The sequence below is a fragment of the Gouania willdenowi genome, chromosome 19, assembly GCF_900634775.1.
Source record: "Gouania willdenowi chromosome 19, fGouWil2.1, whole genome shotgun sequence".
NCBI lineage: Eukaryota > Metazoa > Chordata > Actinopteri > Blenniiformes > Gobiesocidae > Gouania > Gouania willdenowi.
Window position 1 is genome coordinate 15,728,304 of NC_041062.1, and position 288,358 is coordinate 16,016,661.

At 37.5% G+C, this 288,358-nt stretch overlaps 4 protein-coding genes across 6 annotated transcripts; 1 reads left to right on the plus strand and 3 right to left on the minus strand.

Moving 5' to 3' along the window:
• Positions 1 to 14,811: 14,811 nt before the first annotated feature.
• lrrc18b (leucine rich repeat containing 18b) lies at positions 14,812 to 18,160 on the minus strand. 2 transcript variants are annotated; one of them, XM_028476777.1, is made up of 3 exons: positions 17,976 to 18,160; positions 16,746 to 17,113; positions 14,812 to 15,314 (listed from the first exon to the last, which is right to left on the minus strand). In XM_028476777.1, exons 2-3 carry the CDS (start codon positions 17,001 to 17,003, stop codon positions 14,856 to 14,858), a joined length of 717 nt encoding a protein of 238 aa, XP_028332578.1. In that variant the 5' UTR covers positions 17,004 to 17,113; positions 17,976 to 18,160; the 3' UTR covers positions 14,812 to 14,855. The 2 variants fall into 2 exon arrangements, with proteins under 2 accessions (XP_028332578.1, XP_028332577.1); XM_028476776.1 differs by having other exon boundaries at positions 14,815 to 15,314; positions 16,746 to 17,007; positions 17,976 to 18,157.
• Positions 18,161 to 29,987: 11,827 nt separating this feature from the next.
• Positions 29,988 to 43,288, minus strand: vstm4b (V-set and transmembrane domain containing 4b). Its single transcript, XM_028476594.1, has 8 exons — positions 43,145 to 43,288; positions 41,405 to 41,812; positions 33,908 to 33,961; positions 33,661 to 33,768; positions 33,522 to 33,555; positions 31,924 to 32,048; positions 31,075 to 31,139; positions 29,988 to 30,161 (listed from the first exon to the last, which is right to left on the minus strand). The coding sequence occupies exons 1-8, from the start codon at positions 43,194 to 43,196 to the stop codon at positions 30,036 to 30,038; spliced, it is 972 nt and encodes a 323-aa protein (XP_028332395.1). The 5' UTR covers positions 43,197 to 43,288; the 3' UTR covers positions 29,988 to 30,035.
• Positions 43,289 to 53,133: 9,845 nt separating this feature from the next.
• Positions 53,134 to 60,426, plus strand: LOC114481599 (cardiac-enriched FHL2-interacting protein). Of its 2 annotated transcripts, none has more exons than XM_028476553.1 (2): positions 53,134 to 53,457; positions 55,084 to 60,426. In XM_028476553.1, the coding sequence occupies exon 2, from the start codon at positions 57,665 to 57,667 to the stop codon at positions 59,033 to 59,035; it is 1,371 nt and encodes a 456-aa protein (XP_028332354.1). In that variant the 5' UTR covers positions 53,134 to 53,457; positions 55,084 to 57,664; the 3' UTR covers positions 59,036 to 60,426. The 2 variants fall into 2 exon arrangements, with proteins under 2 accessions (XP_028332354.1, XP_028332355.1); XM_028476554.1 differs by having other exon boundaries at positions 55,084 to 59,788.
• Positions 60,427 to 64,560: 4,134 nt separating this feature from the next.
• On the minus strand, positions 64,561 to 162,948 carry LOC114481841 (bone morphogenetic protein 2). Its single transcript, XM_028476895.1, has 7 exons — positions 162,910 to 162,948; positions 162,233 to 162,380; positions 70,761 to 71,063; positions 69,139 to 69,278; positions 66,617 to 66,733; positions 66,321 to 66,502; positions 64,561 to 64,981 (listed from the first exon to the last, which is right to left on the minus strand). The coding sequence occupies exons 1-7, from the start codon at positions 162,946 to 162,948 to the stop codon at positions 64,561 to 64,563; spliced, it is 1,350 nt and encodes a 449-aa protein (XP_028332696.1).
• Positions 162,949 to 288,358: the final 125,410 nt, after the last annotated feature.

The window sequence follows — 288,358 nt, forward strand, 5'->3', positions numbered from 1 at the left end:
CTATAACCACGAAGCCTCAGTGCAGCCCCAGCTTGTTCACCAGGTTATAATTACAGCCTGGAGGCATGCCCATGGCACAGCTTCAAATACTAAACTAACAAGGCAGTGTACAGTAGCTGTAAAACGGACCCACTCCTTTCAACACAATGAGAAATCACTGACAACATTAAAATCATCATTTTTCAACTGTTCAAACTTCAGTTGGCATTTTTTTAACTTCAGGGTTTAAAGAGGTTTAAACTGATGCACATTTATTTAGTCTGGAAAATTAAAAAAAAAGGACTTCATTATAAGCAGGGCTCCTGGAGAAGTTAAGACTATAGTCTATGCTATTAAATCTCCAAAAAACAACCTATGCTATGTTAACTAGCAGAGGTTGTTATCACAAGACCCTAAAAACCAGTGCAAATAGGATGATTACACCGAAACTGGGGTGAAAATGTAGCAAAGCATGAAAAATGAGAAAAAAATGACGAACACACCAAATCCGAGGTAAGGCTATAGTAAGGCATGAAAATTTTAAAATTTCAGAATTTTTTTTTCCTGAGATAAGGCTATCACATTACCCTAAATACTAGTCTAAATATGATATGTATACTTATACTGGAATGAAAACACAGTAAAACATGAAAAATGAGAAAAAATGACAAACACCCCAAATCCCAGGGAAGCCTAGAGTAAGGCATAAAAATTTGAAAAAAAAAAAAAGATATTTATTTTTCTGAGATAAGGCTATCACATCACCCTAAAAACAAGTCTAAATACAATGTTCATATTTATATAGGGATAAAAATGCAATTAGGCATGAAAAATTACAAAAAAATTAAAAATACCCTAATTCCAAGGTAAGGCATAAAAATGAAAAAAAAAAAAAACAGATTTTTTTTTTTTTTCTGATAAAAGGCTATCATAAGACCTTAAAAACTAGTTTAAATATGATGTGCATACTTATACAGTGTTGAAAATGACGTAAGGCATGAAAAATGAGAAGAAAAAAAATGAAAAACACCCAAAACACCCCAATTTTTTTTTTTTTTTTAATTTTTTTTTAAGATAAGGCTTTTTAAGATAAGGCTTTCACAAGACCCTAAAAAGGATGAAAACACAGTCAAGCATGAAAAAAATAAATAAATGAAAAACACCCTAATTCAAAGCCTTACCGAAATAAGAGGTAAGGCTTTAGTAAGGCATAAAAACTGAAAACATTCAGAATTTTTTTTTTCTGAGATAAGGCTGTCACATTATTTAAAATACTAGTCTAAATATGATGTGCATACTTATACTGAGATAGAAATGCAGTAAGGCATGAAAAATGACAAAAAATGACAAACACCCCATATCCGAAGTAAGGCTATAGCAAGGCATAAAAATTGAAAAAATTTAGAATTTTTTTTTCTGAGATAAGACTATCACAAGACCCTAAATACTAGTCTAAATATGATGTGCATACTTATACTGGTAAAAAAAAATGCTGAAAAGGCATGAAAATTGACAAATAAAAAGGAAAAATACCCCAAATACGAGGTAAGGCTATAGTAAGGAATACAATTTGAAATATTTAGATTTTTTTTTTCTTGAGATAAGGCTATCACATCACTCTAAAAAGTAGTCTAAATATGTTGTGCACACTTATACTGGGATACAATGCAGAAAGGCATGAAAAAAAAAAAAAAAAAAGATAAACACCCAAAATAAGAGGTAAGGCTAAGGTAAGGCATAAAAATTGAAAAATTTCAAATTTTTTTTTCCTGAGATAAGGCTATCACATCACCGTAAATACTAGTTTTAATATGATGTGCATACTTATACAAGGATGAAAACACAGTCAAGCATGAAAAAAATAAAATAAATGAAAAACACCCTAAATCCAAGGTAAGGCTATAGTAAGGGATAAAAATGTAAAAAATTCAGAATTTTTTTTTTTCTGAAATAAGGCTATCACATCACCCTTAATACTAGTCTAAATATAATATGCACACTTATACTGGGATAAAATGCAGTAAGGCATGAGAAATGAGAAAAAAATGATAAACACCTGAAATAAGAAGTAAGGCTATAGTAAGGCATAAAATTTGAAAAATTTCAAAAAATTTATTTTGAGATAAGGCTATCACATCACCCTAAATACTAATCTAAATATGGTATGCATACTTATATTGGGTTAAAAATGCAGTAAGGCATGAAAAATGAGAAAAAAATGAAAAATGATCTGAAATTGAAAAAATTAAATTCTTTTTTTTTTTAGATAAAGCTTTCACAAGACCCTAAATACTAGTCTAATTATGATGTGCATACTTATACAAGTATGAAAACACAGTCAAGAATAAAAAAAAAAAAAAGAAATTGATGAAAAACACCCTAATTCCGATGTAAGGCTATAGTAAGGCATAAAATTTGAAAAATTTAAAAAAAAAATTTCTGAGATAAGGCTATTACATCACTCTAAAAAGTAGTCTCATTATGGTGTGCACACTTATACTGGGATAAAATGCAGTAAGTCATGAAAAATTTGAAAAAAAAATGATAAACACCCGAAATAAGAAGTAAGGCTAAGGTAAGGCATAAAAATTGAAAAATTTAAAAAAAAAATTTCCTGAGATAAGGCTATCACATCATCCTAAATACTAGTTTTAATATGATGTGCATACTTATACAAGGATGAAAACACAGTCAAGCATGAAAAAAATAAATTAAATGAAAAACACCCTAATTCCGAGGTAAGGCTATTGTAAGGCATAAAAACTGAAACTTTTATGTGATAAGGCTGTCACATTATTTTAAATACTAGTCTAAATATGATGTACATACTTATACTGGGATAAAAATGCGGTCATGCATGAAAAATGACAAATAAAAAGGAAAAATACCCCAAATACTAGTTAAGGCTATAGTAAGGCATACAATTTGAAAAGTTTAGATTTTTTTTTCTAAGATAAGGCTATCACATCACTCTAAATACTAGTCTAAATATAATATGCATACTTTAACGGCGATAAAAATGCAGTAAGGCATGAAAAATGCGAAAAAAATGATAAACACCCGAAATAAGAGGTAAGGCTATAGTAAGGAATGAAATTTAAAAAATTTAGATTTTTTTTTTCTGAGATAAGGCTATGACAATATGACAAATACAAGGTTAGGCTATAGTAAGGCATAAAATTTGAAAAATTTGAATTTTTTTTTTCTAAGATAAGACTATCACATCTCCCTAAATAATAGTTTAAATTTGATATGCATGTTTATACAGGGATAAAAATGCAGTAAGGCATTCAATTTGAAAAATTAAAAAAATAAAAATTCTGAGATAAGGCTATCATAAACTAGTCTATATATGATGTGCATACTTATACGAGGATGAAGACAGTCAAGCATGAAAAATTAGGAAATGACAAACATAAATCCCACGTAATAATAAAGCATCAATTTTATAGAGCACTTTTTCGACACTTAACAGAACTCAGGGATTATTTTTTTTAATCCAAATTTAGTGGTGGAAAGCTAGATAGATAGATAGATAGATACTTTATTCATCTCCAAGAGAAATTCACAAAAATTCACAAAAATTCACAAAAAAAAAAAAATGATAAACACGAAATAAGAAGTAAGGCTAAAGTAAGGCAAAAAAATTAAAAAATTTAAAAAAAAATAATTCTGAGATAAGGCTATCACATCACCCTAAATACTAGTCTAAATATAATATACATACGTAAACAGGGACAAAAATGCAGTAGGACATAAAAAATTAGAAAAAAAAAATGATAAACACCCCGAATACGAGGTAAGGCATAAAATTTGAAAAAATTTGATTTTTTTTTCTAAGATAAGGCTATCACATCACCCTAAATACTAGTATAAATATGATGTGCACACTTATACTGGGATGAAATGCAGTATGGTATGAAAATTGAGAAAAAAAATGAAAAATACCCCAAATCTGAGGTAAGGCAATAGTAAGGCATCAAATTTGAAAAAATTCAGAATTTTTTTCTGAGATAAGAGTATAACATCACCCTAAATACTAGTCTTATTATATTGTGCATACTTATACAACGATGAAAACACAGTCAAGCATGAAAAAAAAAAATAATAATATTTAAAACACCCTAATTCCGAGGTAAGGCTATAGTAAGGCATAAAAACTGAAAAAATTCAGAATTTTTTTTTTCTGAAATAAGGCTGTAACATTATTTAAAATACTAGTCTAAATATGATATGCATAATTATACAACGATGAAAACACAGTCAAGCATGAAAAAAAAAAAAAAAAATTAAAAACACCCTAATTCCAAGTTGAGGCTATAGTAAGGCACAAAATTTGAAAAATTTCAAAAAAATTATTTTGAGATAAGGCTATCACATCACCCTAAATACTAATTTAAATATGGTATGCATACTTATATTGGGTTAAAAATGCAGTAAGGCATGAAAAGTGAGAGAAAAAAAAATGATAAACACCCCGAATACGAGGGAAGGCTATAGTAAAGCATAAAATTTGAAAAATTTAGATTTTTTTTTCCTAAGATAAGGCTATCACATCACTTTAAAAAGTAGCCTAAATATGATTTGCACACTGATACTGGGATGAAATGCAGTATGGCATGAAAAATGAGAAAAAAATGATAAACACCCGAAATAAGAGCTAAGGCTATAGTAAGGCATAAAATTTGAAAAATTTCAAAAAATGTATTTTGGGATCAGGCTATCATATCACCCTAAATATTAATCTAAATATGGTATGCATACTTATATTGGGTTAAAAATGCAGTAAGGCATGAAAAATGAGAAAAAAATGAAAATAATCTGAATTTGAAAAAATTTAATTTTTTTTTTTTTTGGAAAGGCTTTCATAAGACCCTAAATACTAATATAATTATGATGTGCATTCTTATACAAGTATTAAAACACAGTCAAGAATGAAAAAAAAAATAAAAAAATGGATGAAAAACACCCTAATTCCGAGGTAAGGCTATAGTAAGTCATAAAATTTGAAAAATTCAGATTTTTTTTTTTCGGAGATAAGGCTATCACATTACTCTAAATACTAGTCTAAATATGATGTGCATACTTATCCTGGGATAAAAATGCAGTAAGGCATGAAAAATGAGAAAAATAAATGACAAACACCCCATATCCGAGGTAAGGCTATAGTAAGGCATAAATTTTGAAATATTTAGATTTTTTTTTTCTTGAGATAAAAAGCATGAAAAAAATAAAATAAATGAAAAACACCCTAATTCCGAGGTATTTTATTGTATAGCATAAAATTTTAAAAAATCAGATTTTTTTTTTTCTGAGATAAGGCTATCACATCACTCTAAAAGCTAGTCTAAATATGATATGCATACTTATACTGGGTTAAAAATGCGGTAACGCATGAAAAATTCGAAAAAAAAAATGATAAACACCCCGAATACTAGGTAAGGCTATAGTAAGGCATAAATTTTGAAAAATTTGGATTTTTTTTTCTAAGATAAGGCTATCACATCTCCCTAAATAATAGTTTAAATATGATATGCATGCTTATACAGGGATAAAAATGCAGTAAGGCATTCAATTTGAAAAATTAAAAAAATAAAAATTCTGAGATAAGGCTATCTATCACAAGACCATAAAAACTAGTCTATATATGATGTGCATACTTATACGAGGATGAACACAGCCAAGCATGAAAAATTAGGAAATGACAAACACCATAAATCCCACGTAATAATAAAGCATCAATTTTATAGAGCACTTTTTTGACACTTAACAGAACTCAGGGATTATTTTTTTTAATCCAAATTTAGTGGTGGAAAGCTACTGTTGTAGCCACAGATGCCCTGAGGCAGACTGACGGAAGCGAAGCTGCCAAAGCCAAAGGACACAACAAAACAATGACAGATACCACTGGAGTGACTGACACCCCACTGTGGCACCTGGATTTATCAGTGGTCTCCCATCCACCTTCTAACCAGGCTCAGACCTGCTTAGCTTCAGAGATCTAAGGCAATGAGAGGCTGGTATGACAGTTCAGACTGTAGTAAGACCCTAAAAACAAGTCTAAATATGATGTGCATACTTATACAACGATGAAAACACAGTCAATCATAAAAAATTTTTAAAAAAATGAAAAATACTCTAATTCCGAGGTAAGGCGTAAAATTTGAAAAATGTAATAGAATTTTTTTCTTAGATAAGGCTATCACAAGACCCTAATAACTAGTCTAATAATGATGTGCATACTTATACTGGGATAAAAATGCAGTAAGGAATGAAAAGTGAGAAAGAAATGACAAACACCCCAAAAAACGAGGAAAGGCTATAGCAAGGCAAAAAATTTTAAAAATTTTGATTTTTTTTTTTTTGATATATAGCTATCACAAGACCCTGAAAACTAGTCTAAATATGTTGTGAATACTTAAATGAGAACAAAAACACAGTCAAGCATGAAAAAAAAAAAAAAAAAAAATGAAAAACACCCTAATTCCGAGGTAAGGCTATAGTAAGGCATAAAATTTAAAAAATTTTAGAATTTTTTTTTATGTGATAAGGCTGTCACATTATTTTAAATACTAGTCTAAATATGATGTGCATACTTATAATGGGATAAAAATGCGGTAAGGCATGAAAAATGACAAAAAATGACAAACACCCCAAATACGAGGTAAGGCTATAGTAAGGCATAAAATTTGAAAAATTTAGATTTTTTTTTTTTTTGAGATAAGGCAATCACATCACAAGACCATAAAAACTAGTCTATATATTATAGGTGCATACTTATACGAGGATGAAAACAGTCAAGAATAAAAAATAAAAAAATAGATGAAAAACACCTTAATTCCGAGGTAAGGCTATAGTAAGGCATACATTTGAAAAAAATTAGAATTTTTTTTTTCTGAGACAAGGCTATCACAATTTTCTAAATACTAGTCTAAATATGATGTGCATACTTATACTGAGATAAAAATGCGGTAAGGCATGAAAAATGAAAAAATAAAATAAATAAACACCTCGAATACGAGGTCAGGCTATAGTGAGGCATAAAATTTAAAATAAATTTTAACATTTTTTTTCAAATAAGGCTATTACATCACCCTAAATACTAGTCTAAATATGATGTGCACACTTATACTGGGATGAAATGCAGTAAGGAATAAAAAATGAGAAAAAAAATGACAAATACCCCAAATCCGAAGTAATGCTATAGTAAGGCACAAAATTTGAAAAAATTCAGAAATTTTTTTCTGAGATAAGAGTATAACATCACCCTAAATACTAGTCTTATTATAATGTGCATACTTATACAACGATGAAAACACAGTCAAACATGAAAAAAAAAAAAAAAAATGAAAAACACCTTAATTCCGAAGTAAGGCTTTAGTATTGCATAAAAACTGAAAAAATTCAGATTTTTTTTTTCTGAGATAAGGCTGTCACATTATTTAAAATACTAGTCTATATATGATGTGCATACTAATACAAGGATGAAAACACAGTCAAGCATGAAAAAAAAAAAAAAAATGAAAAACAGCCTAATTCCGAAGTAAGGCTATAGTAAGGCATAAAAACTGAAAAAATTCAGAATTTTTTTTTCTGAGATAAGGCTATCACATCACCCTAAATAGTAGTCTAAATTTAATATGCATACTTAAACAGGAATAAAAATGCAGTAAGGCATGAAAAATTCGAAAAAAATGACAAACACCCCAAATACAAGGTAAGGCTATAGTGAGGCATAAATTTGAAAAATTTTAGAATTTTTTTTTTCTGCGATAAGGCTATCACATTATTCTAAATACTAGTCTAAATATGATGTGCATACTTATACTGAGATAAAAATGCGGTAAGGCATGAAAAAAAAAAAAAAAAAAAAAAAAAAGATAAACACCCCGAATACGAGGTCAGGCTATAGTAAGGCATAAAATTTGAAAAATTTAAAAAAAAAATTCTCAGATTAGGCTATCACATCACTCTAAATACTTGTCTAAATAAGATGTGCATACTTATACTGGGTTAAAAATGCAGTATGGCATGAAAAATGAGGAAAAAAATGAAAAAAATCACAATTTGAAAAAATTAGATTTTTTTTTAGATAAGGCTTTTACAAGACCCTAAATACTAGTCTATTTATGATGTGCATTCTTATCCAAGGATGAAAACAGTCAATAATGATAAAAAATAGATGAAAAACACCCTAATTCCGAGGTAAGGCTATAGTGAGGCATAAATTTGAAAAATTTTAGAATTTTTTTTTTCTGCGATAAGGCTATCACATTATTCTAAATACTAGTCTAAATATGATGTACATACTTATACTGGGATATATTGCAGTAAGGCATGAAAAATGAGAAAAAAATGACAAACACCCCGAATACGAGGGAAGGCTAGTAAGGCATAAAATTTGAAAAATTTAGATTTTTTTTTCCTGAGATTAGGCTATCACATCACCCTAAAAACTAGTCTCAATAAGAAATGCATACTTATACAGGGATAAAAATGCAGTAGGGCAATCAATTTGAAAAATTAAAAAAAAAAAAAATTCTGAGATAAGGCTATTTATCACAAGACCATAAAAACTAGTCTATATATGATGTGCATACTTATACGAGAATGAAAACAGTCAAGAATGAAAAATAAATAAATAAATGAAAAACACCCTTATTCCGAGGTAAGGCTATAGTAAGGCATAAAAATGTAAAAAATTCAGAATTTTTTTTTTCTGAGATAAGGCTATCACATCACCCTTAATACTAGTCTAAATATAATATGCATACTTAAACAGGGATAAAAATGCAGTAAGGCATGACAAATGAGAAAAAAAAAAAATTGATAAACACCCAGAATATGAGTAAGGCATAAAATTTGAAAAAAATAGATTTTTTTTCACCCTAAATACTAGTATAAATATAATGTGCACACTTATACTGGGATGAAATGCAGTATGGCATGAAAGTTGAGAAAAAAAATGAAAAATACCCCAAATCTGAGGTAAGGCAATAGTAAGGCATAAAATTTTAAAAATTTAGATTTATTTTTCCTGAGATTAGGCTATCACATCACTCTAAAAAGTAGTCTCAATATGATGTGCACACTTATACTGGGATATAATGCAGTAAGGCATGAAAAATGAGAAAAAAATGACAAACACCCCGAATACGAGGGAAGGCTATTGTAAGGCATAAAAACTGAAAAAATTCAGAATTTTTTTATTGAGATAAGGCTATCACATTATTTAAAATACTAGTCTAAATATGATGTGCATACTTATACAAGGATGAAAACACAGTCAAGCATGAAAAAAAAAAAAAAAAAAAAATGACAAACACCCCGAATACGAGGGAAGGCTATTGTAAGGCATAAAATGTAAAAAATTTTAGAATTTTTTTTTTATGTGATAAGGCTGTCATATTATTTTAAATACTAGTCTAAATATGATGTGCATACTTATACTGGGATAAAAATGCGGTAAGGCAAAAAAAAAAATGACAAAAAAAAAAAAAAAAATGAAAAATACCCCAAATACGAGGTAAGGCTGTAGTAAGGCATGAAATTTGAAAAATTTAGATTTTTTTTTTCCTCAGATTAGGCTATCACATCACTCTAAAAAGTAGTCTCAATATGATGTGCACACTTATACTGGGATATAATGCAGTAAGGCATGAAAAAACAAAAAAAAAAAAGAAAAATACCCTAATTCTGAGGTAAGGTTATAATAAGGCATAAAAATAAAAAATAAAATAAAATTTAATTTTTTTTTCTGAGATAAGACTATATATATGTGTGTGTGTGTGTGTGTGTGTGTGTGTGTGTGTGTGTGTGTGTATATAGCTTTGTAGTATCATAATGTTGCTGTAATCAGAGTCAGATATGTACTGTACTATGTTTCATTGTAGGTTGTCACAGGAAAGCAACCCCAACCTGTAGTGTCGTGTGGGTACTGGGTAGCAGCTGTGAGCCCCTCCTCCTGCACAGACACAGGATAATAGCAGTGGGTCTTACACTGCAATTGAATCAGAGCTTGGTTTGTGTCAACCACAGCTGCTCTTGTTACAGAGCAAAGAGGGAGGCAGACACAGAGGGGTGCAAGGGGCGGGTGGGGGGGGGGCGTAAAAAGACGACATAAAAGTACATTTACACATAGACCTATCACAGATAGATCTGACATAAGCACAGAACATGAGAAACAGAAGGATTTCACAGAGATATAGGGAGAAATGACACACACACACAGCAGACATATTCTGTGTGGTCTCCTGGTTACACCATGGGTGTGGCTCAGATGGTCGCTCCCTCTAATTCTGTCACTCACATCATCCTAATCTTTTGTTATCACAGGGGAGACTGGATTTAATGAGACATGATGGAGAAAAAGACATGGTATCGCCCACAAACAAGCCATGACCAAGCAGTTTTCTCCAACCTTCTTCTTTTTGCAGCAGTATTTATAAAAGCAGGGAGTAGTCTCGAGTCGTGAACATTTATCATTTACTTTCTTGTGGTTTTTACCCAAATTCTGACAGAGTTAAAAATAAACTATGGGTTGACTCACTTTTCATCTGGCAAACCAGACACAAGATTCCACAGTAAGATTTTTGGGCCGTTTTTTGTTAAATATAGTTGAATGTTCTTTTGGCTCCTGAGATGTTTATACAATAGTGGGCAGTTAATTTGAACATCTTGGGATCAATACTGTTTGTCATTTAAAGGTTTTCGTGTGAAACCAGCACAATAAACATTTGTGGTGACAGAAACCACAACTAAAGGTTAAAGGTTTCTCCATGTTTCTCTTGGGAGGTATTTGTTTTAGGCAATGACACCAATGTGACAAACACACTGTAAATAAACATCAAATAAAATATAAATAACTAAATGGGATGAAGAGTACATTTTCTGTCATTTTGTGTACTTTTTTTTGGCATTTTGTGCGTCTTTGGTGTCGTTTTGTATATGTGTTGTTGCTGGAGTCATTTTGTGTATTTTCTGAATATTTTTCGTGTGTTTTTGTTGTTACATTTCATATATTTTAATGTCATTTTGTGTATGTGTTTTGTTCTTTTGCCTATAATGTTGGGCTCCATACTCCTTCCAACTTCTTGAATTACAATTTTTTGTGGGTTTTATTTTTGGGACAACACAAAATTGAACGGAGGGCAGCATGTGGCCTGCATACCACCAGTTAGCGCTTCACAATTAATCAAATTTTAATCTTGATCACGATTTTGGTTGCCACAATTGAATTAATCTGATCGCCGGCAATATTTACATTTAAAATATGGGCTCTGCACTCTGTAATAGTGTATTTATTCTGTTAGTCTTTGGAAGATTTTAAATTCTTAAGTAATTTTTTTTTTTTTTTTTTTTTAGCGTAATTCTTATTTAATGCTTTGGTTTGCACTGTAAACTGTACAAATATTGTTGGTTTAAAAGTAGTGTAATAAAAACAGTTATTTTTCCCTAATATGATAAATAATTGTCATTACATTATAGATAAAAAATAATCATGCATGTTGCCCACTGCTGTTTGAAAGTATCAATTATTTTTACTGTTAACGTAATTCTGTGTGGAGCTCTCCACTATTTAACCAGGCAGTGACGGACGTTCTAATAGAATTAAAAAGGATCCTGTTAAGAAGAGTGTGGCTGCTGCTGCCATCAAAGGCAGGTGATTTCCCATGAGTCTCTCTGTCTCGCTCTGTCTTTTGGAGGCCATACCTCTCGTTCACTCAGTCACTGACAATTAGCCCAGGGGCCAGGGGCCAGGCGCCATGACTTTATCCACTAATGCTGATGAGAGGAGCACACAACCACAGGCCAGCAGATGGCAGCAGGTTTGCTTGGCTTCACTCAACCTTATAACCGTAACTTGGAGCAGGAAGACATTGATCCATTCTAAAACATGGACGACTGAACCCAGAGTTAGAAATCAATTTGTTGTGTTTGTTGACCAAAGATCATCGTCATAGTTTCCATCAACTACATTTAGTAAAGACAGTGTCCATTTGTACAGTTGCCATACGAACAATCCCCGGTGCTATTGGTACGTTTAACGAAGTACACGTACAAGCGTCTTTAGGTTAGAGTTAGGGTTAGGTTTAGGTTATAACCCAATATCACAACAATTTTTATGTTTAGGGTTAGGTTCACGATTACGTTTAGTTTTAGTCACGTGACCTAAACTGGCCAATGACTGTCCTATCATGTGACCTAAACTGGCCAATGAGGAGCACTGCGTACGAATAGAATGTCGTTATATTGATGCGGCATCCTTAGAAAAAGACTATGGCTAATTTAAAACAAAACTTTAATGTAAACCAAATGAAAATATATTTACATCAACTCGTAAAAACTAAACTATAATTTGGTCACATGGGACGAAATCCAATTAGAACTCATGTGATCATGTGGTCGTACACATTGATCACATGAAATCTGTCTGTATTTAAAAACATTAAAACCATATTTTGAGTAGTAGCTTTTGTTACTTACTGTTGAGCAACATAGATGTTTAAAATGAAACATTTCTGAAAATGTTTAATACCTAAATGCTACCTAAAAGAAGCTAATTGATGGCTAAAACTAAAGAACTTCATTTTAGCAAGAATTTTTTGTTGTCTTTTATTTGTACAACAAATGTTAAGTTGTTTTTACAAGTGCTATCACTGCTATAATTGCAATATGCAATTATAGCAGTGATAGAAAATCTCAGGAACTATTTATGCTAGTTTTAAGCTAACGAAATAATTGTTCCATTTCAAAAGCTAACAAAAATATCACTTTTCTGTATATTTGTCACCAAAATCTTCCCCGCAGCGAGTGGTGGCTTTATTACTTATTGTTTAGCAACATAAACGTTTAAAATGAAACATTTCTGTGAGTTTTATTACTTAAATGCTACCCCAAAAAAAGAATTAGCATGCTAAAGCTAAAGAACTTCATTAGCAAGATTTTTTGTATTTTAAATGTATTTATTTAGCAAAAATGTATTGTCGTCTTGTTTTCACCCTTGTATGATCTTGTAAATAACATGGAAATTGTAGAATAATAAATAATTTTGAAGGTGCATTTTTTATTGTATTGATTGTTGAATGAAATAAACAAAGATAGATAATCAATTTTAAGATACAAATTCAATATTTTGCAATTACATTACAAAAACATCAGAAATAACATAAATAAATGCAATTATGACTCACCAAACTCAACAGTCAGGTTTGTACATTTTTTATTCTCTACTTTGAATCAACGGAAGTGTATAAGTGAGTCATTTGAAGCTTCTGCTCACTACACCTCCCCACCCACCCCAACATCTTACTGTAGGATTGCCAAGTATCACAATATGGTTGAGTCAATATCAGGCGGCTTGCATCCTAATGAGTTCCGTCTCTTTTGAGATCTATATCCAGTCTACTCAGCATTTTGCGGCTCAGCGATGTAGGAGAAAGTGAATGGAACAGGCCTGTGAGGTCGTCCACTGTTCTCAAATGGTATTGACTTTTTCTATAGCAATAATAAAGGGACGAGAACAAAGAGAAAGACTGTAACCAAAGAGGTCGGCGGTGAAGAACTCATTTTCCTGAAATCTGCTGTTGTCAGTACGATCAGCCCAAAAAAAAAAAAAAAAATGTAAGTAATACAGTAACAAAGCCTTTAATTCTCAAGTGTCACTAAATAATGCATCAATATAGTGAGAGTGGGAGGAAGCATCAACACCATAACACACAATACCGTTTTCATCTGCCATTATAAAGTGTCTACAATAGAAAACCAACAATTTATTACATTTTGATTTAGTTTTCTAGTCATAGTCTTTTGACCAAAATGCAACTTAGCTTTTGTCAACATTTAGTCTGGACTATTTGAGTTATAGTCGTTTCAGTCAACTATGGTAAAAGACATTAAGATTTTAGTCAACTAAAACATAAAGCATAGGTTTTTATGCATTTTTTTTTAAATATATATATATATATATATATATATATATATATATATATTATATAAGCTCACTGCAGATCTAGCAACGCTGGATCACCGTATCATAATGACTACTGACCACCATCGCTGGAGGAACAGGACCCCATCAAATGCTCCCCCGCGACCGCCCACTACTCCCCCCCCCCAAGTTTTTCTTTCGGGGCCCCACAAAATTAGACCGAGACAACAAAGATACGCCAAAGGGTACAAAACGACACCCAAAATATGCAAATGAAGACAAAAAAATGAATAAAAAACTATCTTAATTAACTTCTTCTGTTTATTACAACATAAATGCATTGAAACAAACAGTGGACCAGTGAGAAAAAATAGCACTAAATATGTAAACCATCTTGAGATACGCGCCAACCACCATATGTGTAATATATACAATAATGCAAAAATGATTAGTAACATAATTGATAATGTTGATGAAAAAAATTTGCATTGACGCATCGTTTAATGTTGTAAACTTATGATAAAATCAGGCCGGCTGCCGCTTTTCTGCTTCATTTTTGCTGCAGTACCATACGTGAACTGCTGGGTGCAGTGTCGCTTCACCATTTACATTGTGAAGAAGAATTGTGCCACAAAAGAAGAACCAACCTAAAGTCTCAAAGGTTGTGGACCATTTCACTGAAAATTTATACTACACACCTGAGGTAGAACTAACAACTGTGACATTAAACTAACAGTAATATGTTAGAATCAAAGCAGCAGAAAACCATTTTATATATAAATGTATATTCAAATTTGGGAAAACTGTAAACTGTAAAACTTTTGACCACTCGGGGGTCCACTCCCACGCAAACTCCGCGTTCACAAGAAACAACCCAACTTAGATCATATTTTTTCTCAACTAAAACTTTAATGTGTCATCATTACTGAGGTTCTGAGTGTAACTTCTACTTCTCACTACCCTCTGATGTCCCATCAATAATCTCTCCCTCTCTTTTTCCACCTTTCACCAACTCCCTTTGCCTCCTGCAGGCATCCATGCAGGCCGCACACAGCGAGTCGTCCTCCACCAGGTGAAATCTCTCTGCAATCACAACAGCTTTGTGGATGAGCTCGTCCTCGGTAGGGATGGGGTTCCTATCCAGGTTTACGCTCTCCAGTTTCTTCAGCTCGGCGATGCAGCTGGGGACTTGTGTGAAGTTGTTGTCGGAAAGGCCGAGTATGCGCAGCTCCTTCAGTGAGCGGAAGGATGGAGGGAGGCGTTCCAGCTGGTTGACTCCCAGTTGGAGGGTGTGTAGTTTGCCCAGCTGGCTCAGCTCACTGGGCAGACTGGTCAGACGGTTGTCGCACAGGTTCAACACCTTCAGCATATTCAGGCTGCCGATGCATGCTGGGAGCTGATCCAGCTGGGACACAAGGAGAGACATGGACACGTATCTGTTACGGTACTCTGTCACATTATGAAACTTTTACACATGTTTTGTAACTCGAAAACCAACAGGGTATAATTAAGGCAGTACAGTTGCCGTATCAATATATCGACATTTTATCTGTACGCAGCGCCCCTCATTGGCCAGTTTAGGTCATGTGTTATGGGTTAAATGCAGAGGACAAATTCCATTAATGTAATAACATTACATGGCCAATTAAAGGCAGAAGCCCCGATTTGATTTGATTTGATGTCAGGCATTGGTCAAACTTAACCGTAAACCTAACACTAAAAATTGTTGCGATATAGGGTCATAACCCAACCCTAACTCTAAACCTAAACCTAAACCTAACCCTAAGACGCTACGTACGTGTACTTCGGTAAACGTACCAATAGCACAGAGGGTTGTCTGTACGGCAACTGTACAAATAGACACTTTCTATAATTAATGATCCAAAACAGAAATGGGTAACTTTTATCAAAGTGGGAGCCACAAAAATGTGATTGGCTGATCTGAGGGCCACATTATCAACATTCATGTCAACATTTAGAATAATGACCAATCAGAGCATTAACATGTTATAGAAATGGCAGTGTTTACATGTATCAAAGAAGAAACCTGAAAACCAGGTTTTCAAGTGAAAATACACACAGATAGGAAACATGTATATATTATTATTATTATATAGGTCTACAAGGTATACAGGTCTGATAGACATAGACATTAATAGTTAAACATAATTTAGATAAACAACAACAATAAGTTAAACATGGTTTAATAATTATTTAGAATTAGAAATTTATACTAAATGGGGTGTGGGGTAGCTCACATGGCGAGAGAGACAGGGCGACAGGGGAGGGCGTTTAAGGGAAAGACACTGACGCGGGCAAGTGGTTATGAGGTTAATAATAATAATAATAATAATAATAATAATAATAATAATAATAATAATAATAATAACTTATTATTATTATTATTATATAAAAATCTCATAATTGTTATATATTTTAAAGCTTGGTTAATGGAAAAAACAGTATTGGACATTGTGACTGCTTTTAAAATTGCATGTTTCCTTTTACACTTTTCTATTTTTTAAATTTTGTTGTCGAATCTGTTTGCAATACTTCCTTAAATAAGCGATTTTAAATCTGTTTTTTTCACCAGGTTAAATAAAGGGTACAACAATAAATATCTGTCAAAATCTCACCTTAACCCTCATAACTCCCACTAACTTACGTATTGTCATCGTTTGATGGTTTGGAAAATACTCGTATAGAGTATGTGTATGTATGTTTATGCGTCAGTATTCCCCACTCTATGTCTATCAGACCTGTGGATCTTTCTGCTTATAATCTCCTACAATGTGAAAAACAAAAGAGGAACGTATATTCTTCTGAACACACTCACATAGTTGCTGTGCAGATCCAAAACCGAGAGGCTTGTGAAGAACTCAATGAAATTTGGGATCTTTTTGATCAAGTTCCTGCTCAGATCCAATTCATCTATGGTACCCAGTTTCTCGATGCACTTTGGCACCGTGGATGTTCCTTTAAGACTCAGGTCCAGACGCTGTTTGCCACCTTCGGTCGACTTCAGACAGTTCTGAGCAGTTTTGAAATTGATGGCCTTGCCTTTAGGCTCTTTGTCTTTCTTTCCTTTAGCCATGGTGCTGGAGGGAGACAGTAACACACAATGACAACAAGGTTGACATTAGAACCACAACTGTGTGTTTGTGTAAACCCCAACACCCCAAAGTAGTGACAGCAAACAGAAAACTGAAGAAAACAACAGCAGAAATACATGAAACTACTCCCAAAGCACAAAATGACACACAAAACAACAACAAAATAACCAGAATGACAGACAACCATATAAAAAGACAACAAAAATAATAATAATAATTGGAGAAAAACATACAAATGATGACAAAAACACACAAAATGACTCATGACACACAAAACAACGACAAAAAGCACACAGGAAGAGAGAAAAACACAGATGTACAAACAACAAACACACATAAAATGAAAAAAAATATATATATATATATATATATATGGAAATGACAAGAAAACACAAAAATAGGATGGCAGGAAATGAACAAAATGAGAAAAAATAAAACTTTTTTCTTTGTTGTAATATTGCTCAGATTGGTCATTATTATTAGTAGGTGATTTGTTTTTTTAAATTTTAAATCTTGTGAGGAAACATGTTTCCCTGTACAATGAAATTCTTATTTTGCTGTCTACACTGGATGCCACAAAGAAAAAACAAACACATTTAAAACAAAAAACAAACCAAGACAAAAATATATATAAGAAGAATAATTATAATAATTTAAAAAGTAATAAAAATATACATGTACAAAGTAGAAAATATAGACAAATCGAATACAAAGTGTATTGTGCAGTGGGATGATTATCACTGAATATGTAAACAAATGTACAATATTATAAAAAAATAAAAAAATAAATTAAAAAAAAGCAGTATTTGTTTAACTTGATTCGGGAATTTAGCTGAAATAGTCATTATTAAAGTTTACAATATTACAAGAAACTCCCTTTGGTCACAAACATTACTCACTGAGGACATCTGCTGGTCAATATTTACGGGGCGTTTTAATCATTTTAGACTTACTTTATTTGTTCCTGGATGTCCTTTGTGCAGTCACTGGTGTAGAGTCTGCGCAGTTACCATAGTTACCTGTTGCCATTGTGGCACAAAGCGGAAGTAGTACAACTAGTGACGTGACGTTCCGTATCGAGGCTTTGAAGCGTGTGACGAGTAATCCAGGCGGTGCGTGACGTATGCCGTATCGTGCAAAAGACTCGCCGGTTGGCCACGCCCTACAACTGGTTCATGAAATGAGTCGGTGCGCGTTTCAAAATAAATGTGACAGTTGCAATGCAATTTATCTTTTGCTCTTTTTAATAATATTAAACAATTAATAGAATTATTATTTTGTTCATATGTATATAGGTAGCTTATATTATAATTTGCATATGGATAGTATATAATGAATGAATGTATGTATATAATGTATGCTTTCATACATATGTATGTATATGTGAGTAGCTTATTAATAAATTGATTAAACTGGGGTAGGATTAAATAAGTCAGACTTCATCCTACTCCTTTTTTTCAATGTGTAAATGTTTTTTTTTTTTTAATTTTAGTTTGTGTTTTTGACTTGTTTTGGAAACGAACTTGTTTTTGTGACATTCCTTTTATTTTATATTTGTTGTTATTGTTTTTACATGTTCAAAAATAAATGAATTAAATCAAATCAAGTGTATGTTGTGTGCCAGGGGAGTTGGGGTACTTACAACAACAGACTTTTATTTATTTATTTATTTATTTATTTTTGTGCTCAAGGCGCGTCCATGTGTGTTTAATAGTAAATCAAAACTAAACTCTTTGCACAAGTTCACTCATTAAATGACGTATTATTGACCTTTATTTACGGCTACTTATAAAATGCACCACCAGCTTTAATATGAAGTCCTGTTAGTGTTAGTAGTTAGTTGAAGAGTCGTCTTACCTCTCTACACCAGCAGTTATGGCTGTTGTTTACATCTGTTTCCTAGGCAACCCGTGGCTGCTTTACGGCACACCGTGGGAAAGCTGGACTTTTAAAACGTTTTCAGGATTTATTTTTTAAACTTCAGAACTTACTTTACAACCCGCATACAGACCAGGATTTAGACACTTAAAACAAGGGTAATTTTAAACTGCACTGGTTTTAAAGCTTTTGCATGTAAACAAGAGTATGTAAAAATGTTTAACTTTTTATATATGACATTTCTTTAAAGAAATATTTACATGACAACAGTATTGAGCATATTGTCACTATTGATAGAGATTAATAATAAAAAAAAAAAAAAAAAAAAACATTGGAAATTAAATAAAATAAAACAAACAAATAAAACAAATGTTTAAAAAAAAAAAAAGGGGGGGGGGGGCGGGGTGGTACCTTCAGATGAATTATAGTTCTAAGTGCTATGATAGTCAGAGTGTTGGTCCACACACACCACACGTTCTTATTGATTTTAAACAATTGAATGTTTTATCATGTAAATCACATTGAGGTCCCTTGTGTATAAATTTGCCTTGCCTTGTCTTTTGGAGTAATTGTGTGCGTTTACTTTGTGGGCCACACAAAATTAAGCAGTTGCCCATGTCTGTTTTAAGAATGTTAATGTATAAACAACTTTTTTTTTAATTTTTTTATATGAATAAGAAACTAAATATAAAGATTTACATTTTTTTTTTTTGGGGGGGGTGGGGGGGGGGGCGTTTATGGCCACTGAAACAAAATGAATATGTCACCTCTGTGTAAAACTCTTCTAATAAATACACATTTATTAATAGTTCATCCAGTAAACCTGACAGATTAATTGTGACACCATACAACCAAATGATCACATTGAATTCTGATCATTGTTTGTAATGATTTGCTGAACTTGTTTCCTGATCCCTGACATGAGATCACACACTGACACACTCATCTCATGACAATGCCATCACACAGCTGTGAGTGACATGACCAAAATATCACCAACCAACTAGTGTGAAGGGAAAAAACGCCACACATTATCAGTAGCAGCATCTGACCAGGAGGGGGAGCTATAGTTGTTCAAATCTGTTCTCATGTCAGCTTTAAACCCAGTTTCGAATGAGCTCCAGACTCAATGTAAAGATCTTCATATTATACCATATATTTAAAAGCTGAAAGCATTATGTGGATCAGTTACCATAGTGATTTAAACACAGTTAATTGATATGCTGCAGCATGAATGCTAAACAATGAGAGTTTGTGAGACATTTAAATATGTGCTTTATTGAAAAAAATATTCATCCTAACAATAAAACCCTTATTTAATCTTCCCAATTCACCATAGGAGGCTAATAGTTGTATCTAGAAGTAGGTCTAGTCACAGAAACACTAACTTCATTTATTGAAACCATCCCCTTAACCCACCAAACACCCAACGTCATTTAGACGTTCTTTTCTGGGCTAAATCTGGTTGGTCCGCCTTAGCCTGAATGTAGCCCAAAAATAATCAATGAAATTGTTAATTTTTTTTTTTTTTGACTGTCAAAATTAGTCCAAAGTTGTACCAATAAAGTTGTGGAAATAAGGGTATTATTGGACCGTCTAACGTAGTCCATTTAGACCCCTTTTTTAGTCATTGAAATTGTTGGGTTTTTTTGACAATCAAAATTGGTTAAAATTTAGCCCCAATATAGTCGTTAAAATTTAGTTGTCATTGGATCGTCCAAGTTGGTCCGTATTTAGCACATTTGGTCCAGGTGTAGCCCAAAAAGAGTAATTGGAAATAGGACTTTTCATTTGAGGTAAATAGCTGAACAGTTTTAACCTTTTTATTTGGGCTAATTTGGACCAAATTAGAAGATAATGTTCTGTAACAACATCAAACATAACAGCCACAAAATACAAATCTGAATTCATATTGAGTACATAGCACTACAACCAGAACGACAGTTTTTCACCTTTCACTTTTCAAACATGTTTAGACTATTATGAGATGTCTTTATTTAGACAAATTTTCATCGACCAGAAAACGTATGGCAAAGATGTCTTTTCAATGTTTCGATGTCTTTTCTAACATATTTTGCCAGGTGGGAAGAGTTTTATCAATGGGAAGTGGGAACAGTATAAATTTCTCTCAATGCGTACACAATAAAAAAAAGAGCAAGTGATAGCAAACTACATTCGCTAGAGAACAAAACAAAAAGCAAAGTAAGGTCGCAAAGGAAATTGAAAAACCTATGTAAAAGGTTGAAGAACAAAGGCAAGCTAGCTTACTTAGCACTGTGCTAGCATGTTGGCTAAAGGCTATTCACTGCTAATCTTAGTGATGCTAACATTTTACATAAAAACTTAAAATCTTTTTTGCCAGTAAAAAGAAGAAAATGTACTGTTCTTACAGTAAAATGAATTTTGAACTATAGATGCTAGTTATGTAAAGCATTGTGGAAATTAGCTATCTGTTTTAAGGTGCAGTGTCCTACAACAAGTGTCCAAATATACACTTTTCATGGCGTCATGTTTTCCACTTCCCCTTAAATATGTGTGCGTAGGTCAGTTTCATTGAGAAAAGGGAAACAATTTTATAAAAACTTGAGAATGCATGAGAAGTTCCTGAAAAGTTCCTTCCCTGTCCCCGTCAGACACATTAGTTCAGCCATGAACATGAGATCCCTTTTCTGTCTTATAGTATGAAACTACAGAAAATTAGCCCTTTATTGTCGAGATGAGTGGAAGCCTAGCTAACAAGATTTGCTTAGCTAAAGCTGGCACCAGAAATACATAGGTTATCATATTTTTATCTTTGCTTTGATGAATGGGAGGATATACAAAGGTCTAACCAGGAATGAGAGTTCAAAGGGCTCCTTTCCTTTTAGTAAATGTTTTGTCCTTTTCTTTTTTTTCACAGAAAAGCTCAACATGGTCATGGAAAAATGACCAACACCAGATTTGGTGAGAAATAGCTTAATAAATGATAAGGCCAAGATGAAATAGTTTGAACATAAATTAGGCCTAGGCATAGTGCACAAGATCTTTATGGGGACTTTCAGGTACATATTGAGGCCAATGTGGGCAAAGGTCCATCCGAAGTTGTTATGAAATGTGCAATCCGGATCCTTTTGAGTCCTCGGTAATTGCGGACCCAACCCGACACATAACTGAGTCAAATTTAATAAAGATTGGTTAATTATGAACGGACATATTCATTTTGGAAATTTGATCCAGAATCAGAATGTTGATCCCTTTCAAAATGTAATGGAATCTTCCATGGAGCAAGGTCTATCTTTGGTAAAATTTTTTGCCAAAATCTGTTAAATACTTTTGACGTAATCCTGCTAATACGCAAATTGGTAAAAAGAAACGCCGGTAAAAGAGGTATATACTCGTGCTAATGCTAACGATGCTAACAACAGAGCAGTGTAGACATTATTGGTCTAACCTTTTGTGGTAGTTTCGTCTGATTATTCCTCCAATTCTGTTGCAGGTCTATTCCACAGAACTTTCATACATATATTAATCTTTATTGACAGCTGCTTTAGTAAGACCACAGTCTCTGTAGTAAACGCATTAGCAACTTTTGGCAATCTTTGGCTTCATAAAATTCCCCATGTTGAACTTTGCTGTGTTCCCCCCACACTAAAAAGCTGCTGTAGTATGACCTAGGGCAGGCTATTTATTTTAAGGGACAGTTTCTCATTAGTCGTGCTTTGCACACTTTGCAGCGTGAGTCTTGGCAGTGACAGTCACCCGCACTGTAGACTGCCTGTGTACAACATTCAAACTGCTAAACTAAGATTAGACCCAAAATATTTAAAGGTGTATGCTAATACACCTAATTTTGCTCACATTTTCAAGTAAAGTAAAGTGTGCTATGAGAACTATCCCAGCAGACCTGGCTCAAAGCACAACTTAGCTAGGGTGACCAATCTTTTCATTTCCAAAAAAGAGGACACTTGGGCCGACTTCGTCATACTCAAAGTACTCGTCGTTTTCCTCAATCTACCTAGTAACGGCACAATACAATATAGTAGATAATGAATGATAATGAAGTTGTTATTGTTCATAAGGTTTAAAAAATAATTTGTCTCTTTATAACAAAGACTTAAAACAAGATGACTGAAGTCAATCACCTTCAATATGCATTATAACAATATGTTCTTGAAAAATCTCATGGCGCTATACCGTAAAATCTCTCAATCATTAAAACAATGAGAAACATCATGCCACTCTATGCATACGCAGCGCCCCCCATTGGTCAGTTTGGATCATGTGATTGGTGCCCCACGTGACTTAAAATTCCATCAGTTGTATTTTAGCTCATATTTATTTCTTAGCTACCCCGCTTTTATTTTTGCCTTATCCCTAACCTTAATCCTATCCCTATCCCTAACCCTATCCCTATCCCTAACCTTAATCCTATCCCTATCCCTAACCTTAATCCTATCCCTATCCCAAACCCTAAAATGTTTATTTTTGTCGGATATGTATTTTTGAAGGGGGAATTTGCCGTGTTAAATATGCTAAAATGAAAATGCAAAAAGTGGGATTCAAACCCACGTTCCCAGAAGGAAGAATCCTTGACTGCGGCACCTCAGACCACTCAGCCATCCTGACATGGTGAAAACATAGGCACATTACACTTATGTAGAAAAGGTTCGGAAACGCACGCGTAGATCCGGGGGCTATGGGTAGGTTTTACGTATCTCTAGACACTTGAAAAAAAAATGTCCATGGAGGTTTTATCATCCAGGAGGCTCTTCCTGTAACATTTTTCAATTAAATCCATTAGTTTAACCACACAGGATGTGTAGCTTGCACACTGTGTTTACTGCGCTGTGTCTTTCTATGAGCACATATGATGGCATGCGTTGTAGAAACCTAAAACAGGATCATGGTTTAACAACATGTTTGAATTACTGGTGACATCAGTTGTTTAACCTTTCAGGGAAATTTATAGGCAGAAACCCTCACATCAGTCTGATTTCTTAACCTACATCAACAGTTTTTCTTTAAACATCTTCACTAATTGCTTCCTTATTCCTATGTTCATTTCCCTTTCAACAAACCTATACCCCCTGAACCAATTCAGGCACTGTTTTCCTAACTCGTATTATTTCACTGCTGTTGTTCTTGCATGTGAGCCATATTTCCGAAGTATCTGTTTTGTTTTGTTTTTTTTAAAGTAATTTGAAGGCGTCAGGTAATCCAACAGTAGCATTTAACTCTTGCCTTATTATAGCTTCTTTCACCACCACAGTTCTATCTGTGGTGGTTAAAGTAGCTTCAAGCTAGCTAGCTAAGCAGGCTAGCCTTGGTTTAAAAAAACAAAAACAAAACATACATAGCAGAATCTTGGAGTTGCCCGTCTGATACTTATACCCTCTTTAGATGTTGGCAATGTTAAAAAAAAATACCACACTGTAACATTGTCACAATGGATAGTCGATATGTGTTTGCTAAAATGCTAAACCTTTAGCAATGATATTACATTGAATTGCTTATCTGCTTCTACAGTCCAAAACATGTTTATTTGAATCTCTGTGTCATATTTATTTTCGCTCAAGGGCAAAACATGGAGCAGTTTGATATCAAGCGGACAACAGATTATTAGGGTTAAAACCGACATTTCCAACATTACGGTGCCCTAGTTTGTATTTCCATGTATAAATTATGTACGGCACAGACAAGCAACAAGTAAATGATACATACTATGTATGGCACCGACAAGTGACAGATTCATTTTGAAATTTCTTGAGTTTAGCCTCATTTGTTACATAATTTTGTATGAGTTGTTTGTGAGAAATTTGTCAAAAAATTCAGAATTCTTTCGACAATTTGTCACTACATTTCTGCGATATAGGCGCTTAATGATAGAAAGCTCCTGCTCTCTGGCGTTTTATTTTCACATGAGGGCCGACTTGAATGCTCTAAAGGGCCAGATTTAGCCCCTGGACCTTGGGTTTGACACTGGGCTATTATAATGTGTATGGTTGTCCGTGTAAGTACGTATGTTCGAAGCTATCAAAAACAACTATAACAAAAGAAAAAACTGTACCATTAGCAACAATGACTGGCTACGCACGTAAGTAGCTACACAAATATTTTCATCATTATTATCTTTTTTCATGAATTTGAAATGTACAGACTGAAGACGAGTGAAAAACAGTGGAATGTTGATACACGTGGAGGTCAGTGGTGAGCAGAAAAAAGTGGGAAACAGAGAGAGGAGCAGAAATGAGAGACACAAACACACATGGTTTGAGTTAGAGTCGAGTCACATTCAGGACATCGTGGTTTGGAAGAAACCTTACATTTCACAGTCTACGGGCTAAACTCAAACCCACCCCCGAAGGGTCATTTACAGTCGAAAACAATGGAAACTTGGAAGACAAAAAAAAATACTCCAGTGGTTTACAATATAGTGCAGTATTCAGTCTGAAGAACACAACAAGGAGAAACATGTAGCCACCAGCTATCTTAGTGTGTTTCTGTTGACCTGCAGAAATCAGTAACAATCTACAGCAGAGGTGGAAAACTCATTTTAGTTGAGGGACCAAATACAGACCAGTTTGATAACCAGTGGGTCACAGGTTTTATGTGGGAAAACAAACGATTTCAACATTCATTTGCCCTTTCCCAGTTATAAATTAGATATACAGAATGGAAGGCATCAACAATATCAAAGCAATAAGTGACGGATACTTAAACATTTTCTTTTGACCAAATTTTATTTAATTTGGGGAGATTTTATGGAATAATTTGAAAAAAATTGCCGGATTTTGGAAAAATGTTGAGTTCTTTCAACAACAATTTACAACTGAATTATTTGGTAATTTACACAATGATTTATGTTTTCTCTGTCATTTTCACTTTCTCCTGTGGGCTGAATTGGATGCTTTAAAGGGCCGGATTTGGCCCCCGGGCCTTGACACATAAATATTCTTTAGATCATTTCCTATACTGCAGAAATATTGGTCAGTAAACATTATAGGAGCATAGGGCAGCCAATAGCATCAGGATCCAGCCTCGGAGCGGAAGCCCCTGATGGGGGCACAAGCCTCTGGCTGGACAGATGTGTCCCTGACGTGACAGCGGAAGCTTCTTTTAATTGCGACAAACCTCGAATTTAGCTGAATTTATCTGTGTCTTCCGTAGGGCTGTGGGAACGTAGGGCCTAATTTTCTGTTGGACCAATGGGTTGTGGGAACCTAGGGCTGTGGGACCAATGGGTTGTGGGAAATTAGGGCTGTTGGACCAATGGGTTGTGGGACCAATGGGTTGTGGGAACCTAGGGCTGCGGGACCAATGGGTTGTGGGACCATAGGGCTGTGGGACCAATGGGTTGTGGGAAATTAGGGCTGTTGGACCAATGGGTTGTGGGACCAATGGGTTGTGGGAACCTAGGGCTGCGGGACCAATGGGTTGTGGGACCATAGGGCTGTGGGAACCTAGGCCTGGGGGACCAATGGGTTGTGGGACCAATGGGTTGTGGGACCATAGGGCTGTGGGACCAATGGGTTGTGGGACCATAGGGCTGTTGGACCAATGGGTTGTGGGAACATAGGGTTGTGGGAACATAGGGCTGACCCCGGTATGTCCATATGACTGAACTTCAAAGACAAAAAAGTGTTTCAGGAAAAGATCTGGTGCCTTATTTTTTTATTTTCCTGGTGTGTCCAATGGCTTAGTGGACTGTATCCCTCATTTTTCAAACATAAGCATAAAACTGTGACATAAACTGTCACAGGCACTTATCTGAAGCAGCCCAAACTCAGGTCTTTGTCTGTTCCCTCGAGAACCAGACGTCACAGTTGTTAGCAGCCATTTGGATTAGCACAATATGCCTTTCTGCATGACTCGGTTGGTGTTTAGCATTCAGGGAACTCCACCCTTGTATGTATATGTATATGCAACAGTGTGTGTTTCAAACAGCCCATTAAGTTGATGTTGGCACCAGATGAAAGGGATTTCCTGGTTCGGGGGCTAAATGCTGCTCCAAGTCAACGTAATGAGTTGTCTGACAATAAATACTGAACTTAATGCAGATGTAAGGCAAATATTGCAGAGATACAGGAAATTAAATACTTAATTATTGACTCTGGGAATATATGGAATAAAAAAAAAGTTTGAATATATAGGTCTGAATGAATAAACATATATAGAAACTTTTTTTTTTTTTTTTTTTTTTAATTTTTTTTAATTTTTATTTTATTCAGTTTATTTCCGACATGGTTACATTCACTTTTTTTTTTTTTTTTTTTTTTTCTTTTTTTGTACATGCCGAAAAAGGAGACGAGAGAAGCAGTTTGCTTATCCGGGTCCCGTCCCCTGTTTTACCATCGCAAATTTACATGGGTTTACATGTCTCTCTGGTCAAACATTCTTGATTTCTTCTGAACGTCCATCTGTAGTCAGTGTTGTCCTCTCTATCTTTGTTTGTGTTGACCTTGTTCCCTGCCAGACGTTGTTAGCATTCCTCCAGTTCAAGAATAGTTCCTCTTTCGAAGGTGTTTGGAAGGTTTTTCCCTTTTCATCCACAATGTCACCTTGTTTTGTCTCTACATCAAGGGTAATCCAGCTGTTGTTAGTTCCATTGGCAGTGTTGTATCCTCCACTGTCTGATGATGGGATCAGATCCAACTTGTATAAACACATCACTACATCCCAGTTCACAAGCAAGGCAGTATTTTAATGTAATATATCTTAGTTCATAAGCGTGTTTCTAACTGCTGTTGTTAGTTTTATTGGCAGTGTTGTATTTTCCACTGTTAGATTTAACTTGTATAAACACATTATTATATCCCAGCTCATAAGCAAGGCAGTAATTTCATTGTATAAAAAAAAAAAAACGTGTTTCTAACTGCACATATGACAATAAACACTTTGAATTTAAAATTTAATGTAATCCTTAATCACCCCACCACCTAGTAATTGAAATGAATAAATGACAGACCTTTTTTACTCTTGGTTTCACATTTAAATCGGTCTCCGTAAAATAATCACAGTCTGAGTTTTGTTTCCAGTGTTTATATAGATCTGGGTCCATATCCATGATTACCATCAGTAGTGTTGTTGTTTAGGTGGATCCTTCGTATTTTCCCAAGTTGTCCATCGTTTTGATAAGAACTGGTTTTCCGTCCTCTTCTTCCAGGATGTAAATCCTGCAGTTTTTTGACCAAGTCTTGACAATCTTTCCTTCTTTTTTTATTTGACGTGCCTTCCATGCAATGCTTGCATTTTGTTTCGTCAGGTTTTCATTGATGTACACCTTCGTTCCCTTGAGTTTATTTCTTTGCTTGAGTATTTCTCCTTTGAATTTTATATTCGTGAAGGTTATTTTTACAGCTCTGGTATCATTTTTCTTTGGCAGGAGATGGCAGGAGTTGATGTTGTCAGGGTTCAGGACAATGTCCTTCGACTTCAGGAAGTCAATGACCTGTTGTTCAATCGATTTTGTTTCTTCGTCACTCCTGGGTTCTATCTTTAGGCCTGTGATGATGACATCTTTCTCTCTTTCCTTTTGTTCCAGCTGTTCAACCCTCGCGTTCAACAATTTTATCTCTTCAGCATTTCTTTCATTCTTTTCTTTCAGTACCTTTGTTTCGCTTTGTAGTCTTTCCAGTGAGTTTTCCAGCGTCTTTTCCAACGACTTTATCTCGGCAGATAGGTTTTGTAGACCCTCGCGTATCATCTCCTTGACCTCTTCCAAACCCGAATTGGGTTCTGAAGGGCCTCCCTGCGGTTTTTTCACCATTTTCCTTCAGTCTTGGGCCCAGTTTTTCAGGCTGTTCAGCTGTAGCCAGCTGTAGCCAAGGTCGTGTTATCGGAGCAAACGAAAACACGTCTGCTGTCTCCAAAGACCAGAGAATTATATGTATATGTAACTTATATGTATATTCAGATTTTCATATATATATATATATCTATATACACATATGAAATGTAATAAAAGACACTACATTAGCACCATAGTCACGCATCTAAATCATCTTTTGCTTTTTTTTAAAAAAAAAAAACAGTGCGTTTTTAAACGTTATATTATGCTATACAATAAACATATTTATTATGCAATACAATAAATGTGTTTATTTAATTGCAATAATAAAACAAGCCTAGCTTTATGTACTGTTGACCTTCGACAGCATGTGAGTGTCTTTACGTTGAAAACGCGCTACATTGAAGCAAGCATCTACGTGCAGCTTCTCAGGAAAATCATATGAAGTCATGGCTTATTTTAAACTATAGGGAAATGCCAACATTTTTAGCCACCACTAAGCTAAGCTATAATAAGCTAGCGTGACTAGGACTAGTACTTCGACACATTATCACTCCTAATTTCTTTAGCGAGGGCAAACCCATTTTTGTAGTAATAATAATAAAAAAAAGCCTTTTTTAATTTACAGACTTGAAAATTAAGAACAGTGAAGTTTAAACAGATAGAGTTTTGGATCCGCAGCCATATTTATGTTATGGTAACTTGTTAGCAGAAATGATAACAGCCTTTTAAGTCCTCACAAAAGAGCCACCGTAAATATCAACAAATTGTAATAACTGTTTACAAAGTTTGTAACATGACACAATGCATTACGCCTATGTATAGTAGAGCAACTGGGCCAATAATCTGTATTCTAATGTTTTAAAATATGATTTAAATATCAGAATATGGTGAGCTCTCTAGATGGATTTGCTACAGGTTAAGGAAATTGACAATTACACGGAATACCTTGATTTTTCCACACTAATGATAGATTTACAGAACTATATCAACTAGTTTGAGATTTTTTTTTTTACATCTCTAATCACTGGTTTCACATTTCTTTAGTTGTTTTTTTTTTTTTAGATCTAAGTGAAATTTACCATTTCCATTCTGGTACATGTGGGTAAATAGCATAAAAATGGTCTGCTATTGTGCTCTTCCTTTACTTGAAAAAAACAACAAAGAAAAAAAACAAAACACCAATACATCTTTGTTTATCTCTGTATTATACAACAAGGTTAAACCACAGTTCGTTCATTCATTTGCCATACAAAAAAAAAACAAAAAACAAATTGGAGTAGAAAAATCTATACAAATATATAAATACACAAAAGTCTTTTGATTTTTTTTTTATACATGAGGCACAGTTGTTAGTGGTAAATAATCCTCATAGTTGTTGCTCTCCAAACAGTATCTGAGCGTAGACGGTGCCACTGCGTGACGCTTTGGCTTCAGGAATTGGCTTTACTAGATCCAGCTCTGCGTAGGTCAAACTCTCCTCCACAATTTTAGGCTAAAGTTGTTAAAATGAAGAAGAAGAAAAAAAGGAGGGAAGGTAGAGAAAAGTGAGGAGGCGATTATAAAAAAGAAAAAGAAGTAAAGTACACGTAAAAGTCCTTTGAGCTAATTACAGAGTTGGAGGTGCTGAAAATGAACAGTTGGGGTGAATTAGTTGGGTTTGTAAATGGAAGCTGGGCGTGCACTAAGGCCACCTCACAACAGTATTGATAGTAAAGTTTTCTGAGATTTTAAAGACAATTTTAATGCTAAAGCTCAATTTTTCATTGGATAAATCATAGTGTTTGCCTCATAGATCAATGAATCGAACGTCATTTACTCCAAAAAAGAAAGGAAAAAGGTCCAAATTCTCTACCCTGAACACTCCGTTTGTGCACATTTTCATGCATTGCATTGTGGGATGTGAAGTCCTATAGATGAGGTTCTCTCTTCATTTTTACCGTGATATCGTGTTTCTTTGGACAAGGAAGACAATGATTTGCTTGACACAATGTTTTTTTTTTTTTCTAGCTTGTTCCCAGTAGTCCCCGTTAAGTAAAAGCACTTCAATGCATTCGTCTCCACAACTCCACATCCCACAATGCAATGCAGTAACATCAACAAAAGGAGTGTTTAAGCTAGAGATAACAAAATTTCGACCTTTGTCCGTTATTTTTGGAGTATATGATGTTTCATTCATTGATCTATGACACCTGTATTATGATTATATCTATTAAAAAAATCATTGTGTACCAGCTTTAACCGATGTTGCTGTGACATGGTTTCTTCTCTTTCATTTCTGCCGCATTAGGCTAAAGATTCAACAAATGCCTTCTGGGTAACATTCAAGTGTACCTCAATCATTGACTGAATGTGTGTGTGTGTGTGTGTGAGTAAACGATGTGGTAAAGGACATGCATGCTACTCACCAGGACCACTTTTCTTGGTTGAGGTTTTAAAAGTTTAGGCCTGCGTGTTTTGTCTCCAATGGGCACTGCAGGAATGGAAAGATGGAGTGGTTTCATGCACAATATACCAGTATTTATGCACAAGAGTTGAGATGTTTAAATGTCAATAATGTGTAGTAAACAACATTTCTAAAAACTATATTATCAGTGACACCACGTTGAAGCTGTTATTAAGTCACTGATGCTTAACCTGTGGCTTTTAATGTCTTAATGTCAATTATTATGCCCCCAGAAAACCTTAAAAGAGGGAAGTTTTTTTAACCCCTTTCTACGTATTTTCATTGGCCATTTTGCAACTTCCTTTGTCCCATTTTCAAATACTTTTTTTCAGATTTTAGCCATACCTTTTGACAATGAACATCCTTTTTTCCTTATTTTTTTGTCCATTTTTGCAACTTCTTTTTGATACTTTTATCCAATTTTTGTCCTTTAATTTTTTTTTGGCCACTTTTCATCCAAATAAGTTACAGTACAAATACCAATAAATACCACTTGTTTCCTACATTTTTCCCCTTTTTGCCCTTTTTCACTAATGTTTGCCACATTTTGCTCATTAAAGCAACCCTTTGACTTTATATACCACCTGGTTTCTCTTTATTTGCCCTTTTTTGCCCACTCTCGACTGCTTTTGGCCCATTTTAGCCACTCTACACTTTTTTCTTGCCATGTTTTTGCCACTTTTGGATCATTTTTGGCCACCTGTTACCAACTCTGCCTCCACTCACTCTTCAAAAAAACCCACTTCCGGTCGACGGCCTACTCGGACGATGCCCAGATGCCACTGATTGATTACTACAGAGTTGCGTGTACCTTTTGCTGGTATCGCTGGTGGTGTTTCCTGCTGGTACCCCCTGCTTCTCTTTTTCTTGTACCTTCGTTCCTTTTTTGGGAGGGCTGGAGAACCACTGACCAGGCTTGTGACCGTTTCTCCTGAGCTGCAGTGGAAACACGTCAGGAGAACTTTTATCTTGGTGAATCCTCTGCGTTTGAAACAGATCTGTTTTAATCTGATAGCATTATACGTTGGTGGGGTATAAATATTTTAAAGGCTACAATTTTACGTTTCAAAATTTCACAAATTCTGGTTTAGAGTTTAGCCACTCCCGTGTCAGTTTACCCTTTTCTTTTTTTTTGTTTCCGTTTCATCAGCTTTCCCCAGTCAAATGTCATTTAAACTTTACAAAATTGTGCCAAACATGCTTACTGCAGTTAATTTAGATAACCATTATTATAAACGTCTATTATTTATCTGTATTTGTGTCGAATGCGCACGATTTGACGTCTGTCCATTTACTAAACATTAGGAAACCTGTTTTACGGTGGGAAATTGCAATTAAATGCGTGATATTGTCCCAAAACATGTCAGTGAGGTTTTAGTCCATGTCATGTGTACAGGTAAGCATTTCCTTTTCAGGAGGTAAACTCCATCATATTGCATCATTTTTTGTGCAAGAACTGACATTTCCGTCTCTTTGCCCACATGTTTATGGTGAAAAATGGTGTGTAAATGCATGATGTTGTCCCAAATCGTGCATCTGAAAATATGTATTGTACTAATTGCAATGTATGCTGAGTTTGTAAAAAAAAAAGTAATCCATAAATAATTACAATACGACCATTACCGGTTTCTAAAGTAATTGCTTTTTTTTTCTGTTCGTTGTCTATGATAAGGAAAATCTAAGTTCTAAAATCGTAACAACCTATGTTTAGTGCTCATGTACAGTCTAAGGTAGCAACTTTTTCAAAGCAATAACGTTTAACATTAATAATCTTACCTGCTGTTTTACATTTTTTCAAAAAGAACTAAACTCATCTCTCAACAAACATATTTAAAGCATTTCGAGACTTCTAAGATTTTATTTAATTTACTTTCTTCTTCTTTCTTCTACTGAAATCATGCCAGTGCAGAAGTTACAGTGCGATGGCATTGCCAGCAGTTAGATAGCCAATGTCTCTAATTTTATTTTATTTTAAAAATCATATCTAATGACTTCAACAAAAATCCTAATTGGTTAAATAATTAACAAAACTGATAATGTTGAGTTTTTCTATGTATTACCTGTTGCCATGGTAACATGTTGCTGCGAAACACAGCAGAAGAGTGGTAAAGAAACATTTGGGGGCGAGAAATAAACATGATTTTCTTTTTCTTTTTTGGTTCTGAAAACATTTAAATTTAATACATTAGGTTGTTTGTTTTTTCAAAGCATTGTCCCGTTGGTTTTTTACCACATTACATAATTGTACGGTAATTCCTTTATTCAAAAGAAATGCCAATCTCTACCAGTCTTTGCTACACTTACACAAAAGTAAAGCAAGATATTGGCAGAAATATAAAAAAAAAAATATTTTGTTAAGTGACTGCAGGACATGATGTGTGTATGTGCGTTTTGAAAATAAACACCTACCTGTTTTGTGGGCTTTTAACCAAGTGGTAATTATCTGCAGATATAAAGCACATTCTCTTAAAAACAGGACACAGTGCTGATTAATGGACATTCTTCATTAAAAAACAGATATAAATGCAGGTCGTTCTCAGGTTCTGACCTTTTAGCCTCTGCTTCCTTTGTATGAACTGGCAGGTTAAGGTCACTGTGAACATGCACATGCACAGCAGACCGACTGAGCAGATCATCACTGCACACAGGTACACATCTGAAACACACGGACACGGACACGTCACCCCACTGTCCTAAAGACGGAACACAAGGAAGGAACTTGCTATTCTCGCGTTCCAAAAGAGTCCCAGAGTTTAACACTAACACACTGAGACAGCATAAGTAGGACAGTTTACCTTCAAAGAGGCTCCAGAGGCTATCTTTAGCCTCAGTGGCCGGTTGGACGTGCACTGTCGAAACAAACAAAGGAAGGAAGAGACACGTGAGGTTCACAGTCATCATTGCGGCTTCCAGCTGCTTCCGGAGCAGAAGACGAGGATAGTTGAACGCAATGTTTTCACAAGCAAATTTAGCCCACTCAAAACCAAAAAACTCTTCTTTTCCACTTTTCTGTGAGGTTTGACTTCAGTGACGTACAGTAGATTGCATGTTTACAGGCCTCGCTAAGCCTTTTCAGAGAAAGTCAGTAATTTTGAAAGCAGGCCTTGCTTTCATCATTCCATAATACTGTAAAATACTTGATTGTATTCTGGTAGGCAAAATATAATAAAATGACAAATAGAATCCAGCTAAATACAAAAGGAGGCCTGGCTGTGTTATTTAAATGTGGAATTATTAAAAGACTGCTACTCTACAAACGGAGAGGTCTTGCAGGGGATCGAATATCAAAGAACAAGCCCCCGAAGAGCTTTAAAAACATGAAAAGCAGGCAGGAGGTCAGTGCATAGAACATAGAGTTTGTCAAAGTAAAATCAAATAAATGTGCTCACCACCCATGCTTTAATTTAACTCTTCTTAAACTGCTAAAAGCAACATTATTAATATAATTTATTAGTAAAGGTGGGACCATATATTGAGTATGATGGATATCTCAGGAAGGGAGAGGTAAAAAAAAATCCACAGGAGCTACTAATTACCAGATTGTTGTGGTTTGTTTTTATTTCTTTTATTCTGATTGAGTTAGAAAGGTCATCCCCAGAGTAAATATATAAATATGTCCAGAGTTCAAGTCAAATAAACATATGGTTGTTTTTCTGTTATCGTTATTGCAAGCCTATTATTGTCTATCATATTGTATCTTGATGTCAGTGTATCGTTCCAGCCCTATGTATTACTGTAACTGGGGTAATTTGTTGTTAAATAGCAGCTAAGAAACAGCATTAACCAAAGTGAAACTAGTAATACCAGTAACACTAGTAATCCTTTATGTTGTTTATCTGGTCATTTATATTGTGACATTTATGAGAAGCTTTGGCCTTGGGTTTAAGTGCTCCTCTTATCGCCAAGGCAGCCGGAGTAATCCAAACTGGATAACTCTGCTGGCTTGTGAGCTATAAATCTGTCTTTTATTGGAAAACTACAATGGAAACATTCACCAGCGTCCTGCTTGTCCATCCCAGTCTCCGGGATGTATTCAGTAACTGTGTTTATTTTCAGCTCAGCATTGTGCGCATCAACACACAGGATTGAATGGACCTCAGTGATGATCTGCTTTGACTGCTTTGTCACAGTTCTAAAATACTGTGGAGGGACTCAACAAAGTTCAGAAGTCTGGTCAATGGTGGAACCTCGGATTGGGGAGGAGGGATTGGTTTTTGTTCTGGTTGTGTAACTGTGGATGATAGCAGTCTAAGAAGAGGTCTTGCCCCAAGTGAAGGAGTTCAAGTATCTCAGGATCTCAGTAGTTCCAGCGAGATTCATTTCGTCTTCTTTTTGAACAGTATGTTAAGTGGAGGTTTCGTTCTCACTCGAAATATCACATGGAAGTCAAGTGAAACTTTCACGTGACCATCAAAGGTGATCAGCAGAAGGCCTCTGACAAAGACTGGCAGTTGACAGTCAAAACAAGTCGGGGGATAAAAAAAAATCCTGAAAAACCTTGTCTGAATAAACAAAACCTCAACTCAACATCTCGGGATTTTGTTCAAGAGTGAGAGTAGGATTGAACGCCACATCTATCATTGGATATAAGCAATGTCTGCAGATGCTTAACCGTTCGTTGGGGTGAAGAGAGAGCTAAGCCAAAACGTGAAGCTGCTCCTCCACATTGAGGGGCAGATTCACTAAAGGCTTAGGGGTATTAAAACGTGTGCAAACGTCACTCCACGTGCTAATAAGCCATACAAAACCCAGAAAATCAGGAGTGTGCGGCTGCTGCACGTCGCAGTGCGTTTCCCTCTAATGAATATGCATAGTAGGCGGAGCTCACAAGGGGAGCAAAAAAATGGGAGGAGGACATGCAAATAAATTAATGCGGTGGGCGCAATGCAATTAATCAAATCTGGAACTGTTTGCGGTGATTGTCTTAGCACAGGAAAATAGTAAGACTAACAAGCATCTTCAGCAAACTGGACAATTGTAATGGTCTTCTGACAGGAATCCCCCAAAAGAATATCAAACAGCTACTGCTGGTTCAGAACACTGCAGCTTGGGTTTTAACCAGAACAAAGAGTTCAGAACACATTACTCAAGTTTTAAAGGAGACACAGCGGCCGACTAAAGACACGGTGGAGAGATTACTGTATACTGTTTGCCCCGGTGGAGCTAGTGGAAGCAGCTGGGGAGAGGACAGTCTGGGCTTTACGGCTGAGGATCACGACCCACACAAGAAGTAGACAATGGAATGGATTCAAAGAGCTTTTTGTTGTTGCCCTGCAACTTCCTTCCTCCTTCTGTTGATAGCTTTTTGCATTTTTGCACATTTTGACTTCCCTACGCCACAATTAAAAAGTTATGCAGCTGGATACTATTTTTCACACAGTTTAGTTTGTCCACATTGTGCCATGACTGTCTTTAATGACCTCTCTCAATGTTTATTACAGCATTACAAACCAAGAAGACAGTCAACATCCCAAGCCAGATTGGTTGTCATTATAACTCTCAACCTTTTCCTAAATGTCCTAAATCTAAGAACTTAGATGTATACATAAGAAAATATTATCACATCAGAATATAAAATTACTAACTATCTTAAATGGTTTGTAAGAAAAGCTGTCCCCTTTGAAGATACCTCAAACAGAGTTAAAAAAAAACGGCACAAAGGCAATACCATAAAAATATATGTTAGCTTCTCATTTTCGAACTCCATCAAGGTGTTGATACCCTGAAGCCACACACCAAATTTGGTTATTCTATCTTAAACAGTTTCGGAGACGGACGGACGGCGCTCAAACCTACTGTATATCACTCTTCCACACTTTGTGGCGGGGGATAATAAAGCGATGGGAGACTTGAGTGAAAGGTCAACTGATGTCATCCCATCACGACACAATTAGTTTGTTGGTAGAAAAACCCACATATGCACATTTTCACTGATTCACCTCAACTCGTGCCTTTTTAACCCTTGAAATGTGTAGCCAATGTTTATTATCTCTGTGAGTGAGCAGCTGTGCTGCTTCACTCAGCACACACTGCTTACATTTCCTGTGATTTTCTGCCCAGCCATTACTGTTATCCAATAGGAATGCTGGACTGGTGGTTGTTGAGTGGCTGCAGGCATGAACTTGAAAGTCCACAAATTAAATAATCTGGAGTGAACACTGCTGAAACACCTCTAAATTCATCCATTCATTCGTTCATCTACTGTCCCAACTTTATTAGAAGAACATGTTTTGACTGTAGGAGAAGCACGGGGAGAACATGCAAACACAAAACAACATTTTGGCCTTTTTGACAAGATCATTTTTAACTTCTACAGCACAATGCTGCACTGCTCTTCCCTACTCATTTGGTTATTGCTTTGCTAGTTTATGCTAAACGAGGTTTTGTTTAAGAGCCTTGGTTTTCTATAAAATGCTATCTTAAAACACTACAATACTCAGCTTTAAAAAAAACGAAACAACAAAAAAACGCCATGATTGCAACTATAACGTTCTGGCCTTCCTCATCTGAAAATAGCTTCTGACAGGAAAACAAAAGATAATATACCTGTATATAAATATATATTCTGCTTGGTTTGACCTCACTTCAATAAAACCTCACTCATTTGTCATAATCATGAATGATATTGTCCAAAACCAAAATTCTGCCACAAGGACAGAAAGAAAACGTCCAGCCAGGATAACCAGTCCTAACTGATTTCAACAGAGCTTTAATCCTTGTTTAGTTAGTTACTTTGGTGTTCAATCTGCTCCTTGTATGTACCAGAATATAACTGAAATCACTATGGGATTTTTTATCCAATGTCCTGCCTGTCTGTACAGGAATGATTGTTGTAACAGCCGGACACGTACCTACTACCTGCTGGCCACAAAGACCCCAAACGTCACCTTACTCTGTACAGCCATCCTTTGTTTTATTTCTGCTGAGTCTTTCAGTCGAAGTCTGTGCTACTTTTGAGAGGGAAACTCCACATCAGGGCCAATGTCAACAGCTCTCCGTAGGGACTACGTGTCTGCTAGAAGCCGAGACTTGGCTAAAGACGTGGTGAAAGTCTCTGGCTGCCGGAATGCTTTCATGGAAAATGTGGGTGGGAAGAGTGAGCTGAGATTAAGGATGAAGCAAATCCAGATGAACCTCTGGACGGTTCTGATCAACTACCCTCAATGTAGAAGTTTATTCAGATTTTTTAAGTTACTTTCTGCATTATTAGCCAAGACACTCAATAAAACTAACGCACAGGAGTTTGGATGCGTGTTTTTGGGGTTTGGGATAGATGTTTCTACTTAGCCTGCATTTGTCAAGGTAATGGTTTCAAGGAACAGCAGGAAATAAAGAAATGGGCCATTGCCTGGTAGTTATAGACCTCTGGGTTAGTTTGTCATATGCCAAAAATACAAAGCATCTTTTATTAAGTAACAGCAACAAAACAAATTGTTATCATTGGAATCATCTGAATCAGGATGAGGCTTCAGCTCAGTCCTAAGCCTTTTCAATCAAATGTAACTGGCCTGTGAGGCTGATTTATCATTCAGCTGTGGTCAGAAACTTTGGCTGCTGGAAACTAAAAATTGCTCCTCTTGGGTCTCGTGAAGTCTGTGAGCTGTGATCTTTGCGCTTTGATCTGGTATCGGTTTAATCTTACATAAACATACATGAGACACGGCACAAAATGTGTGTTTTCCCTCCAATTCTCGTCTTGGAGCAAAGAAAATCTAACAGGGAGCTGATGTTTTATTCAATATCTAATTTAGCTGCTCACGTTTTCCTGCCAACCTTTACCCTTCCCTGTAGACATCATATTATCTAAACGTCATTTGTCATTACGTCTGTTGTGCCAGGTCTCCACCCTGCACCATCAGAAGCACTGATGTCATTCTGACACAAACTGTACTTTGGAACAAACTACCGGCACTGCATTCTACATACATGCATGTTTAATTAATCATAGAATTCATATTACTTGCTCGACTCATAAATATACATTTTGGATTTCATTATTGGTTTTGCAGCATACACATGAAAGCACTTTAGATGACAGGTCTAAAGCTGAATAATACAAAAAACGTGTGTACAAAAAATGTGTTCATCAGTAAATTAAACACTATTATGTATATTTACAGATACTTGTTACAAAATGTTTTACATCTTAGTTTATTTTTTTCTATAAAACATTTTTTCAAAAAGTAACTAAACCCCCCAAACCTTATTTTTCGGCTGAAAACAAATGTATTTGTATATGAAATAGTGTTGTTGATTGAATCCTGGTCCAAACCTTGACATTTTAGTTATTATAGTATTTCATTAAATACTATTAATAGTATTTCAATTTAGCGTATTTTGTTGCAGAAACGTAAGAGTGACTGCCCTCTATGGGTTGAAATCCAGCTATTACTGTCACATTTTGCTATTGGCTGAGAATTTTGTCACTGTTGGCTCCGCCCCTCATTTAAAAAGTAGCGCCTGTCAATTGTCGGTAATCTATGCTGAGTAGGTTGGATTAAGAGAATTATGAATAGAAACGTATAAACCCTTTGTTTGTAAACATTGTGACATATTTTGTTGGGCGGGGCTTAGCCTGGAGGCCAACCACCATAGATATATATATATATATAAACACACATTAAACTTTGGGGAGCGACCTAGCAACGTGGTGGTCATCTTACCTCAGACAGCTGAGCCTCGCTCATGTCAATGGTAAATGTACTATTTTTATAACCCTAACTTGCTCAATTTTCAACCAATTTTCTAACGGCAAGCAGCAATTTCAACATGTACAAGCATCCTATGTCATACCTACGTATAATAAGGTTTGTAATAAGGCAAACCGTTTGTAAATCTGTCAATATTTCATCAAGTTAAGGGTATTTTTGTTTAAGCTGATCACTCACCTTCCAACAGCTACCGTAGAGCGCGTCAGAATGTCAGAACGTCAGCTGTCTGACGTAAGATGGCCGCCGTTGAGCTACGCTGGAGAATCCCGCTTGCGTCATCAAGTGTTTATATATATCTATGCTTTAGCCAGCGGTGTTTCCTGTTTTTGCCTCCAACCGTTAAGGGGTCTATAGGGCTAGGTATACATATATGTATGTATTTTTTTTACATTATTTATATATTTATGAAGAGCATAACTGGGACTTGGGTATGTAATTTTATTCCGTAGATGTTTTTTGAGAGCAGGAATGACATTAAAATTCTTAAATCCTTGTATAGTGAGTATTGGGAAGTATTAGTTAGCATAGCATATATTATGATGACGCTTTCCAATCCAGCCAACCCCTGGACTACAACAACCAAAGTAGCACTTTGCCAATTCTATGCATAGGGAAAATAACAACTACTATACAGGAGCTGTACACTTTATCTTGTTGCATTTCAAATGTATTTATTTATTGTTATTGTTGAGTTTTTCCAGTGGTTCTTTAACTTTTTGGCTCAAGTGCCCTCTTTCTCTTACTTTTGAATGCAAGTACCCCCTTATGTCCGACATTTTGCTCAGAATTCTGTGAACAAAACTATTGAGCATAATGATGGAATGAACCAGCGATAACACATTTTAAAGGATCTCATTTTGTAAATAAGTGGAATGAAACAGTAAATAATAGATTTATTTCTATTGTTTTTATCATTTACGGTCATCTCCCTCCTGATGTGGGACCAAGACTGACTCTTGTATTTTCAGATTATGTTCTAATCAAGATCATTTCTACCATCGTTTTGTGTTTTTGGTGTCATTTTGTGTGTTCTGTTATTGTTTGTCTGTGCTTTTTATTATTCAGTACATTTTTCCCTTATTTTGTGTGCTTTTGTTGTCGTTTGTGTGTGTTGTTGGCATGTTGTGTGTGTGTGTTTGGTTGTTTCTTATGTCGTTTTGTATGTTTTTCGTTCACTTTTGTGTATTTTGTAGTGTATTTTCTATCATTTTAGTGTGTCTTTGTTGTTTTGTGTGTTGTTGGTACTGGTAAGTATTTTTCACTCTTCAATTTTTTGAGTTGCTGGTAATATTCGGTGTAATTATAAATTTTAACTAAAATAAACATGATAAAAAAATATTTTTAATGCCTTCATTTGTTACCCCCCGTTATGTCATCGCGTACCCCCATTTGGGAAACACTGGTTTAGTCAAACCAACAGACAAAAAGGAGTGATGGGTCGGATCCAGAGCTTCTATCGTGACTGTTTTTAAAAGAAATGTTATTTCCAACATTTTTCGAACCAATGACTCTGTAAAAGAGGTCTTGACCAACATATCATTTGTTCAAATGGAAGGTAAAGATGCTAAGATAATATCTCACCTCTTAGCTCAGTAGCAGCTGTACAGTTGGATGCAGCCTTCCAGCGGTCCTGGTGCTTTTTAAATTCCTGCACCCGACACATGTACAGCCCTTTGTCCTCTTCCGACACGCTCATGATCAGCAGGTCAAAGATCTTGCCCTGCTTTACCACGGTCAACTTCAGCTTGGGCCAAGAGAAACTCTTGGTGTAGTTGCCATAGAAGCGAGCCTTCCTCATATTGACTCGAGCAATCAACAGTTCGTCCTCAGGTTGATCGGTGCCCGCTGGCAGGAACGTCCACTTAACCACAGGCAACGCTGTGTTGCGACGGCGCTGGGTCACAGTACATGTAAGGGTGATGTTTTGACCCTCCTGGGCCACCGTGAAGGGAGACGGGGTGATGGTGACATTGATGGCCAAACACAAATCTGAAATAGAGAAGATAAATTTAGGAGTGTCCCGATACAACTTTTGGCCACTTTTTTATTTTTATTTGTACTTGCGATAGAATTAGCTGATACTGCTATCGATCTAATACAAGAGCAAACCATACTTGTATTACATTTTTTAAAGTGTAGAATGTAGGAAAAGGTTTGATCAAGTGATATATCTCTATAAAAGCAAGTAATATCTGTGTGTCTGTCTGTGTGTGTGTGTCTGTGTTCCTCAAATATCTCTGCGGATCAGGATCAGACTGACCTGAGAGTTTCAACATGGCTGCTGCTTGGTTCAAGGGTGTGCAACGTCAGATTTGTTTGGACGCCCTACCCCCACGCCCCACCTCCTGAGTCGATGGACTCAGTGATGATGTCATCAGTACTACCTCTACAGTGAGGTCAGTTAGAACATTGGAACATTGGTCCTACCTCTACAGTGATGTCATCAGTCCTACCTCTACAGCGGTGACGTCCCACCTTCAAACACAAACTAATTTGGCCATCCATGAAAAAACGACTTACCCTCCCACTTTTCTATAGCAATACACACTTCCTACGGGCACTGCACTAGTTAAACAGAAATTCTACTGATCACCCACAATACCTCACGTTCTACGTCATCACCGATAATTCCTTTGTTTGATCCACTTCGAGAGTGGTTGTGTTCATGGTGCTCATAATCGCTCTAGGCTCCGATTGGAAATGCTCCAAGACCAGCAAAAACATCCGCTCCAGAACTTGCCCGTTTGATCCGCTCTCAAATTTGTTTGGCATTCACACCGCCCAAACTAGGTGGACTGTCAGAGCAAACGAACCCTAGAGCGGTTAAAAGGATCCGTCGGTGTGAATGCACACTAAAACAACAATAACACAATGGATCATGTTTTAAAATCTATATCTAAAGAGAAAAAGGCAACATCAACAGAAAAACCAAAACAGTTAGAAATCCTTGGCAGATGTAGTAACACAAAGTAATTAGATGTTGATTTGTTTTGCGATACAGCGTCTTCTTTCTTTGATGATAAAAATGTGAAAATAAAACTGAATTGACCACCAGAAAGTTTGGTTGTTGCTCATCTGTTGATTTCTCGTTCACACTGAGATTGTTTTTGCCCTTTGTGACTAACTGTGGGATTCCAGCTAAGGTTTCCAACTTTGTGAAACACACTGACACCTCATTTAGTTGCACGAGCACAACAGAAAATAAAACAAAAGCCTCATCTCAGTGTCTTCACCCATCACCTCTTTCATCTTCCCTGACCCTCAGATAAGTTCCTCATTGAAAAAAAAGGAGAAAAACTCCATTTTAACTACTTTTCCTACCTTCACACAGAACTCGGATGAGGAGAGTTGCGACCACAGAGAAGATCTTCATTTTCCACAGCTGCAGCCTCCATAAACTCCCGGTTAAAGCCTCTGAACAGGAGAAGCTCTGGTTTCCACCTCTTCCTCTTCTTCTCTTTTTTCCTCACCAGCTGAGGAGTGAAATATGAAACATTGGTCCCTCTGTTTCTACTCAGACCCACCCTCTGTCCCTCCCCCACCTCCTGTCATACACACACACAGCACATTTGGCCACGTGCACACACACACACAAAACACACACACAAAACACAACCATGAAGAGGAAAGGGTCAGGTGTGCATGTGTGAGAATGCACGCACACACACACACACGTGCTCTCACAACACCTCTGGTTTGGTTGTAGGAGTGGGAAATGTAATTTCCTTGGCAGGATGGAAAGTGGGGAGGGGTGTGTGTTTTTGAGAGTGATGTTGAGCAAGTCACACTTCCAGCTGTGTGTGTGTGTGTGTGTGTGTATCTGTGTGTGTTAAACTGAGGTTTGACTTCCACAATGAGACTATTTCTAACATCGGATTTTATAACTGTGCCATGTTCAAATTGTTGTCTTGTGGCTACTGCTGAGTCGTCTTCTATCTCAAATGTTTGGTCTCGAGTAACTGGATCCCACTGAGAATCCTTGTGTGCCTGGTTCTGAGAGCTCAGGGATTTTGGGATACTTTGCCAGCTTTTCATCAATCCCATTGAGTAGCATTTAGGAGTCCAGGGACTGTAGATTTACAGATAAAGCCTTCTTGAGTGGCCTATGGCGACAGGCTGAGATTTAAAGACTTCCCATAAATCGAAAAAAGTCTTTTCCTCCACGAGTCCAAAATAACTCTGACTAAGATAACAACAAAGGGTTTTCATACCAAACAAACAGTTGACAACGGTTTTATCCTTTAGACTTGTTGACACTTTAATGTCGATGGGTCCATTTCCACCATCCTTTAATGCCGACATGGCCAACTGGTGGCCCAGTGGCTAAAATCCAGCCCTTTGGTCTAATTTTGTGCAGTACCCGAAGTAAAGTTACACAAAACAAACACATTTAAATGACTCAACATATAAAACATACAAAAAAGGATAACAAATACACAAGATCACTCCAAAAACCAAGACGACGACTACAAAACTACACAGAAAGAAACAAATAAAACAAAATAAATGAAATAATATCTGTTTAAGTTTTTTACTTTCAGCTTGATAATATTTTTTTTTTATCTCCAAGCTGGACATTTCATTTTGGAAAGCCAGATTTCATCACGCAACTCTAGTCACCGTATTTGGGAAAAAAATATGGAATTTGGTTATTTTCAGTACAGAAAAGAGCCAACTTGTGTTACGGCACATTCTAGGACAGGGGTCCCCAATCCTGGTCCTCAAGGGCCACTATCCAGCATGTTTTAGACGTTTCCCTCTTCCAACACACCTGATTGAAATGACCAGGATCGTTATCAGGCTTCTGCAGAGCTTGATGATGAGTTCATCATTTGAATCAGGTGTGTTGGAAGAGGGAAATATCGAAAACATGCTGGATAGTGGCCCTTGAGGACCAGTATTGGGGACCCCTGCTCTAGGATGTGAAACCAAACGCTTGAGGGACTGAAACATACATGACGCCAAACAGAAATCAAGGTTTTCAAAGTATTTAATAACACAAAGCTCTTGAAAGTAGCGACAGAACAAAACAAAAGGGACTGGAGAGACCATGGCCTAACTGAACAAAAGGAGGGAGGACACTAGGCCAACCCCTATACAGGACCCTCACACCCAGCGTCAACCCTCTATAAACCAGTGTTTCCCAACCTATTCTGTCTCATGTACCCCCCCAATCCTTCTTGTCAGCTTAGAAGAACCCCTTCATCACTGTGATTTAGTAACCTTTCTTGTATTATTTACATGTTAACATGTTGGCCTCTGAAATCTCCTACAGCTTGAAAATGTCAACCTGTACATTTAACGCACACCAAATATAAATTTTGTGCATTACAATTATTGTATATCAGAGAATATATTTACCTCAATTTTTAGTCATGTGCATAACATGTTAGTAACTATTTAGTAGGATGTTAAGGCAATAATATTGTTTATTCCATTAATGCCGTTTATTGTCGACAGGTGGAATAGTAGTTGGATGAGCATGTATAGTGTCTGAAATAGGCATAAAAATGACTCAGCATGTTTGAAATAGATTCATCAGTGTTTCCAAGTACCCCCTGCCACGTGTTCAAGTACCCTTACGGGTACACGTACCCCTGGTTGGGAACCACTGAACCTACAGAAACATGAAAACAGAACTACCAGAAACCTCCAGCCTAAACTAAAACAACAAAAACTGTCGAGTGGAGAGCTGAAACCCCCCCCACATCTGCTGTCATGCCTCCTTCTTCAGGTCCTCTCAGCCCTTTTATAGAGCTCCTCCTCCCTCTCCACCTGATTACTGATTTTTTTTTTTTTTTTTTTCTGATTACTGATTAGAATCAGGTGTGTGGCAGGCTGAGAGGCCGGGAGGCACCAGCCATAACACATTGTGAAACACAAAGCATTGTGAATTCTCTGTTTTACATTTCTACGCTTGCATTCAGTAAATACAGCTCCATAAACTGACTATTAAAAGTTTTACAACGTATTTATTTTACTTAAATTATGAACGCAATAGAAGAGAATTAAAGTGCAGGATTATTCAGTACTTGTAGGGTTAACAAAGCTTTAGCAATGACTCCATCTGCTTTGTATTATTCAACGTTAACATCTAGAGTTACAGAGCTATTATTTAATGTTTTTACTGGTTCTTCATCATCCACATCTATAATCTGGATAAGGCAGTCTTAGAAACTTGGAAGACGACCCATTTTGGATGATAATTTTTTTTATAATGTTTTCTTTGTTGACATGTCTGTTGATGTTACGTCTGCTATGGACCACGTACAGCATGTGTCCGACATAAAGTTTGATGAATATGGTGCTCTTTCATAGCATGTGCAGGGGCATGATGACACCTACTGGTTGTACTGCACATGCTACACACTATTTGTATTGAGAGCATTCTCAGTATCTTGGCAGCCTTGTCTCCGACTTTTTTACTCAGTCTCGTCTCAGACCGGCCAGAATCTGGATTTTCTGTCAAGACCAACCGAGACCAGCACTAATCTGCTGTTCGTCATCCTCGTTAATGTCATTAATAAGTAAAAAGTAATTTATGTTGCATTGTGACTTAAAACATCTACAGTTTGCTCACTGATTTTTCTGCCTCTTTAGAAATCTTTTTGAGTGCCTTGTACGTCACACCTCGAAAAACTGGTACATCAGTCCATCTGATTTCTAGTCAGAAATACTGAACACCGATGAATAAACTTCTTAATTTCAGATATTACAAATTATTCCTGACTTATCAGTGGCTAAATAGATACAAGGATTTATTTTTGGCAATTTAGTGAAAACAAATTTGTCAAGATTTGAGATTTTGGCTTGTTGCGCTTTGAAAAAGTTGCAGACTCTTTGTTGTCTTATGTTGAATAAATTGAAAATGAAAACTAGAATTGATCAACCTTGTCATGGTTTTTAAAATTGATTTTTTTTATAGTCTTGGTCTTGACTCGGTCTCGACTTCCACAAGTCTTGGTCTTGATGCATTCTGGTCTCGGCTTGGTTTCAAATAGTATGGTCTTGACTGCAATACTTGTTCTCAGTATTACTCACACCCTTTCTTAACTATACTATGTGCCATATATCGTACTTTAGCTACTAAAACCAACCCGTCGCATCAAGAACAGAGACCAGGTGAACTCATTTAGGCTCAATGAATGTGTCTTTCAGATACTAAACCTTTACACCATTATAAAGTTCATTACACAAAATGTTGTTATTCATAGAGGAAGAAATCCATTACTACTGATTAAAATGTATTCAATAATGACTCAATTTTCTGATTACAATAATGTGTGAGTAGAGATGCTGTAGGTTGTAGTGAAAAGTTTCTATTATGGCAGTCAATTGGTTTTAGCTGATCAGTTGAATTAAGTAACAATGAATTGCTTTTCTCTTGCCTAGAAGTTAAAAGTCATCGCTGCCACCAAGTGAACAATGACTTGAATTTGCTCACAAATACCTCAACACAATTCTTAGTGTTTTCAGTCGAATGTCTCTGGATAAAGACCAGAATTTATCTCTGATGATGACAGTATACACAGATTTTCCAACAAAACTCACTACAACTTACTACTTCTGAGGTTTTTGAGAACAAATGCATGGATCTTTGAGAACTTGAAAGAGGAAATGTCACCATGTGAGGCCTGGGGAACCTTTAACACAGATGGTACTGCATGGTCACATCATCCATTGACTGCTTTCATCTGACCTTTTGCCCTGTGTGATACAAGACACACTGTAGGAAGACCTTCTGATTGGCTGGGAAAGCTCACACAGAAGAGTAAATTATGGTGAAAATAGTTTCCTTCTTTAATATAAGTTCAAGTGCACCAATCTGTTTCTTTACAACCTCCAATAACCAGAAGAAGACACAGCCAGCCGGCAAGATAAGAATAAGTATTTAAGACGCAAACTGAGGATGACCCTTAGCATTTACCTTTTCTTTTGTAGCCACAAGTTCATTAACCTGTCTGTCAACTTGGGTCTGTCAACTTAGGTCTGTCAACCCTGGGTCTATCAACCCTGGGTCTTCCCGAGGGTTACTGGGGATTCATTCTTCCTTTGGTGGCTTATTCTATTGTAGAAATATGAAATAACAATGGGGTGGAACGATAGATGGATTTCACAGTACGATACGATAAATGACAATGGGCTTGCAATAATGATAGGATATTTTCAACGGGGAAAAAAATCAAGTTGAATCATTTGACCACAAAACCACTGTTTATGATGGTCAACGACAATCCTTTGAGATGCAATTTTTTTTTTAATGATCTATGCAAAATACAATATGACTTTACCTAGGAGTTTGTGTGTGAAGTGTCTTTGAGTTGTGAAAAAGGTTCTCTAAAATAGAATTTACAATTGTTGCTATAATATTTTTTATTATTAACTTAATTTGATTTATTATAATCATAATAATTATTATTATTACTATTTCAGCAGTGGTAATAATGTATTTGGAGGATGGGATAAGAAAGGCTGGATGTGGCCTGCCAGTGGTTGTTTGTGTTAGGTTTGATGTGAATAACTGAAAATGAAGCAAGATATGTTTGTCTAACTATTTCTAATAATAGCCATGTGTCCATCTTAAAGCTGGAAGCCTACCATCAGTGTGGGTGGGGTGAAGCTGTGGGAGGAAAGGTATGACTGCAGGAGGGTGTTGCTGAAACAGTGCATACACACACAGCAAGTAGCTGATTTTCCTGTCAGCATTGATGTCAAAATCCTCATTCACCGTTCAGATATTAGTGCAGTAAGAAATGAACAAATACCAGTAGAACAAATAGAAGTTAGCAACTCCAAAGGGGATTCCAGGGTGGAAAAGAAGAAGTTAAGATCACTGCAGCTTAGGAGTATTTAAACAAGGATCCATGTGTTGTGTATCAGACGTTTGTCAGTGCAGCTCGACACTTCCAGAGTGCTGGAAGAGTGAGAAAGATAAAGTTTCCCGTGACCAGCCCCTTACATAACAGGTCAGACGGTCAGAGGGTTCACCGAGGACGGGATACAGAGTTCATTACAAAGGTTTGTGTTAAATGTTTTCCTTCTGTTCACATCAGTCCATAATAAATGTATCACCATTGAAGAATAAAAGTCCTGCTTTTTCTTGTTAAGGAGAAAAAAAAAAAAAAATAATACATCTGCCTATTTGCCAGTGTTACCATCAGTGAACAAAGTCTGGATTTAAATTCACATTTTAGTCAGTTAGCTTTGTTTTGTTTTGTGTAAAATTTAGTCCATGAAAATCACTTTTCACTAGTTTTAGTCTCATTTTAGTATTTTTATGTCATTTGACAGTTTGTTATACAGCTGTAATAGGTTTTGCAAAATGATGTTACTCATGGAAGTAAAAACTTCTCTGTAAACTTAACCTGTGTGTTTAGTTATTTGAACTAATAATGTATCTGTATACTCTTGTTTATTCATTTAAAAAAAAAAAAATGACCTGTTAGAATCAGTGGAACATATTATTACGTATTTTCTATATTTTTGAAAAAAATTATTTACAACCTACAAAAATGAAGCTCCAATCCTGATAGTTTTGATTTGAGTTGCAGTAATTAATTGTGTAAAAAAGAAAACCATGAAGACATCAAGGATGGTTGTAATCACGATTGGCTGGCAGGTCTGTCGTCTTTTTTGTCACATTTTGAATCGTCAGTTGATAACGAACAGAAATTTTGTTTTAATGTTTGTTGTTGGTACTTCTTTAAATTATGTTCTCGTCATAAATTAGTCATGGAATAAAGAGTCATGACAAAATTAACACTGGTTACCATTGCAAACACAATAAAGTGTTGAAGTAATCGGGTTGATCTGTAAATGTACTTGTGTTTAAAGACTAACTAAAACCACACGCAGAGTTTGCGGGGGGGCAGGAGGGCATTGCCCCCCCAGTGGTCAAAGGTTTCCATTACAGTTTTCCCAATTCTTAATATAATGTACGTAACATACAAATATTTTAAGTGCCAAAAAACACAGTGACTTGGAAATTAAAAAACGGCGATATAAATGTCAAAAGTTCACGTAATAAAACAAAGTAAAAATGTTTTAAAGGACCGCAGTAGCGCAATGACATTTGACTCTCCTGCTTCCCAAAGCAATTTTTTGTAGTCAACATTATCAATTACGTTACTAATCGTTTTTGCATTATTGTGGAACACACATTGTTGGTGGCGCGAATCTCGAGACGTTCTATATGTTTAATTCTTATTTTTTTTTCCCCAGGCAAGAATCTCAAACTCTGCCTATGACTAAAACCCAAAAACCTTTTTTTTCTGCTGAAAACAAATATATTTGGTTATGCTGTTTGATCCGAGTCCAACTCTTGACAGTTTCGTCAAAGTACTCATTCGTTATAAAATTGTAGGAGTGAGTGCCCTCTATAGGTTGAAACCTGGCTATTACAATTGAATTTTAGCTGAGAATGGAGGTTTTTGAAGTTTTGGTGCCTTCTTATGTCACTTTTAGCCCCGCCCCTCCTATAAAAACTAGCACCTGTGGAGAGATCTGTGGTGAGTAGGTTGGATTAAAATAATTGTGAATAGAAAGCTATAGTGGGTATTGAGTAGTGAGTTAGCATAGCATAGATTAGTCTTTGTAGACTGCTGGAATCAAGGCATTTTACTTTATTCATCAGCCTAGTTGCGCGTCAGCCAAAACCTAGGGTTTAGTTACACTTTAAACTGAATGAAAGAAACAAATACAGTAAAGTATAAGAATGTTCTTTTAAATGGGTTGAGCTCAGATACTTGTTGAAAGGTGTAGTAGGTTTACACCACAGGAGTTCTTATTATATTTCACATGTTCAAAATTTGCCAATTGGAAATATTACCTGTGAGTAATTCACATATCAAGGTCTAGACACATGCCAGACACACCTTTGGAGACATCCTGGAGTGAACAATTAAGTCAGCAGTGTTTGGCATCTGCATTTCATTCTTCCTTCACATTTTGATTTGTTCTGTCATCCCTTCACTCACACTAGCAAAGTATGGTCATAGTCTAGACTTACTGTGTCTCAATTTAAAGTTTTAGTTTTTAATGGAGATTTTAACCCTGTCTCAATGCAGTCTTAATTCAACAACTTCAGTTAGCAAACACTGTTTCATTACAAATAATACACATTCCCACCAGTGCAACCTTCAGTGCTCCTCATATCCCAGTAATCATGGATGTGTCTTTTAGGGTGCGTTCACATCGACGAATCCTAGAGTGTTTAAAACAGATTTGTTTGCTCGAATAGTCCGCCTCGTTTGGACGGTGTGGACGCACCAATAAAGTTTAGAAAGGGATTGTTTTTGCCGGTCTCAAAGCATTTTCAATCAAAGCCTACAGCGATTATGAGCACCGTGAACTCAACCACTCTCTGAGCGGTTCAAACACGGGAAGTATCGGCGATGACGTGGTGAGCAAGTCATTGTGGGTGGTCAGGAGAGACGGCAACGAGGCAAAACAGAGCATTATAATAATAATTATCATTATAATTATAATCACCAAAAGCACAGCAACTTGTTGCTTCTCCATTGTTGAATGCTGTGAAAGAACAAACGGAGAAGGCACTCGCTTTAGGGCTTGGATAAACGATTAATCTAGCGATTATTTTTTCAATGCATCGATTAATCTAATGATTCATTTTTCCAGTTCGATTCAATTCGACTCGATTCGATTATCTCCCCATTAATTGACTAAAAGTAATATATGTTTATTGCCGTTCAACTCAAAATTTCTAAATAAAATTCAAGTAAGAATATAAAAGTACAAAATAATGCCTTCGGAGTCAGAGGTAGCACTCAATAAAATGATGTCACAACGGGTGTTTACTCCTTGTTCCATCGACGCGCTGCCATCCAGTCACAGGGTGACGAGGGTGTTTTGGTCGGACAACGCATCGGCGCGCATATTTTGCGTCAACGTATTTTTTGCGTCAACGTCATTGATTAGGACGACGCATTGTCCTGGCCCTAACTTTGCTTTGATCCATAAATGAGACTCTTCTTTGGGATTCTCTTTTTCTGCCTAGAGAAGTCTCTACTCCAATGGCACCCTCAAGCTGTTAGCTCATGTAACTGCACTAAAAGCTGTTTGGAGCAGATCACAAGTTGTGCTTTGAACAGAAACTGAGCCAAAACAAAGTGATAAAATGATCAGCTGTCCTCCATCCTTTTGGACCGAGTCTGGGACTAAACTGGCGTGCATCTCCCCGTCAGTTTCTGACTTTCCTCAGCAGGTAGCAGCAGACAATGTGAATGACCTCAGACTGGTCTGTTGTGAACATCCCATCAGAAAATGGAGCATGATAAGCTGTTTTCTACGCAAGCTAGTTGGCCCTAGTAAGCCATCTTGAAATATGATTAAGCTGTTGATTTTAGTCTATAAAGCCATAAGTGCAGATAATTCACTACTTTTCAGGATTTACTGTACTAATATTTAATCAAATTATTTTAATCATAACTGTTTAGTTCTGAATGCGTTGAGGCCAGCAAAGGTAAGTGAAACATGTCAGCCAATACATTTTGACTGATTAGTTGACGTGAGGTCAACCTAAAGGCATCCTGCTAACTTGAGAAAAAAAAAAGAAGTCAAAAATAGGCCTGACCTAAAAATGGCACCACGATAGAGAACAGCATGGTAGAAGCTAAATAAACTGGCAAAACATAAACATTCTTCAACATGTGTCGATCAGATCTTGTGAATTATCATAATAAAGGCAATATTTTTCTTTCTAAAACATCAGGATATTGAATTGGTTCAAACATCCAACGTGATCTCATTTATTCATTTTAAACCATTGACAAAAGAATAACAAGGGCAACATACTCTCATCTCTATTTCAGAGCAATCTCATCACAATAACAGCTGCTAAAGCCAGACAGTCACACAAGTCCAGGCCTTGTAAACAGAGCTTGAGCAACAAGAATGCATAATGGTTGCGTTATCCGACTTCTATCTCCAGCTGCTGAGATTCTCACCAGGGGTGTCCTCATAATCTCAGGGTTGTGTGACGCAATGAGACGTTTTAGAAAATGTGTCTCTCGGAGAAAAATTCTCAGCTATTCAATTTCTATGAATTAAAATTCTCAGCTATTAAAATTGCCACAAAGACAAATGCAAAACACTTCTTTTCCTGACTGCCTGAGCATTAACTGGTCAACGTGTTGTCTTCTGTAACACTAAGGCCTTGTTTTGATTTACAATTATCAATGAGAAAAAAAAAAGTCAAAGTTTGAGCCTATCAGCACTCACTGCCAGTACACAAAAATACCAATGACAGAGTCTATTTCATCTCTCCTGCCTGTCCTGCCGTGCTACTCGACACCCGCCGTTATTCCAACACGAGCTAGCTCCCTAAGTCCTCTGTTGCAGCTCAGTTTGGCCACACAGAGCTGAGTGTCTATTTTAGTATCTCCTGAGCAGGCTTTCAGGACCCGGCCACACCAAGTGTGTTTAAAACATGGATGTGAGGACTTAACTCACTTTGGTGGGCTTTCTGGGTTTTCTATCTACCAAAGCAGAAGTTTGAGAACAGGAACTGTCAAGTTAGGATAACTTCACGTTGGTGGCCCCATACTGGATTGTTGGACTTTGATACCAGAGTCACGACTGGGACTTTCACTCAGCATGAAAGATCCATCACCGAGGTGAGAAACTGTGGGGTTCAAATGTTTATAGTAAGAAAAAAAAAAAAAGACCCCAAAAGCCAATACTAAAAAATTGTCAGTTTAGACTAATAGCTAAATATCTTATTAAGCCACGGTATGATGTAAAAGCTGAGATATTAGTTACACAAAGAAAAGCTAATAATGATGTGCTAAATGCGCTAAAATTGAATATTAAGCTAAGTTTCCTGCTGTGCAAAGTCTTCATTGGTTATAAATACACAAGCAGATGCTGGGGAAAGCACCGTTGTTGCTAACTGATCTCTGGTAATGAGACGTGGGAGTTTGTTGGCGACCCAGGAAGATCAAATATTTGTGTCGGTAAGGCTCAAATTAGCAGTTCACACAGTTTTCAAAAACATAGCAAATTCATTTAATTTATGCTGTTTATTCACATTTTATGCTCTAATCTATGTTAACTTCAAGGTAGCAAGCAAGCTTTTTCAAAAGTCTCACAGCAAAGCACGCCAGTGACTAGCTAAACTCTGTTATTTGCACTTTGTCATCGTGGAATTATAAAAGACAGCAATGGTTTGGTATCACCTATTGTTAAACATGTGAGTTATGTGTTGGTGGCTATGCTCCCAGGGCAGCTCATATATATGTGGGTTAATGAGCTATCTCAGGACCTCACCCAGGATAAGCTAAAGTAAGCTACAGTAGAGCAAGCTGTACACCCGTGTGGTTGACTTCCTGTGCTTTAAGCAGTAAACATGCTGGTGGGAAACACGATTAACACGTTTGACGTATATTGTTCATTTTGTCCAGTAAAAGTTTTCGTCATTGTTTTCATCGACTACAGTGCCTATGACTTAGTAAAAAAAAAAAAAAAACATGTTCATGAAAACTACATCAAAATATATAAATAATAATAAAACAAAACTTTGATTTCTCACATGGGAAGAAATCCAATCATGTGATCTTACACATTGATCACATCTAATCTGTCTGTGTATTAAAAATACTAATACCATCTCATATCAGGTTGATCAATGCTAATTGCATCTTTGAAAAATAAACTAATCTTGTATTTTGTAGTCGACTATTTCTCGAACAGAGTTAGTCGATTGAAATCTTAATGTAATTTAGTCAACTAAAACCAGACTATAACTGAAATAGTCTTGATGACAAAACTAATTTGCATTTGAATGATTTGTAATCTGTTAAATGTTGCACTTTTTAATCATGTAAAGCACATTGTATTGCTTTGTGTACGAAATGCGCTATACAAATAAATGTGCCTTGCCGAGTCAAAATACTATGACTGAAACTAAATCAAAATGAAAACTGCTCACAGTTTCTGTTTTATATTTCCCTTTTGTAGAATATTCCTAACAGCCAACAGCATGGTTAGTGCTCACTTTGCTTTAAATAGATGAGTGCATGGTATGAAGTGTTTGTCTACTGCCTGCATAGTGACAGCATGGCTGAAGCCGGCACATGTGGTGTATGTAAAGGTCATCAGTGCGACCCCAGAGTTCAATACCATTTATAGCCATGTCAATAAAACACCTTTCCTCAACATTTTAATAGAACAGCCATTAAAGTCTTAATATGATGTTATATTAGAACAACCCTAAACACTGTTTTCACTGGTTGTTTTTTTAGAGATCCTCCACTCCCTCCTAAAGAAGCTCCTGGCTGCAGTCGGTACAGACAAAGGACAAGCCAAGCGGTGATGAGGCAGAACCTGTTTTCATCATGAGCTGTTTGGAAAAGCGAAAATACAAGCCACCGTGTGGGGAAGCATGCTGCACCATCGCTTCCCCAATGGCTTCACTGAACCTGTCCATGGATGAGACCGATCGGGAAGTTAGCACGCTAACCGACCGAGCCTTCCGCAGTTTATGCGTCGGAGATGACGCGGTTTATAACGATGACTTTTTTGTACGGATACTCGCCATTCAGCTGCCACAAGCCTTTGGTAGGAGAACCAGCTAAAAAAAATCTTCAGAAGGAATCGAAAAAGCATGCCCAACATAAAAACCACAAACATGACGCCCAACTTTGGAAACAACAGCAAAAGAAGAGTGTATCTCAAATGTCCTCCTTCCTCCAGGCTTTAAATGCCACGGAGGAAAGCTGTGATGGGTTGTTGGTTCCAAATGGAGGTTATGGAGACTCAAATGGAGAATCATGGGACAAATCAGCCCTTCGCAGCATCCAAAGAGAGCTGTCAGAGTTCTCTTCGGATTATAACAATAGTCTGGCAGACAGACATTTCAAAAAACAATGTTAAACATGAATCAGGTGGTGGTTTATCAAACAAAACATTCACCAATGCAGGTCTGCCTACAGGGAAATCTGCAAAGGTTAAAAATGGGAAATTAAAAAAACTCAACATCAAAAGCTTTTTTCTTCACAGTGAGTTTAGTCCTTTTCAAACATGGACAGATTTGAATCGCTTTCCCTTCTGCCAGGACACAGTAAACTCTATTCTGCCCATAGATGATAATGCTAAATGGTACGACATGCCATTTTACAAGGAGCTAATTGAAGCACATAAAAAAGAAACTGTGGATGAAGAGGAGGCACCGTCCTGCCAGAAAGAAACAGTTGAGCCCCCACCTCTCCCTGCATCCAAACCCAATCCTCCCCCTCCGCCTCCAAAAGTCCTGCCAAAGCCTTCAGCCGATACAGCTGAGAAACGGTGCACATCAGAGGGAGGAGAAGGCAGTGCTGCTCCCTGGAGGCGCAACAGATCCAGAGCCAATAGTGCCATTCCGGTCAATCACCCTGGAATGCCACTGCAAGACGTCAGTAGAAAAACAGAGGTTGAAAATGTTGTGTTAATCAAAAAGGAAGTTAAATCTGTGGAGGTCAAAGCTGTTGAGGAGGTCAACTCTGTATCCTCAACTCCATTCAGCATCTGCCAGCTGATGACTCCCCTCATTCCGTCAAGACAGCCAACAGAAACATCTGAAATCCTCCAAGGAGTCCTTTCGCCACTGGCTCCGGACCTGTTACTCAGACCTCACTCCGAGGCTAAAATGACCCCGGAACCTCCAATCAAGCGAGACAGCTACAAAGCCCTCGCTTCAAGTATCCTCTTTAATCTCAAAGACAACAGGAAAAGAGTTAAGAGTCGATACAGCCCACCTAAATTCAAACTTTAGAGCTACCTGAAAGTGCCGCCCAATCTCCCCAATCTGATGTTGTCAAACCTCTCCATGTAGGTTCTGATGGCGCTGTATCTGCATGAGCACACCAGTCATTTGGAAGATGGACTACTTGTTTGCAGTCCTCTTGTTGAGCCCAGGGGGATCCAAAGCGCTGATGTAACAAATGTGATCATGACAGACCAATATCTGATGATATTTGTTAACAACCTACTTACTAAAAAAGACGCTCTGGGTAATAGTATCCTGGCTGAAGATAACTTTAATTCCCCTCGTTTACACTCAAAAATGATAAAAGCCCCATGGCTAAAAAACAAAATTACCCTTCACTGAATCTGTACAAGAAATCTAGCCCATTTGAACAATGACAATAAATACCTACAGGTCCCTTCTACTGCAATTACCACAGAGAAAAAAGAAGTTTCATCCCCATCCTTCAACAAAGAACACTGCCCAAAAGCCCTTCCTCCTACAAACAGTGGGCTTTTGCCAAATGCTCAAAGTGTCATGAAGGATCGTTCACCCCTTGTTTCATCACCCCAGGCAAAATGGCATGGAAAAGATGCGACACTAATGGCCTCTGAGGTGCAGCCAAATTCTAAAGAAAAGAATACAGGTAGTGAAACGATGAGTACAAAGAATGTGATCAGAGCAGCAAGGGAAGCTATTATGCAGCTAAAAATAAAGCATTATTAGCAACTACTTCGGATAGCATCAGTAGGCGAGCGTCAAGATGCTGAAAGACTTGGGCAAAAAATGGTTGATGAGAACATTTCAAAAGAAATGTCAAGCAGGAAGAGAGAAAGTGATACACATTTATATCAAAGCCAAAGTGATGCAACAATCAAGAAAGAACCCCCACCTGTACCAAAAAGAACTTTGGCTAAATCTGACATCCAATTAGCTCTTGAAAAACAGCAAATATACAAGGAAGAGTTTCTAATGGTGGTTGTGAGGAAACAGAAACTGACTCATCAACAAATGAAGTCAAAACTGTTAAGAAACTGATCAAACAAAAACATGTATTCTCAGCAAAACAAAACAATTACATCAAAAATCAGAGATATGCAATGACAGATGATATAGAGAAGTGTGAAGAAGGTCAGTTGAATGTGAACTTGAAAGAAGAAAAAAGGGACACGGCATTGCCGGTAAAAGAAACTAGTGATGGTGAGCACATATTTAATGATTTGCAAGCTTTAAAAGAGCTGCAGAGAGCAAAACTTGGTGAAAGGATGCTTGAAAACGCAAAGTCAAAACTAACTATCTCCACCATTGAGGAGGAGGCAAAAGCTAAAAATGATTTGATCTCAAGAGAGCTTCGGAACATAAAAAGAGGAATGTTGTCAATGAGAGGAAACACATCGGCCAAGAGGGACATATTTGTGAAAAAAGAAAAGGAGCAAAGCAACCCTGAGGTTTACTTAAAAGCAGACAGTAACATCATAGTCAATAAAGCACTTTTAAATACCAACTATGACAAAGCTAAAATGGCATTGGAGGAGATTATATCTGAAAGGGAGGAAAAGAAAGCAACAACCCCAGAGCAGGATGCAAATCTTAGGATCTTTGGGGAGAATATGAGTGAAGAGAGTTCCTCAACAGGAGGGCAGCAAATCCAAACCCCGAAATATTCTTATATTGAACCTGAGGAAGAACAAACCAACAACACCTGTGCATTTAAAAAGACTGATCTAAGAGAAAGGTTAGCTGATCTCAGAGATCATAATCACCTCCAACAAATACTGTCACAAACTGAGCCTGAGACTCATAGATTACGTGGAAGAGCTGCACTGTCAGACATGGACAGAACTGAGTCAGACCAGAACCCAAAACCTGAACTTTGTGGGTTGAATCCTACTTGTGACATAGAGAATTCCAAAGTTAATGCAAAATTAGAGATGGGTGAGACGAATGAGAAGAACAGAAAGAAGGAACCAAATGAAAGTGAGTTTAGAAAGTTTGATGTGCCTCCTATCCCTCCCAGGAGCAAGAGGGGAAGCTCAAGGAGTGATGAAAGCATTCTTATAGAAGATGAGAAGACAGCAGTCAATGTGTCCTTTAGAAATGGGGGACTTGACAATTTTAAAGCTAGCCCAAAAGAGATGGAGACAAGCTCTGAAATTCTAAAGGACAGTGGTAAAGAAGTTGCGCTAAGGGGAAGTTTTTCAGAACAAGTGACTGCAAAAGATCAAGAAAAATTGCTAAGTTTAGTTCCAAATGTCACAACAAATGAAAAAACAATTAGTCCAGCATGTGAAAACTCGTTTGAAAACAGAAACATTGAGGAACAAGAAAGCTCTGTTAGAACACAAAAAGCTTCTTTAATACCACATCATTTGACCAGACCAGATGATCATAAATCTCCGAGTTTAAAAGCAGAAGAGGAATCAAAGGGGAAAAGTGAAAGTAGAATGAATGAAGATGTTTCCTCTGGTTGAAAACCCACAAGAACATATTATCACCCTTACTACTTGTAAATGGACTACCTATCAGTCAGAGCCCACCTGATCAGGCCAGTCTATCCTCAAAATCCTCTTACTTCTCTGTGGAAAGTGCTCTTTACAGAAATCCTGAGGCTGAGTCGAATGTTTATCACTCACTGGATAATTTAATTGGAGAAGTTGATGAGCAACCATCAGTTTCTCAATCCACAAAACAGGATTCATGTGGAGCAGAAGAGGATGATTATTCTTTAAGTAATCATGAAAGTGGGGCTGAGGTTTTAAAGCCACTGATAGAATCACCTCAAAAAGAGACAGTTGTAGCCCAAAAAGATATCAAGGAGATGGAAACCAATTGTGATGATACCATTTTGACCCCAACATCGCTCTCCAACACCTTTTCTCCAACACTTGGAATCCCATCCTTGTTTAAAGTCAAAGACAATACTTTACCTAACAAGCTGAAGAAGACCATGCAACCCTGGTCACCAAGAGCAAGTATGAGTGGTGTAGAAAGCGTAGAAGAGGAACCGCCTCGAATAAAACCAAATCCTGCCCTGTCAAACAATGATGAAACTCAAGGCAACACCCACAATTTAGTTTCAGAGAACACTGAAGAATCTTTCTTGGATCGATCCAAACCATCACTGCCGTCACCTTTAACTGTACAAGACAATACTTTACCTAACAAGCTGAAGAAGACCATGCAACCCTGGTCACCAAGAGCAAGTATGAGTGGTGTAGAAAGCGTAGAAGAGGAACCGCCTCGAATAAAACCAAATCCTGCCCTGTCAAACAATGATGAAACTCAAGGCAACACCCACAATTTAGTTTCAGAGAACACTGAAGAATCTTTCTTGGATCGATCCAAACAATCACTGCCGTCACCTTTAACTGTACAAAACAAAACCCCGAAAAATCCCCAACCTGGCCAACTCCTTACCATTCATCAGGAAGAGGACAGATTTTCTGTGGTAAGTCCATCATCTGAAGGCATGGAAAGCCTAGCAACAAGCGCAGCTGACACAGCTGATGAGTTTGGCAATGTCCACGGAGGTCTGGCAGATGTTGCAAAGGTTGTTAGTGAAGGCTCAGGCTCAACCTGCAACACTAATGACATTCAAACAGCGCTTCCCAAGCCACCAGCAGTCTTACCCAAATCAGAAAAGGCAGTTCTGAAAGCCATTAAAATAGCAAACAGGAGGATGAAGAAGGAGGAGGCTCAAAATTATTCTCAGAGCAGCAGCAAAAGCAAGTCGCAAAGACCTAAGAGTGAGAAATCAGAGGTCAAAGGCAGTAGCAAAACAGCTCGAAGTGGTGAGAAAAAAAAACAAAGAAAAAACAGAGAGTGATGATCAACATAATAAAAATAACTATGATAATAATAGCAACCAGATCGAGCAACAAGTGAGCACTGACAAAACCCAACAAATAGTCCACAAGACTGAGAGACAGAGCCACAATTCAGTAGAAAGCCACAGATATCAATCAGAGAGACGGGGTCGAAGTAGCAACAGACACAATCGAGACAAACCTGAGCCGAGACACGGTAACAACAACAGAGTCATTAGCAACCTACCAGTGTATAAATCTCATGTTAATGGGAGCCCAATGGCGGAAAGATCTTTCCACAGAACACAGAGCATTGATAGATATGTTGGTGGTAATGTAGAACGAAGACTCAGCGCCGACATGTCTGTCAACGAGAGGCTTGAGTCCAAGAACCAGCGCATCGAGAAATCCATGATGGACGATTTTCAGCAGAGAGGCAGAGCTAGAGAGAGGCCAAGTAGAGACAACCATCAGAGAAGAAGCCAGAGTATTGATGCATTCAGCACCGAAGTACCTCATGTATTGTCGCTGTCCCGTCAGTCAAGTCACTCCAGCCAATTCTCCCGCCAGTCAAGTCACACCAGTCAGCTTTCACGCCAATCTAGCATTGAGCACGCAATCATCGCTCAGCCTATTCCTTTGACCCAACGGAAACTCCTCCAGGACCCAGACTCAGGACAGTACTTCTTTGTGGACATGCCTGTACAAGTCAGGACAAAAACCTTTTTTGATCCTGAAACAGGAAGCTATGTGCAACTGCCAGTCCAGCCTCCAGAAGGAGCTGTTCCTCAGGTATCCCCTATGGAGGTCTTGCCCTCACCAGTGGTTGTTTATCATAGCTTTGTCCCGGTGCCTCTTTCTCCAATGGCCCAAACCGCCGCTATCCCAGTGCCTCGTGTGGAACCTGATGAGTTTGATCAAAGGAACTTTGAGCGGTCCAGGCTAATGCACTTCAAGGAAGGACATCGATATTTAGAGCCTGTCTGTGGTCAGTATGACATTATGCTGGGTGAGTTTAAGGGAACTGAGGAACTCGATTGCCCAAGCTGATCAACTTGTGGATGTTTAACCTCAACGCGCCCATTTGGATGTACTTACATTTTGCCCTGACTAATGACTACCCATCTCCTCTTAAGTAATTGTGTATCCATTCTTTCCCTCGTGTGTTAAAGCTTAATTCCTTTCCAAAAATGAGCCTCAGGTCTTTCTGTCGATGTAGCTGGTGTAGGAGGGATCCTTAATCCTAACACAAAACTCCCTCACAACAGAATGTTTTCTTTGAAGCTTGAATGTTTTTCTTGGTTGTGGTTTTGCTTCATAAGCCTCAAACGTTCATGAGACCCATCAATGGTTTTTATCTTTGTGAAGGTCTGGAGGCCTCTTACGGGTTTGGGGGTGAATGAGTTTTGAATGCGAGTGATTTCTGTAAAATATTCAGTAGTTTTTGAGAAAGAGAAAACTACATGGATGACCCATGTAAATAATGTATGTAAATGTAAACAGAGATGGTTAGTATAAACTTTAAATGTACATTGTTGTAATGCAAATAGAGACAAGGACTGCAACTTGTGAATGTTTCTGCGTCCACTATTTTTCAGATTCTGACATTTGTATTAATGTCCATAGTTTAAACTCATATTATTACTTGAATTGGAAATATCTCTAAAAAATCATTCTCAGTTTTGACTCAATGTCCAACAAATACATTTTTAGAAGTGTTTTGTGCTAGAGTTGGAAATTGCACTGGATGAATGTGTTTGTATTGTAAAAAGCTGCATTTATATGATGCAAGGCTTAGACTGATAACCTCGCTGTGACTGTATTTGTATACTAAGGACATAAAATGACACTACGTTGACAAGTTTGTTGGATTTTTAGAAAGAAGCAGGGCTGTATTGTGTCTGTGGTCCATTCCAATAAAAACAGCTGTTGTAAAAAATGGTTTTATCACTTCAATGTTACTTCATTTCATCATTGTGGTATTACTTATTTTAAAAGTCCATATAATGATAAAACTTTATGTTTTGGTGACTTTTTACTTTTACTCCTTACTTTTTGAAACAAATATCTGTACTTCCTACTCCTTACATTTAAAAAATTAGCTAGTTACTTTTTACTTAGAAATAAAGCTCAAACTACCAAATGTTGTCTTTTGTTAGGCAGGTCCCTTAGTTTTATGGTTAACAATTTCAAGTTTTTTAAATGTTAAACTCAAAGCTGCGCTGGCTTTAAGTGAGCATTTGCATTCTTTTTATTTACAAAGTGTATCTATAATTGAATGCTAAATTATCCAGGTGTTCATAAAGGGTAACATATTTAATTTATTTCCATGTACCAGTTTTTTGCAAGTTCTTAAAAGCTTAAACTCTGCTCTGGGTTTCATTGAGCATTTGCACCTTTTTTTTCTTGACGTATTTTATTTACTAATTGTATTTATTATGAGTGCCAAATACATATATTTAGTAATTTTACATTTAAGATTTGATGTGCAAAAGGAACATTCCAGCATTTAAATGCATCAGAGTACACATAGTTTATTTCAAATGAAATACACATATTGCCTAAAAAAGTACGAGTGTTTTAAAGCTCACCTCTAAAGAATTTAGTAAACAGTTGATTTCTCTCATTTCACCTTCTCTCCCTTTCCTTTTTTTCCTTGCGTTTTTGGCCTATAGTTTTCCTTTCTTGAGAAAAGACATGGTTTGCTGCTGCTGTCAATCACCCCCTCCTTGTCACATGTGGATTGCACCATTTGTACTGTTTTAAAGGGGGTAGTAACTACTAGCTAGGGCCCTGATGCAGCATGAATCATTTATTGTAGTGCAAAACTATGCTTAACTACCAGCTTATTTTCACACAGGGCCCTTTTCATTCCAATGTATATAATCTACAAATGTTTAAAAATGCATTTTCGTTCATATATATATATATATATATATATATAAAAAACAGACTTCCTTTACCCCCCCCGGTCCAATGCCCCTGATTACACATATTTACTAATTATAGTAAAAAAGGATTAAAATAATCTGAATCACTGTAAAGCAGGTTTTATAGTGTTTTAAAAACATTTGGCAACATAAAAATATAATATCCTAAGTTTTATGACCTTTTTTGTAAATAAATTGTGCTAAGTACCTGTTATGGTTCATGTCCGTAAGCAGTGACACCAAACTAACTTTGATTTTTAGGTGAACCGGGCATATGATCAAATATGGTGCCAACATTTTTCCTGCAGTAATTTCACTCATTTCACTAAGTTGTTCACAAACAAAACCTATTTCCTCACTTAGTACTACTAGTCAACTAAAAAAGATGAGTTTCATCAACTCACCATGGTTAGTGCAGATGTTTCAATCATAAATACAAAGTAAGTTGAGCCACATGACCACCTTTTTCTGATTTCAGAGCAAACAGGAAGTTGGAGGCCTCCCAGGTCTTTGCTGATTGGTCAAATGCCACAACCATGTGATCTGTGATGTAGAGGAATCTCTCCTGATTGGCCTGGTGAAAAAAAAAAAAAAAAAGACATATATATATATATATATATATATATCTTCTTAAATTACATTAAAAACAATATTCCTGATATTTGAAACTAATTTTGCCTCATGGGAAACATTCCACCCAGTTTGAAATCAAATGGGTCAACCAGATTAGTCTAAGCATTTTTATAAAGGAAAAAAAAAAAACAACAATTTTACCACATTCATCTCGTTGTAATAGTCGTTAGTCTCTTTAGATGCTGCGTAACCCTATTTGTTTGAAAGCACTCAAATCCAACCTGGCAACCTTCTTCCTTTTTTTTCTCCATTGTTTTTATTTGCTGCTACGGACAACAAAAAGTGTGTTTGGGGAACTTTTGAGATATTTGTAGTATTTATTGCAACTTCTGATGTGTGTGAGGGATCAGGCCATACAATTAATTTGAAATTATTTATTCAACATATCACACACAGTGTCACTGTACAAGGAGGGTTGTATAAATAATAATATGTCCAACAATGCAGTGATAATATGTAACAAAATACAATTTTATCATGTATGTATGACAAAACCAACATAATGGGAAATAAATAAAAGATAAAACGTTTTATTAATGTGCCAGAAAAAAAACCTTTAGATTTGATGATCAGCCAAAGTTCATTACAGGTCAATACAGTGTTTCAGTCAAACGAAGCAGCAGCCAATCAGTGACAGCCACAGCTCATCGCCACCATCTCGTCATACTGTTTCAGCACCACGTTCTCCTCATCATCAAAGTACAACAAGCTGATGGACTCCAGTCTGTCGGGCACGCAGCAGGGTGCCCCCACCACGCTGCTGGACAGCCTCAGTGTGTGCACGATGGACAAGACCGTGGCGTGGTTGGTAGCCGAGAGACCGCCGCCCAGAGGGAACGGGCAGGAGCCTTTGCAGTGGTTGGCGTGGTAACCACGAGGAGAAATGATCCAGCCTGACCAGCCGATTTCATCAAAGTCGACGTAAAGGGGGACTCGCTGGCAGGGGGTGGGGGGGTGACGTGGAGATGAGAAGATGAAGGTGAACGTCGCCTCCTGTGGTGTTGGAGCTGAGCTCCGTGTGAGGCTGATACAGCAGTCTGGGTCTGATCTGTGGGAAGGATCAAAGAGAACAACACTGTTAAATAGAGTTTCAGAAAGCACAAAGCCCAACCCAGTCTCACAGAAAAACATGTAATAGCTAATGGGGATCTTAATAAAATTAAATAAAATATGCAATTGCTTGATCTGCATATAGCCAGAAACGACTTTGGTTGTGCGACTGTGATGGTGTGTATTTAGGGCCAGGACAACGCGTTGACGTAACCGATGACGTCGAAGCAAAATGTGCGCGCTGATGCGTAGTCCGACTAAAACACAAAGATGGTGGCGCCAGAGAATAACTAACACGAGTGGCTCCTCCGAGTTTCAAAAGTGCAAGGCAGTGAAGCCACGCACTCGTTCCTCGAAGGTAGCTGTTCCCCGTAACCCTCGTCCTTTTTCCCAGGTGTGACCGGACGGCAGCGCGTCGACGCGACAAGGAGGAAACACCCGCCATGACATCAGCAGCAGCTGCAGCAACAGCAGCCGCAGCCGCACGCGCGCACACCACTGTGATACCCTAGTAGTCCGTCCTGATTTGTAAATGAAACACAATGTATGTTTGCTGTACACATAGGGATCTATTGTGTTTTTCCTTTGCAGTCTGACCTTTTATTTTTCCTTTAAGCTTCCTAAAGGACAACACACACACACACACACACACAAGTATGAGCATGTTAAAAGAGAGAGTCCTACAGCGGAGCGATGCACTCCCGTTTACTATTCGCTTTTGTAGCAGACACTTCTGTCCGTTTCAGGACACAGAAGCGAGCATGTGTGTGTGCACCCCACTTCCACTGTCCACCTGTTAATATGGAAATATGGACTATAATGTTTATTCTGCCAATCATTCAAAACGGCATACACACACACACACACACACACACACACACACACACACACACACACACACACACACACACACACACACACACACACACACACACACACACACACACACACACACACACACACACTTAAGGTAAAAGGAAAGTTTATTTTAATGCTACTTCTGAATGCATTATTTTGTACTTTTATATTCGAACTTGAGTTGAAGAGCAATAAACATATTTTGCAGTGTTAAGGAATTCATGTTTTTTTGTTCATTTTGAATATGTAAATCAACATGTATAAATTACTTTTAGTCAATTAATGGGGAGATAATCGAATCGAGTCAAATCGAATCGAACTGGAAAAATGAATCGTTAGATTAATCGATGCATCGAAAAAATATAATCTCTAGATTAATCGTTTCAAAAATAATCGTTTATCCCAGCCCTATGTGTGTTAGGTTGATAGTTGGAAGCAGCTCTCTGAGACTGCGAGCAGCCTAACATGCAGAAACACACCTATGAGTCTTACCTGGGAGGGACAGTCCCGATGCTCCACTCCTCCCATCATCTGACACTAGGACCAGGTAGGCTTTACCATCCTTCACTCCTCCATCAAAGGACTTCCTCCAAAACCCAGTAGGATGTACGACCACCATCATGATCCCATTGTTCTGACTGCCTTGGATCCATTTGGAAACCTCCCATTCAAACACAAGAGGAGGAGTTAGATTTTATTACCTTATTTTAATATCTCTCAAACACACCAATGACAAATAATACATTTCAGATCACGGAATTAGGATATTACTCACTATCTGTGTGACGTTAAACACTTCCCATCCATGTGAGTAGAGAGACATTAGCCTGGAGGTGATGAGGTTTCCTCTCTGTGGTTTATCACCACTGTCCAACACCTCGTACACATTTACCTGGAAAGCCAAAAGAGTCAGACTGCAAACCAATTAAGAACATTCAAACTTTGTGTTGTGTAGTGTTGGCCTCATTGGTCAATAAATCATAACTAATTTTTTCTGAAAAAAGGTTGAAATTGACGCTCAAAAGTTTGTTTACGTACCCATGGTAAACACTCTTATTGACATTAGCTGGGTTTCCATTAAGGCTGAACGATTAATTGCATTTGCGATATTATCGCGATATCATAAAACGCAATAATCGAATCGCAAATGCTGCAATTTTATTTTAGTTTTTTTTGTCCTGTCTTGTACTGTCCTGTTAAGTTCAGAGTGTTTAAGAACTGCAATCCACATGTTTACATGTTTCATGAAATGTGAAGTTCGTTAGATATGTTGAAGAGGTAAAGCCACAGATTTGTTTGCTTTATTGTTTAATCTGTGCTTTAAAATTCATATTTTCTATTTATTTAAAGTTTAAATAAATCTGAAACTGTTTATTATGAAACAGATTGATTTATTGCTTGTGTTCATTGAAAAATACATGACAATCGCAAATTAAATTGCAAATGCAATTTTGAGGAAAAAAAAATCGCAATTAGATTATTTTCCAAAATCGTTCAGCCCTAGTTTCCATTACCCTTGGAAATGCACAAAATCTAAATAGCGCAATAAAAACCGGTTAGGGGAACACCTGCATTTCGAAAAAACACTCAAATATCGCTAAAAAGTTTTTACGCTTTCCTCAGGAGTATGAAATGAAGAACCCCACAACACAACACAAAACGCTCTGAGAGCTCACAACACAACACGAAAGCAGTAGGGAAAAAATCCACGAAGAAGAATGACGTCAACTTTGGTACATTAAATCATCCACGAAGAAGAATGACGTCAACTTTGGTACATTAAATCATCCACGAAGAAGAGTGACGTCAACGTTGGTACATTAAAACATCCACGAAGAAGAGTGACGTCAACGTTGGTACATTAAAACATCCACGAAGAAGAGTGACGTCAACGTTGGTACATTAAAACATCCACGAAGAAGAGTGACGTCAACGTTGGTACATTAAAACATCCACGAAGAAGAGTGACGTCAACGTTGGTACATTAAAACATCCACGAAGAAGAGTGACGTCAACGTTGGTACATTAAAACATCCACGAAGAAGAATGACGTCAGCGTTGGTACATTAAAACATCCACGAAGAAGAGTGACGTCTACGTTGGTACATTAAAACATCCACGAAGAAGAATGACGTCAACGTTGGTACATTAAAACATCCACGAAGAAGAATGACGTCAGCGTTGGTACATTAAAACATCCACGAAGAAGAGTGACGTCAACGTTGGTACATTAAAACATCCACGAAGAAGAATGACGTCAACGTTGGTACATTAAAACATCCACGAAGAAGAGTGACGTCAACGTTGGTACATTAAAACATCCACGAAGAAGAGTGACGTCAACGTTGGTACATTAAAACATCCACGAAGAAGAATGACGTCAACGTTGGTACATTAAAACATCCACGAAGAAGAATGACGTCAACGTTGGTACATTAAAACATCCATGAAGAAGAGTGACGTTAAAGTTGGTGTCAGTGCCCAATCCTTTCATGGGCCTGATCCTTTCCGTCACTCTTCTTCATAGCTTTTTACCGCACTGTTTCTGTGTTGTGTTGTGGGGTTTGTATTTGTGTGCGCTTTTGTTTTGTGTTGTGCTGTGAGCTTTTACGGCCACCGAACAGGAGGGGTTTCAGACGTTTCGATATTGAAATATATATCACAAAAGCTCAATGGGAACACTTTTTCTGCAAATACACGTCACAGAGTGTGACGTACCTGGTCACATGACCACTTCTCTTTGAGAAAACAGTGCGGTACGTGTGAACAGAACAGGAAACAAATTCAAAGCTCAATTATACTTTGTCGACATTTAGAAATGTCACTTTTAGTTTAAATCTGTAATGAAACCCAGGTATTCATCCATCATTCAATTTCAACCGGATTCTCATCTTTCCGCATCAGCCACAAAATGAACATCCAATATTGTTTTGCCGTGAAAACTCCAGAAATGTGTTGGGAAGTCACGGGACTCCACATCCCACGATGCACTGCGTGAAGCTTTTGCAACAATGTCAATAAGAGAATGTTTACATTGGAGAACAAAACTATCTTTCAAGTGGAAATTTCCAACATATTTTTGTCTCTCAAGCAAATGATCTTTGATTCAATGATTTATGAAGTCTACACAAAATGAATGTGATCAGCAGCTTTAAATGAAAGAAAATGTGGATATTTGTTTTATTATCAAATACTGTGAACACAAATAGAGATAAGTTCAGTGTGTTGTCAAACTTTAAGAGCAATTGCTGATTTAATTAAGAATGAACTAATCAGAATACAGTGAAGCAGCTCTACCTTGTAGAAATGAGAGAGCCGTGACATCCCTTGGATAATCCTGGCTTTCTTTCTGAACCAACGGAACTCCACTTTAATCATTTTCTCATCTTTACCAATAGATGACATGTTGAAGAGGTGGAAACCTTCTCTAGAGGGACCTGGAGACACAAAACGTTCATACAATAGAATTAATAAACGTGCCTTAACCCTCCTATTATCCTCAAATAGTAATAACACTCCAGTCTCCAGAAAATGATTTTTACCAGGCCAAACTTTAGAATTAGAATTAATTTATTTTGAATAGTTTTCCTCCAAATCTTCTCAAATTTACTGACAACATTAATGACCACAAGAGTATATGATATGACCTTTCCTGCAGCGCCACCATCAGATCAAACGTTCAGTTCTAGAGTTAGTGTGTATTTGAAATCTTATATTGGGGTGGCACATTCATGACACTCACAGAATGAACCACATTGATTGATGTTTGCGACCCCCTTTCCTCTCATAAACATATATTTATTTACTTATTTTTTTAACTCCTTTTTGTAACATATTTGGGGTTATTCACTATAAAGTTTACGACACGTTCTCTTCAATGCCACTCTCTCTCTCATATGTATGGAGAGCCATTCCCGCTGGTCAAATAAATAAATAAAAGAATATAAAAAAAAAAAAAAAAAACAAAAGAAAAAAAAAGAAAAACTAGGAAAAATAAAATAACGATAATAATAATAATAATAATAATAATAATAATAATAATAATAATAATAATGAAATCTTAAGTCAGACAGGTTAGTACTGTGTACAGGCCCATGTATATATACAGTAGTCCTATTTATCTGCTGCTGAAACTTTGCAAAATTTCCCCTTTTTGGGACTAATAAAGGTCATCTTTAACTTTTTATTTTCTTATCCATCTATTACTAAGATTAATAAATAAATAAATAAATAAATAAATAAATAAATAAATAAATAAATAAATAAATAAATAAATAAACAAAGATCCCGCCAGTAAAAAAAAACAAAAAAAACTAGGAAAAGTAAAATAACAATAATAATAATAATAATAATAATAATAATAATAATAATAATAATAATAATAAATCTTAAGTCAGACAGGTTAGTACTGTGTACAGGCCCATGTATATAGTATTCCTATTTATCTGCTGCTGAAACTTTTTCCCCTTTGTGGGACTAATAAAGGTCATCTTTATCTTTGTATCTTCTTATCCATCTATCACTAAGATTAATAAATAAATAAATAAATAAATAAATAAATAAATAAATAAATAAATAAATACAATTTTACTAATGGGAATGGGCTTCCATACATTAAACACATTGAAAAATATCATATTTTATGCTTAATGAATTGTACCTATCAAATTAAGAAAAGTCATGAAATATGAAGCAAAAAAAAAAGGAAAAAAAAAAAAAGAAAGAAACTAGTATTTTTTTTTTTTTTGAACGATAAACATTGAATGGGGTCAAATTGACCCCAAGGATAATAGGCGGGTTAAAGTCCGTGCGTAGAGACGCGTTTGTTTGAGTTTAAAATGCATTGAAAACCAAACATTTTAACAAATGCTATGCATTTGTTAAAAGTAATAAATAAAGATGTGAGTGTGTGGGCTCACCTTTATCTTCCAAGCTACGCACCGTGTTTCCAAACAGGACCTCCGTCTGTGTTTTAGGTGTTTTATCTCGCACCGACACCGCGTTAAAGAGATCCAACATGAACTGAGGAGCGCTCCTCCGAGGGGCCACCGGAGGCTCCCCGGGTGAGCTTTTCACACCGAGCACGGCCTGTAGACGTGCCGCATAGCTGGCTTGTTCCCCTGTGACCTCACTGTGCCCGGGGACCCCCGCAGCGGTGACGCATCTGAGCTGCAGGAGGAGCAGGACGCAGAGGCGCAGAGCGGCTCCTGCTGCTGCTGCTGCTGCTGCCATGACAAGACAAACCTGTTCAGTGACAAACACCTTTTCCTCTGGGGAAGTTAAGGAGGGACCCCCACCCCACCCCACCCCACCCCACCCCCACCTATAGGTACAACCAGTCCCAACACACGCATTCTGATCTAAGGATCCATGGGGATGGGCTGCTGTATGTGTATGGTGCGTAAAACCAATAGTGTTCATAATAACAAATATCAAACATATTCATTTAATTCAAAGAAGTATGATCGCAGTTGTCATTTTTTTTTCTTCCACTACTGGCTCTGTGTTTTTCTTCCTGTAGTGGCTTTAATCCTCTTCGTATAAATTTGAATTGTTAACTTTACCAGAAGAAAAAAAAAAAAATGCGATGGAAAGTAACATTCATGCAATTAATTAATAAACAAACAAATGAAGAAATGAATTAATACATATTAAAAACACACCTCATGTGTCTCAGCAATAATAATCTTTGTTTTTTGGCAGCTTGTGCACTCACCGTGTATTTATTTCTTAATCATTTTTATTTTATTTCTTTGCACTCTTATCTTTTTTTCTTAATGACTATATTTAAAATTCTTGTTGTTTGCACTGAGTGAAGGGCTTCTGCAATGTTGTACTTGTTGCAATGGCAAATAAAATTCTATTCTATTCTATTACAGAGGGTTTTCACCTACACCACGTTATGGGCAGTAACCCAGATGTGCGGCCATATTGGAGGCACTCTGAGGTCAAAACTGGTTAAGTCGCTGGATAAATGTCCAAAATCACAGAAAAGCTCCTCAAAATGCGTTAAAGATGCAAAAGCAGACAGGGAAGGACTTGGTCTGCAGGAAGGGGAACGATATTTGGAAAAGTTACAGTTTATTGGCGGTGATAAATATTATTATTATTGTAAGGTAGTGACCAAACTTCGTCACAAGGTGTCACTGTGTGTCCCTTTTAAGAGTTCGGCTGTTCAAGTAGATTGTCCCTAACGGTGTGCCATAGTTTGGGTTGAGCTGGGCGGGGCGGCCATTTTGTTTTATTGTTTGCCGTCATTTCCAAAGGTGAGCATGGGATATTGTTCTCTGTGTTAAGCATAAATGTTTTAAGTTAAAACAGCCACACGGGCAGTATTTTTAAGTTATGTGTTAATGTAAGATACTTATTTACTTATTTGTGTGTGTTTTGGATAGTTGTACTTGTTTTAGGTGGTAAGAATAAACCACCTTTTCAAGTAATTTTTAGCATGTGTTCAGAATAGCTTTTAATTTTACCCGAGTTTTTTTAATTTAAATTAATTCAGTGTATTACTAATTGTCACCATAAGTTTGTTGTTTTTTTTAAAGAAACTGTGCAGAACTTTATTTTTATTAATAGATTTTATATTTTATTTATTTTTGTATTTAATTTATGTTAAGCACAATAATTTTCTTTCACTCATTTTTGTTTCATGGATTTGTTTGCCGTCATTTCCAAAGGTTAAAGAAAGTGGATGTGGAGCCGTTCTGTGGGCAGTTTAAAGCAAAATAAAAGCTCCTGGTCCTAGCCGCAAACTCCTGTCTCCGGTGATTCGTCCTCCTGCATCGCACCCACCCCCAAATAACACCAAAAACACAACGCAGAGACTCAGGGTACTTAGGGAGGGCTGCCTTCACCGGTGGGGTTACATTATTATCACACTAGAAAATTAGTTAAGAGCCACTGCTATCAACAACTCATTTACCTGAAAAGAAATGGGCCAAAAAAAGCTGAGTACCTCCAATATGGTGACTTCCGGGTTGATGGGTGAAAACCCTCTATAATTAAATCCAAGTGTTACATTTATGGTCCCGGAAATAAAAAATAAAAAAAAAATAAAAAAAAAACATTTGCAATGGAAATTCATGCATTTCATTAACAAACAAACAAATGAAGAAATGAATGAATAAAAAAATAAATTAACCGTCAGAGTTAATGGCCAACAAAGGCACTAAATAAACACACCTTGTGCCAACAGCAATAACAATCTACCTCACTGTTGTAAATATACAAAATAACAAGAAAAACACACAAAATGTCAAAAAAATAACAACAAATTCACTCAAAACATCAAAATTACTCTAAAAACACAGAAAAATGACTCTTAAGATTTACAAAAAAAAAAATGAAAATAAATACATAAAAAAATGTATATAGGACAAAACAAACTGACTCCAAAAACACACAAAACAACAACAAGAAAAGACAACGAAACATACAAAAACAAAGAATACTAAAAAAACACACAAAATGACAAAAATCCACAAATTCACTCCAAAAACCAACTCAAGCCTTTGTTCTTTGCTTCGTGTATTAACAATTGTAAATGCTGGCATTAATGTTGATAATCTGACCATCGGATCAGACAATCACATTTTTTTGGCCCAGTTGACACAGTTGTAATAAATATGTTTTTTTGGCAGCTTTTGCACTCAACCTGATTTGATTTGATGTTTTTGATTTGATTTTTTTTGTGCTCTCTTATCTTTGTTTTTTTATGAAAGTGCAGGAATCATTTCTTCCTTCGTGTTTGACACTGACAGTTTCAATGACGTCTGTCCGTTATCTCCTCAGTCAGTCGGTGTGTGGAGAGCAAACGAAGCACGAGCTCTCGTCGTGTCCTCCGTCACTGACCCTTTTGATCAAACACGTAACCCCCCCCCCCCACTGCTCTGTTTACGTTGATCCAGGATGATCCCCTAATCAATCATGCACACATCAGAGCTGATCAGAAAGGATCAGCCTGCGTTTGATTAGCAGCAGTGATCAATAGGTCTGATAATCCCCTCATTTAGGAGCCATTACTCTCATTTAGAGCCACTCAGTGAAAGCTCCCCCCCCCCCCCCCCCCCCCCTGGATTATTATCAGAAACAGAGCAAACACTGCAGATCTAAAGGGTGATGATGAGATTATCTCACACTTTATTGTGTTGGCATTTCCTCCTAAATTTCACAACTTCTTTTCAATCTTTTAACACAGGTAGGGACAACTTTTGTCACAAAACTGTGATCTATGTCTGATCCTGAGGGCCACGTTATCAACATTAGCGTGAGCATTACCAGAAAACATTCATTGAGAGGGAAGGGGCTTGTAAATTTAGAAGTAAAACTGATTTTAGATCAGCGAGTGTGCGGACAACAAAGAAGAGCTTTTGTGTTTCAGTGTGTGGAATAAGATGCTGTAAAAGTTTGCCAATGGAAATTAAAGAGTGTACAAATATCAAGCAATTTAAAAGAAAATATCTTTATGCGGTATGACCATTTTGAAAGTGTGAATTGTTTTTTTTTTGTGTGTGTTATTAACAAAATCATAAAAAATATGAGACAAAACTAGATTATTTGTTTACTGTAACGTAGGAAATGGGGTGGGACTAATACATTAATACTTCCACCCACAAAGTATGTGTATGCATAATATACTGTATGTAATTATTGTTTTCTGGATGGAATTAAGCCATCTACATCAAATATTTTGTGTATTGTAATATTGTTTCATGTACTATTGTATTTGCAATCTGTTTGGAGTGATTTTAGGTATTTTGGTTGTGTGACTTTTGTATGTATTTTTTGACGTTATGTATATTTTGGTGCATTTTCTGTTGTTGTTTTGTATTTTTCAATGTGTTTTTAGAGTAATTTTGCATATTTTTATATTTTTGGGGGCTTATTTCATGTGTTTTTGTCGTCCTTTTGTGTATTTGTTTGTAATTTTGTGTATTTTTGTGTCGTTTTGTGTATTGCTGGTTTTTTTTCGTGTATTATGGAGTCATTTTATGCGTTTACTTTGGCTCAAAATGAGCTCCAAGAGTTGCCAAAAGAAGTAAAACTACTCCTATGCATCCGTCTATGGGACTCCACATCCCACAGTGCAATGCGTGAAACTTTTCCGACATTGTCACCTAATGCTGCATTCGATTGCACTTGGAACCCGGTGTCACGGACTGAGTTTACCTCGTACTGAGATCGCTACCGGAAAGTGAATTTTTGCTAGTTCTGCTGTGTGAGTGACAATCTCAGTCAACAACTTGAGTAAAGTAATAGTGTCTTCTGCAGCAATCACAATATGAATAGGAATAGTTTATTCTCCAAAAAATACATGAATCTATTATACATTGCAATAAATAACAGTAAACCTAATGTAACTTTACAATCATAAGCTGTTGTATTCATATAAATCTGATCATGACAATATTATTTTTTCATCATTGGTCAAATAATGTGATGTTTTAAGCATTTAAAAAAAAAAAAAAAATCAGTACAGCAATCTCTGTGCATGGCTAATCCAGCACGGGTACATCTCAGTACGTAGCGGTCAGGTATTAAACTCAGACCATGACACCGGATAAATCCGACAAAATAAATCAGAAAAATGCAATAAAATGAACTTGAGCTTGGGACCCCGACTCGAGAATTCGGGCAGGATCCAAGCAGTCGATCGGGATGAGGTTTTAGCAAAATGGCGGTACACACCATTAGATGTAAACAGTAACTATCTCCTTAACTTTAACTTTTATGTGCCGACAAATTTGGCATTTGTGTTACTAAAAGTATAGAATAACTTTGTCGTGGCATTTCCATTCCCTCTCTGATCATTTGCACAAGTAATGTAGTGATGCCGTATAGTGTGGCGTACTGCATCGAACTGATATTGTATATGCGCATGTGCACTACGGGATAAAACATTTTTGCTACTTCCGCTGTGCTGAAATTGTTCATTCAATTTCAAAGTTAATGTTCAAAACTATTTTTGGCATAAAATGCACTTCACTGACAAATAACTTATTACACTTCCTAATACACATTAATAACGTGAATTACAACTGGCAATTCCAGCACGGGTACAATCGCGGTGCATGACTGCTGCGTCCTCAGATTGTCTTACAATCTCAGTACGGTTGTAAACTCAGTACGTGACACCGGGTTCCAAGTACAATCGAATGCAGCATAACACTGTGTCCAGCCTAAGTTACCATGGTGATTTAGCCCAGTAAGACGCTACAGCCAGCGTCGTAGTACACCACACACTGAGTAAATCCCAGAAGTTAGCGCGATAAGAGGAAATCCAGAATGGTAGTACAGGCCCATAAAGCAACAGTTCCATGGAACAATCATACACATCAAAACAACATTTTATACACAAAATGATTCTCTCTCTTAGAAACTTTGACTAGACTTCATAATGAAGTCAAAGACTGAATTGAGTTCTTTTCTCTGTATTAAGGGTGGCATCAAACTGCTTCATTTGGCCCCTAAAGTGAGTTTGACAGCCGTGCATTATATGGTTTGTATTTGCTTTGATTCTGAAGGCCTCAAGTCAGATTTCTTTGACTCTGACGATCCTCTTTGGACACTTGTAGATCTTGCACATGTTCCCAGTGAGTATCTTAGCAAGCTGCTTGTGTGCCGCTTGTGCGTCACATTTGGGAAGTCAACATATATGAGGCAGCTGGTGCGTGTGGGATGTCTTCTAATGTTTACACTGACCATGTGCTGCTTCCTGATAGGCATGAAGGGGAGTCCTGTGACGTGGATGTTCTCACAGCTGTTCAGGGCAGACCTCAGCACAACACGTCTTAACGGATGGATTTCCATTGGCAGCAGACATGGGCGACTGCAGTTGTCTATTTTGTGTGGCCCTCAACGTAAATGCACAACACGATATCATAAACTGACAGAAAAATACCCAAAACACATAAAACAATGACAAACCAACACACTGAGAAAAATATGAAAAATGACAAGAAAAAAAAAACACAAAATAAGAAAAATACACAAAATAACAAGAAAAATACACACACACACACACACACACAAAAGAATGGATGAAAGGGTGAAGTGCTTTGGGACTACCTCAGTGGTTACAAAGCGCTGTATAAATATATTATTATATTACCATATACACATAAAAATATAACACAAAATTACTCGAAAAACACACAAAAATGAAAGGACATAAAAATACTCAAAAGATTATTCCAAAAAACACACGAAAATTGCAAAAAAACAACCACAAAAGAAAGAAAAAATAAGACAACAAAAAAATACGAAATTACATGAAAAACTCACAAAATGACTCCAAAAACAGACAAAAATGACATGAAAAAAACAATAAAATTAAAATGATGAATTTTCCACTGAAATGGGAGGATATTGTCTTGTGTGTTTTTTTTTTTTTTTTTTAGAAAATATTCTAAAGAAAGCTATTTCTTTTTAATAAACCTCTGTGTAAGTAGAGCAAACAAAAACAACCTTCATTCACTTTCATATTGATATAATAAATGACCTAAATCTCATTAAGAAATCCAAAATTAAAAAGGCTCAGAAAACAAATTTACATCTGTACAGTTTCTAAAATGTTTGATTGTATGTGAACTCCCTGCCACTCTTTTTTTGTGTATTTTGTATGTACAAGTACAAGTATCCATAAAAGCAACTCAATTACTGTAATTTGAGTAATTGTAAAACATGTTACTTTCACATCTGGTGCTATGTTTAATTATATATCTACAGCAGCGCCTTCAGAATAAAAGTTTTTATACTAATATTAAAGGATGGTATTAAACAGTCCCAAAAAGCAGTGTTACGTCTTAAACAGTAGGTGGTGGTATTGATCTAAACATGATACAATCATGGTTTACTGATCTTTACTGAATCAGTATTCTGTTAAAATAGAGCAAAAGAGGAGTTTTAAATTCACTGAGCGTCTCTTGCATATTTAATATAGTTTTTATTTTATCTGCAAAGTTTCTTGGTAATGAACATTTTGTTCACACTTTACAATAAGCGTCATCAACATTAGTTAATGCATTATTAAGAAGGATTTAACGGTTTAATAATATATTATTCATCATTATATTACCTAACATTAATTAACATGTCAGTTATTGCATTAATAAGCAGTTAATTAATGTTTACTACTACACAGAGTTAATTAAAACATTATTAAGCATTAACAAAAGTTACATAATGTAATTATCCTCATGTATGCATTACTTACTATTAATTATTATATTACCGTAGTTAGAGGTAAAAATGTCTAAAGTATTCACTTACTCTCGTAAGTTGTTACATAACATTAGCAATTTGACAAAAACCTTAATAAATGTATAGAATATATAAGCTCTACTTATATTATATTATATAATTAACTATGTGCAGTAGACATGAATTAGCTGATTATTAATGCATTAACTGATGTGTTAATTAATGTTCAGTAAAACATTATAATGATAAATAACATATTAAATAACTGAAAATTAATGATTAATAATGCATTATCTAACATTAATTAGGGGATCTTGAATGGTTTAGTGTCACCGAACATTCAATGCAACCCGCTCATGCTAATCACGTTCAGACATTTAGCATGTTGCGCTGCTACGGTCTGGTGTTGTTGGTTGGGTGTGTACGTGTGCGACCTTTAGAAAACCACTGTCCGTGCTTTCAACCTTCAACCACCACCGTGTCCATGTGTTAATGATGCTCACCTCGTGCTAAATAACGCCATCAAAGCCAATTGGACACACATGGAAGGCATTTGCCTGGAGTGCGGCCTTCTGGTGCAGCTCTGTTTGAGTGACTAATGAAGAGAAATACAGCCTCTGCTAAAGTGGAAACATGTGATAAGAACTCCATAGTGTAACCCGCTCAGCATCACTTCAGCTTATCATGATGCAGTGTCTGCTGTTTATCACACAGTGAATCTCACATTAGCATACAGCAGTGGTTCTTGTTTGGCTCCAGTACCAAGAGGTGTACAAATACTTCGTTACCAGGGCTTTAAATTCACTTTTTACATCACCAGCCAGCATGACTAGTCAATTCTTAAAGAAAGTGTCTATTCATACGGTTGCCGTACGGACAACCCCCAGTGCTATTTTGTACGTTTACCAAAATACACGTACGTAGCATCGTACCGGTTAGGGTTAGGTTTCAAACCCAATATCGCAACAATTTTTAGGGTTAGGGTTAGGTTTACGGATAGGTTTAGTCTTAGTCAAGTGACCTTAACTGGCCAATGACTGACCTATCACGTGACCTAAACTGGCCAATGAGGGGCGCTGCGTACGGATAGAATGTCGGTATATTCATATGGCAACCGTGCGGATAGCAACTGCCAAGTTACCAGCCAACCAGATTTTCCACCAGACATATTTTTTTTCCAGCGAAAATAAACTACATCATTATGAGCCACAGAATAGGTTTAAGCGTTCATGTTTCTTTAAATAATTTTATTTGAGTTGATTACCGAAATACCAAAATAAAATGGTAAAAATATAAATATTTAATTTAAAAACAATACCTAAAAGGTGAAATATGGAACTTTGGGTGTGTCGGAGAGGTGGACCTTTTATAAAGAATATTCTCATGACTTAATCAACAAGCTTAACTCAGATGAAAATGGGATCCCTGCAACCCCATTTGAATTCCAGGCCACCCTACATGGGAGTCACGACCCCAAGGTTGACAAACACCGGTCTATTGGAACAGGTAGGGCCGGCTCTACGCAGGGGCAAGAGGGGGAAGCGCCCCCTCAAAAAAAAAAAAATGTCTTTCCCCCTCAAATCAAAGATTATGATTCCTCACTCCATGCTCAGATTTCACGAGAGACGCATCTATATCACTCTGTTCCTGCACGTTTTTACATGTTTATTAGCAAGCAAGCCTGTCTGAAGAAGGTCCTCTTAAGGACCGAAACTTGCTTTTTTTGTCATAGTAGTAAATGGTAAATGGTAAATGGACTTGATTTTATATAGCGCTTTATCCCCACACTGAAGCAGTCTCAAAGCGCTTTACATATCAGCTCATTCACCCAATCACTCTCACATTCACACACCAGTGGGACAGGACTACCATGCAAGGCGCTAGTCGACCACTGGGAGCAACTTAGGGTTCAGTGTCTTGCCCAAGGACACTTAGACACGTAGTCAGGTACTGGGATCGAACCCCCAACCTCTCGATCAGAAGACGACCCACTACCACCTGAGCCACGGTCGCCCAGGTACTAGTGTAGCAAATCACTGTGAAATGGGCAGAATTAGGAATTACAATAAAGTGTTAGGAACACAAAAAAAACAGGTTATTTTCTTCTAATTCATCACATTTATCTTGTTTGTGACATTTTATTTATTTATATCACCGATATCAATCTGACAGAACCATTAAAGTGAGATTAATTCATTTTCTAATTTGACTTTTATTTGTTCACATCGACGTGTTTGACCTTTACTAAACAGTTAAGTTCTTTATTTTTTCCTTGCTTTTTTGCCAAACGGCATTTTCCGAATGTGTAGCTGTAGTCACGTGTTATTGTTGTTGTTTTTTAGTAAAGGTAATTTGATTCTCACCAGGGGTGTTGGTGAAACCAAATGAGTGTGCTACTGTTCACTAAGTAGGCCTATGGTAAGAAAAAAACAAAAACAAACAAACAAAAAACCCAGCTGTTTTCGATAAGATTTATGAGATCTCTCAATAAAAATAACCAACGAGATTGTTTATAACAGCCTATCATCCACTACCAGTGTGTGCAACCACTCTGGTGCCAAGGGTGGAGGAAAAGAGACCAAATGCAAGGATATTTTGGGAAGAAGCTTGTAAGGAAGTTGAGGTTGAGGATAGAAGCAACATCGTTTTGACTGTCAAATTGCAATTGCTCATCCTATCATAGAGTCGTTATATTTTTTAAGCATTAAAAACATTAAGTAAATTTAAAGCAGACTTTTAATCATCATTTTTACCCAGTTACTCTATGATTACAAATTTTGCAACAGATTGCTACATATTGACAAAGAACAGAACCATTAGTACATTGCTGTCCTTTTAATACACCATTCACTGGACCAGATGCATAATTGCAACACAGAAAGTCATTGTTAAAGGGATCCTCAACCCAAAATACAAAGACAACTTAACTGAAAGACTACAATATGTAACTTATACTACCTGGAATGAGAGGTGAGTGAGAAGCTGTATATGCAATAAAAAACACTTATCTCATGTAGCGATACCATTTTGCCTTTGTTACCAATAGGGCAACATCGTGAGACTCTGTCCACATGGAAACTTTCCCCCAAAACGGATAATTACGTGTGCATCCACACGAAAAGGCGGAAAATGCTGTAATAAACATACCAGGCCTATATGTGACGCTGTAACGCTGCCAGAGAAATGCACCAAAACTGGGAAGAAGACACCCAGCATGCGCATAAAACTTGTGCAACGAAAAAATTGGGCATACAAAAGAAAAAATGACGGCGATGGAGACAAAGACAAGACTGGAGATTTGCTTGTGGATCAACGCAGAGGTCGTGCATGTGGGTTAAGAGAGAGGTAAGGCTATGGCGTCATCGTTTGTAGAGTATGCGTATATGCCATCCACACGACGACCCAGCGGCTGGCGTTTACAGACGTTCCCACTCTGGGACCCTTTTTCAGAAGTTATCGTATTCGGCTCCCAAATTGTCGTTGCCGTGTGGACACAAGGCATAATCAATAAAAGAACTTGACCGTTTAGATTCAAACCTATCTCAGTCTGGACGGAGACTGAAGTTCTGCTTCCAGGAGCTGCAGCGAAGCACACACGTGGAGCAGCAAAGCCGTTTGTTTGTTAATGCCATGTGGGTTTTACCATGTGCTGCCTTGTGATTGCATATTTTGCTTGTGTGTTTGTGTTTCCAGATGAAGCCAGGGTTTATGTTATTTAAATTGGCTCATACATCATGCTACCAGCCCATTATTACTGAGGTCTGCTATCTCAACCGCACATCTCCTGCTCCTGCTTTTTTGCGTCTCTTTGTTTATGTAAACTGGTCACAGGTTTGAAAAGTCTCCATCACAAATGGTGCGAGAAATAACTGGAGCTTTGCCTATCTGCTTCAATTTCTTCTCTTCATTTTTTCTCCTGCATGTACCACACTGTGTCTGATTTTAGACAGAGAAAAACACACAAATACGGTTCTATTTGGGTTTTTCTGTGTTCCCAGCGCTCCACCCAGCCCCAACCAAACACACACCAGGACCAAACCCATACTTGAGGATATATTGGTGATTTTGGATGTAAATTAAAGATCAAGATCACAGAACAAAGCCATTTTACAAATTGAGAACCCATGTGGCCTGAACCCCAAAGGAAGTAAGGCCACTTGGTTTGCACAACACATTTCTGCTTCTGGGATTTTTTAATATAGAAGAGTCATTTTTACATCCCAAAAATGATTCTTTGTGAAATTTCTAGATTGTAGGAAAATATTATACATACATACAAATATGATCCTTTCAGCAAGTATGTCAGAAAATGATGGAGTAATGAACATTTAATTATTGTGCATAATAAAATCATAAATAAAAAAACCGTATCTCCATATTATGTTTTTATTGGTGCTACTTTTTGAAATTGTCTCACTTTTAAGTGGCATAAAAGTATCTTCTGCTGCAGTTTTGGAACTAATTCTTTGACAACCAAACATACTGTAGTAGTGTATCCATGTGCACGGTTTCTACAAGGCCAACTAAAACTTGTATGAGATGTTATTTTCTGTGGACTGCTTTATGGCACATTCAGGTCTTAAAATTGGCCAACAGACCTATTATGGTAGGGTATTGTCCATGCACACTTTCTCAACTTAAAAGGTATTTGTAGTCTGTTTTAATTGTCAGCTCAATCAAAAGATAATGTCTAATAGAAGAGGTTTAGTCAGAGAAGGATCATAGCTCAGCCAGTTGTGGGTTCTCCCATCAATTAATGTCTTTGCCAAGGATGGTTTGTTGAACTTATCAAAGAACATGCATGTAACGCTGCCTTCCAGTGTAAAACTTGTACCCCTTAGATGTTTACTCTGTAAACTCCGTACTTGGTTCCACAAAGCGGGGTTAGTGGGAATACAGCATTCTGGCCATTTGCGGTATCAGAGTCTGTGTTAGCAGGTCTAAATACTGATGGTTTGCACCTCAATCACTATAAAGAGAAAAGTACTAACACAACCCAGTCAATGGAAAACTCACAAGTAGTGTTCGACCAGACCCAGAGTATGTCAGACATCCTTCTGGGTGTCAGAAAATTTTACCATTGATCCTGTTGTAAAAAACTACAGTCAAGTCAACACGAGCGAGTCTGGAAAATAAAATGCAAAAGTAAGATGTAAAGGAGTGACTGTCAACTATCACCAACACTAGGACATTGTCATTTATGAAACAACACATTTTTATCAAGTTAGGGCTTGAGAAATACTGTGTATGCTCCAGTACTAATCCAAAAAAAACATGGAAACCTGATGAAAGAGGATAAAGAAACTTGACTGTGGTATTTGTGGTCATTTCTAGCCTTCTTGGTGATAGTTGAGAATCAGGATCTGTTGAAGGAGAGCGACATATGGAATTCATCCAGCAAATACATTCACCTATCCTAATCAGCCTTCTCTTCTTTCTTCCTGCCCTGTATCGCTGAGTTCCTAATGGGACGCTGGTTGAATGGTAGGCCACTTATGTGCCAAAGGCTCTGCACTATCTCATCTCTATTACCGGCAAGACTCAGGCATGGCTCGTGTCATCCAAATAATTCTTAAACTGCAAAGTTTGGTTTCATTTACCAGATATCCAGGATATTTAACATTTCATAATGCCTTTGAGTCTTGGCTGGAGAAAAAGGAAGACATGCAATAGTTCCTCTCATCGTCGAGAAAAAAAAAAAAATATCCCGATGTAACAACAAAAGAAAGGCCTGTCTGATGGCGTTATCCTGACTCCAGCCTGGAAACAAAAAGCCACCGCCAAGGCCCCTCATGCATTGTGATTTTAATTCAAAGCCTTCCTGAACAATCTGAGACAGGCCTCATTAATATATTTTTTTTTAAAAACAGCCTTGATTTGCGTGTAGAGAGCAAGATAGCCTTTGTGTTTGTGTGTAGGTTTGTGTGTTTTACGTCCACTTGAGTTTGAAAGCATTTATGAGTGTTTATATAAAGTGCAATTTGAGCCGATGATGCCAAGAGCAGAAAGCGGAGCTCTAGTTTTAAATCCAAATGCTTGTTTAAGGAGAGAATAAAACAACATGGTTTTTGAGTGTAATTATGTTTAATTAATGACCAATGAACAATTGCCACTGCCAGCGTATGCATAGACGGGCTGTATATATGTCAGTATGAGCTGTGAGGACTGGCGTGTGACCAGATGCTGCTTTTCGGCTGATGGGATGTTGCTGAGTTGCTAAAATTTTCCTTTTGACTCTTTGTGAAAATGGTAATTCCGAGGTTTTTTGGAACTTCTGTAATTGTTAGAGCTGGCGATGAGAAGTGGGTGGGTTTTACCGCAAACATTGGCTGATAAATGACCGTTGGGTGCAGGAAAGGAGGCTTAAGCCAATCTCCCTCTCTTTAGTCATAGAGGCTTCTTGTATCAGCTCAGTTCATTCAAACAGGCATTCGTTAGCACCACCTTTAATTTTTTTTGGGTCAAAGAAAGCAAATTGGCAGTGTTAATGTCTCACTTCAATAGGTTAAGACTTATTCTGCCACAACAGGGCAACTGCAGCAAATTTCATTGTGAGCTCTTACAAAATATAATATATAATACGAAATGTTTTGTAAGGTCAATTTCTTTAAAAGTCATTTTACAGCAGCCAGGAGTTAATTAAACCTGACATTTCGTTAGATTGCTATAGGTATAAAAACAACATCCTGTGCTGCAGATAACTTTCTTTTTTTAAATTAACAATCCAGCCTTTCGGGAGGTTTGTCCTGCCTCTCTGACCTTCTTAATATAACAGTGCAGTCCACAGATGGAGAAACAAACCGAGCTCCACCGGGAGGATTTGGGGCAGAGGCCAGCTCAGGTGAGGCAGGTTGCTCAGAAAATCCAACAGGGGGCAGCGACAGTCCATCAGTGCACATAGGTGCCACACAGTCAATACCTGTAGAGCTGCTCACATTGTCCTTGTATGAGACACTCTGAGACCCCTTCCTTTTTGCATCAGAGCGGACACCACGTGATCCTGGTGCCTGTGCACCTGCCTGCCATCCAACAAGTCCACAACAAAAGAAACTGGCTCCAACTGGCTGCGGATTACACCTGGCAACTAGGGTGAGCCACTGGAAAAGTCCTGAACATATACACAGTCTTGCATGTTGGTCCCGCCTCAGTTTTTGATCCTCCTGCGATCGGGCAACTCTTGCTTCCGCATCTGGGTGAAGAGTGTCCGGATGAGATTTGGGCTTTCTCCTCAACAACATCTCTGCTGGACACAGACCAGTGGCTGTGTGGTGAGTAATCCGATACTGGAACAAGATGCATGCCAGCTTAATTTCCAGCGAGTGCCCTGTCATTTTTCGCAGTCCACCTTTCAGCATCTCCACAGGATGTTCTGCCAAGCCGTTGGAAGTAGGATGGTAAGGTGCAGTGCGGATGTATTAGATCCCTTTTTTCTCCCCAAACTCTATGAAAACTTCACTGGTAAAAGTGGGCCCATTGTCACTGACAACCGGATCTGGCAAAGATGCTTCTGAGCATGTCATTGGTAACCGGGGCTGTGATTTTTGACATGATGTGTGCTTCCAACCACTTTAAATGAGCATCTATCAACACCAGAAACATGTGACCCATAAAAGGAACAGCAAAATCCAGCTGGAGCCTGGACCATGGACTGGTCGGTCACCCCCATGGGTGGAGTGGCGCAGGTGCGGGCATCTTCTGGTTAGTTTGACACTGTGAACATGTCTTTACCTTTTCATCCACCGCACCGTCCATCCCTGGCCATCACACAAATGACCTGGTCAGGTTTTCATCCTCGACACCCCGGGGTGGGCTTCATGCAGCACCTCCATTACAGGAGCCCGTCCCGGAGGTTGGATGATCACCCTGGAGCCCCAGGGGATACAGCCATCCCTCACACTCAGCTGCAGCTGACGCTTGATATAGGGCTTAAGCTCCTCCAACAGCCATCTCTTTATTTCTGACAACAATGGGTCTCTGTCAGTCCACTGTTTGATTTGTTCTGCTGTCACAAGGGAGTTAAACAGTCTGTCTAACAAAAACACTGTTTCTGGAAGTAGGCCAGTTTGGCTTGGAGACTCTGGGAGGAGAAGATGGCTAAACGCGCTGCTTTGTATTCTATGCGATACTGATATGCTGACAATGTTAATACCCAGCGCTGCACTCTTGCTGAAGCCATAGGTGAGATACCTTTTGTCTCACTAAATAGACCCATTAAGGGCTTATGGTCTGTAAAAATGGTAAAAGGGCATCCATACAGGTACTGGTGGAATCGTTTTACAGCAAAAACAACAGCTAACCCCACTTTTCTAACTGCGAGTAACCTTTTCCTGCTGATGTGAGAGTGCGAGCCCCGTACGCGGTTTTTCAGCTTCATCCTCCAAGCGATGTGAAAGGACCGCCCCCACCCTGTAGGGCGATGCATAAAACATCTTTCTTGTCTTATCCTAACAATCTGCGCTGCATGGCGTCATCATTAGTCCCACAGACTAACCTGTCCCGCAGCATGTCGTCAAGCACTGGTCCAAACTCACAGTATTCCAACAGTTGTCTCAGCTCTGCTACGAATGCAGCAACTGAAACTCCTGCTTTGCGTGAATGTGTGTGAAACTTGAAGCGGTGAACGATCACCGATGGCTTCGGGTTGTGATGTTCTTGCACCAGTGTCACTAGCTCTTTAAAAATTAGGTCACATGGCTTCCATGTCATAGCTAAATTGCGGTGATCCCTCTCTCGGTGGGACAGTGCCATTCCCCCCGAGGCGAGCATGTCTCACTGCAAGGAGGCTAACGCAGAGCCAAAAATCCCCTCCTGGACTATCGGCATGTCCAAGATGTTTCCCCATCAGAGAGGTTAGTGAGGTCACGCCACCGCGCTTGTTCCTGGGGCACCATGTTACCCATCACTCTCCCTGTGGCCTGGACCGCGCAGCGCTGGGTACAGAGACACACGTCATTAACAACCAACATCTACCTCCACTTGGCTTGGTTCTGAGTCTACCAGTCTTTGCACAGCTCAGGCTGGTAGGCTGTGAGCATGGAAAGGACATTCAGTGCTATGACCGGGAGCGCAGCCGCTGTGTAAGACCTGCCAGACAGGTCCGACTGGAGACATTTTGCTTTGGTCGGCAAACTCGGTCTCTAAGGGGGCACCGCAGACATCTGCGGGAGCAGGTGTGCCGCGATGAGTGGTTCCACCGGAGGCATCCGGAGCAGTACCAGGCTCTCATCGCCTTGCAGTCGAGGGATGAAGCACAGGTCATCGGGGTCCTGCTGCTGAAGGGGCGGTCCTTCCAAGAGCATGCCACCTCGACCAGCAGCTCAGGGAAGACAGGGAGATGTTGTCTCGTCATACCCCTGGATGTGGGGAGTCTCTTCCCCTTATACCGAGATCTGGTGGTCTTTGTTACAACGACGGGCCCTGAGATGGCCAGCCTAGCCACATCACGTTTGCACACATCGACTAAATCCAGACTTGGGAGTGGGGAGGCTGGTGTGCTTCTCCCATCCTCCTCCCAAAAGGCCATGGAGGTGGCAGGCAGTGCAGCCCGGGCTGGAGTGATGAAGGCATCATCCTTCTCTTCCTTTCCGAGACGAGGAGGTCAGAGGAGGCGCCATCATCATCCCCGCAGTCCAACACAAGGACGTCCTCCTCGTGTGGGGAGATAGCGGCTTTAAAATCCTGTTGCTCCTCTCTGAATGTCAGCTCTTTGAAATGACAGAAACCAGCTGCCCATTTAATGTCAGTTACTGTATATTCTTTCAAATTAATACTGAGGTTTGGCACTTAAATCTAATTTCTATTATTTAGAAGTAAAAAACAACAAATACATAAGTGTCCAATTACTTCCAGCTCTGAGTTTGGTTGCTACAAATCCCAGATGTTGGTTTTCCTCCAACCCTTAACCAATAACATAAGTAGAGAAAGGAACAGAATTGGAACCATCAGCCAAAAGGGAAGCTATCTGCCAGATCTAAGTGACATGGTGTTGATATCCTCATGGACATGCTTCAAAAAGACTAAAAGACCTTTTTTTGTGTGTTTACCTTGTACATATAAAACAATACTGAAGAATACAATAAGGCATGTCAGTGTACTTCCACACACAGATGCATCATTTTCTCTTTCTAGCTGCTTCCCAAAAGAGGAGCACATTAAGCTCTGTAGGGGAGTTTTTAATCCAAAGATTCACAATGGAAAGCTGTCCATTTTGGTTTCACATTTATGAAAGGATGACGTCAGATCTGACCCGTCTGTGAAAAGAACAAAAATAGAGGATCAGAAAACAAACGAACAAATACACAATAGTTGGATGGTTTGGATTTTGGAAAACGAGAGTTCTTTGTGAGCGTTTCTAACAGAGAGCTGAAAGATTTGTAGGATTACACAGGATCATGACAAAACAGTTTAACTTCTAAAAAAGATACAACAAAAAGAAGAAGAAAAAAACTCCTCCACTAAGATTATAGTGCGATCAGCCTAAATTTGAAGTTTAAAGGTTACAGTACAAGTCATGTATACATCAATCATTCTTTATGCTTTAATAATAAACAAACAATGTGCACATCCGATAATAATAATGATAATAATAAAACACTTCTGAACAACTTCATTCCTTGAGGCAGAACTAACGGAGAGTATTTTTTGCCAGCTGGATGTAATGTAGACTCGTAGATTCTGTGTTACAGTATCTGGTGCAAGTTCAGTAGTTTGATAGGGTTTCACAAATGATAAAGTAACTTTCATGAAATTGGAGCCAGAGAGGGATAATTCCTCTCATGGCAGAGAGCTATTACATTCTATTAATTCCGAGGCGGAAAAAAAGCCACCAGAAATGTTCGTAAGGGCGGATTTAAAGTGGCTACTATCACATACACTGTAAAGAATAAAATGTTGAATAAAAAAATAGCCAACTTAATTTCCTTAATTTGTCTTTACTTAAATCAATTAAATTTCATTAACTTTTAAGTTATGTTGCCTTTAATCAATTATATTTTATTAACTGTAAGTTATGTTGCCTTTCATCAAGTAGATTCAATCAAATCTCATTGATGTTTATATAAGTGAGAAGTAAAGTGAGGAAAACTCACCAAATGCCGAATAAACCAAAGGAAAACATTTTAGGAATCAAATGATCCAATACGGAGGTGTGTGGTGACACCACCATACAAACCACATTTAGTGGTGTCGGTCAGTGCCACACAGCACGTTTCAATATTAGTAGCTCAAACTTCAATGGCTTCTAAATGTAGGTGATTTTGTAATCTTATTTCTATCATTTCGTGTGTTTTGGGAGTCATTATGTGTATTTTCTTTGTGTGTTTTGTATATTTTTCAGGTTGTTTTTTGAAGCGTAGTCGTCTTGTCTGTTTATTGGGTCATTCTGTTTATATTTGTTGTTATTTTGTGTATTTTTGGCTTCCTTTTTATATTTTTACTTTTTTGTGTGTTTACTTTGGAGCACCTGTGCCACCTACGTCTGATAAAGGATGTCTTAATGATGAAAGGTAAAGCCTCCTTCTTTTTTTTTCTACCCGGACTGTTTTTACATTCTATGAACACACACATTTCCTGCATGGTTGGCAGTCACTGAAGTAATGAAGAAAAGAAAGATCTTTAAAGAAAAGAAAATGGCAAAAATGGGAGAAAAAACCCCTCCCTGCCAAGTGCAATGAGTTTTTATCTTTTGGCATGCAATATGGAAACAAAGTGGAACAATGTGTGTATGTATAACAGTTAAAGGACTCATTATCTTAAAACAAAACATTTGCCATTGCTCTAAAGCTTCAAACATCTTTGATTTACTTAAATAATATCCTCTCATTGTGCTCTGATAAGTAACTTCTAATCATAGCTGGAACTAGAGTACTTGTTTGTTCATGGTTTTTATTAATACATAAAAAAAAAACTAAGTTGGGTTAAACTGTCTAATTAGCTTTTTTTTGCTTATGCTTGCACGTTTCTGAAAATAACTTGAACTTAACTTCTTTAACCATATTCCTGTCTTGTTTGAGGAGCGTGTGGGACACATTTAATGAAATAGTAAGATGTTCCGTGACATCAAAACTCATTTCTTTCTACACATAGATCAGCGTTGTAGTACTCAAAACCGGTGTTGAGACCATTTTAACGGTCTTGGAAAATAATGTACGTCTCACATTGATCATTAAAGGGGCAGTATTATGAAAAAATCACTTTATAATGGTTTTTGCTACAGTTATATACATTCCTTTAGTTTCATTCAGAGGGCCAAAGTTGAAAAAGTTCTGTTTCCTCCTCCCTTATTACGTTATTCCACATTTTGTAAAAAGTCATCTCCAAACGGGCGAGTTGGATTTTTCTTGCCTTATGACTCATTAGGTGGAAACTCCTCCTCCTCCTGACAACCCTGGCTCCTCCTACCCTACATAAGATTGTGAGCTTCTCCCTCTCAAACTACCTCACAGGTAAAAAAAACATAGCGAAGGCCGGTTGATATTACAGTTACTATCAAAGTTAATATCTTTACGTTCAGTATATAGATAAACCGAAGAGCGCTCGCAATCAGTTTCAGTTTTAGTAGCAGTTATACTGCCTTGTATCGCCTTTATTGAATGATCTGACATGTTTGTGACCCAATGTGACGCAGTGGTTGGAAAAAACCATGGACTATCATCTTAAATTGACTATTCCTGAGGAGGACAAGAAAGCGATGTAGCAGCTCATGTAAGTGTTTGAAATAGCTGACACAGCTGATAGTTGAGTTTACTTCCCTGCGGCGCAGAGTGAGCGGTCATAATCAGTTCCACTTTTAGTAGCTATTATACCGCCTCGTATCACTTTTATAGGATGATCTGACGTGTTTGTGACCCAATGTGACGCAGTGGTTGGAAAAAACCATGGACTATCATCTTAAATTGACTATTCCTGTGGTCAGAAGAGGTGAGGAGGACAAGAAAGCGATGTAGCAGCTCATGTAAGTGTTTGAAATAGCTGACACAGCTGATAGTTGAGTTTACTTCCCTGCGGCGCAGAGTGAGCGGTCATAATCAGTTCCACTTTTAGTAGCTATCATACCGCCTCGTATCACTTTTATAGGATGATCTGACGTGTTTGTGACCCAATGCAACGCAGTAGTCAGATAAAACAATGGACTATCACCTTATATTTTGAATTTGAAATACTTTATTAATCCCTGGGAGAAATTTGGGTTTTTACGCTTTTTTAGGGACATGATTCTCACACACATAGGCCTGAATCACACACATACGCAAACAGGACCTGTGAACATGCATTAACGGAGAGATGTCAGAGTGGGGCTGCTAAAACCGAACCCCAACACTGCTCCAGAGCAGTGTTGGGGTTCGGTTCCTTGCTCAAGGGCACCTCGGCAGTGCTTGAGAAGTGCCCTGGCACCTCACCAGCTACCAGAACAACTTCCGTATTTTTGATCTACAACGGTACTTGAACTGCTGAAGCAGCGTGTGTCACGCCTACTCAAACGGCCTGTTTTTAGGTGCGCTTCTGAAAGTGATCACAACTTAGATATAGTAAAGCAGATAGGACACATTCGGTGTTGGGCTGAAACGGCGGCCATCTTACTGCAGACTAACGACTGATTGCAAACCAGCTGCTGTACATGTAAAATGAAAATTACAACTATTAAATTTATCACATCAAACAATAACTAAACAACTTGCATCTTGTTAAACGTCATTAAACAACAAGGAATTTAATGCTGGTAAATAACGTCTATAGTTTTGTTTTCATGATTATAATAAATTATGTATTTCAGGTAACAAAAGATGAGTGAAAATGAACATAATTAGTAAATAATAATTTAGTTTATGCTAGTCTTTCAAACAAATTTAAGTTATTTTAGATTGTTTTAATATTAAACAAAGTTGATGTAATCTGTTGTTTACAAGACAATAAATTAATATGCAAGATGCTAAGCTAATGCTAAGTGCAAGGCTTTCCCAGTAAAAAAAAAAAACAAAAAAAAAAAAACATTTCATTTTAAACAATCTGTTCCTTATTTCATCTCTCTCTTGTCTAGTTCTAGTGTGAAATTCTCCGATGCTTTTGGCAGAATTTGTGAAATTTCTCCCATCAGACATCTGCTCCAGTTTTCCTCAGCACATTTGTCTGGCAGGAGGATTTAGCATTGTGTTGCTGCTTTGTTCCAGCTGCACACAGAGGAAAAAAAAAATGAGATTGCTCTCATCCACAGCAATTTAACGTGAGCATCATGCCAGAAAAGAACAGTAAATGCTGAAAGACAAAAAGGGTCAAATTCCAATTAGACACTGTTCTTTCTGAGATAAGTTCACATGCTACCATACGGCAACGGTGTGCATTAATTACCCTGTAACACTGATCACGGTAAAGTGGCATAAAATGGAAATTTGACTTTCACACACATTATGCAATATCTAATCGCAAAGAGCACATACGAGTTGAATAAGCATAAAACACATTGGAGGGCAGTAGGGATGTAACGATTCACTCAACTCCCGATACGATTCGATTCACGATACTGGGTTCACGATACGATTCTCTCACAATTTTTTCATTTACAAAATGGAACTGTAGACAAATTTTTTTTGGGGGAAAAAAACTAGAAAATACTGTATTATTTTCCTTTTATTTTTCATTGTCAAAAGAATTCCTTGATAAACTATTCAAAACAATGCAATTTATCTAAAAATAAATCTTGAATTAAATAAATAAAGGAATAATACCAATGAAAATGAAGCCTATTAATTTAAATTCTGGTTCTATAATAAACAATGCAAAACTGCATAATAGTTTTTTTTCTTTTAAAAGTAAAATGTATTTTGTGCCTTAACAATTGGACTAAAAAAAAAAAAAAACCGTCATTGCACTGATTTACGTCATATTTGTTTGGACCAGCAGAGGGCACTGGTAACACAGTGGTCGGTTGGCATGCAGATATTCTAGCAGTGAAGAAGAGATGCTATGCTAGCAGACAGAGCTAATTGAAAAACGTGACTTTTACATATATTCAAGTAATATTACAGATAGTCTTTCAGTGATAAAGGGGTAATGAATCATTTATTAACATATTTAAGAGTAGAAGGCAGCCAGAAAGAAAGTATTCGCAGACTCCGCCCGCCGCCAACACTTCCGGATAGCGCCCTCTGCTGGTTAAAAAAAGTACTGCGATTCAATTGTCAGAAAATCGATTTCAACCGTGATACCTATGAATCGATTTTTAACTGCCTTACGATTAATCGTTACATCCCTAGAGAGCAGGAGCCTGGGTTGTATGTGGTGCATGCTTTGAACTAATTCATTTCTAGCATTTTTGGTTTTCTACTGCACACCAGTTTGAACCCCTCTGCAAACTTGTTATTTGACATTGATGTACAATTGCGCACGCAATGATCGTCAGTCACACGGATAGTTATTCGAGTTCTACTGCATCCATAACTCGGCTGCAGGGGTGGATTGGCCATCTGGCATACCGGGCATGGTCACGGTGGGTCGTCGACCCAAAGTGGGCAGTCCAGTCCATTATGTGAAAAGCGAGTGGAGGCAGACACGGTAACAGGTGGCCAAAAATGGTCAAAAAGTGGCAAAAGCGTGGCAAGAAATAAAGTGTAAAGTGACTAAAAGGGGCAAAAAGCAGTCAAAAGTGGTCAAAAAATGGATGGTATGTCATGCCAAATGAATCAACAACAATATCAAGTCAATAGGAAAACAGGCACTCATCTAATACACAGCTGTGAGCGTCAGGGTCGACCAAACATATGGTTTTCCACAGTGTTTTTATTCCATATTGTTATCTCGTCTCTCCTCCCTTTTGCCTGGCACATGGCTGGGACAAGTGTTTTCTTTTGTTACGATATATAAGACATTTCAGGGTCAAAGACATGGGCACATCAAGAGATAAAGACATACAAATTATTTGGATCAAAGTAGAGACTCAAATGTTTATATTTAACAGTATTCTTTCAATGAGAAGACGTTTTACATTCAGGAATCAAATGATTAATTTAGTGTAGTTAATTAAAGATGACATTTACTGGTAATTTAAAGCAATATAAATGATGTACAAGATTACAATTGATTTATTATTATTTATCATTTGGGGATATTTTGTGTTTGCTTTATTTAATGTATTAGGTATATGTATATGGGTTGTTTATTGTCTATTAAGTTTAATATTTAAAATAAAATTATTCTTATTCGTTAATGATTTAGATTTTGTGCCATTTTGGCTTCCCTTCATTGACTTCCTGTAAAATCTAGAATACAATTTAAAATCCTCCTGTTAGCATACAAAGCTCTATGTGATCAAGCTTTGGTTTTTGATTGGTCCAAGACTTCCTCTCAATCGTTTTTTAAACTGGGGTAGGTAGGAGACACTGTGGTGAAGGTCTCTCATGAATATCAGGCTTGTACTATGATGTAGTGACCGACTGGTGCCATGTAGGTGGCAGCAGCGTACCTTTGGATAAGAGATGAGCCGTGATGGGCAGAGGTCAGAGGATAAAGATAGAAGTTTATGAGAGAAAATGGCGCTATGAGAGTTGATGGTGAAGCTCCCAGCAGAGCACATTCGACTAGAGTATACAAAAACTCAAATCCAAAAAGGCACACGAGGAGAGTAAAACTAACTGCGTTTCCATTACGCTTGGAAATTCACAAAATCTAAATAGCGCAATAAAAATTGGTTAAAGTAAGAGTTAAAGGGGACATATTATGGTTTTAAATCCTTCCTTTTTACATATAAATCATACAATTGTGATCAATATAAAGCGGAACTGCACTGCTTGGGTCTGAATTCCTCATTATTATAGCTCCACAGGCCCCTTTTCTACCCCTTTTCTGATGTGCTTCTAAGAGCAACTCGTTTTGGTGCGGTCTCTTTAAATGCAAATGAGACACTTCATACCCCGCCCCCTCTCCAGGTTCAACTCCACCCTGCTCGGCCATTTTTGTAGTTTGATAGAAGAGATACGGCTATGTAGCGGCGCAGAAAAAGTTTATTCACATGTTATTTACACAATGTCAACAACAGAATACTTGTCCATCCAGCTTTACATGTTTGAGCCGGCGGAGCGAGATGAAAATGAAGATGATGAACCTGCAGAACCCTAACAAGTGAGCTAACACAAGCACCGAGCTAACGCTAGCGCCAAGCTAACGTCACGAAATGCATTTTAATACAGTCTTTTCGGAGACAAAAACGGCAAAATGAAATGACTAATGAAAACTTTAGACTTAAATTAAACCACGTAGGCCATATCATCAAGGATCTAAAACAGCACACAGCGCTAACATATGAAGACGGTGCAACTGCTAATGCTAACAAAACAATGACAGGGACGTCTTATCATCACACTTTTTAGCGTTATTTACAGCTTACCAAAGTGCTCTGTTCATCGTCTCCAAAGACAGAAGGAATTGAACCCTCAATCAGACAAAGTCTTTCGGCAAATCCTTCTTCATACTGGTGGAGGTTGCAGAAGCAGTCATCCTTGAAGTGCTTCGCACACACAAAAATGACCTTACCCACAGATGTGGGTACATTTCCGTGAAAAATAAAACTCAACCAGGCACTTTGAAAAGGTTCTGATGCTGGGAGACGGTGTAATGAAGCGTGTGGGTTACTACATCCAACAACCAAACAATTTGATTTCTCCTCTCGTAACTTCTGCATCCTGGAGCTTGGACTACAAAATAAAAGCCAGAAATAAAAATGGCGGATTGCTCAAAGTGTTGGACCTGGAGTCGATGTCCTAATTTGGCAGTTCCGCTGAAGTTATTGTTCAAAAAACGTAATAGAGAATCGAAAAATCGAAACAGACTGAAAAATATGACCAAAACAGAATATAAAGATATCAACGGAGCACCTGAAGAGATCAATTTGAACTTTTCTGTGCTTCTAAACAATCTAAATATACATCAAAATGCATTTAAGGGCTAAAAAAGTGGATTTAGCATGATATGTCCCCTTTAAGAGTAATTTTAAACTATAAATTAAAACCGAGATCAGAATTTTTTTTCTTAGTATTTGTTCGGGTTTCATGAGACTGTCACCAATGCATATATCTAACTAATCATTAGTGATTTTAACAGTCTATGTACAGTACATACTGTAGCTCCAAGCTGATCAAATGACAGGGAGCTGAGACATAAACTGTTCCAATTTTGAGGGGCTGGCATGTCCACCAGATAGGATGTTTAGCAGACATGTTGTTCATTCAGTTACAGAGAGTAGCTGAAGCTGTATTACTATACCAAAATTTCAGTTTCCCATGTGATGGAGTTCCTGAGGTATTGGAAGCTGAAAATGGAAGAAAAAATAAGATGGACTCATAAACACTAAGTAAATTTACAGTGTGCCTCGGTAAACACTTCTGATTTTTTTAAGACCGTAGTGCATGGGCCATTTGTGAAATGACATGGAATTACCAATGAGTTTTCTGTGCGCAGAATTTTGTTTCAAAATAACATTCATAATTCAGCCCAGTTGATAACATTTCAAATTAGTTCGAATAACCATTATGTACATTTCTTTTTCTTCCTTGTTTAAACAATGTATTAAATTTAAAAAAGATGTTTGGCCACCATGTTGGAAAGAGCTTTAAAGAAAAGCACTGATGAGTCTATTTCACATACTTTTTCACAGCAGGAAGCTTACATAGGGAAGAGTTTTAAGTCTTTGTTTAAATTCTAGGGTTAATGCAATGCCTGTCAGAAAATAATAAAAACATTAAGAAAAATGCATTTGAAAATCTCAAAACATGTTTCAACATTAGGATTTCCCACCAGATACCAAACATTAGTGTTACCCCACCAGGTGGAACAGTCAGTGTTAGCAATCCTTGTGTCCAGCTGTGTGCTGTTTAAAAAACATGAGGTTACGATGAGTCACCAATGAGACTCTTTATGTTTCTGGTCCTGGATGTGCTTTATTTTTATTTGTAATAGAAGAGGACAATGCAGCTGTGGCGATGTCTCAGGTTCAGAAAGGAACCGATATTGCACAAGGACTTTTTGTCAACAAACATCTTCAGCTCTGATGGTACATAATCATTCTTTACGGCCTAAAAAAAAGCCGAGTCCAAGGCCCGCACTGCCTGAATGTGACCTAGCTTTGCTTTTAGCATTCTTATTCTGCTTTAGGTATCAAAACAGTATATTGCTCTTTAGATTCTACTCATTTCTGACCCACTTTTAGCCTCGATGGATCAGTATATCCTCCTCCTATTTAGCTTCTTTAAAATATATATATTATTACCTCCACATTTGAATCTATATCAACAAATTACATTTTGAAATTGTTTCATTTATTTATTTTTTTCTGGCATCTTTTCCGCAGCAGACAACAGAGGAGCAGATAACAGATTGCATTATGCACTGTCATCATGAAATCTGTCCAATTATATATTTTTTGAATTAACTAATGATTTTAAAAGTCTTTCTTAAACCACCAAAAAAAAAAAAAACATTTGTTTTCTGCAGTTTTTCATGCAAACTATTACTAAATTACTAGTTGCGGGATTATTCGTGACAAAAAGAAAAAACAATAAATGATTATAAGACACAGAGGTAAGCTACAATGACTTCATGTAAAGGATTTTTAATAATGGTGAGAGGTGAAAAAGCCCCAAAGTCGGTGTTAAATAAAGAAAAAATGTTTATAGTAAACAGTAAAAAGAGCATTTTTGTTTCAATTTTGAGTGGCTGGCATGTCCACTAGATAGGATGTATAGCAGATATTTCTGTATATTCTGAGAGAGTAGGTGGAGCCGTATTACTATACCAAATTTCAGTTTCCTATGTCATATAGTTCCTGAAATATTGGTAAAAAGACGGAAGTGCATGGGCCATTTGTGAAAGGACATGGAATGACCCATGGTTTTTTTTCCAAGTGCAATCTTTTTGGATATTTTTTCCTTGTCATAATCGTGAGCCCAATATTGTATCGCATTGTATCGTATCGTGAACTCACTGTATCATCTCCACCCCTACAGAAAAGCTATCATTTCGCAATTCCCAATAAATTGTTGTAATGTCCTTTATCGTTAATATTATTACAAATGTTTGACTCTTTCTTAAAAGTGACACCAGATTAAAGAAACCTGACTTGTTTATAATTCATAAAAAATGTTTTTGCTCAACTAAAAAGAGATTATTAAGTAAGTAAGTAAGTAAGTATTTATTTATAAAGCGCTTTTCGCAGATAAAATCACAAAGTGCTGTACACAGAAACAATAAACATACATTTACATCACATGTGTAGCATCATAAAAGGGCAGTAAAAATTAAAAATAAAATCTTGTTAACTAAAAGCTTTTTTGAAAAGCGAAGTCTTCAAATGTTTTTTAAAAGTGTCCACGCAGTTCATCTCCCGGAGAGACTGGGGCAGACCATTCCAGAGTCTGGGGGCTGCAGCCTGGAACGCCAGGTCTCCTCTGGTTTTAAATTTAGTTTTTGGGAACCTTAGTAGACCCTGACCTGAGGATTGAAGGCTGCGTCCTGAAGTGTAGGGACACAACATGTCTGAAATGTATAGAGGAGCCTGGCCATGCAAAGCCCGGAATGTTAGAACCAGTATTTTATATTCAATCCGGAAATTGACAGGGAGCCAGTGCAGGGAGGAAAGTATCGGGGTAATGTGTGATGTTCTGGACGTACCGGTCAAAAGTCTGGCAGCAGCATTTTGAACCATTTGGAGTTTACACAGGGTCGACTTATTAAAACAGGTAAAAACTGAGTTACAGTAGTCAATGCGGGACAAAATAAAAGCATGGATGACCAGTTCCAGATCAGGTTTGGACAGTAGATGCCTCACTTTTGAGATATTTCTCAGATGGTAAAAACAGTTTTTAGTCAGTTGACGACAGTGGCCCTCCAAAGACATCGATTTATTCTGTTTTCCCCCGACATGGAAACTTTGCTTTTCTCTTTATTAGAAAAAAAAAAAAAAAATAGAGTTCCCATCATCCTGTTTTAACACATGAGGTGTCAATAAAAAAGGTTAAGGATTAACCCATCAGGGATACAGTATTGAGATACATGTTTATTATATTTCTGGACATTAAAGAGAGGCTAGTTTATGCTGAAACTGATTATTATACAAAGATAAAGGACACAAATAATTTCCTGAGCCCATAAAACTGCTACTTAGTGTTCATTATTCTGTATTAATGACTGCATTTCCTGTTTGCTAAACTTTCATGTGGCTTTCATTCCATGAAGTAAATCTCTTGTGTCCCTGTTCCTTCATTTTCTATAATAAACTCGTGCGTCAACCAAAGGGGAAGATGACTGCTTTCATACCTCAACTCTCGCTTCTGTTTATAGTTTTTGACATCACTGCAAGGTAATGCAAAGCATCTGTGAGACGGCGTGATATCCTCATGTCCTTAAAATGAGCACAAACGAAGGAACGCAGTGTAACAAAAGGATTCCCATCATGGGAATCTTACGTTGAGCCCAGTGTGGAAAAAAACACACACATTTTTAAAGTGAATCCAGTGAAACACAATCACCTGAGATGGATGTGTGGCTGTTAATCCCAGTTTAAGAAATGCTGTTCCCAATCTGACCTGATGGAGGCAGTAAAAGACCATAAAATGAATATAAAGTAGACTTTGTCTTAGTAAAGGGGTGTCAAACTCATTTTAGTTGAGGGGCCAAATATAAAAGCAGTTTGAGCTCAAGTGGGCCACAGATATTGTGCAGGAAAACGAGTAATTTCAACATTATTCTGCCCTAGTTTGCACATCTACATTTATATTAAATACAAAATATGTAAAAAACTGACCCAGCAAAGTCTTCACTTTAAATTTCCTGGATTTTATGACCAATTTCTATTTAGAAAAGGGCAATATTATGTCATCATTTAAGAAATATTAAACAATTGAGTTTTTTCAACTGTTTATCATTTGATATAAGCACCGGAAAAACTGAGCCCCTGCAAATATTGTTGAGTTTAATTCCTAAAATGATTTATGTTTTCTCCGTTGTTTTTACTTTCTCCTGCGGGCCGAATTGGACGCTCCAAAGGGCCTGGGTTTGACTCACAAGAAAAAAAAAAAAATGTTTCATCTTCAGATAAAACAGCCCCATTTATTTTGCCTGACAATCAAATTTAATGAGCAGTCGATGGCTCACGGACTCATCAACGAGAGGAAGAATGATTAATCACTTCATGCATACTTATGCAGTTTAACTCTGACTGAGGAGCCACTGAAACTCTTCTCTCTCCATTACATGGGAAGCAGGGATTCACTATCATTGAAACACTGCCACTCACATCTTTTACACGTTCAAGCAGATTTCACCAGGCGCATCTCACCCGTGGGGGATGCGACACCAGGACTTTGATAAAAACAAAAATTCATTCACTTTTTACAGAGAGATTCATTGTTGAAAACGTTTGGGTTCAGTTAGATTGATTGAATGGTGATCAAGCCAATCACAGCCAGCCATTTGATGAAGCCGCCGTACCGAGAAGGTAAAGTCAACATTGATGAGCAATGCGTAAGTAGAGTGACAAAGAAATGAGTAACAGGTGGCAAAAAATGGTCAAAAAGTGACAAAACGTGGCAAGAAAAGGGTGAAAAGTGACTAAAATGGATCAAAAGCAGTCAAAAGTGGCAAAACATTTGACAAAAAAAGAGGAAACAGGTGGCATGTAATGGCAAAGGGTAGCTTGCGTGAGCAAAATCTGGCAAACAACAGTGAAAAAGGGCAAAAATGTGGAACAAAAAGAGGAAAAATGTATGGAAAAAGTAAACAAGTGGTATTTATTGGGCCAAAATGAGCTTATTTGAATGAAAAGTGGCAAAAAATGGTTCAAGAATCGACAAAAATTGGATGTGTGAAAAAGAACTTACAAAAAATGAAGGAAAAAGGGATATTTATTGGTAAAAGGAAGCTAAAATCTGAAGAAAAAAAAAAAACACAAGAAAAAGTGTAAATTTTTTGGGACAAAGCTACAAAATGGCCAAAGAAAAATGTAAAAAGGGTCAAAAAGTTTCACCCTTTTAAGATTTTCGAGGGGAGTAATTAAAATTAAAACAAAGAGCCACATGTTGAGTATCACTGATCTAATAAACAGTTTCATCATGGTTTTAGTAAATTCATTTGATAAAAAAAAAAAATTGGGAGTTAAGAGTTGTCCTACCCTTAGACCACCCTCACTTTTAAAATCATCAGTAAATGCGTATAACGTGTTGTCCAGCACGTGATAGCTGCAACAAAGAAGTTAAAGAGCCACATGTGGCTCAAGAACCAATGCACTCGCCCACTGCAAAGCAAGAAAAAAAAAAATTTAATTTCGAATTACTCAGAATGCTAAAGTTCACCTCACAAACGTATATACAGTATATATATATATATTTTTTTTATCAATGTTATGGCATCCTGACTTGTTTATAATTCAGAAAAAAAGTTTTTGCTCAACTAAAAAGAGATTTTTCTGTTTTCCCTGACATGGAAACTTTGCTTTTCTCTTTATTAGACAAAAAAAAAAAAAAAAAAAAAAATTGTGTTCCCAATAATCCAGTCACTTTTTAAACGACTGGATTATTGCTATGATCCACTTTAATGCTGAGGTGACATTTTTATTTTTATTTATTTTTTTGATGAAAATAAATAAGCATGTTTTTATCACAGTGGGAGGCCAAAAAAAATGTGACTCTTGATCCCAGTGCAAAATAATCGACATTCATGTCAGCATTTAGAATGATGAACAATCTGAGCATTAATACGAGATTGAACAAAGGTTTTTGTTGCGGATTTGGAGTCATTTTGTGCATTTTTGTTGTTGTGTTTTGTGCGGGGAGTTTTTTGTATAACTTTGTGTTATCCTGTGTGTTGTAGTAGTACATTAAACAAACAAAATGACACTGTGTGACGCAGTTGCCCATGTCTGCTCCAGAATGTAAGTGTGTAAAAGACGAAGAAATCATCCAGACGTTAGCATTAGCAGCCTATCAAGGCACTAAAGCAGGAAATCTAGATGTAGTTCTCCTTTCTAATACCCTGTATGTTCTAGCTTGTGTGGATCTACTCTGCACTCCTGTCACAAACAGCTGAAAGCATCTGTCATCTATCTCCTTCGCCCTCGTCCTCTCCACCACACGATACCACACTTTATACTTTATCAGCCAGCCGCCCTCGCTGCTTTCTAATGAAGTCATCCTGAGGTGCCAGAGCGTACACCGAGGTCAGTGCAGAATGATAAAAAGATCTTTAGTAAAAGCACCAAACTTTGCTTGGTAACCTCATAATTTTAAATTGGCAGAACGAACAAGATTATCGAGCTTTAAGAAAGTGGGTCTTTGAGCCTTGGTGGTGGTGCAGCGTTCTGTTCCAAACGTCTGGGTTTCTGTGGGCGGTAATAGAAGATGGCCATGAAATGGAACAGTGTAGGAAAAAGTTTAGTTTAGTGAGACAGGAAAAAGGTGTTTAATAATACGTAGCCCTGGGATTACAGTGAAATAGTGCTTCTTTAAAAAGAAAAATGCCAGCAACAACATTTAATTGATTGTGGGGAATGTTTGTACCACATTAGTGGTGCTCTCAATAGATCTATCAAAGGCAGATTTGAACTTACTGACAGTCGCGCCGTCACGTCCTATATTTGGTCTCTCTTCCTATGTTTTCCAAAGGAAATCCTAAAACAATCCCTGCAGAAAAGTCATTAATGATCATTCAAAATAACCCATAATCACACGATGCCACAACCTGCGCTAATGCTCTCCATAAACACAGAGATGACTCCACTCCATCTCCATCTGTCAGCGCTTAGAGCCGTCATGTCACCGGTAACTGACCGGTAAGGACGTGTAATATGGGAAAATATGAGAATATATACGCAGATAAAACAGAGCAGTCAAATGTGCAGCCATCGCTGATCATGTGTAGAGTTTGGGAAAACAGAGATGAGTGAAATAAATGAATGATGTGGGAGAAATACAGAAGGGAGTGAGGAAATGTGTTTTTTTTTTTGTGTGCTGACAAAGCGACTGAAAACGGATGGATGGATGGACGGATGGATGGATGGATGGATGGGTGTGTGTTGCAGCTGGAGCACTGGGTTGCTGGGTTGTGAGCGTGTGCTCGTGCCTGTTACCGTGACGACAGGCACTGTAGAAAGCATCAGGTGCTTGGATGAAAGGCAAACGCTGATATACTGTAGAAATAGCGCATCAATTGTTAAAGACATGGAATAAATACTTTATAAAACCTTTCACTAAAAAAGGTTGCTAGCTCAACATAATGTGCAGGTGTATTGCTGTTGAGTAGGAAAACCCCCGCTCTGAGCTCTAAATGACTACTGTTGAATTGCATTTTGGCTGAGTCAGCACACATAATCTCCCTCAGCGAGAGCAGATAACTGACAGCGAAACAGCCTCGCTTCAATCCAACAGCTCGCCCACTTCTCCGCTGCCTCCAGGTGTGTAAGATCTGTTGATTTTCATTCGTGTGTGTGTGTGTGTTGGTGTGTGTCCATGGTGGAAGGAGACTCACAGCTGCAGTGACACTGACATCAGTGAGGCAGACGTCTGTAATTAGTCCTGCGTGCCCTGTCATCACATGTTGCTGTTATCTACTGAGCAGCTGGCCTATATGTCACACACGCGCGCATGCACTGGAGCTCGCTGGAGAAAAATACCTTAGTATTAGCAACTACTTAGGAAACAGGACACATAAAAAATAAATAAAAATAAAGCAATACAGCGTCTGAGTTGAATAGATCTACATTCAATTGTTTGTCAAAGAAGAATCAGTGCAGGAGTTAAAGACAGGATCTTGCTGTTGTTGCCATTAAGTTGAAACTATCTACTGTGGGAGTGACTAATGGTAAAAGTCTTTTTTGAAGCTAGTAAATCCAATATGTGAGGACATTGACTTGCATCACAAACACTTTAATGAATCACTTGGTAAAATAGTGTGGGAAAAAAAAAAAAAAAAATTACAAGTTTATCTTAATGACATCACAGATAAAGAAAATGACGAGTCAAACAATGTACCGTTGTATAAAACTGGAATTGCCTTTGACCCGGAATGCATATAGATATAATGAACTGTATACTGATATTTTCCCATGTACGTATGTTGTGTATTATACGTGTATACATATATTTCTGCTTGTTTGTTGACTGTTTGTTGATTTTTGATTTCTTCTTACACAATATTGAGCATACATGATGTATGTATGCATTTAATGTGTTCTTACTGAAATCTTGATCATTATTATTATTATTATTATTATTATTATTATTATTATTATTATTATTATTATTATTTATTTATTTATTTTCATAAAAAGGTGAGGTTTCCTGCATAAGCTCCTGGACTCAAAATGCCACTAGTTAAAAATTGCTACTCCTCTGTTATTTGTGAGCAGATCAGGCTGAAAATTAGTAGGTATAATCTATGGTTGCGTACGCATATTTGACAACACTCACATTCTTCACTTTTTATTCTTTCTGTACGCTGTGAACAGACTTTGGTAATTGTGGATCTCCATCCTTTATTATTAAAATGATATAAGTAGTTTGTGTTGTAGTTGGTCACCCAGTTATCAAGCTAACTGTATATTTAATCTTTGCCGTCCTCTATTTTTGAGTTGTTCTGTTTGAATGGTAATGTAATATCATTTGGAATCCTCATTGGCGTTTAGGTTCAGGTCTCTTGCTTTTTTCCTTCCTGGAAAAAAAATCTACCAAGAAACCACGTTTTTGTACTGCTGACAATTTGCTCTTTATTTTGATAGTTATCGTGCAGCATTCATATCTATGAACAAAAACTGACCAAACTTTTCATGCAATGGAAAATTGCAAGGGCAGCTTAACAACGAGAAGCGACTACGTCCTCTTTTACCCTTGCCGCCCTTCCTTTGCTACTGTGTTGACCTATCCTGGAGGTGATGGTAAAATTGAGAGGTGTCTTTTGACATCCATCTGGAGTGTCTTGCTACAGCGTGCAGCCACCTGTGACCTGAATGAACCTGGAGCCTGAGTCAAGGAGAAGAAGTTCACGCGCTGCTTGTGAACGTCTGTCTAAAGGCACTGTATAAAAAGGAAAGTAAGGGGCTCTTCTTAGCTTACAAGGTTAATGCCAACATCATTATAATGTCTTTTAGATTAAAAAATGTACTTTTGCAGGTGTGTTAGTAAACAAAGTTAGCTTTTTATTCTCCAAGCTAACAGCCAGTCAACTTAATGCCTCTCAGGCCGATTCAGTGGATGTCTAAAAGTTGCTGGAGACTAAACCTTTTTATCAGATAAAGAAGTGCAGTGTATGACTCATTGATCAATGAAAAAAAGTCAAGTCTCCAGCAGCTTTAATTTGGTATTTCAAACACCCTCAATGTGAAAAAAATAAATAAAATTGAGAAGAAATAATGTTTACATAAAAGTTATTCTACCAGATATTCAACTAATGGTAATTCTTCAAGGGGCTTATGTTGAAAAAAAAAAAGGCTAACTACACATACTGTTACAGCTAATAATAGGATAAATTTTCTTAAACTGCTAATTCAGCAATATAATGTTTGACTATGTTTGTCATTATAACATAACTATATTCATTTTGCATCCACGCCTGACCCTCATAAGAGTTATTAACATAGAGTTTCTGATTTTTCCTCCTTTGCTTGAACATTAATGAAGTTATTAGTTTAATTGTGCATGACCAGAAAATAGTTATAGTGAATTTAGTGCATTCTCCTTTTCTAAATGATCCCTGCTAGAGCTTTGAGTAAGCACTACGTAATGTACATGATACTATCAGAAACGTGGCACTCTGGTTATAGTAGCTTGGACCACAATAAGATGAAAGCAAAGAAAAGAAGACAAAGATGAAGTCAAAATGTAAAGGAAGATGTACATTTTAAATTGCATTCCACTCACGGAAGTACAGTTGTTCTCACAACTATGTTTTATGATTAATGAATGCTGTAAACGTCATGTTGGAAACCAGCTTTGATCAGCTGAGGCTAACTCTGCTTCATGGGAATTATCGCTTTGGTTAGACCCCATTTTGTCCAATCAGATTGTTCTGCAAAAACTACCCTCTGTATAATTGCATCTGTGTTATGACTAGCTGTTGGTCAGTCCTTGCCAAGCCATTACTCCAAACTCTACCTCCAACCTTTCTGTCTACATGCTCTGCAGCAGACGTGCAGATAAAAAGGTCTGACATTCATACAGCACTCTTTCTCGATCCACTATAAATAAAATTATGTCATGGTCAACGCGGTGCTATCTGATGCTGGGCCGTGGTTAAAAAAATCCCCTCCCACGTATGCTAATACTGTTTTTGCTGGCCACATTAGGGAGAATCACAGCACACATGCAAGGAAGTTTCAAGCTTGAGAAAAGTGTGTGGGCTGGGCAGTGGTTGATGCATTTTCAATGAAATTGAGAATTCACTTGGAAAGAACCTATGATGCAAAATACATTCTGGTCCTGTTTATTTATTATCAGAGATAATTATGTGTGATCATGAGATTCACCATCAGACTTACACTGCCTAGCTGTCCTCGTACCAAAACAAACCATGCTAGAAAATGCAGTTGTGCTCATATCTAGCACTATTGTCCAATACTTACAACAAAAACAACTTACGAACGGATTTGAAGAGATTGTGGAAAACCATCCAGCATCTCAGGAGGGGGAAGCAGTGCACTGTCAACACTGCGCTGCTGACGTTGACTCGAGACGTTGTGGATTGGTGAAAGGAATACTTCGAAGACCTCAATACCACCGACACGCCTTCCAGTAAGGAAGCAGAGCCTGGGGACCCAGGAGTGGACTATCCTATCTGTGGGGCTGAGGTTGCAGAGGTGGTTACAAAGCTCCGAGGTGGCAGGGCCCCGGGGGGGATGAGACCCGCCCATAGTTTCTCAAGGCCCTGGATGTTGTGAGGCTGTCATGGTTGACACGACTCTGCAGCATTATGTGGATATCTGAGGCAGTGCCTCTGGATTGGCAGACCCCAGTGGTGGTACATCTTCGGAGGGTGTGCTTCAACTATAGAGGGATCACACTCCTCAGCCTCCTTGGTAAGGTCTATTTAGGGGTACTGGAGAGGAGGGTCCACCGCTTAATGGAACCTCAGATCCAGGAAGAGCAATGTGGTTTTCGTCCTCATCGCGGAACGGTGGACTAGCTTGAGTGTGCATGGGAGTTTTCCCAAAAACTCCACGTGTTTTGTCGACTTGGAAAAGACATTTGACCGTGTCCCTCTGGGTTTCTCGAAGGAGGTTCTCTGGCAGTATGGGGTATCGGACCAGCTGATATGGTCCGCATTGCCGGCAGTAAGTCCAACTCGTTTCCAGTGAGGGTTGGACTCCGCCAGAGCTGCTATTGTCATCGATTCTGTTGATAACTTTTATGGACAGAATTTCTAGGTGTAGCCAGGGCATTGAGGGGGTCCGGTTTGGTTACCTTAGGATTGGGTCACTGCTTTTTGCAGATGTGGTCCTGTTGGCTCCATCAGGCCGGGACCTTCAGCTCTCACTGGATTGGTTCACAGCCGAGTGTGAAGGGGCTGGAATGAGAATCGGCACCTTCAAATCTGAGTCCATGGTTCTCAACCGGAAAAAGTTGGAGTGGTTTACCCAGGTTGGGGGATGAGAAATTGCCCTAAGTGGAGGAGTTCAAGTACCTCAAGGTCTTGTTCACGAGTGAGGTAAGGATGGAGCGAGAGATTGACAGGCGGATTTGTGCACCAACTGCAGTGTTGCAGAGTCTGCACCGATTTGTTGTGGTGAAGAGGAAATGTCTCTGGACAAAGTGGCTGGGAAGAGGGAAGTCTGGGCCTCCCTGCTAGGGATGCTGCCCCCACGACCCGACCACGGATAAGCGGCAGAAGATGGATGGATGGATGCAACAAAAACACAATCTTTCATGAGTCAAAAAGCTGCCGATGGCAGGTGTTGCCACCTTAGTAGTTTTGTTGATTTGTGGGTTTTCAAACCCTTTTTAAGGCTCTTTTCCCAAATAGTGACAAAACTAGCAACTGATTCTGATGTTATTGGAGACTTTTGGAGATTAAAACAAGTGCCGCTAGAGAGGTTTTATATATTACAATATAGTTTTACAATATGCATATTGTGCAACAAACATATCACATAAAACATTTGCTATTATGATGCCACAATATCAAAATGTTATGGTACAGTATCGTCACAGTATTAAGGCCACGGTACGGTATTATCAAAAAAAAGGATGACTTGGAAATTTTTTGGTAGTAAGACCCCAACTAGATATCATGGGCATGATAGCGCCTTAGCTTTACTACAGCTTAACAATGTTTGACAACTGTTCACATAAATAAATATACTGTAATGATGCCTAACGTTGACAATCATGATGTCGACCCAAAAGAATCTTCCCCCCCACACATTTGAAAAACACTTTTACTTTTTCTCACTGCCTTTTAGGGTTTTACTAGGGCTTGGGATGATGACAGAGATGATAGAAAACACAGTAGATGTTATATATGAGACAAAGAAGCTAATTACAAGTCATTAGCGTAAGTCACTCGACCTCACAGTGCATGATTATTTCCATATTACATTTCCTCTGTGAGAAAAAGGAGCATATAAGGATAACTGCTAAACATAAAACTAAAGACGAAGATGCAAAAAGGAAAAGTTGAAAGTGGGACAGTTGGCCTCAGCCATTGGCTTAATCTTAGGATCTATTCAAGTATCATGAGAATCAGAACTTTAATTGTTTCCACGTTTTAAGAAAATGGAAGATCATTTTTTTTAGGTCTCTTTTCTTACTACGAGAGTTTTCAACCAACTATATTTGGACTGTAGATCCAAGTCGCTCTGACTAATCACCCCATCACAATCTACCACCTTAGCAATGGTGTCATCTAGCAACTCCCAGCACAGCTAATGGCAGGAATCCCATAGACAAATACCCACTGGTGAGTCAGCAACATCAGAGAAATCAGAGTGGATTCTCGTGTAAGAATTTTGTGCCATTAAACAAATCATTAGGAAAAAGCAGCCTCACAATTGGCAAAGTGGGGATTTATAAACATTAGTATAATTTTGAGATTTTTTTGTTTTCATGTAATTTATGGGGTTTTGAGAATCTGGATTTATACAATTTTTGACAGTAAAAAGTCAACTATCCCCACCCTCTCTGACTTTTACACTTACTGTATATTGTATGATGAACAAAAAGTAGGTGAAAAGCTGTGATTCAGTGCAGATAAAAAACAGTATTTGACTTGTGCATGTGAAGCTCTAACACAACTCTAACTCTGAAACATTTGGTTCTATTAAAACAAACTTGTAAAACACATTCACTCATAAGCACTACCCAGGGTAGATGGCAGGGAAGCCCACCGGTGGCCCACCGTGTAAAAAAAAAAAAAAAAATTAAGTTGACAGGAATTTTGAAATTATGACTATTATGTGTAATTATAAGCCATTTATTAACTATACTTAAACGTAGAGTCTTACAATAAGGCACAATCTTGAAATACAGTTTTAACAAATACAATTAAAATAAATTATATTAAGTTAAATCCTAGTGAATCTTAAAACAAGGCGATCCCACCCGCCGCCTACGCTTCTGGACATCCCTGTATCACTGTTTTGGTGCATAAAAAGAAAACCTAAATTAAATAAACGAGTGACGCTTTGCCTGGCGGAGGAGCAAGAAAAGCCTGGCGGCCCACCAGGCCTATAAAGCACTGGGGGAAACCCAGCTATCTTTACAACACTGCTCTTTAGATTCTAGCTACAGTAGCCACCGATTAGCTTCTAGCAGCTAATCCGAGCCCCCCAGGCCCACTGAGTCTTCTGATTGGAACCTTCTTTACCCAATAACCTATTCATAAAAAAGAAGAAGAAAAAATTAGCTGACATCAGCATCCCAAGTTAGTTATTACTGTACACTGCCCAAAGCTGTTGGGGAAGATGACAAACTCACAACTTATTTTTTTAAACTGTACCTGTATTTCATCCAAGAGTTTTTTCTCAGCTTCTACTAATGCCCCCCAAAAACACTGACAAAGTGACATTTCTGGTGTTTTCACTATTGATTGAAAGTTGCACCAAAACAATCACGGGGAACACAATAAACAAACGTCACGTGAATCACTGTGTTTCTGGCTAAGGAACACAAGGAATCACAGTTAGAATGCAGTAAAAACACAAGAAAATGTCCTGCTTCTGCGCCATCTTTTTATTCTTCTACGGAATTCATTATCCTACAACGTGATGCTCAAATTCAAGTCACATGACCGTTTGTCTGGAGCGCACTGTTTACCAGAATGTAATTATTCAACCTTATCAAAACCAAATGTAACAGTAAAATCTAAATATATGTTAGTCCAAGAATAATAACTAGCCCTCACTGCATTACAACGGTGTTCAAAACCCATTTATATTTGAATTAAATGGAATTTAGTCAGTTTTTATGCAAACGTTTCTTGAGCATTTATTGCTACAGTTATACCCTTTATTATTATATTGTACACAAGGTGTAGTAGTTTGTCTACTGTTTATTTTAAACATGTTGCTCACTAATAAGCTATAAACCAAAGGTGCCTAATCTGCAATATTAAAACAGCTTCTCAGCAGGCCGACGAAATCTATACTGAAATCTCTGTCTGGCTTAGTTTTGTCTTCATGAGTTTCTTGTGTTGATGAAAAGTTGTCTTTGTGAATTCATAAGGGAAACTTGGAAGCATGTTTTTTTTGGTATTAAAAGGACAAAGTGCAAGTGTATCAGGCCAACTAGCATTAGGGTCTGGAAGCCCTTACCAACAGGAAACTTACTTCAGCAGCTGTCCTTGCTTCAATATTCAGCACAGTGTAGTGAGAACAGAAAAAAAAAGGAAGCAAGGGAGCTAAGGAACAGGAAACTTTAGAAAATTGGAGTCATTTTTAGTTTTCAAATCCCCCTCAACTCTGATATTTAGGATCTGAGGAGGATTCATTACCATTGAATCCTAAATCCTCCCATGAGTCTTTGCGGTAGTGTAAATTGGAGTTCAAAGTGAAAAAAAAAAAAAAAAGAAACAGGCCACTCCACCCCTGAAGCACCATGGCTCCACCATGCTCATTAGATTTGCACAACAGTATTTGATTTGCATTTCCCTGAGGCCGAATCTCAGCTTGGATTTGATCATGCTCGTAGCAAACAGTAAGACTGGGAGTTTCTGCATGTCCTTAAGTGTGTGTGTGTGTGTGTGTGTGTGTGTGTGTCCTGCTGAATGCTCTGCTTAATGAAGACCCAATGTTGCACAGGAACCATGACGGGACTCTTGGAGGAAAAGTGCAAGTCCCGGCAGTAACAACTTGGCTTTCTTCCAGCGCTCTTAAAAACACCACAGAGGTCTGACAGCCGATCGAGCAGGAGACCAACTACTGTGCTATGGAGCGTAACGCGGGCGCTCAAACTGATGGGAAGCGAGAAAAGCTAATTCATTAAAACTTTGGAAAACATTAAACGTTAGGCATCATCTTTAACCAAGATGGTTGGCTACGTATTCTATGCTTGGACAAACTGACTGATCATAACTGTTTTCACATCCACACTTATAAAGTTAATACACAAATATGTTTTGCCTTATACTGTACATTAGTGTTTTTAAAATGGGGTACCCCTAATGGTACGCAATAGCACTAAAGTGGGAAGAGTGGAAAATTGACAAATGAAGTGTAAGTCTTGGTCCCACCTCAGACATGAGATGACTGGAAATGATAAAAAACTAGAAAAATAAATCAATCCAGCAGCCACTAAATCAAAGTTTTTCAACCTTGGGGTAAGGACCCCATCTGGGGTCGCCTGGAGTTTAAATGGAGTCGCCTGAAATTCTGAAAAATGTAAAACGATTGTAGCCCTTTTTCACTTGATGCAATTAAATGAGTGGGCTCTGGCTTCTTCTTCTTTTTTTTTTTTTAGTGTACTCACGTATTATTTGATTTTCATCTAATTTCTCTCTAATAATTTGGATTATGGGAACACCTTTAAAAGTAACACTAAAATGAACTGACTGGGGAATGGTAAAATGTCCCTTTAATGATTAAAAATGAATGAATTAAGAAATAAAATAATAATGGCTGATTTCAGCTCTACTAATAAGCACAGCAAAATACCAACTGTAAAATGAATCCTCGCTCACACACAGGGCAACGCAGTTTCCTCACCTGCTGCGTGGAATTCACAAGATTGCAGCAATCATTAGCGCACGAGCAGAACTGGTGCAGACCGCCCCTATTTAAATGAGCGTTTTATATCCATCTGCGCTGTGTTTTCTGTCCACATTTACGGCAGCGATGATGTCTGCGTGTGTGTTTGCACCTCCTTCCCAGTCGTGGTATTTTCTGGTACTAAAACTATCACCACAAACAGTTCCAGATTTCATGAACCGCATTGCGTCCCCTGCAATAATTTATTTTAATTTTCTCCTCCCATATTTTAGCTCCAACTGGGAGATCCACCTACTATGCATGTTCATCAGAGGGAAATGCACTAAATGGAATGAGGGCGCAATGGGAAGCGCAGTGGAGGTGCACACCTGATTCCGTGGGCTTTGTACTCCTTAATAGCAAGTGGAGTGACGTTTGCACACGTTTTAATACCCCTAAACCTTTTGTGAATCTGCCCCTGAGTGACGTGGGCACTCAGAGTGACTATCTGGGGTCTCTCTGTGGTTTTCCTGTCCGGTAACAATCTTCTGCAGGCTTTTATGTCCCACCGGGTTAGCAAGATGTCGGCCTACAGCAGTCTTAGCAGTGAGCGGGCTGATTCAGCCTCGGTCAAATATCCCAGAATCTGTTGTGAAAATACAGTCCACAAGTTCGTACTGAATCTCCACTGTGTCCTCACACACTTTAATCCTTGCACAAAAGATTCTGACAATCTCTTCGACATCAATTATTGCCGAATAGAAACCGATTTCAAGTTTGTTCAGCATACTTAGTTGAAAAAACAGAGAAATCCGAAGTATTTTAGAATTTTTTGGCTGCATCCAATAGAAAGGGGTTCATATCATGAGTTCCCCAACAGATATCAACTGTCACCCAACTGATTCATGATAAGCATGACAAGCCCTATACTATCATAAAAGCTTGAGGAAAAAAAAAAAAAAAAAAAACTTTATCCGACAAAACCATGTTCATTGAAATTTAGGAATTTTTGGCTCCTGGACGACATGGTCATGCTGTACCTATACTAAAGTGTATATTACATATACATGTGTAGTTTGATAACTAGTTATTAATAGGGCAGTGCAAAGGCCATATTGTTTCTCGTAAGGATTCTTCTTCTTCTTCTTCTTCTTATTATTATTATTATTCTGTCAATTTAATTGAAATTTTTAGGTCCTTCCTAGGGTGCAATTTCATGAAAATTGGCAGGACGGTATAGTTTGGTGAAAAATTTTACATGTACTTTTTTACGTGGAACCATAACCCAAATTCCACAGGAACTCTAGAATTTTGAATTCAGCAGCCAAATTTGGCACTTTTGGCACTCCTCCTAGAGTCTTCATAATTTCCACATTAAATGTTCAATTTATGTTTAGTAGTTTAAACTTATTGTACTCAAATTAATCCTGGAGGCTGTGTTACAGATACCGTATGTTTATGGGTAATACTTCCCTCGAAATAGAACAATAGCAGTTAGTAAGTAGCAAATAAAACCTGTCAGAAGTTATTTCGATTAAAACTTAGTTTCAAACAACTGTAAGCTGATTTATATTAAAGGGATCTGTTGCACTCATTACTATAAAGTAGCGACCCAAGGAAAAATGTTCATAAACAAATGGGTATAAACCCATGATAGACACTAAAACTAATGTTTTTTTTTTCTTCTCCTGTATATTAAACCAACTTCAAAGCCCAAAAAGTTTTATGTTTATTAGCTTTTCCTAACCTTTAAAAAGTTAATGCTACATCTTCAACTTTGTTTACTCCCTCCAACAAACAACAGATTTACATTTCAACGTCCTCTGCGTGTGCCTGCATATGAATGTGTTCAGTGCCCACAGAGAGTGTGTTTCCTGCTCGGAGACTCCCACAGCTGCACTACTAGCCTAGCATGGGAGATAGCACAGCCTACATCACACTCATGGGCAACCTCTGGGGAGACCCCGAGCGTGCAAGGTCAGACCAAAGCCCTGAATGGCTCGTTGAATGAATCAGAGCTGGAAGAAGTGTAGAAGAACAGGGAAATGAGCTGTGCAGGTCATGAGAACTAAACAAGTAGTGCATGTATTCAGATGCACACATGTATGTGACCAGCGGTAAAACTAAAATTCATCCCTGGCCTTTTCTATTCAGACCAGCCCACTACATTATCAGAGACACCATGCAGAAGTCGTTATTAGGTCAGTAATGCTCAACATGTGGCTTTTTATGTCTTAATTTTAATTGTTGCTCCCCCAGAAAAACTTAAAAGAGGAAACTTTTTAACCCCTTTTTTTAACCCATTTCCTTTGGCCATTTTTTACAAAAAGTTCTGACACTTTTTTTTTTTTTCAGATTTTAGCTTCCTTTTGCTTAAAAATATCCCTTTTTTCCTGTTTGTCCATTTTTGCAAGTTCATTTTGACACATATAATTTTTGTCCTTTCTTGATATTTTTTTTTTTACCACTTTCATCCAAATAAGCTAACTTTTGTCCAATAAACACTGTTTGTTTCTTTTTTTCCCAACATTTTCCCTCTTTTTGTTCCACATTTTCATCCTTTTTTGCTATTGTTTGCTCATTAAAGCTACCTTTCACCATTAAATACCACCTGGTTCCTCTTTATTTTGCCCATTTTTTGACCATTCGTGACTGCTTTTGGCACATTTTAGTCAGTTTTCACTCTTTTCTTGCCATGTTTTTGCCACTTTTGAACCATTTTGGCCAGCTGTTACCATGTCTGCCTCCACTCGCTCTTCAAAAAAAAAAAAAAAAAAAATTAAACATAGTAGAGCGGCTCGGCCTACTCGGGTCGACGGCCCTCCGGGACAATGCCATGTATGCCAGATGCCCAGTCCACCCCTGGTGGTAAACCACACTAAGGTTTCTGCAGGCTGACATTCACACTTTAACACATGGAGTCTTTTTCTGCATCTGTGTCGAATACAATTATCGGACCTAAAGAGTTAAAGCTAGTTTGTAAATGAGGGCTGCTATATTAGATCAAATTCAGGATAAGCGTTTCTCTTTGCCTTCTGGAAAAGCTACAACTGCACACACATAAACACACACCAAACCCATTTGTTTCTACCCACAGTTTAAACTTTGTTCCAAAAGAGGTCGAGCATTAAGAAAAAAAAAGGTCATTCTGAAATCACCTCAGGGTTTTAGATTCTATCAAAAAATTCACAAGTGTGTGTGACGGATACGTCGAAAACCACACAGCAACAGGGGCGCTCATGAAACTGTGAGAGATTAGCCTTTTCAAAACCAGCAACACTCACAAAATGGCAAGCCTAACTGGCCTCATTTGTCACCGCAGTTGGTCCCAAAGGCTGCCACATTGTTTCGAGACGTGTTGGGACCACATAAAGTTTGAATTAGACCAGGCGCCCGTCGGAAATCACTGGGGTAAAATTAAGCATAAGGGGCTGACTTTTTCTCTCTGGCTTTTTAAAGGGATTAGATGACGTTTAAAGTTATTGGAGGTCTAATACGCATGATTAAAATGGATGATTATTGTGACAAAATGAGGTGTATTTTATTAGCTTCAACTTAAGGGGGTTGAGTAAAGGGACTTGGGGATGGAGGATTAGTCGGTGGGGCTATTTAACGGAGTAAATGCTTTATAAAACATTGGGTGCGTGGACTGTGAGGAGTGAACTGTTGCTGAACCTTGTGAGGGCCGTACAGAGACAATGTGTGTAAGCGGCCCCTGGCCACTCAGGCCCAATTATTAAATCTAACATGGAACCCTTAATAAAGGGGTTTGAAAATCTAAATTTCTGGGCTGCACTTTAATACACGGAGGGTTGAAACGACATTATAGTAAAGAAAGAAAGAGGTCAGGAGAAAGTATTGTTTTAGACTCAATAAAATAATGGATTTAGTCGAAAAACAGTTTGTCATAAAATCCAGACTTTAATAATCAGATTCGGGAAATTGGACTGAGTCATCACCCCGTGTGTGAGAAGTCACATGCATACAGAGAGACATGCAATTCACATTTTTAGCCACTAGAGCAGTGGTTTAAATATTTTTTTGCATTTTTTTTTTTTTTTACTGCATTTTAGTTGAACTACATTTATATTTCACCAAGTGAAAGTATAGTTGGATAACATTGTGTGTTGTTTTAATAAAAATAAAAAGAATATTAATAAAAATAAAAAAAAATCTAAAATCTATTTTTCTGAAATTTCAGGCGAGCCCATTTAAACTCCAGGCAACCCTCACACGAGGTCCCGACCCCAAGGTTGAAAAACACTGATTTAGTGGCTCCTGAATAGATTTTTTTCTACAGCTTTTTTATCATTTCCGGTCATCTCACGCCTGGGGTGGGACCAAGACTTATTTGTTAATTTTCCTCTCTTTCTCTCAAGTACCCCCTCTAGTGCCATCACATACCCCTAGGGGTATACATACCCCCATTTGAGAAGCACTGCACTAAATGGTGCAGAGAAATCCTTCTTAGATATATCGCTCTTGTAAACAAGCCTCTCCCTCAATTTTTTATATATATATATATATATATATATATATATATATATATATATATTCATTGAAAATTGCCAAATGCATTGTTCTCGTAAGTGTTCTTATTTTTCTTCCGCAACTCCTTTGTCCTGGGTCTCCTCCTAGGCTATTAACGCAGCTCTAATGACACGTATGTCATCTCATAGGGGCTATGTCAAGGATGTGTCGTCAACCTTTTTTGGAACCTATATATCAAGGTCAAGTTCCCGTCAAGTGTCAAAAAACGAAATATGATCCATATCTCTATGAATATTTATCGTACAAGTTTGATGCTTACATTTATGAAAATCTCATATCCATTGGAGTGTTATATTTTGTTAGACCGAAGCTGTACGATCTACCAGTAAAAGGACTGGTAGTGGTCAAAGTTCATGACATCACAAAAAAAAAAAAAAAAATTATAAAATTATATATATATATATATATATATATATATATATATATACTTTTCTTGGCCACTGGTACCATTGAACAACATATCCTTTCAATGTATGACAAAGTGAACAAAGTGAGACATTAACGCTCTCAGGACAACAAAGCTCAGCAAAAAAAAAAAAAAAAAAAAATCCCTATAACCTATAAATTGTGATACAGTGCTCAGACTGGTACCATTGAACAACATTTTTTTTCAATGTGTGACCTTGATCTTTGCTCATGGTCGTATTTAAGGTCAAGGTCAGTCTTCTGTTTTTTCCTGCATTATTACTTTCAATTTAATGAGTAAAAAGAACAAACTTGTCAACACATCCAGATACAGGTCGTCATTTGTGCAATTTTTTTAAATTCTCAATTTGCCTTGCAAAAACAGGTCTCGCCTTGTTTACTTTGTAATTACCATAAAAATGCACTAAAAACTGTCAATTACAATTCAATTAAACACAAAAAGGATCTGTGGCTTACATGTATGTAGTTAACAACTATTAAAATGTGTTTCATATTAAGTTTTCCCACTACCTGTCAGTGATTTTTCACGCTAATACAGGTGGTAAGAGATAGAAGAGTTAGGGGTTAGTGGGTTTGGATATAATTTAATTTAAAGTTAGAATATAATTTAATCTAAACAGGGATGATACAAAGAGTAACAATACTGTGAATGTAATTGACGTTTTGTACAAAGAGTTTATAGCTATTGCTAAATTCCAACTCTTGGGGTTAGTTGGGCTTTTACATAAGATATCATAATAAACTAACATATACATGTAAAGATGCTAAAAAAAATATTGGACACACATACACAAAAAACGCATACAATCCTCACAACGCTATATGAATAAAAGTTGGTAAAATTGTAATTGAATTTTAGTAATTGAGAACTTAATGGTAATTGACTTTCTGGGGCAAAATAATAATAATTTATTTATAATTGGGAAAAATGCCAGTTATAGATTTGTAATTGACCATGGATAATTGAAGATGTAATTGTAATTGAAAAATGTAATTGACACCAACCCTGCTTTATAAGTCAGTATTAGTTCATTCATGAGACAATGAAGGAGTAGTATTATATTAATAGAAACTTTATTATTAATGTTTTTACTCATTAAATAAAGACTTATTGTGACAGCAGTTGTTTTTTCCTCATTAATCCTATTATTAAATGTCAATGGTTGTAAAAGCCGTGTACAAAGAAGTGGAATGCCATTAAAAACAACAGCAAGAAGAAAAACACAGAAGCTAAAGTCTTGCTGGTGGCCGTCAATTAAAATCCAGGCCAAGAAAAACACACGTTTACTAATTGGCCCAGTAGCCTTGGAAACTGGGGTGACATCATGTGACCATTAACAGGTGCCTCATCCGGTTGGCTGCTCATGGGAAAGTTTTAATTAAGTGTTTCGAGTTGACAGTCGGGATCCGTATAGGCCTGCAATTAGTTGGTAGTTAAGGGCTGTTGTCAATGTTTACGAGGTGTCAGGGCGACGGGAGGCAGGCCTGTTGTTACGCTCCGAGGTCAAAGTCAAAGGTCAGAGGGAAAGAGGACTGGGAGACGATGAGGGGGTGGGGGCGGGGGGGGGTGGGGGGGGGGGGGGTGGTGGTGCAGTGGACAGCCATAACTTTAGGAGAAAGATGAAGATGAATGTTTGTTCATTTTTCCAGACCAGGTTGCATGATCATTACCTGGATATCTCATTGGCAATAATGTATCTATGTGTGCCATGTAATGTATAGGAAGGATGCTTAAAGGGGCCATGTTAAGCTAAATGGACTTTTCTGTGCTTTAAACATCATAAAGTGCTATTAGGGCTTCATACACATGCCCAAAGTGTGTTTTTCATTGATTCCCTCAATCATTAGAGGGTGATTTGCTCCTTCCTTACTGCAGGGCGAGCCCAAACACCTCACTCCAATTTGATGACGCGTTCCCACTGAGCTGAGAAGCCGTGCCTCCAGGAAGCTCTCTGCCGTGATTGACATGTAAACACGCCCACAAAGGTGAGCATTTCACCGTCCTTTGCGGAGCGCTATGTATGTATTTTCTACAGTCTATATATGTATCAGTGAACGCCCCGCCCCCGCGCTCTGTCTCGTGTTTATAAAGCAGCATGAGCTCGGCCACGGAGTGGGTGGGAGGAGGGCGGGCCGTCCTCTGGCCCTACGTCACCGTGCGGGGAGGAGGAAGTCAGTGTCCCATCTATAGACACGCCCACTCGTGAATATGCAAAAGTAGGCCACAAATGAGCCTGTTTGTGTAGAGTTGCTCAGAAAGTGACTTTTCAGAAGCTAAAACTCTGGAAAACAGGCGAGTTTGTGAAAAACAACCTCAAATACTATGTTTTTAGAGTTCTTAGAACAAATGGAGATGGGTGAAAAATAGCATGATATGGGACCTTTAAGATGAGTGTGTTGGTATGTCTGTTGTCAGAAGATCTGGTTTAGACCTTCTAAACTAAAACAATTATTCACATCTAGTGGCAAAAGTACTAAAAAAGAACAATGTTCCTAGTTCCCTTTTAGGCAATTTTTTGGACAAACTTACTACAAACCAACAATATTATTACCCAACAAAATACTGTCCTTAATGTAATTTATTCAAGCTTTGATTGTTGTATTTATTTGTATTATATTTGTACATTTGTGATGATGATGATTATTATTATATCTTATTTTATTTTTTCTACTGTACTGTGTGCACTTGTATTCTCTATTTATTAATGTGCAGTTAGATACAGACAGCCTACTGTCTACATGTTAGCGCTAAACTACTGTCAACTGTCTATGTTTCATTACAAACCAAGTCCTCCATGATGTGCTAACATGGTTTGTTGAATAAACTAGTAGACTTCACACATTACATTTAAAACAGATGATAATTATGAGTGTGTGTTATTACTGTGAAGTGTAATATCACCATCAGCACCTATAGAGGATGTATTTACTATAGTCTTTATTCTTTTAAATATAGTGACATTCATGCACAAATCTAAATTAATGTGGAAGTAATCCAAGTAATCAGATTACAGTACTCAGATTGAGTAATTAAGGGATTACGTTACAAATTACATTTTTGGGCACGTAAACTGTAATGGGTAACTGATTACATTTTGAAAGTAACCTTCCCAACACTGTGTTTAGCATACAGAGTGGCTAAGCATGATTAGCCCTAGCTTGCAGCTTATACTTCAACGTTCCGTCTCAGCACAGAAATGTACAAAGTACTCACTCATTCATGATAGCAGAGCAGAACCTTGTGTAAACTCTGCATCCAACAACCGGTTTGCGGCTATTTACTCTCCATTTAACATAAATCTCCTGTCCAGTGCTACGTAAACAGCTGAGTGCTGACAGAACGACAGGCCTGTAAACCAGAGCCGTAGAGAGAGAGTAGTGACAATGGAAGTTCGAAATAGACTCAAATAGTTCCAGAAGTTACTGACAACGGGCAATTCGAATCCATTGATTGCGAGTGACATAACTGGGTTTTTAGGTAATTTGTTGTCAATAACTGCATTGATTTACAATATTTATACAGTGCACCCTCATATCAATCAATCAATCAATCAATCTTTATTTGTATAGCGCCAAATCATAACCAATGGTATCTCAAGACACTTTACAGTAGAGCAGTCTTAAGGACGGACTCTTCATTTTATGGATACACACATATTTTATTTATTTTTATTTATTTATTCAGTTTATTTCCGACATGGTTACATTCACTTTTTTTTTTTTTTCACATTTTTTTTTTTTTTTTTTCTTTTTTGTACATGCCGAAAAAGGAGACGAGAGAAGCAGTTTGCTTATCCGGGTCCCGTCCCCTGTTTTACCATCGCAAACTTACATGGGTTTACATGTCTCTCTGGTCAAACATTCTTGAGTTGTTGAACAGTCCTTTCTTGTGTATTCTCATCTGTAGTCAGTGTTGTCTTGTTTTTATTCCTCTTCCTCTCTATCGTTGTTCGTGTTGGCCTTGTTCCCTGCCAGACGTTGTTAGCATTCCTCCAGTTCAAGAATAGTTCCTCTTTCGAAGGTGTTTGGAAGGTTTTTCCCTTTTCATCCATAATGTTTTGGACATACAAGTTTGCAGCTTGTTTTGTCTCTACATCAAGGGTAATCCAGCTGTTGTCAGCTCTATTGGCAGTGTTGTATTCTCCACTGTCAGATCCAACTTGTATAAACACATTATTATATCCTAGTTCACAAGCAAGGTAGTATTTTAATGTAATATATCTTAGTTCATAAGCATGCATATGCATATATACGTATATACACATACATATGCTCATATGCTACTAATGTTTTATTAATTCATTAATAAGTAGTTGCCCACGTTAATGGTTTAGATACGCTGATAATAATAATAATATCCAATATGTTTATTTAAACGTCTTACCGTTCAGAAACGCATCACAAACTGTCTACTGCGCTCTAGCTTCATTGGGCTACAACAGTCAACTGCTCACTTCCGGAACTATTGTGAGGCTCCATGGACCGCCATTGCTGTAAAAAACCTGAATCATTGGAGTGAACGGAGTTGTCACTACTCTCTCTGTTGTAAATCAAGTTCCGCCTCTTGACCTCTGATTGGACAATAGCTTAAACTTGACCAATAGCAAAAATAAAATCCATGACTGACAACCAAACATCTTAGGTTTAATCCAGACCACATTTGTTTTTCAGAGTGACTCAAACAAACTTGCAGAAGTGCAGCATTTTACAAAACAAAGAAAACCTTGCGTAAACTTTTTAACCTATTTGTAAAACAAATTAAATGATTAACTTATTTAGACTAAATTGACAACTTTAGACTGGGCTACATAAGTGATATAATTTGTTTAAATGAAGCATGGATTTCCAAAGAATGCTCCATCTTGGGGGTTTTCCAAGAGTTAGATTTCTTGGGATGATTTTTATTTGGAAACCAGAAGTACACCAGCAATAACTTCCTGTTGCTTTTTACAAAAGTTCACTTCACTCAAACTATAAAAGGAGAAATGACCAGTTCCCAGATATTAGCACTGTGGTGTGCAGATTATGAGCCATGATATTACTGGTGGGACGCACGGTAATGTTGGAAGTGTTATCCATGTGGGGCTGGACTGGAAAACCAGTCTTGACCTTGAAAAATACATTAACATTCAAGCAAATCCAAACCATCTCTGGAGATATGGTTATACACCCCACAGAGAATCTTCTATGTGTTTTCAGATTAGGGTAAAGGCTGCCTTTATCTATTCATGATGGATATGCTGTAAAAAAAATGTCCTGCCTGGCCTGTGTTAAATCAAACGAGACAGTGATTGTATAACAGAGTTTCTGTGACTCATAGAAGAGAAATAACCAGTTACCACTTACTGAGTTTTTCTTACTAAACAACGTTGAGTCACAATTATTTGTTCCATCTTTGGCACAGCTTGAAGTGTAAGTTAGGCAAACTTTTCTTGGAGATGGTTTCTTCAGATCAAAGGACTTCAGGCTTCAGGGGGAGCTCTGACCTACTGAGATCAAACCCGTCCAGGACATTTAAATAATTCCAAACTGGAGTTGATTTATTCACAGTTGTGCACACGGCTAATCTCATCTGACTCAATTAGCCCCACTCCCTTTTGTCCTTAGTTACCACATCTCTAATGTTTTTTTTTTGCGAGACTAAAACATGCATAGTTGTGAAATGACTGCACTACATGTAGCGTTAATCTATGACGATATAGGTCTTTATACTCAACTCATTCAGCGCCATTGACGTAATATTACATCATGTCAAATCCAAACGCTCAGTGCCAAAGACGTAATTTTTTGTCAATTACGTTTTTTTCAAAGAAGTTCCTAGGATACACTGTGACGGAGTTCTCCTTTGAATATAAGGCTTCTCTGTTGATGGAGTAACCAACTGTGCTCTGAAGGTGGCAGCAGCGCACCTTTGGATGAGAGATTAGCCACTGATGCTACCATTAACTAAGGAGGAAGAAGCAGGATGTGGAGAATGACGGGGGAGAGACTTGGAGGACGGCCAAAATACAGTAAGCAAATCATTCAACTCTGACCCAGATGGTAAAATAATAATAATGTTGCCATGAAAAGCCCGACCTCAGTGTTGTTTTTGTAGTTTTATAGAAGGAAACCAATGTTGAGGTGTCCCTAAGCAAAAAAAAAAAAAAAAAAAAAAAAAAATGCTTCAAAGTCACGAATAGGTTTTTTAAGAAAAAGCTGTTTTTCTCAACTTTTTGTCACAAACTGGCGATTTGCGTGAAACCTGCCTCTATTCAACTGCGGATTACAGAAGAAAGAAACAAGTTAGAAACAAATTGTTTCTTTTGATGAAATTAAAGACTTTGATCTTTTAGAATCTGGTGTCAGAAATCAGAATGTCATAGTACAAAAAATTAGGTGGGTCTTTAAAAATACGGCTGGCACTGAGGGGGTAGACATTCTGAAAATGGCTGGCAATGAATGAGCTAAGGGAGCACAGAGCAGGATCTAGAAATCAGACTCCATAGTGACACCGTGGTAGTTAGGGTAACTGCAGTCATAAGCCAAGCCGCCGCTACTACATACTATAGGTATGATTAGGATGATGACGTACCCACTGAAGTATACTCCCAAGTTTCTCAAGATGTATTTCAAACCTACGATAATAAAAAAAAGTCACTGAAAGTAACTGGTAACTTTTACTGCTATTTAATTGAACTACTTTTTACTTGTATTTTATGTATGACTTAGTTGTTCTTTAGTACAATTTAAATCAAATGACAGTATGTCTATTTGAGTAATACTCTTTACACCTCTGTCTGGGTATTTCTTGCTCATATATATTTTTCATAGTATCTAATGTGATTTTGAAGTCAAACGTAGTATAAGTAGTACATTATAATATGCAATTTTGAACACAGCCAACGTACCTGAGCGATGGGAAGGAGGTGAGTGCTCTGAAAGGGTTTATATACTGGGGTTGATTACTATCGATGACCAGGTGTGACTCAGGAGAGTGTGATGACCTGGAGGGGGAGGGGCTGGAGACAGTGGTTAGCATGCTTGTTAGCAACTTTTAGTAAATCTCAATTTGTGACATTTCTTTCTAAAACTCTTTTTTTTTTTTTGCTACAATATTATCTTAATAGCTGATCCATCCTTTCACTGATTCCATAAAAAAAAACCTTAAAATAAGTGTGTTTTACCTCTAACATTTCCAAGGTGTTTTATGTGGGCTGCCTGTGAGTGTTGGAGGACATTTCCAAATCAGCAGATGCAATATATAAAAAGGTTTGGGGAGCGCCTCAGAGAGGAGCACAGCAGGTTAAACCATCTGCACAGAACGCAACATCCACAGGGATCACTCTGGCAGCACGTCTCACCACGATGAAGCTGAGCAGAAGACATATTTTATCTGGGATTTCTTCCTCCGTTGTCATTCCCTTTCTTTTACTGCACTTCTCGGCTTACCTTTCAGTGCTGGAGTCTAGACAGGGATGGAAATAGGAGAGGCAGGAGGAAGAGATGCTGATGCCAAGTCACACCTCCCTCCCTCCGTTCAACACACACACACACACACGGGGTCTGGTCGAGCAGAAGAAACAAATAAAGGTGGATTATGACAATTAGTGGCCTGGTCCAAAAGCCTGGCGTTTCCAGGGCTTAGTGGATAGAATCAATTAATCAGAACTCGCTCTCTTTCTTTCTTTCTTTCTTTCTCTATCTGAAATCCACACACACACACACACACACATATTACAGCGCTAATGAGCAGGGTAATATTCAAACATGTGGGAACCATTTCACCACCCACCTCTTTCGCTCTATGACAACAGAGAGGAACACAGCAACATTTAGAGAAGGAAAACACGCCACTGAACGACTGTGATTAGCCAACAGCACGTTGATGTAATAAACCACAGGGAGAAATATCAGTTTACAGAGTAAAACAAATTAGGTTTCACACAATTCTCTATCATTTCTGCGTTCACAATATGATTCCTATTATCAGCACAAATATATTCATCATCTATCCTACAGGTTTTGTGTGCTATCTTGAAGGAACATTAGCAATCTGAAAAACTCTGATTTAACACTGTTACGACATGGGTGTCATCTGGTATTATTATGGAAGTAAAAGCTGTTATTTCAACAACTTTAAGGTACCCAGTCAGCAGAGGTGTAAACAGTACTGATACTGTATATCCTACTCAAGTAGAAGTACTTACTTGATTTAAATTGCACTCAAGTACAAGTAAGTCATACATAAATACTCATGTACAAGTAAAAAGTAGCTCAATTAAATAGTAAAAGTTACTAGTTACTTTCACCCCCACCCCAAACTTTTATTTTGGTAATAAACATCTCATATATAAAGTTAAAAAGGAAGAGATGAAATCTTGCACAAATGGATCTTAATTCATTTTCCACAAAGGCATCTGTATGAAATAAAAGGTTTGTCAAAATGTATAATTCTTTTAAAAACAAAATAACACCAATGAATTCAATTAAACATTTTTAAAAAAAAAGTCTCAGGCTCCAAGTATAGATATATTTATGAACTCTAACACTGAGAAAATAACTTCCTGTTTACATGTAATCTGATTGGTTGGCTATGATATGATGCATTTGATTGTTGTCTGGTCATTTGATTTTTTGTTGGTTTACGATGTCCGTTGATCATTTTAAAACAAAAAATAATTATGTACTCATTTATGGTTGGAAAAATGTTTTCATGAATTGCTTTAGTTCTTTTAAAACGTCTTTGGCCAGGTCATGTGACCTGGAATTCGCCTTACTTTACGGCAGTCACGTGACCACATTCTCTGATATGCATTGTTCCCACGTGACGTCACAACATACGGGCATTTCCTTCGCCGACGGTAGGAGGGGACGGGCGACTCAACCCTGGCTGCCGGACCGACCAATGACAGCGGCAAGGCCAGGGAGTAGGCGGGAGCACCACCGACGCGGTGAGGAAGACCAAGCGCCGGGACTCCAGCGGCGGGGAGGGGAGTGCAGCGGTGGCGGCTGCTCCTCCAGCCCATAGACTGTAGCCACGGCAAGAGCCCAGCCCCGCTTCGCACCCCAGCCCTTAGAGCCAATCCTTATACCAATGTTCCAGGTCACCTACTGTCTGCGTACACAATCAAAAGATGAAGGGAGGCTGGCCCGACTGACTGTTTGTTGATTTTTGCCTCAGTGCTCGTGGCCAAAAGTTACACAGTGCCCTAAAGTACAAGTAAAATGACTGATTTAGAAATATACTCAAAAAAGTACAAGTACCCATAAAGCAACTCAATTACAGTAACATGAGTACTTGCAATCCATTACTTTCACCGCTGCCAGTGAGTCACATGCCTGATAACAGTGATTTCACCTTGCAGAACATGGCTTTTCTAGTCCACTGATCCGTTTGTTTTTGTGGGACTTTTCTGACAATATGCTGCGGTGATATGACACTAAATGCACGAGGCAGCTGTAGACCTGCAACCTCTGCTTCTGGCCATTTGGCTTGTGACTTATACTGCATTCAAATGACCTTTTTGTTTTAGCGACAAAGATCTCCAAAGCCAAATAGGAGTTCGTCAGGTCAAGTAATCTAATATTTTTGTTTTCATACATTATACACCTCCTGCATCTATGCATTTAACGTCTCCGATGATGTCAATGCAGAAAAAAACATACAATTATTTAAGTTTGATTTCAAAATATATGAATTCTTGTAATGCATAGATGAAAAGTTGGTGTTGTACTTAAGGTGCAGCAACCCACTCAAGTCAGTCAAACCTACTTTCCAGATTGCAGAGTCCACAGGTGCTAGTTTTTATAGAAGGGGCGGGGCCAAAGGGGTAGTTCAAAACATGATGCCAATGAAAAAACTAAAAATGTCATGAACCACCATCCTCAGCCAATTGCAAAATTTGACTAATAGCTAGGTTTCAACCCACAGAGGGCAGTCACTCTTACATCTCTACAACAAAATAAGCCAAATTCATATACTTCGACTAAAATATCAAGAGTTGGACAAGAATCAAACCATGACATACGGTTGTCACGTCCGCTCTTTGTATGAATGGTTACTCTGCCTGTGTTTTTCCCGCCCCCGCAAGTACTCAAACGCCTGTTGAGTGCTTCCAGACTAATCGCCTGTATTAAACATTGAATATTACAAGGAGATTAGGATGGATTCCAGGGTACCGGACATGTGCCTGTAGGAAAAAGCAGGTTTTGGAGAAGGGAAACACCCACATCTTCAAAGGCGTCGCCGACGACCCAGAGACCCATGACACACAACATAATGAAAACCATGTTCATACATTTGCACCTAGCAATAGTGTTCTAGGGTGTAATGAAATTCAGTTCGAGAATAGGATACGCAGTAATTATCTTTAACACGTTTGAATCCATTCACCCTAAGCTTGAAAAAGCAGTTGTGTGAGGACACGCCACAGGGCGTGCACTGCCTGATTCTGTGATAGTTTAGTTTACTAAAAAATAATCCATAATTCAAAAGCTCAATGGAATGACTGACAGTTGCATGTCCAATCACGTCAAGGTGGCCTTCCATGTGATAGTATACAAATGAAGATGAGAATAGTGGTAATGATAACACTGGCAATCAAAGGTCACCCAGTTTAGCTAACCTTTTCCTCTACTGGGCAGAAAATGCACAATCCTTTATTCAGGAAGAAGTGATGAGAGGATAGGCCAAACCAGTATGCACACATCCATGTGTTGGATTTAGCTTGGGAATCTATCCGTTGGTGGTGCAACTCAGCCCCAGTGACTGTCCTTGTCTGACCTCTAGCTGGGAAAACGCTAGTGTTGCCACAATGAGGGGGTCTTTCTCATCTTAGTCACACTTAATGTTTGGCTTTTTGCAACATACGTATCTAATACAGTAGTTATTTTTTTTTAATATTTGGTATTATAAGTGATTTGCCCCTCATTTTTAAAATCTCATAAGGGATGAAATATCTTTCCTCGGAGCCCTGATTTTATGAAGTTAAAGACATAAACAAATGCGTGAAGTCGATAGCATGCAAAAACCAGGCTTTGACATGACGTGATGACACAGGAGGGAATGTCTAAAAAGGATTGAAAACAGCCTTGCCCGCCCGTCCATCCCACTGCTTCTCTGGTTTGTATCACTCTCCATTTTGGACCGTCATTATTCACCGCTCGATTTTGCAATGCGAGTGAATGTGCCAAAAAAGAAATTGAGACCTTAGGCTCCATCACTTAAGTACAGGAACAGAAGTAGAAAAATAAATGTTTCATTTATTTCTTATTAACAAGACACATAAATCATGAAAACAATGTTTTTAATCATCTGTTTTTTGTTTTTTTTTTACTGCTACCAGCCTTTATGCTAAGCTTGGGTAAGGAATTGGTTGTTAAAGCTTCAGAATCAATAAGTGGCGCATTACCATTAGCAGAAAAAGGTACATTATAATCTTCTGATGCAGTGTTTCTCAAATGGGGGTACGCGATGGCACTACAGGGGGTACCTGAGAGAAACAGAGAGGGGGAAATTAACAAACGGGGTTTTATAAAGTTTATTTTAAGTTAAAAAGTATAATTATATTAAATTTTGCCAGCAACTCATAAAACGACAACAAAAACACAAAAATAAAAGAAAAATATACTGACAAATAAAAATAACAGAAAAAATACACAAAATGACACCAAAAGCACACACATTGAGAGACAAAAATACTTCCCATTGCCAGCAACACACAAAATGACAACAATGACACACCGAAAAATACACAAAAATAACAGATAAACATACAAAACAACATAAGAAACAACCAAACAACACCAAAAACACACACACCAAGAAAGGATAATTTAAATAATACCAACAACACACAAAATGACACCGAAAACACAAACAAAACATTCTGAAAATGCGGGCGATGACCGTAATTATAAAAACAACAGAAATAAAGCTATTCAGGACGCACTAAAAATCTTTTTTACGCATCTGCAGTACAGTTACTGCTTCTCTCCTGCGCGTGTTCTCCGGTCCAGGCTCCTGACATGCCCACTGAGCGTAAATCAACCAAAAAGCGCGTAGTCTGTGAATGAAGGCGGTCTGAAGCAAAGGATGGCGGACTATCTGGGCTGTCTAGAAAGCACAGAACATGGAGTTTTCCCAACGCTTGTAAATGTCATTGAAATCCATGAAAACGATAAAGCACACTTTTAATTTGAAACGCCTTCATTGATAAACAATGTAACTGCAGTGTGAAAATCGGACACATTTTTCTTGCCTGACCCACAGTTAAAATCTCTCTTTTTCCCCCTCATATTAATGCCAGATTAAGCTTTATTTTGTGTGGAAAGCCTGATTTATTAACTTCTTACATTCCTGCATTTAGAAATGATCAGCGCGCATCACCATCATCATCTGTCATCAATGTTTCCCTTGTTATTTACTCTTGTTGTGGATCAAACTGTGGTTTTACGTTGTACACAGTGTTAAAATAGTTGGACATCAGTCTGACGTCTGTCGGAGTTTTATTGTAAAGAGCTGCAGCAGCTGACGGAGCACATTCGGCACAGCTAAACAGCTCTAATAATTAAATGTAACACATTTTGTCCCATCTAGAACTGGTAAATATGAACATATTAGTAATGCTGATGGTCAATCCTTTGGCGTGCTTGTGTGACTCCTTTGAGCCGATTTTTGACTCGTTCGTCTGCTTTTAGGATCGGGCCGAGTCTCTGCTAAATCTTGTGTCGCGCATCGTGCAGTATACATGGGGTCACGAGAAGCGATTAACACCTCACGACCAGCTAGCAATCAGCAATCGTATGGTCGTAAGGGAATCAAACATGTTTGAAATCCAGTCGCTCCTCGTGAGGGTATCACACTGTTGAAGCAGTGCCACGAAACGGCTTACCTCAAACTTTCACACTGTGCATGCACAAACACCGTTGGACCGCTGTAGAATTGACAAACCCTACTGCCTACGTCTCTCCAGCTAGTTCCTGGTCCATCGCATCGCCGTCTTTTTTAAACCTCTTTTTGCTGAGATTTGCGAGTGTCTCTCCACTTCGGGGTTCTTCTTCTTCTTCTTCTTCTTCTTCTTCTTCTTCTTCTTCTTCTTCTTCTTCTTCTTCTTCTTCTACGTGTCGTGTATGGACGTACAGTGTGAGCAGTCAGATCGTGTCAGAGTGTCGGTCCGTATAGTGTGAGAATATGAATCATGAGCTGCCACATTCAGGCTCTGCATTTGAGTCGCACAGTTTGAGCTGGAGCTGAGTACAACGATTGAAAAAAAAAAAAAAAATCGCACAATATCCCAGCTCTAAGCAGATGGGAGAATGCGCGTAAAGCCAGATTTGAATGGGAACGCCCACATTTCAGGGCCACTCCATCCAGTGTGCGTAACTGGGATGGAGGCGCGCAGCGACTGACTTAAGTACAGGGGGAGAATAGCGCACAGCTAAAAACGGCGCTGCTGCGTGGCTTTTTTAACTTACATGTATGGGAGAATAGAGCCCTCTATCATTATGCTCTATAGTTGTTTTTACACTGAATTCTGAGCAAAATGTTCTAGTCGGACATAAGGGGGGTACTTGGTATCAAAAGTTAGAGAAAGGGGGTACTGGGACCAAAAAAGTTGTATAACCACTGTTCTGAAGGACATCAAATGAAAGCTGTGGTATCTGATCACAAAAAAAGACAAAAATTAGTTTCAGTCGTTAGCATGTTAAAGATGTACAGTTGAATATGTGTAACTGTAGCTATAATATATCATTATAAATTCAGTATTTGTGCTCAGCCAAACAGCATTGCCAAGATAAGAGAAACCATGTGTGATAAAAGGAACTACCATCATGACATCACCATGCTTTACCCTTGCCCTGTCTTCTTCTTTTTCTTCTTCTTCTGCTTCTGTTGCTGCTTTTCCCTCTTCAGCTTCTTTTCAACAAACATGTGAGTTCTTTACGGTTCTAAAGATTCACGCATGGTAACACGCCAAGACAGCTACATGTACGTCATGCAAACACAAATGCTAAATTACCTCCAGCTAATCAGGGACTAAATGTTGCTCATCAGCTAATCTTGGAGGAAAGTAGAATGTTATTCAACTGTTCCAGTAACCAATCTACTTTCTTACAATTACATTTAATTCTACAGTGTCTTACACTTAAACCTCTTTAAATGGGAACATGTTTCTTGAAGAAAATACATGGAAGATTCACTGTAAATAAGAGTCTTGAGTAACAACAACTGATTCATAATCATTTGTGTTTTATGGAAAAACATAACAGATAAGTAACTCAAATGAGGAAGAAAGGGACAAAAAAACTATTTACTAAAAGTCAAATATATACTTGGTAATTTTTGTTGATATGTTTGTGCTACACAACCTTATTCTTACTCTTTGTCAATTGTGTCTTAGCTTATTTGTTCACCTATTTAAATTATTTTCCATGGAAATGTGCGACATAAGCTAGCATATAGCCTACTGTAGTGCTGGGCGATATGGAAAAAAAAATCATATATCACGATATGGACTATTTTTATATCACGATAAGTTTAAACTAGATTTATATTTCAGAAAGTGAAAGAATGCAGTTGTGTGTGTGTGGTGTGATAATTTAAAAGAATAACAATTAAACATAAAATTAAAGTATTTTTTTATTGTTATAAATTAGACTTTTCAGCCCATTTGAAATTAAATTATGATAATACAATTAAATCTGTGGGCAGAGAGTGTCAATTCTTTGCCATAGCAGGTAAAAAAAATAAATAACAAATAAAACAAAAGGCGAGTATAACTTGTTCAATAATAATGTCCGATCAAATATAACACTAATTTAAATTCACTAATATTTTTGTTGTTCGTATAATATTCCCATTGCAATATTACACGAGGCCATTTTTAGATTGTTTTACACTTAACAATGGCTAGCTGTAGACGGAGACCAAAGCATTGTAGCCGTTCCCACTCATTCAGTTCCATTGCAGAGATGTTGTTAAGGCATTATCAGTGGTGACACAGACTGTCTTCAGCTCAGTGTCGGACCACTTGAACCCAAAATGTAACCAAATCACTGACGTACCCCTTCTTTTTGGTAAAAGTGCTTCTTCTTGGGCTGCCTGCGTAGCTGTCTCTGTTTGTTGCGTCTCCGGGCATTTGACATCATCCTGTTGCGTGTCCATCTTTCAGCACTCATGAGTTAAGTAACATAAAGCATGTCGCAAACCGGCGGCGTGATGTCATATAGCAGCGTCATGTCGCAAAAACACAGGACTGAGCTTCTTTGCGAAAAAGCTCTTTTTTATTCTTGTTTATCACTTATAGAAACTTAGAGTATGTATTGTATAGTGACAACACTAGTGCATTCGCCGTAGTCTATTTAATGGAATATTTGCTTTAATAATTGATTTGCTTTATTAAAACGATAAAAGAAAAAAAGATAGACACTTTTCTATCGTCCCCACGATATGTATCGTCATATCGCCCAGCATTAGCCTATTGTATATACCGCTATTAGACTACTAGCATTAAATGCAGTTAATTAAAAGGTAACATTTACACAGTATGTAGCTAGATCTGGCCTAAATGATGCACTTCTTTCATTATATTTAATAATGGATTGTACTAATAATATCTCACCTTATATGTGGATTGTGCCACGACTTATTGTATTTACCTATCGTGGGCAGTGGTGTACTAATGTTTAAGGAATGGGGATTTTAACCAGATTGGCTTGAATCCACTATGGGCCCTCACTGTGGGACATTGAGCAAGTCCCTTAACGCTAACTGCTTCCAGGTCGTCATTGTAAATGAGAACTTGTTCTCAATGACTTATTTTGATAAAGGTTATAATAATAATAATATTTCTCCTCCTAAAAAACATGCATCACAAACCATGCCACATTGTAAATAAAACTGTTATATTTATAGCCCCAAGCCAATTATTATTATTATTATTTTTTTAAAGAGCACGAGGCGGTTTGAAAAGACAATGAAATTAGCACAAAAAGTGGTTATTTAGCTACAATGACCTGATTAGTGCAGATGATAATAAATACAAAGTTGTGCTGAATGCCGCAGTAAAGGAAAACAATTAGTAGGAATGTCCTGATACAACTTTTTCACTTCCGATAAGATACCGATATTACAGCCTTGAGTATTGGCCGATACCGAAATCGATTCGATGCGATATCAGCACAAATCGTACATGCTTTTATTACTTATATTGTAGTGTGGAATGTTAGAAAAGGCTTGATCAAGTGATGTTACTCAGAGAACAATAGTCAACAATTCAAGTTCACTTCAGTTATTTTTTACTGTCAGTATATGGTGGGGACTAAAACAACAAAAACTTATCGGAGCGCTTATATCGGAAATTTTTGATGCAGTCCGATAAAATCCGCTATTCGTTTTCTGGCTGATATCGGACCGATATCCGATATCACTATCGGATCGGGACACCCCTAGCAATTAGTAATGATAAATTAGGGCTGGGCAAAAAGAAAATCATTTTAATCGATTTTTTTGGACTTTTTCACGTTAATTTTGCATTTGCATAATGCTGAGATGCTAAGGAAAGAGTTTCTTTTTCTTTCTTTTTTTGTAATGTTATAAAATATGTGGTTATCTGATTTCTTAACTTAGCACTTTTGCTTAAACCTGGGTTAAAGCCTGAAATTGTTGAATGACAGAGCCTCATTTACTTTTTATTTTGGGATTGTTCTATGCATTTTAACTCTCAAGGACAATCACAGCAATAAAGTTGCACTTTTGACAATAAATCTGATGTCTGCAGTCATTTTTAAGAAAAAGAAAAATCAAAAATTGAATTTTCCTTTAAAAAATCTAGTTTTTTTTTTGTAGGCAAAATCGCCCAACCCTATGATAAATCAATTTCTGATGTTTTATATATTGATTTTTGCACCACAAAGTGCTCAACTCAGATTACATGGTTGATGCTTTTTTGATGTTGATAATGGTCAAAGTCCACTCTTGCCTTGGGCACCGAATGACCTAAAGCCAGCCCTGCAAACAGGTAAACTAAACAGATGTGATGTTCTCACAAAGCAAATGCAATAGTGATATGTCCAAGATCCATAGATTGATCTAAGTAAAAAAAAAGGAAGACGGAGATCAAATAGGAAGTGTGAGCAGAGTGCCAGGAACATGAAATGATAGACAGATACTGTAAGTGAGCAGAGCCAACAGATAACAGTCAGCAGACATTGTTCAAACACACCATCACATTTCACCTCACCCCTTCATATACTTGTTTTTCCTTTAGGATCTTTATTTCTCCTAGTTACCCTCTCTTAGCCACACTTTTAATCACACACACCCTCAGAACTTACGCCCGTGTTGAACTTTCTCCTCCAGGTGAAGCGTAGAGAGAGAGAGGACAAAGTCGTATCTATGTTCTACGGTTCATATTTGTGTTGGAGGCGCCACGCGGCCTGAGCCCCATGTTAGCCTGAAGTAATTACACCTATACACCACCAATATCCCCTCCAATTACTGCGCCCTAATGGGCCTTACTGCACACACGTCCACATGCACTTTTACACGAACACAAATACAATCACTGACACACACAGCACTTTGTCCGCGCAGCAGAGGCCAGTGACAACATCAGTTAGCTTCGATCTGTCACGTCAACGTTACGCATGTTTTTCTGAGGTCAGGCTTAAATCCGCTCCCAAAATTTACTCAAGTGTGTGTGTGTGTGTGTGTGAGAGAGAGTGTGTGTGCCTGCAAAGGTGTTTATGACAGCAAGCGGGGAATTCTAGTTGTCTCAGTGTTTAGAATTGTTTCGTTTTGAGTATTTAGGAAATGATTTTATCAGGCAAACCAAAAAAATAAAAAATAAATAAAAAGTAAAAACTGTTTTTTGCATGTTTTTTGCAACAGTGCTTGCATTAGACATGATTTTAAATCACAGAAGAAAACTTCTATTTACTTATTTCATGACAGACTTTCCATGCAAGCACTGAAATGACTTAATGAGGGAATAAAAATGGAGCCTGTGAGAAATAGAATGGCAAAACCCTTTAAATATTTATCAGGCACTGGGCTGGAGAAAGTTAAATGTTCATTTACTTTTATAGTAGTGTCATTATTGTTATTTTACGTCATTATCATTATAATTTAGTGATGTAAATGTCACTGATAATATTTTAGGTAACAGTTTACAATATTGGTGTATAATATATGTATATTTGAAATAATACTGTTGAAGCCAATGTGTATTATGTTTCTCTTTACTTTTCTTTTGAAATCCTGGGTTTTATTTTCAATGGTTGATTGTCATATTATTGTGAATTGTGCAATCGGAAAATGCGGAAGTAGAGTTTCTGGCGTAAGGCATGAAATTTTTTTATAATGAATTAAAATACTACAAAACAAATGTACTGTATGTCTGTATTTAAATAATCGGAATAAATATTATGTAGATAATGACAATGTGTGAAGTTGTTTCGTTCATCTATGTCTGATTAGTGACGTGTTTTCACCCTAGGGCGTCTTAAATTATGTGCTTGTTTATGGGTTCTGTGGCTGCAATTGTCCTTACTTATTTGTTCAAAGTTACACGAACCCTGTTTTAGGTGTATATCTATTTAAGAGTTGTAGCCCCCCCTGGAAAATGCACCAGCCGCCACTGCCTTGCAATAGGCCGACGTCCTATCCAGGATAAGCACCTAGTCCTCGTGCCCAGATTTAGACACACTTCCTTATTTTTAATCATAAAACATTATCAAGGTGTTTTGTTGTCAGGCCTTTAGAAGGTCCACACATTTATATTTTTGAGCTTGTAAGTAGGGATGTAACGATTAATCGTAAGACAGTTAAAAATCGATTCATAGGTATCACGGTTCACATCAATACACTGAAAATTGAATCGCAGTACTTTTTTAAACATTCAGAGGGCGCTATATATTTATTCTTCTTTTGTACAGAAGTGTTGGCGGCAGGCGGAATCTGCTACTACTTTCTTTCTGGCCGCCTTCCACTCTTAAACATGTTCATAAATGATTCTTTACCCCTACAGCACCAAAAGAATATATGTAATATTATGTGAACATCTGTAAAAGTCACATTTTTGTATTAGCTCTATCTGCTAGCATAGCATCTCTTCTTCACTGCAAGAATATCTGCATGCCAACTGACCACTGGGTTACCAGCGCCCTCTGCTGGTCCAAACAAATATCTGATGTAAATACAGTGCAATGACTGTTTTTGTTTTTTAAAGTCCAATTGTTAAGGCACAAAAAACATTTTTAGTTGCACTTTTAAAAAGAAAAAGAACTATTATGCAGTTTTGCATTGTTTACTATTGAACCAGAATATAAATTAATAGGCCTCTTCTTCATTAGTATTGTTCCTTTATTTATTTCATTCAAGATTTATTTTTAGTTAAATTGCATTGTTTTGAACAGTTTATCAAGGGATTCTTTTGACAATGAAAAATAAAAGGAAAATAGTACAGCATTTTCTAGTTTTTTTACTCCAAAAAATAAAGGAATATTTTTCAGTCATCATTTGTCTACAGCCCCATTTTGTAAAACAAATCGTGAGAGAATCGTATCGTGAACTCAGTATCGTGAATCAAATCGTATCGGGTGTTGAGTTAATCATTTGATTCCTACTTGTAAGTGTAAAATTCATTAAAGGATTGAAACTCTGCTAAAATCCATTGGTGTTGATAATGATCATAAATAAATTCTATGTAATTTCACTTTATCCCTATGGGCTTTTTTTTGTCTACATTGGAGAGTCAAAAGTTTATGAATTGGCCGCGAATGCAAATCTATCAAAGCACATCACTTTAACAATGTCAAATGACAGAAACCCTGTAACTGTATCTAAAAAAAAATAAATCTGAATTTCTGGCAGACTGAGATGAAGAAACAGAAGCAGCAGAGAAAGCACGTCATGCAGTTATTATTGTCAGGCAGACAGTAACTTTCAGCATATCCATTTGTCATCGAGGGGGAACCAACTGGAACAGCTTGCACAAGTGATTCCTCAAGTGGTCCTAGCTGCCAGTCTCTATTTTGTAAATACGTTCAAAAACTAAAAAAAAAAAACTCTTTGATAACTTTATGAACTTCTTGCTCAATGCTTTACAACCAGAAGTTCTCAGCTAAAATAATAAATAACCTATGATTTATACCGGCGGATTCATTGCTACACCTCTGCGTCTTCTATGCGAGCGGGGGATCAAAGCCAGGTATGTGCCGAGGCTGTCCACCGTCTCTGCCTGAGTGCACACTTTCTCATGTTCCGATGTTTCACTTTCTTGGATCACGTGTGACTCGCCCTGTTTAAGCTATAGCAATAGATCATTACTCATTGATACTCCCAAGGCAAACACAGTCTGTGCAACCGCTTAGATATCATTTGAAGTTTTCAAGACACCGTTAAAGTGGATTCGGCATGTCTCGTGTCTTTACAGCATTTGTTTGGCTTTTGTCACTCTTTGGCTGCTTTTAAAACCAAAATTCATGACAAAACCTAAATTTTTCTCATCCAGGAAGAGAGAGAGAGAAGAAAAAAAAAAAATCACCTGTTTTGCATACATGGCTGCAGCTCACAGGCAAATGTTAGATGTGAAAACACGTCGGAGACAGTGGGGTCAGATTATACATGCTGTCTGATAGCAAAACCAGCTGACTGTGTAACTGATCTGCTCCACATAAGCCATAAAACACACAACGCACACACGCACAGTGTTAGGCATGCGTGCACTCACACCATCACCAGACACTGGCCACGGTTACATGATGTTTTTTAGTTATTCTGAATTAAATGTTAAGGAATTAAAGTGTTCTGCTTCGTGTTTACATGGAAATAGTTATTCCCGAATTGAGGTTTACATGGAAAACAGGTTTATTTGGCTTTATTTAATTCCGCTATAGGTCTGGGGACTTGAAGACCACATGAGAACTGTTTTCACTTTCATTTAGATTTTAGTTCTGAAGCAGCAGATCGACAATAACATACTGTTTCACTTTAGTCGGAGCAGGAGAAGGAAATAGGAACTAATCACCGGTAAATAAAGCCCAGTAAAACTCTGGAAAACGATTCATATTTGAATTAGGAATTAATATTTGCTCCCTGGTAATCATGTCTCCTAAGACTCTTATTAGATAAATAATCTTGGTTCTAGTCCAGGCCGTCATCTTGGATTGTGTCGTCACCAATACGTCATCGCGACTGGCCGAGCATGCGCAGAATGACCGGAATTAACTTAAAGCGGAATTAAATGTTGAAAGTGGCTGCTATTGGTACGGTCACCGAAGTACGAGTATGTTGTGTTTTAGGATTAGGGTTAGGTTTAGGTTAGAACCCAATATCGCAACAATTTTTAGGGTTAAGTGAAGGGTTAGGGTTAGGTTTAGTCTTAGTCACGCAACCAAAACTGGCCAATGACTGATCTATTATGTGACTTAAACTGGACAAATAGAGGCGCTGCGTACGGATAGAATGTCAGTATATTGGCATGGCAACCGTACGGATAACCACTGTCTTAAAAGTTTACAAGATAGAAGAATTATTTAGTTTGAAATTAAAAGCAGAATGAACCAGTCACCTAATTTGGATTTAAGTTTAATGCGGAATTATATTTGCATTCGAAATTAGGTGTTTACAAGGTCAGTTTATAGAGGATTTAACTTTTATTCTGAATTGAAGGGGAATTAAAGCTCCCATGTAAACGTGGCCACTGTTATTGTCCACGTGCAGCAAGCGGATAAAAACACTCCAGTTTAACCCCATGCAGTGGAAATGACATCAAGGGAAAGTAATTACTGCCTGGCACTGGTGCAATGTGTGAACGTTACTGAGAGGGCACGCATGCAACAAACAGCCTGCACACAGCAGCACCTGGCTGCGGCAAAGCACCGGGGTGTAAATGTGACGGGCGCGTTGCCAGGTCTGCACACTAAGCATAACAGAGTGGTGGTCCGGTGCTGACAGATCTGAGCCGCTATGGAAGTGAGAGACGCAGCAATCCTCGATTGTTCTCTGCTGTAAATACCGTCAAATGTTTACAACCTCAAATCTGTTGAAAGAAAAGGTCAATCTGAGGGATTAGAGCAGAATATTACAGTTTTTGATTCAGTTTATAGCAAGGAACTCCAAAAACCTCCACCAATAACATCCCAAGCCCTTTGTTTATGTCTTTTATTTTCAACGTAGTCATAGACTACGACATTTGGGATGTTGGACAGTATAACAAGCTCTTATTGATGTGAAAGTATCCACAATTATATCCTGCTCATGCATTACATCGGATGTTTATTGTTTAGCTCATTGATTAGAGATCCAGTGATGCAATGAGCACAGTGTGACAGTGAAGTAAGAACCACTTTAAGCCAGTGAAGTCATCCCAGTATAAATACGTCCGTGTCCAAAATGTTCAGTCATTGCTCAAAGGGAAGCGTTTCAGACAGGCAGGAGAAGCAGTGCACAGTGCAGAACTCGCTTTATCAATGGATTTCCTTTTGGTGTTTTTTTTTTTTTTTTTTTTTTTTAACCACTTATTCAAGTAGCTTCAACTCTACATTGAGTTATTTGGAGACTTGTACTTGTTATCTGAAAACCACCAAACAATTCTTGTTTTGTTCCTGCATTTTCCAGATTCCCTTTATGATAGACTCATATCCCTTAAACCAGGGGTTCTTAACCTTTTTCACCCTATACATAAAAAAATTGCATTCACTGATGAAAAAAGGCAAATATGGGGTGAATAAATAAATAATTTAAAAAATAAAAATAAACAGGTTTTTTTGTTTTCTTTTGTTTTTAATATAACTGTCAATAAAATTGAAGTAAAGTGTAAACATAAATTCAGCCCACAGGCTTAAAACAAAAAAAACAAAAACATTTTTGACCATGCCATGGCCCGGGGCCCCGTGGTTAAGAATCACTGCCTTATACTGTATTCAGAGCAAATCTGGCAATATCAGTACATTTTTGAGAACTTCTGCCACATAAAGTCATAATGGTGCTGATTCAATTGTTACTATAAAGACTCAAGTGTTAAACTGGAATCTTTGCTATGATTGCTTTTGTGAATTCATCATTACTGCTGATAAGTGACAAAAAGGCTCCCATTTGATTCAAAAGGACACATTTTTTGATTTTACTTCTTACTTCCTATTATGATAATTAGATGCTCTTTTTTCTGATGTCAGCCCCTTCCCTCCTTTTCCCATCGTCAGATGAAGAGAGAATGCCAAGTTTCGATGTAAAGGCTGGTTCTCATTTCCAAGATTTCCACATTTGGTACTTTACAAATATTTTGGAAAAGGATTGCAATAACTGACTCACGTCATGAATAAAGCAAGGGGAAATCAGCAGTGATAATAAGTGTATTTGCGTTCTTTATGTATGAGGGCAGCGCACATGCACATATGGAACATAATCTGTCTAGATTATGCACTGTATTAAAGAAAATCCAGGCCACCCGCTAAGTGGCCAGAAACCTGAGCAGGCTGTGTAATATCTTCCATTGAACGCTGTGTTCAGGTGAATTAATGCCTCACATAGTAAATATCACTTAGTTTAATACAGAACAATGTCAAACTACAATTTCACTATGAAATGTTTTATCTACATAGTTTGATCTTTGCTTGATACACAGATCATGAACCATTTATTGTAGAATTATCGACATTTTTATTGAAAAGCACAAATCGTTTTTTGTTGTTTTGTGTGATTTTGTGTGTTTTTATTGCCATCAGTTTTTAAAAAAAGATAATTTTCTGTTCTTTGTTGTGTTATTTCATATGTTTTTGTTGTTTTACATATTATTTGGTAATTTTTTGTACGTTTTGGATTGGTTTTGCGTAATTCTGTTGTCCTCGTGTGTATTTTTCTGTAACTTTCCATGTTTATTTTTGGGTTCACACAGTTGCTCATGTCTGCAGTGATCGGTATAGTTTCAAAAAAAATCTAAGGATAAGGAAATCATTTATTGAACTGATGTGAGTTATCCAGCAGCTGAGTATCAATTCAGGGACAGTTTTTAGTCAATGAAAGTGTGAAGAATAAAATGTATGTTTTTGAGTGTGTAAAACCTGGTATCCTATAGAGTTATTCACATATACGTGTCTCTGTGCAGGGTTCTTGTCATGCGGAGATAAAATAATGGAAAAGAAAAGAGAAGAAAAGAAAAACACTGTTTTTAGTACTGAGATACTGTAGGAACTGGCATGGGCAACTGGTGGCCCGGGGGCCACATGCAGCCCTCGATCTAATTTCATGCAAAAATATAACAAAACAAAAGCAAGAAACATTGCAGGGAAATACAGCAAAAGACAAGAAAAACACAGAAATACTCCAACAACACACCAAACTACGACAAAAATAAAAAGTACTCAACAAGTGAAGAAAAATACAAACAAAACGACTTTGCAAACCCACAGTACTAACAAACAAGCAAAATGACAACAGAAATACACAAAAATACTCCCAAAAAATCTACATCTACTCCAAAAAAACATATATTTTACAGGAAAAAAAATACACAAAAGGACAACGGAAATGCACAAAATGCAATCATAACAAGGCAACGACAAACATACACAGAATTCTATTAAAAAATAAACAAAATTCACTTTGTTCTTTCCTGTGTTAACGCTCAAATCGGCCGCTATTCTAAATGCTGACATGAATGTTGATATTGTGGCCCTTTGATCAAGCAAAAACATTGTTGTGGCCCCGGCTGTGATAGAAGTTGCCAACCTCTGTGCTAACACCATGTTTACGAATCTCAGATGTATAAACAATGGTTATCCGTTGAATTATAGAGAAAATAACAGAATATTAGTATCAATGATACATTGTTATATTTACATAAAACCCTTGAAATCACTATTTTCATTTGAATTACTTCAAAAGACTAACTTAAGCTAATGTTAGCATACTTTTGTTGCTGAGTCGCCTGCTGAGTCTATACATTACATTATTGATACTCAACAAGTTTCTATTATTTGTGGCTTGAAGTTACAAAGGGTAAAGTGATACTTTTTTTTAGTATAGATTAGCCTCTATAAATCACATTAAATGAATTGATTTTGAAGAAAATGTCCGTCTCTTGTAACCAACCATGAGCAAGCAGTTTTCCTTAGAAAATCATCAGGAAACTTTTTATAAGTAATACTACAACAAAATTCATTTTTACTGCGTCAGTACTTTCTTTTTTTTTTTTTTGGAAGAAAAATATTACAAAATACATAAGTTTAACATACATTTACTCATCTGTTAATTACCTTCATGTCAAGATTTGAGTTTAGACATTTTTACAATAAGGGTCCCTTAATTATTAAGCATTCATTAACAGTTGAATATGTTATTAATCAATACAATGTATTACTTACATTCATTAAAATGACAGTTAATGCAATTAATACTTACTAACACTTTACAACAAAGGTCCAAAAAGCTTAACTATGGTTAAGTAATGCTGATGACTCAGCACTCCTTTACATTTATTAAGGTTTTTGTCTGGTTGCTAATGTTACATAACACCTTACTTAATGAACACTGTAAGAAAATGATTAATAGAGATATTATTACATTTTACTAAGATGTTAATTAATGCATATTAGGTATGAAGAACACATTATAATGATGAATAACATATTAAACTGTGAGAACAATGAACATTATCACTGAAACCACAGAGACAGAATATCGTTGAGTTTCATGAATCATCTGATTGAAGATGCTGATGAAATCCAGACGCTGATGGAGAGGATGTGCACGCACAACAAATATATACAAACCCATGCTCAACCAACACCGACGTCCACCGTAACGGATGGAACAAACTCGTAAAGGTTGTTTGACCTTAAACCTATTCGCTGGTTTTAACTGAGTTTTCAGGAATGGGCCTCCTTTTTCCAGTAAAAGCTCCACTTTTCCTTCCAGTAATGTCTACGTCGTGTATACGGTACATGGCCTTCAAACCACAACATGACACGTGATGGAAACTGATGAGGGAAAAAAAAAAAAAAAAAAAGATGATGGAGTGACTAGTCATGTATGAGGTGGAACAAGAATCGACGTGAACATTTTGTCTATAATTCTTCAAATACATTGTTGCAGAGGGTGAACATACGAAATTGATTATCACTAAGTTATGTTAGGGAAATGTTCATGTTTTACAGTGTACACAGTGCGATTGGAAATACTCAGAGGTGAAAGTAACAAATTACAAGTACTCACGTTGCTGCAAGTGAATTACTTTTTTGGGTGCTTGTTTTTTTTTTTTTGAGTATATTTCTAAATCAGTAATTTTACTTGTACTTAAAGCTGATATCTGGAGTTTCTGAGAAACGTCTCGATGTCCCGCCCTAAACAGCCTTACTTCCTCCTACTGCCTCTGCCAAACTACCGGAAGCCACGCCTCTATTTGTCTGCACGCGCGTTGCGTAACATAACAAGGTTGCATCGGGTTGCATTGATATAGATGTATGGGTCAGGTAAGAGCCTAAATCATATTTACCTGTTTGCTGTTGAGACGCACGGCCTTGTTTCCGTGCACAGTTCCCGATTCACTTTGATTGACAGTCTCAAAAACAGGAAGTCAAAGCCTATTGGCTGGGCGCACTCGGCAATCGTTTCCATTTGTATAGGGGTCTATAGGACGAAGGCGGGACTTATATACATTAATGTATATGAATGACCACCGGCAGTAGACCATAGTAAAAGACTAGTTCGATATTTTTTTGCATTTCAAAAGAATTATACATAAACACAGATTTCTCAGAAACTCCGGATATCAGCTTTAAGTGTATTTTTCAAGAAGTCAAATAATTCATTTCAACACCAAATCATTACCGAGTAAATTTTTTTTTTTTTTTTTTGTTTTAAAATGATCAACAGACATAGTGAAACCAAAATAATGAAATGACCAGACAACACACAAATGCATCACATCATAGCCGACCAATCAGATTAAACGTAATGCACCGCACCAAAACAGCATTGATCGCCGGTTATTTTACCCCTTTATTTGGTTCAGGTTGGGGTTTGTATCGATTATGTTGTTACTCACATGGCACATTTGGCACAGCACCGTTTTAGAGTGTATATATACACTGTATATATATAGAGAGAAATATATTTAGCTATTCTTAGAGCCTGATAATTAATTGTATTTAAATTGACTTCATTGGTGTTATTGTATTTTAAAAAGTGTTGTACATTTTGAAAAACCTTTTATTTGAGCTCATTTTTACTTGTACTTGAGTATTTTATGTATGACTTACTTGTACTCGTGCTTGAGTACAATTTCAATAAAGTAACAGTACTTCTACTTGAGTCGTATACAGTACTCTTTATACTTCAGATGTGTTTCACCAGCACATGCAGACTTGTCAACCCCTCCCCTGAATGCTATCAAGTACAAGTTCTTAGATCTGGTTCTCGTGTGACCCCAGTGGCTGGGTCACTTTCTAGCAGTCTTCCCATTGGTTGCTTGTCGGGGCTATGGCTCTGGCCGAACCTCCAGGGAGGGCTGGAACAGTGCAGAACAACAATAGGGCCGATGCAGTGTTTAGTCTGCGTCTGTGGAGGCTTACGGCAAATTCTCAACTTTGAAACAAGACCCCGGCTCTCGACCAAAGACTTTAAGACTCTTTTTCAGCTTGCTTAATGCATCTCAGTTGACTTTTCATCTGTTTCCAAGGCACACGCAAACACATCATCACACCTACTGACTCAAACCAGAAACATAAACAGATTTCTCTCCCCCCACCTCCGATTATCTGCAAGCCATCTCTGGTTGGTGGCGTCTTCGATCTGATGGACCGTGCAAAAAGTTAGTGACGTGGAGTCGGCCAACCACCTACTAATCATTCAAAAACCTTTTTAAAAAATGGATGAAATATGCACCATTAACATTCCTCTGTCACTAATTATTCGACTTTATTGGGTCAAATCAATATACATTTGGCAAGATATCGTGAAAAAGCAATCTGATGATTATAATATGGGGTGTACCAGTGCTTATTGTGTAAATCATCAGGTCCCGGAACAAATGTTGGGTGTTGTTCCGACACCATGAGAGAGACAAAAATGTCACAGATTACATTTTTTTGTTAACTAAATGGGCCACTAATACCACGTGAACACAAACAACCAATCAGCCTTCAAGACGCACGGACAATCGCCCGGTGCGCATCGTGTGACAGCTGTCAAAATCAGCCTTTTTTAAGCAACAAACATAGCGCAAAATCACCGCTATTTTAGCCGCAAAGGTCACTAAACTTTCAGAACACAAATTATTTACCAACTTTTACACCCGCAACGTGAGGCCACAACTCATCTAATGAATCAGCCGCACAGCGGAAAATGAAAATAAAACGCATGCTTACCTTTTATTTGTCAAAACAGCCATAAAAACAGCCATGGAGAACTTTGTATCCTCATCTTGAGTCCACCTATTGTCCACTGGATAGTTTGTGTCTTGTCTGTTAGAGGCAGGTTCCCCTGCATTAGCATCGTTAGCTACAGGTGCTGCGATTCGCTAAGCTAATTTCCATAGAAACGACCTTGGACTTCTTTACCTCAGTCAGTGGCTTAAAAAAGCTATTTTCTATCGTCTTCCAAGCTGACAGAGAAACAATTTTTGCGCAAAATCACCCTTTAGACATAGCGTGGGGGCGTGGCCTGACTTTCGACTCTCTTCCTCTGTCTTCATTCAATTTTGTGTTTACAATGAAATTCCCAGTGATTTCAACAAAAAAAAAAAAAAAAAAAGACACAGCTGTCTAATTATAATACTTCAAAATTTAATTAAACACCTAAAAGCAAAAAAGACGTTGGAATTTCTTCTTTTTTTTTACGAGGTGCTGGATTCAATCAAATAAGTGCCGTCAAAATACTCACTTTACTCTAATTGAGTTGCTTTTATGGGTACTTGTACTTATATTCCTTTAAACAATAAATCAAATGACTGGACAACAATTAATTGCATCACATCACAGCCGACCAATCAGATTAAATGTAATGCACGGTGCCAAAACGGCATTGAATGGCGATTATGTTCAGTTTTAGAGTTCATGAATGTATCTATACTTAGATACCATCCCTCTGTCTCGCTCAGTGCCATCGCGTACCCCCATTTGAGAAACACCGTTCTAGTGGACACGGGAAATAATTATGTTTCATGTTTATTTTACTCACCACGAGCTGCTGTGACAGGAAACCGGTTGCTTTTGGAGTGATCCTTTATTACATATTAATCTATCTCTGATAAGAGTGACAGTGGCACCAGCCAAATATCAAATAATAACACTGACACAGTCTGCAGCCAGCCATGGTGAACTTCGGCTAGACCCTGATTACTGGTGTCACTTTAAATCCCGGCTTCGATTTTAGCTTTAAACCAGACCTGAGGCTGATTACGGAGGCATAAAGAAAATAACTTCATGTGTGGTTGGGGATCCCTGAATATGAAAAATAACACAGATGGAAGGGGGCAAATGGGGAATATAATCAGGCAGATGTTGTAGGCTAGAATTTTAAAAGAAAAAAAAAAAAAAAAAAAACATCAGTAACCTTGATAAAACCATTGAAAACACTTCACTTTGTTGTAATTGAATACCAGCTAAAACCCCTGCACAGTTTGCTGTGTTATTTCCAACGCGTCGAAAACATTTACGGCGCAGTAAACCTTCTTTGACATTCATCAGAGCTGACGTTTTCAATTTAATTAGACATTGCGAGATTGTAGCAACAGTAGCAGGGAGCATGAGGAGTGTTTGTCTGTACACATGTTTCTACTTTGTTGTGAACTCTACTATGACCGCAGTTTAAAAACACTCACAGTAGGGCCAAAAACCTGGACTCTAATAAAAGTGGGCCCTATAGGGTGAGAGGAAGAGGCAGAGAAAGGTTAGACTAAATGAAGTCATAACATAGTTTAGCATGCCTTCACATCAGTAGTTTAGCTACAGTTTAACAATGCACAAAGGAGTAATATTTTAACATCATGGTTATCGTTGAATGGTGAATGCTAGGATAATATATAATGTGTTTCCGAGGTTGCGGCAAGCACCTTTTGTTGAGGAAAACATTCATAAAATAGTATTAGCTAGCACAGAGACTGTATCCAGAACTCACAAATTGTAATAGATAATATTAAATAGTATATTATTAATATTATGTACATGCATGTGTATGTGTGTAAATGTGCGATATTAATATTAATATTCGTCTGAAGACTGCCGAAATAAAATATAATGAAAAAAAAAAATACATTTACGAAAAAGCTTTTCATGCATGTAATATATATCTCATCAAAAATACTATGTAACACTAGTCTGCACTAGCTGCTATTTGCTAATAATAAGCTAACTGTCAAAACCTGGCCACTTTTATCTCAAAAAAAGGTTTGTTTGTGATTGGGGTTGCCGGCTAAGCCTTATTGTCCCTGAATAAACTTGTTCTGTCTTTGTGTAAAATTTTAAAATAGACTTTAACTTTCAATGGTTTTGTGAAAGGGTGGCGATTTATATCAGCATTTAAAGGAAAGTTCTTGCCAATGTCCCTGCTCTGTGACACGCAGAAGAAAGAGAATCTCAAACCTCAAGTCCAAGTTAGGACTTGTGTTATAAGACTTACACAGACCAAAAACAAACGACTGGATGGTTTTATTTCACATGTTGTGTGCCGGTGCACACTCAAGTTACCTGATATGTGATCAAAAAAAACTGCAAAACTGGATTTTTCATAATAAGACCCCTTTAATGCCAATAAAAATATCAAGGGGAGTTAATGTGTGATGTCATTTTAGAGTTCTAACACCTAAGAACCAATAAATGTTTCCACACACACACACACGTGCGTGATGTTTTGGTTGCTGCGGAGGTGTGTGAGTGTCTATTTTTATGTTGCAGGGTGGCTATATAGGTGGTGGCGTGGGGTGGAGTAACTCTGTGCGAGGGTGTGTCTGTAAAAGTGTGTTTATGTCATGGTGGCACGCAGGAGCCGTCTGCTGAGCGTAAATAGGAGAAAGTCAATACTAGGTAAAGTGATGGTGACGTCATGGCTATTTTTCCAGTAGGCATTTTTTTTTTTTTACTGTGTGCTTGCCCTTCACGAATATGCCGTGTCACTTTGACAGCAATGTTTTTTTTCCATGTTACAAGTCATTTGATGGAAAACTGTCAGAACTCATTTGTTAATCAGTTACAGATTTTAAACTGGATCAAAGTTCACCAGCGTTAAACCAGTGACTTTAACAGGAACTTATATATATATATATATACACTCCTATTGTCTGATTATTAGTTCCTTTCACAGAAGAATGTAGGATAAAACTGCAGCTAGCTAATAAATAAAGGTAATATGATTCAATTCAAGACGGCAATAGTCAAGACTAGTTAAATCCATTATCCTGACTAATCATCATTGACATTACAGCACAAAACTCATTTTAGTTTAGGGGCCAAATACGGAGCAGATTGATCTCAAAATGATCACATGCGTATACACGTCATTCTGACATTATATTAATTCTCTTCTTTATTCTGGTACTGGCCTGTGTCAGAACATCTTTGATATTCCAGGCAAATATTTCGAGATTTAAGATATAACAAGTTTTCTATTTTGGCGATATAGAATATTACAATATTGCCTATATCGCTACATTTATATTTTATAGCTTATTTTGTACTAGAATACTTGTTGTAGGAGTCACTTCTTCTACTTATTCTCAGAACAGCATGAAATGCACCGTTAGATGGATTACGGAGTGCGTCCTAAACAAGCCACACTACAGAACTCACTCACACGTGCTGTCCCATAGAGGAGAAAAAATAACATATTGTGCAGCCGTTTGTTAATAATAATAGAATGATCTTTCTGGTAAAACTTTATTGAGTTAAAAATATTGGGATTTATATTGTATATCGCCATTTTGCGAAGAAATATTGAGATATGAGTTTTGGTCCATTTCGCCCGGCCCTAATCTTTATGCTATTGTGGAGCTGTGATGTGATTTCATGGTGGAAGGTGTTACCCTTCGAGCCCCCGTTGGTGATGCAGGCCTCCTACAATCTGCCTGTAAAGCTGTCAGAAGGGACCGCACGGCACCGCGCCCTTTAAAGAGCCACAGATCATCCTGCTTTTTACGGCATGCAGTCAGAAGCCAGGATCAAGGGTGGTAACAAGGACTTTGAGGATGTGTTGCATTTCTTGCCGCTGCCTAGGACTTGTTTACCGGAACAACAACTACGTTACGAAACCTGCGGTGTAGCCGTTTCCACAAACCGAGGTCATTACCTTCGGTTTGTATCGCACACCCTGGCAGCTCATATTTCTCTCAGCAAATAATTGCGTCTGCCTGCAGCTAATTATTTGCGTAAACCCGAACAGGCTACTGCTGGTGGCTTTTATGGGATATATTAGTTATTTTATATGACGTGGAGCACAGCAGGAGAAGGGCAAGCGCTAATCAAAAAAAGGGCTGACACTTTTGTGCGTGTGTTAGAAAGTTTGTGGCAAAGTACCACATGTTAAACATCCAACCTAGAGCTGGTCTATAGCTGCTTTAGTTTCCTCCATGTTTGGACGTTTTCCTCACCATGAAGATATTTATGGATGCTATGATGGTCAATTTAAGGTCAACCCTTAATGCACCTTTAATTTAGCTGTATGGCGATTAAAAAAAGCATTCCATATGTGTTGGCACACATTACTTTTAACATGTTAACCCATTATCTTTTAGACGTTTTTTGTATTTAAGCATTAATATAATGATTCAAATGTCAGGCCTTTACTTCGAGCTGATTTGTTATATTAATTTTGTATGAAATTATCTTATAATTACCAGAGGTGACAAAAGTACTATAGTCTTCAGTACTGAATTAAAAGTATAGACACTTGAAAGTATTGAAGAAAAAAGTAAAAAGTTGTTTTCAAGATCTTGTAGACTACTGGTACACTGAAACAAGTTAAATGTATTACCTTTGAACACCTGGAGTATTTAGCACTCATTATTGGTACAATTTGTAAATAAAATGTTTCCAGGTTTGTGGAATGGAGACATGCCCTTTTTGGTCTGAAAATGAGTGCTGCTATATTGAAATGCCTTTTACAAGCAGCTTGGCGGTTGTTGGCTGGAGTCTTTTCATGATGCAACGTCATTTTTGAAAATCTTAAAAGTAACAAACTCATTTTTAAAATCTAAGAAGTAGAAAGTACAGATATTTTTTGAAAAAAGTAAGGAGTAAAAGTAAGAAGTCATCAAAAAATAAAAAATACTCAAGTAAAGTACTAGGGATGTAACAATTAATCATAAGGCAGTTAAAAATCAATTCATAGGTATCACGATTCACATTGATGCTGTGGAAATTGAATCGCAGTACTTTTTTTAACCAGCAGTGTTGGCGGCGGGCGGAATCTGGTAATACTTTCTTTCTGGCCGCCTTCTACTTTTAAACATGTTCATAAATGATTCCTTACCCCTTTAGCACCAAAAAATAGCTGTAATATTACGTGAATATCTGTAAAAGTCACATTTTTCTATTAGCTCTGTCTGCTAGCATAGCATCTCTTCTTCACTGCAAGATATCTGCTTGCCAACCGACCACTGGGTTACCAGCGCCCTCTGCTTTTTTTTTAAGTCCAATTGTTAAGGCACAAAATACATTTTCAGTTGCACTTTTAAAAATAACTATTATGCAGTTTTGCATTGTTTACTATAGAACCAGAATTTAAATTTATAGGCTTCTTCTTCATTTGTATTATTCCTTTATTTATTTCATTCAAGATTTATTTTTAGTTAAATTGCATGTTTTGAATAATTTATCAAGGGATTCTTTTGACAATGAAAAATAAAAGGAAAACAGTATAGTTTTTTTTTCCCAAAAAATAAAAGAATATTTTTCAGTCATCATTTTTCTACAGTCCCATTTTGTAAAATAAATCTTGAGAGAATCGTATCGTGAACCCAGCATCATGAATTGAATAGTATCGGGAGTTGAGTGAATCGTTACATCCCTATAAAGTACATACATATACCAGAAAAGTACAGCAACAAAGTATTTGTACTTTGTTACTTTTCACCTCAAATTATTGCACAACATTTAACATCTGGAGCTAAATTATATGCTTGTACAACCATCTACAAAGGGAGAAGAAGATTTTTGTCTTTAGATATTTTTTTTCCAAACGTGATACCTAAGAGTTAACACAGCCTGAATTGTCCTGTATGCTATACTTAGGCCATTGTGCTTACGTTTGTATCCGCATTCACACGGCAAAGTTTTCAAAACTGTTTACTTGAGACCACGCAAAGCATGTGTTATACGATGTAATATACATGCCAGGCCAATAGATGGTGGTGTGATTTTGCAATGAACCAAAAAAAGGACATGCAGACACACTTCCGCCAAACAAAAGCTTTAATCGGACCTACAAAGTTCAACCCAACCCAACCCGACCCGTGGCCGTAGGAATATGGCCGATTTATCTTTAAGCCCGAACTCATTGCTGCCCGGCACAATTCAAATCCGAGCGCGGCGCTCACCTGTAGAATGATCCGAAATGAGTTTCTTTAATAACTCAGCTTTATTTACTAGATATATTAACTATAAACATGACAAGCAGCTTCATGTGATGCTACACACTATACGTACGGTTTACTTCAGCTGTAAAGTATATTAATGTGTAACACACACAGCTCTTTACATACTGTATGTGGCAGCACCCAACTCCACAAGCCAAAAACAAGTCATTTATGCATTTTTTTAACATTAATTATTCATGTACTACTAGAGGACAGGTGATGTGTTTTGATTTGCGTGAGAAAGACATACAAATGGATACTGAGTGGGTGAATGGAGGCTGACTGTTCATTGACTGTGCTGCGTACAAGCCAAGTCCAACCATAGTCTGTGTTAAAAAGTTAGAAATTAAGCCCGACCGCACGTTTGTACAAAAAACTCTCAGTAGGAGTGCTGCACTGTGGTTGTCGTCAGAATTTTTTGTAGGCATGAATAGGTCTCTGCTACTCCAAGTCTGTGAAGTTAAGTTAAATTCCAAGTGGTTTGTCTCTGAGGCCTTGCAGCCATAGTACACATGCCCGTCACACATAAATTGTTGTTTCGTTGTTTACACAGGGACGGAGAGGAAAGCGTTTTTAAAAAAGTTCTGTTTTCAAGCACCAAATCGCTGTTGCCGTGTAAACGGACAGCCAAAATGCAATAAAACTTTTGCGTTTTCACTTTAAAAGGTTTAGCCTTTAGCCATGATCCTTGACCCTTGACCAGGAGACCGCTAGCACTTTTTAGGTTTACCAAATTCCACAGATATTAATATCAATAATAACCATTTGAGTTGTGACTCCAGGGATTTGGAGATATCAGAGCAGAAATTACATCAACAAATGTCATAGTTATCAACGTAAAACGGTCTTAAACACCTAATCAGAGCCTGTGAAGCATTTTGAGTGAGAGAAGGCAATGAGACAAGACAAGTAGGGCTTCAGTAATCTACATTTAACTGACCAGTGTATGTAATCAAGTAAATGTAAAAAGTAAAATATGAATGCTTACTGAGAGACATGATAAAAGCTCGGCAGTGGCTATCCGTACGGTTGCGGTATCAATATACCGACATTCTATCCGTACGCAGCGTCCCTATTTGGCCAGTTTAGGTTACGTGATAGGTCAGTCATTGGCCAGTTTTGGTCGCGTGACAAGACTAAACCTTACCATAAACCTGTCCCTCAAAACGTTTACGATATTGGGTTATAATCTTACCCTGACCCTAAACCTAACCCTAAGACGCTACGTACTTAGGGAGTTGTCCGGACACTTTCTAAAAGCTATGGTTTGCAAGATTTTTGATTATCAACCACCCCGGAACAAAGTGTGCAAATTGATTTGATGCTATGCTTGTTTTTGGGGGAGTTTGACATTTTAATAGTCCCTTGTCCCTTATATTTCTGTGACATTTATTATTAATGACCAAGTTAATCGATTAATCTATTATTGTACAGAGTTGCATGAAAGCACAAATTTTAGCCTTTGACAGGTCCTTTGCTTCGCAGTTTTCCAACATATTTACAAATCAATAGCTGCAAACATTTTAGTGATAAGGAATCAAGGCAGAGAAACACATCGTCACTAAAAACACGCAATTTTTTTGAACGTTTCAAACTCCTCCGTTCATTACAATGATTAAACAAGCCAAAGCTATTGTGACTAATTGTATTCCAAAGAAATAAAAGGCAATCAATGACATCATGATCAATAAAAGTAACTAGGGTTAGGGTTAGATAACTAAAAGCAGTTAGGAAAGTGCTTGTAAGTGATTGATTACTGTTAGACAACTTGTCTGGATCCTATTCATTACTTTTGCTACTTTGGCCCTAATGCGGCTTTATGAGGCGCGTGCAGCATCCCACAGGACAAATTAGGTTGCAGAATGCTGTTTGAGGAATAAAAGTGGCTATTCACAAAGGAGATTGTTCTAATTGTACCCCTTTTTTCTTTACTTTCAAACGGAAAGAGGAAAGATGATTGAAATGACTGGTCAAATATTATTAGTGCGAAAAACTGGCTTCATAAAACTGCAAGTCAATCTACATATGGGAAAGAATAGCAAAACATTGTCGTATCCCTGTTTCTGCTACGTAGACATATTTGCAATCTGAAGCTCCAACGACACACAGGTACGCAGTATGCAAGGATTAGATTAAACTCTTGCACAAATACACAGGAAGAAGTGGCGGCAGGCTTCCACCAAAGAACACTAATTGTGTGTGTCATTCCTCTTATAAAGAAGCAGTTCACCTATTCATGTGGAGCTGTTATTGCGTGGCTTGCGGCTCTTGTGAAAATGTTATGGTAGCGAGGCTCTGGATTAGGTGTCAGTATGCAGGTCTACAACCACTTGTGGGGGGTGGGGGGTGGGAGAAGGTCAGTGTCGCCAGTGGTTTTTCCTGATGAATGCACAGAGAATTCTAGGTGAGTTTACTAAAGGGAGTGCACGGAGGCACGATGATATATTGATATAATGGACACATGTTTTGTTTTAGTCACTCACCTAATGAAAGGTATGGAATCCTGTTTCCACCATTAAACCATAACTACAAAAAAACCTAGAAAAGTCAAATAAAAATAATAACTACAATATTTGCATTTCCTGAAGAAAATGCCAGTGAGGATGCAGGTGCTGGCCCACGTCGCAGTGCATTAGATTACCATTAGCATTAGCATAATATTAATGTTAGCATTGGTATAGTATTAGCATTAGCATAACTATAGCATTGCTATAGCTAGCATTAGCCTAGTGTTAACATTAATTTAGCATTAACATAAACCTAATAACATCATTAACCGAGCATCAGCATTAACCTAGCAATGGCATTAGCCTCGCATTAGTATTAGTCTAGCACTAGCGTTAATCTAGCATTCGCACTAACCTAGCATTAGCTAAGCATTAACCTAGCAATAGCTGAGCATTAGCAGGTTGAAAATGTAGAAAAAACTTGAAATGGGTTGAAAAAGTTGAAAAAACTCTCAGAAAAAATCGGACAAACGGTGTTAGAAAAGAACGAATAACAAAAAAATTAAAATGTCTAATAAAAAATTCTTAAATCAAAAAAATTAGGAGATACTATCTCATAATTGTCTATTATGTCCATTCAAGGGCCCTGCAGATTATTCTGTGTCACATGGTTTATGCGAAACAATGTTGGAGGGTAATCCAGCTCGGATAACTAGACAGTAAAAACATTTGATATTAATTCAACAGTTTATTTGTACGTGTCAAAACAATAGTCCATTGGTCCAGTTTTATTAGTCACTCCCAGTGCTGCAGAAATTAAATACATATTTTCTCAAAAATGTGATTGCCTAGGGACAGATAAACGCTGTAAAGCAGCGTTTATCTGCTTTACAGATGATCAAAATGGGGGTACGTGTACCCCTAGGGGTAGGCGATGGCACTTAAAGGAGAGAGAGAGTGGAGAACTAACAAATAAAATCATAGTTATTGTTTCATAGTATTCTGAACAAAATGTTGTAGCTGGACATGAGGGGTACTGCTATTCAGAAATAATAGAACGGGGGTTAGAGTGATTTAAATGTTAGTTCAGAATTACATGTTCAGCGACCTAGAATTACACGTGCACACACATTCACACACACGCGTCTTCCATTTCTCTGCCTCACATCACGTCACACCTGAACTTTTACACACAAACAAACACGCACGTCCAAAGTGTTAAAGACGGGACCCACCTGCTAATCGCTCAGACAATCTGGCTACTGTAATGCACACACACACACACACACAATTATCGCACACACGTATCACCACCGTGCACACTTGTTAAGAGTGTGTTCCTCCACCCTTTAGCACAGTGCACCCTCACACTCCTCATGCTGAACCAGCGGCACCATTTCCAATAAGGCAGAAAAACAAATATGGAAAGTCAAATTAGTGTCTGACTCATTTTGGGTGGCGTGTTCGCTTGACACACAATAACAGGTCATTCGCCAGCGCTACCAAGCATGTTTGATTAATGAAACAGGAAGAAAATAGCCAGGCACTTGGATTGGACTTTTGAAATTACACACAATACAAATAAGAAATCAAATGATGGAGAAACAGTTATTCTTCACGAGTCTGATGAGAGGCTGCTGTGTTTAAAGTTAGAGGATGTTGGAGTGAACATGGGTGCATCGGGATAGTTTCAAAGCTCAGCCTGATGGACTAACTGGCACCCTACGAGCCCACTAAGCTTCCAGCAAACAGAAAGTTCAGGTTTTCTATCCAGACGGGCAGGCGTCCATCACTTTGGTCGCTCCACTCTGGCGCTGCCAAAATAAGAGTCATTTATGAGGGGGTGTGTGGGGGGGGGGGGGGGGGGGGGTGATTGTTGTCTCTTTAAACTTGACTTATTTTTGCTGAGGAAATGCTTGGATATTGTGTGAACGGAGGTGAAAAGGAAGCCTTCACGAGCTGCGAGGTGCCTGCGGTGCACATCACCACCAAGCTGCCAGCCACGCGACGCACGCTCTTCTGTCACCTGATTGGCCAGCCTGGAGGCACGGCACTTTAGGTTCGTAGCTACAGGATGTGCAGCTATATGACGAGTGCAGGCGGACTCAGTTCAAACACCTGTTCATGGTGTAATTTAAAAAAAAACCTCAAAGACCTTAATGGCAACTTTTACAAAGCGGGGGCCACAATATCAACATTAATGTCAGTATTTAGAATAATAATCAATCTGTGCGTTAATGAAAGAACATAGGATTAAAGGATTTGCCTGTTTTTGTTGTCGTTTGGGTGGATTTTCAAGTCATCTTTATGTGTTTATGTTGTGTTTTATGTATTTCTAGAGTAATTTTGTATAATTCTCTGTCATTTTCTGAGTTATTGTTCTTGTTCATTTAGGATTTATTTTGTGAAACTGTTTGATCAGAGCACTGTCCGTTCATCATCCGATGGATTAATATTGTACAATCTCACGCTTTTACGCAACAACAGTGTCGGCAGCTTCCTGCCTATGTTCCTTCCTTCCTGCTTGTCCTGCAGCAACAGTGTCATTTTTTATCTGAATTATGGATTGGAATTCTTCATATTTTTAAAGAATGATTCCTTTATTGTGATGTAAGTCACGCTACAGTTTCTCTGTGTTTGTGGTTGGCCGGAAGCTGCAATCTCCACCCCTGTCAACATGTTTATATCCAGCTTTGTAGGACAGTGGTTCTCTGACGGAGAATTTTTGGTTCAGTTAAGGCCGCAAATGGAGATAAAACCAGGATATACTTATCCAGCATCATAGTACACATTGGGTTCATATTATTAATGTTCTTTTGACTCTTCTCATTGTTTTTGTTTGTTTGTGTGTCCTCTGATCAAGAGGTTGGGGGTTCGATCCCAGTCTATACCGATCTATGTGTTGAGGTGTCCTAGGGCAAGACACTGAACACCAAGTTGCTCCCAGTGGTTGACTAGCGCCTTGTATGGCTGCCATGATGATAGCAAAGAGCAACAGTGTTAGTGCAGCGTGCACCGGGAGGGATTGGTTAGGAGGCGGAGCTTTCATACTCGCTCAGATCTGATCCACTTCATAACCTGGTCCCGACCAGGTTAGGTGTTCAGCTTAAGTTAAAAATTATGAATAATTAAAATCCATAATTCAGACCAAAAACAACACTGTTGTTACAGAAAAGGCAGGTATGAAAGAACACTGTTAATGCGTAAACGAGTGAGATTACTTATGATATTAATTCATTGGATGATTAATGGACTAGCGCTCTGATCAGTTTGACTTTATTGCAGCACACACATGTTTCTGTTCAGGTAGACCTCTATTTATCACACACATACTGGGATGAGAGCACATTGTTTCACTGAAGTATGTTCCTGATGATGCTGTCAACCTCACTATAGTGTATGAATGAATGTATGAATGAATGAATGAATGACTTCACCCGTCCGTGCATACGGACACACAGGCTTCATCAGCTGACTATAGATCAGTCCATCACTTATAAATTTATTACTTTCCTAAAAGATGTCATCAGTAAATGAAAGAATTGCATTTATCCATTAATAATCTTTTTTTCCTAAACTCAGCTGTCAGATTGGCACCAACCAGAATCTTCTAACAATGGGCAGGTCGTTTTCTAGGAGAGCTGATTGGTCAGGAGGCGGGGCTTTAGTACTCACTCAGATTCTAGCCAGAACAAAAACTGGTCCCGACCAGGTTAGTCGTTCAGCCTAAGTTACCACGGTGATTTAGCCCCATAAGACATACTGAATAAATCCGGGAAGTTAGTGTGATAAGAGTTAATCTAGCTTTGTAGTATACCCCCTTCAAAAATTGGTTCAAGTTTAACATCTTCCAACCCACCAAGTAAACCTATATCCACACTGTAGGTTTGGAGAAATCCATTCATCATTTTAATTATATATTCTTAAAAGTTTTAAAGTAAATGTTGGATATTGTTTCTAAGGTTTTCCTCAGGTCTAGCGTTTAAATATGTGATGACAGACCAAACCGTGGCACACACTTTGCTACTTAGACACTTGAAACATGATCCGGCTCTATTACTTTATTCACTGACACATTTTGACTGAGTCAGCATGCAGGTGTTTCACTGTGACCCAAGTCTGCCCAACACTAAGTATGACAGCTGATGGTAACAGCAGGAACCAGCTGTTTGTGTGAATCTGTGCGTTTTCAGCCAGCTGTGAGAAGAGTCAGAGGTCTTTTCCACTACAGTCAGCAGCAGCTGGACCAGCAGCCACACCAGGCCACCCAGTTTATGCGGTGGTCTTTTTGACCCAGACAGTCCTTTGTTATTTTAAGGGGAACTCCCCCGTTAGACACTTTTGGCCTGCTCATCAGTCTGCAATGCTCAGTGCATTCCATAGAGTCATTAAAGAGGAGTGCTGTATTTCACCAAACCCGCCTCTGTGATACCCACGAATAATAACAATAATAATAATAATAATAATAATAATAATAATAATAATAATAATAATAAAAAAACAAGAAGACAGTCGTCAACAATCTGTGTAACAAAAACATGAAAAATTTGTTACCAAAACCAAAATGATAAAACAAAAAACGCCTTGTTTTTCAAATTCATGCTCTTTTGCTTCGGTACAAAAAACAAAAAAACGGAAAACAAAGACCTTTATTTGTTTTCTTCCGGAAGTGAAGCGTTACACATTCCGAGATATCTTTAGCTCTGCAACACTTAAGAGTCTCTAAATCCTCCGAAATGTCCGTGAGGAGGTTCTGTACCCAACACAAGCTCAAGCGAAAAGGACACGTTTCAGATGCACAGTTGTAAGCAGCGATCTTGTCATGCCGAACTGCCGTTAGCATAGCCGTTAGCGTCGGATGAGAGTACACTTCCGGGTCACGTTCTTTGGCAAATCAGTAATAGAGAAAACCAATAAAGGTGTTCGTTTTTCGTTTTCTGGACTGAACCAAAAAAGCTCGAATTTGAAAAACAAGGCGTTTTCCATTTTTTCATTTTGGTTTTGGAAATAAATATCAAATCATGAGTGTTTTTTTTTTCATTTTTCATGTTTTTGTTACATAATGAAAAACAAATGAACGAATGATACACGGATTGTCAACATCCCCCACAAGGGCAATTACTCCAGAAAAAATAATTGCGCTCTTCTCATTTTCGAACTCCATCAAGGTATTGATACCCTGAAGCAACACACCAAATTTGGTTATCCTACCTTAAACAGTTTCTGAGAAAAGCTGTCCCCTTTAACTCGGACAGACAGATGCACAAGGGATAATAATAAGACTGAACAAGGGGAGAGACCCAAAGCACTCAAGCCACAGGACTTGAGCATTGACATTTTTAGTTGTATTCTCAATGACATAGCTTCCTAAACTCTTAATACTCCACTACCCTTAGTGGTGGGTGGATCGATCCAAAATATAGCTAAAAATCGTTGTTATTGATTTTGAATGATACCAGTAAAAAAAAAGCTTGATTCTTAGCAGGATATCTGAAAAAGTTATGAATAGATTTAAATACAATTTGGTGAGCTGATCTAAACTTGACATACTGTAGGTTTGCGCTCTCTGAATGCTCTTATAATAATTGTGTGATGTTTTTGTATGCTTTTTTATTAATAAAAAATCCAGTAAAGAAAAAACCCAGAAGGGGAGAAACTGCAGTGTACTTTTGTATTGTAGTTTTTCAACTCTACCATAAAAAAGATTGTTTCCAAGTGCCAAATTATTTTTTGGCGCTTTATTTATTCACACAACAATGTTTGTTTTGTTACTGTTCTATTGTTTCTGAACAAACATGTCATTTGTAAACCTTGTCCATATTCTGTCCAAGGTTTTAAGTAAATAATCTAAAGGAAAAATCACAAGGAGGGCTGGTCGGGGTCACAATTATGCAATAAAATAAATATATTAATGTAATTGCGATAATAAAAGATGCATAGCTGTCAAAAAGTCCGCCTAAAGTTCAGCAATTTCATAATAAAATAATGAAAAGTATAGGATCTGTATTTTTTTAAATCGTGCAGTAATTCCCATCTTTCATTGCCTTCCTTTTTCATATTTTATGTAATTATCCTGTGAATCGTACATTGAAGTTTAGCTTCTTGATAGTCTTTAATGATTGAACCAACTTATGAACAGATTCCTCTTCAGATTTGTTTTCCACTTGACTCATAATAAATTGTACTTTTAGGATAAAGCACATTAATAACAGCTGTTTTGTTCATATCCGTGAAAACAATAGTTTTTCTGTTTTTATTGTGATTTGAATATCCTTCCCAAATTGCACGTTGAACAAAAACACTTGACGAATGTTGACAATGATAAACTGGTATGCGCTCTTTCTGAAATAGCTTTTACATCTGTGTTGTGGCACAAGCTTTTTTTTTTTCTTCTTTTTTTTACGTCCAAAGCATAGTCAATCATGAAAATCCTAGCCAAGGTAGTGATAAATATAACTGGTTAATGCTACCTCCAGCCTTTTTTCCGAACCTACTAATCCTGATCATAGAGCTTGAAAAGCCGGTTTCTGCGAAACTCAGGCCATGGAGGATACACCTTGGAAAGGTCAGCAGTTATTGATTTTTCCTAAAGTCCTTCATTGGCATATTTAATTTTCTGGCTAAGAGATAGTCGTCTTTGTCGTCTTTTTGCAGCTACAATACATCACTCTGTATAGACAGACAATTTTTCTTTTACAGAAACGTGCGCTGAGAATACAAGGAACATACAAACTCAATATTTATACAGCAAAATGTTTTAAAATTTCATAATTTGGAGGAATATAACATAAAAAAAAAATATATACAAAGCTCATTTAAAAACCATACCCACAAATCTGCAATCAAAAATCATTACGAGAGGAAGTAATTATAACTTGTGAGGAATAGAGATTTAAAAAAAAACCCAAATTGAGAACAATGACAAAAAAAAGGTGTATTGGAGTTCAGGGGCTCAGCCTATGGAACAATCTAAATGACATCAAATTATCAAAATCACTTAATACGTTCAAGAAGAATGTGAAATGTATTATTCTGAAGAGATATGAGACAGAAGTGTAACGCGATGTAACGATAGCTGCGTTTCCATTTCTCTTGGAAATGCGCAACATTTGGATAGTGCAATAAAAACTGGTTATGGAAACACTTGAATTTCCATAAAAAACACTCAAATATCGCTAAAAAGTTTTTACGTTTTGATATTGAAATGTGTCGCAAAAGCGCGATGGAAACACTTTTCCCGCAAATGCACGTCACAGAGCATGACGTACAGAAGGAGACTGAGACATTTCTCAGCATTACACTTGAAATGTTTTACAGCCACATTAGACGTTAAACAACAAAGGAATAGAGAGTGTTAGAAGGAGGTTCTGAGCGTCCATCTTTCAGCAGCGAAGTCTCGCGGGATGAGATCTCACAGGAATTACGAGGCTCCTGTCCAAAGCAACGTTCAATAGCAACACGTTCAAAGCGCAATTACAGTACACTTTGTCGACATTTAGAAATTTTGCTTTTATATTGCAAAAATCTGTAACGGAAACCCAACTACTGACTCACATTTACAACCCCTATATAGACAATGGACTAACCCATTTGTCCATGAGTGGGTGAGCTACATATTTAGCCCATTTCAACACCCACAATAAACATTTACAAATTCAACAAAAACATTTAACAAAAATAGATATTTGTTTATGCATCAATAGTTTTTACAAATATGTATTATTGATACTGTACCCTTATACTTTAAGCTTTCTACTTCTAAAACTCCCCTCCGTCTGGGCCACACATGGTTCTGTCTGATTGGGCTGATTGTCTACACCTGGCTTGAATTTTCACGCATTGGCCTCAAAGAAAAAGAAGTCAAGAATCACAAATAAAATCCATTAATAAACTTATTTAAAACAATGAATTAGTGAGATCAAGGAAAAAGAAATTTTTTTTAATGTCTTGAATGAAATAAATGAATAAAAACTGTATAGACGGCAATAAGGCAGCTTTCAGCATGATCAAGAGACCGTCTTTACTGTGAGATTAAAGCCATGTCCACCTCTTTTTCTCCTCCTCACCTCCTTTCCTTTTCACCTCGGACAAACAGAACTCAGCCCGCTGGTTGCCAGTCGCCATCACCTCAATGGGAGCCAGTTTTTCTGCGAGCAGTCTGGAGTAGAGTTCCACCAGTAGGGACAGGTTACTGGCTCCCATTGCCAACCATGGCTATGGAGTACAAATGTTTATTTTAAGTTATGTTGGAGCATTGATTTTATTTCATTTTCCCTCCTCTTGGCTTGGCTCAGGTGAAGTGCCTGTCTATCATGAGGTTTTCCCTCTGGAACCGGGGTGTTGTCTGTCTCATGAAGGCAGTTACTATAGTATAATGTAGCCCTATGCCCCAAAATGTCCGCTTCTCCTATCCAACCGTGCTGAGCTTCTATGGAGAATGTGTGTATGTTGTGTGTGGGTCCCATCCAAGAATAATATGTTAGGGGCCACGTGTCTTATTATAGCCCCGGACACAAAATATCTCACCAACTAAGAGGAAAAATATAACAGTTAGTAATATTACCTGATATGTCTCTCTGCCAACTTGAGTTATTTTATAGCCTGCCCCTGTATTTGTATTCAATTAGCTTTAAATAGGTTTAGACTTAGAAAATGGACTAACAATAACACAGTTTGCTCCTAAAACATCTATCATGAGATGTATTATCTTTCAGCCTTCCTGTCAGAAGTGTAGCTCACTTACTGCAGAGTTCATGCTGTTTTCTTTCATCCAGAAACCCATCTTCACTTATCCTGTTCAGTGCCGCGGGACGTTGGAGCCATTCCAGCAAACGAGACGGGTTCCCAGTCTACAAGGAAAGACAATCACTTACACATTTCAAACTAAGCTAATATTAAAGCTGATATCCAGAGTTTCTTAAAAATCTATGTTTATGCATAATTCTTTTGAAATGCAAAAAAATACCTAATGAGTCTTTTACTATGGTCTACTGTCGGTGGTCATTCATATACATTAATGTATATAAGTCCCTCTTTCGTCCTATAGACCCCTATACAAATGGAAACGGTCGCCAAGTGCGCCCAGCCAATAGGCTTCGACTTCCTGTTTTTCAGACTGTCAATCAAAGTGAATGCGGACTGTGCACGGAAACAACGCCGCTCGTCACAACAGCAAACAGGTAAATATGTTGTTAGCTCTTACCTGACCCATAGACATATATCAATGTGACCCAATGCGACTTTGTTATGTTCCGCGATACTCGTGCAGAAAAGTAAAGGCGTGGCTTCTGGTAGATTGCAGAGGCAGTGGGAGGAAGTGGAGCTGTTTAGGGCGGGACATTGAGACGTTACTCTGAAACTCCGGATAGAAGCTTTATGGTTTTTTTTTAATCAACCAAAAAGTAAGAGAAGTACTATAAAGCCTACTTTCTCCATAGCCAATCAGTAGGGTGTGCCAAAATATCGATAGAACGATATTTCGCAATATTTTGTCTGGGATACATTATCGAAACACTGCCGCCGAATATCAATTTTTTTTTAATTTCATTTATTTATTTATTTATTTTTTTTTACCCACAAGTTGAGTACTAAGCACCAGTTAAATGTTCTCAGGTTTTCAAATTTACAAAGAACAAATTGATATTAGCATTAGCACTGAAATGTATGCGCAGTCTGCAGTGCAGGTTTAAGTTGAACTTTACACATGGTGGCAAGTACTGTATATAAGTTAAAATGCATGGCCAGGTTTTCATAGACCACCCAGTTGTTTATATTATAATGCAATGACTGAAATGTTTATATTTCATTTGCAGTTTTAATAAAACAAGTTAATTCTGCTTGTTCAGCAGCACTGATACTGTATGTGTCCATGTTTACAGAGAAGTTGATAATACTAGAGTATGTTCTGCATTCATTTTGTTTTTTAATGATTTAAAGTGAATTTGCACAAATATCATTAACAATATTTTGGTGAAGCATTATTTTGTATCAATCTTCCCTTAAAGACTTAAACACAACACAAGGACATTGGACTAGTTGTGGTCAGTGTGTGTTAAGAAAAGCTACTGATACAGTATACACTTTGTTTTACTTGGCTGTCATTCGTGTGACAATAATTGATAAATTATGAATGTCTTCAGTGACAAAGATATCGTAACGTATCGTGGATGAAATGTGCCCCCCCCCCCCCCCCGATATATCGATTATCGCAGAATCGCTGTTTCCTAATAATGTCGTCATGGTGGACAAAATTATCACGATATATCATATTGCGAGGTACCTGGCAATACCCAGCCCTACCAATCAGTCAGGCTTTTTCCTTTCAAAAGCTACAGAGTATGAATGCCGTAGTTTTTCATTGGATTACAAAGTCAGAAGACGGCTAGCATGGGGGCGTAGCGGTTAGCGCTCAAAGCTAGTTAGCTTGAAAAAAAGTGGTTTGACCGTCAATAAATGAAACAAGTTTATTAGAATTAATAATGATAAGTAGTATATAATCCAGATAATAAGTAGTAAATGTTGTAAATAGTAGTACATGTTTTGGCATTCTTGTTGTGAGGGGTTTTCCACCTGAATAAACCATTACAAACTTTGGTGACATTTTACTAAAAGTTTTATACATAAGGCTGACAGTCCACGGTAATTGTTATGACATGAAACCTGTCATTTCCTTCATTTGTTTATTGTTTTTTTTTTTTTTTTTTCGAGCAGGGACAAGAAAACAAAAACACAAAAGAACCCTTTGTGTACAAGGAAACTCCAACAGAGAAAAACAATCAGACATGTTCAAAATAATAGATAAGATCAATGTACACTTATAATTGCAATAATATGTCTGCTCAAAAGGGAGTGTGAAGAAGAACCACATGTTTAATCCCACCCCACAATTTTTATTATATTGCTTCTGTCTGTTTGGACTTCTAGAAATACACAATAAGTGCGAAACAGAATAGGAGAAAACAAAACTGACTAACTAATAATCAGTAACTTAAGACATATAAGAGTACAATGCGAAACACCAACATGGTAATAAATCCCATTCAGTGCAATTCACATATAAAGACAACACTAACCATTAGCATGAATACTGTGTCATTAAGGCTGTCATTAGGTGTAATTGGTAACTCTAACATAACACCACCACCTCCTCCTACCCCAAAGAATGCCAACATAGCTCCAAAGGTGTCATAATTTAGCGAATGACACTTAATGACAGCCTTCATGCCACCTTATTCATACTAGTGACAGGTGTCATGTCATAATAATGACAGTCTTATGAATACAATTTCAAGTAAAGTGTTACCCAAACTTTACAACTGACGTTCTTTTTAAAAAGCTTGCCTTTGATGATCAAGTGTCCCTGACAACAACCATTTTAAAATCCTTTATGTAAAAACCCATCTTTCATACTTTCACCCACTTTCATGACCTTTGCGTCACATGTCGATTAAACATATTCAACGTTAGACCATACCATCCACCAACAGCCAAAATCAACTTGGTTGTCAAAGCCTGACTTTCTCGGATGACCGTATTAATCCGTATTAATCATGCTAGTGACTTTAACAAGTTTAAAAAAAACTTTCCCAGATGTAAACCAAGATTTTGCTAGTTTCCTTTTATACCCTTAATAGCACACAGGAGGAAAGCTTGGTACTGGTGTACGGTTCAGATTTAACTGTATCTTTTTAAACACATTTATGGTGTGTGTTAATGCAAACATGCGTTGCAGCATAACCTATGTACTGTATGTGTACGTAAACATACGCTTATTCAAACCCTGCAGAGAGGGGCGATTTATATCGAGTGTCTAGAATGAACGACTAATAAAAAAAAAAGTCGAGAGTTTTCGTTGCATTAGAAAAACAACTTTGACTATCACAGAAACTCTAGATATCCAATGTCTTTCAATACACACCCTGAATTCAAATCATTTTTCAAAACTGTCTTAAAAGTTAAAGTTGATTAGTTTGGCAAAATAAATCTGCCATTGAGGCTTATGTACAACTTAGACTGTGTGTTCTGCAGATTAGCTGCACATTTTTTTGTGCTTAACAGCTCCCGGTACTACTTCCTGCTAAAGTGTTAGCATTAACAGGTAACCTTAATGTAGCTTGGTAACTAGCTATATATGCGCAAGTTTAGCTAATAATTAAAGTGACTTGTTGAATAAATCAACTTTACAGGAACAACAATGATAATCTAGTCAAATGAAGATTATTTTTCACCTGGTGAATGAATTGCTAAATAAAAAATTTATTCCAAACACATGATAACGAAACCTGTAAAGAAGATGTTTGTCAACTAAATAATAATATTAAAACAAGTTTAATCAGAACTCATCTAGTTTGAGTTAGTTTGTAAGCTTGGGACGTAGAGGAAATCATGCTAGTGCTAACTAGCTTTCAGGTATTAGCAGCTTTAGCAGGTGCTACAACCTACCCTAATTATATCTGCAGTAACTCCCCAAAGCTTTGTATTGGACATTGTAAACTTTACCTGTATATACTGTATACTTGTATTTTATGCATATTTATACATATTTATTTTCCTATGTTAGTACAATTACTGTTTTGATTATTGCATCTTGTCTGGTGTTTCTTGTTTCACCTAGCTTAAATATCTTCACTTTAGAAACTTTTTAATTTAGAGTAATTTCCCCATGGGTTTATTAAAGTAATTCTGATTCTGAAACATGCAACAATTATCTGTAGACATGAAATCGCTGAGATTTTGTCTGAAAAATCTCTTAAACTATAGAAAACTCTGAGTTAAATATTGTTAAACTGAACTTTTGTCGACTTAAATCTAAATTAAATAGAATATTCTGAGATATACAGTAACTCTAAAGGCAAAAATCGTACTTAAAACAGATTTGTTTTGTTGTAATTATAATTAAATACAATTATGGCATAATTATAATTGTACTTTTAAAAAAATCTGTTGCTGTCGTTATCGTAAATTGTAACTGAGTTTAGATAATTGACTTTGAAATTGTATTTGCCATGAAAATTCTATAAAATTGTCAATTATAATTGAAAAATATAAAAACTGGGGAACCATGTTACAGTTCTATGTTCAGTTCTACACATATGTAGATAATTATTAAAATGTGTTTCAAATCAATCTTTTCCACATTTTACTGTTTAAAATTCATTGAAATCTAGTGGTATATTGACACAAAAAAGGCTCAGACATCCACGCCAAAAAATATTGAAACCTATATTTTCATTGATTAGGAAGCCTAACAAGGTAATCAATAGATAGGAAAGAAATTAGATGATAGGTATTTGTATTTAGTGTATTTTACAGCTGATTTAGGACTTGTTATCATAAGAGATGCTAGAAAGACGAGAAGACAGTTACGTTTTATTAGGTTATTTATGTCAGGTTCAGTAAATTGAGCATCGTGTTAGTTCAGTCAGGCACGGAAGTCTGTTCATCGGTCAGTAGCTGTTAACAACTGACAGCATCCATCCCCTAATTCAGTTAATCTTCCAGCTGACCATGTTCCATGCCCCATGCTACCCATGGGTTAGAGTTCATCTCAGTGCTGCATCTAACGTCTGTGCTTCTCTTCCAGGGGGTCCTGTTGACCGCTCTCTCTATTATGCCTCTCCATGTTGCTCATGGAAGAGTGAGGGGGGAGCTCCCATCACTTCGGGCTTTCCACGCAGCGACGAGAATGGCAAAGAGGTCCCGTAACAGAGCTTTACCGCCAAATCTAAACTGCATGCTAAATAAAACAATTTGACTAAAATGGTCCTGACTGAATTGTGATTATTTGTAATTGAACTTCATGAATTGAGAATGTAATTGTTACTTACTTTCTGAGGATACAACTATTGTTGTAATTGAATTGTAATTGAAACCGACAAATGTAATTGACATTGACCACAACCCTGTTTGATGTCAACATTAACATTGTCGTGCAGTATTGAGGGTCCAGTGGGAGACCACAGACATAATGAGCCAATGCAATCAAATTGAAGAGGAAATGGTGGAATATATTGAAAAAGTGTTGGCCCACTGTTGGTGAATAGGCTGAGGCTCATTACCTATTGATCAGATATCACCCAATCACTGATGGGTGTATTAGGGCGGGTTCAGTCGCATACAGAAACACAAGCTGCTCCAAACTGGAACAGTGAACTGGTGAATAAACACTTTAAATCCGATCATAAAGAACATGAGAATGAGCATAAGGTGGTGCTGCTCGGAAAGTGCTCGACTGTGTTCCTCGGCAATAACGTTGAACAGACACATGGTTTTAGTCAGCGCTCAGGATGGATGGAAGCAGCTGATGAGCGTGGGCCGTTAAAAGAAAGAGAAGGTAGCACTGTCAGCTCGTTGAGCTGAATTATGGGATCCAGGGTTCAATGGGGCAACATTTCACAGATTGTTGGTTTTTTAGAGGTTTGCCGTTGGCCCGACGCAGCAAAGGTAATCTGTGGCACATGTGGCTCCAGGTTAGCACTGACGGAGTACAGGGAAGGATGGATTCATGTGCCGATATTGCTCACACAGCATTAAGCCTGAAGTGATGCTGCCAATGTGAACGGAGAACATACAGCGTTTAGCTTTACTGAATGTGACAAGTTTAATGTATTCACATGAATGATGCATTTTATGGTAATAAAATGAAAAAAAAAAAAAGAAACGAAATGAATATGTTGTGACCTTTTGTCAAATCCACATGTTTGTTGAAATGTAGTTGTATTTTGTCATGATATTTCTCATGAACTAACATTTCAAAAGTTTACTGTTCAAAGTTTTTCATTAGGAGTTTCCAGAACAAGCAAAGTAAAATTGAAAAAAGTAAAGTCCTTCAATAACCAGAATGTTTTTTTTTTTTTTGTTTCGTTTAGGAGCAGCAAGGGAGGCATATTGAGAATTACCGCCTTTAAAGCTGTTATCCGGAGTTTCTGAGAGAACTTCTCGAAATCCCGCCCTCAACAGCTCTACTTCCTTCCCTGCCAGAAGCTATGCCTCTACGTTTGTGCACGCACGTTGCGAAACATAACAAATAACCACACATTTATTGTTAAAGTGCCATGACTTTTGATTAAAACATGCTTAATAATTGTCGCAAAAATCAGTTCGGAATCCTTTTAAAAGCAGCAAGTCCCTCCCCCTTTGAAAAACAGCTACGAGATAAATTTTGTTGCGGTCACGATGACGTTTATCCACAAGCTTTGCACCCGGACTTTTCTTTTCTTTATTAGTAGAAGCTTTATACGTTGGTAATCGTGGAAAGGGTAACTGGAGTTTCGGAGCGCTCCTCAATGACGCTATGCTACTCAATAATACCTGGTTGCTCTTGTGACGGTGCACACAGAATAATACATAAACATACATTTCTCAGAAACTCCGGATATCAGCTTTAAGTAATAACTAAGGTCACCAATTACATCATAAATACTTAAATTATTGCTCTTGTTTGCTGATCTGATCGGCCTGTTTGTGATGGTTTCATAGACACAACAATCCGTAAATCTGAAAGGATTTAAGGAGAAAACACGGAGGACATTTCTACACGCATACAGATATCAAGTCAACTCTTCATCGAACTCTACAGGAGATACGGAAAAAAAAAAAGGACAGTGAGGAGGAGTAACAACAGGAACAATGACTGCAGACGAGAACGCATCACATAAAAAAGGACAAAAAAAAAAAAAAAAAAATTGTTAATGAAAAGATGAAATTATGAAGAAGATGAGAATGTTTGACAAGGGAAGAAACGAGGTTTGATGTAAAATTATCTGTGTTCAAATCAGGGGACGGATCTGGATAAGCATAATGCTTTTTTCCGTCGCCCTTTCCGGCATGAAAAAGGACAAAAAAAAAAAAAAAATTCTGTGATTGCAACCATGTCGGAAATGAACTGAATAAATAAATAAATAAAATAAGGATTTTGATTGTTACATTTTTTTAACTGATATTGGCCGATCAAACCTGATGAATTGGAGCACCCTATAGACCAGTATCGTTCAACCACTGTGTGGAAAATTGTCCAATTTCGAACAGCAAGGTAATATGCGTTGTCGGGTGTCATATCAATAATACCCGTCCTGGCCAGGACATTAATATATTGTCAGGTCATGTTTTGGAGTCATAGTGAAGCCCTCATTATATAATCTGTGCTACTCAGTAAAGTTTTTAAAGTCTTCATAAAGTAGTTCATATAACACTGAGTAATAATATGGTTAAACACGAATAAAACTTGCGTTCAGCGGTGTTTTAATTTAACTGCTGACTGAGCATAAACAAGTTGCCAAACCTAATTGTGAAACGACACATTTATAGTGATACGATGGGTCATGTGGTAACTTTGATAATTTGGTGAATGGTGGCGGTGGTGAGCTCTAGGATTATTTTATTGAAGTAAATGTGTCATGGTGCCAAAAAAAATGGAACATTGGAAGTGTCAAAGGCTCAGCTCATTTCATTCAGAAAACAAACAGTACATAAGAGTAATATTATCTAGACTAGTAGTGCACAATTAATAAAAACTCTTCCACATCTGTGTCACATCTTACTTGTTCTTGACCAGATGTACAATCTATCTTTGTGGTCTAGGCCTCAGAGCTTTTAAATTAAGGTTAAAGACATTTTTATTCTACACTGCTTTTAATTAAACAGTCACACTATTTAATCTGATATAATTCTGTTTTATTGATTGATATTGTTTGACGTGTTTTGATTTTTCATCATTTTTAAATGTAATTTTTAAGGCGTGCTCGCTCTACTGTGATGTTTTTCTTGTGTAAAACACTTTGAATTGTCTTAATCAACTTGACTTGACTTTACTGGGCAATTAAAAGTCAATATTCATAATATACATGCATTTAGTCTAGTGATAACTTTAAAAAAAAATACCAATTCCTCTTGTATTCTTAAAATGCTAAATTCCAAAACTGCATTGTTAAATGATGTGCACAAGTTCAGCTCAAAATGAAATGGCACTCTAGGATGTTGGCACTCACACACGTGCACATACGTGCACACAGCACCTAATTACAAGGCTGAGGTGCTGTCAAAATATTAAAAAAAAAAATATCTTTCCATCAGCACTTACTTGAGTTAATGATGAAAAATGTCTGTCTTGCTAGCTGGATAAACAAAATAACAAGTATGTATCTAATGACCATTAATGAAAGCTCCTTAGGGAAAATATGTGACTATTGTGCCGACTAGAAGGAGGTCAGTGTGTGCGTGTGCATGTGTGTATCTTTGTCATAAACTATAAATACTGCCTTATTATCCCAGTCCGAGGTTGCAGGAGTCTTCACGAAAACCGGCACTTACTTTAAATAAACTCCATGCAAGCTGAGAAAACTTCAGGCTTGTCCACAGTGAGGCAGCTCGGTGTATCAGAGTTGACAAACCTCATTTAAATTCACTTCTCCAAATAACAAATCTTTCAGCAGCCGCGCACACGAAAGACTGAGACGCACACATGCAAGTCAGCCTACAGAGGAATATGCTAACGTTGGCGCAGGATGCCCGCTGGGACCCCCGAGGCCAGACTTGGGTTTCCCTCCGGGGACGAAATCTGGCTAGCACACATGCTAATAGCCAGATATCTATTTTGCCTGTGCTTCAGTCTGCATAAACTATTCTGCTATGTGGGCCTCCAAACAGGCATTTCATTACCTATTAGCTCTCAAACACACCGCAGTGACAAAGGCAACGTTTTGACAAAACGCCAAAACAGATTGTCACATCTTTCAAGTTTCAAAACACTCCTCGCAGGACCTTATTACCTACTTTGACTGAGGGACTGCTGATTAGTCGCCACTTGAGAAAACCAAATGTCAGAATTGGTAAAAGAAAGATTTAGTTATTCAAATCAGAAGTCGGAGATGAAGAGACCCGAGCGTAGGTTGAGAAAGGCTTGCTATTTGACTGGATATTGAAGGGAGTTCCACGTTACTCCAACCAGAGAGGAAGCTGGGTACTTTACAAATGTGCAAGGTTTCACATTTTTTTAAGGAAAGCACCAAGTAGCTGCTAAACTGTGCTTTTTCCTTCCTTAAGTGTTACACCAGTGTGCACTCAGCAGAAAGTTTTTGGTCTAAAGCCGACCATTTGTGTCACATTTATTCAAATTAGTTGTAACAAAAATAATTCTGTTGCGGTGAAAAGGAATTTTTATTTTTTTTTTCATTATTATTCATTTTATTTTGAGTCACACTGGTTAGCTCTACATCTATGAATACTGACAGGTGGTGACAGCTTTATTTTTCAATCAAGAACCCAGTTAGTGGGTGGCAGGACAAGTTGACTTTGTATCTGTAAAGTGGTGGTTTAAAAGCAAAGTTAGGCTAGCATTAGCGCTGGTTGATAATAAATAACCTGGTTAAGACCAATTTCCTTATCAGCAGCATTTTGTGAAGTGGTACAGTTTGATGTGATCTGAATTCTTCAAAAGTAGCAGAGGTATAAAGAGTACTCATATATCCTACTCATGTAGAAGTACTGTTACTTCATTTATATTGTACAAGTACAAGTACGTCATACATAAAATACTCATGTACAAGTAAAAAATAGCTCAATTATTATTATTTTTGGGATTAAATCTTGCCACGGGTCCCTTGCATACAGTAAACATCTCATGTATGAACTTACAAAGGAAGATACCAAATCTTGCACAATTGGAACTTATATTTATTTTCCACAAAGGTATCTGTATAAAATAAAAGGTTTGTCAAAATGTACAAAAAATAAATAAATTTTAATAAAATAACACCAATTCATTAAATTCAAAATAATAAAATGATCAGGCTTTAAATATAGCTACATTTATGAACTCAAATAAATAAAATTAAAAATAAATAAAAAAAATCGTCATTCAACGCTGTTTTGGCGCCGTGCATTACGTTTAATCTGATTGGTCGGATATGATTGTTGTCTGGTTATTTCATTTTTTGTAGTTTCACAATGTCCATGGATCATTTTAAAACAACAAAAAAAAAAAAATTATAATTGGGTATAGAAATGTAACTGTTTACTTTACTTCTTTTGAAATATACTTAAGTACAAGATACTCAAATAAGTGCAAGTACTCATAAAAGCAACTCAATCACAGTGACATGCGTACTTGTAATCCGTTACTTACTTACACCTCTGTGGTTTAGCAGAGGTTTAAAGACTACTGATATATCCTACTCAAGTAGAAGTACTGTTACTTGGTTGAAATTGTACTCAAGCACAAGAACAAGTAAGTCATACATAAAATACTCAAGCTATGACGTGATGCATTTGATTGTTGTCTGGTCATTTCCCTTTTTTGTAGTTTTACAATGTCCGTTGATCATTTTAAAAAAAAAAAAAAAAAAAAAAAAAAAACACAGCTACTTTACTTCTTTTAAAACATACTAAAGTACAAGTAAAATGACTGATTTAGAAATGTACTCAAAAAAGTACAAGTACCCACAAAAGCAACTCAATTACAGTAACGTGAGTACTTGTAATCCATTATTTTCAACGTTAGCAGTAAACTGTGCTAAAGTTAAGACTATATATTATCATATTTCCAGTTATACAAATGATCTTGTGTTTGACTTTTGCTTCCTGAAAACAATTATTTTACCTTCATACACGTGAAATAGTTACACTGGCTTTCCATTGAACCAATCTGCCTCACTATACGTTGCCCTAGAGAGCACCTCGTGGCCCTAAAAACAGACAGGATGGAGACTGACTGACTGCTAACATACATGGCACAGGGAGCACGCCGGCTTTTGTCAGACTTGCACATGTGTTTTTAATGGTGGATGAGGAAAGGGGAGGCGAATGAGGTTCTGGGGCTGGTATCGGCTACAGCTGAGGCTGGTGCGCGTGCTGCAGCTTTGTCTGCTTATGCACGTACTATACGCGACCACACAAATGAGATGTGGAGAGGTTGTGATAGCAGTGCGGTGGTGGTTGGTCACCCCGAGTGTGTGTGTGTGTGTGAGGGGTTTAGGTTACCGTGTGGCTGCTGAATGTCTAACGAGGGAGGATGTCAGTCGTGTTTGAGAAGCGGGTGTGACAGCAATGAGATTCAGAGGGAAATGAAACCTCAGCAGAAACGTTTATGTACACATTTACTGTAGGAGCAGTTTCACAAGTGGTGAGTGGTCTGCTTTTAGCTTAAGAAAACTTAGAAACACATTTTAAACACTTTTATGTGTGATTTATATTTACAACTACATTCATTAAAGTTGTGTGAAAAATAATCCAAGTCCCCCCTTAGTTCAGCTACAACATGTACAACATATAGATGGAATGAACGACTGATATAACACATTTTTCAAGACTGACCCTTGTATTTTCAGTTCATGTTCTAATCAAGATCATTTCTATCATTTTTATGTGTTTTTTGTATCATTTTGTGTATTTTGTTGTTTTTTTTTTCTGTTCTTTTTATTATTCGGTATATTTTTTTTTTCTCTTATTTTGTGTATTTTTGTTGTCGCTTGTGTGTGTTGTTGGTATTATTTAAATTTTTATCTGTGTTTTTGGTGTCTATTGGTTGTTTCTTATGTCGTTTTGTATGTTTCTCTGTTATTTTTATGCATTTGGTCGTGATCTTGTGTGTTTATCAGGAAAAAAACCTTGTTTTCTCAGCTTTTTGTAAGAAACTGGCTATTTGTGTGAAACTTGCCTAGACTAATCTTTCAGATTTCAGATTGTCATAGTACAAAATATTCTGTGGGTTTTTAAAAATGAGTCAAAATGCTCTAAAATGGCAGCTGGCAGTGAGAGGGGTCGCCGTTCTGAAAATGGCTGGCAGTCAAATACATAATCATCCCATTTAGCTCATTTATTTTTTATTTTTTTTGCTTGACTTTTGATATTGATGCTAATGTTCGTCTTTTTCCTGTTTTCTGCTCCGTTTCAAAGTTTTGCTGTCCTGACGTTCCTTTATTTTGTCTTTATTTATCTTATTATTTTTTATTTATTCTCTTTTTCAAGCCCCTTGAGGGATTTTTTGGGGGGTTTATCCCTGCCCTGGCATGCCTCTAAAGTGTAGTGATTTCTGTAATTTATTTGGTTAAGTTGCTTTTATTTTTTATTATCTTTTTTATGATGTTCCTACTGTTGTTTTAAATGATCTCGTGTTTTTTTTAATCCTTTTGTGATGTTGCTGCTGTTGTTTTAGTTTCATCTTTGCCTGTTCTGCACTTTGTGATTTTATCTGTGAAAAGCGCTAAAAAAATCAGATTTACTTACTCACTTACTTAATGTCTGTCCCCTGTTGAGATTATTATGTTCTTTTGAAATTCAAACTGTGCCAAATAAAACATTAAAATAAAAAACATGGATGAAAATATAAATATAAATAAAGCCAAAATACCTACCCTCTTCATCTATAGATGTATCATTTATATCACTAAAGAGGCATTGGTTATGAATCAATGGACATGGTTCAACACTCGTGCGTACACACACACACACACACACGCGCGCGCGCACACGTCAATGGAAAAAAGCTTACATTCCCAAAAAACACGGTGCAAAGTCAAAGTTTATGTGTTCAGTGGACGGCAAAATAAATGAAACGGAGCAAATGTGAACACAGGATACTGTCAGTGAAAAAGTGTTTTTATCATCTCACTGTGGACGTGAGGAAATGGGTCGACCATGATGGTGGTGGAGCACCTGTATATTTGTACAGACCTCAACTCCTGTGATGTCATCCTTTGACTGTAAACACTTATCTGTGTTTCTGAACAAAAATCCAGATCTGTGGTCATTAGTGATGACTGAGTGAATGAAAAGGACCACCATCTGGGTGAGTTACAGTGTCCGGCGCTGCTGTTGCCATGTTAAACTCACTGAAAAGGAAAAGGGTTTATTTGGGTACTTGTAATATGTTGTTTTTACTATTCTAAATGTTCTGTTTGTTGGGGGAACAGACGTTAATCTAAAATAAAGTTATTCTTTCTCAGGCATAATTAAAAACAGCAATAAATATAGAGCTGTAGGGTTTTAGAACGAATGCAGTGTCTAAATGATCATTGATCTCCCATAAGGATTAATCTATCTATAAGGTAAATGTAAAGGATATGTACGTACCATAAAATGTGTTAAAAGTATTACCAATAAACAATTTTAGCAGATTTATTTCTAATAAAATAACAAACATTTAAAGTACTTTTTCTTGCACTACTTTATATTTTACAATACAATGCATCATGGGAAACAGCCATTTTCAAATGGATGTGACTTGTTAGGTCTTATTAGGTCCCACATGATTTCTCAGATTTTTTATTAAAGATTAGAATAATTAAAGAAAGAAAATCCTCTAAAGAAGTAGGACACTACTGACATTTGTTACTAAAAAAAAAAAAAACATGTGGTGTGCCTCAGGGATCAATTTTAGGTCCTTGTTTAAGCTTATCTTTATTTGTATATGAAGTTTTAGGGTTAAGGGTCTTGTTTAGGGTCTAGTAGTGTGGAGGGCCACTCGAGCTTGCTCTTCTGACCAACAGCCACCAGACCTTTGTACTGAAACCCCCGTTTGGTTCAGCAAGGTACTGCCTGCCTCACAGTGTACATCTCCACTGTATATGTATAGACCAGGGGTGTCAAACTCATTTTAGTTCAGGGGCCAAATACAGACCAGTTTGAGCTTAAGTGGGCCACAAATTTTATGTGGGGAAAAAGAGCAAATTTAACATTAATGTGCTGTGGTTTGCACTTCCACGTATAAATTATATATAAATGATAAAGTACTGTATGTCAACTATCATCTAGTCTGGGACACTCGGATGGACTGATCAGTGGTTCATGGCTCAACTTGTCTGGGACACTTGGATGGACTATCCTTCAATCCTATCCTGTTTGTCCTTCTGTTCACTAACCCCAACCAGTCACAGCAGATAGCTGTTTTTTCTTTTTTTTTCTTCCCACTGTCGCTAAATGCTTGTTCATGTGGATCTTGTTGGGTTCTTTCTTTCTTACTAGGACTCTATATTTTTTGTTAATCGCTTTGAGATGACTTTGTTGTAATTTGCACTATATAAATAAAGTTGAACTGAATTGAAAAGAAAACTGAGCCCTGCAAATATTGTGGATTTAACTTGATGAATATTTTTCTATAATTTTTAATTTCTCGGCTGAACTTGATGCAGTAAACTGACGTATTTGGCCCCCGGGCCTTTAGTTTGACACATCTTGTATAGACAATGCAGCTGTTTAGGAAGGCTAAATATGTCACAAACATTCAATAACTTTATCAGAAAGTAGGTGGAATAAACGTACATATTGGTGATATAAAAACAGACAGCAAAGAGCATGATTGCTTGCTCAGTCAGTGTGTGTTATTGCTTTTTTGCCATGGATTAGAACAGAAAATGCGTAAATAAGCAATTTCCACCTTATAAATGTTAAAATTATACTGAAAACAAATAATTAAAAATATTTTCAAATATTCCAATTAACCCAACACACTACATGCTTTTTGAAGCTGGAGTAAACCCAACTATTTCAATGTTCTTCAATTCCAAGCAAACATTTAAATTCTCATTTGTAGATCTCAACGTCACACCATTGTGCTAATTGCTCAAACCTTTAACCACAATGCATCAGTTATAGGTTTGTGCTGTTTAGGATAAAAGTACCTCCCAATCATCAAGCATCATAGGCGGTTTCATGGCTCACACATGAGGAATTCTAGACAGTCAGTCACCCAGATAATGGAGCAGAACCTGTCCATACAGCGGGAGGTGGGATTGCTATGGCCCACACCGCTGACAGTAGTTTCACGTCCACTCTCAGTGGGGGTCCAGCCCACACACAGCTGTAGTATAGTCCAAGCATGGAGAGGGTAAACATTGATAAAGCTCTCGCCTCCATCCCGCAGCAGGTCGTCTCACCACAGACAGAAAGAAAAACAACGAAACCCAAGTGATGATCCATGTCAAGGTTTTGGACCAGACAACAGTTGCCAGTGGTCATGACAGGTAGTCAGTATGAGTTCCCAAGATCCTCATTCTCATTCTCCGGCAACACATTTACCACTGTTTTGATCATCTGTAGTTTTTCAAGCCCTTAACGCTTCCCACTGTGCAGATCATTAAAAACATTCAACACTTATCAAAGCAAACATGGTCTCTATTTTCAGGATACAAGGTAAGTCTAGGTCCCTTTTTGACAAGATCTACCACCAGGTACAACATTTCTCCCATATTTTCTTATTCTGGTAACATGTACAGTATGTAGGAGGAATGCAATAATCTGTCATGGAGTTACAACACCTTTGAGTAAAAGAAAACATCATTAACCTTTAGTCAACCTTAACGTTATTGACATGAATGCTACAGTTTAGCACCAAGAGTTGATCAACCTGAACATAGTACACAATATGCTTATATGAATTTTGCGTGCTTGATGATCTATCCATACTAGTTATTATCTAAACTTACTTTTGAAACTAGTAGCTGCAATAACATTTCCGAACTTGGAAGACAAAGATAAAATGAAAGAGGTTGTGTAGTGGCGTTCTGTTTGCAGAAGTGTGAAATAAGCTCCATCAGCAATCACTGCTCTGCTTTTTTAAAACATTTACCTTCCGACGAAGGTATCATAAGCTGGGTTTCCGTTTCCCTTGGAAATACGCAAAATCTTAATTGCGCAGTAAAAACTGATAATGGAAAAACCTGGAATTCGAAAAAGCCCAAAAGTTTTGACGCTTTCATGAGGAGGTATTTCAGGCGTTTCAATATTGAAATGTGTCGTAAAAGCGCTATGGATAATTTATGTGCTGTGGCTTTTAAACCGGACTGAGAACTGGCATTTTTGTGCATTTTATCTCATTTTCTTTTACTTGTGTAAAATGTATAACCTCTGTACAGAACTTTTGTTTTGAAATGTGCTCTATAAATAGAACTGACTTGACTTGTGTTATACTGTATATATTGAATAGAATACAAATTTGAATTATGTGTTGACTTTGGCTTTAACAAGTTCATCTTTGTCAAACTTCATCAATGGCCACACCTTCTCATATCTCCATTTAGCAAAATATCGAGTTCCCCAATCATCCATAATACAATAGACTTCTTGGATAACAATCCAGGTTAGCTAGAGTCAAAAATATTACATCTTTCAGTCATCTTGACCTTGAAATTGAGCATCTTGCATCACAAGATCTGATTTTCTGTATCAGTGACTTTTTAGAAAATAACATGTCTGTTATTCTGACCTGAAAGCACATTCACACAGGCAAATCCAGAAGGGATTTAACGTTTCCTCCAAGTCTGCCACACAAACTAAGTCTAGAGTGAATTGTACTTCATATAAAAACGTCGATCTCTGAACATTTAAATCAAATTCACACTTGCATCAGCGCAAGAAAAAAAAAAAAAAAAACAACAAAAAAAGCTACCAGAAAAACGGCTTATATGAAACAGCAAGGGGGTGGTGGGGGGCATGTTTAAATGTCTCAAAACTCATCAGAAAAATTGTGTTTTAAAATGTTTGAGCAGAAAAGCAGTTCACTTCTCCTTAAGTTTTACCTCTCTTTCCTTTTCCTAAGGAAGTGTTAACATTATCAGCTGTGAAAAAAAACATTTACCAGCAAGAAATATGTAACCCCTTAACTTACTTTGGTAGCTCTAGAATTCAATTCAACACATTTATTTGCGCTGCTTTGAATAGTCTGATTACATTTCTCACTTTTAATAGAATCAGGTCAAATAACATCGGGATAAAAAGTTCTCAAAGACCTTATGTCATCTTAATTATTACATCTCATCAATTTCATTCCTGCTCCCGTGGAAAAGTGCAACTGTATATGTGTTTATTTGTCTCGAGTTACATTTTTTCTGAATTGACGAGATACAAAATAAGTAAATAAAAAAAATTAATTAGCCCTGTTTTTCTGTTTTTATAGGAAATATTTTCAAATGTTTCTGAGTTGATGAGATTAGATGCTATAGGAAATATTTTTATTTTTTTTTTTTTTTTCCCCTTGTAAAATGATCTCATCGTCTCAGAAAAAGTGAAAAATATTTGATAGAAAAAAATATCTCATCAATTCAGAAAAAACAAAACTTTTTTTCTTCTGTGAGTGCAATAGGCTTCCGTAGAAATGAGAAGAAGACATCTGACGTGTTTAAATGAAGGTTAACTACGGAGGGGGAGGCCGAGTTTCAGCAGAATGATTAAACTTGGACCTGTTTGAGTTTTTCTCATCCTATAAAAACAAACAGTGATGGGGATCAAGCTCTGGGCTTTGTCCTGTTTCTCCACTTATGTCAGGTAAGTTAATGCAAAAAAAAAAAAAAAATTAACCCAGCTGTTATAGGGAGTGTTTAAGCCTCGTAGGATTCAAGCAAAAAAATGTATGCAAGCTTAGATGTATCTCAGTGTGTGTTTTGGTGTGGGTTCAAGTGTAGCTGTGTTTTCATGATGGATTTTTGCAAAAGAAAAGTGATATTTCTAAATGTCCACAAAGTATAATTGCGCTTTGAACTTGTTTCCATTTAAGGTTGTTTTGGGCTGGAGCCTCGTAACTCCCGTGAAATCTCATCCCGCGAGACTTCGCCTCAGGAAGATGGACGTTCCAAACCTTCTTATAAAACTCTGCATTCCCTTGTTGTTTCACGTCTAATGTGGCAGTAATAATTTATATAGGTATAATACTAAGAAATGTCCAGGTCTCCTCTTCTGTCCACACTTACCGCATCATGTTTTCTCAGGAACAAGTCGTCATGTGACCAGGTTCGTCACATTCTTTGACGTGTCTTTGCGGAAAAAGTGTTTCCATAGCGCTTTTGCGACACATTTCAATATCGAAATACCTTCTCATGAAAGCGCAACAACTTTTGAGCGACATTTGAGTATTTTTTCAAAATTCAGGTGTTTCCATTACCAGTTTTTATTGTGCTATTTAGATTTTGCGCATTTCCAAGGGTAATGGAAATGCCGCTTATGTTCAGGCAAAGCATGAAATCTCTGGGTAGAACTCAAGTTCTCGTTCCCACACAACTTTTATACCATCACACAGAGTGAAGGAAGACCCATGAGACCTAAAAGCTGTTTCTATGATCTACATTCAGTGGTAAGGACCTACATTTTTGCCTTGACCCCCAGATTCCTCCCTTGTCCCTTAAATCCCGTCCCATCCCACTAACAATCCCATTTCCTCCCCTTTCACTGTCTCGGGATTGATCCGCTGCTCAGACAGAAAAACATACATTCCCTACAACAACTATAATTTTTCTCAACCGCCCCACACGCCTGTCTCTGCGGACTCCCTCTTACACGTCTCACTCTACCTCCCTTGACCTTTCTCACCTTTTGTTCCTTGTTTGACTTGCACGGTCCTGTTGATTCCCACTCCTCCCATTTTCCAACCTGTTGTTAGACCTTTGACCCACTGCGCTGTCTGCTTCAGTAAAGTGCTGAGTAACAACAGGTATCGACGATTTGAATATAAAGCTGGACAAGCTTCAATTTTAAGTGTGTTATCTTAAAGTTAACACTTTAATCAATATTTTTTTTTTTGTAAGTTTTCGGGAAAAGGAAAAGGAAAAACTCAAACAACTTCACAAGGCAACTTTATTCCGCCAAAATAAATGTCTTTTACTGTTACGGTAGATTTCCCAAACATCTGTTCAGGGTTGTGGTCAATAACATTTTTCACTAACAATGTTCAATTACAATTTGATTATGATTACAGTTACCAGCATTTTTTCCAATTACAATTAAATTACAATAATTTTTGTATCCTCAGAAAGTCAATTACAATTACGTTCTCAATTACTAAATTTCAATTACAAATAATCACAATTACTGAGCGTGAATTAAATAATTCTCTTAGCATCTCTCATGATAACGGGTCCTAAATCAGCTGTAAAATACACTAAAAGCAATTATCTATCAACATTTTATTTTATTTTTTTAGCTATTGATTACCTTGTCATGAAAATATAGGTTGCAATATTTTGGTGTGGGCGTTTGAGCCTTTTTTTTGTATCCGTATATATACCCCTAGATTGAAATTTCATTTAAACGGTAAAATGTGGGAAAGATTTTAATATTTTATTTAACTACATGTGTGTAGAAGTGTACATAGAGCTGTAACATGGTTCCTCAGTTTTGCGTTAAATTATAATTGACAATTTTTATTGAATTTTGAAGTCAATTATCTAAACTCAATTACAACTTAATTACGATTATGACAGCAACAGATTTAAAAAAAATTACGCCAGTTGTGCCATAATTGTAATTAATTATTAAAAAAAAAAAACACGATTGCATTTATAAATGACCCCAACCCTGCCACTGTTGCTTTGACTGCTACCTCTTCTATTATTATTATTATTATTATTATTATTATTATTATTATTTTTTTTTTTTTTTTTTATTATTATTTTTTTTTTACATAGGTCAGGTTGAGAAAGACCAGCTGACCCTCTTTGAGAAATGAAGTGGTCTGTAAACACTTAAAATGGATGAGGTCAGAGACTGCAGGAGGTGAGTCAGTGGGGAGGGAAGGAGGTGGATATGGGGATAAGCACACCAAAGGGTGAAGGTGAACGATTGTTGGAGGTGTTAAAGGTGTTGACTTTGGGAAAAGGGAGGACATAACCTGGAAGACCTTTGGACAGAACAAGTACAAACACATGGACGGGCCAGATCAGGTTGAGCCCAAAGACGTATCCAACGGCTCCAATTAAAACAACTGGAAAACAACATTAGGACAATTATGGTGACGGAGGACGTTTATAATGGTAGATTGGTGTTATACTAAAGCACTGCAGACGGCTGCAGTTCATTTCAAATACCCTTTGAATTGTTGAATCGATAGTTTACAATACATCGGCTGATGGTTCTTGAACTAGAATAGAATAACAAGCTGTAGTTAAATTAGGCAAGTCATGTCTTACAGGTACGTCTCAGAAAAAATAACGAAAAAACGATTTTTCAAAACAAACCCGGGCTGCCCATACATTTGAACCTACTGTATGTTTTTTATTGAGGATATACATTTATTTCAAGCCTTTTAAGTGTGAATGAACTGCATAGCAGAGATTTGCATTCTCTGAGTGCTATTTATGTGTCTTGGTCTCCAACCGTTCCTTCCATGAGGGGTACTGGTTCTTATGTACTGTACTATGTACCTATATCCCACCATCTGATGAGATGTGATCATTCAGCGTGGGACTGATAACGAGCCACTCCTCACATTCAGGTATGCAAAAAAAAACACTAGAATAGCATGCAACCTTTTTAAATGTCAGATAATAGTAAAAACATGTCTTCATCATATATAATGGTAATTTAACAAAAATTAATAATACTTGAGAAATTTTAATAAATAAATATGATCTGATTTGTCAAGGTTTTAGAAGAACATGAGCCACCTTCCTTCAAAGTGAAAACTGATTTATTTCATATTCTAACGTGGTCCATTCAACTCTCTTCCTCTGTATTGGTAACATGCACACATTTTATATCCAGAACCCAGTGCACATGAGGTGCATTTTATGAGCACACTGGGATTAAACACCAACCAACTGCCACTGAGCGAGAACAAACACGTCATTAAAGCCCTGCGTTTGATTGTTGAATCAAATAATTGATATAACAAGTCACAAACAGAGGGAAATGCATGTTCCTTGTAAACCTGGTGTTTGGTTTAGCAGCAGGAAGCATACCAAAAGCTGGTGGTAAATCTATGGATGTAAAAGTTTGGGTTTCTTACTCTGTGCCAGAGTAAACCACAGCTTAGAGACGTTTCTTTCTCCAAAGGTAAAGGGTCCCCCGGCCTTGTTTGCAATGGAACAGTCCAGCGTTTACCAAGAGCTGACCGTTTCTTAGACCTCTTTGTGGCTGTGCGGAACCACAAGTTATCATTGGAGCAGGGGACGCCTGTGGCACGCAGGACAACCAACACCATCAGCCTACACCCCATTATACTCTTACACACCCTGCACACCTTGCGTAAACTCCATCGAGCACTTTCCACCAGTCTGTCTGCTGCCAGTTTACACACCTTTCTCTCCACTCCATCTCCTCCACGGCTCATGTGCCAATGACTGCCTGCACACCTTCCATCTTGCTTTCCTTCCTTTTCCTTCACACCCATCCATCCAAGCTGTCAGCACTCCATTGGTCTTGTATGGCTAAGCTGACAAGATAAATGGCGATTTAGCCCGCCTTGTACACACCGTTTCATAAACATACTGATAGACTTAGACCTGCTGTGTGGCCTTAGCTATGAACGGAGCATTGCATCGCGGAACATAACAAGGACGCATTGGGTTGCACTAATATATGTCTATGGGTCAGGTAAGAGCCTAAATCATATTTACCTGTTTCCGTGCACAGTTCTGGATTCACTTTGATTGACAGTCTCAAAAACAGGAAGTCGAAGCCTATTGACTGGGCGCACTCTGCGATCGTTTCCATTTTTATGGGGTCTATAGGAGGAAGGAGGGACTTCATGAATGATCACCAGCAGTAGACCATAGTAAATGATGAGTTAGGTATTTTTATGAATTTCAAAAGAATCATACATAAACATAGATTTCTCAGAAACTCCGGATATCAGCTTTAAGTGTCAACATGCCCATGCAGGGGACCCCTGCCTTACAGGAATAGGCTTTATTTTTTTTTTTGTAAAACATGTTGTTTGGGGCTACTCTGAAATATAAGCAGAATTAGCTTGTTCTCTGTGCACATTCATGGTTTTACTTCCAGCATGACTACATTTTATTTTCACTTATTTCTTCCTCATTTCCATTTCAGTGTCATTTCCGCATCAGTTCAACTATTTCCATTACATTGGCTTTCCCTATCAAATATCATGACTGGATATTACACTTCCTGAATATTGTGAAAAACACAATATGCATAGTATGTAACTTTTGGTATTCATTTCATATTTCTATGCTGCACAAGTGTGCTGAAAGCACGCACTGAAAGAAAATGTAATTCAATTCAACATAACTTTATTCATATAGAGGTATTTACAATCTCATAGCGCTCAATGGAATATAACATTCTTAAGATTACAAAAAAGTAAGATATTTTGACAATCAAACCATTGCTGGTAAAGTAATGTCATGTATTCATGACATTACTTCATTCATATATAAATACAATATTTGCATTTCCTAAAGAAAATACAATTGAGGATGCAGGTGCTAGCCCGCATCATTGAACACTGCATTACCGTTAGCCTAGCATTATCATTAGCATGAGCTAGCATTAGCCTATCATTAGCATTTGCTAGCATTAACATTAGCCTTAGATTGACATTAGCATTAGTCTAGCATTAACGTCAAAATAGCATTAGCCTATCATTAGCATTAACTAGCATTAGTTAACATTAGCATTAACATTAACATTGTAATAATATTAGTAATTAGCCTAGCATTAACATCAAAATAGCATTAGCATCAACATAGTATTAGCCTAGTATTAGCATTAACCTAATATTAGCATTAGCCAAGCATTAGTAGTCAGCATTATATAGCTATTTTTAGTGTCATTGCATTTTCCACTTGATTTTTTGAAATATATATATTTTAAAAAATTAAGATTTTCATTTGTATTATTATTTTCCTGATACTGGTCTGTAATGGTAAATCTAAAGTCAAAATTAGGATTTTGTGCTAAAAAAAAAAAAAATAGAAACATGTTTGTCATCCATTCTCCTGCATTTATGCATTAAACATGAACTTCTTATCCCTCAGCCTCAGACCCACTGCTTCCACTAACTTCCTACCTCATCTGCTGGCACATTATTTTCACAGGAAATGGATTGAGGTGGTATAAAAATATTGTACTTATAAAAATCATCTTTGTATATTATCGTTCTAACCAAGTCACGCAAATATCCTGCACCGGGAAAATGTTATGATTTGGGTTTAGCAGGTATTTTTAGCTAGATTTTTGGTTTGTTTTGTGGTGCATCTTTTTCTGTGGAGTAACTGTAATTCATAAAATGTAATGGAAATTACATGATATTCCTATATGAGAGGAAGGGTCTCATTAGTTGCACGTACATTTATTGAGCTAAGTATAGTTTTGATTATGTTCCTGTTGGACCATGAAAATTACAAATGAACTTTGTTGACTGTCAATGAAACTTTTGGACATTTAAGGAGGTGCCAAGAGGGGATTCCTTTAACCAAACCTCCCATTTCCTCAATTCTTGACTGTTGACATAATAAAAAAAAAAAAAGTTCACTTACCTAAAATACTTTCCCCTGATTAGACAGAAGTTGCTTTGACTGCAGCTCCCGTAGTGCCACTGAAGCAAAAGTAAATACAACTGGGATTTGCTGACAGTTCGAGCTCAGCATTTTACTGACAAAGCAAGAAAAACTGGCGATTAATATCACTGAAAGACCAAGTCATTCAGAAACAGGTAACCATTCAGCCTGGGACCAAAAAACTAATATCCATTTAGCATACTATGCAATTGTTGAGATTTGTTCCAATGATATCGGTAGAAAACCAGTGGAAAACGAATAATAACCAATAATGTTCATAGAAATGTATTTATCGTCTAAACGCATGGTGTTGCCATTAATTGTTATTTAAGCTGACATTTTTACTTATTCAAAAAAAATGTACTCAACCAAAACACTTAATCACTTGAAAAAATTTTAAACTTTTTATTGTACATTCAATGTAATCATATTTGTATCGGTGAATGGACAGTTTCTGAATCCAAACTGTTTTACTATGCATTAGAAAAAGGGATAGAGCTGTTAAGTTGAGTTTTATAGACCATTGTGGACAAACCCCAAGTCTTGTGTTAAAATCTAGATTTTATTGGGGTCTTGGATTAGGCTGAAGCACGACTGCCGGAGCCAAATGAAAATGTAGATTTTGGCGCATTCGTACAAGTAATTTAATTATTTCAATCTCTGACCCTGTTTTTTTTCCCCTCCTTGTGTTCAAGTTCCAATTTTACAGGCTTCTCGTTTTCAATATGTGGTTCGGAGAAATAGAAAATATCAATCAATTTGCTACTTTTGAATTTGTTTCTTCCTTTTTTCAACACTTTTCTCATGCTGTATTTTATTTTATTTTTTCTACAATTCTTTTAAACCGGCGTTTTGTTTTTCTCTCTACTCATCCAACCCATTATTGTTTCCATTCAACACTGGTAACCAATCGCGCACCAAAGTGAGACATTAGCAGCTCCCTGTCGATCACTTTTGGGTCAGTCAAAGTCCTCTCAAAGATGTCTTTGCCTCATGCTCTGTCAAAATAAAAGCTTTCTGAATGAGATCATCGGTGTGTTTTGACGTTTCCTACCAACAGGCAGGATTTCAACCATCGTCCTCTGCTCATCAAACTTCGTCTTTCTTCAGTTCCATTAAAAGTAATTGGTGCGTTAGTCCAAAATAAATGTTAGGAGGGAAACCATGGCTGTTCATTCTGGCTTTGTTAAACACATTAAGAGAATGTGAAGTACCAACACTTAGAGTAAAAAGCGCCCAAAGGATATATTTTTCCTCCACAATTACATTCGATATTTGCTCTGGTGGCGATCACTTCCAGTAGTTAATTATTTGAAAAAGATATCTGTCAAATGCTGCCAGCTCACAGCTGAGAGCACACTGAAAGTCTTATGCTCACTGTTTCTGCTCTGTTTTTTAATGAGAAATAATACAAACCTAATGAACTCTTCTCTTCTATCAGTCTTAGATTAGATTAATTTCCCTCTTAGGTTTGCATTATTTGTGGCATTTGTAATGGAATTTAAAGTGATATGAGCTCGAATTTGCTTAGGCCAGATGTGAGGTTTTATCCAGAGATGTTCGAAATTAGCATAATATCAATATCTTATATGTTGGTATTGTCCAACATTTACTTTCTGATATTAACCGATATCAATATATGTACAGACCCCTGAATTTAAATAGTGCACAATAAAAATAAAAAATTCAATATTGTGCAACTAACATTACACATATAACGTGTATTATATAGTATGTACATCTAGTGCAGCTCGATTAAAGCTGCAGTTTGTAGAAACTTCTCTCCACATTGGTGTTTTTTGTGATGGCTCTTCGCAACTTTTTCCTCAATATAGACTAGTGATAAATGTATGAACTTTATCTAGAGTTATTAGAGATTGTTCTGGTGTTTTAGAGACTAACATGAACACACATATAACAGTTGTTCCAGTCCTGAGCAGGGGCAGTCGACTGTGATCTCAGCTGGCTGCCGCTCTGAGCAGAGTGACAACCGTCAATGCACATCCAGACTGTAAAATGAATCCAAGCTTCTCTTAGGTTTACACGTTGATTTATACCGTCTGTTCTCTACGATCTACGAAGACATAAAACGGTCTGTTTGTGACTTTATTATGTTGCTTCACCTCGGTCTGCCTTTTTCCGCTTGCTTTGTCGTGTAACTGTTGTGGCTAAGGCCACGATGAAGACTTCTGCTGGAACGTCCACCATTGCACTTTTACTATCAATGGTACATGAACGCGCCTGACTTCAGTCTAGCAGCCAATAGCAACGCCGAAAACAGCTCATGGAGCGTGTTTGTAGAAAGATCTCTGATTGAATGATACCTAGCGTCACACTTCTGGATTTCTAAACTTCATTCACGCAGCCAGGAGAAGGAGAAGAGCTTCACTGTCCAGTCAGAACATTTTGGATTACAATATGCTCAAAGATAATTATGGATTTTTAACCAAATGATTCCAAAACAAACTTACATACTGCAGCTTTAAGATAGAACCTCCCAGGGGCAAAACGCCAATGGTTCCACTTTTGGCTTCCAAGACAATCTGTGAGAAGTCGTGGGCAGTGAATATGTCTTGATGTCCCACATTCTTCCTCGATATAAATTACACCTGTGAATAACAAATAAACAAAGCCTCATTGTTTGGATGTTGATGTTTTTGAAATTGCTCCCATGAGCACAGGTTCTCTCAGCTATCGTCCCAGCAAAGAGTTTGAATGTGGCAGTCATGCCTCACAAACATTCTGTTCTGCACCAAGTGTCTCATCAGCAGGATGAGCCCTTGCTTCTTATTGTCTTCCATTAATCATCGGGTTGATTTGTTTTCACAGGGCTTTGCTGACAGTCTGGGTGTCTAGTTACAGATTCAAGGTTCAAGCAGACCATGTGTACATACGTGTCCATGTGTGTACATGTGTTTGCACATGAGGTCCTCACAGTGACTGCATTATACGTTGTTTAAAACACTGAATAATGTAGAAATAATAATAATAATAATAATAATAATAATAATAATAATAATAATAATAATAATAATAATAATAAGAAATAATCAGCAACATAAAAGTTATAAACATGTAGAATACGTCGTACACCTGACAGGCAGAGATGCCCGACTGATTGACTACATTGGCATATTTAGTGTCCTTACAAATTCAATATTGAATAACACCTAATTCATTTGCTTTCCTGTTATACTTTTTTTATTACTGTAAAACCAAATTCCCCTTCTAGTATTGCTATTACCATATTAAACTACCACTGTGCCTCTAAGCCAGAAGCCGTCAGAAAATTAGATATAAATAGTACAGTGCCCGTAGGAAGTACTGTATGTATTCATATAGTGGGAGCATTGTTAATTATGGCCAAATGAATATGTGTTTGAAGGTTGGATGTATACGTCTCTATAAAATCCGCGTTAACGGAATTGCAGATGGAATCACGGAATCGACTAATGAAAATGGTTAAACGCGGAAATGACAAAATCGGCATGAAACGCCGTCATCGTGGGAAAAATAATTTTTTTTCATGGGGTAATGTTTCCAGGAAGCGCTTATTAGTTGCACCGCCCTCCCTCCTCCTGTCTTGGCTGCATTAAACTCATCATAAAACAACCACAAACACCCTCTAAAACAACGCAAATCATCACTGACTCCTAAATACAGAGTCACCAGTGCCCGTTTAACTTTGTTGTGCCTGTGAAGCTCGTGTAGCGCAGCAGCGTTCCGTGAGATCGTGATCAGCTTTAATCATCTTCCCCTGCTCGGTGTTCGAACTGTTATGCCTGGCTAACTAAGAATAACTCAGTCTATGTTGTCCTGTAGTTGTTTTTATTGGAGCTTTTTGTTTTGAAAGGTCCACATTCACAGTCAGCAAACTACCTCAAGTACAACCGTTTCAGTGGGAACTTCCGGTTTACAAAATAAAAGTCAGTTGGAGCAACGTTATTAGAATGTTACATTCTAACATCTCATCGGCGCTACAGAAGTTAGGATCAATGCAATTTGGTTAATTTAAACTAAGTTGATCAAAACTTAATCAATAAACCTGCTCAGATTCAGTAAACCATTGATCCCTGAGAGGAAACTGGGTGACATTAATGCAGCTCTCATACATATTTATATGACATATAAATAATTAAAAAGGAGCAGTCAGAATAATCCATGTCACTACAACTTAGATCTACCTTTTAATTGTATCTTACTTTATTTTTGACATACATTTTTGTTTAAATGAGTTTTGTTTGTTTTGTTTTTTTTAATTATTTTATTAGTATTTATTTTGTTTCCTTACAGGAGTTGAAAACCAACATTTTCTTTAAAAAATGATAAATATTTCTAAAAAAGGAATTTAAAAAATTTAAGTGGAAAAAAATAAAATGGATTTTAAAGGGCCCTAGATGTACAAAGAGGTTTACATACTATGTACTCTGTAGTGTTATAAAGGGGTATATTTGCAGGTGCAAAGTAAAATAGCGTGTGCTATTTCCCTGGTTTAATTCTATGGGACATGTGCACGATAAATGTGTTTGTTGCTCTTTTTTTTTTTAACTCATTTTTATGTATTTATTTTTTGTTTGGTGTATTTTTCTGTAATGTATGTTTTTTGTTCTCATTATGTGTATCTTTCTGTTGTCTTTTTGTGCATTTCTGTAGAATTATTGTTTTTTGTTGCCATTGTACTGTGACTTTGGAGTCATTTTGTATATTTGTGTATCTTTTTTGGTGTAGTTTTGTGCATTTCTGTTGTCATTTTGTGTATTTTTTGTATAAATATGTGAATGGTTATGAGTATGTGTTTGAAGGTTGGACGTACAAAGAGGTGTACATACTCTGTACTCTGTGGTGTTATAAAGTTTTATATATGTGGGTTCAAAGTAAAAAAAAGCAATTTCTCTGGTTTAATTCTATGGGACATGTGCATGATGAATTGATAAATAAAGTTTCTACCAAAGAGGCGGTTGTTGACAAAGTTTCAGGTCAAACAGACGTCGTGTCGGGGAGACATTCGCTCCACAAACACACACACACGTATACAGAACTTTCTTGTTTTTATTATTAGATTAAATAGATGTAATCACACAACTGTAAACTGTAGGGTGTTGAAAAAAAATCGATTCAGCGATATATCGCGATATTACGGCGAGTGATTCTCTGATCGATTCAAAATGCATCCATATCATTTTTTTTATTTTTTTATTTATTTATTTATTGACCAGTTTGTGTTTAACAAACTAAAAAATCGAAAAAGAAAGTACTAACTTTCTGCATTTATTTGTTGTTCAAGGCATAAAGTCATGTTGGTTTAAAAGCCACTGGATGATTGTATGTAATTTTTTAATTTTCAGTTGTTGGCACATGGCATGTTAAAGCTGTACAATATGACAATAAAATATATTTCATACATATTGTTCTCATGAAGGTGTACAAATTTACAGATTAGTTGTTTCTTAAGTCATATTTATAAAAAAAAAATTGTAATAATCACCTTAAACTGTAATATCAGAATATATCGTATCATATGCATCGTATCGCCAGATACCAGGCAATACACACCCCTAGTGAATTGTATTGATAATTGGTTTTATTATGCTCAGGAGACCGTTATTCAATAAAATACTTATATTTTTTAAATAAATCCAGTTCAAGATGATCTGGTGAATCAGAGTTTAAAAAAAAAAAACAACAACAAACAAACACACAGTGTATCTGCACATTCTTCTTTAGTCCAAAATGACTCATCATTGGTTATGAATTATTGAAACCACCACTCAACAGAGTCCAAGGTATTTAACAATATGGTCAGTCAGGCTTTTCAACTCAGTGGTTAGATTCAACTCACCAAAAGAAGAACGATATGTTCTTGGAAAGCTGAGATGTCAAAAGATGTATTTTTCTTTCCAAATATGCTTTAATTTGTTGGTTTCATAATATGTAGATAGGCTCCTTTTGTGTTTGTTTTAAGGCCATGAAAATACAGTGTGTTAAGGAATTCTTTGTCTAAAAAGTTGTGGAAATTTCTTTTTAAATCCACTGGAGGTTGCCAAAGTGCAAATGACTGTATGCAACTGAAATCACTGAAATGTTGTGTGCGCGCGTGCGTGTGTGCGCGTGTGCACTGTAAAGCTGAGCATTGCCACGGCATTTGATTATGTCTTTGTCCGTCATCAGGGGGCTTTTAAGTGCACAAGCAGAACCGTGGATCCCATGGTGACATAATGTTAGGACCCAAAGTCTACAGGTAATGTATGAGGCTGCACCGCTTTAACATAAGCAAGACTGAAATGGGAACGGAACCAATGAAAACACCATATATCTACAAGCTGAGGCTACTCATTTGTTAATGTGGTGGTAGAGTACGAGAGAATGAGGCTGTATAAGAAACATTTGTGGGGCACAAAAAAGCAAGAGTCCAACTGCCGTAATCAGGAAATAAACTGTTACATGTCGTCACCACGCGCCATTAGATTACAGTAAACCCAGCTACTACATCACAATCTATATTGAATCATTTGTTAATAAAACATTTTAATGCTTCTACAAATGAATTACAATCAACAGTAACACTTTGAGCATTCCTAGATTGTGTCCCTGCTTCTAAAGAGAGAACCAGGGTTGGGGTCAATTGCATTTTTCAGTTACAATTACAATCATGTTTCAACTATCCATGTTTAATTACAAGTCATTTGAGATTACAGTGACCTTATTCTCAGAAATTCAATTACAATTATGTTCTCAATTACTGAGGTTTTAATGAATAACCCCATATATATATATATATATATATATATATATATATATATATAGGTTTTAATATCTTTGGTGTTGGTGTATACCCCTCAATTTTTTATTCATTTTTTTAAATAGTACATTGTGGAAAAGCTTGATATGAAAACTATTTAAAAAAAAAGAATGCATCTATTTATACGGTTCATCAGTAATGTGACTTATGCGTTGCTCCGTCTTTTGTCCGAGATTAAAAGTCCACCCCCGTTTGTGGGTCCCCTCTGTGTGGTGAGCTTAAAACATGAAGCTCTCGTCCATAGTTTTCCCTGTGAATATCCAAATATCACACAAACAGAACAAGATTTAACTTGAAAACAGCAAAAATGCTACTTGTCTAGTTTGGTTTTAAGTCAGTAAAACAAAATAACCACACTTTGATTTGTTTTTAAAATGGAATAACCAAAGTACGAGCAGTACACGGTTTAACAACACTACTTTAAACCCAAATACCTTTGTTTTTAGCAAAAAAAAGAAGAAAAGTGGTTTAGTTACTCTTTAATGCTCCAATAGTAATTATGCAACACCCTCATTATCTACAGGAGAAGCAAAACAAGCACAGCACAAACAAAGGCTTTACAGGCACAATGTGTTAATAATGTAGACCCTCTGTTTGAATAATACTCTGAGTCTTTGTTTTTCAGAGTGCATTAATTCTGTTACCAAATCTTATGTTTATGACAAAAATATATGGATAATGAAAAATGGTGTGCACCCATACACTCAGTTTTAGGTGTTGTGATGCCACAATCGTCCAGCCCGACTCTCAGCGACATGTTTAGACCCCTAAAAACATCACATGACAGAAACCACACAAGAAAAGCAAGATTCCAGATAAACACACAGCTAGAATGTCCGCGTGTGTGCGTGCATGTGTGTAACACAGCATTCAAGGTTTGCTGTATGTATTTACAGTCTTCTACAGTTATACATTTTATACATGCGTGTATTTATTGCTTCTGCTTCTTGAAGTCCAGGGGCAAATGGAAAGCTAAACAGAGGTGAAAGAACTACTTGTTTACTTTCCAGGGAAAGTTTTGGGAAGCAGATAAGATGGAAGCTGAAAACAATCAGTGCTACAGTCCAACTTTATACCGAGCCAGAAGGCTAAATGGGTTAAATATTGTTTTTAGGTGATTGTATAGGCAGTAGAGGAAAAAAAACAGTAGTGTAGAAAACAATTAACCAACAGAATACTGTATGTTCTCAACAATACACACAGTACAGTTGCGTTTATGGATACTTTTACTTTTTTTGAGTATTTTTCTAAATAATCAGTAACTCTACTTGTACTTAAATACGTTTTAAAAGAAGTAAAGTCATTCATTACATTTCTACACCCCACCATTACAGAGTAAATTCTTAGTTTTTGTTTTAAAATGATCAATGGACATTGTCAAACTACAAAAAACGTAAGAACCAGACAACACATTGAATGCCGTTGTCATGTACTGAGTGCACATCGTACTGAGATTGTATATGCGCATACACATGCACACTACCGGAAAATTAATTTTTGCTATAAAAAAATAAATAAAAAAATTAGAAATTGTTTATTTTTGTTTTCAAAGTGAACGTACACGTGTTTTATTTGTTTATTGGATTATGATAGGGTTAGGGTTAGGTAAGGGTTAGGGTTATAATCTCAGTACGGAGGCAAACTCCGGTTATTTTCTCAGATTTAGAATTCATACTTTTTAGTATTTTATGTATGATTTGCCTGGGAATTATTTGACATTTTATTTAAAAAAAAATTGTACATTTTGACAAATCTTTTATTTTATACCGAGATTCTGTTTATAAATGAGTTGTTTACTGGATGCAAGGGAACCATGGCAAGATGTACTCCCAAAAATAAACGTGTGTGTGGTACTTAGAGTACTATTTAATTAAGCTACTTTTTACTTTTACCTGATCATTTTATGTATGACTTACTTCTACTTGAGTAAGATATATCAATAGTCTTTACAGCTCTACAGTCACTCCAGGTCTGAAATGCCTGATTTCGCAGGCCATTTTTCCAAAAGTTGCGATTTTTTTTTTACCCTAAAACATACTTCTCTCACAATTAAGTACATTTTTCCTACCATTTATAAATACATAATGACCAGACATGTTCAAGAACAAAATATGCTTTATTGTTGCAAAGCAAACTGCAACGCAATGTTGCAAAACGTGCAAACACCTTTATACACTGAGCATACCCTGAATGCAAAAGGTGCAACAGTTTTTAATCAAAATGATCATCAGAAGTGCAAGTCAGCAAACAATAATGAACTTAAAGAATCTTAAAGTGAATAACATGAACCTGCCATGAACATTTTTTTTCTTTAGGCATAACAAAAATTAAAAAAAAATTAAAATACAAAGCATTAATGAACATACTGTATGTAATGGTATTGTGCGCTTCCTGTTTGTTCTCCCACATGGCGTTGTGCACTGGCTTTCATTCTCTTGACGTGCTTTGCAGAAGCAAAATGCTTGTCCATGGACGACTTCCACTTGTACTCGATGATAACATTGCATTTTGAACAAAAAAGTTTACCTCCACTCTTGTGAAGCAACGTTGGGTACTGGTTTTCACGGTCCTTTGCCGATATTTTCGTTGGCAATTGCGAGGTGTTTCTATCGCACAGGACTCCATTGAATCCTTTCTCGTGGTTGAAAACAGGATGTGACGTAGGCATTTTCTTCTTCGTAGGTTCCTTATAAGCGAGCAGCGCAAAGTCTACGTATATATATATGTCTATGACGCAAAGCCCACAGCACATCCTCCGCTACTTCCGTAGAAACGACAAGTGCTAAAATAACGATAAGTGGCAGCATATTTACATGTTATTTTTTTGTTGAGTGAAAGATTGTAATGCCGCACTAATTTTGCGTTAATAGTTGCGATCGCAACATCGCGAAATCCTGGAGAGACTGTCTGTAACATACTTAACATAGATTAACACTTTTGTGAAGGTAATGATTATGCAGATTAATGATTATGAATATTGGAGGATAATACTATACTACTACTGTGCTGCGTGATGCAAACTTTTTGTTGGGCAAAACAAGATGAAACAATTGGGCGAGAGAACAAAAGGCGAGACGACACAGTAAAACATTGGAACGAGCAACTTCAATACTTTTACCAGTCATTTTTTTTAATGATATAAAGTATCTGGTACTAACCTATGCCTGGTTTGCATAAAGTACAAAAGTGAAGAATACACTTCTATTGGAGTCCATCCAAAGGTGGCTGTGGCACATCTTCATAAGTAAAGGGTTGAAGCGAGAGAATAAACTCCTGGCTGTTAGATTTATGGACAGAGCAGGCAAAGTAAGCAAGCAAGCAAATTCACCATCCTTAATCACCAAAGTGGGACTTATAAATTCACTGGCTTTTTATTAGGCTGTCGGCAAAAGCGCAGTTTACCAGTACAGTACATATGTATAATGTCATCTCATGGATTTTGTATGAGAGGGTGTGCTCAGGTTGGTGCTTAGATGTGGTCACTTCTATGCATTATTTGCGCTCAGTATTACGTCGCGTTGGTGCCTTTCATATGTCTCTGTTGTGTCTTTTTCTCTGGTGTGTGCGTCCGTTAGTTCATCCGTGTGTGGCCCGGCAGCCAATGGCCCGTTGCGTTCTCCCCAGATAGCCACGAAGCAGGGAAATGACCTTTAATATGCCCTACCTTCTCCCTCAGTCCGTATTAATGTTAATCTATCAGACTTAGCGTCTCCCTCTCGCATACAACGCCGCCAATGTTCCCCAGGCCTCAGGGTGCAATCAGCAAAGCCGAACCCAGCGGTGCACAAAGTAATGGTGGGAATTAGGAAATTAAAAAAAACACACACACACGGTATAATCTTCCACTGATTTTTTTTGGCTAAAACAAACCAACACCGAACCCTGAACAAACTGTGGATGACGTTACTAAGCACTCACTGCACAAGATGAAGGACAAAGATTTCCACATAGTCCTCAACGGCAGAGAAGTTCATTCAAAGAACATGTCGTCATTACATGGCAGAATTTTTTCACCACATCATCCGAGGAGATACGCTTTGGACATCGTTGTTCTGCGGTTGCATTAGAGCAGTGTTTCTCAAACTTTTTTTGGCTGAAGTATCCTCTTCATGTCCGACTTCTAAATTTTGCTCAATAAATCTGTGAAAAAACCTCTATAGAGCATAATGATGGAATGGATGAGTGACAACATGCATTTTAAAGAATCTTATTTTGTTATTTCGACACATCCTGGAATGCACACATTAAAATGACCATAACTTTGTTAAAACTCGCTCTGTTGTAAAAATTCTAACTGTTTCTGAAAGCCAACATGTTGAGCTTTACTGACAACCTACAAACACAACAAAAACAATCCTAAAATGAATAAAATATTAGTTAAAAGCTCATTTGAAAAGGTGGGTCTTGAGCCTTTTTTTTAAAAACATGAACGTTCTCTCAAATGAAGATAATTTCTACCATCATCTCGTGTGTTTTTAGTGTTGTTTGTCTGTTCTTTTTTATTATTCAGTATATTTTTCTCTTATTTTGTGTGTTTTTGGTGTCGTTTGGTTATTTGTTGTTATTTTTGCGTATTTTGTCGTGATCTTGTGTATTTTTCTCTCATTTAGTGAGCCTCTGTTGTCGTTTTGTGTGTTGCTGGTATAATGGTAAGAATTTTCTCTCTCTTAATGTTTTTGGTGTCATTTTGTTTATTTTGTTGCTGTTTGTTCTTTTTAGTATTCAGTGTATTTTTCTCTTATTTTGTGTTTTTGTTGTCCTTTAGTGAGTTGCTGGCAATATTCAGTGTGATTGTCATTTTGAACTAAAAATAAACATTATAAAGCAATTTTTTAAGGGTTTCATTTGTTAATTTTACTCTCTCAAGTACCCCCTGTAGTGCCACCGTGTACCCCTAGGGGTACACGTACCCCCATTTGAGAAACACTGCATTAGAACAGTTTGTTGTATTTTCCTACATCAATCTCTCTGCCAACTGCGCAACGTCTCTAATTCAAACATCTTGTTCTCCTCCATCATCTGAAAAAGTCATTGCCTTTGTCTGGACATGATCAAGCCTTACATGTGTTGGCAGTAGGAACATTTCAGATGTATTTATCAAACATTTGGTGACATTGGAAATGGCCAAAAGGGAAAAAAGGCTTTTAGCTGTTACTCCTGAATTATTTACAGCAAATTCTGAGAGTAGACGAACTGGTCTTACTTAAGACTGAGCTGCCCAGTCTGTTGATCATGCTTCCTCTGCCCTGCCAGTGTATTGCAATGTACGTGCTCGGGTGGAAACTGCGTCAGTGCTCTGGGTAATGATGTGCTTTCTACAAATGAGCAGAATAAAAGCCTTTCCCTCTTTATCTTTAGTTATTGTGTTATAGGACATTTTTGTCAACTTCTCTCATTGCTCCCCCAATTGACAAATGTCGATCTTGATGACTGATCCATTAAAATATTAGCTTCAGGGTATCAATACCTTGATGGAGTTTGAAAATGAGAAGCGCACAATATTTGTTTCCGAAGTTATTGCCTGTGTTCGGTTTTTTTACTCTGTTCGAGGTATCTTCAAAGGGGACAGCTTATCTCCGAAACTGTTTAAAATACGATAACCAAATTCGGCGTGTGGCTTCAGGGTATCAATACCTTGATGGAGTTTGAAAATGAGAAGTACGCAATTATTTTTTCCAGGGTTATTGCCCTTGTTCTGTTTTTCTTTACTCTGGGTGAGTTTGTGTGTTTTGACCTACCACTGTTGCCATAGTAGTCGGAAGTTGCCATCTAGAAAACCCATGGTCTACTGGCTTGAAAAAACTTATGCTTGTGAGTATATTTAAGTATAATGTTTGATAACACTCCTAAGACTGTGTTTATGAAAGTTAAGCATAAACGCTGTGTTATATACAGTAAATCACTGCCGATCGGGATAAATGTTAGCATGAGCATATACATGGGTTTTCCCATAGATGTTAGCATGAAGCTAGCGGACTGTATGTATAGTTTGTGCGTCCCTTCGTCTGAGTTAAAGAGGACAGCTTTTCTCAGAAACTGTTGAAGATAGGATAACCAAATTCAGTGTATGGCTTCAGGGTATCAATACCTTGATGGAGTTCGAAAATGAGAAGCATGCAATATTTTTTTCCGGTGTTATCACCCTTGTTTCTTTTTTTTTTGGCGGGGGATGTTGATGATTGTCTTCTTGTTTGTTTATCTTCAGCCATAGCTTTATTCTGTAACATTTAGTTCACCAATATCTACAGTACTAGTACTACCAAACACAATAGCTCTAAACTAAGGGTTACCAACATGGGGCTCGAGTTACCAATGAGCTCCATCTAAAATCTGATTTACTTTCCAGGAATCAAACTCACAAAGATAAATACATATGACAGATGTATTTAGTAGTGTTAAATACTGCTGCATGTGATAAAGTTTTTATATGAAATTACCATCTTTAAATGTTTAATTTCACTGAATCATTGTGACAAATGTTTTTAAGTGTTGCAGATCTGGTGTCTGGTCAGTGGTATGTTGTATATAATATGAAATATGTAAGACATATTTTTAAAAGCACAAGGAAACTTTAACATTTATTACCTTTTTAAGTTACTGCTAGCAGTCCTCATCATTCCGGGAAACAGTGAAACAGTGAAACTGTAATATTTAAGAAGTGCTTTTATAGCTTTTGACTAAACAATACCTATGAAGTAGCTCAGTTTCAGAAAGGTTGGTGACCCCTGCTCTAAACAGCCTGGGTGACTTGTTTGCCAATGTAATACAATTGAAAATGCAAAAATTAATGGTTTTTAACTTGGTTTGACTAAGCAATTGTTTTTTTTTTTTTGTTTACATTTAATCACAGAGGGCCGATATAACTTTTTTATGAACAAGTACCAGTACTCAGATCTGTGTACTCACCTAAAGAGATTAATACAACTATTGCTTCAAAGGCATAAGCTATGATCCTTCAGAAAGTAAGATTATTTTTTAAATAAAGTTAAAATAAAATACACATTTATTGTATTTCACTCCCTACGTTCTTCTAGTTTTTAGTTTTATCTTAATGTGTTATTACTTGTCGTTCACAAAAATTCTGTGAATATTTCACCCTGGTCAGCATTATTTACACAGGAAGTATTCATTGACTTAATACGACGGAGTTAAAAGTTTCTGTTCTCCAGTGTCCATTAAATTTGATTTGAGTAATCACTTTGGAAGAGTGTATAATCAGACTTCTCCATCGCTCCAAGTGGTCTTGGTTAATTACGGATTCTTGTTCTGAGGTTTAATGCAGCAATTGGAGATGTACTGGGTGGTTGGATTATCCGGGAGACTGTTAAACGGTTTGAGGCTTCTGCAAAGTACAAGTGATTCGCTAAGTTAGTGGCTTAATTTGATTTACTTGCGGTTAATACAAGTCCATGCACATTTGATGTTGCTGCTGCTGTTTTTTTTAAATGCACATCTTTGCACAATATCTTGTAGTTTTTGAAAATCTGTACTTTTAATTTCATCCTATATATTTTGTATATATTTTTAAAATATTTCTACTGTCAGAAAGAAATGTTTTTTTCTGTATGTCCAGCACATGTTGAAAAATTGACAACAACAATGACTTTGACTTTGATGATAGTCAATAAAGGCTAAAAAATAGCATTATTTACTTGTTCGTTGTGTCGTAAAAACATGGAATTAGGCGTGAAAAGGAAGACCAGAAGAGAAACTGAAAAAGCTAGAGACCAACACACTGTTTATGTGTTAGGGTTGAAGGCTAACCTTCACCTGGGAGGTCATTAGATGTCATTCTGTCAGTGCTGTGGGTCCAGAGGTGGATAAGTACTCCACAGGGTAAAGGTGGTTGAAGAAATGGAGATAAAGGTATTTGGTCATTTGTGTAATCTTTGTGCAGATCTGGCCATTTAGTTGGAAAGCCGTAGCTAAGTGCAAGCAGGGGGCAGCCGTTTGCAGGGTGGTTCATGGAAACAACTTGCTAATGTGTTTTTTGTTTGTGGCAGAGAGATGTTATCGCAGTGCACGGCATAAACTGTTGGTAGTGTTTAGAAATCCTGTTACGTTTCGCTTTCTACGTCAGTCACTCCCCTCTCTGTCTTCCAATCATTGTTTTTTAAAGCTTTGCACTGTACTTATTTAGCATTAGCTAGCTCTAGGTCTCAACTTAAGGGGTCTTTGTCCTGACTGGGCGTTATTGTTGAAAATGTAAAACTTTGTCAGAGGTTAATTTATTGTCCAACCAACTTAGGGTCTGCTAATGTCCATCTCCAGCCCCAATGGATGCTCAGCATTTCGACCAAAAATGTGGAAAACTCTTTAACAATCTCTACTAAAATGAACTAAAACTGAATGTACACATATCTGAAAACCAAATACATTGACAGTGTTTAAAGCATTTACAACAGTTGTTAAAGTTCTGTTATCCTACAGAAAGTTTTCATTATCAACGTCACTGTCCTGACTGCGTTCCTCTGTTCTATTCTAAGGAGCTTAGACTGTTCAGACTTAACTTATATCACTTACAGTATATCAGATTCAAGTAATTCAAATGACTCAACAAAAGTTATAGGCAAGGTTTGTCATAAACAAAAGGGTATGCTGTTGTCAGTATAATCGACAAATGTGCACAATGTTATGTACAATAGAGACAAAATGTACAAAGTTAGCAATAGTTCATGGGAACACCAAAAGGAAAGGAAGTGCACAGGATGATTCCACAAATGTAAGTCCAGGATGACAATTGGGAAAATGTCTAAACTGAAAAAAAATCGATTTAATAGACAAGTCTAAAAATATATTTTAGAGTGTATTATGTGTTGGGGCAGTGCAAGAGTTTCTGGCTTGTCTGTTTTTCATGTTTTTGTTAGTGGGACTCTTGCTCAGTTGGTTATGTGTTGAGTTTGGTTCAAAGCCTGACCAAGTCACTCTATCAGATATTGTTATTTGAGTCAGCAAGTCTTGGTCAAATGTCAGCAGTGGGCTACACTGTTGCATCCACAAATATGTTTACAGCTAAATTATGACAAAAAAGCCCATATTAATCTAAAAATGTAGCTTGCAGAAACTTAGCCGACAATTAATTCATTGACTGCCATTGACGTCTACAGACGTCATTTATGTTTTTCAGTGGGAACAGGTGCAGTAAGGCTTTATGCAACTTCCATGTAAAGATCTTACTTGTAGACAATATTTTATTGAGTCAACAGGTGGCAACAGTGCCCTTTGGATGCCCTATCACAGGTAGCAGAAGTAGAAACCATGGTTACTTCCTACTTATTCATATTCCAGGAGAAGATCAAAAGAGATTGGCGAAACGCGAAAAATTAGAAAAGGAAAAATACAGGCAACATACACTTGAACAGGTTTTGGTTAGCAGTGGTTCTCATCGAAAGAGTGTTGGAGAAGATGATGCTGATCATGGTGGAGTAGGAGTATCAAAAAAGCTAACCTAAAAAACCCTCCGACAAGCATACTAAGGATGCTAACCCACTCGACAGAGCTGCTGGTTGCAGGTAAAAATTGTTATTTTGCCATCAAAAGCCCTTTCTCAAAGTTTTTTTTTGTTGTTGCTATTTTATAGAATTGGAAACCATTGTTTAGATGTTTGAGGTGTCACTACAGCAAAAAATATTAGCGTCAAAGCCACTGTTCTGCTTGATTTGTTTCATTTTACAAAAAGCTTGTTTTCTCTGTTTTTCAGTCAGAAACAGCTGTTTTTGGTGAAACCAGCCTATGTTATTCTGCTGATAACTAAAGTTTTTTTTTTTCTTTTTTCCTGATGAAAGAAGAGAGTCTAATCTTTCTTTTTGTGGTTTCTATGTTTACAATGTCATAGCACGCAATATTCTGTGGGTCTTGAGAGATCAGAGAAAATCATCTAAAACGCCTGGCAATATGGGGTTGGCTGCTCTGAAAATGGCTGGCAGCCAATGAGTTAAGGTAGTTAGGATGTTGTCTTAGAGTTCATAAGACAAAAAAGAAAAAAAAAATGAGAAACTGTGAAAATACTCAAAAAAACAAGACCTACCGAAAGAGCTAAGGTCAACGCAGAACAGTAACCGTTCATATAGTGGCACTGGTTAACAAATGAGTAACAAGAAAAACAAAACTAAACTACCCACTAATCCAACAAAGCTCCACCCACAGACGGAGACAGGGAGTACATTTACTAATCTGACTGTCCATTTGTGAGGAAGTACCCAAACCCCTAAAACCACTTTTATTCTTTGACTCAGTCCTGACACATTCTGACTCACATCACTAGAACACACCTCAAAACACTAGTTAACCATTTCCTCAGCTCCTGTCCTGTTTATTCTACCGTTCTTCATGCGCTGTTGGTTCTTCGTGGTATTTTTCAGACCCAAACAGATAACAGAAGGATTCTTGATTTCCCTGTTGAGACTTCTTTCCACAGACTACTCTGACCAGGTGGTTCAATACATCAGACCTCACTGCACATCCTGGCAGCTAGTGTTGTTGTCTGGTTGTCTGGGAAACAACAGGGACGGCAGGTCCCAGTTGGTTTCCCCTCCCCGGCCCGCTACAGTGGGGCTCGGTCCACTGTGTGCCTGCTTGCGACGGCCAAGAGCCGGCGGTTTGTTATGGCGTGTCGCCACCCTTGGTGAACCACACGGCCTTCTGTTTGTTTGAACAAGGCCCCTGATGCCGGGCTGTTCACTTGCCGGAGAGGAGGAAAATGAAATGCAAAAAGCTGTCTGGGCAAAGCTGTTGCTGACAACATTTTTGAGGAGGGAATAGAATGAAAAAGTCCACAGAAGCCAACAAAGAAAAAAAAAAAAAAACGAACAATTGCTTGGAATTCCTATGAAGAGACAGAAACGTGATGGAAAGACGAGAATAGATTTAGCTGTTGTGCCCCAAAGAGAAGGATTTGAAATGTGTGTCAGGAGGACAAGTGAGGTCTGTCACTACGCTGCAGGGTGGGCAACTCCTATTTCCATGACTAATTGAAATCTTCCACTGGACTGTTGAGGCCTTGCTTCTTTCCGACGCCACCCGTCTGTTATTTTCTCCCTCCCTTCTTAATCACAAGTCGTTTCCACACACGAGCACTGTGCGGCAATCCCAGTCCATTTTTAGATTAGCACATCATTTTGATTTATTTTCAGGGTTGTAAATCTGCTTTGAGGCCAATAAGCCTAAAATCTGACTCAGAAATATCAATTAAGGATATACCGGCGTGGGTTTAATTTCATGTTGCTGTGTACAATTAAGGGCCAATGTTTTCGTCCCTGCTATGGCTGCTATGACTTCCTGAGACGCTTGAAACAGCAAATATATTTATAGCGTTGTTACCACATGCAATTTCTTTTTACTTCTACATGCTTTTAAAAACCACTGCTGCGTCAACCGCAAAAACATTCTGCAAACATTTAGCGTGACATAATAAAACAAGGAAAAGTATCCTGAAATGTATAAGACTCCACTCGTCTATTATTTTATTGCATTGTTCCTATAAATTCACTTATATGGTAGATTCATATACGGAATGCAAATACATGTAAGGCATGTTGGGAAACAAATACTTTAAACTGGGATTCAATCATAGCTTTACTTATTTATTACTAGTGTTTATTGATGTGATGAATAGCATTTTTACCCAACTTTGCCACCTGACTTCTCCTCTGCATTAAAGCCAGAATTACTAATGCTCATCCTTGAGCGTTTGTCTGTATAATCCACCTCATAGTCTGGACCGGATCAAAGAGGTGACTCCTAGAGCATTCGTTTCTGCCGGTCTTGGAGTGTTTCCAACAAAGCCTAGAGCAGTTAGGAGCGTCTTGAACACAACCGCTCTCGGAGCGGATTAAACACAAGGAAGTATCTGCGATTATGGAGATGCACAGTGTTGCAGGTGGCCAGGAGAGCGGGCAACGGTGCAAAACAGTGTTTTAAAACCACCAAAAGCACGGCAACTTGTTGTTTCTCCATTGTTCAATGTTGTGAAAGAACAAACAAAGAAGGCGGAAGTTTCTGCGCACCCATAAACGCTTGCTTTGACCCATTGTTGAGAGCCTCTTCTTTGGGTTTCTATTGTTCTGCCCAGAATAGTCTCTACTCCAATAATGAGCCAGACCAAGGTGATGAAATTATCACCTGTTCTCCACCCAGTCGGACCGAGTTCAGGACTAAAACGGTGTTAAAGCGCCCCATGTCTAAAGAGTTCTTAGTTTTTTTTTTTTGTTTTTTTTTGTTTTTTTTTGGCAACTATATGTGATTTTTGAATAACGTTGTAGGCCAATGTAGGATGTAATAATTCCAGTAAGTTCATTTTGTGTTCTTTTTAGAAATATACATTAAGGTTTTGTTTATTTAGACAAGGTTTTTCAGGAAATTTTGTCTCCTGACATGTTTTGACTGTCAACTGCCAGTCTTCCTCAAAGGTAATATGCCTTGATGTATCCCTCAAGCCTGCAATATCGGACCACTGCATAAGAGAAAATCATGTTATGGACTGGGACAACGCAACAATAATTGGGAGAAAGGGAAACAAATACAAGCACTGGATCAAGGAGCCATAACATCAACAAAAATAAGGGAACATTTTTACTCTTCGACACCTGGGACTCACTTCTTCAGAGACCATGGGGCGACAGGGGCCGTGGCCAGCCAGGGAGAACTCTCAGGTTGGCTACACCCAGTATGAACTCATAGGGACACATAAATGGTCCCAAAAGACAAACAAAACGAAAGTCGATTTCTCATTTATTTGCGAGTTAAATATTACGACTGTAGGTGGTACCAAATCATTGGCACATACCAATATATAAATGGGGCCCATTACCCCTTACGTGTCACGGGGGCGCCAGGGAGCCCCTGGAGGCCCCATTTTTCAAATGACTACTCCTCCTCCGTTAGTTCTTGTTAGATCGGAATGCAATTTGGTATGAATATTCTATGAATGACTATGATGAGACGCCCATCCCGGTAATTTCCAAACTTATGGAAACATAGTTGTGTGATGTATTGTTTCAAAGGCAATTCAACATAGATTACGATTTTACGTCGCACAATTTCATTTTGTTTAACTCAGTGGATTCGAGACATTTCACTGAGTTCTCAGGAAGGTGGTATGTGCTATTTGGCTAGGCTTTATCTAGAGTGCAGAGTATGTGCATTAAATAATTGGTAGAAGGTAAAAGGTAAAAAAGGTAAAAACAGAGAAAATATAACCAATACTAACCATTGACTGTGCACTTGACAAAATTATCTGTGTAAAGCTACATGTATATGTGTCTATGTGTGTGTTTGAACTTCTCAGTGCTCGACTAAGAATAAGGGTCCAGTAACGGTTCAGTAGCCAGTACAGACACTGAGCGGTCTATGTAACTCACACCCTGCAGAACACACGTCTGCTGGGCCGTTGGGCAAGACACCGAACCCTAAGTTGCTCCCAGCGATCGACTCGCGCCTTGCGTAGCAGCTCATTCCCATTCGTGTGTGAATGGGTGAATGAGTTGATATGTAAAAGCACTTTGAGACTACTTCAGTGTATAGATAAAGCGCTACATAAATCAAGTCCATTTACAGTTTTTCTGGTGCTTATATTCCATGACTGCAGTTATTTGAATGTTAAACAGTTGAAAAAACTCAAAATTCTTACAAAATCCTTCATTTTTTCTCAAACTACATAATATGTTCCGTAATTAAATAGAAATTGGTAAAAAAAAATGAAAAACAAAGGAAATTTGAAGTGAAAATCTTGTTGGGACTGAAATCTATCAGTTATTGCTTGGATATTGTTGTTTCTTACATATTGTGTATTGTATGTATGCGTGAAAGTGCAAACTAGAGCATAATGATGTTGAAATTACCCGTTTTCTTGCATTAAATCTGTGGCCCACTTGAAATCAAACTGCTCCTTATTTGGCCCCTGACTTAAAATGGGTTTGATACCCCTGTACTAATGTGAGAATAATCATGGTACCATGTTTAGGATCATGGTAAGAGGGTATTTGGCGCTTGGTGAAGGTTTGCGCTCCCTGACTGCTGTTGTTGCATTTTATTTTTTAAAGGACAGGCGGCCAGAGCTAAGTTTATGGATAATATTGTGCTTAAAATGTACATGGACACACAGGGTCTTCCCATGTTCCATCTGCACCATCATTGGTCAGCAACACATGCTTGTGTGTGTGTGTGTGTGTGTGTGTGTGTGTGAGAACAGGCTTGCTTTAGAGTGTGGAAGTGCGTGAGTTGTCATGACGTGGTTTGCAAAGCTCACGGCTCACATACTAAAGCATACCTGCCACATTGTAAATCTTTGGGGAGCGAGCCAGAGAGGAGGCGAATAAAAAAGGTAAAACACAGCAGAGTGGAGCTGGAGTGCGGCTCTGTGTGTGTTATTATGTGTCACATTGGTTTTAGGCAGAGGTGTATCATATTCTTCAATTATCTCGCAGCTATTGCAGGTGGAAGCTGTTTGCCCGTTTTTTTTTTTTTTTTGCCATCAGATGTCAGACTACGAACTCCAGACGAAGCGACAGTTCCACGTTGTTATTCTGTGTGTTACTTTCCAATGTGTCGTGCTGGAAAGAATTCCTGCCCTCACCTGCCTGGTCCGACATGTAACGATGTTAAATTGTTTTTTTTTTTTGTTTTTTTGACATGACTGACATGGTTGAAACAATGTCTGGGATACGTTCCACCTTCGCTATAGCTTCGACACAAGACTTTTCACTCCAAACATTTTCCAACAGGCCATTCCAATGACTTCCTATTTACACGTCTCTCACTTCCTCTTTGGGTTTTTGAGGTCGAGTTATCAGCCAATGCATCATTCAGTGACGTACAGTCAGGGTAGGCAAGGTAGGCAGTGCCTACCCAAGGGTGAATTGATATTTTGATTATTTGTTTTCTATATAATATAATTATGAATGATTTATTTTTCAATTTCTGATAGCGTACAGTACCTATAAGTTTTAGTGTCAGCATTTTGTGTTTTTCATACACAAAATGACTAAACATCGTTATTTCCTGGTACGGCAGAGATGCTGCACTGTCTCACTTCGCTCTAAGGCAGGAGGAGGCCACACCCCCTCTCCCAAAAGCACACGGCTGCTCTGCCTCTGGCCCCATAGCGTGTTTTTATGTGTTTGAGCATGCGCAGTCAGTTTCCCAAGAAAACCATTTACGCTGCCTTTGGACATAACCGTGAAATATCCACAATGATATGGAACAAGTCAGCAGATTTTTTAGGGATTATCCAAATCAGTAAACTGATATGGAAGCATATTTGTACCAGGATTTGAAATGGATTAACAGAAATGCTTCATCATTTTCAGAATATTTGGAAAATTTGAAAATTAGCAGAAAGGCTAATGCATTGAAGGTTGTAGCTGCATTATTTGACTCATAAATCAAATTGTTGATAAATAATCACAATTGTATTTTCATTTTCTTCTTCAGCTATGCTCATTTTGTGATGCAACTAAAGAAAGCAAAGAGGTTATTGCATTTTCACTGCGCCGTTTGGGATTGAGAAGTATTCAATATATTCAGTATTCAATGCATTAGCCTTTCTGCTAATGCATTCTAAATTTCAAATTGAATTTTGGTACAGATTTTCTGGCCCATGTTATGAAAATTAAAACTTAAATGTAATTTCCTTTATCATTTTCATTAAGTTACAAAATGAGCAACCTTAAAGAAGAAAATTAAAATGCAGTTTGGATGATTTATTATTCATTTTATTTATGAGTTAAAAAAATGCAGCTACTGTATATTCTGAAAATGATAAAGCATTTCTATTAAGTGAAGAAATGTGTTTTCCATGTAAACCTCAACACGGAATGACTATTTATGTGTAAACGCAAAGTAGAATACTTTAATTCTGAATTATTAGATTCTCAATAATTAACTCCAAATTAAAAAAATATAATGTAACCATGACCGGTGAGCAGGGGTGGACTGGGACAAAAATTCAGCTCTGGCATTTTGTGTCCAGACCAGTTCACTAAATTATCAGTGACACCATGTAGAAGCTGTTATTAGGTCAGTGATTCTCAACATGTGGCTTTTTATGTCTTAATTTTTTTAACTATTATTTCAGCAGAAAACCTTAAAAGGGGGAAACTTTTTAATCCTTCCTTTTTCCATTTTTGCCCCTTTTCAAAAAGTTCTGACACTTTTTTCAGACCTTAGCTTCCTTTTGCGAATAAATATCTCTTTCTTTATTTTTTGTCCATTTTTGCAACTTCTTTTGGCCACTTTTCATCCCACTTTTGCCCAATAAATACCACTTGTTTCCTTTATTTCCCCCTACATTTTGGCTCTTTTTGTTCGAAACTTTTGCCCCTTTTCACTATTGTTTGCCTCATTAAAGTTACCTTTTGCCATTACCTAGATTCTCTTTATTTGCCCTTTTTTGGCTTCTCGTGACTGCTTTTGGCCCATTTTAGTCTCTTTACACTCTTTTCTTGCCACATTTTTGCCAATTTTGGACCATTTTTGGCCACTTGTTACCACGTCTGCCTCCACTCGCTCGTAAAACAAAAACATATCAGACGGGTATGCCAGATGGCCAGTCCACCTCTGCTGGTGAGTTGAGGGTGTAAAACAAAATGTGGGTAGGCTGGATAGGATAGCCTATTGAATGGTCAGGCTATTTCCATCTTTACATATTTAAGGCCTATACTGCTTCAGTCTCTACAGAAAATCATGATCTTACAGTTCCAAAAACTTCCACAAATTCAACAATTTGCAATATCCTACATTTTGTGCTGAGAAAGGGATTCTGACTGAGCTCCAGAGTGAAGATGAGGATGATGACGAGGAGGAAGAGTAACACATGAAGTCACAGTCTTCACAGTAGGATCCCAGTTCTCCGCTCCTGGTTTGATTCCTGTGGGAGCAGAAGACAGCGACTCTCCGGCTCCACGGCTGACTACCGTACGGTGACGGTGATGTTCCACACATGTGGCAGCGGAGCCGCCACGGCCACTGTCGGCTGTGAAGTAGACATACTGGGAGACGTACTGGGAGCCATACTGGGAGCCGCTTTCATCCGAGGGCAGGAACCGGAAAGGTGTTGACAACTAAAATGATAGTTTCCATTTGAAACGTTTCTGTTGTGAGGTGACATTGTGTTTTGCTGGCAGGGCGAGTTGTTTGGGAATAAGTAAGTGTTTCCATGCACTTTCAAGACGACAACACACTAAGCTATGACTTGACAGTAGTTTGTCCCAAGTAACCCATCTAAAGGGGATGGTGTAATGCAATTAAACCAACATATTTCTTCCAGTGGTTAAAATGGAAATAAGTTCTCCATTAATAGAAAAAGAAAAAACAGTGCATTTTTGGAATGAATTTAATGAATTTAAAATAAAATATTGAACAGAATTGAGGAATGAGACTTAATTAATAAATGGTTATTTTAATGTCAGGAAAACCTAATCAATTTTTTTCTTTTTTTTTTTTTTAATTTATTTTATTTATGCATAAAAACACCGTAAATCTGACATCACTCACTTAGCATACAAGTTTGGTTTGATTGCATTAAAATACAGCAACATGATGTTTAAACCTGATTTAGTACGGTATAACAACAGCAACACCATATAATAATAACAATAACAATAACAATTATTATTATTATTATTATTATTATTAGAGGCACTGGCAGACCCCCACGGCCCTGAAATACGACATAGCGGGTCTGAAAATGGATGGATGATAATAATAATTTATTATTATTATTATTATTATTATTATTATTATTATTATTATTATTACTTATTTTATTTTATTTTTTTTTTACTTTTAGTTTATAATATACAAATATTTTCTATTAGAAATTAAAGTATTGTGCCTATTCTGGTACAGTTTGTACCAGAACCTTACCACGAAGTCAATTTCACTAAAATGCACATTAGGTTACCTTGAGTGTTAAATCCGCTACACAAATAAATTAGCTTTACTTTGCCAAAAATCCATGATTTGATGATGAGAATGCTGAAACACCTGGAAAAAACCTATAGGTACTGTAAGCACCTGGAGAACATGCAACTGTCCATCCCTAGGCCTTGTTGATGCACTTTGCTGCTCATGTTAAGACTCAAAACAAGTTTAACAAGGCAAACCGGTGACGGATCAATAAAGTTTGAGTGTAAGAGGAAAAAAAACACACCTAATGTTGATATATAGATGCATACGATCCACAAACCAGTCCAAAATGAGACGCACAATAAGCAAAAATGGAAAACAACCAAAGAAGTCCCACAAAACAACCTCAAAGTAATGAGGTAAGACCAAAATGAAAGACAGTGTGACCAACATCGGGACAATAAATACCCAGAGGGACGTGTTGAAAGACCACAGAGTTATCCAGAACATCTGCAACACTGAAACACAAATTAACCAGCTTTTATATCTGTTGGTTTGTATTGGCTGCTTGTCTTTAATAGTCTGGAGGTGTTCCCAGAGTACGGCTGTTTCATAATCGCTCATGAGGAATAAAAGAGGGAAATAGTCATTTTCACCACTGTGAGTACATGGGATTGCCACACAACAGAGAATTGTGATTTTTCCAACTTACTGGAACTTGTGTTCTGTCCACGCGGTTGACACAAAAACCTACTGTTAGATGATGTACTTTTATAGTCTCAGTGACGAACGTTGGCTATTTTTAGCAGCGCGTTGTTGCGTAACAGGCACTAAATGTTGTTTTGCTCCAGTAAAATAACGAGTCTTAATATTTCAAGGACGAGCGTCACAAAATACTGAAAACAAAATCAAAGAAACAGGGCAGCGACATGGTTTTCTCATAGAGTTTTTGTTGCTTTGCGGTGTGTTGTTGTGGATTGTTTTGGTGGCAGTGGTAGTAGCATCCGTCCTCCCTCAGCACAGAACTGAAATGTGCAAATTGAATGGAGTTTAAATCACACAGAAACACATGCCTGCACTGCACTGACTCATCCATGTCCCCCGGGGACGTTCTTTGGCCGACCACCATGGAAGGATTACTGGGTTAAAGCTCCAAGACCCTTACAACTCTCCTGTGAACCTTAAAAACACACCGGTCTCCACCTCCTGCTCTCTGCACAGAGGCCCCTATACGGAGCCCCATTTCGGTGACTAAAAACTGGGCAGATTTTCCTCCAAACAGCTTCCAATTATCAACAGCAATTAAGGCCCCTCGGCAAATTACAACACCATGCGTAATATGTTACTGAGCGTCTGCATTTTAGCTGTCCACTCATAGGTTTTCACCTTTGTGCACAAATGACTCGCAAGATTTCATCATGTTGGTTAAATAAACTTCCTAAAGTTGGTTCTAGACTGCCCTTTTACATACGCAGAGTTTGCATAGTTTTCAATACAGTTTTGAAACCATGTTTAATACTAGAAAGTAGGGGTGTCCCGATCCGATATTGATATCGGATATTGGTCCGATATCAGCCAGAAAACCAATATCGGATTTTATCAGTTTGCATCTAAAATCGTTGATAAGTTTTTGTTGTTTTAGTCCCCACCCTCAGTTGTTACCACCATGTTCTGACAGTAAAAAATAACTGAAGTGAAGTTGACTATTGTTCTTTGTTTGAGTAACTTGACTTGATCAAGCCTTTTCTAACATTCCACACTACAAAATAAGTAATAAAATTATGTATGATTCATATCAGATCGATATCGGTATTGGCCAATATTCAAGGCTGCAATATTGATATCGTATCGGAACATCCCTATTAGAAAGTGTCAATTTGTACGGTTGCTGTACGGACAACCCCCGGTGCTATTGGTACGGTTACCAAAGTACACGTACGTAGCGTCTTAAGGTTAGGTTTAGGATTAGCTTTAGGATTAGGTTTAGGTTATAACCCAACAATTTTTAGGGTTTGGGTTAGGTTTAGGGTAAGTTTTAGTCTTAGTCACGTGACCTAAACTGGCCAAACTGGGGCACTGCGTACGGATAGAATCTCGCTTTATTGATACGGCAACCATACGGATAGCCACTGTCTTAATATCATTATTATTCTTTCTTTATATAAAAAAGTTTTCTGCTGCTTTAATTCAAACATATTACTGTTAGCTTCATGTCACAGATGTTAGTTCTACCACAGGTTTGTAGTATACGTTTTCAGTGAAATGGTCCCAAATTTTTGAGACTGTCACATTTGTTGTCAGTGTGTGTGTGGCCCTTTGACTGCAAATGAATGTCCTCGTCGCTCGACCATGTGCGGAGTGAGAGCGTGTGTGTAAACGGAGCAGATCGATTATAAGGTATATGTTGTTTTTTAAAGTCTTTACACTGGCTCCCAGTCAGCCTCAGAATAGACTTTAAAGTTCTGCTGCTGGTGTATAAATCTGTGAATGGGTTTGGTCCAGAATACATCAGTGACATGTTAGTCAGGTATGAACCCAGCAGGTCTCTCAGATCTATGGACACAGGTCAGATAGTGGAGCCCAGAGCTCACAGTAAACATGGTGATGTTGTTTTTAGTTGTTATGCTGCAAAGAACTGAAACAAACTGCCAGCAGAGCTGAAGTCAGCATCTAATGTGAACATTTTTAAATCAAAGTTAAAGGCACTTTTTTCTCTACAGCATATGATTGAGAGAGAGATCTTTGGTCATGTTGTTGATGTCATGATGATTTTACTGATGATTTTAATTGATTTTACTGATGATTTTAAATGTTCTTATTTATTTTAAACAATTGAATGTTTTATCATGTAAAGCACATTGAGTTGCCTTGAGTATGAAATGCGCTATACAAATAAATTTGCCTTGCCTTGCCTTTTAATGATTGGCAAAATAAAGCTTTAAATGTCCTTTTATCAACTTCTCTCAGGCACTTCAGGTAGGCTATCATCACCATTACTGCTCTGTGCCACAGCTACTTATTTCCCCCGGCAACGCAAGAAAACAGAAATAAAAACAAATCCTGTGTATCTCTGTAATTTAACCAAATAAATGAATTATATCTACATGAATTGATGCTTATTTTATGAACATACATATGAAATATTTATTTGTATCATGAAAATGTATTTATTGTCTTTTTAACTGAATATTAAAACTATGAATTGCATTTATAAGACCGCAGCTACAGTATGGATGAATTAATTGATTTTGTGTCTCGTTTTACAACTAATCCAAGGCGGGATTATAAAACACTATGAGATGATTTACAAGAAAAGTTGAAATCAATACAACCACTAAAGTTTTAGAATGTATTTGAGTTGACTAATGTCACTCAGTCCATCCAATGACAATGTATACCTTTCTTATAGGATGTCATCATGTAAATATTCTGTCTCTCCTGTTACCATAGTGATTTAGCCAGTAGGAGGTCAACTAGCGATGTAGTACAGAATACCATAGCTTGATCTTGAAGTTGCCGCGATAAGAGAAAGTCCAGCTTCCCACTACAGACCTATGGTGCAGGGATATGCAGTGCACTGGAACCTGATTTATATGAGAAGCATTGGTAAATACAGATGAAACCAACAGATGTGTCATGCTCTCTTGGTCTGAACTCGATTAAAGACAGAAAAGCAAACAGGATGGGTGATCTCTGGTGAGTAAGAGGCAATGAGGGGTAAAAGGAAGACATTTGCCTTCATGCATTTCTCAAAGAGGACTATCTGTTCCATTATAAGGGGGGGTCCTTTATCTAGTCTCTCCATTCGGTTCTTGGAGATCTGGGGGCATCCACTGCGGGCATCTTTGCTATAAAATGTGTCATCTTTTCATCCTCTGAACAAGTCATATTTGAAAAAATAGAAAAATGCAATTAAAGTTTTGCCAAGTTCCACAAGAGGGGGTGACACCCCCAGCTGACTGTGGTCCACCAGCTACAGTGGCACAGCATTACCAAATCAAATTAGTTACATTCATGACCAGCTCTGGGTAATATGGTGCTCCAGGCGAGAGTAGACTTTTTAGGTTTTTCTCCTCCAGAAAAAGCAATGGTTCAAAGCATCACATTGCAAAATGTGTCAATTAAATGTGAAGGATGGGTTGAAATTTATTATTTGTATATATATATATATATATATATATATATATATATATATATATATATATATATATATTTTTTTTTTTTTAATTTCACTTTGAGAATTAAATTTGTGCACCCCTCCAGCAGATGGTGCCCCAGGCGACCGCCTTGTTCGCCTATACCCAGAGCCGGTCCTGGTTACATTAACTGTGCTGTTATTTATATCTCTGTAGAAACGCAAACCTGCTATTTTTCAACTTTCTACTTTGCCCTGCTAATCAGTAAGTCATTCAAAAAGTCTTTTCCTTACAGATCGCAGCCCACCCTTTGCCCCATACCACCTCACACACACGCACACACACACACACACACACACACGCACACACACACACACACATACCTCCTCACTCCCAGCACTCAGCTGGTGTGTGTTTCACCTAATTCTCCTAAATGAGCCTCATTTCACTGTCAGAACTCTAATGATGCTAATTAATTAATCCAACCACCCGTGCTAAAAGAAAAGTCTGTCATCCATATCTTGCCTTTAAGAAAACAAATACAGTATCTGTTAGTGCAGAGAAAATAAATGATATTGTTTAAAAGGAGAGATTTCTATATATAAATACAGTGGCTCTCTGCTGTGCCAGTGGCTGCAGGGTTGGATATTTCACACTCCCATGGAGGATGTTTAACTGCTGCTTGTGTGTATATTTCTGTGTCACTGACAATATGTATTAAAGCACATTAAATGCTGTTTAACAAACTCTTTAAAAAGTAATAAAAAAATAAACATTTTAAAAAAGATGAGTGGTTTGGGTGCAGCTGCCAGTGAAACTGATTTTATTTTTATATGGATTATTAAGGCATAGTTTTCAATAATTTCATTCATTTTAAGGGCAATTCCTATTCTTTTAACTAGGAAAAAGAAGCACATGAGCAAAAACTTGGAAAAATACTTAAAGAGATGTCAAAAAAAAAAATATAATAAAATAAAATAAAAATAGAAAAAACAAGAAGACAGTCATCAACATTCCCCGCCAGATTGGTTCTCATTATAACTCACAACCTTTTCCTAAATGTCCTAAATCTAACTTAGATGAATACATAAGAAAATATTATCACATCAGAATATAAAATTATGAACTATTGTAAACATTTTCTAAGAAAAGCTGTCTCCTTTGAAGATACCTCAGAGTAAAAAAAACAGAACAAGGGCAATAACGCCAGAAAAAAATAATTGTTCGCTTCTCATTTTCGAACTCCATCAAGGTATTGATACCCTGAAACCACACACCAAATTTGGTTTTCCTATCTTTAACAGTTTCTAAGAAAAGCTGTCCCTTTTAACTCGGACGGACGGACGCACGAACGGATGGAGCTCAAACCGAATTATCCCGAGTGATACACGAGTTCTCTTGAAGACCATTTTACCATTAAAATAAAATAAATCTAGGGGACACAAAAAAAGGGTCTGACGCCCACACCAAAATATCATTACTAATATTTTCATTGATTAAGCCTAAAAGTTTAACAAAAAGATGAAAAACAAATTGGACGATAGATAATGTTTTTTAGTGTATTTTACAGTTGATCGAAGTCATGGGTGGAAACTGACCTATTATCATAGGAGATGCTAACAGAAAGCTAACACAAGAGGAAGGTTATGTTTTATGGACTTAGGAGTCTATTCTCCCATCTGGACTTAAGCGCTTTTTTTTGCAATCCTGCAGATATACACCTCTCTCCTACGCGTATTCTCCGGTCCAGGCTGCTGACACACCCACTGCGCGTAGGGAGCCAAAAAATGCGTAGTCTGTGAATGAAGGCGGGCTGAAGCAAAGGAGGCGGACTGGGCCATGATGTCATTTTGTGTGACTCGGACAAAAGAATGCAGACGATCCTCAGTCACACTGAAATAAAAACGCGGTTTTGCGCTACTTACGCGCATCGGGCGTGTCAGGAGCCTGGACCGGAGAATACGCAAAGGAGAGAAGCGCGTAACTGCAGGAGCGCAAAAAAGCACTTTAGTCCAGAAGGGAGAATAGAGCCCTAAACGTTCAGTAATTGTGATGAATTGTAATTCATTACTTTTAGTAATTGAGAATGTAATTGTAACTGACTTTCAGGGGAAAAATAATAGTTTTAATTGTAATTGAAAAAAAATGCTGCTCACCGTAATCATAATTGCGTTGTATTTGAACATGGGTAATGAAGGACAAAATTGTAATTTTAAAATGTCGTCTGTAGACAAAAAAGAAGTAAAAAATAATTATTATCGTTCTCAGAACATGTCTAGAAAGAAACTCTTTAAGAACGAACGTGTTCTTCACAAATGACCCCGTGGAACCCTGAAGCCACCACCCCCCAGTGTGCAATCACCAAAGGCTCTATTAGCAAATCCCCAACAATCTCTCATGCATCCACAAACCTTCCAACATCAAACAACAGTCAATATGATGCAATGATGAATGAGTCAGCGCTTTACTTCCCTTGTGTTTATTTTTAGTAATCAGGCTAGGGGCTGAACTCTGCTCGCTCGTTTAAATGTGACACATCGAAATCAAGCTTGATGTAATGTTTCACTCTGTTTCTGCTCTCCAGATTTATACACGATCAGGAAATGTTAAAGAAACGGACGGTTTACAATATTTCATGTTTAAAGGCAAAACAAACCTTTTACATTGTGGCTGGTTTTTCGTTAAGGTAAATAAAAGTGTAACTGATGTTGCTCAAGTTTGCGCAGACCTTCATATTGTGTTTAAATCTATATTTTAAACATCAATTTGTGTTTATGCACGTGTTATTCCGCTAAATTAAAATCCTCTACCTTTTAGATCAGCGGTTCCCTTTCTCTTATTTCTGAATCCAAGTACCCACTTTGTACGACTCGGAATACGATGAAATAACAACTATACAGCATAATATTATAATAAATGACAGATAACACACATTTTAAATAATCTAATTTTGTCAATAACTGGAATGTACAGTATTTAGTAGCTCCTGAATAGATTTATTTCTATAGTTTCGATCATTTCTCATCATCTCCTGCCTGGTGTGGAACCAAGCCTGACACTTCTAATCAAGATGATTTCCTTCACCATTATTATGACATTTTTTAACTAAAATTCAACATGATAAAACCCCATATTTTTTAATGCTTTAATTTCATAATTTTCCACTTTCTCCCTCAAGTACCCCCTGTAGTGCCATTATCACAGCGAGGGCCACAAAAATGTGATTGCATCTGATCCGAGGGCCATTATCAACATTCACGTCAGCATTTAGAATATGACCAATCAGAGCAGGGCTAAAAAAAAGGGCTTTGTATTTGTGGTTTTGATGTTTTCACAGTTTTTAGTCATTTTGTGTGTTTTAGAGGTCATTATGTGTGTTTTTATTATTTTTTTTGTCATTTTCTGCTATTTTGTTGTCAAATTTTGTGCATTTTGGGGTCACTTTCTGGTTTTTTTTTGGTTACTGCATTTTACTGTCAGTTTGTGTAATTTTGTGAACAGTTTGTGTAATTTTGTGAACAGTTTGTGTGTCTTTGGAACTATTCTGTAATGTTTTGTCATTTTGTTTGTTTACGTGGTTGTTGTGTCTGTCTTTGTTGTTATTTTGTGTATTTTGGAATTTTTTTCCTGTACTTTGTGCATTTTGCTGCCGATTTCTGTGTTTTGGGAGTTTTTTTGTGTATTATGTTGGGCTTCATATTCCTTCCAACTTCTTGAATTACAATTTTTGGGGACAACATTTTCACTGCGGGCCACATGTGGCCCCTGGGCCGCCAGTTGCCTATGTCTGCCCTAGGGGTACACATACCACCATTTGGGAAACACTGTCTTTGATCATATTTAATCCCGGTTTTCATGTTATTTATCAGGCAATGGAAGGTTTCATGTATTTTAAATGACAAATACACTGCTAAAGAAAGGAACTTCTAATTTTCCATGTGTTCTTTTTAATATCTCTTACTGGTTTCGTTTGGGATCCTGTGCTTGTATGCGAATGCAGGTCATGTTCTTTTTTTGTCATCTAAACTGTGTGAGCGGCTAAGCAGGACATGCTCTGTGGTCACGTGCCCACACGTTTCACACACGACCCCTGGTGATGAGTGAGTCAGTGGCGTTGGCCAAAGTTGAGCATCCCCCTTTGATGTGCAGTCGCTATTGGCAACCAACTTTTAAGTTTGTGCTTGGTAAATTTGGTTTACTTTTCCTCAAATGTTTTCTGTTACTTTCTCTGCTAATATTTTGGTTACGACTTTGGGAAACTTACGGATTCAATCTTTCCAAGTGGAATGGAAGCAATGGAATGGAAGCAGTGTTAGAGCACTAATATAGCTTTAATTATCACCAAACGTTACTGCTTTAACCAAAAGCGCTGTGTTTTAAGAGCAATTTGATGGAAATTTGCAAAGCAGCATTACAACATTTGGAGCATACTGTCAGTATTAATGGATTTTTGTAAACAAATCACACCTTCTTGGCAAATGACCTGCAGGGCTGTCCGAGCTAATGCAAAACGTTCTGCTTACATCATGGATCCGTCAATCACAATGAGAGTTACTATGTCTGAGAGGTTGACATGACATGAGAAAAAAAAAAAAAAAAAAAAAAAAAGGTACGAACCATTTCATGGTGACATCACAGACGACTAGGTTTGTCTTTTCTGGGTTTCTATGGAAAAGCCATTTAGTTCTCGTTTGCTCTGCTCTTTAAGAAGTATGTCACGCAACATTCAAAGGACCAATGAAAACGCTACGTCCACCAGAAGCCACACCAAGACTTGTTTTTCCTGCACGTCATTGGCCGTGCCTCGTCAGCAAAAGCACAAACATGACAGAATGCAAGTTGTTGCGTAAATAGTGAAATGGCGCCACTGGGAGTTTTGTCCCAATGTAAACACAGACAAGTCTCCAACTAATAAGGCACACACTCTGCCCACTCACTGAAAAGAAAATCAGTAAATAAGCTTCTGGCTTAACCATACCTTAGTCCGCATTTCTAAAAATTGTGCTGAATCATGTTGAAATGAGAGTGCGGTGAATCAATGATAAATTTCATTTAATTTTGACTACACGTATTTATGAAATCTTGGATATTTTAAATGATATAACAGAAGCACCTTGTTCTAAACTACCAGAATCTCAGTATTAACATTCTTCATGAGTTGCTTCCCATGATGCACAACTAAAAATGCTGATATCAACAAAATCTCAAGTACACCGGTGACATGAGACAAGGATTTCATCCAGTATATCATCGTTTAGTTGAATTTAACACAGACTCACTTAAAATTTTCTATTAATTGGTTTAGTATCATAACCATTCATCCTTTTAGAATCATTTTAAGCAAATGCAATATTGTGTGTTGTTAATTAGTTTAAGGTGTTACCCTTTTTATTTCAGACTATGAAAGAATAAAGTTAAATATTAGTGTATTAAATTTGCTGTTAAAAGGAGAAAAAAAAAACTATTTACTGTATTTATTTCCTTGACCTGGATCTCGACTTTTCATTGCCCTGTGTTTCATGTTGGTAATCTTCTAAAGAACCAGGACTAGGGCCTTATTTTAAAGTGTATTTGGTTTTAAAATACTAAGTTAGGTGTCACTTTTTTGCCCTGCCTGCCTCATAAACAAAATTATCTAATGTGAAACATCTCCGTCTCGGAACAAACTACGTTAAATCCTGACCAAAATGGCACCTCTCATAGTTTATGTATAGATATAGAGTATAAAATATTTTTTTAAAAGTCATTTTAATGTGTTTTTAAATGTATTTTCTTTAATGGTAATATATTAAAGACATTTTTATTACAGTAGTCCCTCTCTATATCGCGGTTCACCTTTCGTGGCCTCTGTGTTTCGTGGATTTTTTTTTACAGTGCAATTTTGCATGCATTTTTTTTTACAGCGTATGAACACTCATTGTATTCTGCATCCTGATTGGCCAATGAGTGCGTTCACCCACTAGCGACACATCCAACTCGGTGAGTTTCACTGCCTGCTGAAGCGAGGAGCTGTGCTCCTTTTTCTCCTCTCACAAACATAAACCACCAGTGAAAAAAGCCGGTGTGATTAGCGGCTAATGCTATCCTAGCTCAGTGCTACAGTGAGAACTATTACCTGTTACTACCACCTCCTCGCTTATTCTCCTCTACTCCAAATCCTTCCTAGTCCGGTCCTGGTTATAAAGGCCGTGTCATACAGCTCCAGGTGGCCACACACAGCTTCTACTCCATGGTTGAATGGGTGAACAGACTGGTGTTCATGTTGACGGCCTGACGTCATCTAAATGCGTCCAGCATCAATGTCTGATCACTAGCAGTGTGACTCTGAAGTGTTGTATGTTTGAAAACAGGTTTATGTTTTAAAATCTACGAAGGTTTGAACTTTGAGAGTGTTTAAACAAGAGAGAAATGTTAATGCCTGTCTGAGAAAAGTGTATAAAGTGTGCGGTGAGGGGTTTTACAGCCTTAAAACATGTATTATAACAGTAAAAAATAAAGCTGACTACTTTGCGGATTTTGCCTATTGCGGGTTATTGTTAGAACGTAACCCCCGCGATAAAAAAGGGACTACTGTATATACATTTCCTCTACAGGTACCCTTTATTTGAGGGGGAAAAAACAAATGCATCACTATTTTGAGAAAATATATTGAGAACATTAAAACTACACTAGTCCAGCTTTTTTAGTGACCTGCTTGTATTTATTGAGATTTCCCAGGTCAAACTGTAAACAGTCTTTCTGATAGATTACTCACTCACTTCAATGGCATTACCAATCCAGAGATTACTGTATTCAAATGAAAGTCACCGAATACTAGGGGTGGGACAATACACCGAGTTCACAGTAGACATTAATTGGCTCGCAAAAATGATACAATGAAATATATTTGGAATGGAAACACGACAACAAAGCAACCGTGCATTTATTTGATTTTAATTTTGGGCATAACCAAATGCTTACTCTGGGCGTGACCTTTTCAACGCAATAGGAATACATATTGTAAATTGACACAAGTGTGAAACACTCTCGACAATACATCTTGTAACGTTGTAATATCTATAATCTCCTTTAATCTTCAAAATTGCATAATGTATTTTGTAGATTTGGTCATCGGCTTTATTACCTGAAAAATGAGAAAACTTGAGTTTAGTTTGTTACCGAGTTTTATGGCCCTTTGCATATTTTGCAAAAAAGTTCTCGAAGGTGTTGTTTTTATCGAAATACTACAGGTTAGAACACTGACCAGGAAAAAGGCCTTTGGGTGCATGTGTGGGGTTGTTTACCCACATGTGTAAAAGGTGCTCATTTCTCTTTACTATGATCTGCAAATGGAAGCGTTTACATTTTATCACCTGCTTACTTTGACAGCTAGGTAATTTCAGTGGCCTAAGAAAATAACTGACCAATTGCTGATAATTGTTAAGAGATGGCAGCCATGTTGAGCAAAGGGTGAAAGGTCACCAGCGACGGGCTGCTAACCAGCTGTGGATGGGTCAGGAGGGATTAGGTTTGTAGTAGAAAACAACAGGAGCGAGGAGGGCTGGAGATGTTTGAAATAAGCAATGCTACGGAACAACGTTTTGTTTGGGCCATCAAGGTTTATTAGGAAGTGAATACACCTCTACCTTATTTTGAGGCTTTTTTTTTGGAATTTATATTTGTGCCTTTATTAGGAATAGCCAAAAAATACAAGATCTCAACTGTTTGACATATTTAGAAAAGCTTTTAATATAAATAACAGTATTGGACCTTCAATACATTTAGTGTCATTTATGCTCGTGTAAATCTCTAGTGTACAATATAACAGTGTTTCTCAAATGGGGGTACATGTACTCATGGGGGTCCACGATGGCACTACAGGGGATGCTTGAGAAAATGAACAAATAAAGGGTCAGTCTTGGTCCCACTCCAGGCGTGAGATGAACGAAAATGATAAAAAAAAACTAAAAAAAAAACTATAGAAATAAATCTATTCAAGAGCCACTATATCAGGGTTCTTCAACTTTGAGGTCAGGACCCTATGTAGGGCCACCTGGAGTTTCTGAAAAATGTAAATATATTTAGAATTTTTTGAATTTATTATTCTTTTTTTAATTAAAACACTGTCTGAGCTCAAACATGATCAAAAACGAATTCTAGAAAAAAATAAATAAAATGTCTTTGGGGTCGCCAGAAATTCTTGAAACAAAAATGGGGTCACGATCCAAAAAAGGTCGGGAACCACTGCACTAAAAAAGGTTTCTTTCCACTTATTTACAAAATGAGGTTGTTATCACTCGTTCATTCCATCATTATATACATATACACACATTGGGTTTACATCTAATTATTTGTTTCTTTGCCAGTTATTGCAGAAAACAACTAAACATTCATTTCCCATTCTAAATCCATGGTCAGTCACCAGTTTAAACACTTACCAGTTGAAGCGAGACAATAATAAACTCTTGCCTTTTTTTTTTTTTGGTAACATGAATCAAATGTGATAAATACACCATACGAGTCCTATACTTGTACTTAAGCTTTTCCTTTCACAGGCTATTCAGTCTGTCAACATCCAGGCCCTTTAGAGCAGATGAGTTGACAGCTTAAAGAGGCTGGAGAATGAAAGCTGCTGCTTTGTTGAAATTACTGCTTCAATAGGCCAACAACAAGTCATGAGACCAAATCCAGGGACTATAATCAGTTTTTCCAGTTTTTCAGAGACAGAGAAGAAGGTGAGGAGGGTTTTGCTATTGCTTTTTCTATCCAGGTCTTGAAAGATTGACAGTAGAATCAAAGTAAGAGTAAACAATAGGGCTACATTGTTGGGTTAATGTTTCAAATGGATTCCCACGGAGAAAATGGGTTCTTGATGATTATTTTAGATTTTTTTTTTTTTGTTGCATAAACTGTAAATGTCATGTTCATAATTTTAGTGCAAGCCAAGTGTAACCGCTAACAGAGCGAGGCCAGGCCCGTACGGAGTAGCACAGTGTAATCAGTGCTTTGATTTTCCTCTCGGTGGACCAGTATAATCACAGGCCGAGACTCGGCAGCGTGGTTGCCGCTCCATCTCCAGCTGACGACTGTGTGACAAGTAAATGCTCAGGTCCATGTGTTCCCATTAGTCTCATTCTGATTGGCTGGCTTGATGCGGTTCAACGTCTTAATTCTACATCATGTCTGGGCGGTCGGCCTTGTTTATGGCACTCTCTGTTTTGTGGTTGTGGGTGCCAGCGTTAGAGACAAACAAACACACCAACATTGGCACGAGTAGAAACAGCTAGGCCTTCATTGAAAAGTGCCCAATTTCCTGTTCTGTAGGAGACATTACATGAGAAGTGTCGTCATCTGGTTCACTGGCTCATTGAAAATAAGCAGCTAAATCTGTGTATTTACAAAACATATTAAACTTCATCAAAGACAACATCTTTACCCTAGTTTCCATTACGCTGAAAATGTTTACCGGCTACCTTTAGAAGTAAGCATATGCATTATTTAGTTTTTTTGACACACCTGTATCAGGTTATTTTACCTCTTTGTATTGTAGTGAGCAGCTGGGACTGGGTCTGATGTGTGTGCAGCTTGATGAGCATTTGTGTGAGAGAAAGACTAATGGTGCATGCACACCGAACTCATCGAAAGCGTCAAAAGTGGCAGGTGTACATTCACAATATATTTTAGAAGCGCTTCTAGGGAGCGCCAGAGATCCCGCTGCGCATCCCGTGCCTCCTTTTGAAGCTTTTCGCGTGGCGGACGCTTTTGACTTGCGTCAGGCGCCTCCAACGCGGCCGACGCTAGAGATGGGATTGTTGAGCATTTGAGGCATATCGCGGTGTGCCGACTATTCAAGAACTTTCCCCAACCGTGATGTATTCAGAATAACGAGAAAAAAAAAAAAAACACTGACCGCAGTCGGAGACAGATGGACAGGCGCTTTTCTTGGTTGTTGTCCTGGTAAGAGATGCGAGCGCCAATGCGGGTTAGCAGGTTGTCAAACACGGAAGTAGCGCTGAAAGTGACTCTTGTCTGAGCGCAGCTCTGGTGAATCCAGAAACGGCGCTGCGGTGCAAATAAAGCCAAGCCACTCTCTGGATCATGTAGAGCCGATGAACTGGAGTCAGAGGAGGCGTGTTCAGCAAGGAACTCCACACTTTATTCTCCATTCACCTACACTTCTCTATAGCCCTATGACATCACAGTGCACACAGAGTCACACCAAAATACATCCGACCGGAAACTCCGTCTCAACACAATAATGTCCCCCACCACTTTACAGTAACTGGGTGAATTATGCCACAATATCATCCATTGTATGAACATCACCTGCAACAGAGAAGCTCCTCCCCTCGACACAAGCATCTTCAACGCTGGTGACAAGCGTACTGATTCAATGAGCTCAAGCGTCCAACTACATGCGTGAGGCACGATTTTGACGCCCCAAAATGCGTTTCGTGTGAACGCAGCATAAGAGGACGAAAAACAAACCCTGACTGTTACCTTTTCTTTAAGAATGTTTTTGGCACAAGCAGTGTACCTTTCCGTTACATGTGGGTACACGAGGCTACCCCAGAAACCCAACGACCAACGACAACGTGTCTAACCCTAACCTGAGGTTCAGCCTTGTGACAATCACAAATGTATGATCACAGACTAAAGGAGCCATCCTTATTTAAAGCTGCTTGCTCATTATTCATGGCTGTAGTTCAGTAAGACAAACGTCCACCGGACCCTGCCCTTGATGAAAAACACCTTCTTCCATGGAGCGAAGTACTTTTTCAAATCTCTTAGAGCAAAGTATGGTAAGCCGTGCTGTCCTTCAGCTGGACTGCGCTGCAGAATTTCAACACCACGGCTGATTTTTAGGGGCTCTTCCAAGCGCTAGTCTGACAAATCAGGCATTGTGATCAAAAATGCAATGCAAAGCTGCACTAACCGTCACCAAAATAGGGGCCAGAGTGTAGGCCTCATAGCTTCATAGATCCACAATATTTCTTCTGAAAAAAAAAGGGATCATTTACCCACAAAGGTTAAAATTACAGCTCAAAGGAGTGCCGTTGACATCATCATTAACAATAAGTTTGTTGACAAATAGTCCTGTGTCTTCAATTTGAGAAAAGTTTCCCACATTGCAATTGTTGGATTTGGAGTCCCGTAGAAGACAAAGTAACAGAAACGTGTTTTTTTTTTTTATCTCATTCTTACAGTGATTCTTTGTGTTTCTTCGCATGGCAAGACAGTTTTTATCTTGACACAATTTTTGTTGTTTTTTTTCTTTTTTTTTTTTTTAAAATGGTGTTTCCCATGATATGATGCCACTCTGATTTGAGCCATAATCAGTTGTTTCCGTAAAAAGCCAAAATATCAATATCCTCCATTGTTTTGTTAACAACTTTCAATCTCTTAAAATACCAGAAATGTAATGTTGGCAGTGTATTGGGGGTCACATTGGCATCCTTAGTGGATGAAAAAATATTTTAGATGAAATACAGGTACTTTCTATTGTTTGGAACTGATTATGTGATCGTAACACACTTATCTGCATTTATTTTTAATATACCATGCGAATAAACTACAGACTGACAGGTATTACCAGCCTATAAAGACCAACATGAATTTAGAAATAGAAAATCCTGCTCATTGTTGAATCATTGTCTCTCAGAGAGACAGTCAGCTCAGGCTAGAGACCTTTTGGCATCCTGCTACCAGTCAGGGTTCTTTGAGGACTGGGTAGCTCCCAGATATTTGGCATCTGTGGCTTTGAGGCTTCCAGGTTTGTGTCAGGATTCAGCAAAGGAAAAGAAAACCAATCCACAATCCACCTCACAGACAGAGAACAGTGGTTTGTGTTTCTAAGAGGGCAGCGAATTGAAGAAATATGTACAAGTACTCCTGTGCTACACACCATGCTTCCTGATCTCCGTGCTACAGATGTAGAGGCTCGATAGAGGATTGGACGCGCAGGTTAGTCACGGCCTGACTCACCTAAGTGACAGGGAAATCATGAACTTGCTTGACCACCGGTGCTGTCGAGTTGGCTGACAGCAGGGCTGGCCATGACGGTTGCGCAGTCACGGCTTGTGACATGTTGCGCTCGCTCTAAATTGGTCTCAGTGCTCAACTTCGAGACTAGAAGTCTGGGAAAACATTAATTCAATGGATCTTTTGCGTTTTGCCATGACAAGTCTTGAGCTATTAGCCCTTTGTATGAGTTATGAGTCATAGTGCCTACTGAAAAGCCAAAGGTATGACTCTATCCATAAATTTGTTGAAAATATATTTTTACATAGTGTAACATTTACCGGAGCATGCGTATTTAGGGTGGCTGGAAAAAAAGAATAATCTGAAATGTAGTAGACAAACTTATTGAATGCATGGTAGATTTGTTGGAGGAATGATTCCCATGTTTTAGTGATCCACTTTCCACACAGTGGTGCACCTCTGTTAGTCACCACTCTTCAAAACTCATTTCCCCCTGAAAGGAAAATTGGATGTCTCCGATTACCAACTAGAAAAAAGGCATGTAAGCCGTTTAGATTCAGTCCTTTAGGATCTGCTAGTTCTCCGTTCACCCACCACAGTTACAAACGTTAGTTCGGCCTAAGGGGCACATGTAGTCTGATCGAACAGGCGGAAAACTGCCAATGTGCTCTGTACTTGGTAAACCATGTTCCACAACTGAACGCTATAACAGTGAGAACATGAGTATTTGAACAGGGCTATGGAGAAAACATAGAAGGCATGGAGTAATCAATCAAGGAATCAGATATCCAATAAAAAACATGTGAAAATGTAATTAACAGGTCCAGTTCATTGAATAATGAACTTAATTACATTTAAAAGTAGTGATCCAAGGTTGATTTTGATGTTGGAGTCATTACAACAATACTAAGCACCAATATGTACTTATCTGACAGATGTGTTTAAAATATCGTTTAATTTAAAATGACTTTATACGTTATGTTGACTCTTGATAAGTAGAAATGACTTATGGTCAAACTACTTTTACTAAAAATAAGCACATGTAGTTAAGAAATCTGTTTATTGTGTCTGCTATTTTGAAGTAAAAATCAACGTACAGGTAGATCCTTTATTGATTTATTAAGTCTGTGACAAATATCATTATGTAAGCACAGGTTAATGGGACATTGGTGAATGCTACATTTCAAAAGTGTCATTAGCTGTGTTTCCATTACCCTTGGAAATGCGCAAAAATTGAAATTAAATTTCAATCGCTAAAAAGTTTTTACGCTTTTATGAGGAGGAATTTCAGATGTTTCGATATTAAAATGTGTTGCAAAAGCGCTATGGAAACACTTTTTACGCAAAATACACGTCACAGAACGTGAAACAACAAAAAAATACAGCTTTATAAGGAGGTTTGGAGCGTCCAAAGTCTTGCGGCATGATTTCTCGGGCCTCCAAAACAACCTTCAATGGACATACGTTCAAAGCACAATTATCTGTAATGGAAACCCAGCTAAGCACCAATTAAAAGATGTGCAAACAGAACAAATTGAAATACAACCAACCTGTATCTGCATGACTCTGAAGTCTCATCTTATAGGAAGCTTGCTTTTTATTGTGATAACCACTGAAATTTGTTGCTTTCTCAATGTTATCTGAAGCTTTGGGGGACAAAATTGTTGTCCTTTTTCTCTTCTTCTCACAGTGATCCCAAAGGGTTTTGTTGCTGATCTTACAGAACATAGCTGTGATAGAGTTTACCTACAGGGAGAGAGAAATACAGGCCGAGACCCCACAGCTGGAGGGAAAATGGATTTCCGAGATGCAACAGTTGCAGGACGCATTAGGAGTTGTGAGAAATTGCATTGTGTTTTCCAAGGCAATCCCTCGGGTGATTTAGTGCACCAATCCATTATACATTAAATCCAGCATGTCCACGTTTCACCTCCTTTTTAACAACATTCTCTCACGAATCTCTGCTGTATCTGTCAAACTTTACCTGCTTAGACTTCACTCTCTCTCTGAGAACGAAGATAAGGAGACCTGTCCAGGGAAGCCTGATGCATCTACCATGACAGGCACTTCTCGAGGATGTTGCGTCGGTAGTGATGACTTTTACAGGAACCATGTTTGGTGCAGTCTGACGGTGGCCAGTCACATTTATAACCTTTATTATAAAAGTCAAAGACATTGACAGAGGGCACTAGGTCACACTTTTTCCTTAATTTTTCATCATCAGTGTCACTAAAAGGAAGATGGAGAGAAATATTTGCAATTACTCTTCTGAACAGGTCACATCTGTGAGGGCCATAGTGTTGTGTTTAAAAAGCAGGTTTCAAATGAAACGCATACGAAACGTGGGAATATAAGGGTCAGCAAGAGATCAGCCAAATTTTTTATACTGTGCTTTGATTGCAAGAGTGTGAACACCTTACTGAAACAGACACGACCTTCTGCGGTACTCCAGTATTGAGAGTCGAGAGTAAACCTACTAAGATCACAAGTACTGTACCTAACCCAAGGTCAAAGCTGATATGTGGTACACTTGGTATCGTACTATAGCTAGCCCGATGACAAGCTAAACCAGATGAAAACCAACCAACACTTAAGTTTACTTAGATTACCAGTAACAATTATGTCATCCATATCATGGTTATTACTTCACAAGTCTGTTCGTCATTTGCCAACTGCAAGATATACAAAGAAAACCAACTTTTCTGACTTGATGTGTTAGATCTTGACTTTAACCCTCTTTATTCCTTAAAAGTCTTTTATTTTTAAAGCAATGTTTCATTTCATTAATCAATAAATGAAAAGTATTTCTTCCGAAAAACAGAAGAACTTGTCGGAGGTTGAAATTGCAGCTAGCAAGATTGTTTTTGAACCATCACAAAAATTAGGTTTATTGACAAGTGGTCCGGTGACGAACTTCAGAATAGTTTAGTGCATTGCATTATGGGTTTTACAGTCCTGCAGAAGAATGCAAAAACCACGCAGAAGCAAAAAAGTTGCTTTAAGATGATTTCTTGTGTTTCTTCACCAATAAGGAAGATCGTGATTTGCATGATGCCATTTTTGTTCTGGTTTATGATGTTCCCCTTGATTCGACGTCACTTTAAATTCAGGCCGAATTTGGGAGATTTCCGTGTAAGCCACGATATCAACATCGGCCATTGTTTTGGGACAACTTTTGACACAAGAAATGTCCATTTGGCAGAGTTCTTGGGGTCACACGAGCATTGGTAGTGGATCAGAACTTTTGGATGAAACATAGGTATAGTTTAACAGTGTTAGTTATTGTCCCAAGCAGATTTATGTCTCCCCTTGATTTTATTCCACCATACATCCAAGTGTATAAGAAAGCCCACAATAATGTAACTAAAATAATCCCAGTGTGTTATTTTTGATGTGGGTGGGGGGTCTGAAAGACACTTGGGAAAAATGCAACAATAAAATTATTTTATTACACTTAAACAACTCAACCATGATTCCAAATATTTGAGTGAATTTCCATATCAGATTTTGAAAAATGCAGCTTTGATCCAACCCGCCAAGTGTCCAGGCCTGTTCAAGATCAATATTTCTTCTTCAAATTCAGCCATCACGGCTCATTGGCAGCCCTGTTCAGTCCGTGTCGGTCGGTCTGTTAGCATTGATTTGTGGGAATCTCTTTTTCTGGAGATGAAATTAACTCCACTGAGGCAAATGTGGGTCACTGAAATGGTCCATCTTTGGTTCTTGCTTTGAACTCATTGCCGAGAGTCTTATTGTTAACCTCCTTTTTTATTTATTTTTCCATATAGTAAAACAAAAACCATGTTCTTGCTTTGTTGAATTATGGTGCCCACATACTGTCAGTGTCCTTTTCATCATAACTCAAGCTGGTTCTGGCATCTAAAAATATCTATTATCTGCTTTATTGAAAAACATTACATTCCAACTGGGTGGTGGAAGCCCCCATGGTGGTAAGTTGGCTGCACATTTCAATAATAAGGTTTGTTATGGGTCTTGAAAGTATTTTACCAAAGTCATAAGCCTGAGAGTTTTGACGTAGAAAATGAGGGCCATAAATTTAGAGGAAGTTGGGTTTTCTTTGTCTTTCTTTACACGTCACTGCACTGACATAAGCTTAGGCCCTTCCTGGGACATTTGAGGTATTATGTTACATTGCGCCTAATAAACCTGTCATTTATTTGCCACCATAATACGGTTATTCACCACTTTCACACAACATTATGCATGCCTTTTGCCAAAAGGCCTCTCTGGATTTTATATTTCCCATATCAAGTGATCACACTTGTGCTATAGTCTGGAAGGCTCGTGGATATTCTGTTGCTAGCGTTTGTCAAAATATGCTTTATCACAAAAAGTATTTGAACCGTTTTGGCTTCTATTGTACGTACAACTCAAAGCTGAAGCCGGAAATGTGATACGCACTGTGTACGACTTGTGTGAAACCAATTACGCACGTCGCCAAGACCGTGACGATATTTCGGCAGGTGGAGCAGAATAATAAAGCTGCTTCATTGGTGCCTTCAATTCTTCCGATTATATGTGTTGATATTATTTTAGTGATCTGAATATAAATAAATAAATGAATGAATTAATAAATCTACTAATCACGAAAGAACATTTCGTGAAATGGTGGAAAATTTGAGTATAGCTTTGAGTCTACTTTTACTAAAATAAAGAAACATTTAAAACCCAGACGACACTAACATATTTACTTAGAAGCTGTTTAATATTAACCTTTAAAGGGATCCTACATACAGAAATATTGAATACCATGGTTCTTTGAAGAAAAAAGGATTCACAAATGTTTCCATAGGTGTATCTAATTAAATTGTTCTGTTTATTAATGGTGCTTTCTTAGTGTTTTATAATCTTTTGTCCCCTCATTTGTTCAGTGACAGAATTTCCCCAATGTGGGACTAACAAATTATTGTCTTATTTCATCTTTTCTTGTCTTATTGTACGTGTGTTTCCATTACCTTTGGAAATGTGCAAAATCTAAATAGCGCAATAAAATCTGGTAATGGAAACACCTGAATATCAAAAAAAACACTAATATTGCTAAAAGGTTTTTACGCTTTCATTAGGAGGAATTTCAGACATTTTGATATTGAAACGTGTCGCAAAAGCGCTATGGAATCACTTCACGGAACGTGACGTACCTGGTCACATGACCAACTGTCTTCGAGAAAACATGGCGCGGTATGTGTAGACAGAAGAGGAGACCGGGACATTTCTTCAGATTCAGAAAACTATTTGTTCCCGAGGGGCAATTCAGTTTCAGTTACATCCCGACCAGGAAACATGAAAGACAGTAACATATCACATGGGGGACAAGTACAGTATGGAGTACTGGGGAGCAGCCACAAGAGCAGCGCACCTTTTCATCAATGACAAATCTGAAACAAGGGGTAAGAAGAAGAGGTAAAAAAGCCAAACTGCGCCCCTGTAGAGAGGGGCGGAGTTTGGGATCATGACAAAACTCTTCAGCAAACATTGCGACAAAAACCAACAAACAAAACATTCTTAGCATTACACCTAAAAATGATTACTGCCACATTAGACATGAAACAACAAAGGAATACAGTGTTATAAGGAGGTTCTGAGTCAGTCTTCCTGCGGTAAAGTCTTGCGGGATGAGATTTAACGGCGCTCAATGGAAACGTTCAAAGCGCAATTATACTTTGTCGCCATTTAGAGATTTTGCTTTTATTTTGCAAAAATCTTGTCTCATAATGCCTTATCTAATTTTTCTCTTGCGTTTTGTCTCTTCTTGTCCTTATGTCATACATTTTCTTTCCTTTCTTCATACATGTGCATCACAAAATGCTGTATAACTCCCATTGAACCAAATCCCCATTCACAAGAAGACATAAACGAAGCATTTTTATTGGCATACGGGTCAAACTCCTGCAAAGTAAGACTCTGTGGGCCGTTTGGGTGTCCTCAAAGAATTGTGCAAACACACTGTGGTGCCAAGACCCCAGTCAAGCAGTGAAGACATGTGTAGTCTTTGGACGGTCCTCGATGACAATGTGAAACCAATCCCTCGGTCAGTTTATAAAATCTCTACCTAACCACTGAGGACTCTGCTTAGCGGTGCATTTATTTCAAGGTGCAAGAATACACACACATTGGTATTACTGAGGCAATATATTTTCACTGTTAAGCAAACGGGCCACTGGTGAATGGAGCAGGGGTGTCGAACTGGGGGGGGGGTAATAGGTACTGAGTACCCAGGGCCCAAGGCAGAGGGACCCCTCAGAAGTCTGTTTTATATATATATATATATATATATATATATATATATACGTATGAAAATGCATTTTACACTTCAATTTGGGAATTGTTTTCAGTACATCTAATTAAATTTCTATTATACTTGTTTGCATTGCCGTTTTTTAAGGTTTTGTTTTGTGCAGCGCTGTAGCAGGTAGTCTTGAACTGTGGATGTAACAAGGAGCGGAAGATAGACAGCAGCAGGAAAGCATGTCTTTCCTTAACTCATTCTCTGCCAGCCATTTTCAGAGCAGCCAACCCCATTGCCAGACATTTTAGATGATTTTCACTGATTTTTCAAGACCCACAAAATATTTTGTCCGACGACAATCAGATTCTGAATGATCAGACTCTATACTTTGATCAGAAAGAATATTTTTTTTCTAGCTTGTTTCATTCTTCCGTAATCAGCAGTTGAAAAGAGGCAAATTTCACACAAATCGCCAGTTGGAGACAAAAAGCTGAGATTTTTCTGAAAAAATCTATTTGTGACTTTGAAGCAGTTTTTTTTTTTTGCTTTAGGGACACCTCAACATAGTTTCCTACTATAAAACTTCAAAAACAACACTGAGACCGGGCTCTTTTTTTTTTTTTTTGACTTGATTTTTTATTTATTTTCAACATGTAAACCAAATATCATAAGGAATTAAGAAAACAAAAAGAAAAACAAAGTATATACTAATTTACTCCCTCCCCCCATCCATTTTAATTAACTAGTTTCTTATTATAATAACTAACAACATAAACTCTTAATTTCACCTTACAGAGTCTTAGAGATGATTTTAAAAAACACAAATAAATCCACAGCCAACATATACCAAAATACAATTTTACAAACATAGCAAACAACAAACAGCACCATAAATAAACAAATAGTGCTTAAATTAAGGAAGTGTCTATTGATAAGGAAATGTATCAATAGACCTGAGACTGGGCTTTTGATGGCAAAATTATAATTATTTTGCTATCTGGGTCAGAATTGAATGGTTTGTTTACTGTATTTTAGTCTTCCTCCAAGTCTCTCCCCCGTCATTCTTCCCACACGCAACTTCCTGCTCCTCCCAGACATGCCGAGTGTCACCTCTTGCCCCATTTTTTGATCTTTTTCCCTGACCATCGCGACACTCATTAGTCCACTCAGGTTCCACACATGCTCTGGTCGAGTGTGCGCTGCTGGGAGCTGCTGGGAACTTCAGCATCAACTCTCGTAGCGCCATTTTCTGTCTCGTGAACTCTATTCCTCTCCCTCTGAGCTCTGCCCAACACAGGTGATCTCTCATCCAATCATGGTACAAGTTAAATATTCACGGGAGAGTTTCGTCACACTGTCTCCTAGCAACCCCAGCCGCCACTCCACGTTACTAAACCAAATAACGTCTATGAATGTGAATAGCGCTCAATGAGTTAAGAAAGGAAAAGCCAGGCTAAAAACGCAAAGAACGAAATCAGCTACGTGCACTCTCGCACATTTAAATGCTGAAACATTCCTTTTGCACGTCAAATCTTAATTGGAGGTCAAATTATTTTTTTTAAATGATTTTGAAGACAAAATCTAAAGCAATGGATATGTAGTCATTAGTTTATTGTGAAGAAAAAATAAATATTATATAATAATGCAAGAATACTAGTACAGTGTCTGGGCATTTTTTTATTCTTATTTTTTTACATAACTTACAGTAGGGGCCCAACAAGATGGTTTGTACCCAGGGCCCAAAATGTGGTGCTACGCCCCTGGAATGTGGACCTCAATAGAGCTTCGGTTTCTAGGTGCAGTAGGAAAAGCATCCAACAAGAAAAAACATTGTTAAATCAAATTTGCAACTTAAAATTACTTAGTGAGGAGACCCTTTACGTTTGTTTTTCCAATTACGAAGGGTTCGGTGAATGCACTGATGATTTTTTTCTGGATATAGTACCTCCAATAAGGTTAAGAACCACTGAGCAAAAAAGTTGCCTTTCCCAAACTAAAACAGCTAAAAAATTACACTTTCCGATACCTGTCTCTTTCCAATCTGTTCTCATTTCCACTGCAGTTTTTAAACTCGTGTTTGCAATAGATACATTACACACACACACACACACACACACTTCTGCCACAAGTTCTCAGGAAGGTCAAATTGGCCATGCAACCAACACGTTTAAGTTGTTCCGTGGACGCCAGAACTGCTGGAGAATCGAGCAAACACCTCGTACCGCACGTGTTTGCGTAGCAGCGCGATCCACTGAAGGACACCTACACAGGTCTGCTGTTCTCTTCAGTGATTAAAACACCGAGGAAATGTTTGTCCGGAGTCGTCAAATATTTGTTCATTTGCCTTGTTCCCCACCACCAAGCCCCAGAAATATGCAGTATTGGATAGTTGAGCAGAGGAGGATGTACAGTACACTTTCTAAATAGAGACAAGCAATCCAGAAAGGTGTTTATTTAACCTTATCTCATTATTTTTTAGATTAAAACAAGTATTTTCAACATTATTGTGCCCTAGTTTACACTTCTACGCATATATGAAATACAAAATATGTGATAAACTGATAATTTACAAGCAATAAGTGATAGATATCAGTCCAAAAATGATCTTTATTTAAAATTTCCTCGATTTTGTGACTAATTTCTTTTTAATTAAGGGAAATATTATGTAATAATTTCAGGAAAATGTAAGGGTTCTGTGAGAATTTTGAGTTTTTTCAACAGTTTCTCATTAAAAATGACTGAATCATGCCATATAACCACTGGGAAAACTGTGAGCACCTGTAAATACTGTTGAGTTTCATTCACATTCATTCATTTTTACTTTCTGCTGCGGGCCAATCGGATGCCCCAAAGGGCCGGTTTTGGCCCCCGGGCCATGACTTTGACACGTGCTTTATGAAATCAAACATTTCAAAACAAAATGTGCCGTTTTGTCAATAAAATGTAATTTGATTTGTGTCCTACTTTACTGACTCCATGTCAGTCGCTGTTAATTTAATTTCTGATTGTATTTATGTTTAATTTTCTATACCTGTTTATCATGTACAGTTTTATTCTCGTTGCAAGACATGTTTTAAGTATGTCACAGCTAATTGTTTCACTTCTTTTCTCCATAAATGATTGAAAATGATTTTTTCTAAACATTTTGGAATCACTAGATTTTCATTGAATCTAACAGTTTAATTAGAATGATTTTCCTTGTTTTGTGAGCGTTTCTAACCCAGTAGACACATCATTTGTACAATATTTGGCTGTCGTGCATGAAGATAGCTTAATGAAGTGGATCCAATCAGAAATCACCTTTACGTGACATGTGCAATACTGTTTTCTGGGAGCCATGACGCAAATTGAACCCAGTCGACTGCATAAAACGTGTACATTTTCTGCGCACCATCATGAAGCATTTTCCTCCACTGCGTCGAAAGAAAATGAGATGGAATTATTTGGAACAAGTGGCGATGAGTGTACATGCAAGCAGCCATGTTTATTTCATTACTGTCTGAACCATGTGATGAATTAGCTTTGACAGCTTCAGGAACATGGCCTTGATGAATTTCATTGCAGTGTGTGAGTGTGTGTGTGTGTGAGTGTGTGTGTGTGTCGATTACAGCTGGTTGGAATATACAACTGCTCCTTGTTGACCGTTTCACAATCTCTGACGTTTTGTTTATTTGGGATGAAAGCTGGATCACAGGGTGGGGAATTCTGGCTTCGCAGTTGAAGGTGGCGCGAGCAGAGTTATCAGCTCTGGAAGCCTCATCCATCTTCTCTATGACCAAGAAGCAAACAAACTCATACAAGGGCCCCCATACAACATGCAGCTCCAGCTCTGGAAGCCAAACACTTTGCACAGAGATAACACGATGCTCACGATGCTCTGAGAAGGATGGAAGTTTGCTTAAAAGCAAACGAATCCTGCAATTTCAAAAAAAAAAAATCTGCTGACTTTATATCTTTAGTGTGATTAGGGCCCTATAAAATCAGTCTTATTTTTTCCAAAATTCCATTTTATACATTTTATTTTTGTAATTTGTTTCTTTGTTTTTTTTTTTTTAATATGCATCATTTTTTAAAGAAAATATTAGTTTTTAACGTCTGTGAGGAAACAAAATAAATACTAACAAATTAAAAAAACAACAACTCATAATTAAAGAAAAATTCATGTCAAAAATAAAGTAAGATACAATTAAAAGGTAGATATAAGTTGTAGTGACATGGATTATTCTGACTGTTCCTTTTTAACTATTTATATGTCATATAAATATGTATGAGAACTCAGGGATCAATGGTTTACTGAATCTGGGCAGGTTTATTGATTAAGTTTTGATCAACTTAGTTTAAATTAACCTAATTTAAATGATCCTATCTTCTGTAGCGCCGATGAGATGTTAGAATGTAACATTCTAATAACGTTGCTCCAACTGACTTTTATTTTGTAAACCAGAAGTTCCCACTGAAACGGTTGTACTTGAGGTAGCTTGCTGACTGTGAATGGTGACTCTGTATTTAGGAGTCAGTGATGATTTGCGTTGTTTTAGACGGTGTTTGTGGTGGTTTGAGATGAGTTTAATGCAAGACAGGAGGAGGGAGGGCGGTGCACCTAATAAAGCGGTCCCCGAAAACATTTCCCCATAAAAAAAAACATTCTTTGCCCCATGGTGACGGCGTTTAGAGCCGATTTTGTTCATTTCCACGTTTAACCTTTTTCATTGGTCGATTCCGTCCGCGATTCTGATTTTATAGGGCCCTATGCGATGTTACAAATCTAAGATAAACAATTTTTAGAGAGGATCAAATATTTGATTAGGGATCCTCCACTGTTTTGGCCTAAAATATTGAAAATATCCTTAAAATGTAATGCACCATATTCATTTAATTGCCTTTTAAAAAGGGGACTACTTTACAGGCTAGAGCCTGTGTACCGCCATCTTAAAATCACTTGACTGATGATGTCACAAGGCTCCACTGCCTGTAAACATTCCATTGTTTTCGGAGTGGAGCATTCAGTCTGATTTTTAGATCATTTAGCAGCTTTTTTGGTCAAAATAACATTTTGTGTTGCTTTTGGTAGCTCTAAAACACTAAGAAAAGTGAAAGATGCTGATGTAACCATCCATCCATCCATTTTCAGACCCGCTTTGTCCTATTTCAAGGTCGCGGAGGTCTGCCGGTGCCCATCTCCGGCTCACAATGGGAGCTAGGCGGGGGTTACACCTCGAACAGGGTACCAGTCCACACTCTTTTGTTTACAAAAAAATAAAAAATCTGTGACCGCAGGGCGCGAAAGTTCCAGCTCTGCGGTTTCACACTAGACATTGAAGCAGAGAAGAAGAGCTCTCCTATGGAACCTTTACTTCCCTTTAAACAGTGTACGGCTGACGCTCTGGGCCCGGGTTTAAATCTGATATATATATATATATATATATATATATATTTATTGCTATCCATGATCACGTAATCCATTTTACTTTTGAGCCGGTTTTTCAAGGCAACTTCAGATCGGATTAATCTGATCTGATAGTCAGTGTTCTTTATTCTTTGTTTGATGAAGAGCGCTTAAAGACCAACCTCCTGCATTCTGCCAGAACCAGCAAACAGGACGTAGATCAAGGGACGCAACAGCAAGATTGGATTACGCAATCTAATCCAATTACGTAATCTGTTTCTCTTCCGAAAAACCCATTTTCAGATTTGATCGAATCCGTTTACCAGAATCCAAACTGATTACTTTTAAAAAACTATCTGTTTGTGGAAGTTAATAGTGAGTAATCACTGTTGAAAGACTTCCACCCAAAAGCAAGTAAAATGAAACCATAGAGGAGCTCAGAGTAGAGCTGCAGAAAATCTATATTACAGAGAATTTTATTAAAAGTGTGTTTTATAAAGTACATCAATAGTTTTAATAACACCAAAAAGCCAAAACCGTAGCTTTGCGACAGTGAAACCCACAAACCGGTGTAGTCAAAATGAGTTCAGTCAAGCCAGCATTTTGTGGTTTATCAAAATTTATGGAAGTGTTTTCAGTTTAATAAATCTGTCCTGATCTCCTGAGTGAATAGTCAACATGTGCCTAATAAATCCCCCACAGTCCCTGAAGTAGCTTTTAAGCTACAGACAGATCCAGTCATCAGTGAACGTGCCATTTTTCAGCTCCTTCACATCAGGACCCGCGGCAGCGCCTCTGACTGACCAGGATCGTTTAATTAACGTCTTTCAGCTGGTGCTCCTCTGGGGAGGCGGAGCTTATCCAGTGAGAAACCCACTTACAGTCGTTAGCTTGATATATCCCAGCAGGGAGAGTTCTAATGTCTCACAGCGGGTTAACACGTTGCTTTATCAGGCTTACTGCCAAAAGAGGCACGTTGGATCAACACAATGCAGATCATTTTTAAGTACGGGTCATTATAAACTAACTATCTGGATTTTGTTAAAGTAGGTATTAAAAATGAAACTTTTACTAGAATGATTTAGGTATCAGAAAATTCAACTTAAATCCTATTTCACGAACAAAACTGAGTAAATAGCTTAGCTTGATAGTAACTGGCAGTGTTAGGTAAGTTCATTTAAGCATGCAATATATTTAAATTACTATAGTTACTTGGATAAAAATGTAATATGTTTATATATTGTCAACCTTTAGCCTTTAGGGCGAAAAATACAAAACACACTATTGGATGGACAAGGAAACCATTTTCAGCTAAAGCAGCTAAACATGTAAAATTACTTGGACGGAAGAAAAGGATAAAGTGCCACCTATGGAGGCGGAGTCAGAGCCCATTTGTAAATAATTGGATTTTTTTTGGGGACAGCTGATATTTTTTGCAGCTTTTAGCTTGTTCCAAATAAAGTTCTGTAAGTTGCAGGACTGCTGGATATTCATACATTATAACTCAATTTGGACGGAATAAATGCATCAAATATCAGTGAAGCGTCTTCTCAATGTGCCCTCAAGCACCATTCCTACTAAGTTATAACATATAAATGATAGACTTTGATATTGTACAGTATATGTTTTAAAAAGAGTGTATTTGGTTAGGACCTTACATCAATTTTTGAAAAGAGGTAGTGTCAATACATCCCACGATTTACAAATAAATGTTAAAACCAAGACAGATTAAATTCAAATGGTCAGAATCCCAATAGACAACATACTGACAGACAAAATGCCAGTTTTGTGGGTAACACGTTGATAAATGGAAAGGGTTTTGATTTAATGACATTAGGAAAAAGTTGATTGTCGTTGGTCAACACCTTAAAATGGTGATTCTATTTCTCAAAGCTTTAGTCATACACTGCAAACTGATATCATCTGAGGTCAGGTTTTCTCTAAACATGGTATTTCCCCTGTGCCATTGTTGTTGTTACTATATTTAGCTGCACGCCCAGAAAGGACACACGTGCCACTCATGAAAGGGAATACAGGGGCTCTGTTTGAGTCACAACAGGCCAGTGTACTGCTACTGCTGCTGCTGCTGCTGCACAGAGGCCTCTGTGTCCCACTGACACCATTACACACGGGACAGCAGGACACCACTGAGCACCAAAAGAAAACACGGGGGGAACCCCAACACCATGCTCAATACAGAAACGGTGTAGCGATTGCTGAGGAACAAATGTATGCTAAGTGAATCCGTGTATCGTTCCTTCTTCATTATGTAACAAAAACATGAAAAACGAAAAAAAAAACACTCATTAATTGATATTTGTTTCCAAATCCAGAATGAAAAAAACGGAAAACGCCGTGTTTTTTAAATTCAAGCTCTTTTGCTTCGGTACAGAAAACAGAAAACGGAAGACGAACACCTTTATTCGTTTTCTCCATTACCGATTGGATCAAAGTACGTGACGCAGAAGTGAAGCGTTACACATTCCGCGATATCTTTAGCTCTGCAACACTTAGGAGTCTCTAAATCCTACGAAATGTCCGTGAGGAGTATCTGTGCCCAACACCAGCTAAAGCGAAAAGGACACATTTCGGATGCACAGTTGGAAGCAGCGATCTTGTCATGCCGAACTGCCGTTAGCATAGCCGTTAGCGTCAGATGAGAGTACACTTCCCGGTCACGTAATTTGGCAAATATATATATATAACCTTTAACTATCCTGTGTTTAAATATGACTTTGCTGATCAAGGTCTAAAAATCCAGTGCGCACCACATCATTCCACAGGATATTAATATACTGTATTATACGCAACTCTAGATCACATGATTACTGGTATATTTACAGCTAACACAGCCTACAAAAATTCATAAAAAATATTTAACAAGATATACAACAAGGACAAAGACATTTTTTTTTCTAAACTATTTATGCCGTGATGTTTTAATGCTTAATGAAAAGGAAAAGACAATTCGGTGCTTTGTTGAGTCATTTTCTCTCCGGTTTTGCCATTTCAAAAATTATTTCAGAGTACGGTTCCAAATACATTTTAAACAGCAAGCAAAATATAGAGAGAAGTCATTTATTTTGGCACCAGAAAAACTACAGCATTCTCATATGTGCTCTTATTTTGAAAACAACAACTTCCAGTCTCCCCATAATGAAAAACTGGCGCTTTATTTTTTATTTTTTTGTCCTCTGCTATTTCAAAATTGAACAAAAATTGAAATTGAAAAAACGTTTGTTTATCCTTTCTTGACCATGATGAAGAAATATGCCTTGAATTTGGAAAACGGAAATCAAATAACTACTCGTATTTTGTTTTTCAGTTTCCTTTTCTGAACAAAAAACACAAAGATAAATACTGTAGTTTGATCAACTTCTCCTCCGCTAACCCTCTACAAGCCTTCCAGCTGGACGAACAACAATCCTAATCTCCTCATGATGAATATAGTGCAACTTTAGGACAGAGACGTGTTTCTATGATGATTTGAGAGGCTGTAAAATGGTACAGCCCTGCTTTCAGTAGCTCACACCATCTTTCCATGTCTGCAGTCTAAATTTGGACCTTTTACCCTCGCAAGCACCTCCAAAATAGCGGCTTATACCATAAAAACGTCCCTTTATCTTTCCAGTGCGTATAACTCAACAGTATAGAGAGTGGCTGTGGCGAGACGAGAAGAGCTAGCGTGGCAGCAAAGAATTTAAAAGAGGAGGTACAAACCAATTGCATCGTGATAAATCAAAGAAATACGTAAAAACTGAAAATTAGAAATCCTGTTCACGTTTGGTATTAGATAGGTGTAAAGTAAAACGTGCAAATAATAGTTGCTGGGAGTATGTGAGACGTTTCCAATGGAAGACAAGCGCAAAATCAGGGTTTTTTTTTTTTTTTTTTTTTTTTTTTACCTTCAAAAGATGATGATATTGACGCTGATGATGTCTGGTTCCCTTGGGTGTCCTTCAGATGCCATTACAGGAAGTAGTGGGGAACTGGTGACCAGGCCGTGCACCCTGTAGTGATGACCTGTGACATCAGAAGTCAAACAATGACTATTCACATGGCTTGAGAAGCACCTTAAAGTAGACTCCGCTTCTTTCACTTCAAAAACGAGCAATAGTTTATGTTAAAAATGACTGACTTTGCAGAAATGGTATAGCTTTTCAAACAAGTCAAATGTTGCATTTAAAGCACGACAAAAAATTATCCTTAACTTAAGAGACAAGAGTGTTGAAATAAAAAAAATTCAAAAAATGTCTGAATTTAAAGAAATTTAAACATAAATAAAGTTTATCTTCTCGAAGCATACAAGTGTTAAAGGGGAAAAAAATAAATAGGTGCGTAGATATGTATGTGTGGATAGATTAATGTATATGGTTTACATGACTTGTATAATTAATAGATATACTGTATATCAATGAATTATGTGTGTATATACATTTATATAATGTAAATAGATATATTAGAAGATTATATGTATAGTACTAGTACTTCCTACTCCTTTTCAAACGTGTACAGGCTTCACGAGCAGGACTTTGTAACCATTTATTCTCTTTTTTATTTGTTTGACTCATTGTTTTTTAAATTATTATTAAAATTTTTTTTTTCATTGCGGTAGATACACTGTTGTTGTGTTCATGTTCGAAATAAAATTAAATCAATAAATTGATTGATCGTCAACCTAATATAAATGACCTGCACATGGCTAACATTTCAATAGTACTCTACAAATATATGCAACTTTTTTTACACAAGATCTGAGAAAGAGATTTTGATCAATCTCATTAATAAAATAGAGTTTTATCCAAATGGAATAGATGGATTGATACCTTTATTTCAGACTTGGGGTCCATAAAAACCATACAAACACAAAAAAATATAAAAAATGTCTACTAAACACTGTTTTATTCTACTTATTTACAAAGTTTGATGCTTTAAAATGTGTGTTATTGCTCATTCATTCCATCATTATGCTTTATAGTTGCTTGTTTTTATAGTATTCTGAGCAAAATGTTGGGTACTCGGATTTAGCCGCTTAATAAACTTCTATATTACATTTCTCAGTACAGCTTTAAGAGTGTTTGCACGGGCAAAAACATTCACAAACATTTCACTGAAATAGAAAATACAAACATATCAATTTAATTTATTTCTGTGCTTCACAAAACAAATCTACATACTGTAGTCTAGTAATAATAATTAAAAAAAAAAAAACATTTTATAGTGGTTAGTGGGTACCCTGTGATTTAAATGTTTTTGAAGTATGCGTTTCTTGATTGAAAGTGCAGTATTACAGAAAGTCAAATGTCTCCAACTTTGATAGTCTACCAATAAATCCAATTTTAATATGAAGTATAATGATCATATTTGCAGCAGCAGCCCCAAACATATATCTATTCTAACTATTAAATATAAATGTAAAGAGCTTTCAATGCCCTGTGGCACAATGCTGGATAAAGGAAACTGCTGTTAGCTAAGCCAGTGTAATGGTCATAAACCATCGTAGCATTTATTTAGTGGCATGATGGGACATGAAGCAGAGCTCTGCCTGTGAGTGACGAGGAGGGACTGCAGTGATGACATGCTACTCCGTGACCTTTGGGGTGAAAAGTCAGAAACCCCAAATTTGTTTCCACTGCAAGTAGTGATAAATCAGGAGTGAACAAGGCAGGGTGTTTGGTAGCATATATTTAAGTGTTCTTGTCATATATTGAGCTTAGTATGGACTAAATCTAGAGCAGCATTTGTCAACTTTTTGTCTAGCCTTAAACAGTAAGAAAAGTCATGCAGTATACTAAATAATTCATGTCATAACATTGTCGGCTTATTGTGCTGTACACTGCTACCAACTAGGAGGTTTAACATTGTCATAGTATTGCAAAAATGCATCTTTGAGACAACTAAGTACAAATAGGTAGTTCATGTATTAAGATTTGTTCCACATACAAACAACAGGATGTTTTTTTTTTTTTTTTAAAGCCGATAATAGTATTCCTGAAATTAGAGTTTGAGTAAAAATAATTATCCCTATTATAAATATTGATGATTAACATTTCTTGACGTAGAAAAACAGGCAAAACTTGAGACCACGTTTTGCAGGTCTTGGGCTCTTCTCGGACTCAAAGGCATTTTATTCTGTTTTGTCTCCATTTGGCCAGACTCTTGATTTTCTGTCAAGACCAGTTAAAACGAGCACTGACCTGCTATTCTTCAACTTCATTAATGCGATAAGATGGAGACTTAAATTCAATAATTCATTTGTAATTTGACTGAAAACATTTACCGCTTTTTAAAACCTGAGATAGGACAAAGCGGGTCTGAAAATGGATGGATGGGTGGAAAATTCTATATTGTTTTTAGTGCCTTATGTGTCAGACACATGCAAAAACTCTCATTTTTAGTCAGAAATAGGTCTGAATACTTCCTTCAGCTTCATTAACCTGACAATAATTTTTAGATATTTAAAATAATTCTGGGCGTATCCGTTGCTTTTAAATACAAACAAGGATATTTTTTCTTTTGAAAGAATTCATATTTGAACACATTCATCAAGATTTGAGATCTTTGAAAGAGACACCTTGTATTTATGCTGTCAAATGTACTTAAAAGAAACATCACTTTAACTGTTCAACATTGTCATGGCTTCTAACGTTGATTTTTATAAGCTTGGTCTTGACTGCCAAAAGTCTTGGTCTTGTCTTTGTCTTGATGCATTCTGGTATTTATTATTGTGGTGTTGAGTACAACACAAGCATTTGTACATATTGTCCAAACCAATCTGCACTTTGCTACTGAGGTTAAAGCTAAACATGTGGGACAGGCTCAGCTTTTTTTTCCCCCATCAACTCTTAATTTTCTCTTTTGAGAGATCAGATTTGGACATTATTTATGAGAAGCTCCACTGTTGTAAGATCTCTACTTGCTTCAGATAGAGATAGTCTTTGCCTCGTTGTTTCGTCATCTTTTTTAAACGACAGCACTGCTTCCATACTGTGTTGTATCATGTTCAGCCTGTGCTTCCAACTCTTCCCTCCTTTGGCTCTCGGCATACAGCTCACTGCTTGAGGTCCTGGCCTGGGAGGCCTCAGGTTGTAGTAATGACAGTGTTTTCATCACACTGCCGTGTAAAGGCAGATAAAGTCCATGTCAGGTTTCATATGCTGGTCCATTTAGCTGGTGACTCATCACGGCAAAGCTAAGTGTTTAGATTTTCACCCATTTTTATAGTGAAAGCATATGCAGACCCGAATGCCAGATGAAAAACATACTGCATACATTTACATGGTAGTGTGAGCTGATAAACTCCAGTTAACTTTCAGATAAAGATCTCAAGGGACAACTAGATACCTACATCTGTTCAAAAATGGAAATTCTGCATATAAAAGGATCTTTGGCTTGGAAAGTGGAATTTGGTTTCTTTTGTTTAAAAGAGACAAGTATAATATCATTTTGATTTTCTTTCTTTAGGCATCTAGGTTATAGGGGTCACCCAAGGCAGAATGGTCCTAGGTGATGGACCAGACAAAGACCCTGATGCAGAACAACACAGATAACCTGTATACCCGCCCCGGACCGGAGAGTTCCTGGGGTTCAGATCTGGAGCAGAGGCCATTGGGCCAATGCCTGGTGTACGGTTTAAACTCGGGCTGGGCGGTATCCCCGGTTCATCCTGAATATCAGTATATATTTTTGTTGTTATATGAATTTTTAATATACCGCCGCACCGTAATATTTGATTCCGCAACTTTCGTAATGCTACGCTGCGCCGTGTTTCAGACCGGACCCTTTTCAACGTTGCACTTCTAAATAGGAAGGTAAACAGTAGTGCTCTGGTGGTAGTTGTGGTGTAAATCATACGTGTAAATGAAAAAGAAAGACAATTAAAAGCTCTGAAGCTGCATGTGAGCACGTGCCTGTGTGCGCATGCCTCTGCTACAGGGGAACAACACTCACGGACAGGGAGGCACGGTTGGCTTAGCATGTCTGCAGTTCGGCAGTAATACACAGAAAAAGAGAGCCAAGGATCGCAATTTGTAATTCCTATAATGTGGAAATAAGTCCTGATGGAGCTGCGAACAATACGCTACCTTATTCACCATAAAAAACCACCACACCACTGAGTATGCAGCATTTAAAGCTAGAAATCAAGCTAATGCAAAAGCTAAGCTAGCTGTTGCAAACTTGTATTACTACTAGTGTGAAATTATTCTACAATATTCCTAAATTAATCTACTGCAGTAATTCCTTTGTCCTCTATCCTTTATTTATCCCTTATCCTTATATTTATTACTATTATTTTTTTTTGCTGTTGGCTTGTGTTTTTGTTTTTTTGTTCCATGCACACTGACTACCAAGTCAATTTTTTTTTTTTAAACTGTACGCTGCAAAATAAATCTGATTCTGATTCTCAACCAGTAGAAAATGCTGCGATTACACCTGATTATGCATTAAAAAAAAAGAAGAAATACCATCATATACCTTGAAAACATTAGAATTTAGAAATATACCGTGATATACTGTACAATTTTGGTCATATCGCCCAGCCCTAGTTTTACAGAATTTACAGAACAAATTTAACAATAGAGATTTTTTTTTTTTACTCATGATATTGTAGATGGCACTAGCGTTTCTAACAAGGTAGAAAAATAAATCAACTGATTTACATTTTTCAGAACAAGAGACGTGACCAGAGCGTTACCATTAAATTGATGAGTCAGAGTAAGAAGGAAGAGGAAAAGTTGTAAAAGAGTAGTGGAGGAAAGGTTAAGAGACGAGGTGAATATAAGTAAACAGCATTTCTGCTTCATTCCATGAACACTACAGATGTGATATTTGCATTGAGAATACAAGAGAAGCTGCATTGTGTAGTAGTTGGAGACCAACGTGGGAGCTGATGATGAACAAATTATCACTCTGCTTGTATAAAATGTTCATAAAGATGAAACCTAAAATACAGTACTTGAGGTTGGGCATTATCACACGTCAACTGAGTTGCTGTTTAGTTCTTGAGGCTGCAGTTTTGTGTTATCACTCAATCCGTGTGAATCCCAGCTGAAATATTAGGATAACTAACAAAATCTTTCAATCTCTGAAATGTCCTATTTCACCTAAGGCTAAAGAAGTTCAGTTTAAAATTATTAATGGGTACTACCCTGTAGCGGAAACAATCCGCAAGAGATTCAAATTTGAGGTGGACAGTTGTGTTTTTTTGTGAAAATAAACCCAAAACAACTTATTTTTTGTTTTTTTCATGCTCAATTACATCATTATTTTGGCACATTGTAATACATTGGCTGAACATTAAAATGGAATAAAATTGCACTTTTGAAGAACACCAGATTATATCATACAATTACAATGTATCTAAGGAAATTTCTACTATTCTAAATATTATTATAACTACAGGAAAATATATCCATGTCTGTATTGTTTCAGACTTCCTGCTTAGTTAAAGTGATTTGAGATGCACTTTTTCTGTTTTAGTGGTTTACAGTCAACCATTTGGGATTATTTAAAGATGTAAGCAAACAGATGATTCAAAATACTAAAAAAAAAAAGGTTCATTGACAATAATAGAGGCCAACAGTAACATAAAACAGAAACCTATTCTGTTGAATGTTTGGTAGTCTGCACAGGTTGTCCGTTAACCAGCTTAACCACTCAATTTTCCACATAAGGTTTGAATCTCTTAAGGTAGTTTGTTTGCATCAAGATCAAAATTGTCAAAGCAAAATGTCCAGGGATGAAGTACAATGATAAGACAAGAAAAGCAGTGGATTGTCGTGCTTTGAGGAATCATTCAATCACACAAGATGTTTCTTTTTAAAAGTACAACAGGGCTTTGATATCTATTGCCAAAGATGTCACAGTTGTTTAAAGTTTTGTCTTTTTTTAGCCCAACAAGCATCTCTGAGCAGGAACATCCCAGAGAAAACAAAGCCTCTGTAAATGATCTGTAGCCTATTGTGCAGATCGTCAAGGCTGTGGAAGTGTAGATGGATCATCATGACCACGGGCCCTGGGGACAAACCTGCCACGGGTATGGCGTCACCTTAGTGCCAAAAAGCCACGTGCATAAAACCCTTATTCTCATGTGTCCATCAGTCTACACAAAGTGCCTTTGGGTAGACTGATGGACACAATGTCCTCTGACCACCAGCAACACTCACACACTACATTCATGTGGGTGAAGTGTCTTGCCCAATGACACAATGGCAGATACCACTGTCCCCCACTGTGGCAGCTGGAATTCTCAGTGGTCTCCCATCAGTGGTCTCCCATCCAACTTTGAACCAGGCCCAGACCTGCTTAGCTTCTGAGATCTAACGAGATCCGGCAATGACAGGCTGGTGTGGCTGATGACAAAAGGTGCGTGTTGAGTAGGGCGGGTGTTCCACCCCAACGGAGTCAGAACCTCTGACTGTGGTGCTGCATGTATTCAGGGAAGGTAGAGCTCTAATTCAATGTATTCACACTGTAATGCTGTCATTCTTAATGTGTTGGAATTTAATGCTGTAAAGCTTATGAATCCCTCCACCTAACCCAAAATTGCCAACATAGCTCCAAAAGTGTCAATATGTAGCAAACAACATTTAATGACTGCCTTCATGACACCTTATTCATGCGAATGACAGATGATGACCACGTAATGTCAGCCTTATGTATAAAACTTCAAGTAAAGTGTTACTGAAAAAAACGTATCAAGTTATGAATCAGCACTATGAATGGAAAACGTACAGTAATTTCTGACTGGTTAAGCACATGATCAGAAGTACGAGTCAGTGGTTGAGGGGAGCGAATGGCTGCAAACATGTCAGCACATGCAGGACAAATGCAGCTCATTTTCATCATCCTCCAGTTGTTCTTTGGAAATCAAGCCAAACTTTCTTTGTCCAACGAGCCAGCTTGTCACACAGGCAAGAAGGACAAGAAGATAAAAACAAATGGAGGAGATCCTCCTCATTAGGGGAAGGTTTAACCTCAGAGACAAGCATCCATCAAAAGACGCTTCAGCCTTCCTTCAGTGTGAAGTCTCTGCTTCTCCGTCTGCACACCGTAAGATGAAGGTAGGATTTATGGAGCAGGTTTTATGTTTGATGATTCATGTCGGAGATCCCATTGTGCATACGATAAAGTCATAGAATATCTCAGTCACCTCATTACAGATTTCCTCTGTTTCTGTTTATTACCTTTTTTCGTATCCCATAATGCAAAGGATTTGCAAAGATGTCAGTGATACATGTGGTTTATATGATCCCTAAAGCTTCTTTTACTCTTATGTCTGGCTTTTTAAAATTAATACACCCCTATAGACTCAACCAGATACTGCTGGGAAATATGTTACCATGTCAATTAGTCTTTGGCTGAATTATGTGTGATTAAAATAAGAGGGGGCATGGGGACCCAGGGGAGCAGAACAAGGCACGGAAGAACATTACAACCCCAGACCATAAAACTAAGTGGGGGAGCTGCTGCGGTAAACACACGTGCATGTCCAGACATCCCAGAGAGGTGTTACATTGAAAAATGTCTCTCCTCGTCTCTGTTACGTCCATCAGGATCATGTTAGCCAGTCCCTCCAGGATTTCGGGGCCAATTTTTGTGATTGTTGCGCCCTAAGATGCCTGATTTTGCGGCAGCTTTGTCAAAAAACTGTGCCAAACTTGCAGCATTTTGAGGCTTTATTATTTTCAATAACTTTGCCTAAACTGGTCAATTTGCCAAAATAACATGTCATGACAATAGAGAATATAGCTCAGATTCACAATCATTTAAGAAAATATGGATTATTTCCATAAATGGTCTTTTCCTGTGAGAATCTCATCAATGCACTCATGACTTTTGCTACAAGCAGTTTGGCTGCCAAAGAGTATCATTCATTCAGGAATTTGTAAATGTGTGCACGGAGATACCACCAGGGGGCGCGAGCACCAATGATATTGGCCACTGCTACCGTTTTAGACGGTCCCTGTAATGAAGCTCTATCAAATATATTTTTAAATAGTAGAGGTTTAATCAAGGTATTTTCTTTAGAAGTCAATCTAGAGCAGCTGGAGATCATTAAACACTTGCGTTTATTAGACATGTTTGCCGTTATTTTGCTCGAAAGAGTCAGTTTGGCTGTTACGACACAGTGTGTAACCAGACTAAATGCTGATTCCGGTCTTACAGGGGAACTCCCGGTGTCTGATGGCGGCTGCCAGCTTCGGAAGTTGATGGTGGCTTACACAAGGGGGACGGACTTTGCCGCCAATTCGACCATAATCACATTTTGTTAGGTCACGGAATTTGTCGCAACACCTGATACACCGTGGGCTTAGTCGGATTGGTTAAAATTGCGGAAATTGAACAGAATTGTAGGGCCGCACAGAATTTGCAGAAATTGGCTGAATTTGCATTAATAGTTGCGATCGCAACATCGCAAATTCCTGGAGGGTCTGATTAGCTTGAATCTAGAATGCCACATACTTCCTTAAGTAGAGTCTTATCGCGATCTTCTCTTTTTGGTGTATGGTTTTTTTGTTCCTCTAGCTTTCTTTAACTAAACCTTCCTGGAGAGGAGCACAGAATGAGCAGCTTGGATGACATTAGAAACCATCTGCTCATGCCTCGCCACAGTCTTCTTATTTATGATGTTTTCAAAGGTGGTTTGTGGCCCGGTGGGATGTCTTGCTGAGTGTGTATTAATGAACAGTGTGGTCCAAGAGAGGTGAAAGTTAGGAGTTATTGACAGTTAACATGGTAACGTGTAAATAAGCAGAAATGTTAGACTAGGGGAAAATGTTTAACCCTATACTGAGCAACGGGCTAACACCTGGTTACCACAATGGAAACAAAGTGTGTCCGTGCCTATGTATATAAAGCCTGAAACATTTAATCCTTCACAGCTAATCAGAACAAAGGAACCATTATGACTGGGAATTTTTGTTTTTAGGTGTTTTGATTTTTTCCATTATGCCAATATTGTCCGACACTTAATTCATGATATCAACCCATGCCGCTATACGCAGCCTTTTATCCTCCTGACCTAATTTGAGGTCAAGTCATTGAACTCCAGTGCATGTGTTTTCTGTTAAATTTAGCAGATAGTTACAGTTCTTTAAACGAGAGATACTGTATACAGAAAACACATTTACAAAAGTTGCCAATACGTATCAGCCACAAACAGGAGGCCCACACTGCAGACTATTGGTCACTATAACGATGTTTATACTTCGTGTTAGCTTAATAATAACATCTAAAGAAAACTCACAATGTCTACATTTATATGAGAGATTTTTATTTGATTTTTTAGAAACTTTATTTGTCCCCAAAGGGCAATTCAAATCTCTGCATTTAACCCATCCCTGAGGAGCAGTGGGCGGCGTGCACGGTTAACAGACTGATCAACATCCCAAAGCGAGCTGAGATTCGAACCGGCGACCCTCCGATTACAAGCTCGCTTCCTTAACCACTAGGACACCACTGCCCTTAATATCCCCTTTTATTCACAGAATAAAAATTAAATCCTCTTTAAAGGATTCAAAATGTCCTAAACACCTAATTACGAATGAAAATAACAATTTCAAATTAAACTTGAATCTGAAATATGTGGCTGGTTTATTCAAATTTTAATTCCAAATTGAATAATTACTCGATATTGTGTTCATTCTGCACGTGCTCCTCCTGGAGGTTATTGTTGAGCTGCTGCTTCAAAACTACAATCAAAACAAAGGTAATAAAAACAGTACGTACTGTATTATGGGGTCTTCTATGTTGTAGCCAAAAAGATAAGGTTTGTTTTCCATGGAAAAACAAAGCAGAGTACTTTAATTCTGAATGATTTAATTCTGAATTATTAATTCCCAATTAAAAAAAAAGTCATGTTACCAGAATTAACATCAGATGTTTCAACACTTTCACTCATCAATGGTGGATTTCAAGAACTGATACTTCACAGAGTGGTGGGTTATATATAACGTAGTGATGATGGGACTTCACCTTTACATCTATTATTACGCCTGATGAAGAAAACAGAGCTGATGCATGATGGGAAAAAAAAAAAAAATTACCACTATCAGCTAGAATACGAACTGAATTAACCCACTTTACTGCAAAAATACACTTTTAAACAACGCGTGTGTACACTTACATGCATATACAACTTATGTCGCCAACACGTCATCCCTACATCACTAGTTGTAATAATAATAATAATAATAATAATAATAATAGACATTATTGGTCATTATAAATTTGCCCGCAAACACTAGGAGGAAAGAAAACCTGTGCATTTTTTAGACATAGCAACAACGTAAACAAAGCTATAAACATAAATCTAGATGGTCCTTGCAACATCTGTGTGGGCGAAGTGAGCAGAGAGTGGAGAGTGAGGATGTGTACTTCTTCATGCACATCTGTCGACTGGACAAAGCCAGCTGTTTTACTGTTTTTGCCTTGTTTGGTCACATTCATTATTCAGGGTTGTACTCTAATTCAGATGTATTCATAAATTGGACAAATTAAACCATTTATTAGCGATTAAAGTAATGGATTACAAGTACTCACGTTACTGTCATTGAGTTGCTTTTTTTGGGGGACTTGTACTTTTTGAAGTACATTTCTAAATCAGTCATTTTATTTGCACTTAAGTGCCTTTTAAATGAAGTAAAGTTATTAATTCCATTTCCAAACCCAACGGCTAGAGTAAATTATATTTTTTTGTATTAAAAAGACATTGAACAGACATTATGAAGCTACAAAGAATGAAATGACCAGACAACAATCAAATGCATGAGCCGACCAATCAGATGAAACATAATGCGCCAAAACAGCATTGAATGCTGGTTATTTTCTCATAAATTTCATAATTTTGCTATACTTGAAGCCTGAGAATTAAAAAAAAAAAAAAAAAAATATATATATATATATATATATATATTTTTTTTTTTTTTTTTTTTTTTCTTGACAAACCTTTTATTTTCTACAGATGCCCTTTTTGGGGAAAAAAGTTCCAATTGTGCAATATTTAGTCTCTTAAAGTTTATACATTTTTAGGTTTACTGTATGCAAGAGAACCATGGCAAGAATTATTTCTTACCAAAAATAAACGTGGGAGGTGAAAGTAACTAGTAATTTTTACGTTGAGTACTATTTAATTGACCTACTTTACACTTGTACTTGAGTATTTTATGTATGACTTACTTGTATTTATAGTACTTCTACTTGAGTAGGATATACTGTATCAGTACTCTTTACACATCTGCAATTTATCATTCATTAAAATCACAGCTGACAAAAATGTTTAAAATATTTCTACCGTATTTATTATCCTGTTATAAAGACACTTTAGTCATTATTGCTATATACAGTATATCATCCAAGCATGACTGTAGAAATTAATAGACTGAGTTTGATAAAGTCGATCTATTATGACAGGTTTGGTTGGTGCACTGTAATGTAATACCACCTCAAAGGATCCACAGGCTAATTTTAGCTTAATGCTAATAGCTTTAAGGTCCTTTTGCAGATTCCCACTCAGACACTGGAGGAGATCTGTTGAAATCCCATCTCTAACTCCACCGGATATTCTCAGAAGTTTGGCACATGGCTGTTATAAAGAGGAGAGCTCTGTGTTTTTTGGCAATCGAATGTGTATGCACAGCGCCGATGGGAGCCCAATATTAGCGTGTGTCTGTGTTATTCTACACGAGCTCCACAGTCAGCTCGAAAGTGACGGTGAGCCGTGAGCGCATGGCCGTCCCTCTGCTTCATCAATCACATGGCGACATTGAATGGCAGGATAATATTGTTGCTGGTGGTTGATTGGGGAAGCCTCCCATGTGACTGTGGGTACATGTGATCTGAACACAGAGGGAGAGCTCGTCGTTGGGTTTGGGCCTTTGTGACCGGGCACCAGCGGTGTAAAGAGTATCAATATATCCAACTCAAGTAGAAGTACTGATACTTGAAGGAAATTGTACTCATGTACAAGCATTGGAGGGCTGGGACCATTTTATGTCCAGACCAGCCCATTATCCACATTATCAGCTACAGATATAGGCAACTGGCGGCCCGGGGGCAATATTTAGCCCTCGGTCTAGTTTTATGCGGCCCCCCAAAGTAAATGTACAAAATCACAAAAAAATACACAAAACAAGAGCAAGAATACATACACAAAGAATTGCAACATTGCAGGCAAAAACTGTAAAAGACAAGAGGAAAAACACAGAAAATACTCCAAAAACACATGAAATTACTACAAAACGACAACAGTAATACACAAAATTACTCAGAAAAATTTACAAAATGACAGAAACAAAAGTACACCAAAAGACAGGAAAAACACTAAAAATGATTCAGCAAACCCACAGTACTAACAAACAAGCAAAACAACAAAAGAGATACACAAGAATTACTCCAAAAATGCAAAATGACAACATAAATACACTATATGAATCCAAATGTTCTATTTTTTACAGGAAAAATACACAAAAGGACAACAGAAATGCAAAAAAATGCCTCACAACGAGTAACATACACAGAATGAGAGAAAAACATGCAAAATCATTATAAAAACTCATTGTTCTTTCCTGTATTAATGCTCAGATCACTTATTATTCTAAATGCTGACATGAATGTTGACCATGTGGCCCTCCGATCAAACAAACATATTTTATGGCCCCGCTGTGATAAAAGTTGCCCATCTCTGAGCTACACCACGTAGAAGCTGTTAATAAGTCAGTGATGCTCAACATTTGGCTCTTTGTATTCACTTTAATTATTATTCTCCCAGAAATTCTTAAAAGGGTGAACATTTTGGACACTTTTTATTTTGCAACTTTTTTTGTCCCATTTTTGCCCCTTTTCAAAAAGTTCTGACACTTTTTTTTTTAGACTTGCTTACTTTTGCCAATAAACACCCATTTTTTCATATTTTTTTGCAATTTTTTTTGACACTTATCCCTTCTTTATTTTTTTTTACCACTTTTCATCCAAATAAGCTAACTTTTGCCCAATAAATACCAATTTTTTCATTTTCCCCCTTTATTTTGCCTCTTTTTGTTCTATGTTTTTGCCTTTTTTCACTATTGTTTGCCACATTTTGCCCATTAAAGCCATCCTTTGCCATTACGTACCACTTGGTTCCTCTATTTGCCTATTTTTTGGCCACTCCCGACTGCTTTTTGCCCATTTGCGTCACTTTACACTCTTTTCTTGACACAGTTTTGCTCCTTTTGAGACATTTGTGGCCACCTGTTACCATGTTTGCCTCCACTCGCACGTCAAAAAAAAAAACAAACAAAAATGTAATAGAGCAAACCGGCCCACCAGACAATGCCCGGTAGGTCATACAAAAAATACTCAAGTACAAATAAAAAGTAGCTTAATTAAATAGTAATCAAAGTAAACGTTACTAGTTACTTTCACCCCCCCACTCTTTATTTTTGGGAATAAATCTTGCCACGGTTCCTTTGCATACAGTAAACATCTCACGTATAAACTTAAATAAAAAAAGAAACCAAATCTTGCATAATTGGAAGTAAATTTATTTTCTACAGTTCTACACCTTTGTGGAAAATATAAGGTTTGTCAAAATGTACAGTTTTTTTTTTTTTTTTTTTTTTTTTTTTTTTTATTAACTAAAGTAACATTTTTTGTCTGTTTTTGTTTGAGTTGTAGTTGTTGAAATGGCTGTTTTGTTAGTAAAATGTAATGTTATTTTCATTGTATAATAGCATCAGCAGCATAAAACAGTACCATGCCAAATGTGGTTAACAACATAATAGGTAGAAACCATAACCTGTATCGAAGAAAGTGGCTTGGCTTTGATAAACAATGGAATGACTAATAACATATGGGTTGTGTTCAATGAAACGGAAATAAATAAAATAATCATAAAATAAATGATAGTTTACTCAGTAACGGTTGGGTGTGGAAATTTAAAACGTACTTAAGCACAAGTAAAATTACTGATATAGAAATATACTCAAACAAGTACAAGTACCCATAAAAGCAACTCAATTACAGTAATGTGAGTATTTGTAATCCATTACTTTCACCTCTGCTGGGCACCAGTCGGTAGCTGTGATTTCCTTTAACTGTGTTCAAATCATCTCAGCGGGTGCAGAAGGGATTTGCAAAGCATGACACACACACACACACACACACACACACACACACACACAGTGGGTGTACTTTAACTCCTTGGCGCCTGGGTCTTCCTGTAGCTGGAGCTGGGCTGTGCGCCGCTGGACAGGCTCTTGTCGTTAAGGGCCTTGTGGTTATGGAAGGACCATGTGCCCATTCACCACTGTTTGTTTTCTATGTCATTATGAGTCCAGCACTCAATCGCTGACCGGCTCCATAGAAATAGTCTCCTTTGTGAGACACACTACCCCCCCCCCCATCATAGAACCATATAAAAACATTGGCTCTGTACACGGCATGTCCAAGTCACACATACACACTCCCTCGATTAAAACCCCTCGATAATACACACACACACACACACACACATGCACACGCACACAGAGTGAGCTTTTTATGCATCCATGGTTTTAAAATGTCTTCGCTTAACATAGTATAACTAAATAAAAGAAGGGAACTAAATCTAAACTGTTGTTGAAACCGCTTTGAATTTCATGTGATTTTTATTAAGGTGGGTTATTGCATAACAGAACAAAATGTGTCTCATTTCGTAAAGGAAGGCAATGCCACATTAATTACATGGGGTTAGGGTACATTTTTTTCAAGTGTCTAGTGCAGATGTACAACTGGCGGCCTCCAAATTATACAAAATGACAGTAAAATACACAAAAAAGACAGTCCAAAGTGATCAAAATCACTCCAAAAACACACAAAATGACTACAAAAACAGCCAGAAATCAATAAAACAGGAAGCAAAAAAACAATAAAAACCCATTCAGAAAAGCCATCAAGAAAAATATTTGTTGGACAGGCAAGTTTCGTGAAAAGTAAATGTCCCCATGTTGTTGAAAGCAATAAATTATGTCTAAATGTTACTGTTTATTTTGAAATGTGAGACTAAATACAATCATAAAATCATACTTATTATGTAAAACCTTTCAAACATTGATTTAAGACATTTTAATGACAATCAAGCCCTTATTTTTAGATTTATGAATTTAATGCCTTCTAAGACTTTTTAAAGTTCGTGTAAAGCAGGAATAATTTTGAGTTATGAGTTTGTTACACCACAGAAACATGTGTCATTGACCACTGAGATGATAAAAATCACTAAGTATATAAAATTTGGTCTCAAAATCATGGAAAAACAAGCACTTCTCTCTGCTCTGACACGCTGGGGGCGTGGCCGAATATGTGCATCTCTCCTGGGTAAAGTCAGATCTGTGCCTGCTAGAGGCTAAACACAATCGCGGTGGAAAAAAAAGTGCAATTTCATGGAAAATGTACCACCAGCGGACGCGTTTTATTTCCTCGGGTCCGAATGTGTGGTTTGTTTGCGGCTAGGGGCCGAATTGCGCCCGCTGGAGGTCGTGGACGTTAGGTGTGCTTCACCAGCAGGGTGGGGTTTATTCTAATGATAACTGTTATGTAACGCGACTATGATTTCTGACCCCGCCCATTAAATCCTGAACATAGAAATTGGAAACAGTTTGTGAAGCCTAGCTCCACAATTACATTCTAAATGGTTGAATGGCTTTTTACATGTTTTAAGGAATACAAGTGTTGCCAGGCAACCGTCGGTTTGAGTCAGAATTTGAGTCTGGGGAGCCTGAGATCGAAAATAATGAGTCAAGTGGGAGCAATGTCCTGCTAGATGATTCTTGTCAAAAATGTTAAAACAAAGCTTTTTTGGGGGTTTGTTTGACTTTAGGGAGTGTTTGAGCTGTTGTCCTTGGCTTCTTCTTGGTTTTTGTTTCCAGTTCTGTCAATTTTGATTAGCACTTTGTGGATTTTTGAGCGAGTACTTAGTACTTTGTTGGGTTTTTTTTTTGTTATATGGCTTTTTGAGTTTATAATAAACATGGACTTGTTATTGAAGCGCTATTTCTGCCGACTGGCTCCTTCTCCAAACCTCCACCTCGCCCCACCCAACCTGACGATACGCTCACACTGTGTGGAAAGCCAACACGCGTGTACCACAGTGTAAAAACACAAAAAAAGATTAAAGCTGCTCATTAGATAAAAATCATTACGTATGGCTCATAATTTAATGAATTGAATATCATTACCACCAAATAGAAAGAAAAAAAAAGGTTGAAATGGCTGCTTGAAAGTTTGTGTTCACCTCCACTGGAAGCGATCCCTTAGTTGAAATTTCTGTATAATGGATTGTGGGATGTGGAGTCCCATAAAAACATGTTTTTACTTCATTCCGATATCACCGGGAATACCCGGAACAAACTAGAACAAAAATGGTGTCAAGAGAATCACAGTAAGAATAATAACTTAAAAACACTTGAATACTGGGCTTCGTCCCGGTGGGCTGCATGGTCCGGTCTGCTACATTTATTTATTTATTTTTTATCAAGAGCGAGTGGAGGCAGACATGACAACAGGTGGCCAAAAATTATCCAAAAGTGGCAAAAACGTGGCAAGAAAAGAGTGTAAAATGACTAATGTGAGCATACGCGGTCAAGGGGGGCCAAAAAATACCAGGTGGTAAGTAATGGCACAGAGTAGGTTTAATGAGCAAAATGTGGCAAACAATAGTGAAAAAAGGCAAAAATGTGGAACAATAAGAGGCAAAATGAAGGGGAAAAGGAAATAAGTGGTATTTATTGGGCAAAAGTTAGCTTATTTGGATGAAAAGTGGACAAAAAAATTCAAGAAAGGGCAAAAATTGGATAAAAATGTCAAAAATTCACAAAAAATAGGAAAAAGGGGTGTATTTATTGGCAAAAGGTAGTTAAAGTCTGAGAAAAAGTGTGAGACCTTTTTGAAAAGGGGCAAAAATGGAACAAAAGAAGTTGCAAAATGGTCAAAGGAAAGAGGTAAAAGGGGTTGAAAGTGTCCCCCTTTTAAGGATTTATGAGGCTATAATAATTAAAATTAACGCGTAAAAAAAATACATGTTGAGCATTACTGACTTAATAACGGCTTCTACGTAGTTTCCACTGATAATGTAGTGGACTGGGTCCTCATGTACAAAAGGTACGCAAGCCAAAAAAACGAGCTTACGTCAAAATCCACGGCAAAACCCTGATGTTCAGAATGTGCGTTCTTTCACGTCAAGTCCTGTGGTGGCGTACGTACGTTTTTACATAGTTGATGCTTTTGAGTCTAAGGATTTATTAGGCACACTACCAAAATAATACAATACATTCCTCTGAGCTGTTGTTGAAATGCATCATTATACATTTTTTGTGAGTTATTTTGAATTTTTTATTTTGTTATCTGTCTAATCTGAGTCCGCTACATGTTGTTCACTACCTGTCAAAGCTTTGTGCACTTGATATATGAGGTCAGCCTTCCTCTGAGTCACAGACACTTACGTCTGAACACTTTAACGCTTTCAGCCATCATTTACAGCCACACACACACACACACACACACACACACACACACACACACACACACACACACACACACACACACACACACACACACACACACACACACACACACACACACACACACACACACACACACACACACACACACACACACACACACACTCCGACAGATTGCTCGCTGTGATCGACCGGTGCAGTGCGCGTATGTGTGTTTGTGTCACGGGGAAATCGTATCAGGCAGACGTGGGAAGGTTTTAACATCAAAGCGTTTTACACATTAAGCCACAGCCTGTTTGATGATCAGATGGCAGACAAAGACAAACTCATTGACTGCCATTGACGTAAAAATTTGTCATTTCAAATTCAAACGCTCGCTGCCAATGATGTATATATACACGTCAATTGTGTTTTTCAACGGGGGTTGCAAGGAGACAGCGTGACGGAGCTCTCACATGAATATCAGGCTTGTACTGTGATGTAGTGACCAACTGGCGCCATGTAGGTGGCAGCAGCACACCTTTGGATGCCAGGAACGAGGTAGAAAATGGTGCTACGAGGGGATATTGTGAAGTATCCAGCAGCTCATACTCGAGCAGAGCATGTGTGGACCTAAGTGGCCTATTGAGAGTGTCGCGATTGTGAAAGAAGACAATCAACAACCCGTGCCAAATGCGTTGACTCGGCATGTCTGGGAGGAGGAAATTGACGGAGGAGGGTGGGGAGACTTGGTAGAAGGTCAAAACATGGTAATGAAACCATATAACTCTGACCCAGATAATATAATAATCATAATTTTGCCATCAAAAGCCTGGTCTCAGTGTTGTTTTTGTTGTTTTATAGAAGGAAATCGATGTTGAGGTGTCACTAAAGCAAAAAAAAAATTATAATAATAATAATTTCAAAATCACTGACAGCTTTTTTCAGAACAAAACTGTTTTCACAGCTTTTTGCTCAGAAACTGGCGTTTTGTGTGACCTATATTCAACTGCTGATTACGGAAGAATGAAACAAGCTAAAAACAAAATATTTTTTTCTAATAGAAGTAGAGAGTCTATTCTTTCAGATTTCAGATTATCATAGTACAAAATATTCCGTGGGTCATTAAAAATCAGTCAAAATGCTCTAAAATGTCTGGCAGTGAGTGGGGTAGCCGTTCTGAAAATGGCTGGCAGTGAATAACGCATGTGTGCAATCAGAATGTCATATTTTGCGATTATTATTATTATTAGCTGTAGTAGCATTTTCCGTCTCCTCCTTAATCTACTTCCCACTTTTTAACACACCCACAGTCAAACATGGAGCGATCTGTGTGTTTATATTAATTCAAGTTTTAAAAAGCATTCTTTCTTTCGGTAAGAGCGCAGCCTTTTCTTATGGTAAATATAAAAACTCATTTTCAAAATGCAAATACAACCTTTTTCTTCTCTTTCCGGATTAATTTACGTGTTTGATTCATTGATCAATGAGGTATACATTATGACTTTATATCATCCAATTTTAAGTAAATGGGAATTTGATAAACGGTTTTCTTTCTTTTGATGCACTTTCCACAATATAATATATATAATATATAATTTAATATTTTAATCAACATTAACTTGATCAAATTAGCCAGTCTCTGAGTCACAAATATCGCTGAGTCATTGTGTGATATAATTATGGCATTTTTGATAGACACTGACCACCAAAGGCAGTGAACACCACTCAGGAGATTTGATTTCGCTCGTACTTTTAACATAACCATTGAACCATCATAATTTGGGTTTAAGTCGTTAGATTTTCTATTTTTCTTGACTTCAAGACATCAACTTTGGGAAAACTGGCCATATTGGTGAGGCTGCAAGCACACTTGTGTAAACAAATACACATAACAGTGGAAAGCAGACGGCGAGGCAGCAACGGCGCTGCGGTTAGCACATACACACGCACACACACACTGCAGAAATATGAATAAACATGCGCGCACTGTATATGCCACACATACACACGGGTTCCACCACAAGTGTGCCCATGGCTCAAACCCCACCCAGGAAAGTCTCATTGTCCATGACAGCCTTTACTTTTTCAAAGTAATACTTCACCAAGAAAATGATATCCACCAATTACCAAAGCCACATAATTGTAATAATCACAGGCTGAGAGGATAAATCAAGAGATCTGCAAATTAAAAAGCTCGAGGTCTCCATTGCCAAGACTATATCGAACCACATTTGGATGACGAAAAAAAATCAATTAAATGTCGATAGGAATCAAAGTTTGTCTACGTCACAGGAAGCAATAAACTCACCACTATTGCAGTTTGTGGTTATTTTGTGCTTTATTGTTTGTCACTTTGAGTCGCCTCCATCCAGTAACCTCTTGCTCATCATGTTTTCCATGTAAATTAGCTCATGCAACTAAATAGAAGCTTCTAGAAACATTGCTGTGCTGAATTGGAATTAAAAAAAAGGAGAAAATATAGGAAGATTAGAGTTTTCTTAAGATGTAATGCTAAATAATGTTAATTGCTAAAAGGAACTATTAAACATTAACTAATACAGCTGTCAAATGAAGTAACTTAAGTAAAAGTTGGATCAAATTCTTTAAGTATTAAAGGATTATAAGTGTTTTTTCTAAATAAGTTTTTATTCATAGTACATGCCAAAGATAAGCGTTGTCGTCCATGCTTAAATTTAAAGATAGTAAACGTTAAATAGTAAACAGACTTTATATTGTCTGTAAACATTGATGCTCCTCCACTGCCTTATATTACCCAATATTCATTGTAAAAACCCACTTACAGCTTATTTATATATTTTCTGTACCGTTATCTTGACCAATATCTATTTATTTCCGTTAATTTTTCCTTCATGTAGTTGTATTTAGCTTTCTTGCTCTTTGTGTCTTTGGATCCCCTAATGTGGGATAAATATAGTATAATATAATCCAGTGGTTTTCAAGCTTTTTTGGCCATTTCTCTTATTTCTAAGTTTAACACGAGTTCATCTAGACATGGGATGGACTCAGGATTCTAAACTGGAAGATAATTGTACAATGTCTGGTCCATCAGAAATGTTCAGCTTAATAAATGGTAATAAATAATTGATGCAAGGTAAAGTTTCCTTGATTTGAAAGTGAAATAGCCATGAAGATATAATATACACATTATCTCAAAATCAATTAGCTAAACTATAAGAGGTTTAGAAGAGAGTAAACATATCTTAAGTGCCATAAAACGCAGTAACTGTACAAAATATTTATGAATTCATTCATTGTTCTTTTAAAAAGTTATTTTCCAGTGCTCAAGTCATGCGACTTGGTTATTTTTCTCTTGTGCAATTCTTATTCACAATATATACGGTGAAGTGACACTGCACCAAGCAGTTCATGTATGATACTGTAGCAAAAAATTAAGCAGAAAGCAGCCGCCGGATTTATTTTATCACAAATTTACAAAATGTATTTAAAAATGAGGGTTTTTAATGACACGGTCAGCCTCACAGAACTAAAAAAGTAAGAAGATTTTTTTTTTTTTTTTTTTTTTTTTTTTTTTTTTACAGCAGTTTTACTGTGTGTTGGACTAAATGCTGGGATTGATTAGGTTTTTTAATGTTTTCGGAAGATTTTTTTTCGAGAGCGCTTTTGATGGAACACATGGATTCAGTAAGACATGGCATCGCTTTAAAGGTGAGCAGTGCTGGCTTGTTTATGTTGCCATTTTTTTTCCCCAAGTTTGACATAATAATTGACTGTTTGCTGTGATGTCTTATACTGCATTCACACCGGATGCGTAACAAAATGTCCGTGCGTTCCGTACAAAGTCAAAATGGATAGATACGTCTCAGATGCAAAATCTTTCCTGTGCAGTGGTGCGGTCCGATCCGCACGTCAAGAGCGTTGGCCGTGCGATGTGAAGATTTCATTAAAAGCTGCCCAGTTACAGCCCAGCAAATGGGTCATAAATTGTGAGTCTGCTGTGCAAAGTTGTTAAAATCTCTCACCTATAATTACACAACACAGACATACGGTAAATTAGCATTCAGAGCCACTTAAACGTGTCACAGGCTTCAGTGCATGGATCGTTCTGCCCACTTTCCTCAATAAATATGTTTTGAACTTAAACCATGGCATCACACCACATGGAAATACAATATGACAGTAATTATATTTAGCATACCCTCATAGAATAATCAAATTATTGCCGGGGTGTTAAGTAAATACTATACACCACTAAAGAAAACAGAAAGGGCCACATTATTTTTTGGGTAAATATTCCCCAGCTAAAGAAATTAGCCACCACAGAGAGCTGATAATTTGTTTTTTATTTTCTCCCTAAACAGATATAATTGCATCCAGAGGGAAGCTCATGTGTGTGTGGCTTCTGTGCTATGGCACAAAAGTTGTAAGTGTGGACCGAGTGCTTTGTCACTTGTGTTCATATCACTCGGGTCGCCATACGCTAGGCCATATCCGTGTCAAGTATTTGTGGCCGAGAAACTCCCTTATTTTATCACTCTTTCCCGCCATCTTCCCATATTAGTATTATCCCTAACCCGTATTATGATGTAATAATAATGATGCCTCTCTAAACTAAACACTGTCACTGGCCTCGCGAGAACTGCCACCTGCAGTGGCCTGGGTGGTGGTAGTTTTCGCAAAGATTAGAGATTAGATTAGATGATTGCCAACATCAGGAAAAGACACGCAAAAAACTAAGAAAAGAGATGGATGGATGTAAGAAGACGTTCCTGTGAAAAAACTCGTGTAATATCTTGGAAAATGGGACAGAGTTTACCTTCCTAAAGAGGATAAGGATGGGGCATAGTTGCGCACATTTCAAAACGTGTTAAAGGATGTAAAGTCTGCAACAAATGTGTATTATAAGTCATTAATGAATATCAAAGAACCACATGAGTAAATATACAACATGTTGACTTGTATATGAACTGTGAGTATATTAATTAAACAAATGTGCTTCATTTACCCATGTATGTTTTCATTTAGGCTGTATTATAATGTAGGAATCAGTGTTGGGCGATATATCGAGATTCAACATATATCGAGTTTTCTATTTTGACGATACAAAACTATAATATCGCATATATCGATATACATATATATGTTTTATATCTTATTTTGTATCATAATACTCATTTTAGGAGTCGCTGCTTGTGCTTCTCAGAACAGCATGAAAAGCACAGTCCGAACTCAGACCTTCCCCATAACAAGCCACACCTCCTTGCTCTCAAAGAAGATGGACGCTTTTTCCTTCGCTCCCTCCTTTTTTCCCTGCTTGCTGCTTTTTGTCTTGTTTTTGTCTTGTCATAATCTGATAGGAGCCTCACTCTGCATGCCGATCCTAAATCTAAATCATGGAATTGATCAGCTGGTCTCCCAACGCTATTGGTCAAAATTCCTCAACAAGGAGGTCGAGCAAGGGGAAGCCCGTATGCCCTGAGGATGTGGAAGTTGTCCACCGAATTGGAATTTATGATAACAGGTCTTCTGCTGATTGGAACTGGCATTTTCCTGATTTATTGCAAAATTTGGATTATGTTGGCAGCATTTTTGGAAAACAGCTGGTCATCAACGGAAGGGTCCGTATTCTCAGAAGGAATCCACCGTGATGAACTTTTAAGGAGGAGAGGAGAGTTTGTGTCAAGGGAAATGGCCACATTATTGGACATGAATGACCAGGAACAATAGGGCTGGTAGTCAATGTTGTGACTAGCCCGTCTACTTTTTCTCAGTACTCTTCCATGTTGATTTGACGCTCTGACCTTTCCCTCACTTTCCCATTAACACCTGGGATCTTTGTTTCGGCTAACAAACTCTCATGGTCATCTCTACTGCAACGCCGTCCCACGTCATTGGCATTGGAGACGAACTGTGAGAGAGACTCAGAAAACAGGCACACGCTCACATGATTACTCCTCACACTTTCACACGCAACCCGTTTTTTTTTCACCATCTCCCCGGCCCCAACCCCTTCTCCTTCCTGCGGTTGGCAGCAGGAGGCGAAGTGCCTTAAGGGCGGCTATGCGCCACCCTGCTGACCTGCGAACCACCCATCCTAAATACCCGTCCCCCTGGCGCTAACTTGCTGTTGTATTGAATTGAATATTTTAATTTGGTGCATGTACGCTGAGGAGGTTTTTTCCTAGTTTTATACTGTCCTCCCCAATAGGGAACCCAGTTTTAAAGCCTGCCTTTTCCCCTCACCTCTCCTCCTGTTGTTCTCCCATTTTCGCATCTAAAACACAGGGCGACCCACAGTTCTCCCGCTCTCGCCCTCCCTTGTTATATGTGGTATATGCGTCTTTTTATGTTTTCTTGGACGGGATGTAACTGAAACTGAATTGCCCCTCAGCGATAAGTAAAGTATTCTGAATCTGAGAACTCACTCACACGTGATGTCCCTTCCAGACGAAAAAGCCAAGAGTGGCACAAATTGTGCAGCTGTTTGTTAATAAATGTGTCTGTGTGGCATTTTGCATCAGCCAATTTACCCAAGAATTGTCTTTCTGGTCAGACTTCATTTGAAATAAAATTATCAAAAATTATATTGTACATCTCCATTTTGAGAAAAAATATTGAGGTATGAGTTTTGGTCTTTATCACCCAGCCCTCAATGTCAACAAAGGTAGGCCTACCACATTCTAATCACCCAATTTAATTTAGTAAGGGGTTTACAAGTGGCTATTTTAGATTTATTGTAATGTACACCTTACTTAGAATATAAGGGATACTGGATCTTCCCAGATTTTCAAATCCAGAACTTGACAGGTATGCAATAGGCTAGCGTGTGTTATGCTAACCTGTTGATAAAAAGGGCAGGATGCTAGTGTTTCTTTACATTAAGCAATTTTAAACAGTCTTATCACATCTGATCTTAAAAGCCATGTTCTCATAAATGTATTTATACTTGAAGTAATGAACATTTACTGTAATACCTCTTCTTAAAGGCTACTCTGTTCCCATAATGCCTCACAAATTTGCTAAGTAATTTTTTCTCCAGGGCCCACACTACAGTTCCCACTAATCGTTTCAACATTTCTATACTATTAAGTAAGACAATACATTAATTGCAATGGTATGCCGAGGCTTCCTGCTCTGCAACGTGACACCTCACGGTCCTGCTAGCATAACCCACGGCCAGAGCAGACGCTAGAAAGTTCATGGCTTCCACTTTGCGTGCTGTGCGCCTTTTCAAGAGCCATAGTAGCAGATCGGAAACGTCCGCTGTGCATTCAGTATCTGACGGTGGAATATCAGCACGTTTGTTGCGCGTGCAGAAAATTGCAGCGGTGTAAAGTAGCTCTTGATGGACGGAAATAGCAAAGAAAAAAAGGAAAAAGGTTTACCTCAGTTTATACCATAATGCAAACTTCACAATGCAGATATAATTTAGTTAAACAAAGAATAAAGTAGCAAAGATGATTAATAAATCAACTTGACAGAAGTTGTGGTTTAACTAAAAGTGTGATTGATTCAGTAGTTAGCATGTGGGTTTTGAGAGTATTATAGTGTAGAGTGAAGCACCTACCTAAGGGATTATCCAATTCTAGCATAATTATGTACCAGTGATCCATTTCGACAATGTGTTTTCTGCTAATAAATAAAAATGGACAAAACAAAGCCTAGATTACGGCTCTATGATGTGACGTCAAATTAGTTGTAAAGATGATAGTGGAGCCCAACATGGTGACGCTACATTTAGTTGTTACGCTGACAATAGAAGTGAAATTAAACATGATTTCATTTAAATTTCCTTTCTTTTGTGACCAATTTCTTAATACATTTGGGACAATTTAGTGGGATCATTTGAGGAATTTTGAAATAAAATGTAGCATTCATGACTGCCATTGTGATATAAGCATAGAAAAACTGTAAATCCAGCCCTTTAGAGCAGTGGTTCCCAACCAGGGGTGCGTGTACCCCTATGGGGTACTGTATTTCCAACATGCTGAGTCATTTTTAAGCCTATTTCAGACACTGTACATGCTCATCCAACAGCTTTTCCACCCGTTGACAATAAACTGCATTAATGGAATAAACAATATTGTGGCCTTAATATCCCTCTAAATTGTTACTAACATGTTATGCACATGACTAAAAATCGAGGGAAATATATTCACTGATATACAATAATTGTAATGCACAAAATTGATATTTCGTGTGCGTTAAATGTACAGCTTGACATTTTTAAGCTATTAACAACATGTAAATAAAACAAGAAAGGTAACTAAATTGGAGTGACGAAGGGGTTCTCCTAATCAGAAGAGAGGGATCGGGGAGTACATGAGACAAAAAAAAAAGGTTGGGAAACACTACTTTAGAGCATCCAATTCGGCCTGCAGGAGAAAGTAAAATGACTGAAGAAGACAAGAATTCTTGAATAAATCACCAAATATTCCAGTTGTAGATATCGCAAATTCACCAACGCCACAATATTTTTAGTGGTTTGAAATACATCACATAAATGCAGTCATTTTTAATCGCAAATTGTGGAAATAACTCAAATTTTCCACAAACCTTTCCACAAAATTCCTCTAAATTCCTCAAAAATTGATAAATAAAAATGTATATATTTTTTTTTTGAAGTGAATTGAGCTGATATTGAAAAATAGGACACAATAATATTAAAGTTATTTTTTTTCCCCCACATAAAATATACGGCCCACTTGAGGTCAAACTGGTCCATATTTGGCCCCTGAACTAAAATGACTGAGGCCCCTGCTGTAGATTGTCATTTAAATGGTGTATTTGTAGCTGCTGTGATATCGACAACTGAATTAGTTGCTAATTTACACAATACTTTTTCCAACAGGCCATATTTGCTTTGAAGGGCCCCGAGCCTTTAGCTTGACACATGTGCTTTAGCTGAACAGGCATTGCCATTGTCCCCCAAAGATTTAGTAAACTATTGTTTAATCATGTATTTTGTCAAATAAAGATTTCATTTGTCCCATATTTCATATCCTCTGCAGAGAAAGGGACAGAATACCTTTATTGCCTTTGATTAACGGCCCCTATTCATTTGTTAATGGAAGATTAGCTTCCAACTGTCCACTAGCACAATGTTTTGCATTATTTATCTTAAAATACATTTAATTGATAGATTGAAAAGAATATGCAAAAGCCAAATTTACTCTGTTTAACTGCCAGTTTTACACGGTTTTTAGGAAGTTTGTTGTTTTTTACCCCCATAGTACGTGAAACTTTTCACTTGAATGACAGAATGTACAGTATCCATTAAAACACATTCATGTAAACTATATATTTACTTTAATACATATTTCTTTAACCCAGGTTGTTTTTTGAATTGGCGGCAGCTCCAGACATATTGTGATAAAATGGTCCCCCCTGGCTTTGTAGTTTAGCCTCTGGTTATTGGGTTTCACCTAAAATTAGCCATCAGACTCAATTTATTACCTCAATTGGGAGGCTCGAAAATGCACTGAAACAGCGCCCTCCACTTAACAGACTAACCTTGGCCAAGCCGTATAATGTTGCATTTTAATTCAGCTAAGGAACTGCCCAGTGAGGCCTAGCCTATTACACATTATACCTTTTTTTTTTTTTACTCTAACAAACCAAAGTGGAGGATGCAGTTAATTTTAAAGAGGCACTGTGGTGTTAGTCAAACAATAAAATCCAAGATCATTTTAATGAGGTAAGAAACCTGCCTTTACTTTTCAGCTATAGGACTCAAACCCGTTTTAGTGTAGGGAAATAATTTAGAAACACTATTTTTAAAACTTTACAATAACACATGCTACGAGTGATGACTCTAAATATCGTCAACCAGTAACAGATGCCTGTTCACCGTCTGCTGTGTTTAGAATATAAGGACACTGCAGTGTGAAAAATACACACAATTACAAGAAGAAATTATTCAGTGTGGTAGATTTACACTCCAGTTTTTACACCTAAACTGATCTGTGATCTGATATTTGGTTATTAATCTCAAGATTAGCTAGCTTTTACACACATAATTATGTATCATTAAATTAATTGACAGATTGTACGATTAAATAGGAACTAGGGGTTGAACAGACTAGTTGACTTTAGTGTTGTCTTACGACTTACCTGACTTTTTTGCCCAAGATGTCGGCGCAACACAGCAAACGAGGGTCCTAGTACCTTTGCTCGGCAAGGCGGCACAACATCAAGTGTTTCTCCTCAAACTGCAGCTGGTAGGCAGATACTTCGGCTAATGTACATGCTAACGTTAGCTGTAGTGGTAACATGTCTGTGTATCAAGCAGATCTTGAAAACATCAGCAGCACAGGACGGAGGCTCCGTTAGTGGGGGAAGACCGCTGTTGTGCCAAAACCTGTGACCCGAAAAAAGTCTGTGACCGCAGGTGGCGACAGTTCCAACCCCTGCGGACATTTACTCCCCCTTAAACACCTTTGTAATTCTTCTCCAGTCTGCATTTACTTCACTCACCGGAGCATCATGTTTAAGGGGGAAGTAAATAGCTACGAAGAGGATTTAGTACTCTTCTGCTCAACTGCCGAGAAGCCACAGCGGTCACAGATTTTTTCGGGTTACAGACTTTGGCTTTGATGAAGGAAGCCGAAGCTACCGTAAAAACGGCCAACAAAGTCTAAACGCCCGGCTCTGAGGAAGCCTCTGGGCTTAACAATTACAGTGGACTCACAGTAGGCGAAGCAGCAGTGTTCCTGAGTTTACTTAGCTTCTATAGCATGCCCCATGTCCCAGGGGCTGGCGGTGTTGTGCCAAAATATGTGACCCAAAAAAATCTGTGACCGCTGCGGCTAAACCTCTTTGTAGCTATTAAGGAGCTATTTACTCCCCCTTAAACATGACACTCCGGTGGGTGAAGTAAATGCAAACTGGAGAACAATTACAAACGTGTTTAAGGGGGAGTAAATGTCCGCCGAGAAGCCGGAGGGGTTGGAACTGTCTCCACCTGCGGTCACACATTTTTTTCGGGTCACAGGTTTTGGCACAACACCGGCACTTGGCTGCCGCTCGGGTCGGCTTCGGCTCTTGGTGACGTCATTGACTAGTCCACGTCGACTCGACTAGTATGCACATAGTCGACCTTTAAAATGATGTAGTCGACCCCTAATAGGAACAGACACTTTTACACTGCATCTCTCTCCAAATGAATGGCAAACGCCTCATTTCAGCTATTTTCATTCAAAAAGTAACACCTGTGTAGCCTAGCTGGGTTTTTTTACAATGAACAGGTGTCAGAGCCAGCTGTTTCTCTTGATCCAAGGCTCTGAAATGCATTCCCCAACCAATTCCATCTCAATATAACTTATCTGGTTAAATAAAGGATACCAAAACTATTAGAAATAGTTAATTTTCCTGTTCTAATAATGTCTCAAATTCTATCTGTTAGTGAATTGTCCACAGGCACCAAGCCACCACAAATCTATTCTTAGCCTGAGCTGCGGCCACTGCAGTAATATTTTTTCAACATTATTAGAGTATACGCTAACCCCTTTTCCCCTTACACAACCATCTACAGTTTTCTTTTTCACTCTTCTCCACTACCCACCCTCTCTCTTTCTCTCTGGGAGCCCGTCTACGTTTCTCCTGGACAGAGATCCCTGGTTGTAAATAATAGAGCATCAGCCAGCAATAATTTGCAGTCCAAACAAAGCCGACACTGGCTGACGTTTATTGAAACTTCAGCCCCCACCCTCCCACCCCCCCCAACCCGAGCTGGATCTCCTTTTCCCTCCGAACGCCATCACTGCAGGTTTTCATGGACAGGCCACAAGTATGGGCACCGGGTGTGTGTGTGTGTGTGTGTGCGCACTGCTGCTTGGCTAATCCTAACTGTAGCTGTGTTTCCATTACACCTTGGAAATAGCAAAATCTAAATAGTGCAATAAAACCTTGTAATGGGAACATCTGAATTTCGAAAAAACAGTCAAATATCGCTAAAACGTTTTTTATGCGTTCATGAGGAGGTTTTTCAGACGTTTCGATATTGAAATGTATCGCAAAAGCGCTATGGAAACACCCTTTTCCGCAATTACACATCACAGAACGTGACATAACTGGTCACATGACGTGACATACCTGGTCACATGACCGAGACATTTCTTAGCATTTTACTTTAACATTATTGGTAACACTTTACATGAAATTTTATAAATAAGGCTGACATTGTACTGTCACCAGGACCGGCCCCTTGAAGGAGACCTTTTGGGGGCCCCACACTGCCAACTATGGATAGTTTAGGAAACACTAAAGCCGATATTATAAACCATATAAATTATGTTTTCCCTCTATGAACATAGTTTACCAACTGTCTGAATGATCCTCAGTGTCAAACATCAACTCGAATGAACCACTTTAACCTTGAGTGTGAAATAAAATATATGTAAAGTCACTCTAATAGCAGATAAACAATACAACAAAAGGTTAAAGCCTGATTTTAAATGTATTCAGAAATGATCGATTTCAATAAACCAATAATAATGTATTTGCGTAAAGGATTCCTTCAAATACACTTCACACTGAACTATTCTACCGAGCAGAAACACAAGGAACAATAACTGCAAAAAGACATTATAAAAACAATAAAGTTTAACATGAATACAAATATAAATTAAAAAAAAATAATAAATAACTATGTATAGTATTTGTAAAGTGGTAAATGTAATTGTTTATGAGGAGCCTCAATTTTTTTTTTTTTTTTTTTTTCAAATCCAGACAGAAAATAAATGTAAATATTGTTTAGAGCATTACAGATTATTATCTTCAAACCAATTGTTTTTTTTAATTTTATTTTATTTTTTATTTGCTAATGACAATATGTTTGTTTTTCTTGTTTTTTGAGATGCAAAGTCTATAACGTCATCATAGGAAATCTACCTTCCACTAGGGCTGAACGATTTGGAAAATAATCTAATTGCCAAATTTTTTTCCTCAATATTGCGATTGCGATTTAATATGCAATTATTTTTTCAAGGGCCTCTTGTCATGTATTTTTCAATGAACACAAGCAATAAATCAATCTGTTTCACAATAAACAATTTCAGATTTATTTAAACTTTAATTAAACATAAAATATACGTTTTAAAGCACAGATTACAACAATAAAGCAAACAAATCTGTGGCTTTACCTCTTCAACATGTCTAACTAACTTCACGTTTGATGAAACATGCAAACATGTGGATTGCACTTCTTAAACACTCTCTGGACCCTAACAGGACAGTACAAAACAGGACAAGAAAAAATAAATAAATAAAATGAATCGTAGTCTTTGCGATTAGAAAATTGCATTTATGATATCGCGATATCACAAATGCAATTAATTGTTCAGCCTTACTTCCAACATCATGTTTGATAATGATAACTACCAGTACACAAAGCCTTTCTTCACGTCCTGGAGGACCTCAAGTATGATGGATGCTGATTTCAACATCATATGACGTAAACTGTGTTGTTGAAGGATGGCGGGGGTAGCAAGTAGGGTAGCAGTACGCTGTAATTAACAGGTTAAAGAAGTGTGACGGACAGCCATTGTGTGGGGGCCCCCCTGGTGGCCGCGGGGCCCTAAGCAGCCGCTTAATCCTCTTAGTGGTAGGGTCGGGACATGACACCTGTCATTGGCATAAATAAGATGTCATGAAGGCTGTCCTTAAGTGTCCTTTGTTACCCTAACCTCACTAGATTCCTCCACCCTCACCCACAAAATGCCAACATAGCTCCAAAGGTGTCCTAATTTAGCGAACGGCACTGAATGGACAGTCCGTTGTTCAGTGGCGTTAATTTGTTCCCACTGCCGTCAGACTGTTTAAACACTAGAGAAACGGTCCAAAAAGTGGATAAAACGTGGCAAGAAACGAGTGAAACGTGACTAAAACGAGCCAAAAGCAGTCGAGAGTGGCAAAACAAATTGACAAAAAAAGGAAACAAGTGGTATGTAATAGCAAAAGGTAGCTTACATAAGCAAAATTTGCCAAATAATTGTGAAAAATGTAAGGAAAAACAGGAAAAAGGTGTCATTTATTGAGCCAAAGATAGCCTATTGGAAAAAAAGTGGCAAAAATGGTTAAAGAAAAGACAAAAAATTGAGAATAAATAGAAAATTGAGAAGGAAGCTCAAATGTCAAAAAAAAAAAAAAAAAAATGGGGAAAAGGGGCAACAATGGGAAAAAGGAAGTTCCAAAATGGCTAAAAAAAAAAAAAAAATAAAAATAAAAAAAAGTTAAAAATGGTTTAAAAAGTTTCCCCCTTCAAAGGTTTTCTGGATGAATAGTAACTAAAATTAAGACATGAAGAGTCACATTTCTGAGTATCACTGACTTAATAACAGCTTCATCATGGTTTTAGTAAATTAATTTAATTAGCTAAATTGGGTTGCCCTACCCTTAGGTCACCCTCACTTTTAAAATCACTGGATATTTCTGCACAACTCAAAACCTGCAGAAAAGGAAAGACGGACAGGTGGCTCCACACTGAAATAAAACTCTAATCTTTTCCTCAGGGTCTAAAGCCCCACTTACTGGAACTCCTGTGGATTCTTCTGGTCAGCGGTCGACTAATACAAACTAATCATCACTTTCTACGGGACCGAGGTCTGACCACACAGGACAAGGCCGAGTAGGACTCCCAAAACAGACCCACGTTGGTTTTTCCATCGCCGTCACCATTACCCAACGCGAGCCGTGCCAAAACCATCTGAAAACATGAAATTATTTTTCACCAGCAATTAGTGAATTTTCCTCATCAGTCGCGGCGTGCTAAATTGTTTCGCCAGTAGAAGTGAGGGTTTTAATTAAATAATATTTGGCACAGCTCCGTGACGGCATGCAGCCGCAGACAGGAAACAGAAAAATGCATACGTTTGAGCAGACACAAAGTGCTATAAAGGTGGGCTTGTGTTTCTTCCTTCAGGGGCTTCAGGAGCCAAAAACAATGTTGAGGAGCCCGGCTGAATGTTTTCATTGTGTTTCCTCTGCTGAGTTGGGCACAAGAATGGGTTTCTGCTTCTCAGCACAAGCAAACGCTCACCACCCACATAAGCTGGATTTATTTATTTATAGTAAAAAAAAAAAAAAGATGATCCACTTCACCCCCTCCACACCCACCTGTTCTAAGGCTGCTTCATGGCAGGTTCATCGGTTTTCAGTGGATAAAACAACAAGGGTCACTTGATATTCTGGCAACGGAGTTTTTGCACTTCACATGTTTGTTGAGATTTAACACAATTATTCCAGCTCGTAAAATATTATCATTGCATGTAAATCAAACCATAAATTACGCATCTGTAATCAGTCAAGAGCGTAAAAGCAAAGTATCTGTTGGCTTCAATCACCATGATACTCAAGCCCAGAGGTGTTATTGTTCACGTTTCATGTGCAGGGTGAGAGTAGGGCAACCGTCACCCCCCAATTTACATTGATTAATTAAGTCCAAGATGCTCAACATGTGGCTCTTTTTGTCTTCATTTTAAATATTTTTCCCTCAGAAAACCTTAAAAGTGGGAAACTTTTTAACCCATTTTTTACATTCATTGGCCATTTTGCAACTTCATTTGTCCCGTTTTTGCCTTTTTTTAGTGTTTTTTCAGACTTATTTTCCTTATTTTTTTGTCTATATTTGCAAGTTCTTCTTAACACTTGTATCCAATTTTTGTCATTTCTTTAAGCATTTTTTGCCACTTTTCATCCAAATGAGATACCCTTTGCCCATTAAATAACACTTGTTCCCTTTGTTTTTTCCTTCATTTTGCCTCTTTTTTGTTCCACATTTTCCCCCCCTGTTCACTATTGTTTTGCCACATTTTAAAGCTGCTCTCCGGAGTTTCTGAGATGACGCCTCGATGTCCCGCCCTCAACAGCTCCACTCCCTCCCCCTGCCACTGCCAATCTACCAGAAGCCACGCCTCTACTTTTCTGCCCTCGCATCGTGTCACATTGATATAGGTCTATGGGTCAGGTAAGAGCCTAAATCATATTTACCTGTTTGATGTTGTGATGCACGGCCTTGTTTCCGTGCACAGTTCCACATTCACTTTGATTGACAGTCTCAGAAACAGGAAGTCAAAGCCTATTGGCTGGGCGCCACTCTGCGATCGTTTCCATTTGCATAGGGGTCTATAGGACGAACGAGGGACTTATATACATTAATGTTTATGAATGACCACCGGCATTAGACCATAGTAAATAATTAGTTAGGTATTTTTGGCATTTCAAAAGAATGATACATAAACGTAGACTTCTCAGAAACTGCAGATATCAGCTTTAAGCTATCTTTTGCTATTACATACCATAAGTTTCATATTTTTTATAATTTTTGTTGCCATTAATGACTGCTTTTGGCTCATTTTAGTCACTTTTCACTCTTTTCTTGCCGCGTTTTTATTAAAGTGCGGATGCCGCATCCCCTTCATCCCCCACGGGTGGGATGCTCCTGTTCATGTGTCTGAATTGACAACTAGAGTACAATAAAAGACCATTTACCATCCATCTTTCTCCTTTATCCATCCCAGCAATAATTAAAAACATCTGTAATATTTGCCCAACATCGTTCCAGCACTCGCAGCCAATCAAAGGAAGAAGAAAATTTGACAGGACGTTTGATTAATGCCCAAAAATTACAGGACAGAGACTGTCAGACTAATACAAAAATCATTCCTTGGTGCAGCCTTTTGGCTTTGGCCAGTGATGTAGTGGGGGCGTAAGTCTCTCATGGTATTATGGGATTGGTAACCATTCCTTTATGACTGAGATAAGAAAGGACAGATGTGCTGATGATGATTGATGACGATATGTTACAGGGAAAATCAACAAAAGCTCAACAATACATGTACGAAATGAAAGCAGGATTTTACAAACATAACATTAGAAACAAAATGTATTTTTTTTTTATTTTGAGCCCCATTTTGCTTACTTTTACCTTTTTTCTGCCACTACACAAAACTTGCCATATTTTAACCTTTTCAATCACTTTTTCTTGCCACATTCTTGCTCCTTTTAACTCATTGTTGCCACATTACTCACATTTCTGCCACTCCTACATCAAATTTTAATGCCTTTTCTCCACTTTTGTCCACTTTCAAGACATTTTTGGCACTTATTAACCCATTCTAATTGCATATGTTCACCCATTATTGTCACTTTTGACCTCTTTTCACCATATTTCGTGCTTAACTTTTGCCAATTTAACCACATTCAGGATTTGTCATGCCCTATTATTTACCAGTTTAAACTAAACTGTTCCCCCCACCCGAATTTCCAGCCACGTTTTATGCCAATATTGACTTTTTTGAGTATTTTGTACCACTTTTTATGTCTGTTTTTTACCTTTCTTATTTGCGACTTTTAACCAATTTCTGATTAAAACAAGGATTTACCATCTTTAAGATATTACACTTCCTGGATAACAGTGGTTTTTTATTCAAATACATAACGTTATTACAGATTCATGCAACAATAGACCATCATTTTGCTGATTTTATGGATGGGGCCCAAAAAGCTCTCCCCTTTATTCTCCCTTATAGATGGCTCTGTCACAGGCTGAAAAGGTTGAGAACCACTGCTCCTGACAAACATGAGTCACATGACCCTGTTGAACATTTTCGTAAAATGACCTGTTAAACTTGTCTGAGAATTTTTACACATTAGGTAACTTCTGAAAAAAAAAAAACGAAACCCTTTCATTGGAGCAATCAGAGTGAGGAAATGACTCCTTCCTCTGAATCGTAAGTTTCTATAAGCTACCCACAGTGACAGACATGGGCCACAGGGAAGAATACAGAATATAAGTAAACGTGGCTCAGACGCAGACACGGGAACTGCTGGGAGAGATAGTGGGACAAAAGGAGCTGAGGGAGAGAGGGAGGATGAAGGAGAAAGATGGATGAACCCAATTATCCCCCCATTTCTCCCCCACAGAAACACACTCAAAGTCCAGGGCAGAGAAAGAGAGAGAGAGAGAGAGAGAGAGAAGGTAAATAATACAAATGTGTCGAATGATGGAGGAACATAATTAAAAAGGCCTGCTTTTCTACACCCCTCAATTGTGGTGTAATTAACCCATTACAGTTCACCACTGTTTTTTTTTTTTTTTTTTTTTTTCTCTCTCTCTCTGTGTAATGATTACAATAAGTGTGAGGGTGAAGGCTTTGGCAGGGGAGCGTTTACATGCACAGTCCATTTGGTTCACTCAGACATGTCATGGCGATCATTAATCATAGGCTGTTTTGGGCTGTGCTGGCAGAGGCTTTGGCTTGTTAGCAGGAGGTAATAAAAGCTGACCTGCTGTTTAATGCTGATTCCTATGTGGAGGGAGCAGCAGTTCAGCATCAGTGAGTGGACAGTCAGAGACCAGCATCCTCGTAGAAATGCCTTTAGTTAGGGTGAGCGACGTTTTCCTGAATCCACCTTGTAACGGCAAAATAAAATATAGTAGATAAATAAGTAGTCATTATCCATAAGGTTTAATAATTATTTCCCCTCTTTATGACAATGACTTGAAAAGAAATGACTGAAGTCAATCACCTTTATTATGCGTTATAACAATTTGTCCTTGAAAAATCTTTTTAAAATCTCTCAATCAGTGAAACAATGAGAAAAATCTCTACACATAAAAGTCCATTACAAAAGTGTTGTAATATGTTATATATTAGGGGTGGGAACCTCTGGGTACCTCACGATAAGCGATACAAAGCACAATAACTATTATCTCGCGATATGACGATACCACGGTTATCGATATATTGGTCAGGAATCAATTTACGATAATCTATGACATAAAAAAAAAAAAAAGATTAAGTGAAAAAATACAAAGTGTCTTATGAACAGTGACACTATTTTAGTGCAACATTTCTGTAAATAAGTGTCAACATACCAGTGTAAACAAAGAAGAATCTCCAATAGTGCTTTATGTAAACAAAAAATCGGGTCTTTCTTACCAGCGACACCTTTATAGTGCAATATTCCAGTAAACAATATATTGGTTCCTTCAACAGTGACAACATTATGTGAAGACCTACCCGCACATTTTAGTGAAAAAGCAGAAAAGGTTTTGAAAATAATAAAATAAATCTTAAATTCCCCCCCCCAAAAAAAAAAAAAAAAAAATTAAATTGATAATTGATGGTGTGAAAAAGTATTGCGATATGTTGCTGTATCGAGATATTGTCACATCACTATTATATATATGTATATATATATATATATATATATCAGTATCTTTAATGAGTAATAAAATATTCCTAGCGTATTGGAAAAATGTGGGTGAAAGACAATCTGCAATCCTGTAATGATGACAATTTTAGACTATACAATATTTTAGAGACTGTCACTATCTGTCATTTTTTACTTTGAATAGAATCTTTCGAAAGGGCCAAATTTGACGCTCTAGTACAGCGGTTGCCATGGCACACCGTTTGGATTTTGTGAAAACCATACTGTTACGGTGTGATTCTGCTTGAGTGCTCCAAGCACGGGGTGTGCGGTGACATTTTTGGCCGCGCCCCACCTTGCGACGTCAAGCATAAACCAGGCTTAATGCTGGGTGCATGTGCCGCTCCAACCACATGCTGGTGCGCGCTCATACTGCTCCATGTGTGCGCGCATGATTCTCCGTGGCGCATTCAACAGGTGGAAGCAATATTTCGCTGTTCCCGCGGTTGCGCAGGTAGGGAATTACAAAATGTGCCAAATTTTTCCTGCAGGCCTTAAGTGGACACACCTGATTTTGGGTGCATTATTTTGATAATGAATATGTAGTTTTAAAGCTGATGGTGAGTGAAATATATATTTTATTTTATCAAATAAGATTGGCTCCATCATTACCGCATTAATCACTGTATGAATGTTCATCGGACTTTGATCAGTTTTCGTGCGTGGCGACAAATGCACAAATCGAGTGGCACACACAAATTTGTATGGATCGATTTTAGAATTATTAATTATGTAGACACAAAAGTAGTGTTTAATATGCACATCATAGCTAATTTGTGGCCACAATTTAATTTTTTTTTTTTTTTTTTTTTATCATGCCATGTCTAGGGCTCTGTTTTATACAAATGTAAACCATTTGTGAGGCTATACTTTACATAAGAAAAATAAAAAGTCCCTTTTTTCTAAATGAATTGTAAGCTGAGCTTTAAAAACACATTAAAACAGACTGACGTGAAGCATGTGAGATGGAAACCACTCAGCAATGGTCTCAGTCATCTTGTCATCGCCAAAAGCTTTTGTTATGTGAACATTTGTCTCTGCCATTTGTCAGAGCCTCCAGCCCAGTTTGAGCTTCCTACTACCTTATGATAACGTTATTATTCTTCATTAAACCAGCTGCTGTGCCAACACCCCCACTTTCAACCTCAATCACCTCTTAGTGAGGTGATACACGGACTGCACCTCAGGCTTTATGTAAAGAGACTCAAATTTAAAGAACTCACTGACAAGAACAAGCACAGAATGATTTATTTCTGCCATTATAAACCTGGGCTGATCGTCTTGTTAGCCCTCCATGTTATCGTTCCACCATCAATTTATTTTTCTACATCTTGCCTCCTTTTACCCCCTTCAGCTTTTGTCACGGTGGGCAATTGTTCTTGGACTAAGAGCTCTAACCTCACTGGCAAGAGACATAAGAAAGGAGTCTTATTAATAATATTGTTGAACCAAATTGTCTGAAAAACTATCTGCAGGCTTAGGTTGGCATTATACACCTGAGAGCTGAGACAAAGAGCAGGTGAACATTTAGTTGGTTTGAAAATGCGCAAACGGCAAGAGCTAAGAAGAGATGTGGGGGGAAAAAAACAGAGGAAAAGCAATAACAGATGAAGAAGAAAATGTGACCCCAGGGAGAAAGTAGGGGTCGCAGACACCACGCAGACATGATCTTACAGCCAACAGAAGGAGAACATGTCAGAGGACTTAAACAGATTAGAAACTCCTGCTTTTCCCTCTCTCTCTAAAAGCCTAAGTCATCAAACAGACCTCAGAGAAATATTCTGTCAAAGAAAAACAAAGAGCAGGACCTGCAGAGCTTCTTCTTACTGCTTGGAGGCATAGCATTTGAAATGTTACAAAGAAAATAACTGCGATAAAACATAGGTAGGTGTATACACAGTCACTATATGTGTCAACTTTTTGACTCCAATTACCATGCATGTTTTTAAAGTAACACAAGGACCCGAAACCCTCAAGCCCTAAACAAAGCCTAACCCTAAACCGAGAAAAATTTGCCGCCACATTCTCCAACATTGTCGGAGTACACACTGTACCCCTTTAAACGTTGATAAAAAAAAACCCAAACAGAAACCTATACAGTGTCAGTCACCATAGGAATCTGAAAACTATAGAATTACTTGAAATGTATTGCTAAAACAGCCCAAAATACTAACTTGTGGAAAATTCAAGGCAACCTGATTGGGCCAAAATATCTCAAGAGAAAACCTAATTTAGGATGAGCACAACAGGCTGGAAAAAGTGCAGTCCAAAGACAAGATGAGATGTCAAGACAAGACAAGTGCTTTTGAGTGCCTGATTTACAAAATCAAGATATTGTTATGAAACCAGTTGAAAAAGCAAGTAGTGACTTTGGACAAAACTCAGTAACTTACAGGCTAACATATTGACTCCAATTATCATGCATGTTTGTAAAGTAACACACGTGACCCTGAACCTAACCTCAAGCCCTAAACAAAAGCCTCACCCTAAATCGAGAAGACTCTCCCCCACATTCTCCAACATAGTCAACCTTTGTCGTACATACGCTACCTCTTTGAACGTTGATAAAAAAAACTACCTAAACAGAGACTTATACAGTGTTAGTCACCATAGGAATCTGAAAACTATGAAATAAGTTCTGCTAAAACGGCCCAAAAAACTAATTGTGTAATATTCAAGGTCGGAAGCCATATCGGGGCAAAATATCTGAAGATATCTAATTTAGGATGAGAGCAAGTGGTTAGAAGGAATGCAGTCCAAAGACATAGAAAAAGATGACATGGCAAGACAGGACAAGTGCTTTAGAGCAGGGGTGTCAAACTGATTTTAGTTCAGGGGCCAAATCGGATCAGGTTTTACCTCAGGTGGGCCGCCAGATTTTAGGTGGGGAAAAGAGCAAATTAAACATTAATGAAATCTTTCAACAATTTCAGATAAAAAATAACTGGAAATCTGAGCTATTTGGAGGGGCTGAGATATCATCAACTGAATTAGTTGGTAATTTACAAAATATTTCATGTTTTTTTTAATCCTTCATACTTTCTCGTGCTGGCCAGATTTGATGCTCTAAAGGGTCAGATTGAGTCCCCGGGCCTTGAGTTTGACACATTTGCTTTAGAGGGCCTGATTTACAAAATCAAGGCAAGAAGTGACTTTGGACAGAACTCGATAATTTACAGGCTAACCGACAATAATCCATTAGGATCCAGATACGTGGGTGATTCCACATTGGGTTCCTGGATTCTGCTGTTGCCTATCCTGGCATAGGTTGGGAAAAAGGCAGAATACACCCTGACAGGATGCCAGAGCGAGTACATATATAATTATATATAGTTCTAAAAGCAATCTGGAGGGTTCAGAGACTGTTGGAGGGAGCAATTATACCTGCACAAACAGAATACATGCAAACTCCACACACATTTCTTATATACAAACCCACGACTTTCTTATTGTGGGGCAGATGTAACAAACACCAAACCACTGTGCTGCCTTCTAACCCAAATGATTCAAGCACAGGCCCTGTTTACCTGTAATATTAGCTTAGCATTAGGGAAGACAACTTTCCTGGGACAACAGTCAGATGTGATTTAGGTGATCAAACCTAGCTGGAACGCTGCTGTCGCTATTAGCCAGACAGCTGTGATTAATGCCCATGAACCTGCGACCTCCACCTTTAAGGTGTGTTTACTTGGCCTGTTCTCATTTTATCATTCACACTCAGGTTTGAGTCCTGGATCATGGACTTTACTTTCACCGTTTCTTCCCCAATTGGACCAAAAAAAGCCAGTAAAGCTTCCTGTACTAACTAAACAGGGAAATTGCTGCCATAGTAGGGTAAATGCTTTATATTTTTTTGTCAAAAAACTGCTCGAGTGTTAGACAACTACTTATTACCTAAAATATGTCTTTTATATTATTAAAAAGGTGCATGAGAAAATCTACTTTAGATACGTTATTAGTTATGGAAAATATACAGTTGTTCAGTACAATCACCATGAGCTAGGTGTTCAAAGATAATCTGATTGGATTTTGGTTATCGGATTGGATTGATTCTTGAAAATCAGTTGTTCAAAAAGGGAAATAAGGATTCTGAAATCAGATTAGATCACTGAATCCAGTCCTAGTTTTAATCTGGATCAAACCCTTCAAACCCTGTGTTGTTCAAAATGTTTCAGGATATCTTTGATCCAAAAAACAGGATTATCCTGGTCCCAACACTGCACAAGGGCAATAACTGTGGAAAAAATATTTGCAGACTTGTCATTTTCGAGCTCCATCAAGGTATTGATACCTTGCAGCCACACACCAAATGTGGTCATCCTATCTTAAACGGTTTCTAAGTAAAGCTGTCCCCTTTGAAGATACCTCAAACAGAGTCCAAAAAATGGATCAAGCGCAATAACTCCGGAAAAAATAATTGCACGCTTCTTATTTTCAAACTCCATCGAGGTATTGATACCCTGAAGCCACACACTGAATTTGGTTATTCTATCTGAAACGGTTTCTAAGAAAAGCTCCAATCCAATGTTGCTATGAAAAACCAGCATAAAAGTAAGACAGATGACCTAATCATTTCTAAATCCAGATAATTTTGATCCAAATTAAACGTTTTGAACAGCTGGCCCCATGTGATTTAAGTGAAACACTGTGCTAAAGTACTCCACATATAAAAAGTATTGTTTTTATATGTTATGCCTCTGACATGCTTAAAATATAATTTTGGGACAAACTCCAGTGGTGTAAGTCTTTGTTTTTATTTGGTTATTAAGTTTATAACCAGAAGGCCATTGTAGTCACTATTAGCTAACACCACTAGCTCATAGGCTAAGTCCTTTGATTGGAACCTTTTCACCTTGTCAACCTTTTCCTTGTATTGTTTAAACTCTACTTGGCAAATAAAGCATTTCTGATTCTTTACATTTTGCTGATGCTTTTTAGAATTTTAATTATTCAGAAAATGCGAGTGTTTAATAAAGATGACGATTATTCAATTCAACATTAGTATTTTTCACATTTCCATCACTTGCTCACACTTACCTGATCTTTCTTCTTCTATCCACATTTCTCCAATTCATCTCTGACTGAGATGGGATTCTTATCATTTGCTCTGCACCTCTAAACCAGCGTGTTTATTTTGCCTCTAGTCAGCCAGCTTGGAAAAATATTTTTCCCCATTTCTCCAAAATGGTATCTACATGGCCATGGACAGGATGGCCAAGCCCAAGCAGAGTAAACATCAACAACTAGAGCTGTAAGCCCCGCGTGTTTGGCTTAGAGAGCGTTTCTTAGCAGTGAAAGTAATAAGGGGCAATGGGGCCTTCAGGAGCTGAGCAGAGTGACGGGTAAACACAGGTAAATACTGAACCCCCTTCCTCCAGGGTCACCCCTGGGACTCAGTCAAGTGTCTGTTAAGCTAAGTGAAGGTGAAGGACGTCAGCGTCAGTTCTTTTCAAACACCGACTTGTTTGAGCGTTGCTGAAATCTGACGGTTCAGAAGTTCATTAACTACTTTCCAGCTTAAAAGTTTAGTCTTAAAATGCCACTATATCATGATGTAATTCATTTTTTTTTTTAAAAGAACAGCTTTATTTAATGGGATACAGTATATTTAACTAAAAATATTGTGATTTTCCTGGAAAACATGAATTTGTATAAAGGTTCTGTCATATGGAAAGTTCATTAAACTTCATTTTTACTAAAGTTTGTATCCAGAAACGCTACTCTTAAGTAGTTCTAGCATCTATTGACCTGATTTTCTGAAAAGGAAAATTGCATCTACATATTTAAAACATGCATCCAATCAGCACAATTAATCCTCATTTTTAGACTGTTGCTACTTCAATGTGCGATAAAGAGTTGAATGAGTGAGTCAGTACTTTGTTTAATGGTTAATTAACTGTTTGCTTTAAAAGGAATTATGATTTTCATGGAATCAGTTCAGCTAAGCAGTTTTATTTCCTTTCATCAACTTTTTCTTAGTTTTTACCTGAATGTAGCTTGTTTAGTGTCAACATATGTTTTAGTGAAAGGAGTTTCTTTGTGTGTTTTTTTTTTACATATTTTATGTATATATTGTTAGTAGCTGTAAAACTACACATTGACCAATTTTTTAGGATGTAGAATTTAATGTAGGAAATACCGTAAAAGGCAATTTTTTTAAAGGAAATATTAAATTAAGGCAATACATGCTTATATTTTTTCTTACCAGTTATTTTCTGATGTATAACTGTCTTAGTGCCAAGGTTTTTGTACTTGTTTTAAAACATCTTGGTAAGCCATTTTTTTCAATATTTGTTGGCAGATAATTTTGCTTATTTTTAGGTAAAATAATGGAAATATTAATATTACTTAAAATGGTGATAGCTTGCTTAACGGTTAAGGAAGCAGGCTTGTAATCATAGGGTCACGGGTTCAAATCCAACTTGGGTCATCACTGTGAGACTTTGAGCAAGTTCCTTAACTACTGTAACTGCTTATGTTGTACGTCACTTAATCAAATTTAATACATTTAATCTCATTGGGATTCACTTTTTGCAGTGTATCTCAATGGAGGCTATTTAGACCTTTATTGTTCCAACTCGTAATGTCAAAGCACAAGTTTGTGTCCATCAGAAATTATTCACAACAATGACATTACAGCAACAGCAAGATTATTTCCTACCCTTGTGTATTTTGATGCACAAAAAAACCACAACGTCTAATATTTAGAGTAATACGATATCAACAAAAATATATGATGGGTTAAAGAGGTTTGTTATTGGTGGTACATCATTCTCACTTGTATTGGACAAAGTCTTGTATCAAGTTTAGGTTAAAATAAATACAAACAACTAGAAGGTTTTTGTTGCCGTATCAATTTACCGACATTTTATCCGTACGCAGCGCCCCTGTTTGGTCAGTTTAGGTCACGTGATAGGTTAATCATTGGCCAGTTTGTTGCGATATTGGGTTATAACCTAACCCTAACCCTAAGATGCTAAGTACTTGTACTTCGGTAACCGTACCATTAGACACTTTCAATAAAAAAATATATATGAAAAGCAAAACAAATAACCAAATCGCAACAGAAATCTCTATAAAAGAAAAAAAAACAAATCAATTTCAATATAATAAACATTCGATTCGTTCGGCAAGCGATAGGAAGACAGCCAGGCTGGTCAAGTCCTACCCCCATTCTTCACCATTAACAACTGCAAAATCCAATAAAATGAACTAAATTGACAATCCACTCGGTGTGAAACGTTTTAACATGTATCAACAGTGTCCAACCAAATCCTTTACATAGTTGTAAAGCCAATGCTATCACATTTTATGGAATGAAACATCAAATAATGTCACCTAAAGCTAAAAAAGATGCACACTGGGTTTTTACATTCTGGATTTAGAAATGACAATGAAAATAGCATGACACAAAACTGCAAAAAAAAATTAAGAAAAATAAAAAAATAAAGATATAAATAAAAAAAAATGGACCATATGGGGGAAAAAAACTGGCAATAGGATTTGATTTGCATTTGATCCAAGCTAAACATGTGTGACCACAGCCCACAAGCTCTGTGCTCAGTAAATCAAACTTGGTTGCACTGTAAAAAAAAAAAAAAAAAAAAAAAAAAAGTCTGATGTATGTAAAGCCGAGTTATGGCGACTTAGGAAGAAGGATCTTCTTTAGCTGCAGCATTACTGCAGATGGAGGATCCCTGATTGCCCGCAGAGAGCTGCTCTATGATGCTCTGCCAACAACAACCTCATTATATTACGCTGAACAGTGGCTCAGGGTTCACAAGCAGGGCTCCAGCGTGCAGGGAAATGCACTGCCACAGCCGTGTGTGGGTTTAGCACAGACCAACATGCTTTTGTTCCGTTATTAAAAAAGGAAAATATCAAGAATGAATGCTGCTAAAAATGATGTAAAAACATTGATGTTGGATTTTGTTAACATATATTTGGCAATTTGTGCCATTTGCAGTTTCTTAAAAAAAAAACAAAAACAAAAAAATTGGCGTAGATCTTTTTCTAAATTATAAAGCTGCTAGAACGGTGGCTCAAGTCCCCACCTTGTTTCGTTTCTGAATCCAAGTACCCCCTTTGATAACACACATTGTAAAGAATCTCATTTTGTAAATAAGTAGAAAGAAATACTATTTACTACAGTGTTTCCCAACTTTTTTGGATCATGACCCCACTTTAATATCAAGAATTTTTTGCGACTCTAAGAACATTTTTTTTCTGGAATTCGTTTTTTGATTATGTTTGAGCTCAGATATATATATGCATTTTAGTTGAACTACATTTATATTTCACAAAATGAAAGTATAGAAATACAGTTGTTTAAGATTGTTTGTTGTTTTAATGAATAATAATTAGAAAAATTCAAAATTCTATTTTTTTTTTTTTTTTTTTGGAGAAATTTTAGGCAACCCCACATAGGGTCCCACCCCAAGGTTGAAAAACCCTGATTTAGTGGCTCCTGAATAGATTTATTGCAATGGCTTTTATCCTTTCAGGTGATCTTAGGGTACATGTACCTCCATTTGAGAAACACCGGAATTTTCGACATTGACATTATTGACATTGTTAGAAAAGTTTTGTGCGCTGCATTGTGGGATGTGAAGTCCGTTAGAAGTGTTTTTATTTCATTCTTATTGTTTTTACCCTTTCTAGTTTGTTCCCAGTATTCAGCGTGATATCAAATCACTCTGCGAGACATTTCATTTGGGCCAGATTTGGATCTTTCTGAGTAAGCCCCAAAATAAACATGTTTGGCCACAACTTTCAGTCTGTGAATAAACCAGAAGTGAGTTGGGAAACACAAGAAATCACTGTAATAATGCAAAAAAAAAAAACAAAAAAAAAAAAAAACAAATTTCCATGGGTCATTCCATGTCATTTCAACAAATTTTCAGGACATCCCAAGCACTTTGGTCTCAAAACATTTTGAGCTACTA

Excerpts from the sequence above, each read along its gene's own strand:
- vstm4b (XM_028476594.1), bottom strand. The coding sequence starts at position 43,196 with ATGAAGATCTTCTCTGTGGTCGCAACTCTCCTCATCCGAGTTCTGTGT. Across the intron at positions 32,049-33,521 it reads GTTAAAAGCCCACAAAACAG|CTCAGGAGAAACGGTCACAA; the intron begins GTAGGTGTTTAT and ends TTTCCACTGCAG. Across the intron at positions 31,140-31,923 it reads ACCAGCGATACCAGCAAAAG|TGCCCATTGGAGACAAAACA; the intron begins GTACACGCAACT and ends CCATTCCTGCAG.
- LOC114481841 (XM_028476895.1), bottom strand. The coding sequence starts at position 162,948 with ATGGGTTTCTGGATGAAAGAAAACAGCATGAACTCTGCA. Across the intron at positions 162,381-162,909 it reads AAAACAGCATGAACTCTGCA|CCATGGTTGGCAATGGGAGC; the intron begins GTAAGTGAGCTA and ends TGTACTCCATAG. Across the intron at positions 69,279-70,760 it reads GCGTAGCTTGGAAGATAAAG|GTCCCTCTAGAGAAGGTTTC; the intron begins GTGAGCCCACAC and ends TTGTGTCTCCAG.
- lrrc18b (XM_028476777.1), bottom strand. The coding sequence starts at position 17,003 with ATGGCTAAAGGAAAGAAAGACAAAGAGCCTAAAGGCAAGGCCATCAAT. Across the intron at positions 15,315-16,745 it reads TGGATCTGCACAGCAACTAT|CTGGATCAGCTCCCAGCATG; the intron begins GTGAGTGTGTTC and ends CTTGTGTCCCAG.
- LOC114481599 (XM_028476553.1), top strand. The coding sequence starts at position 57,665 with ATGACAGATGATATAGAGAAGTGTGAAGAAGGTCAGTTGAATGTGAAC.